General features: G+C 37.0%; 5 protein-coding genes across 14 annotated transcripts in view; 3 read left to right on the plus strand and 2 right to left on the minus strand.

Moving 5' to 3' along the window:
* The first annotated feature begins 33,747 nt into the window (after positions 1-33,747).
* On the plus strand, positions 33,748-54,849 carry LOC127938165 (estrogen receptor beta-1). Of its 2 annotated transcripts, none has more exons than XM_052534601.1 (11): positions 33,748-33,946; positions 36,403-36,534; positions 37,910-38,417; positions 38,532-38,698; positions 41,317-41,433; positions 42,175-42,498; positions 44,868-45,006; positions 48,343-48,476; positions 49,951-50,134; positions 51,649-51,880; positions 54,320-54,849. In XM_052534601.1, exons 3-10 carry the CDS (start codon positions 37,987-37,989, stop codon positions 51,860-51,862), a joined length of 1,710 nt encoding a protein of 569 aa, XP_052390561.1. In that variant the 5' UTR covers positions 33,748-33,946; positions 36,403-36,534; positions 37,910-37,986; the 3' UTR covers positions 51,863-51,880; positions 54,320-54,849. The 2 variants fall into 2 exon arrangements, with proteins under 2 accessions (XP_052390561.1, XP_052390560.1); XM_052534600.1 differs by lacking the exon at positions 54,320-54,849 and adding an exon at positions 52,085-54,054.
* LOC127938164 (nesprin-2) lies at positions 53,899-146,401 on the minus strand. Of its 4 annotated transcripts, XM_052534599.1 has the most exons (100): positions 146,252-146,401; positions 142,378-142,532; positions 138,993-139,054; positions 138,056-138,151; positions 137,886-137,963; positions 137,689-137,781; positions 135,852-136,042; positions 135,539-135,738; positions 134,643-134,743; positions 134,115-134,228; positions 133,886-134,023; positions 133,057-133,221; positions 132,523-132,635; positions 131,414-131,582; positions 130,112-130,208; positions 129,351-129,544; positions 129,010-129,180; positions 127,941-128,078; positions 127,674-127,769; positions 126,426-126,602; positions 126,184-126,342; positions 124,846-126,096; positions 124,566-124,700; positions 122,603-122,784; positions 121,897-121,975; positions 121,437-121,546; positions 121,159-121,300; positions 120,937-121,088; positions 120,360-120,513; positions 119,428-120,032; positions 118,575-118,730; positions 118,330-118,480; positions 118,006-118,164; positions 117,758-117,925; positions 117,091-117,192; positions 116,686-116,889; positions 116,031-116,477; positions 113,989-114,243; positions 111,178-112,440; positions 110,130-110,321; positions 109,586-109,741; positions 109,099-109,340; positions 106,023-108,066; positions 104,980-105,314; positions 104,510-104,657; positions 103,130-103,330; positions 102,727-102,986; positions 102,498-102,648; positions 102,267-102,410; positions 101,991-102,131; positions 100,537-100,719; positions 100,319-100,456; positions 100,055-100,240; positions 99,218-99,340; positions 98,952-99,134; positions 97,384-97,473; positions 97,169-97,255; positions 96,577-96,651; positions 95,672-96,175; positions 95,369-95,572; positions 93,324-93,425; positions 92,686-92,889; positions 92,421-92,582; positions 92,073-92,198; positions 82,996-83,201; positions 82,681-82,804; positions 82,359-82,541; positions 82,103-82,249; positions 81,682-81,861; positions 81,436-81,591; positions 81,147-81,302; positions 80,262-80,432; positions 79,932-80,062; positions 79,425-79,629; positions 78,085-78,267; positions 77,860-77,973; positions 77,598-77,756; positions 77,309-77,452; positions 76,963-77,054; positions 75,042-75,273; positions 74,728-74,922; positions 73,332-73,457; positions 71,849-72,004; positions 69,511-69,672; positions 67,432-67,598; positions 63,668-63,830; positions 62,860-63,047; positions 62,601-62,751; positions 62,051-62,233; positions 61,815-61,952; positions 61,502-61,696; positions 61,161-61,380; positions 59,338-59,435; positions 59,068-59,194; positions 56,363-56,565; positions 56,053-56,253; positions 55,812-55,940; positions 55,495-55,686; positions 54,851-54,900; positions 53,899-54,704 (listed from the first exon to the last, which is right to left on the minus strand). In XM_052534599.1, exons 2-100 carry the CDS (start codon positions 142,463-142,465, stop codon positions 54,497-54,499), a joined length of 20,571 nt encoding a protein of 6,856 aa, XP_052390559.1. In that variant the 5' UTR covers positions 142,466-142,532; positions 146,252-146,401; the 3' UTR covers positions 53,899-54,496. The 4 variants fall into 4 exon arrangements, with proteins under 4 accessions (XP_052390559.1, XP_052390558.1, XP_052390556.1 ...); XM_052534598.1 differs by lacking the exons at positions 124,846-126,096; positions 126,184-126,342; positions 126,426-126,602; ... (17 more) ...; positions 142,378-142,532; positions 146,252-146,401 and having other exon boundaries at positions 77,309-77,456; positions 77,602-77,756; positions 124,566-124,696; XM_052534596.1 differs by lacking the exons at positions 124,846-126,096; positions 126,184-126,342; positions 126,426-126,602; ... (17 more) ...; positions 142,378-142,532; positions 146,252-146,401 and having other exon boundaries at positions 61,161-61,383; positions 77,309-77,456; positions 77,602-77,756; positions 124,566-124,696.
* Positions 146,402-150,845: 4,444 nt separating this feature from the next.
* Positions 150,846-230,075, minus strand: LOC127938683 (disheveled-associated activator of morphogenesis 1). Of its 3 annotated transcripts, none has more exons than XM_052535489.1 (26): positions 229,927-230,075; positions 189,417-189,689; positions 181,468-181,557; positions 173,507-173,578; positions 173,190-173,284; positions 170,716-171,049; positions 170,502-170,612; positions 170,285-170,388; positions 170,119-170,185; positions 169,839-169,956; positions 169,437-169,575; positions 169,163-169,221; positions 167,490-167,677; positions 167,080-167,391; positions 166,336-166,443; positions 165,364-165,393; positions 164,795-164,892; positions 160,847-160,931; positions 160,140-160,246; positions 158,883-158,971; positions 157,670-157,838; positions 157,485-157,592; positions 155,572-155,632; positions 155,365-155,496; positions 152,286-152,456; positions 150,846-152,087 (listed from the first exon to the last, which is right to left on the minus strand). In XM_052535489.1, the coding sequence occupies exons 2-26, from the start codon at positions 189,597-189,599 to the stop codon at positions 151,875-151,877; spliced, it is 3,243 nt and encodes a 1,080-aa protein (XP_052391449.1). In that variant the 5' UTR covers positions 189,600-189,689; positions 229,927-230,075; the 3' UTR covers positions 150,846-151,874. The 3 variants fall into 3 exon arrangements, with proteins under 3 accessions (XP_052391449.1, XP_052391448.1, XP_052391450.1); XM_052535488.1 differs by lacking the exon at positions 229,927-230,075 and adding an exon at positions 206,746-207,045; XM_052535490.1 differs by lacking the exons at positions 165,364-165,393; positions 229,927-230,075 and adding an exon at positions 206,746-207,045.
* Positions 230,076-249,099: 19,024 nt separating this feature from the next.
* LOC127938758 (neuromedin-U-like) lies at positions 249,100-257,737 on the plus strand. Of its 3 annotated transcripts, XM_052535601.1 has the most exons (10): positions 249,100-249,286; positions 251,145-251,200; positions 251,583-251,630; positions 252,639-252,698; positions 253,028-253,057; positions 253,332-253,382; positions 254,538-254,612; positions 256,442-256,495; positions 257,085-257,144; positions 257,403-257,737. In XM_052535601.1, exons 1-9 carry the CDS (start codon positions 249,172-249,174, stop codon positions 257,118-257,120), a joined length of 525 nt encoding a protein of 174 aa, XP_052391561.1. In that variant the 5' UTR covers positions 249,100-249,171; the 3' UTR covers positions 257,121-257,144; positions 257,403-257,737. The 3 variants fall into 3 exon arrangements, with proteins under 3 accessions (XP_052391561.1, XP_052391562.1, XP_052391564.1); XM_052535602.1 differs by lacking the exon at positions 253,332-253,382; XM_052535604.1 differs by lacking the exons at positions 253,332-253,382; positions 254,538-254,612.
* A 3,802-nt stretch (positions 257,738-261,539) lies between these two features.
* Positions 261,540-288,358, plus strand: part of LOC127938573 (circadian locomoter output cycles protein kaput-like) — a 55,325-nt gene continuing 28,506 nt past the window's right edge. Inside the window, exons 1-3 of one of the 2 annotated variants that reach the window (XM_052535284.1) lie at positions 261,540-261,753; positions 271,715-271,815; positions 272,117-272,207. The gene's annotated coding sequence lies outside the window, so the exon portion shown is untranslated. The remainder of the gene's footprint in view (positions 261,754-271,714; positions 271,816-272,116; positions 272,208-288,358) is intronic. The other variant, XM_052535283.1, reaches the window with a different exon arrangement.

The raw sequence follows: 288,358 nt of genomic DNA on the forward strand, positions 1-288,358 counted from the left end.
GACTGTGGTGTTTCATTTTGAAAGAGTTGTGAGGCATTTTGCATCTTGTGTGTTCAATTCTTGAATTTGTGTGTTAAGTTTTGAAAAAAAGAGGGAAACTTTGGAAAATGTGTGTAAGCAGTTGAAAAAAACTGTAAGTAGACAGTTGAAGCTGCATAATGTATGTACTTTTATTCTTCGTTTTGTTGAAATAATACCATTAAATATGTCCATTTGTTGAAGGTGAGAAGAAAACTCAATCAATAAATAAATATAAAAAAAAAAATAAAAAAAAAAGTTAAAAATTGCATTATTCACTCAAAATCTCCATGTTCATACCAGTTGGGATTACCTTTTCATAAAAATTGTATTGGCTTTTGTATAATTTTATTTTGTCTGTTCAACTGAGTTAAGTTTCCATTGCCCAAGGCATTAGAGAAGAGTTCACAGTTCAATTTAATGTTAAAAAACCCATTTACAATGTCTAAAACTGAACGATTTTTTTTCTTTCTTCAGTGCACTTTAGGATTAATGAGATATTCTCGTCATTGCTTTAGGAGTTTCGTAGAGTAAACCAGCTGACCTGTGTAGTCGTGTATGTCTAGGAAGCAACGATGCTGTCAAAACCCCCCTGTATTCTGAGAAGCCCATCTTGCCTAAAATCTACTTGTTCTGACTCACCTAATTACATCAAGACAAGCAAAGGAAATGCATGGAGAAAAAACTTGACAGGAGAAATGTGACGTTCTCTGTTTGCATGTGAGTGGAAGTAATTACGCAGTTGACGTATACCATCGCTCCTGATAGGGAAATGTGATACAAGGGTTATGAGACTTAACAGAGCTTAAGCTGTCATAAAAGGCCTCAGTAACCAGATTAATGTTCTGACAAGACTGTCTGATTGTCGCCATAAGGCTAATGATTAAAGGGAAGAGAACGCTGTGTGCTGTCACTAAGAACGCTCATGTTTTGCATCTCAGCCTTGAATACAAGCTCAACTTAGGCTCCTTTTGTCCTACCAAACATAAATAGTAGATGTTTCTGTGGGTCTACATGATGGATTGAACTGAAGACTGTTATTAATTTAATAATAGGCTGTTAAATGGTCTGTTTGTTGGCACAATATAACTGGTCAGTATGATGAATTGAAGATTACATTGGAGTGGGCAACCATTCAGAGTTTCCTGCTGTAAGTTGTATCCTGTCAAATCCATTGTTCAGGAATCTTTCTTTGGTTTGTGAAGTACACTCACTCTTTCTCTGTGAGAGCACAGAAATGGCTCCCAGCCCCTCAGTCCCCAGAGCTGATTACAGAAAGCCCCTTACTATGTATTGTAGGAGTCAAACAATGACATTTCCATAGTAGGAACTGTTACTTCCTGTTGATAAGCAGCACGCTATTCCAAGCCAACTAGTGTTTATGTGTGTTTATTCACCGGGTGAAAACAATATCTTTTCGTTCGAGGAGAACAAGTGTTGGTGTAAAAATAGCGATGCGTGGTTAAGCATCAATGGCCAGAAAATTCCTTCCAATAAACAATGTTTTGTGAGAACTCCACACAAACAATTCAATCCCACACATTTATTTCTAACTCAATTGAAATCTGTCTTTGAAGGATTTGTTTTGGGAGTATGAATAATGCTCCACGTTCAAAGTTTTCCATAGTGCGAACTACAGCATAGTGTAACGTGTGTTGTAGTAATATAATTGCCGTTTTACTTTTTTTTTCATTGTGAGTTCTCAGTACAGAAAATCAAGCATTCCACTGAAAGATCAAAGGTTGTTTATCTTAAAAGATAAAGAGACAAATAAAATAAAATAGTACACTTAAAACATCATCTTCACAAGATGTTTTACTTTTTAAGTTTTGTATAATAAAGATACATTAAATAAAATAAAAACAATGAAAGCTTAATAACTTTTTTGTTATGTTTTGTTAGGTTTGTTTTGTTTTCATTTTGTTACTTTTGATTTTGATTCATTTGTTTATCTACAAAAAGAAGAAAAAAGATGTTTGAACATTATAGCTGTGGCAAATGAGAACTGATATTTGTTGATGCCTAACTACAACTTGTAGATGCAATTAAATACAATTTAGTTAAATGTCTGTGCTGATTTCATGATTTGTGACCTTTGGCCCTGACTTTACTCCAGATATTTAAAACACAATCGCTATTTGATGTGTCACTACTATCATGTGCTACAGCATGACAGCAGCAGGTGTCTTGTGCTACAGAAGAATGGAAGAAGTTAGTATAGCTTACGAGAAGCTCTTTGAACTTGATGCTGTGAATTAACTGTTGGCACTATTAAAATACACCCTATTATCCTGTTCCTGCCTGTCTTATGCTAAAAGTGCATTTACTAAACATATGGCTGGTAATAGAAGAAGATACTTAAAGGCAAAGTTTATGCTGCTATAACTGCACCCTAAATAGGTCAAGTAATGATGAATTCATTGGGCATTTTAATATGGTTTACTTAACTCTTTATATTCACAATAGCAATTATATCTTGTCCACCAGGTGACTGCAGCTTAATGTGCTTCAGGAATTTTAAGGCCAGTGTTCCCTGAGGAGCATGTTCTAGAATGTGTTCCATGTTGACACTCTAAAAATAGAGTCTATTCCCATCCCGCTCATGGCACCCCCTCATCACTTTATCATATAACCCATGAGACGGGGTTCTGAAGAAGAGGGTGTTTTTTTTCTTTCTGCTGTAGACATGCTCCTGCTAGGCTGTCCAAAAGAGGAGCAGGAACAGTTTGTGTACACAGTGCTGGTTTTTGGTTTCAGAACAACAGAAGCTCACCAAAGATGATGGGAGAGTGCATGTGTTTTTCCAAAGCCAATCAACATAATCCTGTGTTAAATTGTTTCATGTTTCGTGCTTTTTATATATGTGTCTCTGAGTTAGTAATTAATTCTGAGTTATCAGGTTTAAAGATTGTGCGCTGTATATTGTAAACCATTGTTGGTTAACATTCTTATTGCATAATTATGAGGGTCATAGATCAGTTTGAGCTCCCAAAATGACTCCTAAAATAAAAAAATAAAAAAATACAATTGTATTATAAACAATTATTATTAGTACTATTAAAATGTTTAAGTAATGTCATATTTAATATCAGTATGAAAAAAAATTTAGTCGCTCTCCAATTAAAGTGATTGAAGCTCATGAATATTCACAGAAAAAAGAGTAGATGAGTGTACTGTCTCAGTACTGGAGCATGATTAGTTCTGCCAGCTGAAATACTCTAGAGCCCCCTTCCTCAAATCTTGCCCTGGAGGTCCAATGCACTGCAGAGTTTAGCTCCAACCCTGATCAAAGTCACCTGCCTGTGATTTTCTAATGATCCCAAAGACATTGATTGGCATTGATTAGCATGCTCAGGTGTGTTTGATTAGGGTTAGATCTAAACTCTGCTGGAAAGTGGATCTCGAGGTCCAGATTTGAGGATCCCTGCTCTAGAGTATGAAGCATGGAAGATTGTGTGTACTATAGCTACACATAGCAGCATCGCTTAGGGACTGATGAGCTGATTGTGAGGCCTCAGGTTTCTCAGTTTGGCTGAGTGACTGAAGACTAATTTTTTTTGCAGTCTGATATTTTAATCAGATGCTCTAATGGGTTAATGAACACCCAAGGTAGGATGTGGCCCCCAAATGCCAGCAGCGGCAGGATGAGCTTTCTCTTTCATTTTAATGCATGCTTAGTGTTGATTTCAGAAGTCACAAGTTGCAAGCTATGGCACAATCATGTGTGAGCCAGTAAGGTATCTGATTAGGGCTGGGACAACACGTTGAGGTCATCGATGACGTCGACGCAAAATATGCGCATCGATTCGTCGACCTGTTTTTATTTATCTAAAAAACGTTTGCAAAATGTTTACCTTATGTGCGCTGAATATACGCGATGGCCGGATCAACATTGTGTCCAACGTTATATAACCAATCCAGGGGTTTTTCTGCATTGATCTTTTTTTTTTTTTTTTTTTTTTTTTTTGGCGGCTGTCAAAGACTTATTTGATCGCTGCGCCTGACAGGGCGCGTACGAGAGAGAGCCCCGGCTGCGCGTGCACACTCACAGTCTTCAAACAACACGAACGCTTCTTGCTCTCTCTCTCCCTTGTGCATATTAATCAAAATCATTAAACACGATAGAAAAAGGGCGAAACACCAAAGCTGCGCTCGCTCACTCACAGTCTTCAAACTACACGAGCACTGCTCTCTCTCTCTCTCTCTCTCTCTCTCTCTCTCTCTCTCTCTCTCTCTCTCTCTCTCTCTCTCTCTCTCTCTCTCTCTCTCTCTCTCTCTCCTCTCCCTCTCCCTCTCCCTCTCCCTCTCCCTCGTGCATATTAACCAAAATCATTAGACACGATAGAAAAAGGGCAGAACGCCATAGTTTCACGAGAAGAATTCGGAGATTTTTTTTTCTCCATGACAGGCTGCTGGCTCCCACTGTTAATTTTTTATTTTTTATTTTTTTGGAAAAGCACTCTCTGTATTAGCAAGTCAAGTTTACATTGGTTACTGTATTCTTTCAATTGCTCTAAACAAGTATTTTGGGTGACCTTTTTATTGAATGCTAGACATCAAGTTGTTGTTATTTTCATCTGAAAGAAGAACTTTTTTTCAGTAAGCTAGACCCTATGTTTTCAGTAAGCTTGTTTCAGTAAGCTATGTGTTTTCAAGGCTTCAAGGTTTTATTGAATGCTATCTCTATACAAGTGCAAAGTAATGCATTCTTAGTCAGTCTTTTATTTTGTAATTTTAAGAGCAATAAACATATATTGAAATGTTAAGGAATTCATGTTTTTTCATTCAGATATGTAAATCAACATGTATAAATTGTTAGTAGTCAATTAATGGGGAGATAATCGAAATCGAATCGGTCTGAAAAAATTAATTGTTAGATTAATCGATGCAGCGAAAAAATTATCGCTAGATTAATCGTTTAAAAAATAATCGTTTATCCCAGCCCTAATCTGATAGCTTTTATGTAGACCCTTCTGCTTGTAGTTTTATATAATACAAACATTTACTCATTCATTCATGCACTGATTTACTCATGCACTCATCAAAGCGTATACTACAATTGCGCCCCTATTGGCACCAGGACACTTTCATATTAATGCTGTGTACTCTTTTATCTGCATCATAATTTGGGATTCGTACAGCTCAGTTGGTAGAGAATCATTTTACACAACATGCACTCCTCTGGTCATGGGTTTGAGCTCAGAGAATGCACATGCCGAGGGAAAAAAGATAACTGTTTGGTTACCATCACTCTTCAAAATATCTTCACTGGTGTTCAGCAGAAGAAAGAAACTCGTAAACATTTACTTACCCTCAAGCAGAATTAAACATTTTTAGGGTGAACAATCATTTTATGAATGAGCTAAGTCCAAGTGTATATAAAAAATAGATATATAGCACTACTGCTGTTAATTATACATTAAATATATGGTATTATTGTCTCATGATATAATATGATATGACCCAGGTCCCTGCTGATTCCGACCTCTGTGTTAATCTGGGCATCAGAAACAGGCCTGTTGGTTGAAGCCTCAGTGCACAGTGTCCAGCTCAGTTGTAAGAGCGATCCATTTAACAATAGACCTCAGCACCCCCACCTCCATCCTGCGTTCCTGGCTGTCTGGCTCACAGTCTGATGTTCTTCCTGGCTGGATATCAGTGGCTAATAGCCATTGATGTTTAGTAATTTTGTGCATGAGACAACACGTCTGAACTGAAATCCAGTGAACAGGCTTTTTATCAGCCTCTTTGCCTCTGATTCACTTTGCATCCAAGTAATCATGCAAACTCCTATACTCTCTTTCATGCCAGTTTTCCCATGCTTGTACCGGCCGTGATCACCAGTACTTCAAGTCTGGACATTGTAAATGTGTGTGTGGCTTCAAATCAGCCCCTTGTCATTGGTGTTTCAGACATGAAAGGCATTACTGGATTAGTTGTTGCATGGACTCCCTCTGTGGCTGAGATGAATTAGAGTATATTAGAGCATTAAAGGTCATGCACGGATAACACTGCATTGCTTTACTTCCAATTGTGAGGTGAGGAAGTCTGCAATGGTCACGTCTGATTTATGGTAAAGGGATAGTTCAGCCAAATATTAGAATTCTGTTATTCAACATAAGGTTGAATAAAATTCATTTTATTCTGTTGTACCAGACCTGTAGGACTGATTACTGCTGTGAAACATTAAAACAGAAATATTGAAGAATTTCTGCTGCTTTTATATAAAATTACAGTGAATGGGGTTTGATCTTCAAAAAGGCCATTAAAATGTCATGAAGTGGTCCATGTGAGAGTCACACAATATATTAATGTTAAGAATAGACTGAAATTCACAGAAATTTCTAGACTACCAAGAATCACTGAGTTGTATTCAAGAACTGGATTAGTCAGTTTTGTGAAGGCAACAACTGATTCATTGAAAAGATCATTCTCAAAAGAGTGATTCATTCACAAATCAGACAACACTACTTCTTTCGAAAATGTTGTTGTGCCTATGGAATCTAGGGTTGGATATCAAGATTTTCAGTGAATAATGACTTCTATTTTGGTCTGTTCCTCAAAAATCTGTTGTATTATTTAAGAAGACTTATTTATTATTCTATATATATTATTATAAATATTATTCTTAATTTTTGGGGGGTATACTATCCCTTCAATGATGTGTAGAAAATTAGAATTACATTATTATTAATTAAAGAGTATTATTATTATTAATAATAAATAATACTATTTAAACTGTATTAAAGTTGGTTATTAATATGAATAACGTATAATTAATTCTAAAGTCAAGGTCATGGTCACCCACTAGTAGTGACTCAAGTCTTTCAAAATCTTTCAGCTGGAATTACTAATTATTATTTGGATCAGTATTCTAAAGTAAAAATATATTAGTAGTGGGTTACCATGATCTTCGCTTTAGAATTCATTATACATTTTGCATTATTCACTTTAATTAGTAATTCTTAGTATTTTTTGGGAGGTATGAAATGTAATGATTAGCTAATAGTGAACTACCACTGTCAACTAAGCGTTATTTCTTACTAATTTGTTAATCAGAGTTTCTTGTTAGTAAAGTTTACCTAAAAAGGAAAATTCTGTCATCATTTACTCACCCTCATGTTGACAGAATGATGACAGAATTTTTGGGTGAACTATCCCTTTAATAGTACTAGAATGTTAATAGTGCATTAGTTAGTGTCTAGTTATTCATTAATGACAGAACAGTATTCTAAAGTGCTACCTTTTCATTGTAGTATGTTATTTGCTATTACATTTAATAAATATTTAAATGTAGGCCTACTAAATAACAACTTAATGCACGTTTTAATAGTAATTATATTAAAATATATTTTAGTTTACCATCAATGCTTGTCTGCACAGATGTACGCATACCTGCATACAAGTTACAATTAAGTTGCATACTAAGTGGGACAAAAAAATCTTTTAATATAGATGGATACTATAATATATTTGAATTTAACTGTAAATAACATGCAATCAAATGTCTGAAAACATTGTATTCCAGTTGCACCACAATATATTATTTTAAAATATTATTTCCTTAAAGTACTCTTTTTTTAAATGTATGTTGGAGTAGTTCTATGCATCTTTTTCACATACTGTAGGCTGGGAAATAGGCAATATAGCATGAATAAAACTGGTGTTAGCCCTGAATAATATTAGAGAATTAATTGCAGTCAACATCTGCAACACTGTGATGTAATTTTATGTTATCTACTGCCAAAAATTGTCAAGATGCGAGAGTTTTGTTCCCACTGCATCAGATAGCAGTAGCTTGGCTCTCACCAGTTGTCTTTTCTGGCATTGCCTTTAGAGGTGTCTGGTTGTGGTTGATGTAGTCCAGCGTCCTCCAGCTTCTGTTTGTCCTGTGACTGCAGCTGTTCCTGCACCCCCCACCCCACCTTACCACCAGCAATACAGTCAAGTCCCAGCTATTAGCAGCCTGTCTAAAACCAGTGGCTATGAGAAGCACCCAGAGGGTTGTGTGGAATTGAGACACCTTCACTGGCTGTGTGGAAGAATGAATGATTAGCCCTCTGCATCTGCATCAGATGACAGCTTCTCAACTCACACTAGATAAAGGGGTGTGCAGTGGTTGTCAGGAATATATTAGTGCAGAGCCCAGCATGCTTCACAGCGGCACCTATACGGTGAAGGACCTGAGTGGCAGAATGGGGAATATTTCAACACCACAAGACACTGGCTGTCAGAGCTAACGAACCTGTTCCAATCCCTATTTGACAGTAAAAAGTCCCCTATAAATAAAATATATGCTTAGCCAAGCACATTGGGTCCATGCTTTGAATTCACATCTTCCAGGATCAGATGAAGAAGGCACATGGATTTGTATTTACAAACAATACGGATATTTACCTTTACTATCTTAACCTATCACACACTATGTGACACCATTCGTCTTTCTAAATTTGCATCACTGTGGACAGACTTTAAGAGCATTTTTCTAACTGGCACCACAAGCATAGGGCAAATTGGATAAGGTGATCGAGCTAAGATGGAGTCCGGAAGCATACCTAAATAAATAACAGGGTAAATAAGGGGTTGATTCCATAAAAGGTGGGAAAAACGTCTGGTCCCAGGGTTGTGCTGAGCAGAAAGAGATTTGGCACCGCAGCAGGTTTGCCCAGTTATTAGGTTGTGGGGTGACTAGATTTCTGAGCCAGGCAAGAATAGGATGTAGACCTCTTTAATTTCAACATCCAGGAGCATGGAGGAAGACACAACAGCCAAATGGAGGAGAAAGTGCCAACATTGGACGCTGCAGTTGTCTCTAGTGTGCGTCAAGCAGACAGTAGATTTAGTGGAAGTAGCTATAGGGAAAACATGCTTTCTTATTTGATTCAGATTTCATCTAGCTTACATACAAAAACTGTCACTGGGATGGTACAGTTTCAAAAGACACTGAATTGCACCAATTAGGTACTAATATGTACTTTTAAGGTATTAATCATCCGTTAGGGTTAACTGTTAATATTTTACCAAATTATTAGCAATAATGCTACAGTAAAGCAAAAAAAAATAAAGTTATTTGCCATTTCAATAGCATGTAATTAATTAAGGACCAATCTTTGCCCCCTTTAATTGATCACAGGTTTATATACAGGTGCTTCTCAATAAATTTGTATGTCAAGGAAAAGTTTGTTTATTTCAGTTATTCAACTCAAATTGTGAAACTCATGCCAATGACTCATGACATGCCAATCAGCTAATCAACTCCAAACACCTGCAAAGGTTTCCTAAGCCTTGAAAATGGACTTTGATAATCATTGACACCATTCAAAAGAAGTGTAAGTTACAAAAATTCATAGCCAATGAGCTTGCTGTTCACAGGGTGCTGTATCCAAGCATGTTAACAGAAAGTTGAGTGGAACGAAAAAGTGTGGAAAAAAAGATGCACAACCAACCGAGAGAACCATAGCTTTATGAGGATTGTCAAGCAAACTGGATTCAAGAATTTTAGAGAACTTCACAAGGAATGCACTGAAGTCAGGGTCGATGCATAAAGAGCCATCACACACAGAAGTGTCTTGGAATTTGGCTACAGTTGTTCTATTCCTCTTGTTAAGTCACTCCTGAACCACATACAACGACAGAGGCATCTTACCTGGGCAAAGGAGAAGAAGAAATGGACTGTTGCCATTGGTCCAAAGTCCTTTTTTCAGATGATAGTAAGTTATGTATTTCTTTTGAAAACCAAAGTCATATTTATTATTGCAGCTAAGATATTCAAATAGCTGCAGTACTCTGATTTTGCCACAAGGAAAAGTGCGTAAGCCTGCTCAGACCCTGACATGAGGGTAATTACTTTTCCACATCAAAAGCATTTTTATCAATATGAACGTTGCCATGGATTTTAGCTTATGAACACTCTAAGATCAACATTATGAACATTTTATAAATTAGGTACCAGATTTATCCTAACAGACAATACATCAATGGAAAGCTTGTTTTAACATGGAATTTTAATATGGAAAACTGGTTTTGTGGTCCAAGATTACATATATATAAAATATAAAACCATATAAGAAAACACTACCTATTTATGTCAGATGCTTAAAATGAATTTGACTGATTCAAATTAATACAGTTTTAAAAATTCCCAGTTTGAAAAAATGTGATTTGTTGGACACCTTGACCACCACATCATAGGCCTGTTAAAATATTATAAAATGTACTGCAGTGGTGTTTTTGTCTCCACATTTTAAATATCTACTGCATTCTTGTTCGTAATTTTGACTAATTTCTAACCTTGGTAGAAAATGTTAAAGCTTTTACTGTTGATTTTTGATGTTTCATACCGTTCTGGACTTCTTTCAAAGATACAGTGAGAACCCAGAAGACTGTCTGTCTCTAATTGTTATAGCCGTGCCAGTCCAGGCGAAACCCTAATGAGGGTGTAGAGGTGGATGAAGCAGAAGGTTTTACTGCCCTGAAGCTGCATCATGTAAAACCAAGTTTGAGTGTTGGCAGTCTGGAACAGAGCCAGTAGTTTGAGCTTGTGCGTGTGTGTGTGTGTGTGTGTGTGTGTGCCTTATATTTGAGAGTGTGCACCAGAGGGGTTACCAGGATGTCATGTTTGGGGGGGCATTTGGCTTTTTTGGGGGGGCAACATAAACAACTGAAAAAATCGGCGCAAAATAATCTATAGCCTACTACACACAATCTGTTTTAGTGCATATCTTTTTCTAAGCCAGGAACCCACAGATAGGTACAGGGCCCCTATTAGACTATAGGGCTGTCACATAAAAGTTAGTTAAACCCGGTCAACATTAATAATATGATGATGATATTATTATTATTATTCACATATTCATATATAGAACAGATCACAGTGATTGCCTGATGATGAGTGACAGGTTTGCTTGTGAGAAGACTTGCTACACGAGTAGGCTTTTTTTTAAATGAATCTGAAGTCAGGTTTGTATAGACAAGAGGTAAATTAATTTGTTTCTTCTAAGCTGTTCCAGACGTAGGTGCTACCATAAATTCGCCAGTTAGCCTCTAAGTTTCTTTGTGAATGCGGCCCCAGGTAATAAAAAAAAAATGCATATGCTCATTTGAACAGTATGAGAATAGTATTTGAATGGTATTCTCTGGTTGTAAGTGGCTTTGGATAAAAGTGTCTGCTAAATGAATAAATGTAAACATGTAGGCCTAGATAAAAGGGAACATATTAGGCTACAGGGGGTAAGGAGACTTAGAGAGTTGAAATAAAAGATATTTTTGTGAAACTATAAGAATTTAATTTATAATCTCATTAGCAGAGGCAACATAACTGTTTTTAAATATGGTTTTATTTTTATTTTATTTGTTTATTTAATTTTATTTATTATTAGTGGTGCTTGACATAGGCAAATGTTATTATTATTTTACAGGGGTGTGGAATCTGTATGGGTTTGTTCTCCCTCAGGGGGTGGGTGATATAATAAAAATCTAATAAGTCTTTTTTTTTTTTTTTTTTTTTTTTTTTTTTTTTTAGAAATCATGATTTTATCCTGATTCTTTGTCATGTTGGTTTTTCTATTTTGCAAGCTGTTTGAGCATCACAGCCAAACTAATTTCCCTATTATAAAGCATTTTAAGGTAACAAAATATGAAAAAGTATGGCGGATATTTAGGCCAAAGTGCATGGGTGAAGATAAAAATCTTTGTAATTATTTTATCTTTGTTATTAAAAAATGAGAACAAAGATACACATTAAAAATACAGATATAATACAAATAAAGTGTTTTATTTTCAGGTACAAGAAATGTATTTAGCAGGAGCATTAAAAATAATTAATGAACAAATATAAAAATAAAACACTATATACACTGATTCCTATTAAAGCAACTGTATTATTATTATTTTTTTTTTTCAGTCAAGAGTATTGAGTGATTTTTCTCTGTGGGTTTGGTGTTTTATTAACATTAAAGGAATAATTCACCCAAAAATTTTAATAGTGAAGAAAAAAACCTGAATGAGTTTCTTTCTTCTGCTAAATATAAGCATTATTTTGAAGAAAACCAAACAGTTGCTGGTTCACAGTGACTTCCAGAGTATGTTTTACTACCATCAAAGTCAATGTGAACCAGAAACTGTTTGGTTACACAGATTCTACAAAATATCTTATTTTGTGTTCAGAACAAGAAAGAAGTTAATATAGGTTTTGGACAACATGTGAGTGTATAAACAATGACAGAAATTAAATTTTAGGGTGAACTATCCCTTTAATTCACACGGCAGCATGTAGCCTATTGTCCCTTTAAGACCTGCATGCATACAGACATGCATCCTCTTTCAGTTGTTTACTTTCATTTTAGACATATCCAACTTAGTCTATACATAAACCTTGTGTGTTTCGACAGTATTAGCACAGAACATAACTTAGAAATCAGGCACAGTTTGAAGGGCCTTTTCGTTTTCGTGCCGCACTTTGATTGTGCTTAGAAGAACCGAACGTCAGAAAAGCACACGAATGAAACTTTTAAATAAGCAATAAGGATTTAAAGCAGATGCAAATAATAATAATAATAATAATAATAATAATAATTTTGTGAATAAGTGCCGTATCCTGTTTGAGAAACTCTACCGCTGAGATAACACTTATGTTAATTTATTATAATAATTCTGTGGCGCCAGAACTGCACCTGATAGAATGTGCGCTGCGGCACAATGCAACAATATTTCTTCAAAATCAGATCGTGGAGACATTTTTATTGTTCACAACCAAAAATATTAATATACTACCCTCGGCAGAAATTGAGGACAGGGGGCAGACGGGACCGCGAGGGCACTTTAGCGTTGGACCTCAAAGTCGTAGTCGCAAGTCGCAGAATTCTCTGACTTTCAAAAAACCATGTTTCAGTCAAAATCACGATGTCTCGGGGAGGCAGGGCTTATCCTAGGGGAGGCACTGCCTCCCCCAGCCTCCCCCTAGACACGCCCCTGGTGTGCACAGTGGTATTGGGTTTCATGCATGTCAATTGTGTACTGGCGGTTGAATCCTGTCAAATCTGCACTGCCTCCTGCTGCCCCCTACCGGAACTATCTCATATGTTCAGAGGAAAAGACACTTGTACGTCTTATTTGTAATCCTAGTAACAACTCATAAATAGGACTTGATAGAATTAATAAGTTGTGGCCATGGAATAATATGTAAGGCATTGGGAAAGAACTCCAAAAATCTTGAATGTAGAATTAGCTTTCTTCAAATAATACATGGACACGCATAGCTTAAGGCTGCCATTCAAAGTTACTCAGAAATATCTGTCAAGTTGCTAGTAGTGGAAGCATATTCATGCACAATCAATATTTCAGCCAGCCGGTGACAGTGATTAAACTGAAGCGCTGTTTCTCAACCAACAGTGTATCCTCATGAGTGCATCCATGCCAGCTTAGAAGGAGGAGGGCTGTAGTTTAATCATTACCCATCCGTCTATGCAAATACACAGAGTGGGCCAATTAATGGGGTGTCCAACATTTAGAGCTGTATTGTTTGGACACAAAGAATCCTTTTCTGAGCCAGTGTTATAAATCAGTTGGTGATGTCATCCAGCGACAATGCAGGACAGTGTGGCTGTGTGACTTTCCCTCGGTGGACAGTAGAGGGAGGGGGTCCCCTGCCCTCTGCGCCCTGTGGGACTGGTAGTACTAGTACAGGTCCCCCACAAAGTTGAGCTAATAAGCTAACAGTGCAGTAATGCTGACCAAAAGTCGATGCTCTACATTCATGATTTCTGGAGAATTTTTTCAAATCTTCCAATTGTGGATTATTTGTAAGATTAACTTGTAATTAACTTGTAAGAGACTTTATTCTATAAAAGTGATCCAAAAAAAACTACAACTATATTTTATATATTAATTCACCCAAAAACGTAGTCGTAGTAGAACTCATAATGATATTATTTGGAAATATGAGAAGGTAAGAAGCTATATGATCCCATGAACCCCTGAAACCTTTTTCATTCCTTGTCCGTCCGGCCACCCTCTGCACCTCTCCTTTCCATTGTTCTGCTTTTTCTTTTCTTTCTGTTTTTTCTCTGGGTGTCTGTACTGGCACAATGGGATTGAGGAACATAGATGGGCGCTGATGTGTGCTTAATGTCCCCTTTCCACCACTATGGATCAGCGTTCCACATGGCTAATGACTGACCTCCTCTTGGTCCACATCTCACACCTTTATCAGTCCTCACAATACCTGACATTCATCTGACATCCCGCCTTTAGCCCATCAATATTGCTCTCAAATCAACAGTACCTCACCTCTATTCCTTAAAACTGTCTCAACTATCTATCGCATTAGCTGACAAGAGCTAGAGGTGGGGCTGATGAGAAATGGGTCTCCAGTGCTTACATGACAGTTTTTGAGAGTGTTAGGACTAGGTCTGATCTTTAGGTTTTAAATTCATCCACAAACCTTCCAACAGTTACTTTTAAATGTTAAAGTCAGGAAAAGATTGTGAATTCTCCTGAAAAGTTTGTTCAGTATGATGCTGCTGATCACTGCTGCCATATTTTGATGGCTTGTTTTCAGAGCACACTCATTGTTGGGATTGCTGATCTCTTTTTCCTGATATTGGTTTCCTGTGGGCTTACGGCCTACTCACAGACCCTTTTCTTCATCCGGGCTTCTCCTGCATCTAGTCACTGGGAAAACAAAACATGGCAGATCCGGGGCTTGTCCTCCAGTCATCTCCAGCTTGGGACTTTAGACAAGTATTCACATAATGCCTCTGGGAGTCTGTAGGGGTGACGCAGAGTTACCCCTTTATAATTAAACCTGTTATACTTTCAGATGGATTCAGAGAGCAAATACTTGTGCCTGCTTGTTCATGGTGTCAGAAAACTGTAGAAAAAAAGTTTGCTTTGTTTCTGAGGTTTAGGGATGTAATTATATATTTTTTTTACTATTAAGTTACTATTAAAGTATTTATACATATTGTAATTTTTATGTTTATGTTATTATTCATTTTAGATATTTATAATAACTGACAAGCATTCAAACATTAGGGTTCAGTAAGACTTTGTAATGTTTTTGAAAGAAGCCTCTTAGGCTTACAAGGATGCATTTATTTGCACAAAAAAAAAAAAAACATTTTAAAATAGCTGGTTTCTATTTGAATGTATTTTAGAGGTGCCATAGAATGCAAAAATCACTTTTATGAGGTGATTGAACACATTTGTGTGGCCGCAGTGTGTGAAAATAACCAACCTATAATGGTAAAAATCCACCCACTCATTTTTTATAATCCCAATAATTCATAAACTGTCTATCCAAACGAGCAGTTCCAGATTTTTCCTTATTATGACGTCATAGTCTGAGAAAGTCCCGCTCATTGCCCTGAGTGAGAAGCAGCAGTCCGCCATTACTGTTTTCTTGCTGTAGCTGCTGGAGGTACAATGTCAGAGCCAAAGAGACATTAAAAGTGTTGTGAGTTGGATGCACCAACAGATTCTGCATCGATTGCATAGGACACAGTGGTTAAATTTCATTTTCTAAGGAAATGTTCCAGAAAAAACAGAACCCCCCCCCCCCCCCCCCAACCCCCCCACACACAGAAAAGTCCTGTATGTTTGTGCTAGTCATCTTAGGCCAGACTACCTCACAAATGAGGGTCAGTTGTGCAGAGCTGGAGTTGTGCAAAGATTGCTTCTGAAAGAAGGATTGATACCAACGATTCGTGCTCAAACGTCCAGACTCCAGAAAGTAAGCATCAGGCGTCATATTTGGTTTTCCAAAAGAGCTTCTTGGCTCTCTGTAAGGCTAATGTTGCTAAAGCAGATCAATAGCTCTTGAAGCTCCGTCCTCTTCTTGAAAAGGGAGACGGGAGCACCAGGTAATTTGCATTTAAAGGGACAAAAACCAAAACTCATTTTGGTTAATTCCTTAAATGAATTAGCCAAAATTTCAACAATCTATAAAAAAAATACCTGTGGGTTATTTTGAGATAAAACCTCACATAAACATCAGAGACTTACTATACATCTTGTAAAAAGGGGCATAATAGAGCACCTTTAAAATGTATTTAATGTATAACTGTGATTGTAAAGCAGAATTTCCAGCAGCCATTACTTGAGTCTTCAGTTTAACATGATCTTTCAGAAATCATTCTAATATTCTGCTTTTGGGCTAAATAAACATTTATTCTTTATCTTTAAGATTACTTACTACAGAACAGCAATAAATTTTTTGGACAACCGTTTTGTGAACCTAGGAGAGGAGGTCATTATGACTTTGCAATCTGGAGCTTCTGAATCAGTAACTGTAAGTAAGTGTATTTGCTATTGAATGTTCAAATAGGGAGTTTTGCGCATCGCGCGCGCGCGTGTGTGTGTGTGTGTGAGGAGAGAGACAGGGTCACACAGTGGAGTCAGCTGTCTTAACCGTCCGTGGCTTGTGTAGTGCAAACACATATGAGCTTCATTACTGTGTTTGTCAAGCCACTCTGTTCCCCTTTTCGGGCTTGAACTGATGGTAAAACTAAGGACGTTATTAACTGTCTTTACATTTATTTTGAAAGATGAAGCTTGTGATTATGGAAAGGGGCGTTACATTTCTGACAGGTACTTGCAGTTTTCAGCCAATCACAATACACTGGGTCAGTTGGCCAATCAGAACAGACTGCGCTTGTCAGAAGAAGGGACTTTGTAGAAAACTATGCGTTTGAGAGAGGCGGGGCATACATGACCTACAATAATGTACAATATTTGAAAAATAATGTGTTTTTTATTGAAAATTACTGTAAAGTGTCAAATACACAAAATAATGATCTTCTTAATCAAAGCAAATATTGCTGATATGAACTAATTAATATAACATAAAATAAGTGGATAATTTTTGTTAAAACTTTATTCATTATATATATATATATATATTATACATTTGTGTCTTTTTGTTCGTTCAAGCAGCCATGTTGCCGAGATAATTCATACCCCTTCGTTTGAAGTGTGGTCTCGAAAAATCTTTGTTTGAAGGGCTGTCTGGCCCTTCCCCTACGCCTACTCCTCCAACCAAAAGAGAATCGAGACACCCCTACCCCTTCACGTGAACACACGAAAACAGAGGGGTAGGGGAAAGTGGAAGGGATCAGGGGTAGAATTGGGATAGGGGCTTATTATCAATGCTGATAACATTTGGGCTGCATAACAGTGATATAGATAGATAGATAGATAGATAGATAGATAGATAGATAGATAGATAGATAGATAGATAGATAGATAGATAGATAGATAGATAGATAGATAGATAGATAGATAGATAGATAGATAGATAGATAGATAGATAGATAGATAGATAGTTTCTTTGATGAATAGAAAGTTCAAAAGAACATAATTTCTTTGAAATGTTTTTTTATCTCTCACTTTTGATCAATTTAAAGTGTCCTTGCTGAATAAAAGTATACATTTCTTTCATCTTACTATAACCCTGATAGTTTGAATGGTAAAGTCTAAAGTATTTAAATAATTCTAGATTATAATATCCATAAAATGAATATATTTATCATCATTATCAGTGGAAACTTAATCTCATGGACATGGAATGTAACCAGCTGCATTGTGTTTAACACCCAGCTCTTTTGAGCAGGACGGGTGGATGACAATCCACATTGACCTTGAGCCATGCTGAGTCCCACTAATACAGGACTAGTCACATCTTTGTAAAAGGCAGGGAATGTGTGTGTATGGCCCACGTTGTCTCAGAGTGACCTCACTGGGTGACCTCTGACCTCTCCCACTACACAGATCTTCTAAGACACACTGTTGAAGTGTAATGGTGCAAAGAGTCCAGTTTGAACTTTGACCCCTGGCTTCACATTTCACCTCGCACAACTCAAAGGGACTGTGACTATAAATCAAACAAGGGAATGGGAACAGAACCGATGCACGTCAATAAGCCATTTTAACTTGTCAGGTTGTAGGCCAGGACAAGCATATGGCCCATTTACTCCTGATGATGGACATGGAACACATCTGTTTGTTCAAGACAGCAAGGGACGTCCCATAAGATCTAACAGGAGGGTGGAAGTCTTGAATAAGCCCAAGCCCACGCTTCAAGGGACAGGTTTCTTGACTGGGGGAGGGGTGATTTTGTTCAGGCTTATCAAGTTTTCATGAAAACCCCCAAGAACAGAGGGTCACCCAATCGATGAGAGGAAGCAGTTGTGACCAATAATTCTTAGTGAAGGCAAGAACTGAGAACAGTGAAAGGGTTGACACCAAGCTATACACTGTTGACTTCACTGTAAAATGTGAATGGGCAGCTGGGATAGCGGAGACGAAACGGTGATACCCACGTTACGTCGGGGACGGTTGGAATGTTTTTCAAATGGAGTTGTATTTGTCCATCTTGGTCTATTTAAATCCTTTACATGTTTAACTGCATGTACGCATGCTTTAAAGTCTCTAAATGATCTCCTTGACAGTTAATGTTGATGTCAGATTCTTGAAATCCTCTAGTGCTCTTCTGTAATATCAGTCATTGAACGTAACAAAACAAAATAGTTTGTATGTCTATGGATGTACACATTATTCAGTGAGTGTAAAAGCAATATATTTTAAAGTGTTTTTAAAGAAAAAATTAAGTCATAAAAGAGATCTTACAACTCCTGTGTCATACACTACTGTTCAAATGTTTGAGTATTTTAAGTTCACCCAAGCTGCATTTATTTGATCAAAAATACAATAAAAACGGTAATAATACAATATAAAACAATAATTGTAAAATATTTTACAATGTAATTTATTCCTGTGATGGCAAAGCCGTTTTCAGCAGCTTTTAATCCAGTCATCAGTCACTTATTATTATATTAGATCCTTCTAATATGGCACAAAATTTCTTGTTATTATCAATGTAGAACGTTATGCTGCTTAAAATTCTATAGAGACCATGATACTTTGTTCAAAGAACAGCATTTATTTGAAATTTGAATAATTGTTTAACATTATAAATCACTTTTTTTAATCAATTTAATGCATCCTTGCTGATTAAAAAGTATTATTATTATTAAAAAAAGTATTTTAAAGTCTTACAAACCATACAAGATATCTTTATAAAAAACAGACCACGTGTAATTTTAATTTGGGGTAAACTACTCTAACCTTATGACAACTACATACTATTGACATACTATGGTATACATAGAAAGTAAATTAAATATGATATTCGACTTAGAATTAAATGCAATTAAGCAGAAATAGCACAAATTGAGTGAAGGAATAGAGAAGACAGACGCAGAGAAGCCTTCTGATGGTGTACTCAGTCAGAAATCTGATCTTATTGTCTCGAGTGAGCTCTGTGTGGAGGTCAGAGGCTGCTTTCACAGATGTCCTGCCCTTTGACCTCTGCTGGGCTCATGGTTAGAGCTGCTTTCCTGAAAAGCTGTTGTTGGTGTTGACTGGGGATCACCTTTGCCACAGTACTTAACTTGCAATAGCTATTAAAATTTATACCCACTTTTAACTGGTCGTAAAATCGCTGATGGTGGCTTTTTAGCAGTGACCCCTACTCAGCTCAGTTTCCAATTTTACAAATTGCTATTACTTGGAACAACCTAACCAATCACGTAAACTTGAAATTTAACACGTGTTTCACGCTGCAATCTTAAAGGGATAGTTCACCCAAAAAATGAAAATTATCCCTTGATTTACTACTCTCAAGCCATCTTAGGTGTATATGACATTATTCTTTCAGACAAATACAATCTGAGTTATATTAAATAATAATATGGCTCTTTCAAGTTTTATAATGGGAGTGGATGGTAAGTCCAAAAAATTTCACCCATCCATTATAAAAGAAGTCCACATGAAGCAAACTTCTGAAGCAACGAAATGCATTTGTGTAAGATAAATATCCATATTTACAATTTTATAAACCTTCATCTCTAGCTTCCCCTAACTGTCGTACACACATTCACGAGAGAGGTATCATGACAGTAATGGGTCCAACTTAAATATGAACATAAATCCTTCTGTCCTGTCCTTGGGAATAATCGTAATTATTAATAATCTTAATAATAATAATTGGATCTAAAATAAACCGGACAAATAATAAGGACAAATAGTAGGGGTGCTCCGATCACGATCGGCCAATCGTTAATGCGCATCTCGTCAGTAAAGCCAGTTTTCTAATCAGCGGTTAATTCCATCAGGTGCGTGATTTCACATAGAGCAGCTGTTACTACACAGAGCCGTTGTTAACTGAGAAGATGGGCCAATAAACGCTGAAAATGAAGTGGATTTGCGCATCTTCTCAGTTAACAACGGCTCTGTGTAGTAACAGCTGCTCTATGTGAAATCACGCACCTGATGGAATTAACCGCTGATTAGAGAACCGGCTTTACTGACGAGATGCGCATTAACGATTGGCCGATCGTGATCGGAGCACCCCTACTATTAAGGAGGGGTGAGCTGCTGGTTTAACTTACCCCAAAACTGTTGGCTCAAATTACCCCTCTCCAATCATTTTAACAACTTGTATCATCCAGCAGTTTAGAGCTAATATCATGCTAACAGTATAACCTAATATAATTACTTCCTAAAGCACAAACACACACATGATATATTTTTAGATTTGTCTGTTATTGTTCAGACACAAAAAGTATGAGTCCTTGAACATAAAAAAAAAACTTTGAACAGAAAAAAAAAAAAGTATCTGAATGACCTACTGTTTCTATTGAGATTCTAAAGTGCACATCCGATGGATACATTACTATCCCATTAGGCCACAGGAGGCAAGTTATGAATAGCAGTGAAGCAATGCAAGTGATGCTGTAAGTCGCATGACCAAATGAAAACTGTATGTCCAAATTATTACACACATACTATATAGAACATGCTTTTATTGTCGCAAATGCAAATTATATACCTACTTAGTATACTATTTCAGGGGCAGCCTGTCACTTGTTTCATTCCTGAATTAGTCAGTGTTTTTTTAATGAATCAAAAACCACTCATTCATAAAGACAGTCACTAGTTGTCACCTACTGGTTGTGCATTCAATTCAAGGACTCTACACTTTGTGGGCTATGCTAGAGAGGAAGATGTCCATACCTTCTTGATAAACAGATATGTCTGCACAGACTTGCCAGCACAGAGATCTGATAGCATTACTGGGGTCAAATACAGAGCTTTTACAGAACTCTAAACTAATTTTACATGCCTGCTTCTGACAAGCCCTACACCAGCCATTTGCCATGCAATCAATTAAAAAGACTATAAAGGATACAAACCTTGTATTTTTGTTGCTTATCAGATTATAGTTGTCTTGATTTGTGGAGGAGTCTTATCTTGATTCAATAAAACTTCATCACAGCGTGAACCTTGCTAAGTGTCAGTGTGATAAGGACAAACCACAATGATTGTTCTATAGCTGGAACAGATAAAATTGTTGTGTAGTGCTGGTGATGTTGTTTAGACAGCAGCATACTGTGTGTGTGTGTGTGTGTGTGTGTGTGTGTGTGACATGATCTGACAAGCAATACGCATCATTTATCATTTTGCACATCCAAGCAGTTTTTCTGTCTGTCTCTGGTTTGCTGAAAGCTTCTTGCTTGCATTAGTAATATTATAGCTCCATTCAGAGCAGTGTTTCATATTATCTCAATAATTCTATTTCCTTTCTTTAAAGGGGTCATATGATGCGATTTCAAGTTTTCCTTTCACTTTGGAGTGTTACAAGCTCTCGGTGCATGAAGAAGATCTTTAACGTTGCAAAGACTAAAGTCTCAAATCCAAAGAGGTATTCTTTATTAAAGTTAAGACTTGTCAAAGCATCTCGTTTAAACACGCCCCCACATGCCTACATCATCATGTGGAAAGATTTACATAACGCCTCCCAAATGTTCATGCAAAGATAGAAGGCATAACCTTTGATTCTCGCTATTGCTGTGAAAGTGAAAATACTTTTTTTGTCCAACCAAAAGAGGACACAACTAGAAATCAGTGGTTAAGTTAGTAAGTATTTACCTCACTGATCTAAAACAGTTTAACCCAAATATTTTGATGCGTGCAATGCATTTTATGGAGGACTCTTTCTTGATCCTGGGAGAGAAGATAATGCCGGCTGTCCTGACTCACAGTCTGTGAATATTTTTACATATGTAAAATGATTTGACATTGATGGTTCAAACGCAAGTTTTGAGCAGTAGAGTAGTTCTTTTTGTTTGTCGTTTCTCTGACTAAAAATGCAAAAATACATGGTTTTATGTTTATGTGGAGCGATGCAACACAATGCGTAAAAACACAGTATAAGTCATTATAATGCTTAATTATGTCATCACTGGATGCAACAAATGCCTCTTTTGTAATGGGTTTTTCAGAATGATGAGCTTTGTAAAAAACAATGCGTTATATAAAATAATGTGTTTTTTGAACCCTTGACACATTTCATTACACCAAATACAAAAATAAATAAAATTATGTTCTCTTTAACTTTATATGACCCCTTTAAAAGGATTTTCACCTAAACATGACATTTCTTTTATCATTTACTCACCCACATGTTGTTCCTGAACTGCATGACTGACATTCTTCTATGGAACATTGAAAAAAAAATATTGAAGTATGCAGTCAAAGTCTGTTGTTTTGGACCACTTTGACTTTCATTGCAATGGGCAAAAACTATTGAAACACTCCTTTTTTTCTGCATTAGAATGTTAAGTCAATTACAGGTCATGAAGGTGAGTAAATGAAGACAGAACTGTCATTTTTATAATTGTAATCTCTTTAAATCACAGGAAACACCAAATTTAACCAGACATCCTCAAAAACACAGAGGTTTTGAAACGGCAAAGGGGTGCAACTCTCAGACCAAAAAACTCTGCATGCATAGTTGTGTAATTGCTTTTGATACTGAAGGGATTTTAAACATGCAACCGCTGATCTGAAAGTAGACCAATTTCCATGGAAATTGTTTGCTTTGAGCAATGATCGTCATTATCAAATGTTAGGCAAGTCGTGGCATAATGCTAAATGATTTCCATGACAACTCCTTCAAAGAAATCAAAGTGAAAGTTAGACAGCTATCCTTTAAGAGTTGAGTGTAATGTATCATTAATGATAATTCAAGGTTGAGTTCACTCTTTTACGTGAACTGGATCATAAATCCTTGAATGAAACCTTAAATCCATTATTATACCCACATCTATTAGTCAGTTGGCATGGTGATTGCTAGCAGTTAGTTTGAAAAAAATTAAGATCTAAATATGGTTTACTAATTTAAACCCTCTAAAACCATTTACAATTATGATAGAAAACAGTTTTCACTTTTAGAGTCAATCAATGTGAGGTAAGAGGACTCGTTGGTGTTTACATGTGTGTTGGCCAACACCTTAGCACTCAGAAGCAACTCCAGGTAGGGTGTATTTGACTGAATCATAGCTCATAAGCCTTTCATTTACACAGCTTTCACTTAGCATTATCTCTTCTAAATCAAACAAAAGTATAATTGCCTGTTTTCTATGTTGTTTGAGATTCAGAGCTATTTGCATATTCGTAAGAGAAGAGGATTGGGATCTCTACAACTCTACAGTTACAGGGTCACCTCTACTTGGGACACAATCTAGGACCCTTAACCACCACCCCCATATAGAGAGCACTAAATCATTCATGCACCAGATTGTGCTGTATCACGGCTCATTTAATTCCATGAATTTTGAAGTTGGTGAAAAACACAGAGGTTATGCAACAAACTGAAGTTGGATTTTTATCCCTCAGAGGCAATATAATTCCTCTCGGGTGGAGTATTGTAGAAATGCTGATGGTGAAATCATGCAATGGCATGCCTGGCCTGTAAAGAGTGTTATGCCAGCATATGATTAGGAAAGAGAGCAACGACAGAACTCAGTGACTCTTTTCCCAGACCTCCTCTTATCGTTTGATTTCACAGCAGATAAGGCATCTAATTACACACCTTAGACATTACTAATCTGGAAGTGAGTCTTCAAACCTTTTATGTAGCCTGTCTTCAAATCACTCATTCATCAAGAACTCTCTTCAAGTAGGACAAGGCTCTTTGAAAACCCTTACTGTTTGCTTATAAACATAAGAGACTGATAAAACACTGATCGTAAAGGGATAGTTCACCCAAAAGTTAAAAATCAGTCAACATTTACTCACCGTCACCCTCATGTAGTTCTAAACCTTCTCTGGAACACAAATGGTTTTGTCTATATTATGAAAGTCAATGTCTCACTACACTTACGTCCTTGGTGGAGTTTGAAAGATTTGGACCTCACTGACTTATAATGTAGGCAAAAATAGATGTTGATGGAGCCAGGCTACAGTGACAATGGCTGCTATACTTCTGTATATAGATAGATAGTCAAACCACAGTAAAAGAAGCACTACACTTTCAGTTTATTTCCAGGTTTACCAGCATGTGCTTCTTATTAAGCCTCAGAAACTGTGGTGCCACTCAAATAAAAACACAGCCAATTGTGTTTTCTCTTTTTTTTTTGTTGTTGTATGTGTTAAATATGTTAAGGTATAGCGTACATTGTAAAATGATCAGATGAGTATCATATAGCAAGCCCGAGCCCAGAGGGCTGTGGTTTCGTGTATGACGGAGTGTGGGTGCAGTGGCTGCGGTGGAGGCTGACGCGTGCCGGCCCTGTGCAGGGTGTGTAAGCATTGTGCTGGCACACCCTCGCTCTCGCGTCAGCTCGGCCTGTCTCTACAGGTGTGAGATTACAGCTTATGGGTGCTCTCAAGCCTCCTTTCTCTCAGATGGCTACAGCGCAGTCCTGTATCCCCTCAGGTTGACAACAGCATGTTTCCCTGTTGCTGCTTTACTGATAACCTTCTGCCCCATGCTAGCGATCAGATGCAGAGGAAACAAGGGGTGTAGATGTGTGGTGTTATGTCACATTTCTCAAATGAACTTAGCAATGCAGACTCACATAATTAGCTTAATAGTTTACTGTTCAGTGTAAAGCAGTGTGACTGTTTAAATAACTGGTTTCTCATCAAACTTATTTGCTAAGAGCTCTTTGTGAAGTTACTCCCTAAGGAAGCATGAGCCAGAGTTGAATGGAACTTGTAAGGAAAGAGACACTACAAAACAGCTGCTGGTGAGTTCAGCTGTTTGTTATGTGCTAATGCCCTCTTCAGTTCAGAAAGAGATTGCGGTACAGTGTGTATATATTTGGATTGGTAGTTGATTTACCGAACATGATTTACAAAGGCTGATCATGCTTGTATCAATAATAAAAATATGCTGTGATAATAAAAAGTTTTTGCAGTTATGTACTACAGGTTGTTGCGGTTTGTAAGTACTATTTTATATATTATGTATTTGATCCTATTTTATGTTTCTTTTTTATACAGTCATTTATTCCTGTGATGGTAAAGCTGAAATTTCAGCAGCCATTATTCCAGTCTTCAGTGTCATATGATCCTTCAAAGTCATTCTAATATGCTGATTCGATGCTCAAGAAACATTTCTTACGATTATCAATGTTAGATTGACACAGTTTTTGCTGCTTAACATATTTGTGGAGACCGTGATGCACCACGATTAAAAAGTGGTGAATAAGATTAAAATAAAAAGAAAACAGAAATTATAACTTATATTTTAGCAAGTACACATTCTAGTAGTAACCCTACTGTAAATACGAATCCAGTAAATACATTTATAATGTTATAGAAAATATATATTTCAAATCAATGCAGATTTGAACTCTCTATTCATCACAGAAACCTGTAAAATGTATAATGATTTCCACAAAACATTATTAGCAGCAAAATTGCTTTTAAACTGTATAAAAATAAGATTTATTATTAATAATTGAACACCAGTAATAAATGATAATAAGTGAGCACTAAATCAGCATATTAAAATGATTTCTGAACGATCTTGTGACCTAAAGACTGGAGTAATGATGCTGAAAATTCAACTGATAAGAAAATAAGAAAAAAGAAATAAGAAAAAAAGTGAGTTGTAAAAATATTTAACAACATTACGGTTTTTGCGTTAATGAATGGGATAATGAATTTTACTACACTTTTGGAACCTATATTAGCTGTTAGAATATTTCAGAACTATTTCTATCATTTTCTATGTTTCAATTTATACAGCTAGTGTAAAAATTTATAATTTTTATTGTAAATGTTAAAAGGACTTTGAAGATAGCCTATATATATATATATATATATATATATATATATATATATATATATATATATATATATAAATATATTCTCTACACAATATGCCCCATCCTGGTGACCATAAAAAAGGTATTATATATATGTAACCCCTCTCTCCCAGGTCCTCTCTGACGCTCCTCGCACTCACTCCTCGCACTAACATGGAGGCTAAATGGCTATATATATATATATATATATATATATATATATATATATATATATATATATATACCACATATATATGGGGGACAACAATTTACACCATTTCTGTAGAATGACTAAACTACAAATACTTTGGAGGCCTGTGAGGATGTAATGGTGTCACAAGATGGCGCCACTGTAACTGTGCGGTTTAAGTTTTCATATTTTCATAATGTCATATATCCTCAGCAGAAAATTTGAGTGCCAGTTGACATCTGACAATAATTTGGTTTACTATTGAAGAATGAACATGAACTTATAATAATCAAAAGTGGGGGAATAAGTGACTGCACTTGCCTTTGCCATAAAGTCTGGCTGCTTAATCTGAAATAGATGATTCAATAACAATAAACCGGTGGTTGCTTACTCATATAATTGCTCAGCGGTCTCAGTGAAAGGTTGTAATGATAACCAAGGAAAGTGGCAATCATGCATAGACTTTGTGGTCAGAATACCTGTCCATCCAAAAGTCATATCCACTAATTATTTCATAATCATAACCCTGAAACAAGATATAGGTCTGGTTATACAGTCTCATGACCGCCCGTTTTACTGCTATGCACATAATTTGCAGCTCTACCTGTCACTGCAGCCAGCCACTAGAACTGTAATCTTCTAATACTGAGATGAATATTGGTGTAACTGTAATGAAATCAAAACAAAATATGCAGATTCAGAATCTGGGTCCATGCTGTAACATCAGATGGAATTGCACTTTAGAGTATTTGTAAATCCCATGCCATTATCTACAGGTCATTTTACAAGCACTTAATCTATCATGCAGCAATAATTCAAAGGGATGAGATATGCACTGCATTTTTAATGTAACATTTTTATCAATTCCCTCTACAGACAGATACAACAAAAAAACAAATGTAAACAGCAAAACAGGAATCCTTAAAAAGACAATTTTAGTAGACTATTTATTGAAAAATAATGAAATAACATTGAGAATTCAGAAAATCTGAAATATTATTATGGCTGTTTAAGATCTTATAGTGTAAAAATTGCTAAACTTTTGAGCTGAATTTCCCAACCCCCCTGTGAGAGCGAGCGGAGTGCTGGAGTTGTTTGTTTGCTATCAGCAGAACATTTCTCTTGTCAAATAATGATTGAAGATCAAAAGTAATATAAGCTTCCACCTACAATCTAATGAAAAAAAGGTTTGCATGGAATTATAAAGCAGTCAGTGACATATCAGAAAACTGCCAATGTAGATATATTTTACAATGTTAAATAATCCAGCCATGTCTGTAAGCAGGATTTCAGTCAAATATTGCATTTTTTTTACCTTTAGTTCTTTCTAAAGTAAATAATACATCCTAATCTCTGACAGCAAAATCAAATTCTGCATTATTTTTCTGTTTCTGTGGCTTTAATGGTTTTCCAGTATCAAAAAACTACTCCCACATCACAGTATGTACTAGCGGAGAATGAAGCATGGCTTGGCAATAAATCCAGCTGTCCCACTGCAAGAAATCAGGCCCTCAGAGGAACCCAAGACTGGTTCACAATATTGCTTCATGTTTTTCTCTCTGTCAGCATCCCTCACTTCTTTCTTTGATGTAGCTTTTCTATAATTCGCTGTTGTATAAATTTCTCATGCCTGTGTTGCTCTTCCATTATACATGTAACAGTCATTTAATCATAGATCTCACAGTTTCCTTGAATTAATGCAAGTGGGAGCCAAAATATCTGATTACTCTTCTAATATATAATGCATTTCCTTTTTCTGAGTGCAGATGCATTGTGCTAAATGCATTTAAGCATGAAATGGCATTAAGAAATAATTTTACTTTTGTACTGTGAGTGAAAAAGGATACATTTAAGAGACTTGATTTTATCCAACTAAATGGATAGTAAGCGTAAACTTGCCTGTTTTGAATTGTCGTCTAATTCCTTTCAGTGAAAATACAGAATTTACCCACTATATGTTATATGTTAGCTAAAACGTTTTCCCAGCTTTTTGCAAGTCTGGTTCATGTATCTGCAAAGCTGGAGATGTTACTGAACAAGCTATTGAATGAATGTGTTGTGATGGGCTTTGGCTCAAACTGTCTCTGGTAATGTCTGTTTTTACTGGCCTGCAAGAATGTCGATAAATCTACAGGGATCGCGCCGCCTGGACTGTGGCCCTCGCAAATGTCTTCATTCTCCCTTTCTGTCTCACTCTCTGTCTCTTTTTCTCATGAAGGATTTGCAATGTTTTCCACTTATGTCACTACTGGTAATCTGTTTCACATTAAGCACATTGTAATTTCTTTTAGTCTCTTACTTAATAATAATATAGGTTGTGTTTTGGTAGATTCTGCAATCTTTGGTAGATTCTGTCAATCACAGTTACAAACCTATGATCCTATGGCCTCTGCAGCTCTTCATTTATCTCTTTCAATTAGTTAAACTGTGCTCAGATTTGAATAATTCATGATGTCTGTGACCCTGAGCTCTTCATACTCTTCAACTGCTGTTTTCAGTGAAGAACCAGATTTTATCACATTACTCCATTAGATATTATATACTGTAAGTTACAATTCCTCTGTAAAATAAAGTTTAAGGGTCACTCAGCTGCAGTAGTGAAATTAGAGAGCCTTCATTTCAATTGACTGTGAATGTAATGACCTGCTGGAGTAGTAAGTGGGCTGTTAAAGGGCTTTACTGCTGCCATTCAGCTGCTATAACATTACATTAATTAATGGGGCCAGTTATGACAGTCTTAATTTATGGTTCGAAATTGTTAGATGACATTATCCAGTATTTAATTTACAAGTCAAGTGATTATTCTCTTTATTTTTTAGTGATTTTAGTCAGAGAGGGGGGGGGGGGCTTTAATTTTCAAAATGTTTTATTTCAAATTAATATTTAAAATATGCAACTCCCTGCCTGTTGCATGTTGTTGTATTTTTTAGTTTTTGCTCTATAATAAAGGTCTCAATCGGCAAGAAATGTGCAAATCAAAACTTAGGTGAAATAAATATGTTAAATATTGTTTTAAAATTATATATATATAATAAAATAAATATTTGATAAATTAGTATTCAGATTGCAGCCATAGAATAACAGTAAGGAAAACAATCTTTGGTCTTTTTGGCATCCGTGATGTTTTTATCGAGTCCAGAAATAATTGCAGCTTCGTTTAAAACAGCTTTTGTGTTCAAAGTAGCTATACAACTATCAGATAATAGATAGGAGAATGTAATATACAAGTGTCCTTTTTTGTAATAATGAGAACAGTCTAAATTAATTGAGAGTTTAGTATTTGATAATTTGACGAACAACTACACAGTTGGAGAAATCCTAATTGAGTGTATCATATACATCTACTTACATCTTATCTGTCGTACTAAACAAATCTGTATCCCACCGTCATTTCATCTTTGCCATCTGCTGCACAGGTCACAAGAGCCCTGGAGCCGGAAAACAGCTGACAAGAAAAGAAGAAGTATCAGATTCCAGAGAACGATTGATTTGTAAAGAAGAGGAAGATCCCAGACCCAGTGCCACAAACAACCGTGGAGAACATTGACACACGGTCTCTTGAACAAGGAATTAAAACTTTCTGACTTGTGCTGCCAGGGTCATGCCAATGCCAGGGGTTTAAAATGACCCACAAGGTCATCAGAGGTCAGCGTGGAGCTTTGTAGAAGTGAGAGAGGAAGTTGTTGATGTTGAGGCACATTTGCTGCACGTTTATCTAAAGGAAGACATTTTTCTGCCCACTGGCATTTTCTCACTCTGACTCTGCAATTTATATTTTGGCTCTTATGCAAACAGGAAAAAATGATTCATATATAGTTTTATTCCCACATTAAAATAGCCAATCATAATTAAATTATCATGAAAAAAGAAGTATTTTTAGACTGGAATAAATGATGATAATTGACACCATCATAAACATGCTGATGATTGTGTTTTCCATTATTTTTGCAGTAACAATCTCCAAAGTTCTAGTTAGTTCCAGCCCTCAAATTGGTTTGGTTTAGCATTGACATTTTTAGTGACATTTTCTGCAGGTTACATTCTTACACCAGAAGGTGATCGCAAGTAATCGTGTTTACGGATCAGTAAATTAAATCATTAGTTCAACAGATTCTTAAAAAAAAAAAAAAACAGCCATTCAGGGAAGCACTGTTTTGCTGAGGCTTCGTTTATTATAAATTTTATAGCCAGAAGAAAAGTAAACAAAGCAACTGCCTTTACTGTGTCTTACATGTAAGTTACTCATCATTAAATAATTGATTGAACTGTTGTATGTTACACTTGCGTTTGTGGCTTTGGTGCAAATATTGCTTTTGAGTCACAACAGTTTCCTTTGCTGCTGATAGTTTTCAGTAGGCAGGCAAATTGAATACTGAACAGTTTTTCTTATTATAGAGCTAATTCCCCCTTTTCCCCTCCATTTTTCCTCCTTGCTTCAGAGTGCTTCATGGTGTTGATTATTAAAATGGGAAGGCTGGGAAGGGGTCTCCATCACTGAATAGTGATTATTACCAAGGCAGTCCTGTCTCGATTAGATACATCTCTGTTACTTCAGCCGGCCTCGTCTGTTCTTTATTCCTCTGTCTCATTTCATCCACAGGGCCTATTTGTTGCAGGAATAATGAGATCTGAAGAGGAGAGAACAGACTCTCTTCACTGAGATTACTGGAGCACAGTGCGCTGAGGAGGACACAATGGAGCTCAGGTGTAGCTAACCTATGGTTTATCTGCCCCATGTTCCTTTAGCTGTTCAGCTTTATGTTTTAATGATCTGAATGTTATGGCCATCGTTTTTAACACCACAATCATACACAATTATCACATGACACATGAAGAAAAATATAATTAATATTTTAATTCTGCTTAAATTAAATTACTTTAGATAATTTTTCTGAAGTCAGTAAAATAATTCAGTCACTTCATGTCATTGTTGTTAATTGAATTTAAAATCACTGTTTTATAGTTTAATCTATTTTTAAGATTTCATATGTTCAGTGATTGGGAAATTATGTTTTTAGGAGCTCCAGTCTTCAGTGTCACAGCTCATTTGGTGCTCAGTTATTAACTATTGTCCTTATTATTATCAATGTTAAAAACAGAAAGTTGAAAAGAACACCATTTATTTAAAAAAAAAAATTGTGTGTAACGTAATTTAATCAATTCAATTTGTTGATTTTTTTAATTCCTCCCTGACCCCAAACTTTAGTTTGAATCATGGTTTACACAAAAGTATTAAGAAGCATAAACTGTTTTAAACATTGATAATAATCAGAAATGTTTCTGGAGCAGCAAATCAGCATATTACAATGATTTCTGAAGGATCATGTGACATTGAAGACTGGAGTTATGATGCTGAAAATGAGAATAATAAGAATAAAAAAAAAAAAATGTTTTAAATAATATTTCACAGTGATACTTTTTACTGATTTTTTTTTATCAAATCAAAAATCAGCCTTGTTGAGCAAAAGAGACTTCTTTTTAAAATATAATAATAAGAATAATAATAATAATAATAATAAAAAAAAAACTTTTCCAAACTTTTGACTAGTATGTACATTTATAACACTATATTTGGCATTATTTCAACCTGGCAATAAATTCCATAAAACAAACAAATAAAACTAGTAAATGCTGTTGCAGTGGGGTTTCTAAAAATCTACTTACAGGAGTGAAAGTAAATGTGACCTCTTTCTCTCAAGTGACTGCCGTGATCGAGCTCTCTCTATTTTTTTTATTTAATTTTTTCTCTCGTGGACAGTCATGGAAATGTAATGCAAAAATGATAATTTCCTTGGACTTTCATTTACCTCTATAAAAAATTAGTTGTTCAGTTGAGTCGTGATATTCATAATTTGGTAGCCAACAAACACGTTAGTCTCCAGCGCTGGCAAGGAAGCTGTAATCACCAGCCATGTTCTTCCAGACTCTAAGAGCTGGGGTTTGTGAGATGCAGGAGTAACGGCAATCTTCTCAGCAGGACACATGACTGCTCATCTGACATCCTGAATGCAGGTGCACAGAAAAGCATCTCAGCTTCTGCTTGAAGCCCAGGTCTCCTGTGGCGGCGACTTTGTCTTGCCACATTTACAGAACCATTACAGTGCATTGTAAGCCCTTGTTAAAGTGCACAATTTACCACCATCCACTTCCATTCCCCCAGGTCCAGAAACTGTGATTTTAAATAGGCCAACAATATCAGTTTCCTTTTGTTTTGCCCATATTGTTTTTAGATCAAAAATGGTCTTACCTTCAGTTACATAAATTAAATTACAAGCCTGGGTTTTATTGGATTTAACATTTGAAAACTGTACTGAAATTGCACATGGTTCATATCATCGTTGTATTTGTTTTGACAGTTGTCACTGGGTCAAGTTTGACCATGCACTTGCATAAAATTGGCCTGTTAATAACTTAAGCTTAAACTACAAGGTCGGAGTTTATGAAGGCAAAAGACCAGCTATAACTGTTAACATATACATATTTTTTTTTTTTCTTTTTTTCTTTCTCAAGTTCTCAATAAAAAGTTTTTTTTTTCAATAAAAAACTTTTCAAGTAATTTTATAAGCGTTCACGTTCGTTGTAACCTAATTATCATATTGCCAAGACATGAAAAATCCAGAAACGTTTCTGTATATTCTGTGGGGTAGTGCTTACAGTAAATAAAGATGACTAGATTATAATACATTTGGAGAAAAGTATTTCAAGTGAGTCTGCAGTAAATATGAATGTCCCCATAATAATAATTTGATGATAACATGATAATAATTTGACTTCTTTGGTTTGCAGATGTGTGACACGTATTTATTTATTTCTTCTCCATGAATTTCTATCATGCAAAAACTGGCAGTTTATTAATAAATGTCCCAGGTATTTTTTCATAAATATATATATATTTTTTTAAAGAATGTTACAGTCAAAACATTTTAATTAGTAATACAAAGTATTACTACTAAGTTTTTTTTTTCTAAATATCAATTAATACACTTTCTTGTTTTCTTTCAGATTGTAAAATTATTGATGTGTCTGTTCCCCCTTCCCTGTTCGGTTTGTTTGAATGGATGTTGTTTTGCTGAAGTAAAAACAATAAAAGAAGTTGATCACACACACACACACACACACGAACAAAAAACCATACAGTACACTTTCCTTTTATACTCTTATACAGTTCATATTTTTTCAAAGTCATAGCTTCATATTTGCCTATATACAATTATTTTATTTATTAATTTATTTATTTATTTTTAAAGACGATGCATGGAATGATCCAGGTGTTGTTAACAATGATCCGGTTCGTAGACTACGGAGTTGAAGAGCAGATGTTCTGCAGGAGGAGGTGATTCGGGTGGGTGTGGTCAGTGACGTACACACTCTCAAATAAGTGCGTGCGTTCAGTTACAGACGGAGCAGAGCACTCTTTAACATGTATCCTGACAGCTCATCAAAACACTGGCCATTTCCTTATTACACGGGCTTTTAACAGCGATCAAATCAAGCAGTGCAATTCTCTTTTGGGATATTTATCGACTCAGAGATCAAGCCGCAGTGGACCATCTGTTGATCAACTAAACATCGATTGCAACAGGTAGGTTCACTGGTCTTCTATCCAGTTTTTAGTAGACTATCGCCCTATATCCTATCAATCCCATTGCTGTGATTCATTCAGCGCGTGAGCTTGATTACAGTACGCATGTTTACGCGTGCACTGTTCAATCGAAAATGACGCAAGCATGTTAATTAATGGAAGTGTGCAGAACATCTTATCCATTCACTTATAAGAGGCAATGCGAGACGTGAGGCTGAAAGTTTGAATATATTACAGTTGGTTCATTTATTAACAGAAATCTGACTATTTTCAAATGTTTCTAGTAGACAAAGGAGGACTGCTGTCATCAACTGTTATAAATATTAATATTAAATCATATAATTCAGATAATTAAGTATTTCATCAAGTCCATCTTGAAACTGCTGTAAGTGATCATAGTCTCAGCGAACATTAGTCAAATATTTATGGATTACTTGCAGAACTACTATATTTTGTTCCAAAAGTCAGTAATGGTGTCAGTGAGTTTGGACCTTGTCCTGGCTTCAGCAGGTGGTGATATTTAATATGCAATGTTCTTACTAAAACTGTTGAACAGTAATACAAATCAGTTGCTGTTACAGTATGTGTAGTTTTTAACGTGGGGTGGAGACGTAAGTCTATAAGTAACACATATACTGTTATATAGTGCATGATTTTAACTCTTGAATCTTTTTTAACAACAAGCAGTTTGTGCTTCACTGTTTCTTTTGATTCATTCTCCATAAAAAAAGGCTAAATTCCTCTCGTATTTCATTTATTCCAACTTAAATTTTCTTGCTTCTTAAGAGGTCATGTGCACTAATAAAATGATTAAAATCAAAATTAAGAATGTTTCTTTTTTTTCTTTTTTCCTTATTTTATATATATATATATATATATATATATATATATATATATATATATATATATATATATATATATATATAAATTTTAATTTTTTTGTGGTGTTTTCATTTTTTGGTGGTTATATTCTTGCATTCCCTGGGAATCAAACCTATGACCTACTGTTGCTAACAATGTGTACTGTTAAAATTACAGGAAGACTAATAATATATCGCTGTATTTTTAAGATGCACTATATTATTAGAAGGTTCATAGTCTTAAGGGTTTGCATCAAGCTCAACGGTGGTCTTCCTCCTTGTTCCCACAACTCCTGCACAGGGCATGGTTTCCGTCGCTCCTTCTCTCCCTTATCCGTTTTCCGCCAGACAAGGGAGTGAGAGGGAAGATCACACCACGGCCTTGGGCTTTTGTTTTTGGTATGCACTGCTGGCCGGTGACCGGGCGCTCTTTTGCCTCAAGAGCATGCATCAGGCCAGACTGGTTGTCAGGAGAGAGTTGACGCAGGCAGATTCAGTCTGGCCCGCTTTCAGAGTCTCCTCCGTCTTCCGTTCTATCCTAGTCTCTCTTAGCCTCCTCTCAGAGGATTTATAGTAGTTAAGAGGGTTTAAGGTTACTAGGTTTTTAATGGGAAGAATAGTTTCCCCGTTTTCAGTATGGTGGGAATGAACAGAGGATTTTTACTGTCAGCGTTTGACCAACCTCAACAGCAAGATTTCTGTGATTTGTATGAAGTTGCATACTAAATGCATATTTAGCACTTTACATAAGAAATAGCTAGTTAAAAATATAATATTGTAAACTAAATTTACAATGTGCAATAAAAATGTACACAAAAAAAAATCTGAGGTAGAAACTCAACGCAAAAATACACTGAAAATGTTTCCTCGATTTCAATTTATGACAATTTATAACCATATATTTCATATACACAACCAAAATATATCAAAACTACTGAAATGTGCTGATAACCACCATGATAATACAGCATAATAGAAAGCCACAATGAATCATAGTAGTGCATCATAAGTGGACTGTCCATAAAACATGGCCAACACTTGTATACAGTTAACAGGGTTATACATACAAAGACAAAACACCATGATGATACTAAAATAATTTGATAACAAAAATATAAAATCAACAAATCTATATAAATAGAATAAATTATACGTGATGTCACAACCTGTATTGTTTTTGAGCATAAATTAAATTATGTAATTATGGTAGTTATGTATGATAGGTTTACATAAAATCAAAGATCATATTTATTTTACAGTATTTTACAGTAAAATTATGTATAACGTGATGTCAAACCACTTAAAATTTTTTATCATATACAGTAAGGTAACTTACATTTAAACAATTAACCGTTTTTTACTATATCATTTTATAGTCGTTTTCTGTAGTGTGTGATGTGCAAAAAAGGATATAATTTGACATCTTTATTACCTATCATGCCGATGCAAATTAATGTTTCAAAAATTAATAGTTTATAGTAAATAGTTAAAAATAGTAAATAGTTAAAAATAAAAGTTTTTACCTTTTTATGTTAAAAACTGTTTGCAATTCACAGCATCATACTTTTTTCTTTCTGTCATTCTGTCATTTTGCAGTTACTTGTGCTCAGTGCAGGGTATGTTTTGGCCAGTTGCCTCTCTGCACTGAAACGAAGGTTCAAAAGTCCACGGCAGACTCACTTTTGGCCAGCTGCCTCTCCCGCCAGTACAGTCTACAACACTGTATAGGTAAGAGTCACTTTAACAGACTTCTGTCTTAAATTTGTAAGAACTTACATGTGCCATTAGAAATGCAGCACTGCAAAGAGCTGAGGGAAACAAAAATGTGTCTTTGTGCGTTGATCAATTTTTATGGATATTCTGTCTAAGAGAAATGTAAATGTTCCTGAGCCAGATCTTTAGGCCTTTACGAATGCAACCTGGATTCATACTATCACTGAGATGTACGAAACAGGCTGAAAGTTTATTAAACTGACCTAAAATAGGCAGATATGCAAGACACGCAGTTGCTTTTCAGTATTCACAAGCTAATAGCTTCAAACAAATATCTGCTATAAAACTGTAGTGTGACCTGCTTTATGAGAGTTCCTCTAGAGCAGGGGGTTTGCAATGTCAATAGTCATGGGTTCAATCCAGGGAATGCACGAACAGATAAAATCTGTACTTTTTTAGGTAACCTTCGATAGAAGGTCCAAATCATTTAAATGTAAACGTCTTCCAAATCATTTAAATGTAAATGATGTGTTTACTGTGTATACAGATCATTATGAAAGAAGAACACATTTTACATGAATTTATAATGTGATAAAGAGTAAGTAGACACACACACACACACACACAGACAATGTATTTTATTTTTTAAAAAGTGAAAATCCATCTTTGTCATCACCAAAATAAATGACATTTTAAAGTATATTATAATAGAAAACAGTTATTGTAAATTGCTATAATATTTCACAATATAGATTTTTTTTTATCTATATTTAAATAAATGCTACCTTGATGAGCATGAGAGACCTTTTTCCACTAGAAAAATATTTTAAATATCTTGCTGACTCTTTTCAATTTTAGTGTTGACAAGACACTTTCATTCTGATTGGTAAATACTGCATTCTGGTTCTGCTAAAATGCACAATATAGTAACCATTATGACATGAAATGTGTTTACCTAGCTACTGAGTATATGACTAAGCAGTAGCAATAACTATGAACCTACAGTATATCTTCTAGTGCAGAAGCTTTTTGATACCTGTAACTTTCCAGAAATACAATATTTTCTTGTGTAAAGCTTAGTTTGTGTGAAAAATAATGTGATATAGAAACATTTAAAAATCCTTGGCCACCAGAGACCTTAACATTTTATGAGTGCATCTGAAGTTGGAAAAAGCATTCTAGACTGATTATATTGTATTTCGCCATAGACTGATAAGTTGTTGGTATGCCGATTTTGTTTGAAAGCCATTTGAATTTGCTTTCAATAGGCCATTGATTCTTTGAATGTGCTTTTCTTCAAGAGATTGAAAGTTAAAAACTGTTCATAACTGCTCACTATTGAATAATCTTAGCAGTGCTTTAATTTAACACTATAATCATTGTGTATTAGGCTGCAGCAGGTTTCATTATCGATGTGTGAGGAAGTCAACATGACTTACAGTACATCAACAGTTCCCTGTTGATGATATGACAGCACTGAACTCGTACGCCTTCGCCATGTCCGAGTATGCCGAGGGAGACAGTTCTCTACTTCAGCTGCAGGAAGTTGACTCCAGCAGGATGGGAGGCCACGTCCTCTCTCCTACCTTTAACTCCTCCTCTCCATCGCTACCAGTGGAGAGCCACCCCATCTGCATCCCATCACCTTACACAGACCTCGGCCATGACTTCACCACTCTGCCCTTCTACAGTCCCTCTCTGCTGGGTTACGGCACATCTCCTCTGTCCGACTGCCCATCGGTGCGGCAGTCGCTAAGCCCCACCTTGTTTTGGCCACCTCATAGCCACGTTTCCTCACTTGCATTGCATCAGCAACAGACTCGACTACAACCAAACCATCCAACTGGTGGGACCTGGGCGGAACTTACACCACATGATCACGGCGAAGAGGAAAACTGGTAAGTGGAAATACAATTATTAATTTTTTTATTTCAGACAATTAAATAAAATAATGGCTGTCTAGCTACTAGCTTAAAAGCTACTCAGATGCATGTGTTCTCTCTGCTCCATAGCAAACCGCTGGCAAAGAGGGTAGCAGTAGCAGAGGAGACTTCTACCTCTTTGAGAGGAAAAGCTGACATGCACTACTGTGCCGTCTGTAGCGATTACGCTTCTGGGTATCATTATGGCGTGTGGTCGTGTGAAGGATGCAAAGCCTTCTTCAAGAGGAGTATACAAGGTATTGCTCTCTGATATGACTCATGTACTTTGTTGTTTACTTATTATTAGGGATGCACGGATATAAAAAATCTGGGCGATCTGGGCTAAAATAATTCAAAATAAAACACAAACTGATTTGTGATTAGACTTTTATATTGGACTTATATACGTGATGGCATACTGAATTGTGAACGGTCTTGTCTTCCTTGCATAACCATAAACAGCCATCTTTACAGTGTATTATGATGCCTCAACAGCCACATTTTCCTTCAGAAATGCTAATTTAACTCTGGAATAATTTATTCTAATTAGTCAGTCATGGATTCTGCACTCAAATATTTTTATATAATGATTCTACACTATTATTTTTCAATTCTCCCAGACAACCAATGTTGTACATTACTTATGATATTTCTCCAATAATGGTCAGTAAGAAAACAAACAGACAGAAATCAGTTTGGAGAAAATCAACAGCAGTTCAGACTATGAAAAGACAATGCAGAAAAGCCAAGCGGATGCAGCGAAGACAAAACTTGAAATTCACTATAGCATCTATAAAGACAGCCTTCATGCTTTTAATGTGAAACTAGCCACAGATAGACAGAATTTCTTTTCTAACCTTATAAACAGTAACTTAAATAACACTCTTACTCTTTTTGCTACTGTTGAGAGACTGACAAACCCCCCCAAGTCAGATTCTCAGTGAAATTCTCTCAGACAGCAAATACAATGAGTTTGCTTCTTTCTTTTCTGAGAAGATCATCAATATCAGGAAGGCGAGTAGCACATCCTCAAGTAATGCAGAGATCAGACAGATTCGGCCACAATATCAAAAAGATACTATGTCTATTTTTGAAGCAATTGATGACAAAATTCTGGAAGACATAGTGCAGCACGTAAAATCTTCAACCTGCTATCTTGACACACTTCCCACATCTTTTTTCAAAAGTGTACTTAACTGCTTAGAAGCAGATCTTTTAGAAGTGGTGAATGCCTCACTTCTTTCTGGGACATTTCTAAACTCCTTAAAAACTGCAGTTGTTAAGCCCCTCCTGAAAAAGAGCAATCTTGATAACATCATTTTGAGCAATTTTAGACCAATATCTAATCTTCCTTTCATAGGCAAAATTATAGAAAATGTAGTTTTTAATTAGCTGAACAAATACTTAAACTCAAATGGATACCTGGATAATTTTCTATCTGGTTTTCGACGGCATCACAACACGTGCTGGTATTGCTAGATCTCAGTGCTGCTTTTGACACTGTCGATCATAACATACTACTAGAGAGACTGGAAAACTGGGACGGGCTTTCTGGGATGGTACTCAAATGTTTCATGTCATAGTTAGAAGGGAGAGGCTATTATGTGAGTATAGGAGAGCATAAGTCTAAATGGACGTCCATGACATGCGGAGTCCCACAAGGGTCAATTCTTGCACCGCTCTTGTTTAGTCTGTATATGCTTCCACTAAGTCAAATAATGAGAAAGAACCAAATTGCCTATCACAGCTATGCTAATGAAACCCAGATTTACCCAGCCTTATCTCCAAATGACTACAGCCCCATTGATTCCCTCTGCCAATGCATTGATGAAATGAATAGTTGTATGTGCCAGAACTTTCTTCAGTTAAACAAGGAAAAAAACTGAAGTCATTGCATTTGGAAACAAAGATGAAGTTTTCAAGGTGAATGCATACCTTGACTCTAGGGGTCAAACAGCTAAAAATCAAGTCAGGAATCTTGGTGTGATTCTGGAGACAGACCTTAGTTTCAGTAGTCATGTCAAAGCAGTAACTAAATCAGCATACTATCATTTAGAAAACATTGCAAGAATTAGATGTTTTGTTTCCAGCCAAGACTTGGAGAAACTTGTTCATGCCTTTATCACCAGCAGGGTGAACTATTGTAATGGGCTCCTCACGGGCCTTCCCAAAAAGACCATTAGACAGCTGCAGCTCATCCAGAACGCTGCTGCCAGGATTCTGACTAGAACCAGAAAACCTGAGTATATCACACCAGTCCTCAGGTCCTTACACTGGCTTCCAGTTACATTTAAGATTGATTTTAAAGTACTTTTACTCGTATATAAGTCACTAAATGACCTAGAACTGAAATATATTGCAGATATGCTCACTGAATATAAACCTAACAGACCACTCAGATCATTAGGATCGAGTCAGTTAGAAATACCAAGGGTTCACACAAAACAAGGGGAGTCTGCCTTTAGTTACTATGCCGCCCGCAGTTGGAATCAGCTTCCAGAAGAGATCAGATGTGCTAAAACACTAGTCACATTTAAATCTAGACTCAAAACCCATCTGTTTAGCTGTGCATTTATTGAATGAGCACTGTGCAATGTCCAAACTGATTGCACTATATTTTCACTGTTTTTTTTATGTAAAATAATTTTAAATAAAATTTTTAAAATTGCTTGTTTTATTCTTGTTATTATTTTTCTTCATTATTAATTTTATGTAAAGCACTTTGAATTACCATTGTGTACGAAATGTGCTATATAAATAAACTTGCCTTGCCTTACCTACATACAGTAGCTGTGCTATTTTAATCTTTATATAAGGCCACACTGGTCACTCTGCTTTACAGTCTATAAACATCTGATCTGATCCATTTTCTCAGGACACAATGACTACATCTGCCCTGCCACCAACCAGTGCACCATCGACAAGAACCGCCGCAAAAGCTGCCAGGCCTGCCGTCTCCGAAAATGTTACGAAGTTGGAATGATGAAATGTGGTGGGACTCTATTGTTTTCCATTCCTCCCTACCGACACCCTTTCTACACCCACACAGTTACCAATTACTTCATCAGAGATTGCTGCTGAGTTTTGTCCAAAGTCATGGACTTTGAAATTTATGTGCCAATATTAAAAAGCTATCATGCCATGAAGTTTTTATATGTATCACCTTTGTAATGATAATGTGATAGAGCCCTGATTATTTATACTGTAGATGTTGGTCAAAAGTTGCACCAAAACAACCCATATAAATTACTCAAAATTGATCTGATCATACATAATTTTTAAGATTTCTCATAATAATAATTCACACATACTTGAACCAGACTGTCTTACATGTGGTCTTTTAAGCTGTTTTTGAGTTGGGTGAGTGTCTTGGAGGGCTTGTTCCTCCAAAATCCAGTGCTAGTTAAATTAAGCCTGTGTAGCTGTGGAGACTGTTGGCCTCCATCCTCATCCGTTTTTGTAGGACAGTCTACTTTCACAGCCTTGAGAACCACTGGTTTAAGCCTAAGATGTAATTAAAGGGAAAGTGTGTCATTTCTGTACAACTATTGGTTCCAAACATATATGCAAAGGTGATGATTGTTCATGAACCCCCCTTCTGTCTACCATTGGTCAAACAAACACACATTAGACTATTGCTTGTATATTTAGAACATGTTCCAGTATAATCCTTTAAACCAGCATAGATTAGGTTGAAGTGAATTGTGAAATTTACATGGCGTTTTTTTCAAAGGGTTACGGAGAGATCGTAGCAGCTACCAACAAAGAGGAGCACAGCAGAACCGACTGACACGATTCTCTGGCAGGATGAGAACAAGTGGCCCGAGATCTCAAGAAATCAAAAGTGTCCAACGTCCCCTCAGTGGAAATAAGGTGGTTACCATGGCGTTGAGCCCCGAGGAGCTAATCGCTCGAATCATGGATGCAGAGCCACCCGAGATTTACCTCATGAAGGATGTGAAGAAGCCTTTCACTGAGGCCAATGTCATGATGTCTCTGACCAACCTGGCGGACAAAGAGCTTGTTCACATGATCAGCTGGGCCAAGAAAATCCCAGGTGAATGTAAAACCAGATTCATAAGAAAAAAACATTCAGTTATAGCACTAGCAAAGTGTGTTATGAGATTTCTGTGCATTTATAGAACTTCAAATAACACAAATCTGCATAACTGCAAATCCACATGGAAAAGAGCAGCATTAGTCAGTCAGCATCAGTTTGGAGACCAAACCCGCAAATCTGATTCAATGGAATTTCCAATGGGTTTTTCCTAGAGTAGCATTTGTCCATTTATGAGTACAGCAAGGAATGTGGTTAACATTACTTGAGGATAATTTGTCATCATCTGAATTTAGGATATTGTAAATTACAATTATTACATTATAACATGTTCAAAAATGTTTAGAGTTTAATTATGCTTTTAAAATTTTTCTAACAAGTTGCCTCATGAGGTGTACAACAGTTACATTTCACTTCATTCTCAAGCACCTAAACTCAAATAAACATGGTTGTGACTGTGTGGGTAAGTATTTTTTTTTGTTTAGATTAATGAATGTTTTTAAAGCACACAGTTTCAGATTCAATTTGACCACTGTGTGTAATTGATGTTGTTGAACAAAACATATCCTCAAGTCATGCTTAACCACAGATGATATACATTTTATGAATTTATATTCTAAAAAAAATAAATACAAATAAATAAATTAAAAAAATGCTAATTATTTTCAATGTTTTGGGCTGCAAAAATATATTTATTATAACCATTTTTATAGCTGATGGATTAAATACATTTTCTGGTTGGAAGCGATTTAACCTGTTAACTGTCACTCACGTTTTTGAAGATAGACTTGAATGTGCATGATACAAACCTACATTTTTATAATGTGCCATTTACATGGTAATGCAATGTCTGATTTTGAGGATGAATTTTGAGATTTTATGTTTTCAAGTGATATATAACTTCTGATGATTTCTAAAATGTGATAGAGAAAAGAAGTCTTATTTTTAAACAAAGGTCAAAGCTCCTTTTGTAATGTAAATTTCTGAGGGTGCACTCTCGTCATAAATTAATCTATTACTTTTCCTACATAATTTTTAACAAAAAATATAGGTATAATATATATTTGGGAGTCTTAGACCTTTCCAACGATATATAGTTTGTCAAAATTAGATTAAATTTGATTGTATTATAGTATAGTCAACGTAGGCGTCCCGTATATGGGACGGGGTGACATTTAACAGGTTAACATTGAACTTTTGTAATGCATCAGTGTGTTTAATACAGCAGGTCCTGGAGGGCCGTCTCCTGCAGAGTTTAGCTCCACTTGCCTCAACACACCTGTCTGTAAGTTTCTAGAATGTGTAGTAAGATCTTAATTAGCTGGTTCAGGTGAGTTTGTGGTGGTTGGAGCATAACTCTGCAGGACATTGATCCTCCAGGACTGAGCTTGGACACCCCTGCCCTACAGGTACTGTACATTTGATATTTCCCCCCTAGTAACATTTGCTCTTAAAACTTTTAAATTCTCTCGCAAAATTGGTGATTTAAAAAATTAAGAAGTAGGAGGGAAAACTATATTTCAGTGATTTTGCAAGCTAACACAAAGTTGGAAAAAACTAAAAAAGTTTAGAAAAGTTAGAAAAGTTTCCTGAGAAATGCAAAAGTTTTGTGAGCGAACTCGGAAGCTTTGAAATACAATTGTACAATTTTTTTTTATTTTTTTTATTCAACATATCCCTTGGGGTTTTCTAATAGATTTGATATACAGCATATTTACAAACACACATATATGGTATATCTATTAGTGATACACAGGCAAATGATTTATCATTCCTCAACCTTAAATTTGCAATGAAGGAACTGTATCCCTTGCTCAGAGCACAACAATAAAGTGTGTTCGATTATGCTATTGCAGAATAAGCGAGAATCGAAGGCATTGTTATTGACATATGCACCAGTGTCTCTCATCGTGTCGCTGGTTAGCCCCTGGTGCATTCATATGTTTGATGGAAGAATGGCTTTGGAGAGTGATTTACAGTGAGGGGATCTCATGCTCTCAAAACTAGATTGCCATTGATAGCATCTCTGAAATTGCCTACCCTACCTTTAATCTTTTTTCATATGTGTTTGATGTTTAATATTTTCTTGTCTGATTAATAGTTTTAATTAATTCTTGGCTTTTGATTCTGAACATGAGCAGTTGTTTATCCTGAGGAACATCAGCAAATCCTCCCTCTTACCCTTTTTCGATCCCCAGGGATGAGCTTCTTGTGTGGCGACACAAGCCTTTTCTCATTCAGTTTCATTCAGTTGCCTACTGAAATGAACTACTGTGCTAATTATGATTACCTGCAAACTATTGATTGGGTTTGAATGCTATGGATTGCAGGGTATGCAGTTGTTAGTAAGTGCTTTTTTCTCCTTGCAGGTTTTGTGGAGATCGGCCTTTTTGACCAGGTCCATTTGCTGGAGTGCTGCTGGTTAGAGGTGCTGATGCTGGGACTGATGTGGCGGTCTGTTAATCATCCTGGGAAGCTCGTTTTCTCCCCAGACCTCAGTCTCAGCAGGTAACTAGTCTCATTTAGTGGTGTTTATCCTTCCCATTGCCTAATTTATGAACAGGCACATCCATCTATCTGTGCTTTGAATGTTTTTTTTTCTCACATGCTTTAGATGGTAATTAATTACAGTATATAAGGTATAGGGGATTTAAGGCACTGATTATATGTTGATGACATTTTGATATACAGACTGTAGTCACTTGAGAGTGTAAAGCCACTTTAGCCATGTTTGGTCAAAGTTAGATGTGACAACATTGAAACATTATGAAGTTTCAATAACAATATACACTATACCATTCAAAAGCTTGATGTAAATAATATAAATGTGAATGTAACAAACAATACTGTTCTTTCAATTTATAAAAAAAAAAACCCTGAAAAAAATATTCTCAGCTCTTTTCCACATGAATAATAATAATAATAATAATAATAACAATATATGTTTTTTTTTGTTTTTTTTTTTAGAAAAGCAGTGTGACTTGAGAAATGATGCAAAAAATTCAGCTTTGAAAGTCAGCTTTGATTGTTCCTAATAAACTGCACTCGCAAGTGAATATTAAATTATTTTGTGGGATAATTAAATATATTCTAAATAAACTACAAACATAAAAAATATATACATTTATTTTGTCCTAACTTTCTTTCTTGTAACGCTTCCCTCTCAGCTGGTCTTTGTCTTCTCAGGTGTAAATGACAACATACTGCACGATAGTTCACGCCTTCTCGCATTGAAAATGAAAGTAAACAAGATGATTTTCACATAATTTAGAAATAAAAATTTTAGGCTACAAGCTCCAGTTCTCAAAAGTCCTAGGAACCAATGTTCTGTATGTGTTTTATTGCCTTATTCAAGTGATTTACAATTTTTAGTTTTTCACTAACCATGCATAAACATTGTTTTCTCAAAAACACACTCATGTACATACATGCTGCTCATAAATTATGATAGCCCAGTTTGTGCTGATTACAGTGATATTAGACTTTAGCCAATGAGATGTTTACAGGTGTTGGTCATATAGTTAGGTTTTCAACAAAAAGTTGATTTTTTTCCCTAATTCCATTCAAAAAGTGAAACTTGTATATTATATTCATTCATTACACACAGACTGATGTATTTCAAATGTTTATTTCTTTTAATTTTGATGATTATAACTGACAACTAAGGAAAATCCTAAATTCAGTATCTCGGAAAATTTGAATATTGTGGAAAGGTTCAATATTGAAGACAGCTGGTGTCACACTCTATTCAGCTAATTAACTCAAAACACCTGAAAGCCTTTAAATGGTCTCTCAGTCTAGTTCTGCAGGCTACACAATCATGGGGAAGACTGCTGACTTGACAGTTGTCCAAAAGACGACCATTGACACCTTGCACAAGGAGGGCAAGACACAAAAGGTCATTGCAAAAGAGGCTGGCTGTTCACAGAGCTCTGTGTCCAAGCACATTAATAGAGAGGTGAAGGGAAGGAAAATATGTGGTAGAAAAAAGTGTACAAGCAATAGAGATAACCGCACCCTGGAGAGGATTGTGAAACAAAACCCATTCAAAAATGTTGGGGAGATTCACAAGTGGACTGCAGCTGGAGTCAGTGCTTCAAGAATCCAAGACATATGCAAGACATGGGTTTCAGCTGTTGCAGAACAGACGGCATCAGAAGCGTCTCGCCCTGGACTAAAGACAAAAAGGACTGGACTGCTGCTGAGTGGTCCAAAGTTATGTTCTCTGATGAAAGTAAATTTAGCATTTCCTTTGGAAATCAGGGTCCCAGAGTCTGGAGGAAGAGAGGAGAGGCACACAATCCATGTTGTTTGAGGTCCAGTGTAAAGTTTCCACAGTCAGTGATGGTTTGGGATGCCATGTCATCTGCTGGTGTTGGTCCACTGTGTTTTCTGAGGTCCAAGGTCAACGCCGAGCACTACATGCTTCCTGCTGCTGACCAACTTTATGGAGATGCAGATTTCATTTTCCAACAGGACTTGGCACCTGCACACACCTGGCACAGGACCATGGTATCCCTGTTCTTAATTGGCCAGCAAACTCGCCTGATCTAAACCCTTAACTTCAGTTGGTCAAGTTTACTAAAAATCCTTTCTTTGTATTGGTCTTAAGTAATATAAAAATTTTCAGAATTTCGGATTTTCCTTAGTTGTCAGTTATAATCATCAAAATTAAAAGAAATAAACATTTGAAATATATCAGTCTGTGTGTAATGAATGAATATAATATACAAGTTTCACTTTTTGAATGGAATTAGTTAAATAATTCAACTTTTTCATGATATTCTAATTATATGACCAGCACCTGTATAAGCAACTGAAAAAAGCACAAATGTCAGGGCATGACAAAACTTCTCCAGGCCCCAAAAATACCCATAGACCTCAGAGGGTTAAGGTTGGCACAGCTAACTTTGACTAGCCATGGCTAACAAGGCTTTACACCATAGACAGTCAATAACATGACATTACACTCATTTTGTCTGGATTTATACATTTCTTCAGTGCATTTATCCCCCAAAAATGCAGTTCATACATACATTGTCTTTGAATTAGAGAGCTGCGGGAAGACAGGAACTGATTCAGCCATGGCTTGTGTATGATCACCCTGCCTCTGCTCTACTGCCCTTTGTACCATCTAACATGGTGTGTACCAATATTGTAATGTGACAAAAAAAATAGATAACATAAAATTGGGTTCAGTGTTACAGATGCTACGCCGAATTTATACTGGACTACACTTCTAAACTTTTCCAAACATGCTTTTAAATAAGCTCACCATTTGAAATGCTGCCAGACATTTACTGTATTTTCATGGGCTGTGTTTTGGATAAGGAATTCATCATATCATAGCAAACTAAATCCCTGAGTTTAACTTTATAAATTGCTTTTCAGCATTAAAAAGTGCCAAAAAAATAGTGCATGCCTTCTCTCTGTCTACTGCTCCCTTTAATGACTCTCAATATTATTCAACAAAATCCATAAAATAAGACTTAAAATACAGTAACGAAGTACAATGGCGTATGGGTTGTGATTAAGTCTTGTTTAAAGCTAAATGGTAGTAACAGTATCTTTGTTCTCTCTGTTCTCACAAGTTTTAATGAAGTGTTAGAGCCATTTCCAGCTTCATTCACTGCTGCAGACCCAATTGCAGCACGTCTCAGCGTCTCAGAGAGCACTAGTGCTCTGATTTTCCATTGACGCTCTGTACAGACTTCTCCATTTGTACTATCAGTAGGTGCCAAGTTTGGAAAAGGACTACTAAGGTTTGAGATTGAGGCCCGGTCCTGGGTTTCTGATGGTGTGAAGCTAATTTGTGAGACTGCTCAGTGTCTTTGTGTTTTTCAGGGACGAAGGCAGCTGTGTGCAGGGGTTTGCGGAGATCTTTGATATGCTGTTGGCAGCCACGTCCAGGTTCAGAGAACTGAAGTTACAGCGAGAGGAGTATGCTTGTCTCAAAGCCATGATCCTTCTCAACTCCAGTGAGTGTTCTTCTCATTGAAGGTTTTATGAGATGTGAAAGCATATTTTATTAAAACAAATGTATATATATATATATATATAAAAATGAATGTGTATGTTTTGTTGACCTTCTCTGTAGGACAAACAGTGGATCTCAGTCTAATGTTTCAACACATTCTGAAAAAAACTGTGTTCTTGTTTTCTTTATCTTATCTTTTTTTGACTTTAGAAAAATATATGAAATCAAACTCACTGCAGATGTTCTATTGTGAAATTGTATGGTCTGTATGATATCAGGCTCTGTTGTTTAAAAGTTACTTAACATTCAGTATTAATACGTAACCTTTTATATCATAAAGTATTTTGTAAAATATTTTTTTACAGTCTTCAGTCTCACATGATCCTTCAGAAATCATTCCAAAATGCTGATTTGCTGATCAAGAAACATTTCTTAGAATTTTAAATGTAGAAAACAGCTGTACTGAACAAATTTGACTAATTTAATGCATCTTTGCTGAATAAAATTATTCATAAAAAAGAAAAACTTCCTGACCCAAAACTTTCGAGTAGTAGTGTATTTTTTTTATTATTTGTTAAATAATCTGTTAACAATGTTTAGTAAAATTCATGACAATATGCAGAATAACATTTTAAAAACATTGTGAAGCATAAAAAGATTTATTGCTAAATATAATTTTGTATCTTTTCACTATTATATACTTTAATAAATGGCAGATTTTTTCATTTTTTAGCACGAGCTGAAAGCTAAATTAAATATATTAAATATATACAGTTTGTCTGTAGCACTTAATTTTAAAGTAAAAAAAAAAAAAAACAGTAGTGTGAACATCCATAAACAGTCTTTTGGCTCTGTTGATTATAAATGAGTTCTGTGGTCTAGTTCTTGTGCTTCAGACATATAGCAGTGATTCTCACACGGGAGAAGTAGGTTCGATTCCAGCTGGTGTCATGCAGTGATCACACACCCCTTAATTTCCTGTCCTCTTTCTGTCCCTGTCATCAAAAGTCCAAAAAGACTGCTGACCTCCACAAAACCATAGTAAATAGTGTTCACTCCAGGCCCATAACTCAGAGCGTCACTACTATCCTTGCTTTAAGTCTTAATGGGGACAACATGCCTTTGCTCAAAGTATCCATTTCATAGCACATGCTTGTGCAACTAACAGACAGTACCTGCTAAGTGTTTAATGTCTGAAGGAAGCAGTATTTCTTCCCGCTCTGATTCCTCTGAACTTTTGATCTTTCTTTTCCTTATGCATTATCTCTTCATTCTCAGCCCCCAACAGATGTCTTCACTTTGTCTCCTCGGTAGAACTTATTTGATCACTCCAGATGTGTTGCGTTGTTTTTAAATGGGATATTCTTTGGATTGGATGCTTATTTGGGTATCACCCTCTATTATTTCAAACGGCTGTAAATGTCAGCATCCCGTGGCTTTAATCTCTGCAAACCTGCGCTTGTGCGTCATTGCAGACATGTGTCTGAGTTCGGCGGAGGGAGGAGAGGAGCTGCAGAGCCGCTCGAAGCTGCTGTGTCTGCTGGACTCGGTGACGGATGCTCTGGTTTGGGCCATCTCGAAGACGGGCCTGAGCTTTCAACAGCGCTCAACCAGACTAGCCCATCTGCTCATGCTGCTCTCGCACATAAGGCATGTCAGGTACAGACAATAAAAACCTTCAACGAGGAACTTTTCACACAGGTCACTTCTTTGACTGTACATCACTCAAAAAAGGTGGCTTGTGCTTCATAAACACAGTAATTTGCCTTGAAGACTGCAAAATTGAGTTATTTCTGGGCTCAATAATTATTATTATTAAATAATTACTACAATGACAGTTCATTTGGACACCTAGTCTAACTAGTTTACTACTAGAAAAAAAGTCTTAAAGGGATAGTTCACCCAAAAATGAAAATTAGATGGGCATCCAAGATGTAGGTGACTTTGTTTCTTCAGTAGAACACAAATTATGATTTTTAGCTTCAGTCGTTGCAGTCTCCAAATGGTAACAGAAACTATGAGAGTAAAAAAAAAAACATGCACAGACAAATCCAAATTAAACCCTGCGGCTCGTGACGGTACATTGATGTGTAAAGACACAGAACGATCAGTCTGTGCAAGAAACTGAATAGTATTTTTTTTTTTTACCTCTGATTCACGCAATGTCCGAACTGCAGTAAGCGTGTGAGGCATTCTTCTTCTTCTTGCATTATGGCGGATCACAGACTTATAAGTGCATTACCGCCAGGTCCGCCACCTATATCTCAAGTGGACCATTGACACTCCTCATTAAGATTGTAAATAGAGTGTCAATGTTACCCGTTTTCAAAATTTTATGTTTAAAATATCAAAACATTATTAATGCATTTGTAACTGCAGGTTAAAGCATTCCACGTGCCTCTGAGCTGCATTACACAGTGTAAATTTCTAACACTTCTAACGCAGCTTCTGTGTTTCCTCTGCATTGCAAAGATAAATTCAGTTGATGCTGATTTAATTTGCTTGGTAACAACCCAAATGCAAATATTTGTCTTAAAAGATAGAGCAAATTTTTTTGAAAAAAAATGACTTAAAGGTAAAAATGCCCATAAAACTTGATGGAAATGATTAATTTATTTTACTGCTGTGAATGGACCACACAGAATAATATTATGAAGAATATATAACAATTCAGGAGTCAGCTGTCCATAGTAGACCTTAAGATATCAGCACAATAACACACCCAGCAAAATATCATAAATATATATAACCCACAACCTTAAGTTTAGGAGTCAAACCCTCCAACCAAACACAGAAGCTGCGTTAGAAGTGTCATGTACTTTTAGCTAAATAAGTAGCTTATTGTCGATAACTTGTGAGTGTTGCTGTTTTCTTTTCCATTCACATACTAAGCTTAAACTACAAGCCAAATGTAATCTTCAAAAGTTTAGTGTAGTTTTGAGCTAGTATTGGAGCCAGCACCTTTTTAAAAGGGTTAGCTTATTCTGTTGAACTACTTTAAATAACCTGTACTGTATCTTAAACGTTTTTGCAAAGTTAGCTTGAAATTATTGAACCACTTTAGTTTTCCAAAAGGATTCCTTGAACCATTGCACCTATAGCCTTTGTTGTATTAATATTTTTAACTTTTTATTTGTGCAAAACCTTCCACTGACTATATCCACCATCTCTAGTAACAAAGGCATGGACCACCTCCACTCCATGAAGATGAAGAAGATGGTTCCTCTGTATGACCTGCTTCTGGAGATGCTGGACGCTCATATCATGCACGGCTCACGTCTGTCTCACTCCGGCCCTCAAGCGGATCCTGTTCCCAAAGAGAGCAAATGCGTCCAGGAGACCTTCACCTGCACTTCTCAGCATGGCGGGACCCTGGCGGGACCTTAAGACCCTAAACCATTTCTGGTGAGACATAGCTAGAGTAGTTCTTTCATAATGCAGGTGCTGATGTTGACATAAATAAAAATAGTTTTACTGATGTTTTATAAAATATTTAGTTTGTACATTCATTTCGCAGGATGTTGCCAGCTAAAATTCTTCCATAAATCTTAAAATAACTACAAGATGAAAAAAAATATCATGTTAAATGTTTACAATTTTTCTCTACAGCGCTGAAGAATGATCTCTAGTTTCGGGAGAATGGGCAACAAAATAGACATTAAAAGAGTGGAATAGGATTTCTCGAGATGAAAATCACCAGATTTTTTTCTTTATATTTGACATTTGTTGTGAAATCCCTTTTATTTTCACAGAACTCATTCTGAACAGTTTTTTTGGTCTCATGTAGCCTGAACCACAAAAAAAAAATGTATGTACTTTTAGAAATGTACTTTTTTACAAAACCCAATTGCTGGAGGTTTGAAAATCGAAAATCGATTATGGTTTGGATTTTGGATTTCATAAGCTTTTTTGGATTGCAATATGCGTTTCCATTACCCTTCAAATTGCGCAAATTGACATCGCAAATTGAAAATATGCCTAATGGAAACTCGTAAATTTCACAAAATGCCCATACATCGTAAAAAAGTTTTTACGCTCGCATGAGGTGGTTTTTAAGGCAATTTGAAAAAGGAATAATTCGCAAAACATGGCATATGTAAACAGTCATATGATCATTCTTCGATGTACTATAACCTCCAAGAAACTCTTCATACTTGGCCACTCTCCAGTATAATGGGCTTTCCATACCATTAATGCTTAGAAAATTTAGACGGCACACGCTCTGATAAGGCCACTGAAGCTGATTGTGGCCACTCTAGTAAATGCTTGTGTTTATTCCAGCTCGGCTCTCTGTGCTGCTTCTGTAAAGATACACGCATATATCTCCTTTGAATAAATATAGTCAAAATCCCACCAAAACCTGTTTGCCATGACTTATCCGCAAGAGGCAAAAGGTTACGCTTTAGTTGCATAACACTGGTTAATGAAAATCCCATCATTTCGCAATACTTTTTTCATCGACATTTATAAAATATCACCAAAGTTTTGCGCAAATCTGTAATGGAAACGCACCTACTGTGGCCTCACGCACCCATTCCAATGAAATCTGCACCGCAATGCAACATACAGTTTCTACTTTTCCATTTTTGTTTTAAACCGTACATTTGCAACTCGCGCTTTTTGTAAACGAAAACAACAGCATCACACTGATGCCCTCATCAACACTGTCAGAACAGATCAGATTCCATCACTTGCAAAATGACAGTAAGAACAGTCATTGCTAAAGAGAGAGAGATTTGTATGCAATGTGAACATAGACTAAATTTTGGTCCAAATGCTCAGAAGAACTGAATCAAGCCTCATTTTATTTTATTCTGTAAGAAAAAGGACTTAAGAATGTCACAGCGCAGTAATTCCTCGCAGCTGGATGTTTTGTTTGCATCCATTACTTTTGACAAAAAAAAAAAAAAAAAAACGTCCTGCTGTCTACCCTGTACACCCCTTTAAAACCATAAAGGGCTTGTAGAAGACATTGAAACATTTTCTAAGGACAGCTCAATGTATTGCTACTATTCCACTGTGAAATCCTTTCTGTTTGTAAGATGCACCACAACTACCAAAAATGTACGTGTGAAATTGAACTTTGAGTTCTCTGAAACATCTAAAGCCCTGTTTTTAGAATCAAGAAAAATAAAAATATCGCAGTGCCTACAATGATTATAACCTATATAGTTTGGTTTAAGATGACAGTAATAATATTTTAGGGAAGGAGAAAATCAATCATATCGATTTAAAACCAATCATAACTCAAAGATTAGAATCATAAAGATAGATGTTACGAGTACATAATTTTAATTAACGCACAAAACATCCAAATGTTATTCTATATAGTGGCAGCCAATATTAATTGTTTTGATATGAAGCACTAATATTGATTTAAAATTTTTTGGCAACTAAGCATTCAGTACCAGCTGTGATACAGATTTGTTGTAGACCATGTTTATTTTTTAACACAGAACAAATGTTTGTAAAATGTTTCCAAAATGTACTTTCTGTACACGTCTTTGTGTTCTACTTTGCAGTGCATTTGTAACAATGTGCTATTTACACAGGGCTGTATTAAACTGCGTTCATGTGCATTTGACGTTTTTAAATACATTTATGTTTTGGGCTTTGCAAATATGAACAGTTCATTCAGACCATATAAAATTTAAGAATGAGACCAGATAATCCCTAAATAGCAGCCGTTCATCATGTCACCACAAACTGTGGCTAAAGAGTTAATCTTTTCAAGTTGCAAACTCTTAATCAGTGTGTCATGTGCTTAAAATTAAAAAATATTTAAAAAAATTATCATTGGTTAACATTCAAGCTCATACAATGATTGACGTTTTTCTTTTTCAGCATTGTGACAAAAAAGGGACAAACATTTTTTGATCACATCCAACTGTAACATTAAAAAACAAAATTCTCAGTAGTATGGCTCTCAAAGGGGAATAAATAATCAATTTATATAAATACCACCATTAAAATATTGGTTGGACAAAAGTGAGGTGCTTCGCCGCACGTTTGATGAGAGACTCATGTTGGGGGAGGACCGTTGGTGTAGTGTAACATGGGGTGGAAAGAGCGGGCAAAATTATTGGAAAAGGTGCAGCTGTAATCGTCTTCAGAAAGAGGGACCATGCAGGCCAGGACCAACAGCAGGAGGAACAGGAGGTGAAGAGGGAAAGCCGCTCGCAGGACTCGATAGAAGAATGAACGCCGAGGGGATGAGTCACGCTTTGACCTGAAACAGAACGTTTTACTGTTGATCTTCTTAAAACAGAAATGTCTATATATACTGTGTATATGCATTTTTGCTTTATTCTATTATATATATTCTATACTATTTAAATCTTCATAAATAAAAATGGTTTTTGTGTCAAACTGTACCGAGAGCATTGTGTGGATTTCTTGTCTCCCGAAGCCTCAGTCGTGGACTCCTGCAAACACATGACAGACCATTTCAGCATCCGCCACAAATCAAATCAGAAAATGATGTGTAGTACACATTTCATTTCAATATTGTTTGTAGTATGCCAGTAACTGCCTTATCTTGGTTAATTATATTTATTTGTTGACTTGGTGTGCAAAAATTTCTCAGACTAAATGATTTTATTGCACACTATCATTCAAAGGGTTTGTACTATTTTAATTTTTTATATATATTTTTGAAAGAAGTCTCTTATGATTATCAAGTGACAATTTACTGTCACTTTTACATGTGTCCTTGCTGGGTAAAAAAAATTTTTTTGATTATTATTATATATAAGGTGTTCCTGTTGCTCAAGTGGTAGAGCATTGCATTAGCAGCGCAAAAGGTTGTGGGTTTGATTCCCAAGGAACACGTCTGGTAAAAAATGCAGGCCCGAATGCACTTTAAGTTACATTTTTTTTTTATCTTTCTGACACCACACTTTTAAATTGTACATTTAAAAAAGGTCTGAATTCATATTTGAAATAAAATTTTGACTGCTTCAAATAAATCCTCAAGGATCAATGAAGTTTGCAGAAAGTGTAGTGTAAAAGACACTTACTAATCTCTCCTGAACTGTCTGGTGATCCTGGTCGACTTGACGTGACAGAAGTCGTAGTTTGCTTCCAATGACATGGAGTTTTTCCCTGGCTTCAGCACAGTCCTCCCCACCAGCCTCAGGAAGCAGCTCGGAGACGATCGCCCGCAGGGAGCTCACTTGCTTCTGCCTGCCCTGCAGCTCATCTGTCAGATCCTGCCACCAGGGGGAGCAAAAGATAAGCTCACTGCACAAATAATAAGACGAACTAGAGTCCTCCTCCATGCCTGAACCGTCTCAGAGAAGCTGATGTTGTTCTGGTTTGGGTTTCTCTGGCTCACCTTCAGCGTGTTCCTGTGTTCCTGAAGCATGGAGGGCTGCACAGAAGGGTCATTCAGGTTTACTGTGTAGCGTCTGCTCTCTGCGTGGGCCAGCCATAGCAGTTGAGAGTGAACCATCTGGTGGAACTCCTTCAAGAGGGCAGATGGTCAGGGGTGAGAGATGAAATTTCATGTGACATCAATCCCAATAGCTTCAATCTTTCCATTAAGGTTTTGTATAAATGTGTATCAGAACTCTCACCTGACAGCGTCCTAGAGTGGTGCGCAGACTGTCCTCCCATCCCTCTAGTCCCACACAAGCCTCTGTCCAACGGCGATTCATGCTGGGCAGACCCTCCTGAAGCTCTGGTGCTCCTCCTGTAGCCCCCTGCTGCAGCTCTCGCCCCCCAAGGTTCAGAGACAGCATCATGGTCTTATAGCGAGCAAATGTCTTCTGCATTTCCTGTGTAATGTGGAACAAAGTATGAAAACACTGGGTTCCCTTTCTAGTGTCTCTGTATTAATAATCTAAAAGATTAGATGCAATCCAGAACTTGAACTGTGATGCATACTTTAAGTTGTTTGACCCTCTCTTCTAAGATCTCAACACTGACGGATGTCTCTGGCTTCTGCAGTCTGTCCAGCTCAGAGGTGACCCGATCCAGCCAGGAAGTGATGTCATGCAGGTCAGCGGTCAGCTGCTGGGGGTCTCTGGTGCTGCACTGCTCTTTACTCACTGCTTGAGCCTGCAGCAGCTCCCAGCGCTCAATCACTCCTGCGGACAACAAAAGACAAGTTCAGAAAGTTAACTTTTAAGTGAAAAGTGATATTGTGTAATTCTACATGCACATCCATCCAATTTTATCCTGTCTATCCACCAATCCAGTCCTTCATTTACAGAGGTGGGTAGTAACGAGTTACATTTACTTCGTTACATTTACTTGAGTAATTTTTCGGGGTAACGAATACTTTTCGGAGTATATTTAAAGATGGGTACTTTATACTCTTACTTGAGTAAATTTTTTGGGAAAAATCTGTACTTTTACTTCGTTACTGTGGGCGACGCCCCTCTCGTTACTTTATCTTAATACAATAAATGCTTCAGTTTATTCCAAACGCGCCGTCTACTTTTCTCTGGACAATGAGCGATGCCCATTCGCGAATGATTCATTCTTTTGAGTCAACTCTGTTCAAAGGCTTGATCAAACCAGTCGGCAAACGAGTGAATTGGTTCATGAATCAGTTTGATTGAGTCGTTCAGTTCCATGCTGCACGCGCTGAGCTCTGAAGCGGTTCACTCAGAGTTGTAACGTTTAAGAATATCAGCAGCGTTGAAAACGGGGCTATGGAACTGCACTGAATTGAAAGCTAATCTGCAAAGGCTATTATTTGCTTGCGGTGGAGATCCTTATTAGATGAACGCGTGTGCTGTCTACTGTTTAACAGGTAATAACTTGGGCTACATTCGATTACAGTACACGATACCACTGTGACATTAGTTTGTTGTACGTGTGTGGCTTGTAACAGGTTGAATGCAGCTTCCAAAAGACAAAGAATAGCCGATTAAGATTTTATTAATTTTAATACAATAACACCAGTGCGAGTAGGTTCAGCAAGTCATATCATCAGCTGCTAAATTTAGATCTGTGATCGCTTGCTGGCGCTGAGCCAGAGACAGACGCGTTTTTACAGCGCTGCGCTTTAACCAATCACACACGGTTCTGTTGAGCTTTTGAATGCAATGGCCAATCAGAGGCGTTCCGATGAGTCATCGCTGAAATGCCGGTGCTTCCTTCACTCGCTCACTTACTGAATACCTCTTTCTGCCGAATTGTCTCGTCAGAAACAACAAAGTGCAGATGTGTGTACGAATCTATAATTAAGATATTGATTTCACAGTGTTAACAGTTTCAGTGATTTTAATGGTAGTTTCTGAGAGTGAATGAAATCTAGACTGTCAGTGAAAATTATGTTTAATGTAAATGTTATTTTCTCTCTTTCTGAACAATGAAAGATTAGTAGCAATATTTATATCACATTAACTTTCAATGTTAAATTCACATTTAAAATAAAGTAAGTCGTATTAAAAATATGTTATGGCATGATACCTATATTTGTTACTTAAATAAACAGACAGGGTTTTATAATAAATTACATAAATTGGATTAAAGGCTGATGAAATATATACATTTATACACACACACATACATTACTTACATTTTTTGTCTATATATCTATATAAAAAAAGGCTCCGTATATATGAGCCAAAGTAACTAGTAACTAACTACTTGAGTAGATTTTTTATCCGATACTCTTTTACTCTTACTCAAGTAACTATTCAAGACTAGTACTTTTACTTTTACTTGAGTAAATATTTCTAGAATTACTTTTACTTTTACTTGAGTAAAGTTTTTGGGTACTCTACCCACCTCTGTTCATTTATCTAACCAAATCTACTAATTTTCTATGTATCCATCCGCCCATCTACCTATTCATCCATTCTTCCATTTGTCTATCCATCTTACATTTATTTGTCCACCTATTCACTCATCCATCTACACAACAATATTTCCACCTATCCACCTAACTATCCTTCCATTTAACAATCTATCCATCCATCCTTTCATTTGTCTAGACATTTATCTACCTTTTCATCTAGTTAGCCATCCTTTCATATGCTTATCCACTGATTCATCCATTCACACTTTTGTCTAGACATCTATCTTCCCACCATTCCTCTATTTGTCTATGCAAATATCTACCCATCCATTTTTTCCACATATTAATCCAACCATCCATCTCTTCATACCTACCCACCCATTACAATTTCAATCCTCATATTCCTCCATCCATCTATCCCCAATCCTTCCATTCCTTTAAGTCTATCAAACTGTCGATCAATCAATCCATCAGTTTATCCACCCATCTAACCACCTATTACATCTATTTATCCATCCATCAGTTTATCCATCAATAAACTGAAACATCATTCCATATATCCAACTAACCCTCCATATCTATACAACATTTGATCATCCGTCAGTTTAACAAACTATCTATTCATCCATCTACCAACTACAGTATCTATCCATCCATCCATCCATGTACAATTTATCTTTTCCATCCATCCATCAGGTGGCATGAAAATGTAATTGTGTGCTGTTATTATAAATGAATTGCATTATGCTTTTAGACTCATCTAAATAAACTGTCAAATAGTCCCTTGCACATGTGATCTTTGTCAGTGCATGTAACCAACCATTTGTGAATCACAAACCTGACTGTTTGTCTGCGGTGTTGAGGCTAGTGAGACCTTGTTCTTCCTGCTGTTCCTCATCATCCAGGATCATAGAAACCCTCTTCACACTCTTAATGCTGCCGCTGCATTCAGACATCAGCTGGACCTGTACATTGCAACGCACATCATACACGCTCCATTATAGTCACTCTTCATGCAACTACCCATACACTGCATAAGGAAGACAACAACATGCAAATTTGGTGTTTATGTAAGAGCTGGATTAAGAAGGAAGGGGTATATACTCACGTAGCCTTGTTTAAAAGGAGTGCTGGTGTGTGTAGGTGAGGAGGAGTCCAGCTGGAAGGATTCCCCTTCAGCTGTGTTCTGAAAGTGCCAATTCTGTCCTGTGAAGTGTGTCAGAGAGGGAGAGACAGATTTAACTCAGTGATCAAAGCAGGCTACTTTCATTTAAGCTGTGATGACAGAAATGGATACAACAAGTGGAATTATTTAGTTTTTGCATTAGAGATCTATGTATAATGAAAAATATATATACAGTGGGTATAGAAAAGTACCACCCTCTTTAAAATGATCATGTTTTGTTGCTTTGCAGCCTGAAATGAAGATGGACACAGTTTTTGTTTTATCCAGCTGCATTTACTCCGTGCAACTTATAACATCCAGGTGAAAGATATGTAACATTTTTATTGAATTTAATATTACTTTTTAATTCAGACTTTAAATTAGTAAAGCCTGTTGTTGCAGGATAAGGAAGTTTAAAGAAGTTATGTCATCCAAAATCTAATCGACAGCATGTGTCTGTGGGGCAAAACCGGGCCATTTAATTCGAAAGATAAGAGACAGCATCAAAAACAGTCATGAAAATATAAAAATACTAGTGTTGGGATAAAAAAAAATTATAAGTGGATTAAAAAAAAAAAAAAAGTGTAAGACCCCTTTAAAAACAAAAGCATCAAACATGTCATGTACGCTCCTCCAGTAATGAGCAAAGCTTCAAGAGTGTGAGGATTAGATAAATGAATGTTATTATCTTTTGCATGAGCATGAAAGCTCTGGAGGAGGATGAGCAGGTGCACTGAGCCGTGTGAGAGGAGGGGACGCAACCTTCCTGTGCCCTCTCTTATACTCCCTGAGATCTGGACACGCCAGCTCTCCTCTTCACAAACACAATCTCCCCACAGACCCAAGTCTTTCATGATAAAAGCACATAGCAGAACAGGGTGAAGGGAGGATGCTTGCATCTTTTGATTTAAGAGAGAAAGTTCCACACTGAAAGGAAAAATACCAGTCCTTTGATTATCCAGCAAACCCAGTCGATTCATAAGCGTACTGATAGTGATGTGGGAACAGGAAAGGATGGAGAGAGCGAGAGAGAATAATGTGGAAAGAGAGTAAGGAGTAGAGGGGAGGTGTGGGACTGTACAGATGTGGATGCACCAAAAAAAAGCGAATAAGATTTTGCAGTCATAAAGGGACACGGAGGCCTTCCTAAAGGCTCTCCCAAAGACTTCTTTGTCACCTCAGATGTCAATTCTGGGATTTTCTTCAGAGACAAAATGAATGGCTAAATCATCAGTATGACAACCCATTCCAGCAGTCAGAGTTCTGGAAAAAGTCTCAGCCACAGATGACATAAAAAAAAAAATATTTCAAATATATTGGATTCCAGATTTAGGAACACAAAAAAGAAAAATCATGTGGTTACCAGGAAAAAAGTCAGACAGCTTTTTTTGTTGAAATTGGCGATTCATGGCTTGAACACCTTGCTCAATACAGTCTGGTTACATAAAGGTGTTTTCACATTACCTACGTTTCAGGGAAATGATGAGGATAATGTCCATTGTCTGCTGTTAACAGCCTAGTGATGCATGAAGTACTGCTCACACAGTAGTTACTTTCAAACCGTATTTCGAATTTGACCGACTTGTGACCCACTGCGAAATCTGGGTGAGGAAATCTTTACACAAAATTCCCAAACGCATGGATTCCTATTGAAATTTTGCTGAACATCAATAAATGTGACCACACTTTAAGACTGCTGAGAACCAGCGTCGTCATCTGCAATACACTGCACGGCTTGAGCAATCAAAACACTTCTACTTATTCACCTGACAGGGCAGAGAAGAAGGCAGCATCTTCTTCCTCATCATGTGAAGAAGAGCCGCCAACATCCCCGGTGTGGTCCCACTCCAGAGGGATGGAATCCACACTGACGGGGGTTTCACGGCCCGAGTGCTCCTGAGGTGGCGATAGCAGGCACATGGAGGGCTGGCTGGAGGACGGGGTGGCCAGTGTCCCTCTGGACTGTTCACCATCAAAGACGTCCAGCTGCTCCAAAGACAAAACACTATCATTCTTATTCATATAACATGGCCTATATGCAAAGTTACTTGAACACATTAAGTATGGTGTGTGAGAGAATGTAATGAAAAGTGAGATTATATAATACCGGGCGGAGACTGGTGAGGCGCTGGTGGAATCGGGCCACCCTACCGAACACCTCTTGACAGTACGTGTGCAGTTCCTCTAACTCATCTTCGATCACAACAGCATCTTGAGGACAGCTCCTCTGAATCAGACCCTCCCCAAAAACGATCAGAGCATCAATCTTATTGGTGTTCAGAGTGATCTCTTTCTTAAAACTCTGCAGGGGAAAGAGTAAGAAAGTTCAGTTCAATTTAACTGAAATTATGTCATCATTTATTCCCTCTGTCTAGAGACGGACTAAACTAATGAATTTAAAGGAAACGCTTGTTTTTGACCTTCAGCTGTTTCATCTTGTCTTGGAGATGGCTCTCTGAGACGTTCTCTACATTGGTCAGCTGGAGGTCTATCTCGGTCAGCCAGACGAGGAGGCTCTTGCGGGTTCCCTCAAACTCTTCTCTCTGACTTGTGAAATACTAAATGAGAAAAAAAGTGGGAGGAAAAGGAAATGTGTTGGGAGAGAAGTAAACAAATGCATAGATGACATAAAAGAGTAGTGTGTCTGTGTCCTCACCCTGAGTCTGCGCAGTACTGCAGCCACTCTCGTCTGGAGTGCGTCCCAGCGCTGGTTCCCCTGATGCACCATGGCTCTGAGTCTGCTGGCTGCATCAGCTCGGTTCTCCCGCGCTAGTCGTCTGTACTGGTTATTAATCATTTCCAGCTGGGTCAGACTCTCATGCACTTGACTTTGGAAAACCTAAAACAACAAATCGAACACTAGTAAGTATGACCACAAAAATAAATTTCAGAACTGCTATTACGGTTTGCTATATATTCAAAAATATCTACTTTAACACCCCATTTCCATGCAAAGAGTGTGTGTGTTTTAAACATTAGAAACATTTCAGAAGTCCTGCTTGAAGGGCTAAAACATTAAGTAAATGAAAAACTGCTGACAGGCCACAGATGATTGCTTGAGGAATCTGATATTCACCTAACTGTATTACTCGTGTTCCAGAAACATCAGGATTAAACATTTCACTTGCACTAAATGATGTAAACAATGCTGTCCAGTAGCACAGCCATTCGAAGACTCCGAGTTTAGCATTTTCTTGGAATCAAACCTCATATTTCTGAAGTTCCTCTTTGGCGTCAGTGTACATGACGTCTGATGAATTGGGTTCAGCAGCAGAGCGCTCAGCTACGTTCAGCCAGTCCTCGAAGGAAGAGTAATCCTCCTGAAATTTACACCACAGTCGCCATGTTTCCTCAATCCTGCAAACATACAAGAGTGATTCAAAACAAAGAGTCTTTCCCATAAAGGGATGCAACAGAATGAATAAACACCTGTGAGCATTGATGTGCGTTTGAGATTGGCCATACCTCAGCCTCCTCTCCAGAGACGTGGAGCAGATATTTCTCCAGCGCTGGTCCAAGCGCCGCGTGGTCTGCTGGATGGAGTCATTCTCTCCATCATTGCTGCAGGCATCCTCATCGTGCAGAAGCACGTCACACAGGGCGAGCACAGACACCACCCTTTCAGTGTGCTGCTCGATGTCACGCTGCAGGTCCTAAACACACGCATGCATCTGTTAAAGTCATTCCTGTCACTTTATTAAACAGATGGAAGATATGCCTATGTTATAATGTTGGTAGTATATTGGAAAAAAAATTGTTAAAACTTCACATCAAACTTCCACATTTTTTATAATTCTGCCAATGGACTGTCAGACTGACAGAGAGGTGGTACTCAAATCAGAAGTTTTCGGCAAAAGGGAATGCCGTAGCCCTTTTTCTGATTTCAGAAATGTTTTACATTTACAACGCATAGACAGCCATGTTTTATTAAAAGCTTATTTTGCCAGCAATGAATTAGCCCTTTAAACAGTCTGTATATCATTCAAAAGAGTAATCAGAATTTTTTTTATTTCAATGAAAGACAATTAATCAAATATTCTTAATAATAAAATAATAAAAAAAACATACACTATTTCAAGCTAAAATATCACAAGGCTGCTTTTCAGACAATTTATCTGGAATAAGTTATTGCATCCGCAAGATATTTCACCTTTTTATGCATTTATAAAAAAATTCCCACAAGACAAAATACACCTATACTGATCTACAGTCTGGTATTTGAGCTTACTGAATATTCTATGATATCCTTTTTATAAACTCTTGATTTGCTGACCTGTTGCTCAGCCAGTCTCTTTTGGATCTCATCTCTGTGGCAGATACTGTAGTGAATGGGTTTGGCCAGCTCAGCTTCAATGCGAGTGAGCCAAGAGCGAAGGTTATTCATGTTCTTATCCAACTGCTGCACTCTCACCAGGGTTTCGGTCAGCTTTTTCACCCTGAAAGAGAGAGAGATTGCATATTTGCTTTAAAAAACTTTTGAAACCATAAATTACCATGGACGTTTTGATTAAAACCTGAACGTGACCAAAAGTCCTCTATAATCTCCACTAGATGCATTTTATTTATTGAAAAATGTATATTGTGTGCCATTTTTTTTTCATGAAAAAGTCTAACCCCTTTATTAATCAATCAAGTAACTCTTTTCTTTGGTATCTGAGACAGTGTAGTTCGACTGGAACCCAATGAAATCAAAGCTCAGCGTGCTATGCTTGCCGTGAAACACAACTAAAAAGTTCTGACAACCCTAGGTCAGATGAAACTGAAGCACAGACAAAGGGTGTTTGTCCCATAGGGATTAGATTGAACCATTTAAGTGTGACAGTGTGAAGCTTCTCGTTACGTTGTCTGAGTGACCGCATGGCCTCGCAAACCGCCTGAGCAGCCATACCTGCAGATGGCCGCAGGGCCGTGCACAGGGGGGTGGCCCGGTGGCCAGAGCCACTGCCCCTCTGCCCTCATCGACTGAGGTGCCCCTTTTCCCCACCGCTACGCTCAAAGCATTCCGTTGATTCTGCGAATCCGCTCCAGGTTTTCCCGCTCGCTCCGCACTCCGCAGCATCACTCACAGTATGTGTCTGCGGCGCTTGTGAACACGACAGTTCACGAAAGCTGTCGCTTTAGGTAGGCTATGCAAGACAGTGTTTGAATCTGCGAAATTAGTCATTTGTGTTTTTTGTTTTTTTGTTTTGTTTTTTTGTATTTATGTCGGTAATGTTTTGTGCTCTTGGTCTTCTACTAGTGCTAACAACTTGTACAACATATCCACGTTCTAAGAAACTGCTTGTCTAATCAAATTATAATTGTACTCTCGATCAGATCAGCTCTAATACAAATAACTACATTTTCTGTTGTTGCCACACTTTGTAGACAAGACAACCATAAAAAACAACAATAAAGGATTCTGAATATGCAAGAGTTTTATAACAAGAAAGATAGACATTAAATTATTTGAATGGAAGTGTAATTATATTACAAGAACATACATTTCATTAGCACTAAAGCCTAACAATTGTATTTAAAATATGATTGTAACAGGTTTGTTATTCATTCTCTATATTAAGATGAAAATGCCTCAGAATCAATTCAACGGAGTAAAAGTGAAAGTCTTGGAACTGAGCCAGAGACAGAAAAAGTTCAGAATGAGAAAGAAAGGCAATACAATGAGACAGAGAGGGAAGAGACAGATGCAGAACAGGAAGAAATGGAGAGTGAGGCAGCCACAGCCATGTATACAAGGGAGAAAAAGCCAGAAGACTTTGAGCTTTTGCTTCAGTTACAAAATCCATCAGATCCTGCTCATGTAAAGAAATACAATGTAACATACAATGTGGCCTTCACAAAATTTTCAAATTCAGTAGGACCCTGTCGTCCAATTTTGTTGTTCCCAAAAAATGATCAAGGACGTTCATTTCAGGGACAGTGGTATGAAGAACACCCCTGGTTAGAGTATTCTCCTGAGAATGATGCTCTATGTACTGTTTCAGCTGTAGGCTTTTCATGAATGATGAAAAATATATTTGAGCGTGTACTGTCTTCTTTTTTAATTGTACATTTTGTAATAACTGGATAATTTGTGTTAACAAGCAACCACCCCCTTAGTGCCCCTTTTTTTGGTTTAGGCCACTGCCCCTCAAAATGTCTGTGCACGGCCCTGGATGGCCGGCTGTGTGATTATAGTGTGCCTGAGTACATACTGTCCCCCTGGCCCCATTGTGCCCCTGTTCATAGAAGATAATATGAGGTGACAGACCATTGCCCCTCCTCCCGTCCACCTATACAGAGGGACTAGGACAAACTACAGAAGCCTGAACAGCCATATGGCAAATTGAAGCCAACGACACTAGTGAGGGCTACGCTAATTCCCCTCCTTCAGTATTAGCACCATCTGGCTGCTTCAGACCACGCCATACTGCAGGACTGACCAATAACATTAGAGGCTGGCGACGTCACAGAAAGGACTGGGAAGCACTAGAATTGTTTGTTATTGCTTGCTTAGGACCAGCACCTGATTCATACACTCCGTATGCACATCCAGCAGACTGAATGATTACGAGAGCATATGCCAGATGTGGAAACCTTTCAAAGTACTGAAGACCACATCAAGAAATAAATGAGTACATGCAGACTCGAGACTCACTTTTGAATAAGTTAATATAAATAAAATAAGAAAATTAATTATATTATAAAATTTGCTGTACATTGGCAAGGAGAAATTATATGATTTCTAATATAAAATTATGTGATGTATTCTAGGATGTATTCTATTAACTGAACTTTGTGGAAGTCATCTATAATATTGAAGAAAAATAGAAAAAGACTTAAAGAAAAAATTCTAATAAGGCAACTTGCTCCACATTAGGGTTTAACTGAATTGCATCATGGTACAGGCTGAGTCATTGGGGGACACATGAATGATCTCATTATTATTTTTATCCTCTAAAGTTTTTAATAAAACAGCCAGGAAAAGGTTTAATATTCATAATATTTCAATATTGTAAAACAATTTTAAACACTTGAACAGTACCAGTGTTATTTTAGTATTATTTACATACAATTATAGTATTTCTTTTGTTTTAATTTTTGTTATTATTTGTTTTTTTATATACATTATTTTATTATAGTTTTTTTTTTACATTTCTACATATTTTTAATTTAGCTTGTAATTCTAGTAGTACTTAAACATTATTTCATTTTATTTCATTTAGTTACCAAGGCAATGTTTTTAATTTGTTCAAAATAATAAATGTTTAACTACACTTTTATATTTACATTTTACTCAGCTTTTGGTCCATAACACTGAACGGTATTTATAATAATAATAATTCAGTATTACATAAGCATACTTATAACAATATTATTACAGCATAGTATCAAATTAATATAATAATGTTATATGCCAGTATTTTCTGAATTTTGAAGCAAAGCTTACTATTACTATTTTTTTAGCTTTGTGAGACCGTTTCATCACAAACCCTGGAACAAAAAAAATTTCACATCATACAGAACACAACTGACACACACACACACACACACAAACCATTTTAGCATAAAAAAGGCTTATATGCATTTCTGATTACACAGTTCAGGACAATTTGCACTTCTTACATCACTTTCCGCTACATATTTGTATAAGGACAGGAAAATTATTTTCCCAGCATCAGCTTTTTGAACTACTTTCTAACCATCAGTCTCACATTGAAAGCTTAAGAACCTTTTGGTTTGTCAGTCTGAATAAAATAATGTTAAATGCCTCAAAAATCAATATAAAAGTCTAATCAAAGGCTTAAATCACCACCAACAGTCAAATGAGGAATAAATACACAAATTAAAGAATGAATCAATCAGTCCTTGAATGGAAGCCAGATATGATGCAGACTAAGGCTTTCAACCAAACAAAGAGCTTTGATCAGCCATTAATCAGTGGATACAGAGCAACAATAGCAAACAGAGAATAAATAAGTTTTATCAAATTAGCATTTATTCCTCAAAGCATTTATTCAACGCAGTTCTATGTGGTTTTTTAGTTTATTTGCTCACCTGGCCTCAATGTGGCCGAACAGGTGTTGCCAGCGGTCGTTGACATCACGCAAGGCCCCGTCAATCTCTGCCTCCTTGGCCTTGTCGCTGGCCAATAGTAGCTGCTCGCCCAGCTGCTTGAGGTGGCTCTTGTTCTCGCTGAAGAGATTAATCTCCTCCATACAGTCCTGAAAAGAGATCTGCACAATGAGCACCGGCCTCTCATGTGCTTAAGTCATTATCACATCCATCCCAAATAAAACCGACTAACTGCACTTGGTCTCTAGATGGATCTGACAGCTGTCAAAACAATGTTCCTTCTCTTAAAATTGGGCCCTCTTTAAAGGAACTCTGCTTATTTTTATTTTATTTTTTATTTATTTTTTCATTTTCCGACTCACCTAGAGTTACACAGTTGAGTTTTACCGTTTTCAAATCCATTCAGCAAATCTCCGGTTCTAACAGTAGCACTTTAGCACAGCTAAGCATAGATCATTGAATTTGATTAGACCGTAAGCATCTCGCTCAAAAATGACCAAAGAGTTTCTATATTTTTCTTATTTAAAGACCGACAGAAAATGAAATTGTGCGATTTTCTAGGCCGATTTTGGCTAGGAATTATACTCTATACAGTTAACTAAATCTACAGCCAAAAAAGAAAACAAAATAATTGTTAACCGAAATGAAAAAAAATTATTTAGCTTGTGGAAAATAATTATGGTTTTCATTAGGGCTGGGCATTATATTAACGATATGATCATGCGTAACTAGTCAGTAAATCTAGTTCCGTGATTACCGCTAAATCGGTAAAATCAACTGCTTTCAAATGGAGCGGCATTTAATAGACAGAGCCGTAGATCACTGACAAGCTACGCAATATCGCGTTCATTATCGAAGGTGATTCATCGCGATATTGGGTAGCTTGTCAGTTATATATATATCGTAATCATATCATTAGATATAATGCCCAGCCCTAGTTTTCATTTAGTTTAACTTGATGAAGTAAAGGAAAACTATACGGAAATTGAAAGGTAAAACAAACAAAAATGACAAAAACAGAACAAAATTAGCTAAAATGTATACAAATAAATTCTAAATTTTGCTTTCTGATGTGTGATCATTAGTGACGTGGCCTGAAACCCTCCAAAATCTCATCGGTGAACTATGTGCTAATTACTGCAGAGTGCTTGAGGTTTGATGGTGAGAGAGAAACTGCACATACGAGGCTATTGTTGTGTATGAACAAATGAACACAGTTTTGCAGTACAGCACTCTGGCCTCAATTTTATAGTACATGGAGTAAACTAGATTAAAGCCAATCTTTCATGCTTTTTAGAAATAATGTACATTAGTAGCATATTTGAGTAAAAATGAACAAATGCTATGTGAGTGGGTAGAATAGAACCTCTGTGAAATGTGAAATCTGTGGGGCCTCCCTTGGGAATGCTTAAGCGTGCTGTTCATTTGAGACTGCTTTAATCCTTCGTAGATACTCATAATAGCATATACCATATAATACCATATTACCGACCTACTTAAGCTCCTTACAAATGTACAACACAAACTCACCATAACAAAGGCACACAGAAACAGACTCATTGTCTAAAATTATCTTAAAGTGGCATTTTGTTATGGTTATGGAACCACAAAAACAGGGATTCGAGCAATTTAATTAATTACTAATAAATTATTATTATATTTTTATATATAACTTTGAAATAAATGCTATTCTTATGAACTTTCTTTTCATCAAACAATTATTATATATATATATATATAGGATCATGTGACCAAATTCATCCCCGTCACCACAGGAATAAAGTACTTTTTAAAAATATATTAAAATAGAAAGCAGTTATTTTAAACTGGAATAACATTTCACAATATTATTGTTTTACTTTATTTTTGATTAAATTACTAAAGCCTTGGTGAGCACAAGAAACCTCTTTAAAAATCGTATTGACCACAAATCAAAGTTTGGTAGTGCCAGTCATATAGTTATAGAACAAAATGCTGATGGGGAATTTTCATTTTTGGATGAATTATCCAGTTTTAAGTGATTAGAAAAACCATAGCAATGAAAAGGAAACCAAGCTTTACCTTTTTAAGCTTCTCCACCATTTCCTCAATACTAAGGTTTTCAACCCTATGTGTCACTTTTTTCTCCATCTGCGTCAGCCAGTCGCAGAGCTCCTTGTTTTTATCATTGAAGATGAGCCAGGCGTTCAGGCGATCTGCTATTTCCTGTTTGCGAAGGGACACCTACACAAAAAGGAAGAATAAAGGGTTAAAATGTGTCTTAAAAAAACATTCTTACAGTAGTCTAAAGTATCCACATATCAACACTTATTTAATTTTATTTTTCATTATAATGACATTTATTCATTCAGGAAAATATCTTTGAGTGCACATGGCCTACTCTCAAGTTCTAGAGAGAGTACATAAGAACTTGCACTCTTGTGCTCTTGAAGTGACAGACCGGTTAACTACCCTAATTCACATGTGAGAAAGGACAGAAAACAACTCCAGGCAAAGGTTTCAGGTTACAATTAGGAAAGGCCCATTCGCTTTTACTGCTTTCTGTCAATAAGGGGCATGTCTACTAGGATGTACTAACATCAAGACACACTAAAGTCCCTTTTTGCTTGTGTCATTTCTAGATTGCTGGGGCTTACATGCAGCCTTTTAAAAACGAGGACAGCTTTTTCCATGCTACATTTGTCAGTGAAGGCTATAGTCTTTCCTTGATCTATTAATGTCACACTTAGAGCTGTAAGAGAATGTGATATTGTAGTTCTCCTTCTAAACAAGATTTTAATCATGAGGTTAAAAGAAAGTCCTAGGACACTGAGGTTAGTTAATCACTTCTATTCATGGCCTTGTTGTTAAATGCATTATTTATGCATTTCCTTGAGCCCAAGCCACTTGCCCAAAAACATATGCAAAGACAAATAAAAGACCTCCCTCTAGAAAACAAGGCCCAGCTTTGCCATCTGTCATTCATTCCAGGGAATGTTTCCACCTGCAACCTGTTGGCCCACAGACACTGACGCACAACCTAAACTGACCTCATTGGCTCTCTCTTGGCGTCTGGCCAGAGCTTCAATTAAAGACATGACAGCAACTTCACAAACTGAAAAACGGTTGATTAAATAAGGCGCCCTGCATTATGTGGTGGTAAGTTTATGGGCTGGATGTAGGCCACCTAACAATCTGTCCTAAATGTGGCCTTTCTGTTTTTAATTGCTCAGGCCGTTTACAGTTACAAGAGCAACTCCATTCAAATGTCAGCAGGCCATTCAGCTACTTCACTTAATGATGGCAGGCTGGACACCTGCGCTTAACAGATAATCTCAGAAAAAAGTCCTCAGTCAGCCTTTACAATGCCTGGCAAGCAACTTAAAAAAATGAGCTAGCTAAGTAATGCCTATTGACAGGTAAGTTAAAATCAATTTTGCTCTTTATTAAATAAAACAATATCTAAGTAATTATAGCAAAGCTTTAATGTTAAGGGTATTGTTTGCCCAGAAATTAAATACATAATTTACCAAACCCAAAAGACTTTCATTCAGGCAGAACACAAAAACTCATTTTTTGAGAACTATCTTGGCCAATAATATTACACATATTATGAAAGTGAATGAGGATTAGAGCTGTCAGGCTCCAAAAGTGGTCCATGTGTCTCTTGTTCTATATTTCAAGTCTCCTGAATTCAAATGACAGCTTGGTGTGAGTAAAAAGTATTATTTAAGGCTTTACAAATCTTTTTAGTGAACTGACTGATTCAGTTTAAAAAAACGGTCAGATTCTAATTTGGTCGCTGAATGATTTGTTCATGAATTGGACTGAACACGTTTTTGAGTTCAGCTGTTAATGACTTAATGATCCTGTTGCAGTGGTAACATCCCAACATATGTCTTCTGAAACTAAAACATTAGATGCATTAGATGTATAAACAACTTTTCACTTTTATGAGCATTTCTGCATACTTTTTGAATCTTGAATGGGCATTCATTCCACATTCTTTGTAATGCATGAAAAAGAGTGACTTTTATGATTCAAAATGTATCCTTATGTGTTCCACAGAAGAAAAAAAACATCATACCGTTTGGACCAGCAAGTAGGTAAGTAAATTAAAAGGTTCATTTTGGTCTGAACTGTCCTTTTAAGGCAAGTGAAATTTTTTCTTGTGCTATTTTTCAGAAACATACGTGTCAGCACATCTTTCTGATGAGAAAATTATTATTATGGCTATAAATCTAGATTAATTCACATACATTCTCATTTTCCCTCTCTTTTTCTGTGCCATGCGGCACTGTGAAGTTTCCCCCCCACCTTCCAGCGGTGAATCATTGTGTGCCTTTCAATGCTGGCTGGACAAGAGCCTCTTTCCCTCCTACTCTCACTCTCTCTCTCACAAACACAAACACTCGCTCACCTTCAAGCACAGTTCTTCCCATTGGCTGTGAAGTTCTTCCACCTGTCCCTGGAGCAGCGCGGTGTCACTAGGCAGCACGTACTGGGACACGTCTGTCTTCATGGTGGTCAGCTCTTTCAGTTCTCCAGCCCAAATCTGCAGTGAGTCCTCGTCCTCCTGCATAACACGGCAACCAGCACCAAGTTAAACTCCCCTCCTCTGTCGCACGCTAACCCTAGTCCTCCCTCTCTCTGTGTCCCTCTCATTAACACTCGGGATTAAAACCCGCTGGATGGGACGGGGGAGGGGAGGAGGCGGAGAAGGGGAGGTGGGAGTGAGAAGGGGGGGGGGGCAGAGCACCCATAACAACATAGAAATGGATGATGGGGTAAAGGCCAAACATGTTAAAGACACTATTATCTCCTTTGTCAGTTTGACCCACCTTCATTAAAGGACTCTTCCTCATCAAGGCTTAATCAACAAGAAATAAAATCAGTCTCAGCAGTTGGGTTATTAACACATTTCTAACGTGATATGATTATATTCAACAGGTGTTTTTTCTTTAGCAAAGACCTTACCTTGGTAATAGATTGAGTGTATTAAAATAACGTAGAATTCAGTTGGCAGATAAAAGCACTTTATTCAACAACCATCAAAGCCAAGCAGGAATAAACAGTCTCTAACAATTGACGACTATTACTCATGTTATGGCGTATATAAAAAAGTCACAATCAACTGTATTCTTACAGGAGTCGCCAATGTGTACATTTAAAGTTAGCTGATTTTTCACTATAGAGCAGGGTCCAGAAGGACTAGAAAACTAGTAAAAATGCTCCTTTTTTCACTGAATAAATAAATATCAGATTTTTTACATAACAATTTGTGAAAGCAAGACAGTTGCAATTAAAACATACAGTAGTGTCCCAAAATATTAAAATATAAAACTTTAAATTGTAATAATACTTCAAAATATGACTTTTATTATGAGTTTTTTTTTTTTTTTTTTACATTTTTAAAAAAATCTTACTGATTTTGAACGGCAGTGTACATGAATTTCAGAATGGTTGAGTATTTGATTTGTTTCCCTTTTGCTTTATTAACGTCATGTTCTTCAGCATGATTTGAGTTGATCCTATATCTATTAAGTGGAAGCAAGAACATCTGGACAATGCCATCACAAACTTGTCTGCATTTCATTGGTTAATAAATTGTGATTCTCTTTATCTTAAGATAACGTTTCCTTTCAGTTTTTCTCTATATTTTCCCATCTTCTAAAAAACATTAATAATAATTTAAATCTTAAATAATTTTTGTATTTTTTATCATAATTTCTTTTTATACTTTTTCCTCTGTATATTTTCCCAAATCATCAAAATGTTGGTTTAATTCCAGGTTAAATAAATAAAATAAAACATTATCAATTACATCATCAATACAGCCTAATGACCTGAATCTGGGATTCTAACTGGTTGTTTGGTTGCCTATCATCACAAACAAATCTTACCTTGATGAGCAGCATGTGTGACTTGAGATCTTCTAGCTTCTCTGGCAGCGGACACTTCAGTCTTGCTTTTATCTCCTCCAGTTTGAGAGCACTATTAGCCAGGCCGCTTTCACAGAGCTTCCAGTTCTGCAAAGAAAAAGAAGAATCTCTTCATTTAAGGTGGAAGATGTTTGTGTCTATAACCTTTTCTGCACTGTGAAAAACAACACCAGATCATACAGTTTTAGACTTAAAAGGTTCAATACAGTATTCAGCTCTAACAACAGTACGTTTGTGTGGCATAATGTCAATTAAATAATTCAGATCTCGATCCTTGAACATTCCTTTAATAACTGTCTATAAGTTCTGGTTATGAGAGCCACTGGTGTGCTTGTATTTCGGGTGCTGTCACTGTGTTATCTCAGATCACTGAAGAGGGATTTCCCTTTCACATGGGGATACACCATCCCCCACCCATTGTGAGCCAAAGTACACATAAACACACTTCCACTCTCATAACTCTCTAAACCCCCTTCAGAACGATGATGACAGAAGAGCCAATCAGAGCCGGTTATGAGTGGCCGTGACACTGGTGTTATATAATATCTAACAGTACAGGGGATCAGCTTCTAGTTTAGGGTGACACAGAGCCCCACTGCTTTAGAATGGAATAGAAACACTTTCCAAGCTTTGTTCCCACATCTACCTCTACTTTAGGCCTCAGGGCATTGTGGGATTGTGTGTGAACAATGACATATGATCCATGTAGACACTGAACTGCATAGTGGGCTAGCAGCCATGGTTTTGAAAGCCCTTGCTCTATGTGATATGGCCCAGCTGCCTCATTTATGGATTATGGCGAGATTACAGCTGATCTCTCATCCTCAAAATGAAGCACTCTATTAGAGAAACGCTCAAGAGGGTATGTAGGTCAATGGTGGCTAAGAAAGACCCGCACAATAACCATATATCAACCAATAACCAAGGATGCAATAAGACAAGGGTGTCAAGCACTAATCAGATTGATCCAAATCCTTGCTATGCTAATACTATCTATTTCTTTAATTAGCAGGCTTGTTTGGCAATCATGCAACATCAAAGCAAAATCATTTAAAACTTTTGTCATTACCAAAGATGAAAAATATCATGAATAAAGCAATAAAGCAACAAGCAAAAAAAAAAAAAAAAAAAAAATACAATAAAACACAAAATATTTGCAGATTTTATATATATATATATATATATATATATATATATATATATATATATATATATATATATATATATATATATATATATATATATAGAGAAAAAAAAGTGATTTATTCACAATATTATTTATAATTTGTCAATGGAAACGTTCACATATTAACTAATAAAGAAACGGCCTGGGAAATGTGAGAATTGGGTCACATACATGAGTTATGGTGTCTGTGAGAGCCTTCCCTTTCCTCACAAGGTCACAGCTTCTCTCCCACATCTCTTTGAGAGCCTCCAGTTCAGTCTGCACGTGTGTCTGCGTCTGCGCATCTGTCAGTAGAAGGATGTGTCCTCCTGCATCCACAGTCTGCCTGTAGAGTGCTTCATGAAGCTTTAGTTGCTCCTCTGTCCACTGTGAGATAGAAAACATGAAAGATAGATAATGATGGTGTTGGATCAGACTATGCAGTACAACATTAGGATCTTGAGAGTTGAAAGGATCATTATATTCTCTTTACTCAGTCATCTTACCTCAAAGTCTTTTATAGAGCATTGGACTTGGGTTAAGCTGGATGGTACAAGTCCTGCGAGGGGCAGAAGTTCTTCGATGTGTCTGACTAACTTTGAAAGTTTCCCTGAGCCAGCCTTATAGAGTTGCCACTGTCCCATCAGCCCTTCCAAACATTTGCCATGCTGCTGTACCCTCTGTTGCGTCCCCTGCCATTCTTCCTTTAGCTGGGTCAGTCTCAGGATCAGATGACTCCTGCTCACAGTTGAATTTGTCAGCATTTTCCAGTTTTGTTAAAGGTACATTGAGCATACAAAATTATGATGGCCCAGTATTGCATAAGACAACAAAATCGTAGCAACACAATAGAAACAAGCCACAATATAACGGAAGTGCTCCTGCTGCCTTTCTTGGCCACTATAGAGGATGCGTTTAAACTAAGGACTATATACCAGCGGTAATGGTCTAATGAAATTAAAATTTGGGGAATTTTACAGTAGTAACAACTTTTTTTTTTAAACCATTAGCCAAGTCATTTATATGGCTATGTTAATTTAAAGTGTACTTTAATATCCTGGTGCAGTAAAAGCTCTTTAAAATAGTAAATTGTGTTTACGTGGCAACGAGAAATGAATCCTACCGTAATAATACAGTATGTGAAAGTTCAAGAGTCCATAAAAACATCGGTGTGGTATTGGTATTGTGAATCGTTCAAAATTAGGGTTTTGTTAGTCCATTACCACTATATAAAGCTTGCATGTTAGTTTTACGCCTGTATAGAAGGCAGCGGCTATTTGCAATAAAAGCAATATATTTTAGAAGCTGTTTACACTAATTGAAAACAGAAAGTATTTTATGGATCCACGGTTTACACCAAATTAAAATAGCAATACATTCTATTTATATTATATAAATAGTTATAGTCATTCCAAACCCATGAGATTTTCGATAATCTTTGAAACAAATGAAGATTTTTTTTAATGAAACCTGAGAGATTTCTTTTCCTCCATTGAATGTCTATTCACCCAAAACCTTTGCACTTCAAAATGGTCATAAAATCATTCTAAAAGTAATCCAAATGTATCGATCAGCACATAAAGCACTAATGTCTCTTCAGAAGACTTGGATTGCACGGTTCGGTTCATATGGATTATTTTTTATGATCCCTTTATCGCATTTATGAACCATGAAAGTTCTGTGTGAATGGACTCTCAATGTCCATAATCTCTCAGATTTCAATATAAATACTTTTATTTGTGCTTAAAAACTGAATAAATGATATGGGTCTGTAATATGAACATGAAGGTGAGTAAAGGATGACAGGATTTATATTTTGGGTAAACTATCCCTTTAAATCGTGGTATTAACAGATTTCATTTATTTATTTATTTATTTTAAAAGAGACCATAGATGTCACAAATATTAACAACACAAAAATAGTGATGTTAACACCATAAAACTAACTGCAATTCCACTGGCCATTAGCCTTGCCACATTTATATGGCTCTCTCCATGATCTACATTTGTTCCTGTAATGAAAAAAAAAACAGACCCAAGAAACATCTTGAACATAACCATGCAGGAGTTCCACCTGAAGCAGCACTTATCGGCTGAAAAGAAAAATGATTTCAATGATTCATGCGCGGTATAGCACATGCGGTTTCATTTCCAGCTTGTTCCAGCGCTGAGCTCAATGGAGCTCTTCCACACCACATAACTCCCAAGAGTTACAGCCTCTTCTGAAGCCCGTGGGGGAAAATAATACATTGGAGAATCTCGACTTTAATTACTCATCAGGAGACATTCCATTCAAAAGAAATTATTAAAACACATGCTTTGATTTCTTATCCATGTCAAAGTCCCACACTAGAGGTTAGTGAGAAAATTCTGCGCTCACAGATTACTAGGGAAGAACTTATTGAGTGTAGTGTTATAAAAGCTCACCTGTCCTCATTCTGACTGCTCTCCAGGAAGCACAAATCCTCACTGATTGAGGCAGCCAGCTGCTGACTGATGAGGACCTCCACTTTCAGCTTCTGGAAAGTTTATTACCAATATATGAATAGATGAGCTCTGTACAACCATCTCAAAAATAAATAACACACTATTGCCAAGAGTTCCCATTGTTAAGAGTATTTTAAAAATAAGAGTATTTTATTTTACACTTATAATGTTACAAAAGGTTTATATTTCAAATAATGTTATTTCTATTCACCAATAAATGCTGAACGAAACTGAATATTACAAAATACTTTTCTAATTGATTTAACTTTACAATTCTATGCTCTACCTGATGTGCAGCTAGCTGCTCTTTTACAGCAGCAGAGTTTCCAGACGTCTGATTGGATAACCCAGCCTTGATTTTGTCCTGGAACTCCATCCAGCACTGGCACTTCTGTTGGAAGTTCAGAGCATGCAGCAGCTCTCCATACATCTTCCTGCAGACAGATATGTACATTGGCATTCACCAGACACAGTTCAGTTAAAGCTTATTTTAGGGATCAAGTGTATTTCAGGGCTAAATCAAAATGTTTGAGAACTGAACATCTTTAACTCTTTAACTTTAAGTGAAGTTTCACTTGCCTGTGTCGGTGTGTAGCCTGAGAGAAGACCTGAACGCACTGTGTGTTGAGGGACTGTAACCTCTCTTCCTCTGTAGAGCTTAAGGAGAGTCTGAAACTCGTTTGGTTCAGAGCAGCAAGGTTAGGGTTCAGAGCACTCAGATCTAACAGAACCATCTTAGGAAAAAAAACATTTAAATAAAAACAAATATTTAGTTTGCTCTGAAACACAAAGAGGATAATAAATGAACATTTATGAAAACAAGATTGACGGATTCACCTTTAGTCTATCCATGCTTGTAGCAGAGGAGGTCATTATGCTCTCAAAGTTTTTGAGTTGTTGCTCAACTGATTTCAACTCATTGCTGAAACGGCAGTGTTCCTCCAGCTCCTCCTATGGACAGAGAACAGCAAAACACTTGCCAATATTGTTTGCAGATAAATCTGATTATTTTTACATAAGATTGTATTCAGACTTTAAATATATAAAACTTGTCTCCTTCACCTGAACTTGTGCACTAATGTCAGAAAGTGCCTTGCAAAGATGCGCATGGTCACATGATAGCAACATGGTTTCTGATTTGATCAGAGAGGATGACTGGGGATTCATCTGCCCAATGAGAAGCTTCGAGGCCTCCAGGACTTTTCCCACACTGCTTTTCAAGACCGGCATGTCTTTCTCTAGACCCTGTGAAACACAGTTTTTTTAGACATTAGGTTAGAAGAGCGCACAGGAAACTATGTAATTTATCATGTGATAACTTTTTTTTTATTCAGCAGTACAATAAAATATTGTTAATATTAAGAAATGTTTCTTGAGCATCAAATCAGCATATTAGAATGACACCGAATGAATGATCCTGGAAAGCTTTGCCCTCACAGGAATGAAGTACATTTTTAATATATATAACACACACACATTAAATTATCTATTTTTAATCATTCATTTTATTTATTTGAATTGTATAGACACAAATTAGTTTTTTTATTCAGACAATAAATTTAATTGTTTTATCAACAACATACATTAACATCTATTAAATATATTAGTTGTTTGTGTTTATGTTTAAACAGGAATCATAAGTGTATAAATCACCTTATTAATGTTTAACTTAGAAGCTATGTGAACTGGAAAAAAAAAATCACTCATAAATTGAAATGAATTGAATAAGACCATATTTGTTATTCCATGTTCTTTTGTGTTGAAGATATTTTGTTAAGAGCAGCACAGGTCTCATTTGGTATTTTTAGCCCCCTCAGAAAAGCTCCAGCTCAGATCTCAATGTTCCTTCTTTTCAAAACCACAACTGGACTGAAGTGCTGCAGACCCATCTGTAGGACTAGAACACTTTAGCACTTAACAGGCACATGCTGAAAACTGGCTACTATTTAGGTTTCGTTACTTTGCAAAATGTTATTTTCTTTAAAATGACAAAAATTTAATCCAAACCTGTACCCCATGAAACAAGCAGTTTAACATTTCTGTTCATCCATATTACTGTGGTATGTATTGGTTTAGTATTTTATATAGTTATTGCGGTTTTCCATTTTGGAAACTAACCTTTTTAATATTGTAGTTAACGTGTTTTGTACCTTTCAGTCATTTTCAGGTAATTTTGGGCAATTATCATATTAGGGTCTCATTTAATTAATAATATTTCATATATTTAATTAAATAATATTCAAATAATATGCGGTTGGCATTGTCCATTTTTTCTTGGGTACATGTAAGTGTGATCAAACCTCTGTCTGATAACACTGGAGATGAAGAATATCCAGGTACTGGATAGGAAACACATCCTAATGCCAGATGTTAAAGGGGCCTAGATACTATTCATTACTCACACTGATGCCCTGCATCCTGCTGTTGAGCAGCTCTGCAGTGTTTTCTTCTCTGTCTGAAGAACTCATAAGCTCTCTAAGCCTCTCCCAGTGCTGATTTAGCTGAACGCAGCACTCTCCTGTGAGACGCTCATACTCCAGCCAAAGCCGCAATGCATTCTGGGCCTTTAGTAAATCTGCATGCACATCTTCAGTCACTGCTTGATGTCTGAAAATGAACAAGAATTAATACCCACATAGGTCCAGACAAACGAAACAAACATGTTCTGTTCTTTCTTTGCATTGCAATGTCTGGTTCATTTTAGTGAATTAGTTTATTTGTATGATTGTATGATTCATGTAAATAAATTATCAGATAAACTCAATTCAATTGCTAATTTATAAAGACGCTGCCATTTTAAAGTAGCTTCCTCAACAATGACAAAGACTAAATGTCAGAGATATTGTCAGTTTGGTTTCAAAGTTTAAAAGGTGAATTAAAGTAAGTGGAGGATATGTAACGTTACTTACCGGGATCTCTCTTTCTCTAGATGAACAGACAAAAGCTCAGACGCATAAGGGTTGAGTTTGTCTTTCAAATCAGAAAACATTTCAGTTAACTGTGTCCCAGTCTCTGATCGGTTCAGCTCCCCTTCAAGCTCCTGTTAGGAAGCATGGATAATAATATTCCCAATAAATCGCACTATGATGGTTGCAATGTTGAACATTTATGTGTGAATTCTCATACTGGCAGAATAAAACTGGTTATAATGTTAACAACCTTACAATAAAAAAAAAATAAAATTCAAACTTTTACAATCTTTTGCAATGGAATGGTTTCATTTAGAGCCGTTTCCTCACTTGCAGATGTTCCACATGAGTTCGGCTCTGCTCAGACGAGAACACAGGAACTCTGCAGAGCTCCAGCTTGTAGAGCACCCCAGTTGTTTGCAGTTCTGCTGCTCTCATTTTAGATTCAAAGCGAGTCCATTCATCTTTTATTTCCTGTAAACCTGACTTGAGAGCATTTATCTAAGAAAAAACACACACAGAGCTAGGAATAACATTTGTTCATTAGGTCAGGAATGATGAATGAACTCTGACTGAACACATCTGACACATTTAAAGATGTTGTAAAACAACCGTTACACACAAATCAATTGAATTCTTTCCAATGTTATATTCCAGCATACCCCTAACCAAATACTCCAATCAATTGATGTTACATCTCTTATGATTTGTGTTAAATATTGTAATATAAAATAAAAAAGCACAGTGTTTTAAAGCTGCTGTATGCAGATTACCGTTAAAAAGTTTAGGGTGTGTAAGTTTTATAAAGATTTTGAGAGAAGTTTTGTGTGCTCATGAAGGCTGCATTTCATTGATCAAAAATACAGTAAAAAAGTAATGTTCTGAAATATTGTTACAAATTAAAACTGTTTTCTATTGTAACATATTTTAATATGTAATTTATTTCTATGATAGACGTCCAGTTTTCAATGTCACATGATGCTTTAGAAATCATTCTAATATACTGATTTGATGCTCAAGATACATTATCAATATTTAAAACAAATCTACTGTTTAATATTTTTTCTGGAAATTGTGACAAATTAATCATCCTTAGTGAATTAAAAGTATTATTTTCTTTAAAAAAAAACTCAACCCAACCTTTTGTAAAGTAGTATATGTGGCCAGTGTTCACAAATTTACTGACGCATTCATTCGCAGGGTTTAAGAACTTACCTGTCGACTCAAAGCTTGGCAGTCCTGGATGGCTGAATTCACTTGTTTGGAGAATGCTTGATCTCCAGGATGTTCACCGTCCTTCTGCCTGAACAGGTAAAGAGCTCCCAAAGCCTTCAGCTCAGAGGACTTCACCTGCAGCCTTTCCTCTGTCTCCTGCAATGAAGCAATGTCAAAGTTTTCTCAAATATCTCACTTCCCTTTTTAAAAGCACTCCTTTAACTCACCTTCCCACCAGCAATAACAACTGCAACGTAAATTCAAGCTAGCTGGGAGATAAGAGACTCACCTCACACTCCTGTAACGTTTGCTCGATCTGTGAACAGCTCTCTGGTCGCCAGTTGTTTTTCACCCATTCCATACGTTGAGAGATCCAGCTGTGCATACAGTGCAAACGCTTTTCTCTGTCCGTGCAGGTCTGCCATTGGTCCTCAACATCATGAATCTAGAGACAGAAGAACTTGTCACATTTCAAATATGATGGCTTTGGCAGGTTATGTAGGTTACTACCACTTTGCTGTACTTCTGCACTCGCCTTGCGGTCAATTTTGACCTGTAGAATAAGCCAACTCAGATTGAGAGCTCCCAGCTGCTCAGCAAACACGATGTGCTCATTGCGATCGGTGGGTTCATTCACTGATCCTGTCCCCTCCACAGACTGATGGTTCAGGACGTCAACATATGGCTGGTGACTGGTTATTTCAGCCTTGAGATCCTAGTATGTGAGATTAAAAAAAAAAGAAATTAATACTTTTATTTAACATAGACACATTCAATTGGTCAAAAGTGACAATAAATACATTTAATGTTACAAAAAAATCATTTTAAATAAATGCTGTTCTTTTGAACTTTGTTAATCAAAGCATCCATAAAAACAAATCACAGTTTACGCAAAAATATTAAGCAGCACAACTGATTTCAACTTTGATGATGATTCCACAGGGTCGGTGCATTACCTTCAAAGCCTTTAGATGTCTAGACAGCTGAGAGGAACCGAGGGCACAGTGGACCCCCGAGCTTTCATCCTCCAGTCGTCTCTCTACATGCTCGATCCAGGAGGTCAATTTGGCCAAGATATGACTGTGAGACTGGTTTGTCAAAAGCTAGAAGGAGGGCAAGAGGATGATAACTTAATATCTGTTTGCTAGAGTTTCGCTTCTAATTGATCGATGAGGGAGAGAAAAAAACTTAAGAGAGACACATAAGTCATACTTGTTGCTGTTTCTGGCTGAGGGCAGGCAGCTCACTAGTCAAGTTCATCCATTCCTGTTCAAGTTGAGCCAGTCGTCTGCGCAGACCTGGAGCTTCACTGTCAGTCTGCTGCAGTAGCTGTGTGCCTGCACATTCTGCAGAAGCTTTCTGTGCCGAACGGACCTCTAGCTCTTCGAAGAACTCCTGCAACATTCAAACAAAGCCACATACTTACTTTTGCATCTAGGGCATGATGCATGTTCACATGTCATAAAAAAAATTAATAATAAGTAATGTTCACATAAAAAAAATATAATATAAACACAAATGAAATTCTAGTCACCGTGAGCTGAGACAAGATTGTTCTGGAATTCAGTGGATCAGAATCAGACAAAGTCTTCCACTTCTGAACCTGTTCTTGAGCATGACAAATCCACACTTCTAGTTCTGTTGAGTTGCACTGGAGCCTACAAATATGAGCGCACAGAAATACACACCTTTTTTGTAACATGATATAACAATGTGGCTTCTAAACAAAGGGATTTTAAACATTTTATTACCCTGGACCTCCAAATATGATTATCCATTTGTGAGGGGAAAATTATCCTATTTTTACAAACAGTTTTTATTTATTATTTGATCACTGGTTTTCTCATACCTCTCATAATTCTTTCTGATCTTCTGTGTGGACCGTATCTTCTGCTGTAGTCGATTCTGAAGCTCCATCCAGCGTATCAACAGCTGTGATGTTGGTACAGGCTGGTCTGGCCGTTCACGGAAACAGCCCTTTTCCTGTAAGATCCTGAGTCTGTCTTGGATCTCCCACACCTGAGGCCTTGTGTCTTCCAGGACCTTCTGCAACCTCTGACAATAATAGAAAAAAAGAAGTTAGTGGGTTATTACCTTACACTTAAGACTATAAACATATTTTATAACGAACAATAAACTATTTAGAAAAAGTATTTATGTCTTACATTTTAACAATTTAATATCAAAACCACATTATTTGCTTTACAAAAAAAAGTTTATATATATATATAAGGTCTATTCGATGATATTCAGAGGATCAGTCATCATGATTTAAGTTTAATATCTCGATCTATGTGTATCTCTCTCTATGTATATAGCTCAGCTATATATGTGCTTAGTTTATGTTTTTAACTCATTGTAATTTAGTAGTACACAAATATATGGATGTGGTCAGCTGAAGTACTGCAGTTAGAGACTACAAAGTTCAAGAAACACTGCTCTAACGTATGTCTTCATCCACACCTCCTCATATCTCTCAGCTTCAACCACTTGCTCGGATGGAGTGGCTTGTGGGTTTGATGCACTGTACATCTATTACAGACACAAAAAGGGTTACTTGCCATTTCTCCTTTATCAATCCACCTGAGTAATGAGCTTTGGTAGACATAAAGGGGAAAATAATATGAACGCAACCAACCATATGCTACTGATTGTTCCATGTGAGTCAGTGAAGCTGAGAAATTAGTTTTCGTAATAGTGAGGGAAACAAATAATAAAACAGTGGCCAATGCAGGCCGCAGAACATGAAGTTCCACAGATATGGCAACTATCACACCGAGTAATTTAATCAGGAACATCATGTGCTGGCCCAAAAAAAGCCCCAAACTCTCATGTAACATATAACCAAAGAAAAGAAAAGACCCTCCCCTCCTCCACACGCCTACATGTCTCAGATACTTATTACTTTTACTGCTTAGTAGATATCCATTCAAATAATTCATAAGTGCAGGAGTCCTCAAAGCTCAATAGTGTGCTCAGCTAATAAAATACAGTAACACCCCACAACATCTATGTGATTTAATATAGACAAGAGTGCATTATGCTGCGTCTAATTTGGTTAGGATTTTTATTAATTCAATACAACACAACCAGGGTGCATTTTCATAATCTGCAATTGTTCTCTTTTTCATTAAAACAAAAGAAACCTGAAAAGTAGTGCTGTCAAAATTAGCGAGTTAATGCAGGCAAGAACGTCTTTACGACCACATCAAACGGGAGACTTTTCAGACGTGCTCTCTAACTTCACCTCAATGCCAGGCCGTGCACTGAAATAAAAGCTACAGGTGACAAGGAGCTTCAGTAGAACAACAGTGAACTGCAGTCAGATATGTTGTCAGGCTGTATGACAGTAGAAAATAATTTTCCCGTACTGTCAGGCAGTGTTTGTAGCATGTGCTCTTCAGTTGATGCACAAATGAGGCAGGGCATGCTGTAACACATCTCATTTAATATTAAAATGGAAAAGAAACAACTGATGACATAACTATAGCATTGCATGCTCAGTAAAGTCATGAAGTTACCAAAAAGGCGATTTAACCTGTCTTAAAACAGTGCATGCAAGTATTTGTTGTATATGATTTGTATATGATCAGCTTATTAGTAGAGGCTTTAAAAATTGAAGTGGGTCAGAAAAGTTAAAGAGTTTCAGATCCACGTCATGTTCAGCAGTGGCAGCTCTTTAAAGCAGCCAAAATAACCTAATAACTCAGCTACCGTGATGTCTGCTAAATGTAATTATCTATGAAGATTCGGGAGGAGCGCGTCAGATACTTAGCCTAATCATCACAGGTGGACCACAATCAAGTAATCAATCCCACAGTATAAATATCGCTGACTTACCTCTATCCATTGACGGTTTATCAGCATGCTGGTTCGCCTCGTCAGTCACCTTATCACCCTTATCACAGACCCAATTTTCGTACCAACGAAGAGTGCTACACAGGGGATTTATAAGACCTGCTGCTTTTGCCGGACCCGAGATCATTTCTACCCAGCCAAACACGGCCGTTGAGCAGCATTAAGCGTCATCGCGACAGCTGCTATCCTCGCCAAGCCACACATCGTGGCCAATAGACCGTGCAACTCCGAGCTTGCCTGCTCGATACACGATCGCGCCGCCCGAGACCGAGCTCTCGTCGAGCGCTGGATTGCAGCAGAAAGAATCCAACCACGGTTCAGCCTTTCACCACGGCGTTCCGGCCGAGTGGCAGTTTGAGGCCGCTTCCTCTAGCGGCGCGCAGACTAATACATTTCCAGGCGAAGACGCTAAAAAACAGGTTCTTCTTTTTCTTCATTGGATTTTTACGGCAGTTTGCATTCAAAGTGTTGCATCTAAAAGCAGTTTTGCGGCTAAAGTTTTGTTCCGTCTTCTTCTAGTAGTGTTTTACGGAGGTTTTGGCAAACCAACGTAAAGGTGCATTACCGCCACCCGCTGATCCGGGGTGTGGATTCCGCATAGATTTGGACTACAGATACACCGTTCCGTCGGATGATGATGCCACTTTTTAACCACGAAGCCAAAGGCATTAGGTTAGATTATTGTAATGCCTCGTTCTCAGGCCTTCCAGCTAAATCGTCGAGCAAGCTTCAGTATACAAATTCTGCCGCACGCTTGTACTTCTCCTCGCGAACACATTACACCGGTTCTTTCACAATCACACGGGCTTCCCGTAAACATGAGAATTGATTTTAAAATTCTTATCTTAACATACTAGGCACTTCATGGGACTGCACCTGAGTATTTTTGTGAACTCATCAGTCCTGATATTCAATCACGCTCCCTTCGCTCTACTAACTCTTCACTTCACCAGCCATAATGTGAGCTAAAGACCATGGGGGAAAGAGCCTTTTCATATAAAGCCCCTACGCTATGGTACGTACTTCTTCTGCATGCACCTATGTTGGGCGATTTTTGTTGATTAAGTCACATTTATTCAAGACCGTCTGTCTTTAATGAATTATTGTATTGCTTTTGGCGTTTGTTCCTACAAATAAAATGCATTATTATTATTATTGTTACATTCGCCTTACCGCGCACGTTTAAACCTCGCCGAAATGATACAGACATAAGTAAAAAAAAAAAAAAAAAAAAAAAAGTCTCTGGATAAAAGCGCCTGCTAAATGCTTAATTTAATTTAAAAATTTTCATTTGCATGCAAGTCTTCTGGTAGGACCAAATCATTTAGGGACCTATTTTACCATTCACTGGCGTGATCACTCAAAATTAATCTAAAACGCATCTGCCCTCGTGTTTTGATGCAGGATAGCAAGCATGAGTAAAATTACCATCGCCTTTTAAGGACCGTAATACGGAAAACCGGAAAGTAAGTCTCTTTAGAAACCACTTGGAAGCAAATAGCACATAACTGCCGTTAACCCATTTGCTGCAAGCATCGCCAACGGCCCCAGTCTATGTTTCGTTTTCACAGCACGTTAAACATCACTCTCTTACTTGATCTGGATAAGCCGCGCATCAATTGAAGTCCAAAGACTTTGGCTTTTATATCTGACCAATATTTCGATAAAACATAATTCCAGTGATTAATTTTCCATCATGTCAGGAAAACTATTCCTATTCCTGAACGGTAAACGTCAAAGTGTTAGCTCGTGGACAAATGTTGATCATGGATCTAGTCAGAAAGAATCATGAACAGAAACATCTTTATTTTGGGTATATAATTTCTGCCTCCATGCCAAAAATGGGGGGTATCTTGTAAGGGGTTAACGTTACTGCTATAATCATGTCTTTCGGTACAACGCCTTACAAGACTAAACATGCTCAATCGTTTCCAAAAGCCTCTGTTTCCACAGTCCATAATACAACGTGAAAACAGCGTTCCAAACGTATCCACTCGGGAGTCCGTCTAAAGAGCCCGGAGGCCAAATGAGAGGAAAGATGCTTTTCCAACAGGAACATAATAAGGTGGACAAGGCCTGAGGAATCGTCAAATCAGGCAACAAATTGCTAAGCTGCCAACATCTACAGCAGCCGAAGCAAGTAGCCTTTCATGTACCTCCTCACTGCCGCAGCAGTGTCTGCTCCCGCAGGGGCCTTTCCTGTACCTCCCCACCGCCGCTGCAGTGTCTGCTCCTGCAGGAGCCTTTCTTGTACCTCCCCACCGCCGCTGGAGTATCTGCTCCCGCAGGAGCCTTTCCTGTATCTCCCCACCGCCGCTGCAGTGTCTGCTCCCGTAGGAGCCTTTCCCGTATCTCCCCACTGCCGCTGCAGTGTCTGCTCCCGCAGGAGCCTTTTCCGTATCTCCCCACTGCCGCAGCAGTGTCTGCTCCCGCAGGAGCCTTTCCCGTATCTCCCCACTGCCGCAGCAGTGTCTGCTCCCGCAGGAGCCTTTCCCGTTCTCCCCACTGCCGCAGCAGTGTCTGCTCCCGCAGGAGCCCTTCCTATACCTCCTTGTCTGCTCCCGCAGGAGCCTTCCTACACCTTCTCCCTGCTGTGCAGCGTCTGCTCCCGCAGGAGCCTTCCTACACCTCCTCACTGCCGCGCAGTGTCTGCTCCCGCAGGAGCCTTTCCTGTACCTCCACACTGCCGTAGCAGTGTCTGCTCCCGCAGGAGCCTTTCCCGTTCTCCCCACTGCTGTTGCAGCGTCTGCTCCCGCAGGAGCCTTTCCTACACTTAAATATATATATAAAAAAAAAAAAAAAAAAAAAAAAAAAAAAAATAAAATACCACACATCACCTCCGCCTAAAGGCATGCCATGCATCTGAGGTTGCGGTGATAGCATCATGTATCGACAATAGCCAAGACGATATTAGGCCCATTCTCCAACCAACGTTTTTTATAATAATCATTAGGCGGCCTACCTTAATTCGGCCTACCTTAATTAATCAAACCGCTCTGTTATCCCATCTCAGCACTGCATTTCCCGCTCGCCCGTGCCCTCAAAGGACGATGTGAGCCCGTAGGTAAAAAAAAAAAAAAAAAAAAATCATTGGACAAGCGAGATGATCGTAGTGCCGACTACATGAACCAGCAGTATTTAAATATAGTATTTATACTTAATACCAGTGTATCAGTACTTCCGAAAGTATATATATATTTTTTTTGATTATGGGCGATTCCATAGGCTCTTTTCGTGCACCTGCATGGTCAAAATGGTAAATAGTAAGCTCAGACAGTATAAAGAATCTTTCTCTTACTCCACCCATGCACGATTACATCGTCGATATGTACCATCGATCTCACGTGCTGACAATGACCACATCGCCGATACATGGCACCCATTTGGGGTACACTGGCACAGGAAATCCTAATTTATTTTTGCACGCTTAATTTCGGATACTATGACTGCACCAAGATTTTTTCGGACTCATTATCGGAAGCAGCTCATTGGATGTGCTAAACAATTATCCAAGTAAGCCTCACAGCGTCTACCCTCGTAGACAAATAAATCATCCTTAGTATCGAACTCCCTGCCAGGCGCTGCAAGAGGGCTCCCGGTTGAACCAACCTTTGCCTTCTCCATTCAACTATTATAAATCATCCTTAGTATCAAACTCCCTGCCAGGCGCTGCAAGAGGGCTCCCGGTTGAACCAACCTTTGCCTTCTCCATTCAACTATCAGCAAAGCTTACTCGTTTGACAACGCAAATATTCAAATCCTGCCAGATGCTTTCCCACTTAATCAATCTTGGACTTTCCATCCAACCACCAGCGAAGCTTACCCGATTAAAAAAGCAAAAAAAAAAAAAAAAGCGACATTTACCTATCGAACACCAATGAGTACATTGCAGCCCAAATAAATTTTCCCTTCGATGGCAAGATGTACCCATTCAATACCGCAAGTTACGCTTTCGCCGAACACTAACGGGCTCTTCGCAGATAAAACAATCTCAATTTTCCCTCCGATGGCTGGAGAGACTACCCATCTGGTGTCGCAAATTTTAATAAATATAATAAATGAAAATACAAATAAATATAGAAAATAAATAAATAAATAAATAATAAATAAAAAGACACCGGATGCTGGCCATAGCCTCCCGACCAGATAACCTTACCTTTTTTCAATCCTATGGCCGGCAAGGCTTCTCTCTTCGATGCCAAGAGCTTGAGCTCCCATCGGATGCTGACGAGAGCCTCCCGGCCAGACAACCTCACCTTTTCCATTCTGCGGCCAACAAGGCTTACCCGTTCGTTGCCTGGAGCTCACACTCCCTTCGGACGTAGGTGAAAGCCCCCGGCTACCTGCTTTTCCATTTCTGTCTTTCGTACGGAGAAGTTTACCCGCCCAACGCATGGAGTTAAGGCTCCCATCTAACGTAGGCGAGAGCTTCCCGGCTAGACAACCTTACCTTTTCCGTCCTTTGGCCAGCGAGGCTTAACCGTTCTATCCGGGAGCTAAGCTCCTGTCGGACGAAGGTAAGAGCCTCCCGGCCGGACAACCTTTTCCGTCCTTCAGCCAGAGAGGTTTACCCGTTCGATTCCTGGAGCTAAGCTCCTATCGGACGTCGGTCCGAGCCTCCTGGCTAGACAACCTGACCTTTTCCACCCTTGGCCAGCGAGGCTTACCCGTCCGATGTGAGTGCTCCCATCGGACGCCGGCGACAGCCTCCTGGCCAGCCAACCACGACCCTACTGTGTGTTTCAGGTTACTAACCTACAAGCAAGCTGCTTAAATGCTGCAAGTACCTAACACACAATAAACTCTCCTTCCTTCCTATGGTCACCAAGGCTAAACCGTCTCTTGCCAGGAGTAGCAAACTCCCTTAAACGCCGACGACAGCCTAACGACCACGCAAACTTACCTTTTCCAACCTACGGCCTGCGAGGCTCACCCAGTTTGTCCCCGCCGGACGCTGGCAAGAGCCCCCTGGCCACCTATCGTTACCTTTTCTGTCCGCCATCCGGAGAGGCTTACCCGTTCGATGCGCGTGCTCCCTTCGGACGCCGGCGAGAGCCTCCCGGTTAGACAACCTTACCTTTTCCTTTTCTATGGTCAGCGAGGCTTACCCGTTCGATGTGTGTGCTCCCTTCGAACGTCGGCAACAGTCTCTCGGCCACACAACTTACCTTTCCATTTTGACGGTAGGCGAGGCTTAACCGTCCGACGCCACGAGTCTCGTCCTCTCGCCAAATCCTGCAAAAAAAAAAAAAAAAAAAAAAAAAAAAAAAAAAAAAAAGCTACTCTCACATCTTTTAACCCCGTCTGGCGAGGCTTACCCGTTCGATGTTCTGAGTTTGAGGCCCCATCGGATGCTGCGAGAGTCCTCCCAGTCGGGTTTTCCTTTCCAACCCTCCCCGTCCGCCGAGGCTTACCCGTCTGTCGCGTGCGCTCCCTTCAGACGTCTGGCGAGAGTCTCCCGGACGGGCCTATGCTTGCCAGCCGCAAGTGAATCTCATCCAGCCGATGCCGTGAGTCGGGATCTCCCTTCGGATGTTGCCAGAGTCCTCCTTGTCGGCTGGCCCAAAAGCTTTTTATCTGCCTAACCGAGAGGACCCAGACGTCCGTCATCCTGAGTCTCAATCTCCTGTCGGAGGCTTCATGGGCCCTCTCGGTCAGCGTTAGGCCCTTCACCCACTGAATAGCAGGGGCTATCAGCCAGTAGGGCCCGTACGCCGACACCGTGACCTATTCCGGTCGAGGCAACTCGGGTCCTCCCGGTCGGGCACCACAACCACGCCGCTCCTCCTCATCGGCCGGCAGGGCTCACCGATCCAACGCCAAAAAACTCCAGTTGAGCATCGGCCCGAGCCCTACCGACCGGGCGCCAACAACCACGTAGTTCACTAGCTGCAGCTGGTAGGGCCTACTCTCCCAACGCCCAAGTCGCTCCCTCCGGAGTACGTAGGCCCTTCCAGCCTGCCAACGAGATAACTTCTCAGAAACCAAATCAGCCCCCGCCAGTACTCTGCTTTTTGGGGGGCATTCTTTAAACTGGCGGCTGTCCTCCTGTACATTTGCCTTTTTGGGGGGTACTCTAGCTTCGGGCAATTCCCGAGCTCGGAGCCCTTCCCCGGACAGCACGCCAAATACGCATACCATACCTCAGCTAATTATATGTAAGCGTGAACTAGTGAAATGTAATTATCTATGAAGATTCGGGAGGAGCGCGTCAGATACTTAGCCTAATCATCACAGGTGGACCACAATCAAGTAATCAATCCCACAGTATAAATATCGCTGACTTACCTCTATCCATTGACGGTTTATCAGCATCCCTCCTCCACCCCATCTCCTCACTTCAAGTTCACTTTACAATATACGGGGAAGGGGGGGTACTCTAGCTTCGGGCAATTCCCGAGCTCGGAGCCCTTCCCCGGACAGCACGCCAAATACGCATACCATACCTCAGCTAATTATATGTAAGCGTGAACTAGTGAAACAAAGAACAAAAGAAGAAAAAAAAAAAAAGAAAACCAACAACTTTTGTAAGATGAAAATATTCATCTACATTTAATTTAGAATGTAGTGTTTGATAATTTTATTGATTTCTGTATATTTAATTTTCTACTTGCTGAAGGGTACATGCAGCTAAATATGACATGACATTATAATGGGTTTATGTGAAGATTCACATAAGTTCACTTAAATTAGAAGTTATTTTTTTAAGGTCTAATAAATGTTCAAACCTATAGCTCACAATTGTACTGTAATGTTGAATGGCTTTAGTCAATCGTTAAATATTAGTCTTTAGCATAAACCACAGAAACATTTTGCCAATAGAGAAAGAAAAACAATTCAATAACCTAGTTCAAGATTTACAATTACTCCAAAAAATAAAAAAATCACATATTTAAACTGGAAAATAAGACAAAAACTTTGATTAAGATTACCGATTGGAATTTCTATAATTCTCATGTGAAGCCATAGAATATAAAAACCTTCCCATCAAATAAACACAGCCCTGGCTCAAAGGATGTTAAAGAAATGCAGCCATTAGTGTTCTTCCCAGGGATGCGGGGAACTAACCTCATAGGACTGCAGCTGACCCTGCAGGTCTCCCTCTGGCTCTGAATCCAGACTGGACATGTTTGTCTCCATCTCATCCAACTGCTTACGCAGTCTCCCAGTGACCTCTTCGTACTGAGACCACTCCTACAACACACATAAAGAGCATTGAGGGAGCTCTTGTTGCTCACTTCTCTTAATTCATTTTATAAATCTCATATAAAATCTTGTTTTTTTAAATTAGAACCGTTCATGACAACAGTGTTGATTGACGCAAGGATGATACAAAATATTAATTATGATGTGAATGTGTTATGAAATGGGGTAGATAGATAACATTACTGTCTGAATAAGATCATGTTATTGTACCTCTAAGCTGTGCTGCATTCGGACACCATGAGTTTGTGCTTGATCCTGAAGAGCTGATATGAAATGCTCCACCTCTGCATGGGCCTGCAGTGCCCCTTCTGGCAGCTTCTGGGATAGCAGCTTCACCATTACAAGGTTCTGCCCCAAATCTCGGAAGTATTTCTGTTACCATTCAATTCCATACATCATTAGAGTCATTCCAGAAGTCAGAAAAAGTTTTATTTATTAAATAATAATATAATTACTAAGTTGGTCATCCGTGTACCTTGTGTTCTGTGAGCAGACAGTGCAGCTGACTGCAGTTTTGTGGATGTGCATCCTGACTGCGTAGCAGGCGCTCAGAGCCCAACTCCAGGAGACCCCGCAGACCGTTCAGAAGAGCTTCAGAACATCTCTGGAGGTCAACAATATTCTGTCCCATTGATCTCCGCCGCTCAAGTTTCAAAGTCCAGGTGGTGCTTTGCAGACTCTTACAGAGAAAACGCTTACATTAGAGCAGAACTTCAAACATTAACGACCAATCCTACATTAGCAAATGTTGCTGTCTACCTTGTCATCAGATACATTTTCATGCTTTTGTAAAGTATGTTTGTGTCTATTTGGAAAGTTCTAAAACATTTTCAAAAATATTTTTTTTTGCATGGTCACATATTACAATGACAAAAGGTACCCAAAGAAAATACAAGAAATACATATTCATTTATTTAATTTAAATAAATATATCTTAAACAAATCTTAAAAACTCATGCTGTGGATTAAACTAGTAAATGGATGTTATTAATGTCATTTACATATTGAGGACGAATGTAAAGAGGAGACTGTATTGTACAACCTAAGGAAAGGTGTTTTTTTCTGTTTAAGTTTTGTTTTATTCTGTAGACTTTGCAAGTGAATTGGTGATACCTTGATCCTTGAAAGGTCCTTGAGGAGTTTGTTTGAGTCTCCCATCTGTGATTCACTGGAACTCAATGCAAACACCGAAATCTCTAACAAATGCTGTCTCGTCTGTGAAGGCAGGAAATAAAAGATGCAGAAAAGCAGAATCCGTATAAGAGCCTCTGTGAAATGTTTTCTGTCAGCCACTTGTCTGATTCTTTTTTTCAGATATGAATATAACCTTGAATTTGTCCAAACTGCAGATTAACTTCTTCAACATGTTGTCCCTTCTTGGTTATAAATTTACTACAATTCAAAAGTTTGGGTTTTTAATAAATATCACATTTTAATATATATCAGATGAGCCTTCCATTTCTGCATGATCTCCATACAGATATCAAAAAGAAATGAAAGAGGCCGTTTTCTTCTAGCATCCCTCGGTTTCAGCATTAGAGTAAACCTGCCGACATCGAGGTGATGCACGAAAGCGGGTATGAGGGGATGCCCCCTGTAGAAAAAAAAAATAGTAATAAAAAAATTTCTGCCGGGGACACATCCTCTCTTAAACTCCTTCCTTGCCATCTAAGCCCCTTCAGAAATTCATCTGGCTTAGATGGCAAGTCATACGCAGTAGCAGGTCAGGCTGTGGCTTTGTTACACATGATGGTGGTGCTTCAAGCATATCAGGCTGATCTGTTAAGAGACCTGGATGGAGGCAAGGGTCTTTCTCCTGTTCAGGTAGCCATGCCGCACCAAGGACCTCTCTCCATGCTACCAAGTAGGCCGCCTCCGCCATGGGCGGGACTAGGGCGGCCATGGTGGCAGCGGAGAGACGTCTGTGAATGAACCTGACAGACGTCGGGAAGAAAGAAAATGCTTTCTTCTCAATACTCAGCTTTCGCCTTCTGAACTTCTCAGTATTACCGTTGAGACTGTGATCGAAAAGTTCAGGGCTCTGATGCGACTGATGAGTTCTCTGTTTTTTTCCTCAGAGTGCTCCAGTCTCATTTCCATAGATCGAACTGATGAATCTCAATCATACTGTTTTGAGATGCAACATTCCATCTATGAGCTGCTCTATCAGAGTGCCACAAGAGCCCCTCCTTAGAACAGTATTTGAAAATCCATGCTATGTAAGTTTGCACACTAGTATTCTGCATTCTTTCTAAAATCCTATATGGTGAGGGCTTTGCGCGGTTGCTTCGTGCCCTTTCTTGAGTTGGTAAATGCCCTGTTCATCTTGGGCGCCACTACACCTATGTATCCTCTGATACCTATCTAAACAGGGTGTTGCTACTAGAGAACTGTTGAGACAGCTCTTTCAGCAAGCTTATGCGTAAGCTAGCAGTAGCCCCTGTGTGACAGGCAAGACTTGGTAGAAAATGCTAGGTTCTTAGTCGTATCCATTTAAAGGAATCTTTCCTGATTCCAAGCCTTCAGCTGTACCCTGGGCCGAGGCCCTAACAATTAAGTTGGGTATGTATCTTAGGCCTTTAGCCATAAGGGGTACTGTCACAGACAGCCGTCTAAACGCCCCAGGGGCAACTCCCGTGGAAATGGTAGAGTTGATACTTCGTGCTCGCCATGATTCTGGCCTGCACTCCCCTCAGCATGGTGGCATGGGTATACTGTTCCCCATAGTTCGATGTTCCCTTGAAAGGGAACATCTCAGGTTATAAATGTACCTGAGAGTATGGATCGACACACTGCGTCCTCTAGCTCCCTGCCATGCTTCAGACGCAAGCTTCAGACGAAGAAAGGAATGAAGTGTTCTCCCGGTGCTTATTCATAGTCGCACTGGTAGTGACGTCAGAGGCCAACAAGTTGGTGTTTTTTCAATGTATGCTTTAGACACCGGTCACGACAAGGTGTTCCCATAGCGGCCACTAGAGGACCCAGTGTCTCGTTCCCTACGCAGGGAACTATGGTTTTAATTCAAAAGCATTAAAAAGCCTTAATAACCAAAAACTTTTGAACAGTATTGTAAATGTCAGAAAATGCACACAGACACTTGTTCTTTCTCAGGGTAGTTCTTTGGTTTTAGTAAGCATTTTCGCAAGGCTGAAACTGACCTCTAAAAAACTGATTTCCTGACATGATCCAAGGGTCTCCGATGTTTCCTTCAAAGAGTTGAGAAGCTGGACTAGACCCTCTCGATCTTGATCTTCACCTCCTCCTTCAGACTGGGACACATTGCTGACAGATGCTGTGTGCTGAAATTGAGACTGGCTGCTGGTCTCTTGAATGGAGGCCTCAATCAGATCTTTCTGTATTTCCTAAAGAGTAGGAACGGCAGTAATTAATCATATAAACCACTGACCATAGTGGAAATGAAATAACATGTGATCTTACACCTAGATTTCACATAGAGTTACCAGTGTTTTATCTTCCTGTGGCACACATTCTATAAGCTGGGAGGAGAGCAGAAGAGGAGCTTCGCCGTCTATGGGTTTAGAGTCTGTCTGGGTCTGGTCACCATCAGAAACATTTACAGGTGGCTTTGTGGCCGTATTTTTCCCTTGATCACTTGTACCTGTGTCTGTGTTTACAGTTGCTTCATTCTGATCTACAGATTCAGATTTTAACATGGTGATTTCTGAGCATATTCCTGGCATTGCTGGGATGGTTTCAATCAGCTTGGTTTCTGTGCACTCGTTTTGCTTTTCCTCGTCAGGCTTCAGACAACTATCATTTGAAAATTCTTTCAAGTGTTGGGATGTTAGTGCAGGTAGAGAACTTGTCTCTTCAATAACTGGTCTGCTGTATATGCCAGGCATTTCAGGGAAGCCAGAAGGCTCCAGTAAACAACTTCCTGTGTCGGTGTCCTGTACTACATGCTTATCTGAAGGAAAATCAACTACTTCTTCAGGAGAGGATTCCTAAAAACAAAAACAAAAAACAGTAAGCCACTAGCAGCTTTGCAGTGGTTTCACCATGGTTAAAGGTTGCATTTAGGTATCTAAAAGTACATAAGCCAACACTGGGGCTAATTTAATGAATGTCATTCATTGTTAATAGATCCCACTCTGTTTGTATTGTATACATGTAAAATATTAAGCAATTTTAAACTAACAATTCAGCTGATAATAAGAATTCAGCTTTGCATCACAGGAATAAACTACATTTTAATGTATATGTGTGTGTGTGTGTGTGTGTGTGTTAATTGGCATTTTACAATAAATTTTAACAGGGCTCATCCAATCAGTCCGAACTATCCATTTCACAATGAGGAATGTGAGGATTAATGATAATGAATCACCGTCTGCCATAAAAGCTATACCTTAATGACACACTCTGTTACAGCAGAGGCAGTGCCTGTCTTAATGTCTTCCTCTTCTATTGTCTCATCTGGGTCCTGGCACAGAAAAGGGACAAATTATTAGATGAAATGATTAAAAATTATTAGAGATGATGGCCAAGTGCATTAGAAGAATAGGCTCCATAAAGACAAATGAAGAAAACGGTTACTGATAGAAGAAGTGGAGTTATATCCGGCATTCTGCAATGGGTGTTTAGCATATACTCTAATAGCAACAGAGCTGAGATTATTGCTATCATGCAATTCCAAGACTAACAAAAGCATCTACGACCAATTCCTGTGAAATTACAGAGAAAATAGATCTAAAAAAGTATGTAAATATGAATATGCATATAAATAGTATTATATACATTTATTTAGAATTTATACTTAGATCATTAATGCTTTCCATACATAAATGTATACATAAAAATAAATAATTAAATGCATGCAAATAAACAGCCATAGCAAAAAGTTCAAGACCGTACACGAGTTCAGAAACGTTTGCTTTTCAGGTTTCGGCAAAGGGATACATTCAGCCTGGGAGATAAATTGAAGGTTTTGAGGGCTTAACCTCTGGAATACTGCTTGTGAGAGTTCCTGAGGATGAAGACTGATGGTCTTCATCTTCCTCCTCAATGAAAGGGGCTTCCATGGACACCTGATACACCAGGGTTATGCAAGGACATATTATTCTTTAGGGTTTTATAGTGACAGAACTATTGAGCTGATTTAGTCTTATTTACTCATCCTCATTTTAGATGTCTTCTAAGGTGTTGATGGACTTACCCTCACATCTCCAGTGTAAAGATGAGGCATCGTGAATTCTGTGCTTTGGTTTGAAGGGAGAATCATTTCAGCTGGTTGCGCAATAGAGGCCTGAAAAGAAAATCAGTAAAATACTTAGCTTCATCAAGTTGTAAAACTTTGGCAAACCACAGTCAAATGTTATAAGGTCACATGATAAAGATCATGAGAAAAGCCATGAGAGCTTTTCAACTAGATACTACTGCCTTTGCCAATAAAGCCATGCCTGTAATGATTTATCGCCACACTATATTAAAGTTTAAAAGCACTTTAATTTTTAAGCACAATCAGAAAAATCAAGGCTCCCACACATCCCTTTTGTGAGTTGGCTTTAAATGCAGGGATATTCTCATCCTCTCATTCCCACAGTGGTTACGTGCCGGTCACGGTCACTAAAAACACTACAAATGTACTCCACTTTCATAAGATGAACCAACAAAGGTCATTTTAAACATAGCATTAATATTATTATTATATTTGATGCTGCAATTGTTGTAAATGGATGAAAAAATTTCCACTCATCAAGATTGTTTCATAGCTTGATAGTAGTCTATTTATTTGTTTGGTTGGATGCCCGCACTGGAACTGAATAGCTGTCATTTGTTATGACAACCGTAATTCATTTAAAGGTTGTGAATCAGGCAAAAGGAGATGGTTGGTTGTGTTTTGCTCAGTATTTGATTTTGGATCACTTTAAAAACAAAGAAAGTTACGTAATGCAGCTTTAATCTAAGGACTACAAGAAACATTCAAACTTTTAAAAAAGCCATTCACGTCACAGGAATACATAATCTACAAAATAGCTTCTTTTTTATTTTATTTTTTAAGTGAAATTAAATCGAATGGTAACCAGTTGTGGAAGTTATATGCATTTAAAATTTAGCATTCATATGTAAATGCATATTTAACACTTTCCTCTTTTGCAATTATACAAGTTGTAAAAGTTTAACATTTTAATGTTGTGTAAAAAAAAAAAAAAAAAAACACCCTAACTACAGAAAGCTGCTTTTCATGTAGTAAATAAGTTTAAGTGCCCCTATTATGTCGAATTTCCAATTTGGCCTTTCATGCAGTATGTCATGTAGTTGTATGTGAATGTAAATGATATGTAAAGTTATAAAGCAAAATAAATAAAGTTATTGTCTCCCAAAAGAAAGAAGTGACTGCTTCTCTAATCTCTGGGGGAGTTCAACATAGGATTCACAAAACACTTTCAGTACACAGTTTATTTGGACCAGCTGGCTCCACTGAATCACAACCTGTAAGTATGATAAATAATGGATGTTTATATTTTCTATCGAGCATTCAAAATATGAACAATGGCAATGGGTGTATGGTTTCAGACGTGCGCTATATCTGGTAGACCTATCAAAACAGAATGGGCCACCTGACCAATCAGAGGAGAGCAGGCTCACGGAAGGATATTAATTGCATATTTTGAAATAATAAAACTATTATTGTAGGAGCACCTGGAAATTGCCATAATAGTGCTTAGTAAGCGGGAAACCTTGACTCTTGGTAAACACAAGCAAACTGTTAGAGCGACAGACCATTAAAGCTGCGTTCTGCTCCACGCTGAGCTGCTGTAGCTCCTGGATGGGCTGCAGGAGCTCTTGGGCCCGACGGAAGGCTGTGAGAGTTTGCTCTGCCCCAGCAGGAAGCCCCAGACCTGCCCTGCAGCTCTCAATCTCATCAATGGTCCTCTTCATTGACTGGACATTATCCAGAATGACCTGTTCCAGAGAATGGGAGGGATATGAGGTAATGTAAATGTTTACAGTCCTAACAGAAAATAGAAAGACATGACGTACAGTACCTGTATGTTCTCGAGATGTTCCTCAGGAGAAATGTTCTCTGTGTCACTGGTCGAAAGGATCGTTCTGATCTTACTTATATTTTTCTCCATTGTCTTTACCTCTGCCTCAATAGCGTCCATCTCCTAAAAACAAGTTATAAGTGAATTCCAATTAAAATATAGAGTACATAATTAAGAAATCTCATCACAGTATTATATTCTAGAAAGTAATTCATGTAAGGGAATCTCATAAAACCCTTCAAATGAATTGTGTTCTGTTACAGATGTCAAATGTTCCAATACTTCCAATTTTTTATGTTTTTGAAGTAAGTCTTCTATACTTACCAAGGCTGCATTTATTTTATCAAAACTATACTAAAACAGTATTTTCAATTAATTCCACAATACTGATACAAAAATAATAATCTTGCAGACCCCAAACTTTTGAACAGTAGTGCACATCTTATGTAGACTATAACAATTAATATTTGCTTTTCTTGAACATTTGGTGCTACTGAAATAGTCAAGCATCATTTACTTTATTCATATTTATTCATTAGTGTTATTATGTTCACAAAAAATGTTTACCTAACTGAGAAATACTTAAAGGCTACGCACACTTTAGTTTTGATTTAATGTCTTAATATTCTTACGTTAATATATACTGTATAAAGGAACTGTGTTCAATAGTTGTGGTACCAAAACGGATAACAGGAATCATGAAATTTCACTGGAACTGATACAACTAAAAACCTAGTGTTGAACCACACTTTGACACTGCAAATCCTTAGACAATGAGTAAATATAACAGTAAATATAATTTATTTATGATTTTTGGAGTGTAATGATAGTTCTTACAGCTGCTAGGTGCTGAAGGTGAGAGAGAGGCTCCAGAATGCTTTGCTGTACGAGTGTGATGTTTTGTATACACCGTTGGAGAAGTTGTTGCTGAGGGCTGGTGTCACACACCAGAGTGATCTCCTGCAGGACAGGCAGCAAGCCCTCCAGAGCTGCCCTGTATCCTTCTGATTCATCCAGCGTCATCTGCAGACACATCACATGAGTTACTAACAAGTTACTATGTAAAAGCAAAATGGCTTTAATGTGAGGTTTCGACCTGACCTTGAGGGAACTGGCGTGACAGTGGATGCATTTCGCAGTGGTGTAGGTTCTGGGAGCCACCAGCCAGGACTGAGCCTCTCTTAACCAGCAGTTGGAGCTATTGAGTAAACCTTCATAGTCCTGCAGACAGGCAGGGATCTGAAAGACAAAGTCAGTCAAGGTATGCTGTAAGTGGCATTATATATGTTGTGAATTGATGATTATTGGTAACATCTGACTTTGCTGATGAGGGCGGTCCTTTGCTCGGCCTGTTTGGCTGTGGTCTGATAGAGCTGCAGAGGCTCTGTGAGCTGGTCCATGAGGACGTGTTCTCTCTCAGGCTTCTGCTCAGCCAGATCCTGCACCTCAGCCTCCAGCTTAGCTATCCGCGTGTGCCACTGGTCCAGCTCATCCCATATGCGCTGCACACACAGGCACAGATGCACATCAGACCTCGGTTACTGTTGACACCATATTTCATTGGACACAAATTGAAATGTGAGAGCTGGAAGAACAGTTCATGCAATATGTGATGAAGCCTTATTATTTCACTTTTATTCTTAATTTATTTGTATTATCTTATTTGTTGTACATATTAAAAGTTACAAAGGAAAAACTGACCATCACAGGCTAAACAACTGAGGATCACTGGAGGACTGAAAGGATGGATTTATAGTGTTAAGCTAAAAAATGCTAGGGCCTGTTTACACCTGGTCACTTCATGAGTCTTCTCTGAACAGACTGCCATCCGATCATGGAAAGAGTGTGAATGCCCTCCGAAACGCTTTTGGAGACAGATTTAAATCTGATCGCTTAAACCACTTGCATCTGTCTGTTGAAATCACATATGTAGTCCTCCTAAAATATTAAAATAATAAATGTGCGAGAGCTTGTTATAGGCTATATGACATGTCACAGCCAGATATGATGGTAGCGCATTGCCGCAGATGAGTAGCTGATTATCTCTTTAGCAAGCCACACGCAAACTGCCACAGATGAAACGGCAAGTAAGTCGCGGGCGTCATCATGCATCATCTTCATTAAAAGTAGTAAGACTAACTCCAGTGCTGATGCCGCACTTTGTCTGCCGTTGCGGTCTTTAATGTTGAAACTAGCTGATGATGAATAAAATGCAGTGCACATCTGTTGCTTTCATTGATGTGAACCCCGTTAAATTTGCATGTAGCGTGGGAACTGAAGATTGGATTTATATAATTACATTTTATGGACACACATTTATATGGTCAGGTATACATGGAACCATTTCAACAAATCAGACCGATAACTGATCAGAGTGAACAGGCCCAGAGGGTCTGTTACCATCATACCCTACAGGATTTTCTATGTAATCCGACAACTCAGATCTGCAGATTGGCTGTGATTTTCAGCAACTAGCATCAACTTGTCCAGACCGTAAATCAGAGCAAAAATCTGGGTGTGTAGTGTATTACCATCTTTATTTGTACAGCACTTTACTCACACACCGGTTGTTTCAGTTTTGCTTTACATGAATTAGTTTTGCTGTTTATAATAAACATTGCTTACAATGACTATGGCACTATAATTTGTTTGTTTTATACTTATTTTTAAGATTAAAGAGTAAGAATATAATAAGATTATTATAAGAAAAAAACAAAGCAACTGACTGATTATGTCAATAATGTTCATGTGAATGCAATCAAGAAAGAAGTACCTTTTGTGCACGTTTGGCCTCAGAAAAATTAGGACTCGTTTGCTTCAGCAGGGCTTGCACACAATTCAAGCCAACGGTCACCTCTCCAATCAGCTCACCCATTTTACAGAGAGGACCACTTCTCTCCATGACCATGCCCAACTGAAAAAAAAAATAATTTAAATCAACACACAACACCAAAATTCTGAAACTTTTTAAATATATATTTTCAAAAAGATTAGCAAACAAATGTTGTTGTTTTTTCACGTTCAAGGCATTGCTTTTTTTTATAATTACTTTGTCCTTGGCCTCCTGCATGGAGACGTCAAGCTCATTCTGTAAGATCTGAATCTCTGAGGGTACACAGCTCCATTTCTTCTGCACTCTTTCCATGACATCCTGTAGTTGAGCCTTTTGTGAAACCAATTCCATTTTGACTTCCTACAGTGCAATAAAACACAATGAATACAACATCAACACCAAGGACTGCAGAAACAGACGCCTTGAATGTCAAACACAGACACCAACCTGTAAGTGTTGAGCAGCTGACTCTGACTGTAAAACCACCAAAAGAGAGAGAACATTCTGCTGAATGGCACTCAACTCCTCCTGCACACGACCCAACTCCTGGATCTCAAAAAGCACCTCCCGACGGATGTTATTGCTCTGATCCCTGAGGCTAAACATGAAAAAGAAGCTTTATAAATAGTATATCTTAACATATATGCATTCATGTGTCTGTGTGTATAAGTCATACCTTCTGCAGTGACCCTGTAAAGACTGCAAGTCCTGGCAGATTTGAGGGCACACTTTCAGCTGTTGCAAATTTGAGACCCCAAGCAATCGTGTCACATGGTGTTGTAGAGATGCCAAAGTGTGATGCTCCTGCTCAATTCCATCTTGAAGGCGCTCAGTGAGGCTCAGAACAACCTGAAGATCCACCAGGGATCCCGCCACCATAGAGGAGTCTGGAAGATCCTTCTGCAGCCTGTCAAGACCTTCCTTTGATTTATTCAGCTGCACAGCAGACCCAAACATGAATAGAAAGGGTTAACAAACAGCTCACTTTATTAATAATTTTATAAGGAAATTATCTTTTTAAAAAGCTGAAAAAGAAATGAATAAAATAAAACAATTAAATAAAATAAATGTTTACATACACGTATCACAAAGTCTTTCCACTCTGCTTCTTTATGAGTCGTGCTGGCTTTGAGTGATTCTACTCTCCACTGCAGCACTGCCCAAGACCTCCAGAGCTGTCCCAGCATCAGATCCACAGGTGCTTTGCAGCGTAGACCTGGACAACTTTCCCTCAATTCCTCAAGCCTTTTAGCAACGTTCTTTAGCTCTGTCTGGAGCAACTGCAGATGAAGATTTTTAGTGCACACATCTAGCATACTTGCAGTGTTATGAGAAAAGTAGCAGCACAAGGAACCAAGAAAGACTGATTTTCAGGAGTCAAAAGGGAAGCAAGTTTTCACTGGTTCCCCAAATCATTTTAGAAGGATAGTTCACTCAAAAATTTACATTTGTTTACCTGCTTATTCCAGGGCATCCAAGATGTACATGACTTTGTTTCTTCAGCAGAAAACAAACTGAGATTTTTAATTCAAACCGTTGCAATCTATCAGCCTTATAATGTAAGTGGATTGGAATTTATGCCTGAAGCATCATCTTCCTCTTGCTTTATGGCAGATCATAGACTTATAAGTGCATTACTGCCACCTATCTGTCAAATGGACAACTTACACTATATATATAATCTCAATTAGGAGTGTCAATAATCCATTTGAGAGATAGGTGGTGGGGGTGCACTTACAAGTCTGTGATCTGCTGTAAAGCAAGAAGAAGAGGATGATGTGTCAGGCGCCTGCTGTTGAGAAGAAAGCGCTCAAGACAGACAGTGAGATGAAAATCTGAGGTAAAAAACAATAAACAACAAATAATGTTTAGTTTCTTGCACAGACCAATGGTTTTGTGTCTTTACACATAAGTTTATTGTCACGAGCCACAGGGTTTAATTTGGTTTTGTTTGTGTATTTTTTTGGACTTCCAAAGCTGTGATTCCCATCCACCTACATTACATTTATTCATTTAGCTGACGCTTTTATCCAAAGCGACTTACAATTGCTATATATGTCAGAGGTCACACGCCTCTGGAGCAACCAAGGGTTAAGTGTCTTGCTCAGGGACACATTGGTGTCTTACAGTGGATTCGAACCCGGGTCTCTCACACCAAAGGCATGTGTCTTATCAACTGCGCCAACACCACCCACCACTTAAGATTATGAGATTATGAGACTGAAAGACTGCAATGGTTTAAGTACAAAATCTTTCTTTGTGTTCTATTGAAGAAAAAAAGTCCCTTACATCTTGTATGCCCTGGGAGTAATCAGATTAACATCAAATTTTTATTTTTGGGTGAAATGTCCCTTTAAGGACTCCATAGACATTCTTGCAATGCATTTAAACCAATCAAAACATGCATGATAAAAAAAATGGAATTAAGTGACTGTGTATGGTATATAATGAACACAAACCTTTACTTTCAGCTGTTGATCTTGGCAGGCTTCGGAATCAGCCGGTTTTTGACTTAAGCAATGACTAGAGATTTGAGAATCAACATTTCTGAGAAGTTTGCTCATTTCTTCATGGTGACTCATGTGAACAATTTGGTCTTTCATGTACCTAAATTGGAGCAGAAAGATTAAACCTTTAAAGGCAGCTAAATAAAACTGCCTCTAGTACATTTTATTTAACCAAATAGATGTATTCCATCCAGAGTAATAGTTTCAGGGCTTGTTTTCTGAGGAAAATGTTTTCAAGTACTCTACCGTATGTGGTACCATTTAAAGAGCTTTCTGAGAAAATGCATGATTATTAGTAGAAATATTTTCCCCAAATAATCCAAAAAGTCCACACTATTTACAATTACTAAATCATCTTCCAATTTGATATGAAGTTTTTATAGAAAAACAACCCATAGCATGCTTTATAGAGTATGACCAACCTCTGTAAGACCTCAAGTCTGAGCTGAGCCTGAGCTTCTAATTTGGCATCTTGTACTAGAAGGTGACTCAAAACCTTGATATGAAGCTGCTCAGTTAGAGGGATGGAGAGGCATGTCTGCTGGGGAACAGAAGCACCAACTTCAGACAAGTGGGCCTGGAAACCCTCAACCAGAGTGCTAAAAATCCGATCAATATAGCGATGCTCCTCTTTGTAGCCTTTGAAGCCATCAGAGGGGATCATGAGATTGGATCTAATCTGCTGAAAGAAGCTCTCTGCACCCTGAACAGCCCAGTGGTAATGCTTCAGTGTCTCCCAAGCTTGGAGCAGCTTGTCCTGGATAGCGAAACACAAACTATTTAGAAATTGGAAAAACAACACACATAGCTCTCTAAAAACTAGAGATGGGTAAACATTCAGTTTTTCCAAATGATCGTGATTTTAATTTCAACTCCAAGATATTGCTTTATGTATAGCAGTTTCCCTGCTGCAGATATCACAGTCTGTATTACAACAAATATATATACATTAAAAAAAAATCTGTGTACCATGAAATGAATTGCAATAAATGTGTTTTTTTAAATGGTTGGTAGTGGCTGCATGTAAAGCAAACAAAACATCACCAGTGTAATCCAATAAAAAAATCTGGTGTTGTTGTTTTTGTTTGTTTGTTAAAAACATACTATGTGACCAATGTTGCCCAAATGCCGAAATTATTGACTCTTTTAAAACTGATTAATTTAATGAATAGTTAAAAAGATGAGTTACTGGTTTGAATTAGTATAAAATATTAGAAAACAGAGAGAAAATTGATATACAAGTAAAATATAACCAAATGAATCAGAATCAAAATCGAAACCAAAAAAAATCAACAGCTTGTGAATTCAAACAAACTAATTTGGGAAATCTATACACAGTCCAACTAAAAATCCTTCAAAAATACCAAAGCTATCACATGCATAATTTTAGAAAACTACAATGGTTACAAAAGTAGCATTCCAGTGGTACTAGTGATTTTAAAATGCATGGACGCAATGATCTTACCATACGCATACTGCAATCATTTAGAGTTTTCTGGCCAATACCAATGGTCGTCTGGTAGCTTTCAGCATCTACTGCTTTCCTGCAGTGCTCCAGCAGTCGTAGTACAGACTCAACGGTTTGGATTCGCATCCAGTGCTTTCGTAGCTCAGCTTCAATGGTCTCAAAATCTGGCTCCAAGCAGATGCACTCATTCAGCTCCTGCCTGACACGGTTGAAGAGCTCAGTGAATGGTCTGAGATCTGTAGGAATCCTGAGTCTCTCCCCTAGAGAGCACTCAAGGGTTTTAGCCTCATTTTTTACTGTGAGCTCCCAGGAAGCGAGCTGCTCTAAGACCAAACAGATTTTTTGCCTTTCTGCTGTCAGCTGGGATGGATAGAGATCTTTGGAAATGGCCTCAAGCTGGTCAGTGGCCCCTTGACATGTCATTCTCACCAAAGCTAGCTCCACCAGAACAGCCTGACAAAAACCGAGCCTTATGTCAGCTCCTACAGTCGAGTCTACAATTTGCAACAAGCTCTTCTTCACCACCTCTCTGGAGTTCTCCATGCACTGCCTTAAAATGACATACTCCTCATGCTCTTTCGCTTGTAACTCCAGCAGATGCATTCTCCTCTGTAGGTCTAGTACAGCATTGAGCATCTCTTTCCTCCGAGAATCGGGGCAGTATGGAATTTCCGGCACCTTGCACAGGAGCTCCATCAGGATGTGCTGAACAGGTTCAAGAGCCAAGAGTGAGTCCCTTGTTAAGGGATACTTCTGCCTCATGACATCAGCACTCGTCTGTCTCAAACTCTTCAGGATGATGTTCTGCTCTTCAACAGAAGATTCCTGAGCATGAAGGAGTTCTTCAAGCACCCAGTGCAATGCCCACTTACGGTTCACAACCCTAGAGACCTCTACTTGTAACGCTGTTAGCCTATTGATAAGCTGAAAGCTTTCGGGTACACTCAGACCGTGATTCACATTTTTTATTTCATCTAACAGAGTATCCAAGTTATTTGCTTGTCTCTCGGCTTCCTTCAAAGCCTCTGTGCATACTTGAAGCTGAACCCTCAATTCTGGGATAGTAGTTTTAGGTTCAGAAGCCACTGTTTTACCAGACTCTTTTTCTAATACTGAGGTTAACCAAGAGCTGCTGTCAGTGATCTGTTTCCACAGTCTCTGTCGTATATGAAACATTCTGTTCATTTCTGCAACAGCACATTTGGTCTTCTCTGTAATCTTAACATACAAATCCTCTAGGGAAGCAAGGGTGGGAGACATGGAATCCTCCTTGTCAAGTCCTGTAACTTCCTCTCTTAGCTCTTTCAATACAGTGGCCAGCTGAAACTTCTTAAGAGATGTTTCAGACTGCAGTTTCTTCATGTGACTGACCTGGTGACTTGCCTCTTCAGAAAACAGAGCCAACCTCCCACTCCTGCTGACTTTGCTTTCCGTTTGTTTAGCCCATGTAACATAGTCCCTGATAATCCTTGTGATCGGTGAACGGCCATTGCCATTCGAAGTCTGAGAGCTGAGCTTCTCCTGAATTCGTGTAAGCTGAGAATTCAGGCCCTGCATTGCATCCTCCACATCTCTGAGCTCTTTTTTTCCCAGGAGACTTGAGGCAAGAGCCTGAGAGACATCAAGAAGGTACAAGTAGTGCTCAGTTAATGATGCAAGGTCTGCAGTTCTGACAGTTTCTTGTAGCTCAATTCGGCAGTCCATCTGTCCTTGAGAGGGATGCGGAAGGGAAACAGACTTCTCCAGAAGCTCCAGTTCATGGTGCAGATCTTTGGCTTTTTGCAGGAGTGCAGATGCTTCTGCTGTGCAGACGTTAGCACACCACAGACTGCTGGAGGCAACCTGCTCTATAGTTTGCCATCTCTCCTGTAAAGTCCTAAAAGGTTCAATGCAGGCCACAGGTCCCTCTGCCTCACTCAGATGGGCTGAAACCTGAGAGCATGTCTGTAGGAGCTCCTCTAGTGTGCATTTCTTCTTCTGCATGTTCTTCAAGAATGCATTTAGCTTCTCCACTTGCAAGGTGCTGCTGTCAATGCAATCCCTTCAAAAATGTGAAAATTATATGGTTACTCTTCAATGTTGCAACACCCCCTCATTTTTATTATGACTATTTCCAATAGTTTACTACACACACACACATATACATAATCAGATGAGTTTCATAATCAGATTACCTTTTTCAAGTTAACTAATAAAGTAATGCATTACTTTTTAGTTTACAAGAAAATAACATATTCAAAAAAGTAATGCCAGTTATTTTTTCCCCATTTATTGACTGACAAGTCTCCTGTCCCCATATTGGGAGAAAACAGAAGTACAAAGGCATTCATTGTGTGTGCTGTGTGAACATGATGTAGTTCTAGACTAGATTTGAATGTGCATTAATTCATCCCACTTGCAAAAAAATAACAGTATTCATCAAAATGAATTAAAACAGTGAAATGCAAACTCAGAATATGACGCAAACCTGCAATAATTAAATATGTTTAACACAAATGTATCTAATCCTATTTTATTAACTAAAGTCTTTGCTGCTGACCTTCCATGATCCAGTTTAACCATACTAATAAGCAAAAGTGACTTTTGATAAACTAACAATTGTGCTTCATTGTTTGTTTGTTTTTGTAATTGCTCAAGAGTGCTGAATCTTCTCCTGTGTTCTATTGTACAGACAGGAATTTACTTATCTTTCAGTCTGAGGTTTATTCATGACACTTTTTTGTGTGAAGGGCTTTTATCTGCTATAGAACTTCTTATATTAAAAACAATCAAGCCCTGCTCATATTTAAAAAGTAACGCATTACTTTCCATAAAAAGTAACTAAGTAATGTAATTAGTTACTTTTTTAGGGAGTAACGCAATTTTGTAATGCATTACTTTTAAAAGTTTCCCAAACACAATTTTTTTTTTTTTTTTTGCATTTTTATAATTAAAAATAAAACATCATTCTGAATGATTGATATGCTGTTCTCCAAAAAATGTGGGGACCACAATAAAATTTGTATATTGTCCTCTCTAAATACACACACACACACACACACACAAACACACAGAAAATGTCAAGGATGCTCACGGTGTCAGTGTATTGAGCTCAGCTTCCAGATTGTGTAGAGTATCCGTGAGAACCCGTGTTTGCTGGTGGTACTGTGTGACCTGTTGGAGTTGTGCTTTTTTGAACTCCACCATGGTTGAGGTATCCAGCAGTACTCTGTTCCATCTGCCCTCTATGCTCAGCTCAAGCTCTGTAGTGTATCCTGCATTAGATTCACGTCGAGGCAGTCTAGACACCTGCTCCAGGACATGTTGCCGGCAGATCTATGACACACAGACATCATGTCATAACATTTGTTACTGTCATTTTAAATGGTTATAATTCAAGAGTTTATTTGCGAGCCAGATTCAAAGTATTTTTCATGCACAATACGGTTTGTTTGATTTTTTTCTCTCTGTTTTGGCCATCTGTCCACACTGAGCTGGCATTTTTGTCAAGGAAAACTGCTTTTTGAATACGCTCTCCAAAAGTTTTGGAGAAACCAGTGTAATGAAGTAATGTCCTGTACCTCAACTTCTTCCAGCTGATGAGCCATATGTACAATGTTAAGTTGGGCCGGTCTGTACCGACATCTGAAAACCCACAGGACAGTCCATGCCAGACAGCTGTCAGACTCTAAGAGTGATGTGTTCCTAAGCCAGGAATCTTTCCTTGGTCTAGATTCCTGCAAAAAAGAAAAGTAAAACTTGAAACTAAAGTGAATTTTTTTTAAAACACAGACAGAAATTTAATTCTAAAGTTAAAAGCAGAATATAGTACAGGAAATTTCTCATTGCTGTGCAATTTCATCCCAGAAGGAATACTGTATCTGTTCTTTAAGTAAAAGACGGATTAAAATGAATTGATTAACAGATAACAGTCAGTTATATTTGACAGCAAAAGTAAATGTTGGTTTTAACTTATAACATATTAGAAATACAAATGAAACTTTTTTTTCTGAAGCCATTTTTTTGTCTCAAAAGTGTAAATGTTTAATTTACCAAAAATTGCTTCTAGCTGTTGTTCTTCTAGTTGTTCCCAGAACAAAATCATAAAGTGTTCACATTACGTACCTCAGTAGCGTGACTGGTGATCAGAAGTGGCTGAGCGTTAGTGATGGTGTTCAGTAAAGTGGCCCACGCTCGTGTCCCGGTAGGCTGCTCCGCATGCCTCGTTTGATCCTCACTGTCTGCTCCTGATCCTCTGCTTTTGAACATTTTGCTCCCGGCAGATGAATCTGATTTGGCTCCGTGCATTTTTTCATACTACAAATAAAGCAAGTGTCAGTTGATATTTGATTGAAAGTTTTCACCACAAAATTGCTTGCACCTGTTTGCCCATTTAAAAGGGAAACTGCACTGGTTTTGACTCGTTAAGTCACGGAGTCAGAAGAACAAGGAATGCTGCCAAGTTGGAAATGGAGTCTTCCCTCTAAAGGCGTGGTGTGCATTCAAGCTTAAAACAACCTCAGGAGGCGGTACTGCAGGAAGTAATGCTAACAGAATGTAGTTGGTATAATGAAGCCTAATGAAGTTAACACTTACAGAAACAATACTGCATTAACATGATATCAAAGCAAATGGATTAGTGCTACAACATACAGTTACCATGCTAATGCTAGAGGGCTAAATCTATTAAAATGCCAACACATGGAACGATACAGCAATGATGCCTATGGGGAATAGAATAAAATAAAATAGAATAGAATAAAGTACATCAACTACAAATGGAGAAAATCAATGTAATTGTCTCAGTGCAAATTATAGAGCTTTTAAACTCATTTCAATGATTTTCATTCACTGATATTCTTTAACCATTTGCTTCTTTGAAGGAATACTGTGAACGTTGTAAAACGTTACATGAAAAGGCATCTACTGAACATGAAAATAAATAATGTAATGCTGGTAGCAAAAGCACTGTGAGTTCACTACACATTATTATAAATGTTGTCCTCCTGAATTGTTAAATAAGTTTCAAAAGGTTTTGAATACCAAAAAGGCACATTAAAAACATTTCATTCAGGTACTGAACATGATCACCAAGGTTTTTGTGAATGACGACACATGAGATGTGCAATAGATTGGCCTATATTTTTGAAGAATTTAACTATGTGAATCCTACCTGCAAAGGGAAAGTGGCATCTGAATACTCTGTCCTCTGAGCTTCAGCATGGCTGAGTTGTAACTCTGATGGGACTGTGGTAGAAAATTGTGTTATACAGTCAGCTGTCACAACAGATGTAGAATCTTCTGGCATTAGTTTGGATTCCTTCGTATGTGTTGACTGTACGGTCTCCACTGCTGCTAAAACCATATCTGTGGTATTGATATTGGAGCCTCCGGCAAGTGAGATGCTAATGTTTTCAAAATGTCCATCCTCTGTTTCAGTTTGAGTCAAGGTCTCTTTCTGCACAGTGTCCACTGTTCGTTTGTTTTCTGTACTCAATGGCTTTGCGGTGTCTGGTTGACTGAAGTCTGAGGACACAGTCATTGTACTGACACAGGCCATATCTATGGCATCCGACGGCCTGACCTCAGAAGTCTGAAGGCTTTCTGAGTGAGTTGTGTTCTTTTCTTCACATTTACATGTGCTCAGCTTTTTATTACTGATATTGTTTGCTTTTTCTACACCAACTTGTTTTCTGTTCTTCTTCCTACCTTTAACACCTTTTGGAGGTTTTTGAAGTGCATTTGCTTCATTTGAAGGCTCTTCAAAGGTGATGTTGTCATCTTCATTATAACTCTCCAATATTGGCACATCCTGCTGGTGAAATACAGACCCTGACTCACTGCCTCCTCCACTGAGGACATACATTTGGCTTGCTGCTTCTGCATCAGTGACTTCATTTTGCTTCTCTTTTTCATTTTTTTGAACATCAGCCTCTATGATCTCAGGGGTTTGGGGTTCATCAGAAGAGCTTATTACAGCATGTTCTTCATCTACAGCTACATCAACATTTGGTCTGACTTCCAAGAGTTTCAATCCATCCTCTGATGTCTCTGCAGTCCCATCATGAACAACTGAAACAGTATCCCATTTAACTGAAGAAGCTGGGACAGGTTGTGTCAGTGGGATCTGGTTGGGTTTGGTAAGATCAGAGTCCAGCACTATGGTAAAGACAGGCTTTAGTGATTCACAGGATGAGCCATGTGTGAATTTGCTGTCATCTTCTCTTAATACAGATCCAGTTTCATCCCTCTCTTTAGATCGAGACATGAACTGCTGCTTATTGGTGTCGTGGTCCGATGGAAGGTTCTCAACATCTTTGGTTGCTTGTTCTTCTGAACAAGGTGATATATGTTTGGTTTTACTTACTTTCTTTGAGGGCAAGAATTTTATATCCATACGCTCTATATCACTCGACCATTCACTGTCAGTGACAACCTGCAAAATAAAACATAACTACTATGACCCAACAACATTAATAAACTTAATTCAGCAATATATGTGTTTTTATTCAACTCCTGGGCATTTTTTATATCATTTTTACCTTTTTTCTTAATATAAAACTGTAATACTGCATACTTTTTGTCCAGTACAATTGTCATTGTTTTAAATAGTCTACATCAATCAGCTTTTATTTGTTGGTATGTTAATGGCTTTGCATAAATGTAATTGTTCCAATCTTGGTGTTAATTTTGATCTGCAATTGATGTTTGATGCCCATAATAAATGGTCTCGAAAGCTGCATTTTTCCACCAAATGAAATAGCCAGACGTCGATCTTCTCTATCATTGCCTGATGCAGAAAAGCTTATCCCTGCCTTTGTTATGTTGATGCTTGATTATTTAATTGCTCTTTATTTTGGTATATAAGATATTTCAAATATTTTCTGAATTCGGCTGTGCGCACAACTGCTCGTCAGCAAATTTCCCGATACTTTAACATGCATTGGTTTCCATTATATGTACGTACTAAATAAAAAATGTTGGTTCTAACATTTAAAACTATTCATGGCACAGCCCCTGTAACTTATCTTCTGACTAAGTTGCATCTTATACTCCGAAATTCACTCACTCCAACAAAAGTTATTTTAAAAGCTTAAAGTAAAAACAGTAATATTTAGAAATTATGGCATCAGCATGCGCACGATCCAGTGTGCCACATTTTCCAATTCTCCATGTAAACCATTCCTGAGAAACCATCAGCCAGAGCAGTATAATGCTGATAATGTATTCTAAAGATAAGCTATGGCATCAGAAATGCACCTGATTGTACTAATGTGCCACAAAGCAAAACAAGGAACATCCAGTAATTTTCTCAGAGAGCAGGTAAAAACAAGCACTTAAAAGCAATGAGGTGCCCAACTACAATAATGGCCCTAGACGCAGAGCAGAGTGGGTACTCCATTTAGAAGGTTTTAGCTAGGATAGAGTGATTCTGTGCCCACGCCACAGTGGTACACTCAATGACATTTCTCCAGCCGCCCAAAAACCAGACCCAGAAAGAAAAAGCAAGTGCGCGCCTGTCAAAGAATAATTGCAGACAAGAGATTTCTGTTAATTTGACAAATTCTATCATTGTTTACTCACCCTCAACTCATTCTGAACCGATTTCATACAGGTTTGGAACAATAAAAGGCAACTGATATTGTTTAATTGTACTTTATAAGGCCCCAATCAGATAGAAAACACAAGTTTAAAAATACAAGGTGACTTTTTTTATTTAGAAAAGAGCAATGTTCCTAGGCTACCACTGAATCAGCTGTCCTGTCAGTTTAAACAAGGATTATAGCGAGAGCACTCTGAACTCTTTGGTTTGCTCATAAGGAAACTGTCATATTAGCAGAAACAAAACAACAAAAACAACAACAACAACAACAACAAAAAAAGCCTCTCACTGCCAAAATGTGTTGTGTGTGATCAGGCACTAAATGTACCAAAACCTTTTTCTCCCTTAACACTTCTAGTGCAAAGGAGACACCACAACTACCTGAACTGACTGGAGCTCCTCTGTAGATACTCCAGGCGGCCGAGGTTTGATGCACTGAATGGAACACTGATCTGGATCAGAGTTCCCTTCCTGAGTCCTCTCATCTTCCAAGATCTTCCTCAGGGCTGTTGTTTTTCCAAACAGCGTCTGAACATCTTGGGAGAGAGCAGTCTGTCCCTCTTGAAAGCAGCTTGCCTGCAGGACCTCAGACAGTTTCTCAGCCTCTAATAGGTTTCCTTTCACTTGTTCTGGAGCCTACCGAGAATCCACCAAAGCAGTTAGTCTCATTACATTATGCGACTGGAGAAGGCTAATATTCAATACTTTGAAAACTAATAATTTGAAAAGGATCAAACTATAACCCTGGAGAGGTTTTAGTAATAAATTAACATTACATTAACACAATTACATGTAAACAGGACTGTGCAGCAGATAAAGATGTTTGAGAACCTTCTATGGCGTTACATTTATTACTGCAAATTAAACACCTAATATATTATTGTCAATAATATAACAACATACAAACCAGATTCCAAAAAAAATGGACACTGTACAAATTGTTAGTAAAAAAGTAATGGAATAATTTACGAATCCTGTATTTTATTCACAATAGAATATAGATAACATATCAAATGTTGAAAGTGAGACATTTTGAAATGTTATGCCAAATATTGGATCATTTTGGATTTAATGAGAGATACACATTACAAAAAAGTTGGGACAGGTAGCAATAAGAGGCCGGAAAAGTTAAATGTACATATAAGGAACAGCTGGAGGACCAACTCGCAACTTATTAGGTCAACTGGCAACATGACTGGGTATAAAAGAGTCTCTCAGACTGGCAGTGTCTCTCAGAAGTCAAGATGGGCAGAGGATCACCAATTCCCCCAATGCTGCGGCAAAAAATAGTGGAGCTATATTAGAAAGGAGTTTCTCAGAGAAAAATTGCGAAGAGTTTGAAGTTATCATCATCTACAGTGCATAATAACATCTAAAGATTCAGAGAATCTGGAACAATCTCTGTGTGTAAGGGTCAAGGCCGGAAAACCATACTGGAGGCCCATGATCTTCGGGCCCTTAGACGGCACTGCTTCACATACAGTAATGCTACTGTAATGAAAATCACAACATGGGCTCAGGAATACTTCCAGAAAACATTGTCAGTGATAACATTCCACCGTCCCATTCGCTGTAGCCATATCTCAACATGATCTAGAAGCGCAGGCTTTTCCTCTGTGCCAAGGCTCATTTAAAATGGACTATGGCAAAGTGGGAAACTGTTCTGTGGTCAGACGAATCCAAATTGAAAATTCTTTTTGGAATAACTGGGAAGCCATGTCATCCAGACTAAAGAGGACAAGGACTTAGTTGTTATCAGAGCTCAGTTCAGAATGCTGCATCTCTGATGGTATGGAGTTGCATGAGTGCATGTGGCATGGGCAGCTTACAAATGTGGAAATCAATGCCAGTGTATGCAAGATCTATAACAACATATGCTCCCATCCAAACATCGTCTCTTTTAGGGAAGACCTTGCATTTTCCAACATGACAATGCCAGACCACATACTGCATCAATTACAACATCATGCCTGCATAGAAGAAGGATCCGGGTACTGAAATGAACAGCCTGCAGTCCAGATCTTTCACCCATAGAAAACATTTGGCACATCATAAAGAGGAAGATGCGACAAAGAAGGGGATGCCACACAGTGGTAAACATGGCCTTGTCACAACTTTTTTGAGATGTGTTTATGCCATGAAATTTAAAATCAACTTTTTTTCCCTTAAAATGATACAATTTCTCAGTTTAAACATTTGATGTCATCTAATTTGTATTCTGAATAAAAAATAGAAATTTGAAACTTCCACATCATTGCATTCTGTTTTTATCCACAATTTGTACAGTGTCCCAACTTTTTTGGAATCGGGTTTGTAGTATAATATAATATAACTTATGTTCATAATTTTCATATTTCAGTTCAGGCCACTTAAAAAATGCATACTCCCTTTGAGAACAAACATACCCTTGACAAGAAAATTACCTGCACTGCTGTGCGGTCATCTTCTTCTAGTGTGATCTGTCTGTTTTCATCTTCAGAAACCTGAAAATCACCCTTCAGATGCAGTTCACTGGACCAGCTGCAGGCCTGCTCTTTGAAGTCTTTCAACTCAAGAAGAGGGTCTTGTGTCTGGCCTCTGTGTGACTGTTCCTCTGCTTTACCATTAGACACACACTGTATCTCAGGCGCAGTATCTTCGTTTTTCTGCGGCTTGATGTTCTTGGGATTTTCAGGTCTGTTGGGGTTCATCGCTTGCTCTCTTTTCTCTATGACCAGCTCTCTAGCCGTGCAAATGCTTTCTTGAAGTTGAGCTCCACCTTCAGCCAGCGCCTGCAGGTTTTCTAGACCTGCAATGCTGGAAAGAAGATTTATCTGCTGCAGTAATGCATCGGCCTGCTCTGCCTCTGCTAGCAGATCCTCCGATAAACCCTGTCAGTAAAAATGGTAGGATTAGCTAATGAAAAAAAACTTTTTTGGCTGAACTGATTGAGGGTTTAAATGAACTGAAATTCAAGTACAGTATGTGACAGAGCCACTGAGCAAATGAAGACCAAAATGGGCCAAAACTGAACTTCACTGAACAGCTGCATTACATTTGACTGTGTTCACAGCTTATTCTTAAAGCATAAACCTTCACCTGGATGGTGTTGAAGACCTGTGGGCTTTCAGATGTGGTCAGTGAGGTAAGTGCATTTGTGATAGTTTGAATGGAGGACAGGTGATCTGTAATATCAGACGCCACCTTCCCTTTGGCAGCTTCCAGCTGTCTGAAAACATCACTGGCCTCAGAAAAGAGCTCCTTCACCTCTGCCATCTTCTTTCTCAGCTGGCTCTCAATCACCTTGAAAAACAAACTCGTGAATTTGCTAAAATCTGAAGATTTGTTAAAGAGCTAGACTGGTTAATGCTAATTAATACATGAGGTTTACCTACAGGACACAGCATATCACATCATTTCTACATACAAATGTCATTACACATTCTCTAGCATTAATTCAATAAATAAGCATTGTGAAAACTGGCTGATGTGTCTGAAACTCACCTGCAGCTCCAGTGGGAACTCACGACTCTGCAAAAGCTTCTGGATCTCGGATGATCTGCGATGGAAATGTTCAATGTTCTCCTCTTGAATCCTGAGCTCATCCTGTGCAAAACAATTATATTCATGTTATTATCAAAGAATTCACCATTTATGCAAGTCTAATATACATACGAAACATCAAAACTGTTCAAAAGCTTGGGGTTAATAAGTTAAATAATTAAATAATTAGTTACACAATTCTAATATCCTGATTTGCTGCTCAAGAAACATGTCTTATTATTATCAGTGCTGAAAACAGCTGCGCTAACAGCTTAATATTTTTGTGGAAACCGTAATACATATTTTCCTTTTTCCGAATTCTTTGATTAAGAGAAAGATCAAAATAATTTAATATTTAGTAACATTTCATATGTCCTTATTTTCTTTTGATCATTTTAACGTGTCCTTTATTTCAAAGAAAAATCTTGCCGACCCCAAACTTTTGAATGGTAGTGTAAACATCACTAACAATATCATGTTTCTTTTCCATGGATGTTCAGTTGATGAATTTATTTATGAAGTTATAATGATATATTTTTTCTAATTTATCCCCCAAAATACCCCCAATTCTAAAATAAGTGTATTTGAAAGTTATACCTAAAATTGTTTACAACCTAAAAAAGTTTACCTCCATGACAGACACGTCCTGCTCTGTCTGAAAGGGTTTTGACTGAGCAAGTGTCATCAGCTTTTGGGCGCTCCAGCCCTCCACCTCTCCAGCCAACAGCAGGAGTTTTTCCCAAAGAGAAAAGCCAGCTTGAAGGTTGTCCAGATGACAGTCTGTTTTCTCAGTAACCTGAAATAGTAGGTTAATGTCAATACTGTACATTATTAGAGAAAGAGAGTGAGAAATTTGACTTTACTGAGGAAACATACATCAAGCCAGCGGTCCATGAGGGAATCGGCCTCACTCTCAAATGGAGTGTCAGCACAGTCTGGGATCCTTCTCATCAGAGACTGCATCTGACGACACACAGATCTCAACTCCTCCACCCCGTCCCCAAGACCACCGAGATCTGACTTTATACTGCTCACCTGCACACACATACACACATATGAATTGCACACACATACACACATATGAATTTCAAAATATCAATCTGCAGTTGAAAATAATCTAAAACGATGCAGTTAATACTGCCATCTGCAGTCCACCGGGAATGGAAGCCATGTACCCAGTATCTTCCAGTAACTTTGTACCTTACTGATCAGGAGCTGCAGGTTGTCTTTGCCTATATAGGAGGCCTGATCACCAATAGTCTGCTCTGCTTTCTGCAAAATGCTGCCCAAGTGATTTCGGCAGCTCTGGAACTTCTTCAGCAGTTCAGTCAGAGAGACACACTGTTCACGACTGAAATAGAAGTATGAAAGCAATGGGTCCATTTTGCAAGATGGCATTTGACAAAGAGCTTTCCTACTGTACGATCATGTGCATTTGTCGTCACCTCTCTGTGACTGCTCTGTGTGCATTTTCCCATTGCGTCTGCAGCTCGCTGATGCCTCTCTCTGAGGTGCTTGTCTGTGCGCAAGTATTTCTCAGATCCTTAATCTCTGAGCGTATTGAAACCAGTTTACTCTCCATGTCTGTCATGAAGCGTAACCTGAGAAAGAGAGAGACACTGGTGAGACAGAGACAGAGGCATGTCGTCTTCTTTATTGTAACCAATTTAAAGTTAGAAAATTCTTAGAATTCATTCCACATTTTACTATCCGAAATGGATCAAATATAGGTGTTACTGTGAGAAAGCACTCATGCATCAATCATTATTTTATATTATCTCCAAACAGTACATATATACAGTATATATTGTGGTGAAAGTTCATTCTATTTTATATTGTACATTACAACGGTTATTTTAATTGACTTAACTAGTAACTTGTTTTTGTATGAATTAAAAATCTAATTAAATTGAGTTAAACTAAATCTGCTTAGAAATACAGAGATATACCTTAATTTTTTTATTAATATTGTATATTGTAACTGTTATTTTAATGACCATAATCAGCACCTTGTTATAATAAAGTTAAATAAATAAAAAAACTAGTAATGTTAATTTAAAAAATTGCAATATACAATATCAAATTAATTAAATGTAAACATTTAAATGGTTTAATGCAAAACATGAGGAAAAAGAAGCAATCCTGACTTTTTTCAACTGTATATTGCAATTGTTATTTTAATATACATTACTAGCATTTTTTTATTCATTTAATTTAGCATTGAAAATACTGCATGCAAAACAAAGAAATAATTTAAAAAAAAAACAGAAAAGCAGTCCTGTTTTAAAGTCTGCTGACCTGTGCTGTAGTGCAGGAAGTGTGGGCTCCTTCAGCCCCTGTTTTTCAAGTGCTGTCAGCACCTCCCTCAGGGCGACCTGAAGGCCCATCCTCTTCCTACCGAATGCTCTGTCCCTCTGTTCTCCCTCCATTCTTCCTATCCCTCCTCTGTCAGACTGCTTCAGATCTACAGCCACTCTGGCCTCGACCTCTTCGACATGCAGAGCCAGAGCTGAAACCATCTCATGACAGCTGCCTGGTTTATCATCCAGAGTTATTCTCATACCAGCATCATCCAGAAATTGGTCTAACTGAAAAGATTCATCCCTGGCCTGCTGAAGGCTTTGCCGGATGGAGACTAAACTGTGATCTGATGCGTTGCGAACTGCACTGATTTTGGCATTCATCTGCTGGAGATGGGACAGGAGGTTCACGAGGCGCACCAGGGCTGATTCACTCTTTCTCAGACATTGTCTTTGCTGGTCCAAGCATTTTGTGCAGTTGTGAAGCGTTTGCTGCAGAGGAAGATGAGCTTGGAGCTCAATGGGACTCAAATGAGCAGCATCACTAACTGAACCATCACTCTGAAGCAGAAACAGCTCCTTCTCGATACTTTCATCTAGACGCTGAACAAAGAACAGAGAAGTCAGTTTGAACATGCATCGGTCCATGTTTGGTACATTACACAAATATTGAAATGTATGCTTTGAATGAGGAAGCAAACATTTCTTCTAGGAAAGTCCAGCATTTTAGATTTCCCCCCCCCTGTGAAATGTCCCAAAAAAAAACAAGACATGAAAAGGATATAAAATACACAATTAACTTGGGAAAATATTCACAAGCTGAACATTTTAATCATGTGTCAGTTGTCCAATTTGCTATTTGTGAGTTGAGAAAAACATTTAGATCTACATGTATCTGCAAGCACGAAGATGAATTTGAAGGATAATTACCTTTATTTCTTCATGTAGATTTTTGGGATCAGCAATGGCAAAGTTTCTAATATTTAGAGGTTTCTGACTAATCTGTTTGATCTGATCAGAAATCAGTCTGATCTTAATGTCTGTGGACTCCAGCAGCTCTACCGCAGTTTCAAGGGACTTCACCCTGAACAACATATAAAATAATATTATTATTGTGCCACTTACACCATGTCTTGAGGATATCTACACTGGACATGACAAGCAACTGTTGCAAATCATTTTAAACTGTGTGTTAGTATGTCATAAACAGAACAAAGCATCAAATTACTGTCAGGGATTTGTCATGTCACATCCAGTGTAGAAAGCATAAATTATTACAATGGTTTCTATAGTATTCTTGTGTAGACACTTTTGTTATACTTAACAGTATACTTGGCTAACAGTAGCTCTGCTCCAAAAGCTAGCAAGCTTCCTTGTAACATGGTCATAAAATCTTATAAGTGACAATTTTGGACCAGCTTTTGAACAACAACAACAACTCTGTGCACCACAGAAATAGAGCTCCACATGGGAGGATTGCAGGACATTCTGGAACCACATGTCTCACCTGGCCTGAAAACACATCTGTTGGTCCTTCCACTGTTGAATAAGCTGAGTTCGCTCCTGCACTATATTATAGCCATCTTCCATGTGCTGAGAATTCTGGGAATACTGAAGCTCAAACTCACACCACTGAGCCTCTGTGCGGTTCTTAAGATCCTAAATGAGCACACAGCTATTTGTATACAAAATGCACCCTAAATGCAAGGAAGTGGTGAAGGAGACTAACCAGTAGGTGCTGGAGTTGAGTTCTCAGTGAGTCAGCAGAGGTACTAGCATTGCTGCAGAGGCTGATGGGTAACTCTGATCCCAGCTGCTGACTGTTGTTGAGCAGCTGCAGCTGAAAGACTGACTGAACAGCACTGTAGCTACTGTAAAATGTAGGAGCATATAAGTTGCATATAGAAAGGTCCTAACATTGATTTTATATTAGATTTTTAGATAGTATTAACAGAGTAGGGAAATATATCAATTTCTTGAAGGTTCAGAAACTTCAAACGTGTTTACCTGCTCGGAGTTTCCACTGTGGTAACCTTCTCTTCCTGTGCTGAGCAGGGTTGGATGACGGTCCTCTCTGGAATCTGTTTGATCTCCGCAATGTTGGTCTGGACAACAGGCTATGAGAGAGAACAACCATAGCGTCATTACAAGTAGGGGTCAAACGACCCTAGAACAAGCCAATTCAATGTTCAGCTGCCCTAGCCCGTCTCAACAGATAACTCTTTTGAGCGGTCCTTGTGCTTAAAAAGGTCAACAACATCCAATCAGAGGTTTATTACAATGCTAACACTCCGCAGATCTGGAGCTCACAGATGCTCAAGTACCTGCTAGTGTAAAGTCATGCTGGTGTGAGATACTGAGAAAGAATAATAATTAAAAAAAATACCACATTCTTTAAAAATAGATGAAACAGTAATGTCACACACACACACACACACACACATATGCAGCACATGATCACGTGCACCTGTGAATGGTCGATGCGTAGGTCATCCAGCATTACAGTCTTTCTCAACAGGACACAATCCTTGATTGCTCCCCCCCTGCTGTGAACACACACATGCACATTTACTTATACTTATATAGTACTATAAACATTTATATAAAGCTAAATATAATTACTATATACTAAACCTAACACTTGAATACCGTGTATACAGTATGCTATGACATTGAGGCATGTACTGTACACAAGCACAAATACATAAGAGACAACCGTAAGTTTAGACTGTCTATAAGAAAGGCCAGAGTTTGAAAAAGACATGCAATAATATTGAAAATGTGGGGTTGTTAATATGTGTATGTTTTGTAAAGAAGTCTCTTATGCTCACTAAGACTGCGTTGATCAAAAATACATTAAAACAATACAATTATAATTTAGAATAATTATTTTCTAATTTCTAATTTAATCATCAGTGTCACATGAGCTTTTAGAAATCACTATGCTAAAATAATATGCTCATTTGGTGCTCCATAAAGAATGATTATTGTCAATCCTGAAAAAGCTGTAAAAACAGCATTTATTTGAAATAGATTTTTTTCTACTATTACACGTGTTTACGAAATGTGTATTTCTAAAATGTATACTGTATCAGAATATATATATTCAATAAAATATAGCTTAGATATTTTAATGATATAACCTCAAAATTTCCACACTGTTTCTTACGTACCTATCCTGGCATGGTGCCAAGTCACTTGTGGAGTCTGTGCGGCATTGAACACTCTCCACCTTCTGTGTGTCTGTTCTCAGATGGGTGGGGCTTAGAAGAACACTCTCTCTGGGCTGCAGAGTCTCTGTAATTCTTCTCAAGGCTTCCAGATGCACTGACCGCTCAGCTGCTGTGGCACATACCTGAGGTGTAAACCAAAAACAAACTAATTCCAAACTCTTTGACAATAATGATTTAATTAAAAAAAATTGTCTATCACAAAAAATATTTTGAAAAAGATATTACAATCATGGTATGGGGATTAACATCAAGGTTTACATTAATGGGAGTTAATATCAGTCAGCATAAAATCTTCTTTGTGGTGGATGCATAATGGCCATTTCAAAAGAGTGCTGAAGTAATGAGGGTTGCTAACTTGGCTAGCTGGTTGTGACTAGAGAGAAATGCATGCAAAATGTGATATAAAGATTAACTTAAAACAAGAAACGGTCTATATCAACCTGTCTAAACATGCATGCAGTCAATAAATGATCCCAGTTACAACAAAATCAACCCTTGATGATTATAAAACGATAAAACTGAGTTTTAAATAAAAACTACTGAATTAGATTTAAGAACTTTCAGAGACTTGATGGACAGGAATAGACTACATAAACTGATAGAGCATCCATGTAGTTAGTAAAAGTTACAGATACTGAGCAAAGAAAAGACTAATTTGGATTTAATGCATTTATGTTCACATGCAGAGGCACGTAGATTAAGGAATGTGTTAGCTGCACACACACAGAATTACACTGACTAAACAGGACAGGGTGATATATATGGTAGATCCATCAAAAGATACCATGATTTAATAAATGCTGGGACAAAGTGACCTAAGAACCAAAGTGGCAATGGTCAATCATGCCAGCTGATCTACCCAGTATCAGAATATACCAATGGTTAGTAAACAAAAAACTAAATAGATTAAATACATGCACTGTATCACATTTTACTATATATAACTGTATACATGTACATTTTAAAATGAAGCCTGTGTGCAAACATGCATAATTTAAGATTTATTAAAAATAATAAATACATGTCCACTTGTTTTAATTATGCACCATGTGGGCCAACCCCCATTGTACTTTGCCATGTTGAAATGAAATTAACCAAAATTAGGGATGCAACGATACCATTTTTTCAGAACTGATCCGATCCCGAAAATTCTGAGTATCTGCCGATATTAGCGATACTAGCAGTTTTTTTTTTTTTTTAAATCAGAGTAGATTTTCTATACTTCTCTGTGGTGACCTGATCATCACTCTTTTGTGTTAATCACAATCTACATGTACACAAAAATAACAAATGAAAAAAATATATAATCATAATTATGAAAAAAAAATACTATTATAAACTAGGTTAGTGCATAATTCAGCAGGAAAAGATACACTAGATTCTAGAAAAATCATGGGTGCACAATAATTTTATAAAATCTAGTGAAATATTTTATTTACAAATAAAAGTGAATAAGTCTCAAATTTGGTAAAATGTCACACATTGCTTTTCTTTGTATTGTTGTAAAATACATTCATGAAAAAACAAGTATATACATTTATATAGAAATGTAAAAGACGTTTCTTTTAAATGTATAGCGCAGTAATAAAGACATGGAATAAATGGGACAGAACAGAGTCTCGTCTGAACGATACCCAATCCGCAGAAAATGCCAGTATCGGAGCAAATACCGATCCTGAGTATCAAATCGATGCATCCCTACCCAAAATGTTAATGCTAACTAAAGACCAAATAGAATGCACCTTTAAAACTTTTCAGGGAAACGTAAATGGCATATAAAAGAGTAAATCGCAAGCATAACCTGGACCAATCACAGCAATCCAGTTCTGATGTTTTGAGTTTACGACTGTACGGAGCAGCATACACCAATGCACAGCTAGAAGGACCATGATCTCTCTCTTACCTCCCACTGGGCCCTGACTGACTGAGAGAGGAGATCCATGTCTCTGAGCTGGGCATCAGAGCAGAAAAACCCCATTCCCTTCACAGCTTCTAGAAACGTCTCCAACACTTTAGGTCTGAGAAGACGTGACACTGCCTATAGAATAAATTAAAAAAAATCACAAGTCATTAACAGCTTATGTGTATGTGTTTTGACCAAACATGTGTGTTATTTTTTTTATCCATTCATTGATTGCAAATATATATTGGATTGAAAAATATAGATTTTTAAATGGCCTCGCCTGATTTTTCTTGGCTTGTTTTTTAGATTTGTCTCTGGCACTTATCACAGTGATGACATCCTGTATATGTTCACGCAGGTGCTCTTTGGCTTGATCCAGTCTGCTCCTGGCCAAAGCCTGAGCTCTAGCATACACCTCATTCTGTACCGGGACATGGGGAACACCTGGAGCCTCTGATGGCTCTGGAAAGCTGTGACTTTTGTATAGAACAGATTGTCTTTGGTGTAGAGTCGTCAGGGAGGTCTGAGGCTGGCATTTTGTTGGTGAACCAAGGTGCTGCTTGATTGGCATTGTTTGTTGAGTCACTGTTACCCGTGTATGCAAAGTGCTTGGGTAGGATGCAAGAGAGGTTACAGACAGAGTTTGTGAAGGCTCATTGGGCTGAGGAAACCTGTGACTTTTGACAAAAACCCTTTGTCTTTGGTCTGGGGTCACCAAGGAGGTCTGAGGTTGCCATTTTGGCGGTGAACCAAGATTCTGCTCGACTGGCATTCTTAGTTCAGTCATGGTAACCGGTGTAAGCGATGTGCTTGGTATGGACATAGTTGAAGATGGAGACTCTCGAGGGTTTGATTGTTCAGTGCCACTGATTTGGCTTGACTCTACAGAGATTACCTGAAGGTCTAATGGTTCAAAGTCCCTGGTTTCGCCTGATTCTACAGATTTAACCTGGAGAGAGTTTAATGGCATAAATCCACTGGTTTGGCTTGAGACAACCTGTAGCTCTGAAAGTATTAAGTTACTGGTACGGACTGGGTCTACAGAGGTAACCTGTAAAGTGTCTAAAGGTCCAAAGCCACTGTTTTGGCTTGAGTTTACTGAGGCGGCTTGAAGGTCTGATGGTCCAAAGCTACTGGTTAGGCTTGAGTCTACAACTTGAGTCTGGGGTTTCATCTGAACCTCCCTGCCAACAACAGATGACAACAAAGTCTGTTTGAGCTCTGCTTGTTGTACTTGGCATACAGCTTTTCTTTGGTCTTTCAGGGATTTATCATGATCCTGGGGGAGAACCTGGGGCTGTACGTCACTTGTGGCTTCGTACTGTGACTGCAGCTGAGAAGAATAGAGTTCTTGGCTCTCTGGAGAATGTTTGCTGCTTTTGGAAAATGTCTGATTCTGATGGTGTTGAATGGTTTCAACTTTGGATTCAGGCTGAGAATACGCCTGTACAAAAACCTTGGAAGCAGGCTGTGCACCTTTAGGCTGTCCTTCACACTTCACTCCAAGGGAACTGAGCATCTCGGTAACCTCCTGACAGACACACAGAAGAAAGTGAGAAGTTACAACATCATGATTGTAAGCTTTCCTTAACCGATACTGGCCTGCAATGAAATTCACCTGAGAGTACGAGACATTCTGTTGCAGTCGGTCTTGTATTGCCTTTGTTCTGAAGCAAGGCAGGGAAGAGTTCTTTTGCACTGATGTCACAAGCTCCTGCAGGTCTTCACCTTCTGTCACTACCTGTCCTTCCAAATGTATACCTCTGGAGATCAGTCCCTGCAATGAGAATCACAAGAGGTGACAATGTGAAAGCACTGTTTTAATCAACCAAATGAACTCAAGAACTTGATTTTGCTCACTTTAGCCCTGGGATGTGGGCCCCGGTGGCCCCTATGATGCCTTTCTTTTAGGTGGTTGCAGACCTCTTGGGCTTCTGTGCTCCAGTTTTCAAGCTCAGCCAGTCTGCCCTCAAGCAGAGATGTTGCTTTTTGGAGTCTCACACACACCTGATCCACCCGGGTCAAAGTTTCAAAGGTCTGCCAAGAAACATGTCCATAGATTTGTTCAGTTCCTAGTTCAATCACTTATTCTCAGTAGAGAAACAGAGTGTTTAGAGAGTTGGTTGACACTCTAACACAGATGTTAGTACTGCACCTTAAAGGGTTACTCCAAGGAAGAATGAAAATTTTGTCACTAATCACTTAACCCCATGTTGTTCAAAACCTGGGTGTAAGTAAAGAATTGACAAAATTTTCATTTTGGGATTGAGTATCCCTTTAACTCTGTTTGCCACCTGTCATAAAAAAAAAATCTTGATGCAACATGTAACTACTACTGTGCACAAAATAATTTAGAAGTGCCGATCAACAGTTGTTTTTGTACACTTTTGTGAAGTTATTGTTACAAACTTTCTGTCTCCAAAAATGGCTTTTTTGTCAAGATCAAGATTCAAGAGTTTTATTTGTCACATACACATTTATATAGAGCATATATAACCAGCAGTGAAATGAATCAGGTCCGCTCCATGGACAGTGCAATTATTAAAGAATACAACACAGATGAAAATATACTTAAATATAGCTATGAAAGAATGAAAAAAAATTAAACAATAATAACATAACAATAAAATATAAAAAAGATGTATACTGTAGAATTAAATATAGAATGGAAAATAATTCAAAACAGAAAATAAAGTTAAAGACGAATTTGACTGACAGCATTATTGTCACATTATTCATAAAATTTCTGTAGACTTTGCAATAAAATTGTTACTGTGAATTATTTTAGCCACAATAATTGTTCAGTTAAAATATGATTTCATGACAGCCCCATTTCAAATAAATGTATATATACAAAAATGAACAAATCAGTTTAATGAACCAGGTCATTGGGAAAGGACTGACTCAAAAGAGTGAGTCTTGTGATTCACTCACAGACCTGATGACTCATGAAGATTATTTAAAATTGCATTTCTGTGTTCCACAGGACAACTGAGGATGAGTAAAAAAATAAAAAATAAAAATAATAAATACAAATTTGAGGTGCCAGGTCTCTTAGTGTAAATCTAAAATACATACATCTATAACATAAAAGGAATATTGCCTGACCTCTGGAAGAGTTTGTCTGAGTTTCTGTAGAGTTTCTTCTTTGCAGTCTGGAGATAAAGATTTCAGACTGAATGCTGACATCTTCTTAATTATGCCCTGAGTGAAAAAAAAAGACAAGCATAAATAACGTTGACAATAGAGTGGAAAAATGGCTGTGAGAAACTGTCAAGACAAAGTAAAAAATAAATTAAAAAAGACAAATAAATGAAGAAATATCTAGTATAAAAATATGAACAGTAGGAAGCACAGCTAGAATGATCTGAATACCTGGAGTTTCTTTCTGTAAATACGCAGAGGTCCAGATGACACCTCCACAGTCTCTCTAAGCACCCAGCCGGCTTCCTGCATCAGGGATTGAGCAGCTTGGACCCCCGGGACCGCAGCGATGGGCTGAGGGGCCACTGCCTGAAAACATGCCATTTTTCCAATAGCATAAGCTCTTTGATTGCTAAACAAGAACATCTTTTTTTTTATTTTTTATCAACAATAACAATCTTTTCAAGGGTGTAGTATGTTAAAAGACAAAGAACGAGAGCAAAAGCACATTCTTTGATGAACAGCAAGAACAAATGATGAAACAGAATGCTCCTGGGGTTTTGAAACACAATGGGCCAAAGTAACAGCTTGTCAGTGTACTACTCAAAGAAAATGAAAATAGTAGTAACGATTCACCAACAAGTTTTGCAACTTACAGAGAGAATCAGAAAAGGCTGGGTCTTAGCAGTTTAAAGCCAAAACTCCTTATTCAATCCAGTAGAACAAGTTGAAATTGAAACATAATCAGGATTCAAAATAAACTCTTTGCCACACCTGCTTGTGAATGAACTGAGTTAATTCACCGGCAATAAATATTTCTTCCCAGCTATGAAACTTTATTTTGCATCATTTCGGTCTTTGACAATAGGATGTACAGTAATTAGCCTTTTCCTTTAATATTTTGTGAGCCTGCATCATATTTTCTGTTGCCAATACAATAATATTTGGTTCTCACAGTCAAATAATATACTGAAATTGGTGGTTTAACATGAAAAATATTACATGTGACGTGTCAGTTTTAGAACAGGCACCTTAGATACTGAAATGGAATAATTTCTATTGAAAATATCTAAAAATTCAAATTGAAAGAGATACTGCTTAAGCTTTTGTCTCTTTGTTTTAAATCACTCACACTGTCATCCAAACAGATTTAAAGTAATAAGGTCACGTTTCTTTTAATGTTACTAGAAATTGCTTTATTTCTTCAACAAAGACAACTTTTACTTGCATTTTGGCATTAGGCAAGTGTTCATTTTGGACCCTGCTGAAAACTAGAGTGTTCTGTCTTAACAAAACTCACAAACTTGGTCCTTTTTATAAAGTCAGCCCACTGTATGTTCAGTTTGCGGAGCTCTTCAGTCAGAGAGTGGCTGGTGGAAGCATCACTCATATCAATGAGGATGTTTCCCGCCTCATTCAGCTGGGCTTGACGTGATCTCCACTCATTCAAGCAAGATGAAAAATGCTTGTGCTGCATTATGAAAGAGATAACAAGACAAATGAACCTCTGATAAAAAACAACCACATTCAAACATTATGCCCTAACTTAAGAGAAGTGGCATTAATACATTTTAAGTCCAACTTTTTTTTGGCCACTGTATACTTTGAATCCTGTTTTTAATGACAAATGCTTTACAGTACCTCCTGCCCCTGTTCCTCTGATTGTCCCTCCTGCCCCAGCCAGACCTGTAATAGATACAGGCAGTCTTTGTAGGACACCCATGCAGCCAGAACACGCTCCATGGTGGATCTTACTGCTTCTGCAGCTTCTGTACTGACTCCCGTCTCACTATTGGCCTCCTTTACCTGCCTGTTTACCACAGGCACGTCCTCAGCTGGAAAAGAATCAGAGGATAGAGGATAAATAAGGCATAAGGTACAGGAATATATGGAGCCCCGCACATGACATGCAAGAAAAAATAAATAAATTGTGTCCTCAATTTACTAATTCGTTCCCTCAATTTACTAAAACGTGCACACGATTACTATTGCGTTCCCTCGATTAACTATTGCGTTCCCTTGATTTACTTTTGCGTTCGTTCGATTTGCTAAATCATGCACACGATTTAACAAATCGAGGGAACGAAATAGTAAATTGTGCGCACAATTTAGCAAATCGAGGGAACGAAATAGTAAATTGTGCGCACAATTTAGCAAATCGAGGGAATGAAATAGTAAATTGTGCGCACAATTTAGCAAATCGAGTGAACGCAATAGTAAATCGAGGGAATGCTATAGTAATCGAGTGCACGTTTTAGGACATTGAGGGAATGAATTTGTAAATCGTGCACACGATTTAGTCTAATATTTTTTCCTCCGTGTCATGTGCGGGGCTCCATAGGAAGAAGCACTAGCTTTTATAAAAAACATATATAACAGAGTAGTAAACAGTATAAACTTACCCAGAGCTGCTTTGTTGGTGTAACTGACTGCTGTGTCCTTCATCTTATGAAGTGCTTCCTTCAACATCCACACCAGGCCTTGCTTGTCAACAGTGTCCTAAGAGGCATATAATCAATGTTTACAATTGATTGTTTTTAAGCTTTTAAGTGTCTTGAAAAATGTTGTCACTAAAAAGTGGTTGGGGGGGGGGGTACAATGGTGTTTGGTGTATTCAGAGTTGACTCAAACATGGCCAACGTTTAAAAAAATAGAAGTCTGAGAATTTCTGTGCCGAAAATCTTACTTCCGGGTTGGTACAAGTTTCGACTACTTTTTCGATCATGGATAGAATGACATAGATGAGAGCGGAAGTCCTTATATGAGCATTTCTCCTAGAAAAGCGCGCCCGCGCACACACATTGACCAGAGGAGAGCGAGACCCCGATCATCAACGCGCTTCAAAATTGTCGGCAGTGCTGCATAGGATTTGTTCGAGAATGCCTCCAAATAATTGTGTTTTTGGATGTGAGGGAAAGTTTACCGTGTTCAGCTTCCCAAAGAACCCAGTGTTACATGAACAGTGGATGCAGTTTGTTTTTCCGGGGCAGGAGTGTATTCTTTGTGTGTTCTGGTCATTTGAGTGACGAATGTTTTATAAACAAGGCCCAAGTCGACGCTGGATTTGCACATCGTTTGCTATTAAAACATGGTCCCTATGATAAAAGACCCCATTCATGGAAGTACAATTGCATCAGATTTCTGTCTTTTGTTGGAAATCAGCACATAAGTGAATATATGTTAATGGAAACAACACGAAACATCAGTATTTTAGCTCCACCCCTCTGCATGCCTCCAGGAGCTCGGCTTTTTCCGGAAAGAATCAGAAAGCCGTATTTTTTTTAATAAATATGATAAAACTAAAGACTTTTTGGATATATGAAGGATGCAGTACTACTCTATAGGTACTCAAGATTAACATGAGGCTAGGTGAAACTGTATGTTATGTACCCTATAAATGGGACTACAGAAGTTCATTAAGGACATTAAACGTCATCGCATCATCTACTCACCAGTCTGCTTTAATAGCATTGTTGTGTTTATACTTATAATCTTGCTAAATATTCTAACTCAAACCATCCATTTTGTAGATTTCATATTAATTTTTAAATTAATTAAAAAACATCTGAAGTTATGCAACTATGGCAGTGTTTGTTTAATGTCTACAAACAGATTTTTACTTTAAGTGATTGTAGAGGTTTCTGAAGGAAGCTCATGGCAGGTTATTTAGCCATTAGTAATGACTGCTCTTTAGGGCCACATACATGCCAATCCTGTAGCAGAGAGTGCACAGACTCTTGGGAGCCGTAAGGTCCTCTCCACAGGCTCAGCTTAGACTTCAGACGTCCCAGCAGGTCATAAACCTGGTGCATCTGCTCCCTGTATTGTAGCTTGAGCCCGTGGTACTTGGCTGACACTCTGGCACTGGTGAAACTATCAAAGAGAATGAGGAACATTAGAAACAAACCTGGGTATCTTGAATAGGACAATATTAGGAGTAACTGAGGGAAGGTGCTGCTGAAAAGACCATCTTATGGCACCTTTCCACTGCGAGGTACGACTCAGCTTGGCATGCTTTACTTTGGCTTGTTATAGTTGCCACCTTGTCTACTAACCGTGATGCAGAAATTTCTTTTTTTTAAGCTGCTTAAGACTGCCATTTAAATCAAGTCGTTTAAACATCACTTTTCATTTGATGCTGCAGTGGCTGTTGCTGACTATTTAAGTCTAGCGGGTTTGGTTTCTGGTAATGGCAATTCTCTCTGACCAATCAGTGATGTTTACACGTCACATTTTAGTATTGGTACAGCTCGTTTGGAACCTCAACCGAGGTGGTACTAAAACAGTACCAAGTAGTGAAGTGAAGTGAAGTGACATTCAGCCAAGTATGGTGACCCATACTCAGAATTTGTGCTCTGCATTTAACCCATCCGAAATGCACACACACAGAGCAGTGAACACACACACACACACACTGTGAACAGCCATTTATGCTGCGGCGCCCGGGGAGCAGTTGGGGTTTCGATGCCTTGCTCAAGGGCACCTGAGTCGTGGTATTGAAGGTGGAGAGAGAGCTGTACATGCACTCCCCCCACCCACAATTCCGTCCGGCCCGAGACTAGAACCCACAACCCTTCGATTGGGAGTTCAACCCTCTAACCATTAGGCCACGACTTCCCGTATAGTACTAGGTACTATACATAGTGGAAACCCCCCCAAAAGTGAGCCGTACTGAGCCGTATCATGCAGTGTAAAAGCATTATTAAACCAAGTAAATTGTGTTGGTTTGGAGCTGATCAAACATCTGGAGTTCTAAACACTACAGATTCTGGTCATTTCAGCAGGAAGCACTGAACAGATATTGTTGTCCAACCGTCTCTTGATCTCCTCCAGCTTCTCGATTGGCACTTGAAGACAGCCATCATCATCTGTGTTACGGTAGTGATGAAGGATGTTCAAGTGCTGGCTTAAGTCTTCAACCAAGACCTGAGGAAACAATAAGAAGAATGAACATAAAATATAAAGATATTTCAGAAATACACAGTGAAGCATGATTGTGACGAGTGGGGCGGGGCTGAGAGCCGTGAGAACTGAGCGAGGCCTGTGGAGTGATTCGGAAATGAGCGACAGCTGCTCACCTCACCAGTCTCGAGTCCCACAGAGGAGATCGGAAGGATACAAAAGAGGAGCGACGACAGTGAAGTACGAGACAGGACCAGGCCTGGATTTTATTTTGTGTTTGGTTTTGTTTGTGAGCGGCAGTTGTCTGTGAGGGGCTGTCGTGCTGTTTTGAGTTTATTTTAACATGAAAGTTTAATTTGAATGTTCGCCAGTTCCCGCCTGCTTCTTCCCCATGATTATGAAGTCTGTACTCCATTACAATGATAATACCGGTCTTCACACTGACCTTCAGCTGTTCTTGCTTGTGTCTGGCATCTCTAGCAGCAAGTGCATGATCTTCTGTGCTCCCGCTGTCTTGAGACAACACAGCTTCCATATGCTGGAGCCACCGGCCCAGTGTGTTCAGAGGGGCTGGCAAACCAACATCAAGCTCTGTTCTGAACTCTTGCAACTGGGGAGAAGAAAGTGTACAAAAAAGATTTTTGTCATTTAATTATTTGAACATAACTTATATCATTGATCCCATCATTAAAAAAAAGCTAAAAAAAAACATTCACAATCATTGTCATACATAAAAATATTTATTTAAGAATATATATGAAAAAAATATATATTATATTTATTTTTAATTGTTACAGAATTTTAAATAATTTAATATAAAATGTAAATAATTTTTTGGATTTAACTTATTTACATTTATGCATTTAGCGGACCCTTTTATCCAAAATGATTTACAACTGAGCAACATACGCATTATTTATGATTTTACATTCAGCAAACCTTACATCTATCTTCATTTATTTTCAATGTCATTTTAATTTCTAGGCTGTTATGCTTATTAATATCTAAATTATAACAAATAATATTTGTACATTATACTGCTAGGTTGTTTCTGCATTTGAAAGAAAATACAATTCTGAAAATGTATTGATGCTGTATATGTTTTTTCCATGACAACTATAACTTCATAAACACTTTTGCTGTAAAAAACGATATAAGTGATTTGTTTGGAATTTCCAGTCTATTCCCAAGACTATCAGAATTTCTGAGTAAATCTGTATTTGGTGACATATCAGCAGATATAATCATATAATCATGTAATCAGCAGAATTCACCCTCTCCTCCATGGTGTCCCAGGCCTTTCTCAATGCCATCTGCTCCTCACTTGGTTTAGCGCAGTGTCTCATTGCACTGAGAACTGGAATAACTGGACGTCGCTGGTCATAATAAGTCCCCACAAAGTTCTGAAATGCCTTGGATATTAACACAGACAAACATTCAGGGCTCATAAAGTGTGTGTTGTACATTAGGAAGTGATGAGCTACCATTTCACATTCAGCATACCTGATACCTCTCTGCATACCCCTTCCCCTCTGTGGAATTCCATGCCCCCAATAACTCCTGACAGGCTCGCTCTAGCCAGCATTTCATCTCTCTGACTTTCTGACTGGGTGAAGCCTAAGGGCAGGGCAGGAAACATACAACTGAATTAGAGATTGATTTTCAAATCAGAAAACATGCTGAAACAAGTGGAGGCTGATTCTGGAATGATATTTTGAAGAGGAAATCTGTGGAGGAATTCACAAGCGCTCTGGGACGTCCGTACCTGGTGGAGTGAGGAGCCCAGCACAGCAGGAGTGAAGTGTGTAGGGAGGATGGCAGGAGGAAGGCACGTGGGAAAGAGTAGAGATTGAAGCTGCATCCAACCAGAAGGGGGCAACAGAGAGGAGGAGGAAGTGAAGTTGGAGGGACATGATATAGGAAAGAGGGTTAGAATGAGAAAGAACATCAAGAATGAACAAAGAAAGGCAGACCTGCAACAGCGCAGATCCAGATGGGAGATTCAGTTCTTCAGTTCAGAGGTGGTCTTACCTCAAAATCATTTTCAGCTACAGGCAGATCGTTGGAGTACTGCAGGAACTGAGCAATGTATGTCATGATAGACTTCTCATCAGGGTTACTGACATCAACGTCTGAGAGGAAAGACAATTTAAATGTACATAAACAGTCAATAACCTTTATAAACTTTTTGATGCAAAACATGAACCCAAAACATTCTCCCTTTGCAAAGTAACTTGTTAATTAAATACAAAGACTCCTGTATATTTTCATGTATAAAGACTTGCTTATATTGTAGGAAAAATATAAAATATAAATATTATACAGACATATTTAAATTGGCTTTTATACTGTCATTATAATTTTTAATATCATATTATTATTATAATAATATATTATAAATATTATCTGGGAAATATTTTTGTATTTAGTATTTATTTAGTATTCACTATTTATCTATTTTCCAGCAGTGGTTCTTCTCAACCTTTTTGACAAACATTTTCACAACGTATTCAACAAAAAAATTTCTAGACCCCATTCATTTTCCAGTTGTTCATAATCTACTGGAAAATAACTATTTTGTATTCACAATTTCTACCTAATAAAATATATTAGCTTGGCAAGAAAAATTTTACTACAAAAATGTAGAAAGATTTATATTTAAGATAAACATGCTTTTTTTTATGTATTAATTTACGTAACTTTTTCATAAGTTAAATCCTTTCTAAAAATCAACTTTTTTACATATTATAAATAACGTTTAGTCATCTTAAGGACACCTTGGATGTTTGCTGAAACCTAACTGATTGAAAACTACTGTATTAGAAAAAAAATTACTTAAACGAATAAATTGCTTTTATTTCTTTGTTTAAAAAAAATAGCACTATAAATAGATCATTTTAATGGACAATGCTTCTAAAAGCTTTTACCCTCTGGCTCAAGCAGTCTGGGAATTCCGAGCTCCTTCTCAGCGAGGTGAAATGCCCTCTCCAAGTTTTCCCGGTGGCTGCTGGTCTGGACTTGAGAGAGGTCCACCAGATCAGGTCTAAGAGAGCAGAGAATGGCCAGAAACACCTCACCACTCCTCCAGCTGGACTTAAAGTCCCTCACACCGGCTGGGCAACCAACTCTTGAGAAAGAAAGCAATCATTTTAGAGGAACAATTGGTGTGGAAATTAAACAGACTAAGCATTTTGACAAACATTCAGAGTATATGAAAGTATAAGCTAGATGAAAGCTCACTTCTGGCACTGGTCCCGAACCCACAGGAGCAAAGCCTTCTTAGCAGACAGACGGAAGCGGGTGCGGAGCGGTGATGCTCCCCGGGGAACAGGACTACTGCGTGGAGATCCAGGAACAGAATCAAGACTGGACAGAGAGTCCAGGGAGGATGAACGGGATCCATAACACAGAGTTTTGGCTAGCTCCTCTATCTGTAGTAATGAGAAGAAGTGAGCATTAGTGTTGGGCGATTTTATCATTTTTCAAATCGTCATATCATTAGCCTGTGAGATCGACGATACACAATAGTATCGTGCATGGCTGGAGCAAGAGAGAGACTCTTTGTTCTTGACATAGCAGAACTATTTGGTGTTTTAAACCGTGCATGTGCACGAGAGAGAGCCTATGTAATCACCAATAATCAAAGAAATATACTTTCAAACATACTGATAAACTAATGTTAAATATAAAAATACTGTATTTAAAACAGCTAGTTCATATATAGTGGGATGCAACTGTCACATCGCACGTCCTGTGACAAATCTGCCACATCTTGCGCACGGAAGTTATCAGTCTAAATGCTCTGCAAAATCAGTCAACGTTGAAAATTAATAGTCGATTTCATTTAAAGTCCCAACAGTTGAACACTAATATTGGACATAATCGAACATGCTAAATATAAGAGGATTCAAAATAGGTAAGTTCACATAATTGGAGTCAGTCGTACAGCGCCCCGGACCGAGCGCCTCATGACGAGCCCGACGCACCGCCACAGAAACAAGAGAGATGCATTCTAACATAACTGTGGCATTAAACTCAGTGGTTCTCAACTATGGATGATAAGTTCACTCTGCCGCCTTGCTATTATTTTGTCTTTTACTTTATTTGTAATGCCATGAAAGAGTTAATCTCTCATGTATGAGAAGAGCGCGTTGCCGTGTACGAGTCATTAAATGTGTGGGACACAAACTCCTCGTTTTCTATCTCTTTCATTTCATAGATTTAATGAGTTATCCATGCCAAAGTGTTACAACTTCACGACTACATGCTATGATCCTCTTTTGCGCGCACACATGCGGTGCGTGTGTGTGTGGATGTAATTCAGTGCTGAAGTGAAATAGCTGGGCAGTTTGATAGCCGAATTATAATAGGCCACCTAATAAAAAAAAAAATAATAATAATAATTATTATTATTATTTTATACATTAATAGGAGAATGAGCCTAATATCGTCTTCACTATCGACAGAGACATCAGCTATAGTCGATATCTCTGATTATCATTGATAAATAATACTATCGGCACAACCCTAGTGAGGATGTTCAATACAGATGTCAGTTCATATATATATATATATATATATATATACACACAAACACACACACATACATACACACACATACATATTTGGGGTATATATCTTACAGCAATACTTTTTACTTTTTGAAGGTTTTTTGGAGTAATTACTTACTACCAAGTCAGACTGACCCCAAATTTTGAACAGTAGTTTATATAATGGCACACATTTTGGCATAGATTTTTACCCTTAAACCAAAAGTCTTATATGACTAAACAGAACCACTGAACTCATTCTACCCATGTTCCCTGACAAAAGTATCTTCTGTAATATGTAATACTATATGCTATATGCTTCCTATGCCCATTACTATTCTCTTCTGGAAGTCTCACATCTCTCACATCTCAAAAAGTACAAGCCCACTCTAAGCGAAAATGCTGGAGGTCTTGAAGTAAACAATGAAGAAGAAAAAACAGCTCAAGGCAAAGAAAGATGTGATATATAAAGTATATATGATATGCTAGTTTTTGTAAAGACATGTTGTTTTCATTGTTATACTCACATGACAGTGCAGAATGATGGTCCATATCAAGCCCAGAATGATGGAAGGTTTCCCCTCTATGATATCTGGGATGTTTATGTTCACCAGCTTGATCTGAGAAAACATAAACAGTTGTTTTATGTCATTTGTATATAAATTTTAATGTCCTAACAGATGGGAAATTATCATCAGTCTTGTAAGAATCACAAAACTCTTACTGATTTATTCTTCAAGAATTTCAAAGCAGTCTCTATGTTGCCTCTCTGCTGAAACACACCATGACCCCGCTCACGCTTCTTCAGAGAAACAAATACATTCTATTGTGTGCAGCATTCAGGAAAAATAAATACTTTCTTGGTTGAATCTTAGTGTGATATTCAGCACTCACCATGCGTTGGCCACTCATCACCTCCAGTAGGTCAAGCAGTCGAGTCCCATCTCCAAGATCAGAGAACAGATCCTGGACAACAGCTGGATGGTTCCTCTGAAACACACATTATTATTTGATCTGAAAGGTGTTCACAGGGCAATACTTGGAACATTCCTAATGTCAAGCTCTTGTGGCAGAAGTACCAATCAACAGCCAAATAAAATAAGCATGGATTAAAACAAAAGAATTGCAGAATTATATATATATATATATATATGTATTAATATTAACCCTAAAGCCTACTGTATCATATCTAAATGCATGGTTAAAATATCTAAATTAACATTTTGAAAAACAAATGGTCTGAAACTTGTACACATTCTGTCATTTAATTGATAATTTATACTTTTTTTGCACCAAATTACATATTTTTGGTCAGTTTAAGCCTAAAATTAAGCATTTTTCAAGAGTATCAGCTCTGTATTTTTCTATATGAGCAATAAAAGCCTGATGTATCATAAATGATAGTCAAAACAATTGTATAAATGTTAAATAAACCATTCTATTAAAAAATAATAATAATTTGAGTAGTAGTTCATGCATTAAAGAGTTAATCTGATGCAACACTCTAGCTATACAGAGACTGCCCTGCAGATCACTGGAGCTTTACACAGGTTATCACTTGCAGATTTAAGAGCACTTGTGTTTAAAATGTGGCCAAGTAGCGTTGGACTGGCTAAATGGCTCATGTTACAACCTGCTGAAGTTTGATGCTGCTGGCGGGGAACTATAAATAAATCAAGCTCCTTGCCATATGCAATGCTCAAAGACAGACGGAGCAGAATAGAGTTTACTTGCTGACCAGTGAGTCAGCAATTAAGCTACAGCCTCAGCCTCGGTTTGACTCTTAATACTTTTAGACTGTAGTAATAGTATGAGCTGTTCTTGGGTTTACCTTGGAGAGCTGTGCATTGATCCAGTTTGTGAATGTCCTCTTCTGAATCTGCTCCTGTTCCACTGTTAATAAAATAACATTACATCAGACCAAAATCACACTTAAAAAAACTGTGTATGTATGTGTAGGAAACCGTATGTGCATGTTGGCACAACTAGAATACATCCATGCAAAAGTATGTACACATCTTGCCAGAGAACAGCTTCAGGGCTTTCTGGTTTATAGCACATCAAAAACACTGCATGTCTTCATATATGACTATTTATAAGCAGATAACATTGCATGACCACTGGAAACCTGGCTTGACTTACCGATCTCGGAGTCGCCAACGGCCTCGACCTCAAACAAGGTTTTGAGAGACACCATATTCATTTCTTTCTGTGTGAAATTTTCCCTCATTTAGTGTTTCACTGAACACCAATGCAGACACTCAGTCGGCTTAACCAGCATCCCATTCCATCACAGTTGTATTTATTTTAGACTTCTTCCCATGCTATAAACGGTAGACTGGGCCTTTCCCTCAATAGGAGAGGTTAATTTAGCTTCATGGGACAGGATCCAACAGGCCGAGTCAGTCATTTATCTTGACAGTGCCCATAAGACACTGGACATCCTGTTTGCACAGCCACAAATGCACTTTTTTGCTGTACAATGATGTTCCCTCATTTCAATAAACAATGGAGTTAAAAAAAACTTGAAGTTTCAGGATTTTAAATCATTTAAAACTAAGAAATATTTAATCATGTATGCAAATATTTAAATTACATTTAAATTAAGCAAAAACAATTTTTTTTAAATTGTCCAAAAAATAAAATGAAAAACAAATCTGAAATGTTGGTGTTACTCTGGGTTATTAAAGTGGAGAAAGAAAAATGAAAATCTCATATAAAATAAAATATTAAACAATTGTTTAAGAATGTTTCCAAGACAACATCTCATTTTACTGTACTAAAATAACTCAAACTAAAATAAAAATTAATAAAAAAAACTACATACATATATACAAACATACATACATACTGTATATACATGTACTACTTTATATATGACAACAACTACTAAATCACAATCTAATTCAATCTAATTAAATCACATCAAAATTACTACAACTAAAATTAAAATGGAAATTATACAAATAAAAACTTATCCAAAATATGAATTAAAAACTAAAATAACACTGGTTACTGAATGTGCTCTTGAAAGTACTACCTTTATAAATTAAGGAAGGCCTCTGTATAGGATATCAAAAAGATATTATATACATTCCAACACAGATCTTCATTTGCATTCATAAAACGTAATCAAACTACAACAGCTAACTTGTTAAAAGTAACCTGTCCTAATATTTCTCCAGATGACTGAAGTGTCATCACTGCACAGAAGACAAACATGTGATGTCACTCAAACATGACTTCAGACAGACGGTCTCTCTTTAAGACTGGTCTGTCGTCATAGCAAACATTCCGTTGTCTAGCAACCGTAAGCCAGCGAGCAAAGACGGTCTGAACTAAGTCCAGCACAGACACACACACACACACACACACACACACACACACAGTTTTAACCGACAGGAACGCTGAGACACATGACACACAAGTCAGAGGAAATGAAAGAAGAGACACCAACAGCAAGGTTCAAAGGTCTTCAAGGGGATTTGGCTTTATAAAACAGTTACAGTTTAAGTGAAGAAAGCTGGTAAATGAATAATCATGCGGAAAAATTTGTAATACATGACAGCAAAAAAATAATAATAATAATTGCTTATTGCTCTCACAAATGACTCCTGAGGTGATAAAGATGTTTTAGGCAGGAACAAACATATAGATGTTTGCCATTCATTACGTTTGCTTATTGTTTGATGGTGCAGAATTGACACTTTAACTATCCAGTTGCCATGTTAAAGTTAGCACGTTTATTCAGAATGGTGATGAGCAGGTTCTAGAAAAAGCATATCACGCTACTTCTAGGATAAACGTCTAGCACACCCTCCCAGAACATGTTTTTGTTTGAAAACTTGGTGAGTCAACAGTTTACGATTGCCACTTGCCATCTGGAATCCTCCCTTAACCTCCAAAAGAGGAGACTACTGGGAAAGAGGCTGTATTTGTTTATTTATTTCATAAAAAAAGGGACAGTGTACATTAATCAACATTCGTGAATGTAAATGTATCCAAATTAGCCCAAAGGCTAGTTTTCATTGCTAGTCCCTTTGCCAGATGTCATTCGGCCCAAAAAGAAAGAAAAAAAAAGAAAGAAACAAAATACAAAAAAAACTTTAACAGCCAAATTTAACACCAAATTATACAAACTGACAGTAAGAAAAATAATAATAATATGCATTTAAAAAATTTAATTAAATTTATGCATTTAGCAGACGCTTTTATCCAAAGCGACTTACATTGAATTCAGGCTAACAATTTTCTCCTAACATGTGTTCCCTGGGATTCGAACCCCCAACCTTGCTAACGCAGTGCTCTACCACTTGAGCTACAGGAACACAATTATAATAGGGGTGTCACGATTCTCCAAATCCTCGATTCGATTGCATTTTCGATTCTAAGGTCACGGTTTGATTCGATTCTCGATTTTTACATTTATTATTTTTAAAGCACAGATTGTCATTTTTCAAACTAGACTTTTATGTAATATAATATCTGACCTTTGTTTGCAATGTACCACATTACACTGTCAAATTTAAAACTTTTATCAACAACATAATGTAACAATAACTTATATCTTTAGTCAATTGAAAACTTAAAATAAACTGCCATCCAGTTTCTCTTTTGTAAGTGCAGTCTTCTTCACAAAAGATGACATTCAAGTTCATAACAAAACAAACAAAAACAATAATAAAATGACTAAACTAACCTTCAAATATTACGATGTATCTATTTAAAAGATTAAAGATAAAACATTTGTTAAACACTTCACTGTCATTCATTTAGATTTATATATATATATATATATATATATATATATATATATATATATATATTATAATATAAAGCAGCTTATAAAGATATATAAACAACATTAATGTTCACATTGTTGGTTTCTTAAGAAGCCATTCCATAAAATACTGCTTAAATGAGTTAAATGCTGTACATTCTCTAATTGATTGTGGTATTGAATTCCACTGATGTGATGCTCTGAGTAAAGAAACAGCTTGACCAAACCAGGTTCTTCTGTGTGGAATTATGCAATCAGCTTTGACTGCAAAAGTGACTTTTTTTTACATGACCACTTGAGACTCATCGATTCGAGTCTTTATTTTTTTCAGACTGCAAATCTAAAAAACACTTTGTCTACAGGAGCCAATTTTAAAAAAAGGAGGCGGTGGCAGTCTGTCACAATGATCAAAAAGCTTATAAGAGTGAGTACTGACCTTGCAGGAGTAGATGTACATCATCAATGTCCAGCGGGACACCTCCCTTTTCCTCCACAGGAGCACAGGTTTCTCCCCCCGACGCCATTACTGCTGCTTCGACACTCTCACACACTCATTTCCACGGAAATAATGAAGGCGGGGGAGGGGGGTAACTGTAAAAAAAAAAAAAAATACAATAACTGTAGTAGTGTTATTGTTATCATAAACACAGCACACTTGTAATCATTTCATTAGATCTCATTTATTCTAAATCAGTAAGCACAATATTTGTTCACTTGTGCTCTTGGAGACATTCTGATAAAGTAAAAAAAGAGTGAACTTGTTTCGATGTTGATCAGGAGACTTTGCAATGGAAACCACTTCACATGACTGATACAGCAAGCATCAGTTAGCAAATATGAGAAATTGACAAAGACAAAAATACAGTTTTATATGGCACAGAGGTTGACCCTTTCTTTAATAACATAAAGATTACATTCCAAAACCAAACATCTGAGGCGAGGTCTCAAATACTACATTGTTGTGATACAACATAAAGAGCTCCGTCGACTCTTCATTACACAAATAATCCTGATGGCACTGTGAATTAGGTTGGGAGAGAAATGGCTTGTGAACAGATAAACAACATCAGCACAAAGAACCAAATGTGAAGAAGGAAAGCAAAAGAGGAAGTGTCCTGGGGAGGTAATCATATTCCAAACCCACACACAATGCCAATAAAGTCTAATAAATGAATACAGAACAGTACGTTACCAAGTGAATCAAGACAGAAGTATGATTCAAGGGAAGTAGATAAATCAAATATGAACACACAAGCAGCCTGTGGGCTTATGACTTGATATAATCATTTCTAAAATGCTCCACTGACTAATGTATATTCAGGAGGGGTTATAAAATGGTATATTACTTGTTGTGATCATATTTGAATTTTATAACATTATAATTATTATTATTATTATTATTGTATTATTATTGTTATTATTATATATTATATATATATAACATTTTAATTAGATTTCTTTTTGTACATAATAACAATAATTAAAAATGTACAAGCAAAAGTATTAACAATAATTATTATATACGGATGAACTTATGATATTAAATGTATTCTACATTGCATTTATAGTTACTAGTTGTTCACAACAATAATAAAATGAAAAAGTAAATATAACTTATTATATAATTAAAATAATTAACTTATTATATTATTATGATTGTTGATGTTGACCATAATAAAAATGATCATAGACATACATACATATATACATATACATATATACATATATATATATATATATATACATATACATATATATATACATATACATATATATACATATATATATATATATATATATATATATATATATATATGACATTTATATTTATCATCTATTTTTATGTTGTTGTTCTCAAAAACAACAACAATAATAAAATGTCAAAAAAAGATATTTCTATAACACATTTTAGTCTGTCACGTAATAAAAAAAAAAAACATAAATACATAAAGAGGTGCAAACACCACATTAAAAAAATAAAGCTGCCTTACCTGTATTTTTTCCTGTTAAACACAGTTTTGTAACGCTATTAGTTGTTTTTAGAGAGAAGAAAAAAAAAATGTAAAACAAAATTACAGATTAAGTAGAAAATATTGACTCTAATAAAAACAAGGAAGAGAAATAACTTCAAAAAAAAAAACTAAACAGGTCTCAAAAAAGCTGTTCTTGCACATAGCCTACATGCTGACATCAACACAAATGCAGGCTCATATGCACTTTAAACGGGTTACCTGAAAGCATAACAGGAAGTGATACCTTCAAGGACTCTCCTGAACACTCATGACCTTGTTATTAAATGTGAAAATTACTAAATGTTCATTAGAGGACACTCCCTCCCGATTCTTCCAGAATACAGTCACTCATTCAGGACACACACACACACACACACTCACACACCCACACCCCTGTTGTTTCTACATAAGATTTAAACTCACCATTTAAAACAGCCAAAAGGTATGGAAACAACAGTCTAACTTGCTGCTGCCAATAATGACATCAACAGGGCAAATACAGCACTGGGAATATGCCGACATTATAACCAGCAGTCTATTTATTTATTTATTTTTCACATACATGCACAGATTGACTGGCAGAGGAGTAAGAGAAAGGGCGAGATAAATGGAGAGAAACTTCATGGAATCTGATGCTATTAATAGGATAGATTGATGACATGCAAAAGTATCTATGTCAGCTATAACTTGCACTATGTTTTACGCATATACGTAAACATGAATCACCATTTACCTTAATTCCCTAAAACAACCATTTGACACTTGACTACACTTGTATTGTTTCTGTAATCCAAACCACAAAACTGGTAACTGACACTATGATTAAACAAAGAACAAGTGAATCTGTGATGCAGCATTTCAACAAATTCAACAGTTTACATCATTCCCAAAATCTAAAGAAATAAAGAAATGACCCACATATGTGTACAGTGTGTGTGTGTGTGTGTGTGTGTGTGTGTGTGTGTGTACGTATATTAGTGTGTATTTATTTACAAACAAAAACAAATGGCATACATAAACCTACATATTATGGATTAAATATTTAGATTTAGTATTTGCAGGATTGCTTTTAGTCTAGTTTAAATATATTTTTTTAATTAAAATTAAAATAAACAACTAAATAAAATGAAAGCCTTCATTATTCATGGAAAATATAATTTGATTGTTTTTTTACTCGTGATTTTGGGTGAAATATCACCTAGAATTGTTTTTGACAGGCTTTGACCAACTTAAAGTCCTTATAAACAAAGGACATCTACATGCTATGATCATGCAACTCATAATGTGCAGTGTCATACACTTTCTCACTCTTACTTTTCCACTTCAAGTGAAACTGTATCAGATGACACTGACGGTGGTGTTATTATTATTGCAAGGACAATCGATGTGACACTCATTCAAAGGTGGCTTCAGTCTCACACAACTAAACACACACATATCTGGGTCATCATGCAAAAACAGAAATCCATATTTCAAGGCAAACTAAGTGTATCCTTTATTACAGCCTGTCGTTTGCACCCTCCAAAAACAGATCTATTACATAACAATGACAGCGCCCCAAAACATCGAATTAGTGGAACAGCAAGACCAGACAAAGCCTCATACTGAAAAGACTGTGTGATACAGGCATGGGTGGGGATGCTGCTGCCATTGATCATCAGTTCAGTTACTTAAACACAAGGACAGTGCTGTTTAACCCATGCCCTAGCAAAAAGAATGGGACATAGGACATGAGGTGGGTGTCCAAACCTGGTGTGTTTGGAACAATCTGTTCATCTTTGATCTTTACACCCGAGCTGATCACTTGCAAAGGAGAAATTAGGGAAACAAACTCCTAAACGTCCATCATGTGTCACTTTTCTTGTATAAATGAACACACGTTCAAATATTGTAATGTCACAACTAAAATGTGTTACAAATTGTTGCATAAATTCAGTGTGAAATAAATGAGCAGGAGCACACAGGCACGTAAAAGTTAAAAGCTGGAAAGCACCTTTATTCCAGCATGTGAAACTCATGACAACCTGTATAACCTTATACGATTAATTAACTTTCACTGTCGGGCAAAATACAAGTCAGCTGCCATACTACATTTACATAGTGTCCACATAATCGAAACTAATTTTCATACAATAAAATTATTATTCTTTAAATGAACTACACACTGTGATATGTATGGTCTAATGTTGTGGTTCATTTTAATGCCATGCGACGTGCTTGGCAGAATGATGTTGTCTGGTACAATGCATGAATTGCAGTTAAACCATTAATTAACCACAAAAAGTTGCACAAACTCACAATGAATGAACGCGGTTGGCTGTCTCAGGGTTGCTGCTCATTCTTCTCAATTATTTCCCAAACTGACCTGTGGAAACATTGAAAGTGAAAACGAGCACTGCATGCGGCGTCGCGGCAATTATTTGTTTGAAGTGTTTCCTCCGCCTTCAATCCGCTTGAATTTGAAGTAGAACGCACCTTTATGAGCCCCAGCGCGCTCGAATTGTTTTAAAGAATCGGTTCGCTCGAATGATTCGTTTCAATGAACTGGTTCAAAAAGATGAATAGTTTGAATCATCGCTAGAGTGTGTTACATTTTTTTGTGTGTGTGTTCAGTTGCGTTCTTTAAATGTTAGCTAAATGCTCCTGTGTATCACTGCATTTTTGTTTGTGTGTTATTGTTGTTGATTCATCATTTCATGCCTCGACTTAAGTGCGAAGTGGTTATAATGAATCATTTATAAGGAACCGGTTCAAGAGAGCCATTCACTCGCGACATTGAAGCATACCTATTTTATTTATTATTTATTATTTGTGCATCTGAGAACTGTCAAATACGGCATTCTTTATGACTCACTGATTAAATGCAATACATATTGCGTGTTATTAATCCACAAGGTGCCTCCGCTGTTGATCTATTTATGTTTCAAAAACCTGTTAACTGTTCATTTAAATGTTCAATTTATGAAGTTTGTATGTCCTCTCGCTACGCATATGTTCTCTGTTTCACTAATAGCCTGTCTGACATACTTCCTTGTAGATGTCCTAACTGCGCCATCTGGCTGCATCTCTCTCATTTCACGTTTCAAAATTGCCATGTAAAAATGAAACAAGGAAAAAGGTTGAGGGTGCACATAATAGGTCCTTTTCCAAGTTCGTATAGAGGGGTAACAGGTTCATGCTGACAGCTATGGAGTATTTCACTAAATGCTCAGAAGTTTACCACCTGATGGGCCAAACTATACTAGGAAGCTTCAAGACTTGTTGGAAGACGCTAAAATAAAAGGGCGATATTTCACAGCAGTAGAGACATGTGGGTGTACAGTTTTTAGAGAAAGAAGGGCAGGTGCCCTAAGCTTGACTCCCAGTGGATCGACCCACATAGTGTACTGGAAAGAATTGGAGAAGTTGTTTACTGGGTTCTGTTGCCTCCAAGGGGTAGAAAGGTGGTCGTGCTCTGAGATAGACTGGCACCTGCAGCCCTGGCACCAGACTCCTGTAAGAAGATATGTCGACCCCAGAGAGTGAGTCCCTCCTGCAGCCACACCAGTTCTTGAGCGGCAGCCTTTGCGTTTGGATAGCCATGTTACAGTAACACTGTAACGGATGGTTTTGGAACGTTGTTCATTCCTTAAATGTCACAATAATATAAAGTTTAAAATTGTCAAGTAAGTCTTAGCACTCATTACAGTATTCAGTTTTTTTTTCTTTTATAAAAATAAGGCATTTTGACCAAATATCCTTTCGTAAGAGTTATTAAAGTGATGTGATGTTAATAGAGTGCGTTTATTATATAACCATTCCAAACTAACCATTCCAGGTTGCTTTGCAAGTAGAATTTTTGAATAGGTGTGTGTGTGTGTTTGTGTTTGTGTGTGTGTATTGGGGTGTAACGGTTCAAATTACTCACAGTTTGGTTTGTATCATGGTTTTAGAGTTACCATTTCAGTATGCTTCGGTATGTGCTATGTTTAAGGAAAAAGGGGCCATACTGTCAAATAAAAATAAAGAAAATAAGAATAATCTAACAACAAACAACAGCACTTTTTTAGGTAGGCCTAACATTAGTTTTAAGGTTCAGAAATTGAAGAAAGTAATCAAATGTAAAATGCATGTTTGACTGTATAAATAAAAGATTAATCCTTATTAAAGTTACAAAAGCTAAGGTATTTAGTCAAGAACAGTGAGTGATTTCTTTGTCTTTTGTTATTTGATTAACATGAAAACTTTAAGACTATGCATGGATCGAGTGCTCAGAACAGTAGTTCGACTATGTCTGCTGGGATACTCACAAAGACAGGCATGTTAACATATTTTTGTGTGAATTTTTGTGAGGGCTCCTGAATGTTTAAACTGGCAAGGCTTAAATGAGTGCAGTTTAAACAGATAGCAACGAGTGCTGTTCAGATCTCACCTGATATGACTGGTCATATTCAAGCATATGGCACTCGCACTGAACAAAGTTTCCAAGAGTGACTGCTTTGTCCACGTTTCTTTTCTGGTTTTCCCTGTTAATTGCTGTTGTTGTAATGTATTGGGAGGCCACAATGCATATCCATCAACAGAAACATGCGTTAGCTGAACTCTGTCTGTCTTACATGTTGTTATTTTTAACAAGCCATTACAGATGCATTGTCAGATTAAGTTGAACTGCGGTGCAAGTGTGTGCTGAACAGTACGGTCAATTTTTTTTACCGAAAATTCTTACACCCATAGTATCAATGTGGAGGCATATATATATATATATATATATATATATATATATATATATATATATATATATATATATATAGTAAAAAAAAAAGTGAGTAAAATCACTTTTTGCAGGAGTCTGTTGGTTCATTACGTCACATGAATAAGACACCACAGCTGTCAGTAATATAACCAGTGCAATTCAATTAATATATATTTTTATTATGAATAAATATGATTTAAAATGTTATTTACTATATATTTAAAATATATGCAATATTTTAACATCCTTAAGCCTAAGTAGAGGAACGGTATAACATTTTTAAATATAAAAAGTATAAAACTATTTAGAAAATATGCAATATGACTATATACAAAATGTAAATACTGCTGATCACTATTATAGCCAATTATGAGGCCTAAGTGGATGATCCAAAAAGTATAAAACCTAACAAATATTCACAATATTCAAACATTCAGTAATAAAGCCTAAATCGAGGCATGAAAAGGCCACGACACTGACATTATAAAACTACTTCTCATAGATGTTGTGAATACTGATTAGATGTATTCTAGTTATTTGGCAGGCCATTAGGAAAACCCAACACAATCCAGTCATCTTAAAGCATCTGCTCCAGGAGAATCCTGCGCTCTGGATGACGCTGCAGACTAGCCCTAAAACATGGATGCATTCTGTGCCAAAAAAGATGAGAGGAATTTGATTATTACCGTAACTTTACACATGCAATCGAATTATTCATTCTTTGCTGAACATCTCACCTTGTGACACAGCAAATACACAATGGTTGTTGCAAGCAGTACAAGTCTTTGGCTTTTGGAAATCGACCATGCAGCATTGCAAACAGGAGAACCCCTAGTGAAAACAGTCGTCGGCTGTGCATGGTATCTGCCTCTGTCATGATATTCTGTGCATGGAGGCTTAATGGTTAAAGGTCCCCACACTGAAGTCGATTAGTCTGATCATAGATGTTGAACTAGATGCCATGATGAAATACGCCACGATGACAGCAAAAGTTAGCAGCATAAATTACCTGCCACATATTCATTGTTCATGCACAACGAAGGGTACAGCACCATGTGTGGCCACGCTGTCATTGCTCTCAGGCGCTTTGCGGTGGATTATGGCTTGATTAAATCCCCTCTTCACCAGAGGCACAGATAAACACACACTGCCCCTGCGGCTTAGCGAAGGGCTTTACACAGTATTCAAGTGGGAAAACTGGAGCTGTCAGATTCCACAGTGTGCCAGTGTTTGATTTCACTACAGGCGAGAAATATGGTGTGATCATGATAATATGATCATACAATTTACGTTTTATTATGATGACGGTTCTTCCTAATTTGAAATCAATTGTCTGATGAGGACTGGTCTTTTGCTCCTCAGTCTATGTGACAGAGGTTTGTTATATGTGCTGTCAGGTGGACAGGCGTCACTGAAATCATGTTTAGACACTGAATAAACGTTTTACTGTGACTGTTACTTGCCGCAGGACTAGTCTTGTAAACATTCAAGGCAGAAGATCTGGTGTGGTGTACTGATCATTTTCTGAAAGGTCCTAAACATTTTTAGAATAATAAAAGGGAATAGATGAACACTTTCCAAAAGACATTACCACATCATCAGTTGTGATTTAAATAATAATAAAAAATGTACACAGATTAATCAAAATGAATTAGGTATTGTTATAATTTGATACAACCTTATAATATTTAAAAATTATATAAAACAAATCTTTATCAACATTATTGGAAAATGTCTTGAGTATATTGAACTCAATAATATTAAAATAAATCTATGTGTACATACAGTTAATGACATCTACTGTATGTGTGCGTTTGTAATTGTTAATTATCATTTCCGGAAATTTTGTAAACATTTAAGAATAATAGAAGGGTAACAATTTTCTAAAGACATTAATATATCATCTGTCTGATTGAAAAATAATTAAATTTTTTTATTATTGCCCACCAGAGGGCACAATTTTACTATATTTGCCCTAGCAAAAACTAGGAACAGTGCAGTGACACAGTTATTAATAAAATAATAATAATACAAAAAGTGTTTCAGTTTATGATCATCATAACCCCCCCCCCCCCCAGCATTTTTCTTAACTGGTTATTGGCTTTTTGCCATTCACTAACAATCAGAGACTTAAACTGACAGCATAAAAGAAAATACTACTCAGATTCTTCCATTTATTCTCTTACGATTCATCTTACAATGGAAGGTTGTACAGTATATTCCTTAAATTATAAAAAGTCCAATGGAGGTATCTTACACTGAAAAAGGAAACTTTGTTACACCATACAACTAGGCTGCTGATTAAAAGAAAGAAAGAAAGAAAGAAAGAAAGAAACAAAAAACAGGAGAAACTCCAGGAAGGAAGAACGGAAGAAATAGAGTATTGCCTTGATCCAGTTACTACATTTCACATAAAAGTCCTCAAACAGACAGACCAACACTTGACATCAGAAACTGCATAGTCTGTAGAATGACCGTCCACAGTGTTTAAGACAACATGGGCACCAGTGGCGCCTAAAAACACATCTTTAGTTTAAAAACATCATTCCCAGTCATCCTGTACCGGATATCACAATGCAGTCTTCTTTCTGAATAAGCAACCCACAGCCCTGGTTATTGATGTAAGTAATATTCCTTAAAAACATTAACATAAAAAAAAAAACACTTTCTAAAAGGTGTACAGTCAACTTTACAGCTCTTCAGTGACCTATGTACAAACGTTTGTCATTAAACCTTTAAACATCGTCCATTCCCACCTTGAATCAGTCAGATGAGCCAGAATTGGGGTAGTTCAGATGAGTGACGCGTGCCAAGACTCATTGTCACTTTTGGCGATTTGTTTGGTTACAGTAAGAAAAATTGGTGTTGACCAGATTTGCAGTTTCTATGGTCAAATGAGTGCGAGTTCCTGACTCGTATCCATTCAGTAAACTCAGTTATCTCAAAGTCTGTTAATATTCAGGTGCTCCAGCAGTCTTGATGAAATAAATCATTAACTTAATTTTCTGAATTCAGACAGGTTCCCCATTACAGTCTCAGGGCACATGATTAAACTGACCGTCTTTGGGTAAACATGCTTTCCTCCGCTACCAGGGACCGTGTGCTTCATCTGAGGAGAGGAGAGGAGCTAATGAGTGTCCTCCAGACATTCACCACCGCAGGGAAGGGGTTGGTCAGCCTGAGCGCCGTTCAGAAGTTAAGCTTGGTAACTGGACGCTCCCTGCCGCTGTCTGACGTCTGGCTGTTGATGCGTCTGCGATTGCGCTTCATCTTCGACAGATCTTTATCGAAAACCTCTCCAGAACGCAAAGCGGACACCAGGTCGTCAAACTCGCCCCCGTCGTCCTCTCCGTTCTCTTTGGCTTTTCGAGCCTTCCTCTCTTTATCTCTCTGTTCCTTGAGCTGAAAGATGTCAAAAAGATGAAGTCAGATTCGGCAGTGAACAGGTGAAGAATGAAGAGATGAGTTATGGACCTGAAGGTTGAAGTTGTTCTCTTATGAATAAGAGAAGTATCTTATGCTGATCAAGGCTGTGTTTATATGAATCAAATGCAGTAAGAACAGTTATATTATGATAATTTTCACACAAAGTTCACAGACCTGAACCTCCATTCGTGCCCTGCGCTCCTCCTCCTCTTTGCGTCGGCGCATGTTCTCGTTCTCTTGACGAGCCTCTGCAAAGGACTGCAAGAACTGGTCGAATATCCCAAAGAACTCATCCGGCTGCATCTTATCAGCGTCTTCGCCGAAGTGCTTGACCACCTTTAAGAACTGGAGAACACAAGCAGTGGTCACATGAAAGCCATTTCCTGCTCTTTACTTTTCAGAGTAATGACGTGAACAAGAATACCTCCAGAAAATCCTGATAAAAAAACTCAATCTCAATATTTTAAAGGCACAAACATGGCTCAACTATTTTTTTAGCAACATTCTGCATACTACTTTATTAAATAATCGTCTGTTGTTGCTACATTAGTGATTGAAAATGAAATTGTGGTTGTTTGTACATGATGCAGTTGAGAGACAATTTTTTAGTAGTACCAGAAAAAAAAAATTAAGATAAGTAATATGATAAATACAATTATTTATCAAGTGACATGTCTCTGAACAACTTAGCCAAGTAACATTACTGTTTCATGGTAATATTTACAGCGGAATTTGCTACAACAATATTCGATTTATCACAGGAAACCATATTCTTAATTTCGTATTACATAAAAAACATGTAGACTGAATGTGAGATGTAGTGACAATGAAAAGAAAAATCATAATTATAAAAATAAATAAATAAATAAATAAATATATTTTTTACAGTGCAAAGAAATTGCAGACTGTGAGGAAAAAGAAATTGCAGTGAAACTGGCAGACAGTAGCATAACAAACTCTGGGTGTCTAATGAACTTCTGGTAAATGAAGTGTGACGCACTGCTAGTTATCCAGTAACTCGTAGCCAAGCATAAAGTGGTCTTGTTAACCCAGATTTCTGCAGTGACTGACTACAGCCTAAACACAGGGGACTGGAGCCTTGCCATGATACTGCTGCTGCCTCGTGCCGTCTCACCACAGGGGAGGAGACCTAGTCTTCCCACAATGCTTTGATGTGCCTTTATCACTGCCATATGGAACTACGCCTGTATGTGCCTGAGCCAAGGAGCATATTTCTATTTCTCCTTTGCCCTGCTTTTATATCTCTTTTTATCTGTCTCAGACTTCAGACAGGAAGCCTAGGTTAGGTTGGAGATACATCCTTTCTGCTATAGAATGCATGTGGCATGCTATTGTGCATTTACGTGTATGTCCTCTCAGCTAAAGGGTCAGTTCAACCAAAAATGAAAATTAGCCAATAAATTACTCACCCTCAAGTCATCCTAGGTGTACTTTATAAGACTTTCTTCTTTTAGACGAATCAGTCTGAGTTACATTGAAAAATGTCATTGATCTTTCAAGGTGTTTTATGGCACTTAGCGGGTGGTGCAGTGCTTCAGTCCAAAAGAAGTTCAATTAAAAGCGCCCATCCATAAAAAAAGTTTCCTTACTTTAGCAAAGGAACACCAGTCTCCTCTTGGCTTATATCCTCCAACATTCTTCTTTAGAAATCCTCATTTTGTACTATTTTGATCTCTCCCTTGCACTTCCGTGTGCGTCACTTCTGAGTCAATATCATATGTCATTATCATAACAGTGAACGAAAGCTAGATTAAAGTGATTATTACGTTTTGAATATAGATATTTTTCTTCCAAAAACACAACAATTCACTACAGAAGGCCTTTGTTCACCCCTGGAGCCATGGGAGACACTTTTTTATGGATGGACTTTATTTCACTTCTTTTGGACTGATGCTTGCAACACATGTTGGGTGCCATGAAACAGCTTGAAAAATCAAAGGCAAGAAGAAGAATGTCATATACACCAATTCAGAATATTTGAGGGTGAGTAATTTATGGCCTAATTTTCGGGTGAACTAACCCTATAAGTCATTCAAATATTCATTAAAACACCATTTATACATAAAATCTACAAATTTAATCTGTCATGATAGCATAATAAAGAAAAAAAGTCTAATTAAAATATAATTCACTAGTACAGCCTAACCTGTTATAATTATGAATTAGATTTTTTTTAATCAAAACTGTTTCACTGCTTATTATATATAAAAAAAAAAACTGAAAAAAAAAAACCCAACAAAAACCAGAAGATATCATAGAGAGAACCCTTGTGTGCATCAAAGTCAATAAGAATCTTAATAAATTTCAAATAATTTCAAATAATTTGCAGTGGTGTTATCGTTAACTAATAATTTCCAGTAATTGTGTGTGTGTGTGTGTGTGTGTGTGTGTGTTTATATATATAACATTTTCAACTAAAAGTATCAAATGTAACTTTTATTACCACTAAAATGAAAACTAATGTAAAAATTAAAACAAACTCATTTTTCAAAATTACAAAAAAATTAAAACAAACAATTAAAAGCTAATATATTAATAAATATTGTAATAGCATATATCTAATACTAACATAACATTTGACAATGCCATTTTATGGCAACACAAGTCTAGTTAAGGTTGTAACGTCATGTGATGAGACTCCCTCAAAAACAATATTTATTAATAATTAATTATATTTATAAAAAAAATACTTGATCATTATCTTTGTGCATTAAATACTGTAACATTAAATATGAAACCAACCTGAATACACAGAGGATGTTTCTAAGAACTTGAATGTGGGCTGCCCCATTTATGAGAGATTTTGACATCCGAAACAATCACAATCCTGTCATAAAATCCCACTATCATGAATTTGCTGAATTTTACCTTTCAAAAACCAAGTAAAAAGAAAACCTTATTTTTTTAAATATCCATTTCCCCTCACAGAACTGGAAATTATTGTGTAGCGTGTGTATTAAAAACTGTCTGCCTCCCTCTGCACACATGGACCTCTCAAAAGCAATAAGAGTTGTATGTCCTGTCCCTCTCCGTGTCCTGTGAGGCCCCCAGAGGCCAGTGAAAGTGCCAGGGTCACTACATAGGAAGCGTTCACAGTGAGAGATGGAAGGTCAGCTCCTGCACGCTGGAGGATGTCCAGGGTGACCGCAGCCTGAAGGAAAGGCTGAGCACCAGGATGTGCATCTTAAAGATACACAGTCAAACAAACAAATGCAGTCCGACACACACTCACCAGTTCTCTGGCCTCACTGAGGGAGTCCTCGACATCAGAGAAGCTGAAACTGGCCACTGTGATGAACTGGCTGACTACTGACACAAACTTATCCCCATATTCCTGAGGACGCTGCTTCTGGAATTCTAACTCCTGCACGAGAGAGAGAAACTGTGTAGACGATTTGCTTTTAAGCTTAAGAACAAAGAGAAATCATGCAGCACTTACACTCTCTACGCTCTTCAAGCCACTACGGAGATGATTGATCTCCTTCTCCAGTTCAGTCATGCTGGAAAGACACAATCATAGAGATCCCTGTCATTTTATGTGTAATCAAGAATACATTTTGTACAGTCTTTGTACTTCAAGAAGAAGTTTGCCGAGAGGATTTCAGAAATTAAACCTAAAGTTGAAGGTTTGTGGATGTGCACTTTAAATACATTTCTATTGTAAAAATGTAAAAATAAAAAGTTGATTACCCTTTTTAAAAATGTATTTACCTATTTTAAACTAACAGTCCCTTTTTTATTGTCTTAAGAATTTATTCAATTGCAGAATATTCAGATTAATATTCAGATTCATTAAAATGTAAAGTATAATTTATATTATAAAAATAAATTACAATTTATATATATATATATATATATATATATATATATATATATATATATATATACAGTGAACTAATATTGTGACAAAGCAGCAAGTTAAATGTGTTGGAAATATGTAAATTAGTTACATAAACAAAAAAAGGAAATACTGGGGGGAAAATACTAAATGCATCATCTCATACCAAAACTTTTTTTTATATTTAACTATTGAACAGTATTCATATGTAATACTTGAAAATGAGAAAAAGCCTGCAATTGGAGGCAAAGCGTACATTTATTAGTTAATATTTGCAGCATCTGATACACTTAACCCCACAGCTACTATTTTGTAAATGCTTCATTTAATAATACGTGAAAATAGAATTTAGATAATTAAAACAAATAAAAATTTACCAACAATTATTATATATTTTAATGATTATATTTTTATATACATTTTATTTATATTTGGCTTAATTACCCCAAAATTAAATTTTTAAATATTCAAATATTTTTCATATACCTCTCTCAATCACAGTCAGTTGTACATAAAAGACCCTTTTTAAATATATTGTCATGTAACAAAAATCTCCATATCCATACAGGCTGACCGTTTTTAGCCTTTTATCCAAACAAGTCGCACTGATAAGAAGCACAGATATGCACAACAGGCCTTCATCTGAACTTTAACCCCTGTGATAGCACTCAAGTGACTCCATTAGTCAGATACTGCATATAATGTGTGTGAACGGCTCTGTTTAGAGCTCAGCTATTCTTAACTGCAGAACTGATAGCAGCCTTTATTCCTCCCTCCACACAAATATTCCTTTGTAACGAACTGAACTGTCAAAGTACACAGAGACGTTGTTATGGATAAAACCTGTCTGCATTTGCTGATTAGCCACTCAAAACTCAAAACACATTTTTTTATTTCTCTGAATAAATGACACTGATTGATAGACTGAGATCAGAAACAAACAGAATCCCTTATTTCATTCTTTTACCCCCTCAAATGAGATCATGGGCAAAATCTGTCTTGTGACTTCAATAGGGAACCGAGCAAGATTACATTAGTCTCGCTGGCGCGACTAAAAAAGTCGTTTAGTGGCCGCTCTACTGTACATTTGGATAGTCCCTTTAAGGCACGGACTCAAAATTAGAAACTATTTTCCAAAGGGCAAGAGTGTTACAAGCATATCACTCACAATTTGTCCCAAATTTGTTGGCATGTACTTCACAGCAGCTCGCAGAACTCAAAAGGTCATCGCGTCTGCTGTGCTGGAATGCATGTATCTCCCTTTCACTTATATAATTCAGCACGGAGAGCCGAGGGCCCCATTTCCTCCCACTATAATTTAGGGTTTTGCTATGCATATGTGAGTAACCAAAAGCTTGTATGACCCACAGCATGGATTTAAGCCCAGAGGTGGGCGGGAGTGACACCGCAAAAACTATTTCCAAAATCCATTTAGCGCAAGTAGACCCTTAAGGCCTGTAAATCATAAAGCTGACGAAAGAAGAGCACACCAGCCACTCCGCAGCTATACCTACTTTACTTTTGCAGCTTCCGGCACGTTCTGCAGCTCCTCTGAGAAGAGCATGACTTTAGAGTACTTCTTCTCCAGAATGGTGATCAGGTAGTGTAGGAGAGTGATATTCCTGCAATGGGACAGAGATGAAGCTATAATTGACTGTGTTGTTTATTCTTTCATAAACATTAGGATATATCTTCTCACTTGTCGATGCTGGACTTGGTGTCTGCGATCTTGTTGAGTGAGGAGATTTTGAAGCCGTAAGCATTTCCTCTCTGTCCTTTGTTCATGTAGTTGCCGAACGCCAGCACCACCTCCAGCAACTGCTTGAGATTCCTGCTGTGCAGCACTTCTTTTGAGGCCTTGGTTAGCGCTGCAAAGTGAAAATAGTCATGCAATGCAAAACAAGCCTAAAATGTTTCATGTTCATGAACTATACTGTAATCACTATCACTGACAAATTTAGGCAATAGCATATCTGTAGAATAGTCTGTCTATTGTGACATGATAATGTAATATTGTGAAATATTATTACAATTTGAAATAACTATTTTCTATTTGAATATACTTTAAAATGTAATTTATTCCTGTGATGCAAAGCTGAATTTTCAGCATCATTACTCCAGTCTTCAGTGTCACATGATCCTTCATTCTAATATGATGGTCTAATATTTGGGGTTCAATTATTATTAGTGCTCAGTTATTGACAATGGTTCTTATTATGTTACAAATAGTTTTTGCTGCTTAATATTTTGTGGAAATATTAATTATTTGAAATAGAATCTTTTGCAACATTATAAATGTTTTTCCTGTCACTTTTAATCAATTTCATGCATATTTGCTGAACAAAGGCATTGATTTTTATTAAACACACACACCCAAATGAATAGTAGTATATCATGGTTTCGGCATAAATATTAAGTAGCACATCTTTTTGCAAAATGAATAATAATAATAAAAAAAAAAATGTTTATTGAGCAGCAATCAGCAGATCATTTGACACAGCAGAAAATTCAGATCGGCATCACAATAATAAAATACAATTGTAAAAAAAAAAAAAAAAACCTTAACAGTTTTAAATTGAAATAATAGTTCACAATATTAGTTCACTGTATATATATATATATATATATATATATATATATATATATATATATATATATATATATATATATATATATATATATATATATATATAAATAAATATAAATTGTAATTTATTTTTATTATATAAATTATACTTTACATTTTAATGAATCTGAATATTAATGTGAATATTTTGCAATTGAATAAATTCTTAGACAATAAAAAGGGACTGTTAGTTTAAAATAGGTAAATACATTTTTAAAAAGGGTAATCAACTTTTTATTTTTACATTTTTACAATAGAAATGTATTTAAAGTGCACATCCACAAACCTTCAACTTTAGGTTTAATTTCTGAAATCCTCTCGGCAAACTTCTTCTTGAAGTACAAAGACTGTAACCTCTGCTGGTAATGGTTTATTCTGTGGGAAGGATAAAGATAGATGATTGGAAAAGGGAAAAATGGAAAGTACATTAAATATAAAAGCAAAGCCCATTAAAAGGACTGCACACTACATCAGCCATAATAGACTCTAAATGAGCTGTAGAGATTTATTGTCTTGCATATGACACAATGACATGCATATGATCTGTATACACAGCGTTAATGGTTCCACTGAATAAAGAACAAACAGCCTGAACCAGCGATCTGACCCTGACGCTGCTGTGTTGCATTCAGCACTCTCGTGTCAGGGAATATCACCTTGGTTACTGCACTTGTCAAGAGGCCAAACACAGCCTTAGAGATTAAAATCAGACAACCCAGTCGATTCTTGGAAAGATTCGTCTTCCATCCTCTATACTCCAAACACAGCCACAGCGGAGTAGAGAAAAAAAAACTCACTGGGGTCTCATAAACAGAGGAAGAAAAAGCAAGCAAGCCAAGGCACCTGTGCTTTGTTTGGCTAAGCTCTTCTGCTAGAAAACATAAGGCTGCTGCTTTTCTGTGATTAGATTTAGTTACCAAAAATACTGATGCTGAATGGGATCCTCAGCTTGACCAGATCAATGTGTCACCCAGGATTCATAACCCTTTTCCTTCCTTCCTGCAGGAAATCACATTTACTCTTGACACCGTGTGTGTGTGTGTGTGTGTGTATATGTGTGTGTGTGTGTGTGGAAAAACAAAACAGATCTGAATAAGTCACTGTACAGTGGTGGGTGGCCTTCACGGATGAGATATTCCTTACATACAACAGACTAGGCCAACATCGTGAAATCCACTGTGTGGGACTGTGGAGGTGTACAGCACGACGCTCATCGTGGTGCCAAGATGAAAATAAAGATCCATGCCAATCAGCAATGGGGCTTATGGGTAGTGTGCAGCAAAATGTAGGTATCAGGTCAAGTTTCTGGAGCGCCTTAATAAAAATGAGTGGGGAGCTTGTATTCAACATTAAATGGACAAAGATGAACTTAAGAGAGAAAAAGGAAAAAAGTTAATCAAATTAACTTAATTTTTCTTTTTACTGGAGATGCATCACAATGGTCAGACTTGTGTATGTTAACAAAGACCAGCGATTAAAAAATAAAATGTGTCCTATGTGAACAGCCCCCTTAAACTGTTGCCATGATGATTAACCGTCCCACCTGCTCATTTCATAGAGGAAACGGTCTGCCTTCGCCATGCGGTCCAACTCGTGTTTGTGTTCCTCCAGCAGGTCCACGTCACACTTCTCTGGGACAAACTTCATCATCTGGAGCAGTGAAGAAAACACCATTAATTACATTCAGTTAATTATTCAATTGTAACCTAAGTTTCTTACAGTTACATTTATGTCACAATTGAAGCTTTATAACTCACAATTTGACTTTTTTTTATTTTTATAATTGCAACTTTATATCTCATAATTGTTTATTTCTAGTAATTGCATTTTTATATTTCATAATTGATAAGTGTCTCATAAGTGTGAACTTCCATTATTATTTCCAGTAATCGTGACTATGCAACTCACAAATGCAACTTTTTTCCATAGTTGTTACTTTATAGCTCACAACTTTTTTTTTTTTTTTAATCTTTTTTTCATAATTGCGACTTTATTTCTCAAAACTGCAACTTTATATCTCACAATTGTGACTTTTTTTTTTACCCCATTATTGCAATTGCACAGCTGGGACTTTATTGCATAAATATGACTGGACAGACCGTATATCTCACTTTATATGACCATACAAATATGACTTTATATCTGTTGCATTTTTTACTCTGAGGCGGAAACAGATTTCCATACATGTTTGTTAACCATGATAGCCATTTTAAACCCAGAATGCTCTTCCTTCTGTCAGCTCACACTCACCTGCTCCAGCATGTCCTTGGGCAGATCTTCCTGTTCATCCATAGTCAGAATGGCTCTCTTTATTTCCTCATTGGAAAGTTTCATTCTGAAACACACAAGCACAAGATATACAGATCAAGCAGACTGGGACAAATAAATTCATTTGAAATGAATTCCCAAATTAAATCAGAGCGATAGATCCACATCAGCAGAAAACTCAGTGAACTGAGAAAAGGGAATTGCTGGGAATTTCCTCCGCTTGCATAAAATTTTCTTTGCCATATAGTATAAATAAATTAGTGTATGTTATTTAGAAGAGCTATTAATCTTGAGGCCCAGTGTTGAACCCAAGTGTTTATTCCAGTTACCAAGAATATCTTATATCATTACTGGAGTGAAGAAGTGATATTATCACATGATTCATAGAAGTTAACTTATAACTCATAATCTGTGAACATCACTGGTTAAATCTCAACAGTAACATGTCATTTGTGGACAGTTTGTCGTATGTGAGTTCCTGCCCTCTCCACCAATTAGTTTGAGCTATACATGATAAGTATGTTGTAAAACAAGCTGAAAATCTAGGGAAGATAAATATATTCCTTCTAAAATTGAAGGTGTTGGCAGATCTCCGATAGACACAGACAAACTGCCCAGAGAATAATCTACAAGTGCAGACATGATTGCAACTTAATGATATACATGCACATCTGATCCAGAGATAGCTGTGTGTGGACTTTAGGCCAAAAAGAACAGGTGTTTGATGGGTCTGAGATCAGCGTTGGAGAGCAGCCTTCGTTCCCCAGCGTGGATCCAGAGAGACTGCAAACCACAGCAACGACATGAAACACGGCCAGAGCTCTTTCCGTGTTCGAGTCGAGGTGTTTGTGCCAAGCAGCGCTTCCAATTCCCAGCATTCTGTTACCAAGTTCTTTCTAACAAAGTTCACATGCTTACAGGAGTGAGTGAAGTTAAACTCAAAAAGGAAAAGAATGAAATAATGGCAGCCTCAGTTCATTCAGAGGCAAGCAAACTTCATTATTAGGATGTCATTAGCGTAACCACAAGACTCCCTCTTTATTGTTTAATCAGTAAATAATAAGCAGGAGGAAAATATTGTGGCGCTGTGGAAAACTTTCCATTTCATGTGGTCACAGACACTTTACCAGGAATGTGAAATGCCATGAATCAAACCTTTAGAGACCCAATGAAATCACAGATTTAGTCCCACATTTAACCAGATATGCAGGAAGTTTCTCCTCCAGGAAAACAAATTATATTAATTGACATAACATTTGGTTATTTAAACAACAACAACAACAAAAATATTTGTTTAGTTTTAATGTAACTTTTAAAGTAAATAAAAAAAAAACATATACACACATATATATCCTTAACACAAAATACATTTATTTGAGAAGCAACGCTGCATAAGATATTAAGACTTGTTTATTAAATGCATTTTGTCTTACTGCACTGGCGGATTTTTTTTTTCTTTACTTGTTTAAATTCTCCATACTTATAGTGATGAAAAAAAAAAAAAAACTTGCGTTAACTGTTCAAAATCTTCAAAAAAAAAAAAAAAGACTCTGATGTTTCACCAAAGCTTTGTTTATTTGATCAATAAAAACAGTATATTGAAAATCACTGTTAAATTATAATGTGAAAATTATAACAATTTAATATAACTGTATTTTTATTTTATTATATTTTAAAATGTTATTTTATTCCTATGGTCACAAAGCTGAATTTTCAGCATCATTACTCCATTAATATTTTTGTGGGAACTGCGATAAAAAAAAAAATCTGGATTCTTTGATGAATGAAAAGTTCAAAAGAACATTATGTGATTTTTTTGTAACATTATAAATGCCTTTATTGTCAATTAGTCAATTTACTACATCCTTACAATGAACCCCAAAATGTATTTAAAAACTTTTTTTTTAAAGATATTGGATTTTATTTTTCTAAAGTGTAAAGCCCTTTCCGGTCTAAAAAAAGTTGAGAACTGTCATCAATGAGTTGATCTGATCGCTAAACTCTAGTAACCAATCACCGAACACATGTCACACGTCAGTCTCATCTCCCTCCAGCCAGACCACCATCTCACCCTCCACCCCCTTGACGTCCAGCACCACATTCACCATTCCTAAACCAACACTGATGACTCTACAGGCTTCCACTTGAGAAGCTAAACTATTTAAATCCCTGTGAACCCCTGGGTGGTCCGTTCGGTGGCTGTACAATGGATTACACCCAAATCTCTGCTTGTGGAGATCCTGAGAGATCATTAAGGGGGGATAAGAGTGTAATAGAACCACATGTCGTGATCTACAGATGGTGCTGAAGTCAGCTGTTAATGTAGGTAAGATGGGGTCTCGATGTAGTCATTAATAAAAAATCTGCAGGGAGGATTTTGGAATGAATCTGGCAATTCTGGAATTGGTCTGGTTTGTTTCATGTAGTTTGGAGTCTTGCTTTACGAAAGCCTTTGGTGTCTGGGTCCCAAGCCAAACCGCAGTCAGTCAGTGAGCTGTTATATATCCGACACCGTCTGGATTGGCAGCTGTGACTAACTTACAGTTTGCTTTGTGGGATACATTTTGTACAGAAAGGGTAGTCCTGAGGTTGCAAACAGACATTTAACCTAAAATAAGAAATGGATCCTATAATGAAAGATATTTATAAGAACAATATCACTACTGAGAAGGAGAACCTCATTGGGAACCCTGGATAGTTAAAGTATTAAGCGCTGCATGGAAGCCTGTTTAAATTCTGCTCATTCTCACACTTAAGTCACATCTGTATTAAGCTATAAACCAGAGAAATGTAAATCCTGAATACGTCAACTACTCAGGAGTTCTACAACTAGGAACTGCAGTAGTATTTTCCTTTATTATGTCGTATATTTCGAGTTAGAGGGGCTTGATCGTCCTATTATAAGTCAATGAAAATATTTCCTGAGGTTTGAACTGACAATGCATTCTTTGAAGGTGAAATCAAGGTCATGATGAATTAAAATAATATAATTTGAAATATTTTTTTTCTAAATCAATATATGGTCTTTTCATTGAATGAAGCCTGGATACATGTAATGGATACTAAATCTTAATAGTGATTTGTTTGAAGAAGCATTTTATTTATTATTTTTACAATTAATTATATGACTGCAAAAACAGTGAGTCCAAGGAAATGGAGAACCCATAAGCAGGCCATTCTTCCACATATTCTGCTAAGATTTTGGGAAAAATTCAATAGGAGGAATATATTTAAATATGATACACTATCATTCAAAGGTTTGGAGGCAGTAAGATTTTTAAATGTATTTGAAAGACATATCATACACTCAAAATGCTGCATTTAATTTATATATATATATATATAAAAATATTAAACCATAATATGTTAATTCTCAAGATTCTTTGGTGAATAAAAGTATTTATTTGAAATAGAAATATTTTGTAACATTATAATTGTCTTATAATGTCAGCCAAAATATTTAATAAATGAGCTCCCAAAGGGTCATTTTTGATATGGATATTCCAAACCACAGCAATTTGTGGAGCTTCTGTAATCACAGAATCCTTGCGGGTTCCTTGTGTGTGAGAAAGTCAAATATCATTCCTGGCAATGACAACCAGGTTGTCAAGCTTGAAAAATGATTTTTAATGATTTAAGGCTCTTAATTAATGAGGCAGGGTTCCTGTTGATTTTTAAAGGCCCATGCTCCACTGATTTACAAAGAATTCAAGGAAGCCACCTCATACTATATACTCATGAAAAATCTAAGGAGCAGTATGACTTTCATTGATAGGAAATGGTACAATAGCCAAGGTGGAAGATATAGTATCAAAGCAGGATGTAGGAACCGGAAGGTTTTACCCACAGGATATGACATTTACATCTAGTGAGGTCCACACACACCCCAGCCGGAGGTGAACTCATACCCGGGGCAGACACATCACTCACCGTGAGAGGAGGATGTTGCAGTTCTGAGCCCGGCGGCCATCGATGACAGAGAGCTCTTTGACTTTCTTGGAGCTCAGCGCATCGTCTTCAACCTCCTTCTGTGGTCGGAGTCACAAAGAATCAGAATTAAAATAAAAGAATCAATACACTCTGATTCTGAATCTCAAACTAACACTAACAGTCAAAAGTTCGGAATAATTAATTTAAATAATTAAGTCTCTCATGCTCACTGTCTGCATTCATTTGATATAAAAAAATGCAGTAAAAACTGTGAAATACCATTTGAATTTAGAACTGTTTTTTTATTTTTAAATATTTCAAAAGAAAAAAAAATCCTGTGATGCAAAGCAGAATTTTCAGCCGCCATTACTCTCGTCTTCAATGCTACTTCAGAAATCATTCTGATATACTGATTTCAAACTTTTGACCAACTATGCATATGACCATTATCAGTAAAGTCACATTAGGTTTCCACTTTTAAACACTGTCTGGATACAAAATGAATGACAGAAAGAGTGAGTGGGGTAGAGATGATGCAAACACTATTAGATCTGTTCAACCACACTTACCTGCTTGCAGTTATTGACCGTAAAGAAGTCCTAGAATGCAGGCAAGAAGCAGGGAAGATGCAGCACATGTTAGAGAGACAGTGTAGTCTGGTGAATTCAGCCAAAACAAACTCAAACAGGCATGTGCACATGATGACATTACTGGGGCGGTGAATGGGGAGAGTGAGGGTGCATGAAAGCAGAGCCTTCTGGGAAGTCTGTAAATGCAGTGTAAATATGTGTGTGCACTGAAAGATGCATGCTACTGTAGTTGCTCACAGATGATAATGTATAAACAACAGCTACCTCTCCAACTCCAATAGTGGCCAACATTGGTCTTTTCTCTAGCAAATTAAAAATTATTTTCATGATGTGGAAATCTGCACAGTTCTGAGAAACTACAACAAATGATCGCAATCGACAGGATATTAGAAACAGTTATCATGCGAAAAAGAAAAAGCAACTGCAAGAAATAAAGTCAGTTAAGTTGCAACTGTGACATATTGAATCGCAATTAAAATAAATAAAGTCAGAAAACCGAGATATTAAGTTGTAGGCATGAGTTAAATTATATAAGCTACATTATAATTTATTTGTACTTGTGAAAATGGCTTTCATAATTAAATCTATAAAATTTTCAGAATTTGGTGAAATTGGAGAAGTATAATGAATAGGTTTTAATGCATTATGCATGCTTCCATTTTTCTTTTTTCTTCTCTAATTTGACTGTAATGCCATAAGAAATATATGTAATCGCTTTATGAGACTAAGTGTGTGGTATGCCAAGCGTAATGAGGACAGTTTGCCAATGTCTGCTTTTCATAGAAAACTGCTGGTGATATCAACGCATTATACAATCTGCTAATTCAAACCCCATGCTCTGTGATGCAGGATTACCATGGGTAACCGTATGAATAGCATGCATGAGAGACAGTGAATGCTTTGTGAGATCATCTTGGATGAAAACCAGAGAAAGAAGCATTGTTTAGTGACCTGTTGCCTCTGATAGGCAGAGAAGGTCTTCTCAATGTCCACCAAGTCTAGGATTTTGAAAACTTTGCTGTCGTCAATGTCTGCCCAGACAGTTCCCTCAAGCTTGTTCTGTGAAATAGAGTGGGATGTTTAACTCAATTATTGTCCAGTGCAAATCACATGTTGTAAGTCACATGCTATATTTAATTAATTGTAATAACTTGAGTAAAAAATGCATTGCAAAATTGAAAAATAAGTTGAAAAAAATGCATATAAATAAATCTGCAAAATAAATAAGCATTTTATTTAATGCAAAAAAAAAAAGATGATAAAAATGCCTTCATATCATTAAAAGTCTAAATAAACAACATTTTATTCAATGCTTAAGTACATAGATAAAAATGGTTCCGTAAAACAAAAAATTTTAATAACATTTTATTCAATTAAATTCAAACGAGTATAGATGGAAATAGTTTAAAGAAGGTAAATCTAAAAAAATGAAATTAAATAATAAAAAGGACAGATCAAAATGGATGTATTTAATTTAAAATGTAAATAATTAATAAAAAAAAACAAAATACTATTTAAAAAGTCTAAATATAAAAATAGTTTCATGATATTAAACATTTTAAATATAGTCTTCTAACCATATGACATTCTGCTGACAACCTGGCAAAATATAGGACAATTTCTGTCACTACACTTCACAGACTCTGTGACTGTTAGAATGCACAAGTCAGCCCCTGTGATCCATGCCAGTCTCACCTCAGACAGCTTGGCCCAGTTGAAGGACTTGAGTGGATTGGACGGCTGAGGAATGCTTTTCTTCTTCAGGGAAGGTCCCATGGGAGCTCCTGGTGGAGGCGGAGCTGCACCGAAAGGAGTACGTCCAGGGGGTGGCGGGGGGCAACCAGGGGGTGGTGGAGGAGGTGGCGGCATCAGGGCGCTGCCCGGTGGAGGAGGTGGTGGAGGAGGCATCATGCCACCCGGTGGAGGTGGAGGAGGTGGAGGGGGTAGGAGAGGCCCACCTGGAGGACCGGCGATGGGAGGACCTCCAGGAACACTGGCTATTTGTCTCTAGAAACACAAAAGGAATGAACGGTGGTGGGTTGTTAATGTTTGCCTTGGTAAAAAGACATTTATTTTTGTTTATATTTCTGCCATCTTCAGCGTACCGTGCTGAGGTCATGTAGTCTGGCAGTCATTTCTGACACCTTCAGCTTGACTAGTTTATGTTCCCCCATTTCTCTTTCTAACTTCTCTTTCATCTTGTTGAGCGTCTGCATCATCTCCTCCTTCTCCTGAGTTTTTGCATCACACTCTCGCTCCTTCTTTTCCAGCTTCTGTTGAAGCTCATGGTGATCTACAAGACAAAGATGTTAAAGGGCTAAATGTTACAAATCTGTACAATGCATTCCAACCTGCTCAATCGAACTGAAATAAATAACCTATGTGTCAGAATTAACATAATTGTGAGATAACAACTCAGAGAATCTATTCTGAGCTGATGAAATTATTAGTTTATATGGCAATGCTAACGTTGCCTAATAGATGTCAATTAATTATTAACAAGTTATAAATGAATACATTTTCAAGTCACTCAGTGTTCAAGTTTGATGACTTTGTCATTGTTGTTTAATCAGAGTGATAATTCCTACATGAACAGGTGAAGACGAGGAAAAAAATGCATACAAATAAACTGCAAAATAAAATGATCTTCTGAATGAATGAATAAACAAACATTATATAAAATGCTTAAAATGACAACTAAAGAAGTTTCATGAAATCAAATATATATATATATATATATATATATATATATATATATATATTAGGGCTGTCAAAAATAGCGCGTTAACGGCGTTAATTAGTTGTTTGTCGTTAATTACGTCAAATTTCTTAACGCATTTTACGCATGCGCAGTGTGACAAATTATTTAGGTCAGGAAAGTCTCGTCGATCTCTGAATTCTCAAGATAGTAAAAAACAGCGGCGAGCGCTGCGACGAAAACACCGAAGAAGCTTAAGGTTTTACCCCAGTTACTCGCAAATACATTCATGCCAAGCTCGATAAACAGAGACGACTTTGGTAGTTGATACGCTGGAGCTTCTTCCTGTTATAGCGTCCTGTGTTTCACACTGCCCATGCGCAGAACGCATACATGCAATGCAGCGAAAATTACAGCTGTTTGGAAAAGCATTTGCATTTTTACTTGGTTTTACTGGCACTTGAAGCCTTCAGAACGTGAAAATATCGATCCTAAAGTATTGTGGCAGAGCAAATGAACACCTCCAAAAAACAAGAGTGCCCAGAGTGCAGAGGGCGCATGTTTGTGTTTCTGAGTTCATTCTTTGGAGTTTCTCTATGCATAATTTCATAGATATGTGGCTATATTTAACCACTGGTTCACCTAAAACTCTTACACTATCTGTAGTTAAATGGCATGGTTTGATATAGTGCTCAGGTAAATTTGATCTAAGTAAATGTTAAACTTTTGAAATTCAGAAAAAAAAGAACCACATACTGATGAATCAATACATGAAAATTATGTATCTGTGTCCTGTTATTTATTTATCTTTTGGTACGCATTTCAGAAAAAAAAAATGGTTAGGATTCAGGTGTAATTGCAAATAGTGATTAATCATGATTAATCCACTGAAAATTCTGATTAATTTGATTAAAAATTTTAATCATTTGACAGCCCTAATATATATATACAAGTCACATGAAATTCAAGAATGGTAATTCCTACAAGATGTGAATACATCAACAGTTACAGAGAATTGAATCTTAATGCAAAAAACAGTCTGTGGTAAAAGAAACATCAATGTGGACAACATGTGCTGACCTTTACGCATTTTTTCTGCCTGTTCCTTCCACTGTTTCACCTCATTCTCGTTGACAAGCCTGAAAGAGGATAAGTGATGAGATTTAAGGAAAACTCATTACTCCACTGCAGATCTTAATTTATTTGGCAAAGACTTAATGAGGGCATAAAAAAACTACAACTAATCTAAATACACAGCAACATATAGATGCCAAAGAAAGTCTTAAAAAAAAAAAAAAAACTAAAATGATTATGACAAAGTTGCAAAAAAAAAAAAAAAGAGAGAGAAACTCACATTCGAACCACATTCTTTACATTGAAGTTTTCTAATGGTGTGACGTCAGGGTCGTGACCTTTGTCATTCTGCAGGACCATCTGTTGAACAATGCGGTCCAGGAGCAGCCAGTACTGCACAGTGTTTCCACTTCTCTTATCTAAAACAAAGGGCAGATTCAAGCATTTCTGCATGCAGAACACTTAAAGTCATTTGTGGCATTAACCCAACTAGTTTCTGCATTAATAAACAGATTACTACACATAATCTAGTTATAAACTATGAGGGCCAAAACAAATGATCTATTCAGATTATTCTGTATTTTATGTTGTGTTTAACTTGGAAAATCCCAATAAACATAATAAATAAAAAAAGAAGAAAGGAAGAAATAAAGTAAGTCCAAACAATGAGGTAAGCACTCACGAGGCATTAGCAGGCAATGCTGAAGAACGGACATAAAGTGCGGATATGCATCTGTGTGGGCCAGCTTCTTCCGTACAAGCTCAAAAACCTGTGTCGCACTCTTCGTGTCTATATGCATCTGAAAAAAAGTGTTAGATCAATTCTATACAATAGTATTAAATGGCAAAGTATATGATTAAAAATACATATGATTATTTAAATAATAATTGACATTTTATAACACTAATTGTAAACAATATATATTTACAAAAAAAAAAATTATTAATAAAATTCTACTCACAGACTCAAAGCGCCTGGATAACGTGAGCTCATCATCATTTCTCAGCATCTCAAAGTAATCCAAATGCCTGAGGAGACAAAAAAAAAAGAGAGAAACAGCAAAATCAAGATGCTCAAATTTACTGTTTATTAAGATTATATTAAAAGTTAGTGATTGTGGCCCTTACCTGTCTAAAGTAGAGTTTTCATGTGACCTAAGTTTGTCAATGACGGGCTGAATCCCCAACATGAGGAACTCGTATCGCAAATGAACCCGGAACTCAAGGCTGGCCTACGGGTTCATTCAAGAGCAAACAGCAGAGTTATCTTGGTAGATGCTTATAGAAGAAACCACAGAAATTAAAATGTGTTAAAATAAGTGTGGAAACAGCCAAAATGGCTTACTTCACCAGCTCCTTGGCTTAAAACAGCATTAATGAAGGACATAATGGCCGTTTTCAGGCTGACCTCGTCCCTGTACCGCCCTGTACTTTTGTCCAGATCATTCACTAACGTCTGTGACAAAAGAAATTTAAGGGATAATCATTTGTGCTGATACAGTCTCTCTTGATGTTTTCATACTGTACTTGGATTAAAGGCTTTAAACAAACTAGCCCACCTGAAATCGTGTACGCTCACAAGAGAACTTTTGATAGTGCAACATGGCCTCCAAAATCTTCTTGTGGCCGCCCGGCACTAAACACACTGCACCCATGATCTCCAGCACCGCCACTTTGGTCTTGACGTTCTCTGTGGCCAGACTCTGAGCGATGATGTTGATGCTCTCGGAGTGAGAGAGCACGTGAGCGCGACCCTGGGAGTTGTTCATCAGGGCTTTGATGCAGCCGATGAGGGAAGTGTGAATCTGAGACTCGGTGGTCTCGTAATCCATGCTCTTCAGGAAGTTCAGGATGCAAGTCAGGCCGTCCATGTCAATGAACCGTGTTACAAACCTATGAGGAATGAATTCAGCTGTTTGTTAAACATCTTTCCCGCTTATATTAAATTTCATAAGCCAAGATAGAAAATAAATAAATTAAAGCTTTAACTGTAAAAGCCATCATATTATACATTTTCTAATTTAATTTAATTTTCTTTTCTTTTTTTATTACCATATAACTTTGGAGTTACAATATGATTTCCTAGGATATAAGGAAATTACGGTAACACTTTAGAATAAGGTTCCATTAGTTAATGTTAGTTAATGTATTAATTAACATGAACAAACAATGAATAATACATTTATTACTGTATTTATTCATCTTCGTTAATGTTAGTTAATGAAAATACAGTTATTCATTGTTAGTTCATGGTAATTCACAGTGCATTAACTAATGTTAACAAGCACAACTTCTGATTTAAATAATTCATGAGTAAATGTTGAAATAACATGAACTAAGGCTTATAAATGCTGTAGAAGGATTGTTCTTGCTTAGTTCATGTTAACGAAAGTAGTTAACTAACATTAACTAATGGAACCTTATTCTAAAGTGTTACCGAAATTACTATGGAACACAGAAATTAAAAATAAATAAATGACTTTATGAATATACAGTTAATTTGTTATTAAATTTAGTACTGAATAAATTAATCCTCACTTCATAATAATTAATTAATTCAATTTTTTTTTTTTAATTTCTGCAGGATTGGGCCTCCATAACTATATATATTTTTTATATATTTCTCCTTCACTCCAAAGCAGAGGTAAATCTTCCATTATAGCAAATAAAAATAATTACAGTAGAATGTAGCATATGTAACATTCTTTTTGATAAAAATAGAACTTTCAATAAAATTATTTATTTTTATATTAACATTTTATTTTATTTATTGGTAAAAGTGAAGAGATGACAGGAAATTATGGGGAGAAGATGGTGCAATGGGACTGCCACAAGACATGGGCTGTATTCAAACCCACAATAATTTGCGACATGAGCTCCAACCCAGGCATGCGTGTTAACCGCTAGGCCACGGTTCTGAAAACAATTTGTAAATCTGAAAATGACTGACTCCACAGGGAGGTGATGAATGTATAATGATATATCACATCGGTAGCTAGATTTATAGCCTATAAAGCCCTAGACTTTTAAATACAATTGGACAAAACTGTGAATGGTTTGGTTTGGATTGGTTTGATATGCATCCTGAAGGTTATTAGGCCCAAAGAGGGCTGGACTGCTTTGACCCGAGCCCTGCAGAGGTCTCTGCTGATGATCTATGACCCCAGGATCATATGGTAAGAGCAGGAACTACTAATCAAACCCATGTGTATGTGTGCATGTGTGTGATCAAATTAATCTCATTTGTGTAATGAGATCCCAAAGCACACACTATAAGGGAAGCATTTGTTTAATAACAGAGTGAGGTACTTGCCAATGGAAAAATCATTGACGTGTTAAACTATCGACTTGAGACAGATGTCCTCATCTTCAAATACAAGCAATAAAGTAAGCTAAGCTATTTTTGTTGCTGTTGTTTGGATTTTGATTTAGTGAACAAATATGGATTATTTGAGGTATAAAGTCCAACAAAAAAAGAGATGTTTTGAATTATTATTGCATTGTAAAAAAATAACCGTTTTCAATTTTGCTGTTTACAAAATAGTTCTCTTATGCTAAAAAAGGCTGCATTTTTGAAGAAAAATATATTAAGAACAGTACTATTTTATAATATTATTGCAAATTAAAATACCTTTTTCTATTGGAATATATTTTAAAATGTAATATTTTCTTCTGACGGCAAAGCTGAATTTTCAGCAGTCAGTCTTCGGTGTCAGAAATCATTCTAATATGCTGATTTGTTGCTTAAGAAAGATTTCTGCTTTCTTGTGCTGCTTAATATTTAATATATATATTTTTTTTAATAAATTAAAAATAAATAAAATAAATAAATGTTATTAAAAATAACATTTGAACAGAAGCATAAACACTTAAAACCCCATTTAAGATCTTATGAATTTCTTGACATTACATACATTTTTATTTTTTTTTATTTTAAAGAAATTATCAATTACAAATTTGGGGGACTTTGATAACTGATTTATATTTGATAAAGACAGAGTGTGTGTATCTATTTGTGTTACAGAGTGCAGACCTCATAGGTTGTGTCCGCAGTGCCGTTTTAAGGCTTTCGATAGTCTTGTTGCGTTCCTCCTCCTCTTCCTTCTCCAAGACCAACAGAGTTTTCCTCTGTAAAATAAAATGAGATACCATGCTTACAGCTGAAGCACATACAGCAAGTTAGCTTGCTTAGATGTACATGTCTAACCATGGATATTATATGTCATGTGTTTTAAGGCGTCGGCAATGTAAAATGTAAAATGTATTATCAATTTTACCACTGTAAAAAAAAAAAGACCTGCTCATAGACATTAAAGGACAAAGAAAGGTCATTAAAAAGGACATACTTACAGCTGCCATCGAATTGAGCTGGTCAATGTAGTACTCTGGCCAGCTAGTAGCACCTTTAGTCTCCTCTTGTTCCTGAGAGAAACAAATAAATGGATTAAAAGGCACGGAATGAACACACTTTATCTTTAAAGAGCCCCCATTATGGATTTTTGAAAATTAAATTCAAGCAGTGTGTAATGCAGCTGTACGTTAATATAAACAGTCAGCAAAACTGTTGTAAAGTTGAAAGTGAATCATAAATAAAGTTATTGTCTCTCAAAAGAAAGAGCCTACTCTGAACCGACTGATTTTAAATCACAAATTTGTACATTTGCATAATGGCCATGTATGTTATGAGTGGACATCCTGAGAACAAAAAAAAATTAAGCTTGTTCGTGTGGATGACATAATATCAAGAAGATGCTGTGCTCCGCGCTGTTAATATAATTTATTTTCATTTCCAAAGGACAAGGCTGTGAGGAATCAGTGGTTAAAATCCATCTTTACTAAGATACCACAGCTGTATAATCACAACATTTTGCTGCGATCCTGTAATTTCACTGACTACATCTCCAATCTCCGCAAGCTCAATGTGGGATTCTTTGAAAGATGGATCATGTTCGGGTCTTTACTACCAAGATGTGCAGCCGGTTCACTAACATAAGTGTAAAACAGCTTTTTCCCCTTCTGATTCTTTCTTTTGAGAACAGAGTGGAGCACTATTATTATTATAATAGGATGTATTATTGATAAGTCGTATTACAGTACTGGTGATGGGCATTCCTTTTCCAACATGCGCTGTACGCAGTAGACCAATCACAACAGACTGTAGAGTAACATTCAGAGCAGAATGACATTATGCAAAGGAGGGGTTTGGAAAGATGAATCTTTGAATTAATCATTTGAGAGTTGTTGAGGAATAAAGTAAAATTAAAAGCATATTATAAGAAAATTACAGTGTTTTTTTTTACTTGCATGCATGTAAGCCTGTTGTTGAGGACTCACAAATCCAAATTACGAACATTTCAAATAGCATAATATGGGCACTTTAAATTCTATCTTCGAGACATTAGTTTCGATGTCAGCATGAGTATATAAAAAAAACAAAAACAAACTTGGCTCGTTTTCATTTAAAGCACACGTCACTAATCCACGTTGCTTCTGCTTGATGCTGGGACATGAGATGTGTGTTGCACACCAATCAGGGCACACACAACGGGAACATGACACTGGGAATAGAGGAATGTGAAACTACATATTGTGAATGAGCTGCATAATTTGGATGCTTCGGGGGGAATGAGACGTTCCAGAGTCTGCAATGTAAAAGGAAAAATGATCTTTATCTTGAAAATGATCTTATTTTGATACTGTCCAGTTGTGAGAAAAAAAAAATATTCAGCTGACAAAAGGGTGAACTGGCTATCTGAGAGGCATTTATTTACTTGAAATTGAGATTTACACTGCATATATTCCCAGGTGAAAATCACCTCCCCCAGCATGTACAAACTTTCCCAAATATACAGACTTAGAAAAAGCACATCTGAAACAGAACATCATGCTCAAAGTGCTGGCAGAAATAGCACATTCTTTAAGTAGGCCAGCAGAGATTCACAGACACTAGAGAAACAACACAGATCCTAGATTCAGCCAATGCCGCATTAGCACAGAAGGCAAGAAGGAAAGTAAGGAGCTATGTAGGGAGTAATGAATCAATAACGAGTGGATCTTGTGAAGTGTGACAACTTTCTTCTCAAAAGCAAGCACAGGCTCTCTGCGCAGCAACAAATAGGGAGTTTAATTGTAGCTTATGTTCACCGAACACACAGGAAAGAAATCTGGCATAACAATGAGCTCCTTTGCAGCTACTGAGTGGGACGTTTCACACCTGCCTCTGCCAAGCCTTTTGGGAGATGATGGCATCGACCCCTGATCTTCCACTGTCCTGCATATTTCTTAACTCCTCACTCACCATTTGGCCTTAAAGGGATACTCCACCCCAAAATGAATATTTTGGCATTAATCACTTACCCCCATGTCGTTCCAAGCCCATTTGTCTTCAGAACATAATTTAAGATATTTTGAATGAAAACTGGGAGGCTTGAGACTGTCCCATAGCCTGCCAAGTATGTTTCACTGTCAAGGTCCAGAAAAGAATGAAAGACATCGTCAGAATAGTCCATCTGCCATCAGTGGTTCAACTGTAACATTATGAAGTGACAAGAATACTTTTTGTAAGCAAAGAAAACAAAAAATAATGACTTTATGTTGTACTTTACTTTGTCTCTCTATATTACCGCATGCTGCATATGCTCTGTGTCAGCCGCCCCACAAGGATGCGCTGTTTTCTTTCAAATCGATAAATACATGTAGAAACAGAACATCCTTGTGGCGCCGCTGACACAGATGAGGATATGCAGCATACAAATACAGTCATAATGAATAAAGTAATTATTTTTGTTCCCTTCGCTTAAGGCGGGCATACACGGGTGCGATTTTTGCTGTCGTAAGAGTTCGCATGCAATTTTTTTTCAATCGTGTCGAAATCGTGTATGCTCGTATGGTTGCTGCTCGTATCATTTGCGATGAATTACGAGCAGAGCATAGTGGCTTCCGATCACTTCCCGACCAAGTTTAAACATGTCTAAAAAGTTTGTGAGCTATCGGTTTGAATTCGTGACATTGGTGCGGTTGAACGAGCCGATTTGTTGATTTATCTGAAGTTGACCAATCACGAACTAGGAAAACCACAGACGAAGAAAGACGAAGACGGCAGCGCCACAGCGAATGTGGACTATTGACCAGGAGGATAAACTCGCTGAAGTCTGACAGGAACAGTGAGCGCTGTATGGTGTTTCTAGCAACGTGTGCCATGCTTTTTAGTTCTCTCTCTCTCTCTCTCTCTCTCTCTTTCTCTCTCTCTCACACGCATATGTAGTTTTCAGGGACTCTACATAGACGTAACAGTATTCTGCCCTTATCCCATGAGCACTTCATTCTCAGACAGACATGTCATAACAACTGTGATATTGTTGGTTGAGGTTGGTTTGGAGAGACACTCTTTATAAGAACCAGACACACTTGAAGTGACCTGTGGCCAAGTATGGTGACCCATACTTGGAATTTGTCCTCTGCATTTAACCCATCCAAGTGCACACACAGCAGTGAACACACAACTGGAGTGGTTGGCAGCCATATTGCTGGGGTGCATGGGGAGCAGGTGAGGGTTCAGTGCCTTGCCCAAGGGTCTCACCTCAGTCGCGGTATTGAGGGTGGAAGAGAGCACTGGTTATTCACTCCCCCCCACCGACAATCTCTACCAGAACTGAGACTCAAACCCACTACCTTCAGATTACAAGTCCGACTCTCTAACCATTAGGCCACGACTGCCCCTGTGCAATGTGCTCAATGTTCAATTCAGATTATCACAATTTCAAGAAATCAGTTAGCAGGAAGATGAATCAGCCCAAAGATCTGACTGAAAGTATCAACAAGCAGATTAAAGCTCATTTAAACTGCACTGTCACCAAAAATGAGCTGAAAAATATCAATTGTTGCATAGCAGTCAAATGAAACTAGCCAGCATACTTTAACACAAATTTGGGGACATCACATAAAAAATGCTGGACTGAAATTTGTTCACACCAACAAGAAAGTTGAAAAGAGATTTATTTTCTCTTTTTGTCTATTTATTACACATTATTCTTCACATTATAAAAAAAAGGCAGATGAGCTCAATATAAAATAACACTAAGATATTGTTTTACAGCAGTTTGTTTAAGAAACAAAAACCTTGCTGTAAAAACTCCTAATGACAGCATTAAAAGACATTCATTCAAATGCAAATGTTTATCATACTAAATATTGAAAGTTTTAAAATTTGCATTCAGCTAATATGCCGCACTGATCTTCTATCTATTAGACACACATCTTCATGTCATATGAATACTGAACATGTCATATGAATATCGATAAAAATTTTGTAATGCACTTAAATTTATATGAGCTTACGTCTCCTGTCTCCAACATTCGTATGCGTACAAATGGAAGTCAATGGAATGAAAAATGTAGTGTACATTTAAGGTATTTAAAGTTCAAAAGAACAGCATTTATTTGAAATAGAAGTTGTGTGTATTATAAAGGTCTTTGCTGACACTTTTGATCAATGTAATGCATCCTTGCTGCATACAAGTATGAAAAATATCAATTTCTTACTGACTGCAAATATTAAAATAACAATGTTTTTTAAGATATATTCATACATTAACATTTTGCATTGACAGTCCTGCACCTTATAATCAGTGGAAAGAGAATATAATAAAATAGATGATGGCTGCGAGTGTTGTTTCCAAGGGTTGACAGACCGTTCAATAGCCCTGGTCCTTGCAGATAACATAATCTGCACCTGCAAATGGAGGCCTTCCTGTTTGCTTTGGACCAACCACTGCTTCCCTTATCCTTCCACCCTATCCCAGACTGAAGCCCTGGGGAAGAGCGCCAAGCCCCTGTTTTACTAGTCCCAGGCTGGGCACTATGCTGAGTCTGCATGAATGCTGTTACACAGCCACGGGCCGTCTCACGACAGACATATTCTTCCTTAATCTCATCCATCCGCTCACCGTTTTAAATCTTTTTCATTGGTTCCATGTGTTAGAGCATGACCTCCTCATGTAAGTAGAGTGAAATTAAATGTGGCTGAAAGACACTTATCAAAACACAAAACGGCAACCCGATCTGGCCAAACGCTCGTTCTGATATGCTTCCAAATAAGAGGATTAGGTCAGAAAGCAGGTCATTTACAAAACATAAAAAAAAACAGAAGTCAAAGGACAATTTTGAGCGCCCTACTTCACTTCATGCCCTCTTTCGGCTCAGTGTCCCATGACAATGAGTAATTAGGTCTGTAATTGGGACACAGCATTTGTGGCTATACAAGAAAAGATGTCATGGCCAGACAGATGGCAGACCTGTAACCCATACCAGCTACTGAATCACTGCAACTCATTGATAAGATCAAAGAAAAATCTCAGTAGGGCGCTTTCTTTTAATGTATCATATTATGGTATTTTAAGCGTGGGGAGATTCCGTAACCTTCACTGTGCTGAAGCTGAAAAAAGAAAAATCTCTCCCTATCACATATCTAGAGAATGATCGAAGGTAAGCTAGAGTACAGATTTCTTGTTCATCCCCCTGCAACTATGTCATTTATCAGACAATATCTGCTTAAAAAAAACTGTATTAGACATCATTATTAATAATATAAGCCAGTGTCAGATAATTTTTTGGTTCCACCTTACAAATTCAGATACATCTAGCAATATCTAAGAGATAGAGATAGATCATGGCAAGCTTAAACTATAGTTCAGAAATCGTGACCTCCTCAATGTGGTCAACAAAAGTTATTGTGTTAAAATTATAATGTATATTTAAAAAATATATATACAATAAAAAATCAAAACAACTCAAAATAAAACACTTCAAAATAAATATTTTATTTGCTTACCTGCATGTCATGTGACCCTTAATCATAGAACCGTGAACATGTAAATATGTTGTTAAATTCCTGAAAATGTCAACTTAAAAACTATATTTTAGATCAAAGAGGTTCGGATTACAAAAGAGCATGTCAGAGTGAGTTACTATGTATATATAACAATACTGTTTTAATTTTCTCTCTTTTTTTTAAAATACAGATTCATAATATCGACCATTCATGTTATCATCATAACATAAATCAATTATCAGCTTTTTGGTAATATACAGAATATCAAATTTTGTACCGTATTTTTCGGACTATAAGTCGCACCTGAGTATAAGTCGCATCAGTCCAAAAATACGTCATGATGAGGAAAAAAACATACATAAGTTGCACTGGACTATAAGTCGCATTTATTTAGAACCAAGAAACAAGAGAAAACATTACCGTCTACAGCCGCGAGAGGGCGCTATATGCTGCTCAGTGTAGACTACAGGAGCTCTGAGCCGCACATAGCGCCCTCTCGCGGCTGTAGACGGTAATGTTTTCTCTTGGTTCATTTCTCTCGGTTCATGTCAAATTAATTTTGATAAATAAGTCGCACTTGACTATAAGTCGCAGGACCAGCCAAACTATAAAAAAAAGTGCAACTTATAGTCCGGAAAATATGGTATATACCTATTGAAAGCACCATGAAATGGTTTGACAATCACACTTTCCCATGCAACATACTCTCTATGTCCAAATAGAGTGTGTGCAAAAAGCCGTACAACAAATGATTAATATCTCCAAATAAGTAGAATTCATAAATTCATGAATACCTAGTTGACATGCTGCTTCCACTGAGATTCTGAAGTGCACTTCTGACCAACATTTTACAGTCGCAGAGGAGGTACATTTCAGAGAACAGCGGCTGACGTTGTATGTCACATGACAATGCCAGCATGACAAATACAGATTGTATTCATGCTATGCGCACGCATACTTATAGAACAAATGTTATTAACCATTACTGAGTCACTGGGTCTTTATGCTTCAGTGTGAACATTTAACTAAGAACAATCAAAGTGCCTGCAGTTTATACACCTGCACTGTGCTTTCTATCACCCTGACTGTATTATTGATATCACATCACCGGCAGTTAACCACCGACCCCCCACTGTCTGTGTCTGTGTATGTGCGTCATGTTTCAGTGCTCATGCTGTCTCGAATCAAACACATGGATTCACATCAGAAGAAACGTCTGGCAGGGCTTATGTTTGTGGCATCATAGAGGGTTTGATGTCATTAATGAACTCAGATTCACACTGGTGTTTCTCTGCTCTCTGAGCTCCATTAGGTCATGAATGATAAATGGTATTGGCCTCACTGTTTCCTGCATACCTAAACATACAGTGGTATCCAGTAAAAATGAATAAGTGTGATTTCATAAAACAGGATTTGCTTGTTAAAAAAACATTACGCATGAGGAAACTGACAGAATCACATGGTGATAACCCATGCGATGGCCTCACGTTAAGCAAAATACAACATGGACACAGTAAATTCCTTTCTTGCTATCGCAAACTAATCAAGACTGTAACCTTTGCTTAAAGTTAATGAACTCATCATCTAGCACTACTCAAAAGTGGCTCAATGGCCCAAGGCTAACCTTTTCACTACAAATTCACACTAATATTCATAGGCCCTTATGACGTTTTTAGTCATTTGTGAATAACCGAGTAAGGATTAGGCATAAGGACTTTTAAAAGTATGTTTTCCTCTCAATTTCTAAGATTTTATTACTTGACATGATTTTTTTCCAGGTCTAGAAATCACACTTTTGAAATTAAGTTACCACATATTATCCAGGTTTTTCAATACAGTGGGAATTAAAATATGAAATGTCTTGTTTTATAGTTGTTTAACATTTTGTCTTTATAATAAATTCACTGTAAGTCATCTTGAGAGCCTTCTGAAAGTTTGTCACTATGTCTTGTCTTTGTCGTTCATAGTTATGTATCAATACAGCAGAATGAAAGTATGAAAGTAACGCCTAAGAAAAAAGGCTGATGTAAACACTGCCAAACAACGAACAGGGTATCCTGAAGATCAGCATGCAATATTTTACTGTAGGTCGCTTTGGTTTGAAATCATCTTTTAAGAACATAGTGCCAGAGAAAGTCTCTTTATTTTGTCTTTAATAAGTCTAACATGTCCACTTATCCAAAATCTCTGCCGAAACTTAACTGACAATGAAAAGATTAATGGAAACATTAATAGATTAGCTATTTTTAAATCAGAAAGTGGAGATAAGATGCATTAACTCAGAATCCTGTTTCTTTCAGACGGAAAGGCACTTTGTTAAACACCTTGATATACGAGATGTTTAAACACCATTCTGACAGAATTTGACTGTAATCTGGTGCACTGAACCTTCGACCGAGGATGAGAGGGTAAAAATCCCATCCATCCATCCAACCACCCACCCAAACACACACACAATGACCTAATGTTGGAGAGCTCTAACCTTCTTCTTGCTGCAGTATATCTGCCATTTCTTTTCTGCTGGTAAGGCAAACATGGCCTCTCTGTGCTTCTCTGTGAGGTCCAGCTCATCCTGAAATGATAGGGATAAAAAAAAGAGAGATTTTAGAACCTGGATATGGCAAAAACAAACTGTAAATCCCTAGAGACAGGGTCAATATCCAGCCACAAACCATTGATAACAGCATAAGGAAACCACAGAATGTTTTTTTGCAGCTTTCTCTTTACCCACAAGTGCTTCCACCAATCGGCAGAGAGGACACAGAGGAAATCGACAGAAAGAGAACAAAACGTCTGTGACAGCAGACAGAGTTAGTGGTGATTTGGACTGCAACTTTTGTAAGTGTAGATTTAATGTCTTTTATCTTTTTAGTGTGCATTAAATATTTCTATTAAAACTCTGTGATTATGCTGAAATCAGTAAATTTCCTCTTTCTGACCAATTCAGCATTCTGTGGAGTGCCTCAAATTCAATTCAAATGTATTACAGCTAGCTGGGAATTCTGCCCAAAACCATCTGTAAACTCTGAACGACTGATGACTGAACAATCAATGGCTTTGGCAACGAAAGGCCTACATATAAACTTTAGCCAATTGTAATTTCCTTTTGTTTTGTCCTTATAATAGCAGTTCACCTCAACAATCACTGTGTTGTGGTTCGTCCTCAAAGTGGGTGTGGGTTTCCACAGAGAAAGAACTGGTTTGTTTGTAAGCTGCTCTCGACATGGGAGTCCCATGCAAAGTGCAAACTGATGATTCAATAGTGAATTCCCACTTGTACGCATACACAAATGAAAATATTCATATTACAATGTATATGGGAGAGAAATCCATTCACTTAAGCAAACAACTAAATCAGTGTACAATCAGAAAGAATATTTTGTGACATGAGGGTGGTGTTCCCTTTCTAAATGTCCCTTTACAAAGCTCTCTGCTGTCCTCCAGACACACTGCAAGATTTTTTCCATAGCCTCCTATAGCCACTCTGTTGATTTATGTAAAATGCTGAGGCTTTTTTTGTTGTTGTTGTTTTTATATTTGGGGTCTGTAAGATTTTTCGGAAATGTTTTTGAAAGAAGTCTCTTATGCTTTTATTTGATCAAAATAAAGTTAAAATAGTAATACTGTATTGTGATTTATTACAATTTAACATAAAATATTTCTATTTTAATATATTTTCAAATGAATTTTCAGCATCATTGGTCTAATCTCCAGTGTCACATGATCCTTCAGAAATCATTCTAATATATTATGATGATGCTGATTTGCTGCTCTAAAAACATTTCTTGGAATGATCAGTATTGAAAACAATGTGCTGCTTAATATTTCTGTGGAAACTATGATACATTTATAAATATAATGTTTATTATAAATGTCTTTACTATCCCTTTTGATCAATTATTGCATCCTTATTGTAGAATATTAATCATAATGAACCCAAACTTTTTTTTACATAATATAAATCGTTCAATAAAGCTAGCAGTCTACTAAATGCAGATTTTCATGTGTTGGTTTCATTTAAGCATTAAAAACATGAAGGCTGCATTGTTTTGAGCATGCTGACCAATTTGTTTCCAACTGAACTGAACTAGCTAAATGAAAGAGAAATGTTTTGGGTTCGACCCAAATCCTATGAAAATCTTAGAGAAGATGAAAGTGGAAAAGTACATAGTTTCATCAGTCAAAGTTGATTGATTGTGAACTCTACCAACTGAACTGGATCACATTCAAGGAATAGATCCACCATCAACCTGCCCATTTCAGCAGCAGAACCTAATAAAAACGCCTCTCAGCGCACATCTCTCACTGTAAATCACTGCATGTAACACTACACAGCGATCTGTCAGGCAGTTCTTGGTGACAGTGATGTTCCTGATGCTCCACAGGGAAAAGCTGCTGTTCCTCTTATCCGGCCTGGTGTCTCTTCCATCCCTTATCTTCCTGTGAATCCCCCAGCCTTTAGCGGAAACAAGCTGCACAGTCAGCACTAAGTCTAGACATCCCTGGCATATACGCATACAAAACAAATGTGTACAGTGTTTTGTTACAGTCAAGGACAGCCAGACTACAACCAGGATGTTCCATTCATGCAGAAAACCACACCTTGCCTTATCTGAACCCAACATGCCACATCAAGCTCCAGCATTTAGCTTCAGAGCAAACATTAAAGTCTAGGCTGTGTGCATCAATCCATCATTGCTCTACAACACTAAAGCAAACCTTTCAGCACTCATGAGGAAAACGTCCACTGTACAACATAAACTCTCTATTGTAGTCTGTACAGTAAGTGATGAAGCTGTCAAATCAACTCTTGATTAAATTAGATTTGAACTAGGGATGTCAACGATTAATCGATGATCGATTAATTGTCGATAAGAGATGCAATCGATTAAGGCTATCGATGGTCGGTTAACCGATTCAATGTTGGGCTGCGTGCGGCTCATGCGCACTCAACACGTGCGAGCGGCTGTGAGTGACGGTGACGATATATAAAAGCATCATCATTCATTCACAATGTACAAATTAAGCTTTTAATGTGATTTAAACTTTAAAGTACATTAAAATAGAAACAACATAAAAGTTCTTCAACATTAAATGCAATAGAAATGTAGTTACTAATCATTTAATCAGATAACTGTTTTATATCGTGCGCTTTGCAGGGCTGCGGGACACAGGACAGGTAGTCTATTCATTCCTACAACTTGTTAATTCATTCCTACGAATTATTAATGTGGCAATTGTCCATGTTTCATTAATTTTGTTCCCTAAATAACCCATGATTTAAGTGAAATAAGGGAACAAATTAATAAATCGAACGAATTCTTAATTCATGAAATCTTTAATTTCCCTTCCCATGTTTACCACAGTAAGAGATGCGAAAACAGTTATTAAAAGCGAAAGATAATAAAATAAACCTGGGAAATTAGAGGGTTAGACTATGAAGATTTAGGAAAAGAAACAATGCCTAAATATACTGAATTTGTGGAAATTCGTGACCAACCGGCAAACCAGAACAAAGCCGCGTAAATGAAGACTATGGGGTCCAAAAGCATGGTCGCGATGTAACATTTTCCAGTTAACCTATTATTCCTCTAATAAACAAAGCTTTTATACCACACTTGTCATAATCAGATCTTATCATTTCTAAATAAATAATTGCTGGATTCAAAACAGCGATTAATAGGTGCATGTGACCGACACATTCCTGGAGCATTCAGTTTAAATAGACCGTAGTATACCGGTCCTCTCTGCTGTTCCAAGGACGTTTTTGCTCATATGAAGAGGATCATCTTTTCCGTCTATATGCGAATGCGTGTTAAGTACAAGCCTAGTTTACATTATAAATAATAGTTTAACATTCAAATACATTGCGAATATGGAAACATTTTGATTTGTGCCGAATGTGCCGAATGAGACATGAGCAATAACCTCCAAATAAATCTAGCCAAAGCCGCGCTCGCTCATCCTCGTCTGCATCGTCACACTGCACTGTCACGATCTAATGCGCTGTATGCCGGATTTTTAAAAATCTGACATTTTCTAGGACAGAATCCAGCAGGATCAAATTAATGTGAGCAACTGTGTTTTGGTGCAGCAGCGCCGATGTAGTTCACTTAATGTGCAGCGCAGTCACACGCGCTCCACATTTCGGATAATTTTATACAATAATGTCAGTTGAAAACATTGCAATTGTGCTTTAAAATACAACAACGAGCACCACAAAACCATTTAAAGATGCGCGTTCAGCGCTCTCCGTGCGGGATTGGAAACTGTCAACAAAGTAAAATGACCTCAAAAGTATGGCGCGCTCTCTTCATTTTATCAAATGATCATAATCGCATCTATTCATTTTATAATCCTGCTACTAGCATTTTATTCAGACTAAAACCTCTTTAATTCAAGTGAGAAAGCGTTTTGTGTGTGTGTGTGGCTTTTGCACATCCTGTCATACCGCTGACTGCGTGCCTGCAATAGACACATTTTGCAGTATTATGGTTAACGATTAATCGATTAATTGATCGTTAATTTAAACGACGATCGATCATGGAAATAATCGAAATTTGACATCCCTAATTTGAACTCTAATGGATAATACAGTTGGATACCTCAAATGACATCAATGGAAATAGTTGAAGTGTACAGTATTAACGAATACAGTATTAACTATGCCTTCATGCTTTATACAGATGTTAAAGTTATATTTCATTTGAAATCTCATTATTTATTCATCCTTATTTTGCTCCAAACTTTTTGGTTCTGTAGGACTCAAAAGGAGAAATTTGGTAGAATGTGCTGTTTACTCCTGAAGTAAAGAGTATGCTCCGGTTGGCCACACTTTGATGGTCCTCACTGATGGCTTCACACAGTTGATGTGGGGTGAATACTTAGGGCTGAGAAACAAAAGCCCCTTTCACACTGCACGTCGGACCCGCAATATTTCCGGAACATTGCCGGGTCGCCTTCTGTGTGAAAGCAACCACGTCCCGGAATTGATTACCGAATCGAGCCCGGGTCGGGGACCTAGTAACATTGCGGGGTTCGACCCGGGACTAGCACTGTGTAAACAAAAGCCAGATCTAATTCCGTATCGAAGTGCTGACGCACGTTATCGCGCGAGTCTTTTACCGGCTGTTTTGAAGGAAGATCAACATTCGCGACGAAAACATATGTGCAAACTGTAATGAAGCAGAGATCAGTTAGTTCCTCACTTTCCGCGCTGATGCCGAGATCGTTCGCTTGCTTCAGTGAAAGTATAACATGCCTAGCGTTCTCGACTCCTACATTACACGTCACACGCTGATGTCACGTGCCATTACAGGATCTTCAAGGGTTGTGTGTGAAAGCACGCACATATACCGGGTCATCACTGGCAGTGTGAAAGTGCCAAATCTAGCAACCCGGGAACAATTACAGGAACACTTTACCCATGTATTTGCCGGAATGGCAGTGTGAAAGGGGCTAAAGAAAGGTGATCAGACTGTCCCTGGTGGGGGAGGGGGGTCGCGATGTAAGCTCCATCAATGTTTGTGTAAACATGATCCAAAGTTTTGTCTCCTCTAGTGTGGCAGGAAACATGATGATGTAATTTGGGGAGCACTGTCTTTAAGCTACAATACAAGCAGCCTCTGGGTGAGCAGTCTAATGTTTACTAGTGGCCTTATGCAGTTCGTTCATAGCAAGCTTGGCATTAGCATCTAGTGGAATATAAGATGCAGTTATAATGGTGGAAGTGAACTCCCGTGGCAGATAAAAATGTCTATACTTAACCATGAGAAACTCTAGGTTGGCTGAGCAGTGTCTTCCAACAATGACAGAGTTCGTACACCAAGCTTTGTTAACATAAATGCACAATCTGTCGCCTCTGGTCTTGCCTGACTCATCTGCTGACCTATCTGTCCGGAGCGTGTAGTGTCCGGCTAGCTCAATAGCATCCAATCCGTAATTCCATACAATTTTGATAGCTGTTACCATCAATATTCTTTTATAAGCATTTTGGAACATCAAATAAAAAAGCTGAATGGAAATGCCAAGATGTGCATAAAATCTTAGATAGTGCTTAAAATTTTTATGTGTACAAATGCAAGATAATATGACAGCATTTGTTATTGTTAGCTACAAGCTACTTAGGCTTTCCTGGTTGTACCAAGTCTCATTTGTATTAATTATAATTTGTGTTAGTTTCCCGGGAAGCAATTCTTTTGTTTTCTTGAACACAAGATGGAAAGGATTTTTTTTTTTATGTTTTATGCAATGCGCTGATGTTTAAATAAAAAAATTTAAATTAAATATGTGATGATTCTAATCGCTTGAGAAGCCAAACAAATCGCTATACAATTGGAGCAGGAGTTTCTATGAATGTATCTCTGAGGGGAACTGACTATCTTTAGAAAACTTTACGTGGTATTTTCTTTTCATCTTGCCTCTCAACAATGCACATTAAAGTAGTTTTTATAAGCACAGCTCAGCTTTGTTTACAGTGGTAACCCAGGAAACACTGTATCATTGCTGAGTGAATCTGTGTCTCATTCAGCTCACTTGTTGTTTAGTTCATATATGTTTTATGTAGTACAGATTCACAAAATGAAAGTCAGACCATTCTGTTCTTTCTTCAAATTTCCAAATTATCTAGAGTCTAATTTAGAGTAAAAACTACTCATGCTGCATGTATGCTGCATCTTTGTTTGGATCATGATTAAAATCCAGTGGTGGCCTCTAATTTTAAATGGAAAGAGCGCAGACAAAGCCTTAGTTTGTTCATATTAAGATACTGTATTTATTTTATTTGTGTAACTTACACAACTGTATGCCACGTCTCTACATGTTTGATTTGGGGTTTGTTTTAAAATTTCAATTTAGTTTTGTTATATTTCAGTTTCACAAAGAAAATGAAGAAAAAGCCTTATAAAATTACACCTTTTCATTTACTGTATGCAATCAATACCATTTTGTAAAAAAAAAAAAAAAAAAAAAAAACGTGAGAAAATCGAATTGTGAAATCAAAATCATTAATCGAATCGTGAGTTGAGTGAATCGTTACATCCTTACATAATGCATAAATCATGTTAACAACTTTTGTGATATTTTTATGGTCTTTCTATGCCTACATGTATTGTAATTGTATAATAAAGAGCAACCAGTAGCCAAAATTTTTTTATCTACAATTTTTTTTATGAAGGTTTGGAAAAAAATGAGGGTGAGTAAATAATGACAGAATTACATTATTAAATCGATGCCATTAAAGGATTAAATGTAATAATTTTTGGTTGAGTCTCAAATGTCCTATCTGGGGCCAGTAACACACAAATAATTCTAATTCTATGAAAAAAGACATCATGGCTAAATCACATGGAAACTCCCTTCATGTAGCTCATTGTTTTCATTTAATCCTGAAAAGCCCCTTTGTTCTGAGCATATTTTTGTAATTCTAATGTGCTCAGTGTGCTGAATATGATGAATTTGTAAAAAGACTGCGCCAAACTCTGACATTAAGCTACATTTGCATAATAACCTCCAAATAAACACAATAAATGTCAGCTACAGTTTTTCAAATAATTACCCAGGTATCTTCTACAAAATGAGAATATAACTTTTCTTGAAAAACAACGTGTGATTAAGCAGGCAGGTTGCCAGTTACGCAACACTCGTTTACAAACTCAACATAATTTGCTAGAACGGCACGTGCTGAGAGCATGAAATCTTCCTGTGAGGGCTGTGAAAAGAGAGCAACTGCTGCTGCTTTGTGCTGTAAGTCAATTCAGACCCAAGTACAGGGAAAGAGAGGTTAAGAGCAGGTCAGACCAAAAACAAGCAATTGCTCTGCAGTGCAGTCTAACACACAAGGCCACTCAATGGGACCCATTGATGTGCAAAGTGGAAGCTGGCAGAGATGAAGGAGTAAAAGAGGAGAGAGGCAGAGACTGAGAGAGGCAGAGACTGCAGCACGCCTCTGCTGCGATTTCTATTCAAGCAAGGATTAAAGACAACACATTTGATGGATCAATTACAGCTCTTTAATTACACTTAATCAGAGCGAAAACAAGGAGGGTCTGAGTATATGGAAAATTATGGTTTGGTTCATTACTTAACTCTGTAATCAACAAATCAAAATATTAGTGTGGTGATAACCAGAGCTAATAAAATAAAATAAAATAAAACAAAATAAAATGTCCAGGTGTGAGGTCAATGAGACTTTTTTAAACAAAATAAAATATATAAATGTATTCAGCAACACGGCATTAAATTTGCCTAAAAATGACAGCAAACACATTCATGATGCTACCAAAGATTTCTATTACAAATAAATGTTGTTTTTCAAATTTCTTTTCATTACACAATCTTGAAAAAAAAACAGTTTTACTGCTTCCACAATAAATTACATTTAAAAAATAATAGACATAAAACTGTGCAGAAATGTTAAGCGTTGGCACCTACCACCAGCTCTGAGAACATGGCGTCCAGCTCGTCATAGCTGGGGAGGGGCAGTGCGGGCTCCATGGCCTGCAGGGCGAAGTCCTCCCGCAGACGGTAGGTGATCTCTGGGTGGTCACTGCTCTGAAAGCAGCAAAAGAAGAAGGACATGCCATGGCCTCCGCCTCCGCGTTTCCGTGGTGCCATGGCTCCTTCGGAGTGGGGACTCAAGGGATGATGGGAATGAGAGAGTGGTGGTCCTCCCCCAGCTGAGGGCTACGCTTGGGTCACTCAGCCCTGTGAAAAAACATAAAAAGAAACTTTTGTCAAGACATGACATCATTTCTCAGGATAAAGACTTTCATCAGCCTTGATAAAGTCCAGGCAACAAACTGAGGATCTAACAGTTCTGCTTCATCTAAAACTCTAAATCAAGACTTCAACCCAGTACAACTCTACTAGGCCTAGGCAACACCACAAGTAGTCACATAACGTGCATGTAATCATCAGATTGGCTCATTCCAACTAACCACATCACAGGAGTGACTATGGACCACAATGCATCTCTTCCTACATAGCATTACAGAGGCTGTGCAAATTAACACATCCACATGTGTCGGGCCACATCTATATTTAGGACAATAGAAAGAAATTCTGGGTTCCAGTGACCACAAACAAAAATAAAAAACCTTTTTTAAGATCCAAATATGAAAATTGAGAAGACAAAGACCGCAGGTTAAGTCACTTGATTGGGTCAATGACAAATAAGTCACAATAAATTTGTTTACAATAAATAAATTAAAACACCTGCCAATATCAGTAATTTTATGTAATTTTTGTATTGTTTCATAACATTTATTATTTTTCATTATAACTATTTTAATTGTATTTTTCAATTAGTTTTTTCACCCTTATTATGTTGCATCAGCCTGACATTTTTGACTTTATGCCACCATAAAATAAAATGTATTTTAATTCACAACAGATAAACATATTGCCATATAATAACCTCAATAATCCAAGAGTAGCCTCTTATGTTTGACACACTTTCCCAAAATAAACAACTGGTGTAAGAATATATAACAAATTTCGCTGTGTAGAAACATATGCCACTCAAGCCCTGCAGCAGAAGGTGCATCAGCTGTCTTTACAGCTTTGCATTTGGGTGTGGAACCACAAACAAATAACACATGGTCGGACTCAGAGCAATGAACACCACGGTCACTGAATCTACAAAACCAGCCAGATTCTCTGCCTTAGAGAGACGTACAGACATGCAGGTGTGAGCAAACACCTGTGAGGCATTTCAGCGCTGAAAAAGTGGAAAAACCGTTTGCCCTGTGGGCCACAGTAGATGATTCTGATCACAGATGGCTGCCCTGAGGTCACTAAGAAACACACTGTGGGAAAATGTCCAAGACTTCCCGATAAAACCCTGACAGAAGAAGATTGAGGATTATTCTAGGAAAAAATAAAGAATGTGGAACTTAAGAGAAAAAACAAAGTGTATGAGAGAAAGTGTTTTCAAATTATGTAGGTGGAGATGTAGACATTCCTAGCCAAGTCTCCTCTTGAGTGGGTGAGTCTGGCACCGATGCCCCTTCACAGCCTGTCGGTCACCAATATTGGCACAGCTGGAGTACAGCTGAATGAAATAACCCTCCACAAATCCATTGCCACAGTGGAATTCCCAGCTGCCCCTCCCTGAAATTAGAGTCAGCCTAATCCTGACTGCAACTGTAGACTTCAAACAGGCTTTGTACGTAGAATGTTTCATCCTTAGGATAACAACCAAAGCAGCCTTGGTGAGCACAAGAGACTTCTTTCAATCTCACCAACCCAAATCAACATCATCAAGATTTTAATAATCCAGCTGAGTCGTTACTCGCCTCACCCAGCAGTCAGCGTCTGGTTGCACTTACTGACATCCTGCATACCGACAGGAGAGATCTGGTTGGGTGAACTCTGAGATCATCCCTCAGTCCACGAAAGATCACGAGCCACCACGCATTACTTCCCTACTGTGGTGAACATCAAAACACGTGCCCTGTGAAAGTGATCTGTGGCCTTGCAGTACAGTGAGACTGGACTCCTTTAACCTGCAGTGAGGAAACGCTACACCACTGCTGGCACACCAACAACACTCACTCTGGCTGACTACAAGCTGATAATAAAATAACCTTTAACAACATTAGACCAGAAGGTTAGCATCAAGACACTTTGACTTGAGAGTAATCAGTGTCTCTGTTATGAGGAATGCCACTAATTGACATACAGTAGTTGGTTCACACAAAAAAAAGTTTTAAACAGCAAAAATATTTAAACATGCATTAAAAGATTGTTTAATTGATTCCTGAGTTGTTTAACAGATTTTTTCTTAATATCATTTTTTATATGAATTAATATTATTGTTATGTTAATTAAGCACATTTTTCGTACCTCGTTTTTCTTTTCTTTTAAGCAGAAATCTAATGAAGGTTGTGTGTATTTTTGGCTTGTTTGTTCGTTGCTTTTAAGATATTACTGAAGAAATTCGAAAATAAAAATACAATGAATGTTATGAAATGTCATTGCATTGAATAGTTTTCATTCAAAATATTTTACTATTATGAAAAAAATTATACTTTTACTGGAAAACAGGATTTTCTGTTAGATTAAGATTTTTTTTTAACCTCCAAAATCTGTAAAATAGCCAACATTCCTTTTGAAATTCCACTCTGTGCCAAACTCTGAGGGTCTGTGTTTACTGTAAGTTAGCATGGACGGTGTGGTTTTGGACTTTGCTTCAGATTTGGCCAATCCGGCCTGTCTTTGGGTTTTGTTTTTTTCCAATGTCTTGCCCAGTTTTTGGAAATCTGTGCTGTGGTTTATTCCAAAGCGGTGTTTGGAGAGCTGCATTGCAAGTGGCCCTGACCAGAGAAAGGGAGTTATGGCTGGAACGGCAACAGTAAAAGATGGTGAAATGAATAAGGATTCCTCCACTGCACATACAAATTACCTCCATTTTCACGAAAGGGGAATAAACAACTGTTACAAAGTCTGACATTCTCACGTCGTCAGACACAAATACTGTACAAGTGTCAGTCAGTCAAAGATCAATTAAATAAAACTATCTTTTCATTAAAAACAAAAATACACTATTTATTAAAATGTAGCTAAAATAATCAGTATTTCTGTTTTGTATTTCAGAAAAAATTTAATAGGATAAATAAAAAATCAATTCAACTGATAAACATTTGTAATGTATATGATAATAAGGCTCATTTTCAGAGAATATGCCATGAATATGAGTGCATTATATATACATAGATTTTTAAATAAATGTTTTTAAATATATAATATTTAGATTTTTTACTGGAAAAGAAGAAAAGAATACTAGTTAAGAAGTGTTTAATGCAACATTACTTCTTGGCAAAGTCACAAACCAGTATTAGAACTAACACAGAAACAATCACTTGTTGAAACGTATGTGCTTTTTTCAAATATCAGATTACTGCAAACACAGAACTAAACAGCAAAACGTTTCACTATGCAGTTATGTAACCTAAAGGCTATAACCTGTACTCAAACATCCTAATATGATTCCATTACTGTTTATTTACAAGTATGTATAAGGAGCCTACATTTTGATCTAAATCTAAAATCTATATCATTAAGTAGCAGTGAGGTGAGAATTGCAAATAAACCAACCTCTCAAAAAATGTCCATTATGTTCTGTCAGAAAAAAAGAGATAATTTTAGTGTTAACATGATATTTTAATTCACTCACAGTTTTATTGCATTCACATATTGCCATTTAACAAACCATATTTTAAACTGAAACCAACTATGTGGATGACTTGTGACTTGATGACACACAATATATAATCTCTTATAATCTTTCTTCCTATTCAGCTGACACAACAGAGGCGGTCATGTGACCCGACTGCTTTGCATAGAGCAAAAAACAAACCCCGCTCCACCACGTGACTGCCGTAGGGGTTGCCATTTAATCTTTTACAGACAGATTATGATTAAGCAATATTTAATTTATGCTGATCCAAAACACTCTGACGAAGGCTGTACATTATGTGCCTGCAACATTAGAGGGAATGCAGTGGGGTCAAGAGTTTACTGTAAATCACTTCCTTGTTATTTCCATTGAAGTGCAAGGTATGCTTAGCTGGAAGACACATGAGCAGGAACAAAAAGTCTTAAGTGTTTAAGGAGACACATTTAAGACTTCAAAAAAATACTACCGGGAGAATTAGAAATGGTCATCGGACTGTAATTGTTTCATTTAATGAACCTTAAAACTCAGAACTCAAAAAGAAATACGATAAAAATCTAATTATCTTGAGATTACATTCTTTAAACATTAACCCTATTGTTTACAGTTTCCAACAACATAACAACATAACAAATGAACAACCAGAAAGATGAGTCCAAAGAAGATAAACAGGAAGGCGGTGAAGAATCTAGCTAAAAGTAGTGACACTATCACTTGATTATTTTGAAAAGAGCATAGTGTTACTGTCATAGTAACGAAAATGGTAACTTTTCCGGTAACAGATTTACTTTTGTCACGTCAGGTGGATCACCATTTTTTGCATTCACAGTCTATTTCACAAACAGCAGAGCTAAGCACAGCTATGGTAATATAATAGAGTGCAGAAGACAAGAGCAAAGACTACATCCCATGAAGCACGAAGAACCCTTAAACTATTGATTTCATTATACTTTGAGAGTATACGGAGACTAACTCAACATCATGCAGCAAAGTTATTTCTGTGCAATTTCCTTATCCCGATTCTCTGATTGGTGAAGAATTCTCTGCAGAATCGAGCAGGAACTCAGCTGTTGAATACGATTATATAAGTTGAAACAATGCAGGCTGGTGGCTTCAACAAAAGCATATGCCATTGATCTTGTAGCTCACATTAGGCCTGTCTTTAAAGATTTAAAATCAGTTACCATATGGCGAAAATTAACAGTACCTCTAGAACCCAACTGATGCACTCTGTGCGGTTTCACAGTGGCTTCCCTAACTCTTGACAACACTGTCCATCGAAGGAAGTAAAAGCATTTCAGAAGTACTTAAATTACTAACATTACAAATATATATTATATATACATATACATCATCGAAAAGCACATTTTTGGTGGCAAAAATGTACGAGGAGAAAGCACAGTTACTAAGCATTTTCGGCTACTAACACCTTTCATTTGTTTCAATAAAAATGGAGAGGGGTACTGTTGAATGATTTATACAAAGGAGTTTAGTGTAGACTGCTACTGTAAGCCCACTGGTGTTCATATCAATACAGTGACTGCATTAATCTTCCAACTCACTCACCTCTGACCCTGCTGAGATTTTATCTTCTCTGTGGGCCTGTCCTGACAGGCCACATTCCGCACATAGCCAGCTGAGCTCTGCACAACCCTACTGCCAGCTCACCACACATCCTCCTGTCACTCTTCCTGTGTCCTCTGGGCACTAATGGTAATTAGGTTCGAATATGAATTTGAATCAACACCCATTTGACTGCTTCTGTTGTTTTAGTGTCATAGAAACAGTCCATCTTCCTTGAAAAACACAATGCTAAAGACTTTCAAACCACATGTGCAAGTAGTGAGTAACTACAACAGCACTGACAGTGAATCGAAGTTATAAAATGGTTATCAGGTGTGGCCATTGACTATTTTCTCTAATTCACATTATATTGCATGTATACACTGAATAGAATGTGCTGTTTGTGTGCCTTTTACGTATTTCATTACATACTGCTGTATGTATTGTGACTCAGCTTTAGGGCTGGAGAATAATTCAATATCAATATATATTTCAATATAATTTTTTTTCCAACAACGGTGATTTGATTTTTAAACACACTTCTGATATTTCAATATACAGTGTTTCTCATACATTGTTTTATTTTTGGCGGCCTGCCACAATATCATCACCGACTGCCACAAATTGATTTTCCAAAAGGTTTACTCAGAAGGCGGGGCTTCGTTCGATAGAGCCGGTGTTGTCAGCTGTATGATATTTATTGCATTTGTAAGATCATTTTGACCCCTATATGATGTACGATCAATAAAATAAAATAAAAAAACTTCTTTATCAAAACAAAGCCACGAAATACACCTGCATTCAAAGGGTGGAGATGCACTGACATTTTGTGTCTGGTGTTAGTTTGTAAATCAAGATAAACATCATTCCAGTCAGTCAGGTCATCAAAATAAGAGAGATATGAAAGAAAAAGTTAATAGACAGGAATAAGAGCCATGTGTCAGGATATAGTTGCATTGACTTTACCCCATGAGAAAAGCCTGTACAAAACAAGGCCAGTTCTGTCTTACCATTTCAGCCTTCTATTTTCTCTCTCTCCATCCATCTTTCCATTTCTCTTCTCAGCTTCTACTCAGCAAAAACTAAGTGCACTTAATCAGATAACTTGGCTGGAGTGATGCACGGATTAGATAGGGAAGACTTTATATTATACATGTAGAATTCAAAAAAGGAAAAGGCTTTAAACTGCATAACAAGCATCAACATATACAAGCCATTATATGTTACTGTAATATACAGTATGGTGGACTTTCTGTGAAAAAAATTATCTGGCTGTGTTCTCTGTTGTGTATTTAACCCACAAAGAATAAGTCAGTCTTTTATATAGCTTTATAAGTAACAGGCAAACCATTAAGCAAAAAATAAATGCAATGATAAGTGATCCTCAAATTAGCAGGTTAACAGCAGCATGCACAGTCAAGTGAAATAAATACCTCTTTTGGGCTAGTTTCATAAAGCACCATAAGAGCTATGGAAACATAACAAACAAAGACAAGCTTTCAATGATTACACTGAAAATCCAGTTAAAGCAGAATAAGCTCTTATAATCCTGAAACAGAGTCTGCAACAATTTATAGTTATGTTTTTATGAAATGAAATAAAAAAGCACTAGTAAATAAATATTAACTACACACTGCCAAAATTGCTGCAGTGCAAGTTACAATCCCTAGTGTCCAACAATGTCTGTAACAATTTACAGTTTAAAATAAAATAAAATAAAACCACTGTCACAACTGCCTCAGTGCCACAGTGGCAGTCAAAGCAGAAAACTGTAAGTTCAAGCACTAGTCCTACAGCATTTGCCATAATTGACATCCCTTTAATAATAATAATAAAAAATAATAAAAATAATAATATTTAAATAACTCTGTGGTTAGTTCATACTGGTTGCCTGGATTTTGTACGACTTCATTGAATGTAGAGTCAAAAGGAGCGTTTCTGGGGTGAAAATTCATTATTCAAAAATAATAATGGACGTGTCCCAAATGACAACATTACCTAACAGGCTACAGTCTATTAACAGTCTACCCTTGATGCCTAGTTGATAAAACCAGCTTTTATGGTCAATAAATACTGATAACACACAAAAACTCTCACCTAAAAGAAATACAGTCTAGCCTAGCCTAAAAACTGTAAAATAATGGAAGTGTCCAAATATCAATGTCAGTCCTCACTGTCCTTCAAATCTACACTTTGATGCAAGGATTGTTGAGTAATATTCCACCGTGAAGTAGTCGTCAACCGATATTGTTTTTTTTTTTTTTTTTTTTGACAGCCGATGCCGATATCTTGGAAAGCAAAGGGGCTATAGCCGATATAAAGCCAATATAATTGTTTTCTTTATTCATATTTAAGAAAATTTTAATCACTTGACAACAGATAAACAAATACATTTTTACTTTAGATGACAAAGTATTTTTCACAAATAAAGAAATGTTTAATAAAAATATAATTAAAAAGAAAGTAAACACTGTAACAAACAGGGTACTCAGTATTTTAGGAAGTTTGTGTGTATTAGGAATCATATTTTTCAAATAAAGCCAGGGTAACAATCATTTTTCACATACAGCACACAGTGAGGGCAAATGCATAAAGCGCAGCATAATTTGAAATCAGGAGTTTAAAGTTTAAAGCATTTAATTCACAGGGCCAGACGCAGAGAACACGTGATCATGCTGGATTAAAATGCACACTTCACAAGATCTCACAGCTGGATTCGACTAAGTTTGCAAGGTTTGTGAAATTAAATTTTCATTAGTCATTCAAAGATTTGTTTAAATTATATAAATGCGTACTTGCAAATGAGAAAGTATTATAACTTTCACCTTTCTATAACTAATAATATAAAAGCAATCGTTTAATACTTTCTGTATACATTAATTTATTAATTCCTTTGTTTAACCGCTCTATCTGATTATTAGCAGACTACTATCCGTATTAGACAGAACTGATAACTATGACAGCGAACAAGAGAGAGAATGCTCTCAGCGCCATCAAAATAAAAGTCCACATCAGCCAAGCAGGAAAAACGTATCGGCCGATTTTCTGAAAAATACCAAATATCGGTATATCCTTGGTGAAATATTGGTCGACCACTACTCTGAAGTCCACAAAGTTAACAAAAGGTTTAAAAGGTGCACACTTTCTGAAACTTAAGGGGGGGGGGTGAAATGCTATTTCATGCATACTGAGTTTTTTATACTGTTAAAGAGTTGGATTCCCATGCTAAACATGGACAAAGTTTCAAAAATTAAGTTGTATGTTTGAAGGAGTATTTCTGTTCCAAAAATACTCCTTCCGGTTTGTCACAAGTTTCGGAAAGTTTTTTTCGAGTATGGCTCTGTGTGACGTTAGATGGAGCGGAATTTCCTTATATGGGTCCTGAGGGCACGTCTGCCGGAAGAGCGCGCGCTCCCGTATAGCAGAGCACTGAGAGCACAACAGACTTCACTGATCAGAGCGAGAGCGTCGCGAAATGTCACAAAAGAAGTGTGTTTTTGGTTGCCAGGGCAAGAAAACCCTGCACAGATTACCAAAAAAAAACAGCATTAAGGGACCAGTGGATGGAGTTTATTTTTACAGAGCTTCAACGGAGTTGTGCAAGTGTTTGTGTTTGTTCCCTGCATTTCAAAGATGCTTGTTTTACAAACAAGGCCCAGTTTGACGCCGGATTTGCACATTGTTTATTTCTTAAGGATAATGCAGTCCCAACGAAAAAGGGTCACGATCGTGTGTTGGAACCGCATGCGATGAGTAAACTGCTTCAAATATCTCTGTGTTGTTAACTTACACTGTTAGACTTTTCTGTAATTTTTACAGTTATTTACCATATATCAACCAGTATAATACTGTAAATTCTCTTTACAGTTCATAACTGTAATTCCCTTTGCATCATGGGAATTTTCTGTGACATTAAACACCAAATACAGTGATTTGCTGTATTTTTAAAAAATAAAGTATGATACTGTATTTACCACAACGGACTATTTGGCGCTATTTGGATCGTCAGGATTTGCTTTACAATTTAGATTAGGAACCATCAAGTGCAGGGTTTTGCCTGAGGAGAGTGATCAGCTGACGATGCCGGAGAACATAATAAGAGCTGCGTCCAAGGACAGACACCTTGCGAAGATTTTTCATCCCTTAAGAGGAAGAACAGCAAACAAGCAAGGTAAATATGTGTGTGACTGCGTGTGCCCGCGGTTGTCCGCACCCCAATTTTATAGGTTAACATTTGTCAGCATTGGCACTAAAAATGAGGTAAACCTAATGTTTTATATATATAAAAAAACGTTGTGAGTTGAATTTATTGTATTAACCCCGCTAACAACACGGAACTGTTACGTCGTGTATTTGCAGTCGCAAGTTTTGCTCGAGGCCAGAGCTCACGGTTCTGTCTGGAGACTAACGGTTTCTTGTCAGCATTGAGGCTAAAAACTGAGGTAAGTTAAACCTAACGTTTTATTTACAAAAATATTTTGTGGTTTTATTGAATTACCGATTAAAAGCATTTTTTTATCGAGCACAGTTAAGCTTAACGTTATATTAAGACGAAGTTAGTTAGTAAATAACGTTGGCTTCTAACTTAGTTGAGTAATAGCATCGTGTTTTTTTCCATTTAAACGGTGTCATTTTTATATTTTTCCTCATTTTTGACATTTGGGTCGACAGTATGCTTTAAGAATTTGATTAGGAACTAACAGTGCAGTGCAGAGGCCAGAGCTCACGGTTCTGGATTCTGTTAACGGTTTCTTTTCAGCATTGGGGCTAAAAACTGAGGTAAACTTAACGTTTAAAAAGAAAAGAAAAGAGGAGTGTATTGAGTTACGATTAAAAACCAGATGTTTTTTTTTTTTTTTCGAGCAAAGTTAATATTTATTTTAAGACGAATTAGGCCTAGTCTATTGTGAAATACATTAAATTTTATTTTTAAGCTGCATTTTAAACATGTAGTAATAATAGGTCTTTTTGTGTTTTAAAAACAGCTTCAACAAAGGCATCCATCAAGAAAGACATGAGCCTTCCAGCCACACCAAGACTCATAATGCTTGGTAAGAGAAGGTTTTGAGGAATTTTAGTGTACTTCGTTGAGTGTTTGCCTTTTAAACATTTGTAATTTTTTTTTTTTTTTAGGGAACAATTTCTCTCTTCCACAAAGTGGATGGTAAGCATTGAGGGAAAGGTGGCCCATGTTTTGGATGAGCACCTGAGATGTGCAGATGCCTTTCTGTATTCATCTTCTTCTTCAACGTTTTCAACATTGAATACCAGGAGACTGCCTGTGCAACACTGGAACTCATAAAACAGTAAGTACATCTTCATTTCTCCACACTTTGTTTTGTTCTGTTAATTCAAAGTTTAACGTGTTTAGTTGTCTGTTTAACTAAATCACAAAATTATATAGGTTTTTACTTTCTTGTAGCTGTAACTAGCCAGGTAACATTATATTTCATCTGCCAAAATAAACTACAAAATTAAAAATTCCAGAAGATAAAATTATCTTGTGGAATTTAAGTCATTGACAAACAAAATCTTTGGATTGTTTTGGCAGATAAATATAATTTATGAAAACACTTTAGAATGATGGTCTGTAATTTTACGTAACTATGCAGGATTAATAACTAATATGGAAACAAGATTTACTTACCAGTAAGTAATAGTAAAGTAGGACTGAGATATTTTTTTATTAGGTAATCAATAATTACTGAATGGGATTGGCCTCATTAAATACTAATAATTATGGAATACCTTTTTACTAAATTAATTACTAATCACAACCTTAACCTGTGTCTTAGACGTTATCACTTTTCTTTTTTTTTTTACACTGAATATGGACCAGTGGTTTTATCTCATACACAGGTTAATGTTGTGATTAGTAATTCACTTAAAAAGGTATTTCACAAAATTGTCATAATTATTAGTATTTAATGAGGCCAATCTCATTCAGTAATTATTGATTACCTAATAAAAATATCCCAGTCCTACATTTACAATTATGTACTGATTAGTTATTCTTTTTTTTCTTGTAAGTTATTGGTAGTAACTGTAGTGATACTGTAGAACTACTCATTTGTCCTGCTTTACTTCCTGCATTAACCTAGAAAAGGCAGTTCACTCAATAAAAATGAAAATTCAGTCATCATTTAGCCCTCAAGTTGTATTTGTTCCGCTGAATGCAAAATAATATATTTTGAATAATGTTTTTAACCAAACAGTTTTGAGGCACAATTCACTTCCATAGTAGGGAAAAAACGATGGAAGTAAATGGTGCCCCAAAATGAAATAAATGATGACAGAGTTTATTTTTTGGGTGAACTATCTGTTTAACGAAGGACCATTATTCTAAAGTGTTACCAAAAACATTTAAAGCAAAGGCACTGAGGGATAGGAAATCTAAAATGCCTTTTTTTGCTCATTGCTTAAGAAATACAGCACACAGACTCTAAAAATATTTAAGCCTGTTTTTAAGATTCTTTTGTACTTCAATTGTATAGTAAAATTAAATTTCCTTTAAATTTTATTTATATTAAGAATTTGATGGGTTTTTTGTTCTTACATTCATTGTTTCTTACTTAAAGGTTTTTTGTGAGGATAAACCCAAAGGAGGGAACAAAATGCACCGCCAAAACCGGAGTGAGTCGGAGGACAGGGGAAGTTGTGAAGAGAAAGACAACAGTAATCAACAACAGTGTCATCCTTTCTTCGCCACCTAATGGAGTTTGAGTGGAGAAACTCAGACTAGGTGAGATGCTTCTTAACAGGACATCTACTGTATACAGACACTTTCAATTTGAGGATACTAATGCAGTTTACTTTTAATTCATCCTGCAATAATGATTACAATGTTGTTTTTGATTAAATTGAATTGAGGTGATTCAGTAATATGATGATTTTGGAGGATGTAGTTTGTGCTGCTTCTATTATTTACTGACAGTTTTCTATTTAATTATCTATTCTGTTAAGCTAAATATCCGAAACACCTCTCTGTAATATGGAATCAGGTTCAGCATCACTACAAAGAACATTCTTCAAAATATTCATAGCATTGAATCACCACCTCCCTAAAATAGTTTCAACAATCTTCATGATGGCATTGCAGGACTGGATTAAACAGCATTTGTTTTGTTAGTTTACCTCAAAGTGTTAACCATGTGTATAAAATACTGTTTAACTATATGATGAAATGTAATAGGGTTCATTTTTAGGATTTTTTAAAATTAAATTCTCTGTGTAAATGTGCAAATTTTATGACTAACTTTGTCATTCTTACCTAGAGGGACTTCTGACAGATTCCTTGACATAATGAAGAATATTCATGGTTGTTTCAAGTCATCAAATGTGCCAGGTTTATTGACTTCCAAAGAAGATGAGAAACTTGAGTACTTACCTACTTTCAGAATATATTTGCTTTGGACATTTAGGTTTTAGTCATGTATATGAGTATTTTACACCAAATTTACAGTATTCTTAAGTGACGTATTTCTCATGTAATTTCCTATGAATTTAATAATTTAATGCACATTCAATAATATGTTATTTTGTCAATTCTTTAATTTATTCCTTGTTAATGGATGTTAAATCCAGTATACAGACAAAGGACAAAAAATGTTGCACTGTCCCAGCATTGAATCTTTAACGACAGCTCTTTATGCATAGTCCAGATACTTTGTTTTAAAAACAATTTTCTGCAGTGTTTTTGCCATTGAATGCACTCTAATTGCTTTTATACATGTAAATTCATGCTCTATTTTTATTTGTATTTTTTTTTCGAAAATAAGATATGAATTGAGAAAGTTTTAAAGTGAACTTTCACACATTTACATTTTCAATTTTAAGTATTTGCAATGTTTTAAATAAAGAATTTCATGTTTCATAATAATTGTGTCTTTTTGGAGTAAATGTCAGGACTTGTGTAGGATAAAAATTATAAAAGTGTAATTTTAATTTAGTAAGAATTAATGATTGATTAGGATTAATGTACTGTTAACCAAGGTGTTTTTACAGTAATGGTAATAATACTGTATTATATGATTACAGTAACATGTAGTTACTGTAAAACATGATTACAGTAACATGTAGTTACTGTAAAACTAAAATGCGGTTCTTGTACTGTAAATCTCAAATACAGTAACTTACTGGCAACAGTGTTGCCAGTAAGTTACTGTAAAAAACCCTTTAAAAGTCTAACAGTGTAGCTATCGGCGCGTAAGCACATCAAGTAAACAACATGCGATGTTGTCATCAAACTGCACTTTCCACATGTACAGCTTAAAAAAAAAAAAAGACGACAAAGTGGAACTTAGTCATTTTCCAAACCCGCTAAGCAAATATATACAGTTTCAGTACATACCACATAGAGACGTCGTTGCTGATGCTGCTCTTGTTAAATTTCAGCCTCTGGATCTGATTCTGGATCATAAATATACGCCGAATCTGACTTTTAGTCATGGTTTGTTTTGGATGATGGTTTTTTCCTCACGGTAATGTCACAGCTTCCAAACGCTCTCAACGCAAAAGCCTACTGACGCTCGCGATTCTTTAGCTCCGCCCACACGCCACGCCTCCAGCCGGTCGTGTTTTTCCGGGAAAAATCGGTACAGACTATCTTTCTCTTATGAATATAATAAAACTAAAGACTTTTTGGAGTTATGAAGGATGCAGTACTACTCTATAGGTACTCAAGATTAACAGGATATTGAGTGAAAATGAGCATTTCACCCCCCCCTCCCCTTTAAAATGACAAACACGACCGTCAACAGTCTTAACCACAAGGACAGTCCACATCAATTGTGTCATTTGGGATGGGGTCAAAGTTTCTCTGCCCAGCACAGATTTCACACACCGATGTAGTTGCACTTAAAATAGTTTCTTAAAATCAGCATTGTGGAGAACAACACTGGGGAACCATTGAGTGCTCCCCTGAATGAGGAATTGTCTACCTGGAGAGTGAGATATAGACTGAAGCTTTCAAAAGAGGTGTTGAATAACACTACGATTGTGAGAAAAGCCCTTCATTAATCATGAGGGTGGTGGTCACTATCAAGCTAATGGCTGTCTCCCCCTCATGTTTTAAGGAATACAGTACAGAAGACTGTGTTCACGGCATGGGCCAGGCAGGGATTCTTACAATGTGAACCAAAAGCTGGGGTTCAGATTCCACACTCCCTCCTGTCAGAGGTAAGTAAGAAGGAAAAACGGGAGGAGTAGATAAAGAGATTTGAAAAGCTGCTCCCCCTTGCAGACAGCAATCTATTACTCGGTCCCGGGTCTGTTTAACATTGTGTGTAATACCCGTGCGATCGGAGTTTTCGGATTCGGAGAACACCAGGCCGTGATCAGACACTGCTTGTGTTTTTTGTAACTTGCAACTTGTAAAATTAAGAAAAGTGTGAGTCTCTATCTCTGCCGTTAGAAGCAGAGCTTGTAGACTCAGAGTTAATGCAAGTGCACGCACGGTAATAATGCTTGCAGACTTGACACACTCATATTTAATACATTTCAAATCAGCAACAAAATCTTAGGTGAACTGTCACATGAATGTTTTCTATGACGCTCAAATTGCAAATATTTTAGGTTGATCCAACTACACGCATATGCAGTCTCAAGCGCGTGTCATGTTTCTATGGCAACCAGTGAGGGACACAATGACTTCGACCATTTTTATAATAATATAAATGAACCGTTTAATCTTAAAATTTTAGAGGTCAGATTCAGACTCAATGCAGAGCAGAGAGCAAAGAGATGATAGCAAATAAATAACGTCAGCGGCCATGGAACTGATCGAGCAATCGTTATTATAGTTTAAAAGCGCAAACAGTCAAAGTTATTAAGCGAGTTAACTCGAGTCAGAATGTACATGTGCACAGTTGCATTTGTCATCCGTCACCGTCACATCAAGTGGACTTTTGAAACTGAAATAATGAGTGGATTGAGCTTGGACTTGGAATAAGGAGAGGAATAACATGGATAACTTTCTTGTGGGAGGATTGTAATGCATCACTGGCAGTCAGGTACAAGGAAGAGAGACTACGGCTCCTTTAATTAGGTAAGACAAAATGTTGTATTTTTTTGTTTATTGACTTGTAATAGCAATTTAAGGTGGAATATGTGACAATTGGGTCCAGTTGGGACTGTGTCTTTCCGGAGGGTTCAGGTCCAGCTTTCAAATAATAGACGGGTCTAGGTCGGCATTTTGTTGATCTACACAGGTCCGGGTCCAGCTTTTGAAATAATAGAGGGGTTTACGGGTCAGTTCGGTGTAGTACATTACGGGTCTCTTTCGGGTTCGGGCATTCATTTTTGGACCCGTAAAGACCCTAATGCACACACACACACACACACACACACACACACACACTTGTGAAAAGTATGAGCAAAAGCATGAGCATTCCTCTGACACTCCCATCTGAGAAGCTAGGCCAAACTGGGCTTAGCAGAATGGTGACCTCTTATGAGTGGTTCATTATCCTACCCTGGCCCTAACCAAACCTAAGCCTTACTCATGTACAACCAGTTAAGCTCAAATTACTGGCATATTATTTTTAATGTAAATATGCATTTTCATATTTACAGCTCAAAGACAGCAGGCATGTTTTCTGATGGTAGTTTGAACTTGCCTCAGCCTGGGGGCCACAAGAGTTGTGTTGGTCGTGGAAAAGAGAAGCAATGATTTCAGTGGAGAGATACCGGTGAACTCTGAGACCCTGACTGACAGGAAATGACACCTGACTCAAATGTATGGTGGCTCGCTGACTCCTCTGACCACCGTAAATGCTAACTTGATCCTATCCTCACGAACAAGGAAAATGAGTTATGGAATCAGACATATGGCGAGAAAAAAGGTTTTATACACTTTGCATCCTATCAATATTTTTCCATTAACATAAACAATTGCTAACTATGCACTTTGGACATAAATATGTCGAACAGACAAAACATATCATTTATTTAGTGATGTAGTAGCAATATATGGCAAAAGGACACGTGTAGCAAAACGTTGCATTGAGGATGCTATCAGTCCCTCCCTTGCCCCGCTGTTGCCATAGCAACCAGCACATGTATAGTAGACCGGTACTCAACCCACTTTTTTTTGTTGCAATAATCCAAGTTCAACCACAATTAAAAAATAATAATTAACTTGCATTTTTGATTACTTCTTCTAACAATTTTCCAATGACCCAGTGTAATGAGAATCTTAATTTAAATCCTGCAATCCAGAAGGTGTGCCCCACCTTCTTATTAAAAACCATTTACCTCCCCTGATTTCAGCCCGAATGTTCACATGAATTATGAATGACACCATCCAGAGCTTTACAGCTGAAAGACTCAATATATGAAAGAATAAAATAAAAATTAAGCAAAATAAAGGTCAAGAGACCGATAAAGCTTCAGAAACTACTTTTTTGAAACCATAACTGCCTTAGCCTTAACCCAGATACCTCTGAGGTTGGGGTAGTGCTTGAAACAGATGTAACAGCATCTTACATTTGAACCAAAAGACCATAAGCCATCTCAATATGACAGCTCAGAGCATGAAAGATACCATGTATGCTGGAGTAAGACAACCAAACAACTTGTTCTCCTTTCAGCACATCCTATGAGAGTACAGTACATCCAACCAAAAACGCTCAAGACAAGGAATACAGTGAGGAAAGACTTGTTCATTTGTGATAAGACAACAAGAGCAGTTTGCTTTCAAAGTCTCTGATCTCTGTTTTCAACAACCTCTTTATCTCCACTCACCCAGTCCGGTCATATTCAAATGGATGCATGCAACCCTTTTAATGCTTTCATTTATTATGTTTATGCATAATTCATGTGTTTAAAGGAGAGCTGTATGTCTTGTCACTTCAACCAGAGCTAAAAACTGGCGGACACCGTAGCACTGCAGAGCCGTACACGTCCACAGCGTTCAGTGAGAGAACGCACACCCTTCAAGGCTTTAGGAGCTATTAAAACCGCTCAGCTGCCGTCACAGCTAAAGAACAACACAGGAAAAAACCTCTGCTTGTGTTGACTTACCCTTTATGCCTTCGCTTACGGTCCGCTTAAGGTTACATCCCTCAAGAGAAAAAAAGACTGACTCCTGAAGCGCAGAGGATCTTCTCTAAAATGCTTCAAAAGAATTCAAAGATGTCACTTTATTCATTATGAAAATTAATGTGTCATTATACATCAGTCCCAGAATGCTTCCATATCTAAGAGCCAGTGTGAGCAATCCTCCTCGGCTGACCGGTAAACACAGATACAACGTCTCCCTGCGGTTCAACAGCCCATCTCATACAAACGCTCCACCAACCTCTCGCCTTTTCCTTTCTCTCTCTCTGATCACACGGGCACAGATGTTACTATCGACAAACCACGCCTCTTCTCAACACCCAGGTCTCTCATAGGATACAGGCTGAGTTAGACTCCGCCCACTGCTCTTCTTTCCACCTCATTCTCTCTCCTTGTGTTCTGCTGCAGCACTGTTTAGTTTGTTTAGAGAAGGCCTGTGAGATCGACAACCCAGGTGTGTGTGTTCACTGCTATCTGTGTATGTGTGTGTGCCCATATCTTGGGCTAAATCTACGCTAAATAAGACAAAACCTCATTTTGGAATATGCTGATGTATGCTTGTATGCATGCATGTATAAATACATTTATTTATTTATTTTATATATTTTTTTCTTCAAAGGTTGAATTTTAAAGCTAGCTGTATACAAAAATAATAGAATCTATGGAATGTCTCCATTTAGATACTAAAGTAAATGTTGGACTGACAATATCCCCTATCAACACAGGACCATTGTATGGTGGTCTTGTTATTTTACATTCTCCATTACACTCAATTTTTTTCTTTGCATTTGATTTTTTTTTAGACTTCACAGTATCTAGTGTCCATCTTTGAATAGACAAATGGTATCGGCAGCTTAATACTAAAATGCTTCAAGCAGCAGAAAATGTAATTAATGGCTTAAATAGTAAACTGGGGAAAATCTGATGGCAGGGGGTGTAGCTTTTGTTGTGTTCGGCACAGGAGGCTGTGTGGCAGCTGCGGACATACTAACAGCGGAGAGTAGGGAACAAAACACTGAAGCTACCCTCCCGTGGAGCTTGTGGAAAGCTTGTCTGAAAGTACTCTCAACCTCTGCCGACCCTCGGTAATCAACCGATGACAGCCTGAACACAGTGGAGCAAGTGAGGCAGGTGTCAATCAACTGATAATTAAGAGCGTTTGCCTTCCTGTCAGTCCTAGTACTGTGTTTAAGGTAGTTAAGCATGACATGCACAGGAGTCACTATAAGCTGGAAGACATACAGTTGTAGTCTGGAATGTATAATGTATAAACAAACACGTATACGGCCAAAGAATATTATCTTACAGATATCCATGGCTTCTGAAATGTAGACAGTCTACTGTAAATGATTGTATTTGGCACAACTTTAACTGTACTGTTTATATTCCAATTCATAAGGCTTGGTTAATATCTGAAAATGTACAAGTAATATGCTCAGAGCTAGACTCAGTTCACCTGTTTAATCAAGCACACGGTAACATGAGGCATCTGCTTCCTTCTCAAAGCTCCGCCAGCAGCTGCAAAAACAGACAAGCCCCATTCCCACTGGAATAGCCACGAGAGAGACAGACTGGAAGAAAGCTTGTGGCTATGAAGAGGAGAGGGTGGGCTATTAGACTTGGAGCTAGGGGTCTGAAGCAGGGTGCAGATCCTTTATGTGGAAGCAATATAGACGTTTTGGCCAGTTGATATTTTAAGATGAAATGATTTCGATTGTAAACGAATAACATTTTGGCCAATACAAATATGGAAGGACTCATAGATGTAAAAAAATTCTGATCGGTCCAGATAAGTAGATTTTCTCTGTATATATTGTGCATCCCAACCATAGATGAAAATTATTTTTATAGATGACTATAAGCTGCCCATTAATCCATATCCCTTATTGTGTCTATAAAATGGATTTGTTTTGAAATCTGCTTAAATCAGTCAACCAAAAAAAAAAAGAAGGGCAACTTGTACTTGATGAACTCACAGGTTTGGTCATGCCTCCAAGCTCTATCTGTGTGATGATGATGATGATGATGATGAGGGCAAGGCCTCTGCTCTGGCTGCACCACCGACATGGGTGACTACACTGTTTTCAGTGATCACAAAACACATCAACATCATGATTACCTCAAACAACAGCTTATCTAGTACAGACAAGTGATGTTGACGTCACTGTACCTCAAAAAAAAAAAAAAAAATCTGCATGTGATTTATTACATCTGAGCCCTATAATTGAATGTCCCAGACACAGCCCTGTTTCTATTGCAATTTAGGTTTAAAGAGCTGTGGCCAATTGAATTGACGTAAATGTCGTGTTCTGGAACACCTTCAGAAATTTTTACTGGACGCCTCTGACAGGTAGAAAAACTAAAAATAGTAACATGTATCATGGTCGATCTAGTGTTGCGAAAAGGATAATTTAGCTCAGTTCCTACAATGCACAATTCGCTGCCAAAATCTGTGGCGCGTTCTGCCAAATCTGCAGCCGAACAAGCTCTGAGACGTGCTGTCAAAGCCAGAACGAGATCTCAATCTCCTCTCTCACAGATCATAGACATCTCCTGAACACCCCGCGCGCCTGCAGCACAATGCCACGTCTGAGCTGCAGCTGTGCAGACACAGAGGACTTGTTCTGTTTCTATTTTATGGAGTTGTTTCCGCCTGTAAATGAGCTGAATCAAAGTTATCTGATGGTGCTGTGCACAAATCATGTTCTTCTGCCCTGTCTGGTAATCCCATGTGACCTCCAGGAGTAATATACCTCCTAAGGTTGTGTTAAAAGTGGTTGCGGATAAAGGGCTGTATTTTTATTTTGCTTTTAATTATTTTAGTATGTCAAGCTAAATGAAAATCAGAACTGTTTTTTGGCAACTAGCTGAAACAAAATATGTAAAAAAAAGTTTTATTAAACATTATTTAATTTTTATTTAAAGTTTATTTTATTTCAAGTAACATTTTTTAAGGACTAAATGAAAATTACATTCACTCCAGTACAGATTGCGATGGTTGATAAATGTACCGTGCAGGACAAGCAAGACAGACTAATATTACAAACAAAAATAAAAAACTTTTCTAAAATAAATAACTTGATAACTGAAAACTGTTCTACAAAAGCAAACTCCAAGTAATAACAGAATTTTTTTTTGTTTTTTTGGGCCATTAATTTGAACTTTTAACATGTGACACTAATTAAATAACTATTTAATGTCACAAATATTATTATGAATACATTTCTGGTATATCTAAACTGTGCTATAGAGAGCATATGGCTCCTTATGCTTTCGAATCACTCTCCCGGTACAAGCCGAACTCTCTTAATATGTCGCCATATTTGCATTGCGTTTACAAGGGATGGACTCATTTTCCAATGCGCATTCCAAGGCAATGATGTTGACTCCAGCTTGTTTCTGCTTGAGTCTGGAGAGCAGTTGGCATTATCATCATTGCTCTAAATCGCCCATGGGTGCTGTTAAGAAAAAGCCCCACCAGAATCAGTTAAGAACAGCGGTTTAAAAGAGTTTATGATGGACTTTCAAAAGACCTAAATGGCGCCCAAAATGGAACTTCGAACTCTTCGCTGCACTGCAGCTGTTGTGAAAGCTGGAATCATGCTTACGCCAGATTACTGGAATCTTTCACTTGTTGATCCCAGATGTGTCCTGTTCTTTTTGATGATGAAACCTTACCGCAGTAATCTAACGCGCCCTGCTAAAGTCTACGTCTTGCTGTGTTATCCTGTTCACTAAGAGCCAGTAAAAGGCCGTGCTGATGAGGGGATCAGAGGTTTCTCGTTCTGTTATGCAGCATGGCACGATCACATTATGAAAGCCATCCATGTGAAACATCAGCACCAGTGTTCCCCACACTGTCCTGCATTTTTCATAAAGCCGGGAGGATTGCGGTAGGCTTGAATGGATAAAGAGAAAGTGTGGTGGGAAGTCCATTAGCACTCACGTTTCCTGTGTCATATCTAACCCGCATGCTTCTGACTGTGTATTATTTGGAGCACTGAGAGACACAGTGGGGTAAAGAAATAACCACGTGATTGTTGGGAGAAAGGAAACTAACCCAGACATATTGGCCACTGCTGACCCACAAAGTGCTAAATCCGGTTATCCTCTTACGTGTTTAAAACCTGCTCTGCTGCACATGAGTAACTCAAAACACACCAAGTCCACGCCTCTGAATACACACAATTAGTAGGTAAATGAAACAATAACAATTAGTAAATTATATATTAACAGGTGTGGTGATAAACCCAGTTAAGGCACGTAAACAGCGAAGAAGCAACACCCGCCTGCTGAGTAAGAAGTTCAACCTTCAGCTAGACATGTTTATGGTCGAGAAATGCCACGTGATGTTAGTGAAACAATAGTGACAATCACTGAATCACAGTGCAGCATTCAAACAAAAGCATGCAAGCAAGCAAAAAATAAAAAACAGGTTTGGTACTGCCGGTTAAAAGATGAAAAAAAAATATATATATATATATAAAAAATTTGACTAAGATGAACTTTGTATAACTCGCCAAAAGCACTCTTTCAAACATTTTCAACAATGTATTTTATTTTGAATAACTTATATGTCTTGAAATAAAATAACTTTATTTTAAGACACATTTTACCTTGTCCTTTTTTAGAAATATTTATTTTAAGAAACGTTATTTTAGGTATTTCTGAAAATAAAATAAAATTCTATATTTCTAAAATCATTTTTTTTTAAATAAAACAAAATTACATTTCCTAGCCTACAATCAAATAAAAATAAATATTTCTAAAATAAATAAATAAATTATACAATAAAATAAAATAAAATAAAAAATACATTTCATATTAGCTTCATTAGCTTCATTAGATTTCATTCAAGATGGTACATTACACAAGTCCTTTTTTGTACTCATGGAAAAGCAAACCAGCTCATACAAGACCTCCTTCTCAACAGGACCTGGGGACTGAACTTGGCTGAAGAGCAAGGCACAGCAGGAGGGAATCTTCCTTTACCATTTAAACATGCCTGAACAAGATGACATGTTTGTCTGTTTGTGAGAAACAGGACATTTTGTTGTCTCATAGGTATGTGCCTTAAAACATGAAGCAAAGCTGGTCATGCTGTAACACACACAATCCCTGCCTGCTCACCCTGAACCAGACCAGGCCTGCCGCACAAAGCCAAGTACGCAAGCCAAGGTCTTTAGAAGAGACTGAGTTAGTCAGACCACCATGATGGGGCCAGCATTTGGAGTAATGAAAACTTACTATAACTGATAATAACGGCAGCATCGTCCATTCAGAATATGGTATCACTTAATTATAGGCAGTCCTGTTTGTCTTTTATCTATTTTAATTCATGTTTTTTTTTTACATTGCATTGCATTGCATTGTTGCATAGACATTATATTTTCTAAGATTTTCTGTTGTGACTCAAGGAAGAGAGGAAAGGCAAATGAAATGGCGGTGAGCAAATGATCACCATTTAAATGTTATTAAATTTCATAATTTCCTCATTACTATGTCATTCTAACAAATACATGTTTGTACAATACCATGTCTTAAACAGGCACAGTCTGCTACACTGAAAGTAAAATCTCATGTGACACAATCATAGTCAGTCAGGACATTTAATGTTTGACATACAGTTATGTGGAGCAGGACTTGGGACCAATGAGATTGCACTGTGGGCGGGGCTACCCAGTGTGATGATGCAGAAATACAGTATGAGCCTAGTTATAAACAAAATGTCCTGCACCTCATCGAGGCTGGTTAAAACAAAACCTCTAAACTCCACGGGGAGAAAAACGACAACAATTCATTGTGTTATCAATGTAGTCCATCGCATCTGGAAACAGTGTTAACAATGCCTTTCCTTTTTTCTGCTGAGAGCAGTGCTGTTAGGAGACTGGAAAATAGGTCATCACTTGTCATTGGGCAGAAAGCAAGAGGTTGCTCCCCAAAGTCCCAAGTGGATCACAAGATTTAATTTATGTTCATTTAATTAGAGAAGGAATAAACCAAATTGTGGAAGGAAGTGGATTAAATAAAAGCGGGATTTGACAAAATTCTTAAGCAGACCTTTGGGAAACATGCAAACACGTTGGAGACTTTTTAATGGACAAGCATGCCAAAGACCTAATTCTCAACAACTTGCATTGCAGATGCTTGGAGTGAAAACTCAGAAAATGGCCTTATTTTGAAGAACTAGAACAGCCGGTGCTGACACTCCAGGGGACATCAGCAATGAGTTTCACCAGCACAGATTCTGGGTCAGAAGCAACCCAGTTCTGCATCTATATCAGAAGTCAGGAGAAAGACACAGAACTTTTGCATAGACCTGAACCTGGAGACATTTAGTGAAGGTGAGGTAAACACCATAACTGTACTTACCACAGCACATTTTATACATGCACATACATGTCAAACCTGGGATGGCTATGCAACAAACATGCAATCATGAGAGACAAGAAGACTCCTGATAGTCCTTATGCTTTCAGTATAAAAGGGAATTAATTAAAAGGCCTTTTATATTTAACTCTCACTTGGTTTTTCCATAACTATTATTCAAATCATTATTACAGTATAAATCACAAATTAAGTCTTAGACTAGGAAGCTTGTAAAACAGTGTCTTGACATAATTCTGACCTAAATTTCAATCTAAGAACTGATTCAATATAAGGTCTGAATACTTTTGCTAGTCACTGTATCCAGATCAGACCTATCCAGGATTCACAAAGAGACTTTAGAAAGTTTGACAGAGTATCCTATTCAACACGGAAATTAATAGTTGAAGAATTAATAAAAATGTAGTTTTGTAGTTATTTTTTCAGCCTCATGTCTTTTGAATACTGTTTAACTTTCTTACTTTTGTGACACACAAAATAATTTAATTATTATATCAGAATGTTCAGCGAAAGTGAATTGGCACAATGGCCATCCATGCGGTTAATAAAAACTAAAATGATTATTTATCATAATTCACATATAGCTGAAACAAGATAAATATATTCAATAGGGATGCATGATAAATCGACTGTTAATTTTTACGGTTACCGTTATCGATCCGATAAGAACATTTGGTTGATGGCTATATTGAAAGTTTAGAGACAATTGATGCGCACTGTTCGCCATGATCGTTTTCAATTGCTTGAAATTTGGCAGTAATTACTTCAAAAAGGAAAATACAGTTACATGCAACATGTGCAGGGCAAATCTGTCATATATGCTACATAAAATTATAATGAGAACATGTATTGTAGAATAATGTGGAATCTTTGTTTCCAATGTTTTAGTGCGTTGAATTCTTTTTTCTTTTTCTTTTTTAGTTGCGATGTTTCAGCACATTGTTACGAGACAAGGACATCCACAACAAAAGTTACATATTCTGTTTGGCACATAACTTACTTCGAGTTCACGTGTGCATTTGCATATTTTTGTACATAATATATAAGTTTTAAAATTATGCTTATGTTGTGTAAATAACGGATTAATCTCAATCTTCCTTCAGTTAAATAAGCTGCTAGCAAAGCACTTCAGTTTTCCAGATTTCATTCAGCTATTTGGCTTCAGCGCATGCAGCTCAACAGCAATCCACAACATTAATAACTGTAATTGGGAATGTCATATACATAACATTATAAAGAGAGCACTACTGTAATAAAAAATGTGAATTTGGGTGTATTTGCTGTGTTTCAGCGTGTTGTTACAGGAAATTCCAAGAGCACATACACATTCTTTCTGACTATACCACATAAGTTAGTTCAAGTTCACTTGTGCATTTGCATATTTTTGTCCATATAGAAGTTGTAATCTTATCTTTATGTTGTATAAATATCTAATTACCAATTTCCCATATAGCCTAATTAATCCACTAACAAAATGCTTCAGGTTACCAGTGTTTATTCAGCTCTTCACCTACAGCACACGAGGCTCAAACAGCAATGCTGCTATTTGGTATTAATTTAAGAATTATTAATAATAACCACCATTTTTATTTGTATCTTTATGTTTATTTTTTTCATCAGAGAGAATTGAGAAATGACATAGACATGCAAGTTAAAGGGCAGAAAAACACCCTCTATTTCAGGCAGAACTTGAACAAACTACAACAGGTAAAGCTGTCAGCTGTGTGGATATTGGCAATATCATTAACAATTCTCGTTTATAATCATTAGGTATATGCTGTGTTCTGTCTCGTGAACAAGTGAACAAGAACTCAGTTCAAGTGGCAAGTAATCCATTCAATCTTTCTCTTTATTACTATAGTACTGTCATGATTCTCCCTTCATGTCCTGACTTTTCTCTAGTCTTGAGGCAGGATCATGACAGACCCGTGTTTTGTGTACAAGCAAATAGCCTTGTCTTTGGGCCATGTGCTTGTGTTGTCTCGTTCCCTTGCCCCGCCCCCTTGTTATCCTAGTCTTGTCGTGATTGCCTTATCTGTGCCACCTGTTGTGTCTTTATTAGTTCCCCTATTTAGATCCCCTAGTGTGCTCTGTCTTTTGTCGGTTCATTGTTCCACACCGTGACTGTTCCTACTTGTTTCTACAGATGTGATTGTTTCTACAGATGTGATTGTTTCTACAGATGTGATTGTTTCTACAGATGTGATTGTTTCTACAGATGTGATTGTTTCTACAGATGTGATTGTTTCTACAGATGTGTCTCTATATGTTTCTGTATCCTTGAAGAAGTCTTTGTATTACCGTGAGTGTTTATTTGTAGTTAGTGTTCTAGTGTTTTGAGTCTTTGTTTATCGTGTCAACCTAGTCCTGTTAAGTTATTTTGAATCTGCCCTAGTCCTTGTTTTCCCCCTCGTGGGTTTTGTTTTCCCCTTTTTGTGTTTAATAAACCCTTCGTGTTGTGATTCCTGTCTGCATTTGAGTTCCTCCTTGCCAAACCCTGACAGAATGAACCGACCAAACAAGAACTCAGCAGACAGGATGTCCTCCACCCCACAACACCAGTTGGAGTTTCGCCAGCAATGCTGGATGTCGTCCCCCACTGACAGGAAGAGGGTCACCCTCCCATATTCGTCAGAAGGCAAGTGGATCCTTCGCAACTATGCCCAGCTGTGGGAGAAGTTCTCCCAGGAGGAGCCGCAGGTTTCCCCCCAGAGGTCCCCACCAACGACCCAGCTGCCAGTGATCCCAGAAGGTCATCTCCTGGCAGTTATTACACTGGGGGAACAGGCAGATCCCTCCCAGAGTCCTGAGGTGCCTTCCACAGCCATCAGTCTCCCCAGGAAGCGAGGGAGACCATTTTCGTGGGAGTCAGCTTCGGAATCGTCGGCGTCAGAGTCTGCCCTGCCTGAGACCGAACTCCCCCAACCTGTCTCTGACCCAGCTGTGACCTCTGCACCGCGGCCAAGGAGGAAGAAGGGGTCTTCCGGTCCTGCGCCTCTGTCTCCTCCTGAGTTGGCGAGGCCTCCTGAGGTGACCCTTGACCCCCGAACCGGCGACTAGGAGAACTGTTTCCAAGTCCGCAGTCGTGAGGGCAGAGGAGAGGGCCGCGGCCGACTCTGCAGCAGAAGCATTACTTCAGTCTGTCTCATCTCGTAAGGACATGCCTGTTGTGATTGCTGCCAGAACTGTCTAATTATTTGTCTCGTCTTGTTCAGATCCTTCAAGTCCCTACCAGTCCTGTCTTGTCCCCAGAGATCCCGAGCCAGCCGCAGTTAGTGCAGTTCCTGACCCAGTTTCTGTCTCCACTGATGTTGTCCCGTGTCCCGTTGATATAGTCCCATGTCCTGTTGATGTCGTCGAGTGTCCAGCAGGTGTCTCCCCGTGTCCAGCAGATGTTGTCCCATGTCCTGCGACTTCTCTTGTCATGTCCTCTGTCAGTTGTCCTGAGTCCACTCCCCACCCTAGACCACCCAGACCGGCCCGAACCCCCCCGTCGTCAGCCTTCGTCCCGTCCTTCTAAGACTTCTGTTCCCCATGAACTTTGTTGTCCCGCCTCCTCCCCTTCCTTGTTTTTTTTTTTTTTTTTTTTTTTTTTGTCACCCTAACCCTGTCGTAGTGTATTCTTGTTTGCCTTTGTTGTTATTTGTCATGTCTTGTTGGTTTTTGTCTCTGTCCCAGTCTGTCATGTCCCGCGTTTGATGTTCCCTTGAGGAGCGTCTGGAAGCCGCTCCTTAAGGGAGGGGGTTCTGTCATGATTCTGCCTTCATGTCCTGACTTTTCTCTAGTCTTGAGGCAGGATCATGACAGACCCGTGTTTTGTGTACAAGCACATGGCCTTGTCTTTGGGCCATGTGCTTGTGTTGTCTCATTCCCTTGCCCCGCCCCCCCCCCCCCTTGTTATCCTAGTCTTGTCGTGATTGCCTTTTCTGTGCCACCTGTTGTGTCTTGATTAGTTCCCCTATTTAGATCCCCTAGTGTGCTCTGTCTTTTGTCGGTTCATTGTTCCACACCGTGACTGTTCCTACTTGTGAGTGTTCCACATATGTGATTGTTTCTACAGATGTCTCTATATGTTTCTGTATCCTTGAAGTCTTTGTATTACCGTGAGTGTTTATTTGTAGTTAGTGTTCTAATGTTTTGAGTCTTTGATTATCGTGTCAACCTAGTCCTGTTAAGTTATTTTGAATCTGCCCTAGTCCTCGTTTTCCCCCTCGTGGGATTGGTTTTCCCCTTTTTGTGTTTAATAAACCCTTCGTGTTGTGATTCCTGTCTGCATTTGAGTTCCTCCTTGCCAAACCCTGACAAGTACATAATGAAAATTAATTAACATCAAAAGGTAGGCTATTTTATAAGAGCCTACAGTACAATTTACTGAAATGTCTCATGTAAAAGCTCATTCAGTGTTTCAAACTGCAAAAATTGTGTCAAGCTTGTAAACATTGCAACGTAATATACATTTACCTCAGAATAACCATTCGATGTCATAAAAATTAACTATAAAGAGGAGCAATTTGGTATATTTATGTGCTATTGCATTTTAATATTTTTAATTAACCTGCTGTCTATGATTCAACTTCTTTAAAATTGCATTTTATCAATTGAGAAAAACAGACTGAAAGTGTGAAAAATGCGCTCTTAAAAAAAGTGCTTAAGTTCTCCACAGAACCATTTTGGGTTCCACAAAGAACCATTCAGTCAAAGGTTCTTTAAAGAACCATCTCTTTCTAATTTTTTTTATCATCTTTAGAACCTTCTTTCGACACAAATAACCCTTTATGAAACACCATAAGACTCTATATTTCAAGTTGGAAAAGACATTTAGTTCCCACTTTAAGTGGACCTTGGTTCCCAGGTCATCTACAAGATGGATTAAAGTGCTGATAAAGTCAAGAAAAGATTAGACATAAACATGATAGAATGATTGAAATGTTAAAATATAAATAATAGTAATAATAAAATTATATGATTTGGAAAATAGTCATAAAGACAGCGGTTATGCTGCTTTCAAGGTGATTTGAAAGGTGATTTTGATGCTTCAAAGCCCCTGGTCACTATTAGCTTGAATTGCATGGAATGACATGAGTGTGAGTAAATGACCTTTAAAGTTGGAAACACTTTTCCACATCACCATAAAACATTCTTTGAGTTAAGGAAACATCAATGACAATTCACAAGCCCTTTGGTGACCTTGTAAGCCTCTTTCCTTTTAAAACGTCCCTTTAACATCCTTAACGAGCTCTAAATACTGAGATCCTCTCTAATACTGCAGCTTCTCAGAAAAGACACCTGGAGACACAAACATTTCGATAAAGTCAGAAATAGTAATACTTACTTCATATCTTTTGAAACCTTCCCTGATGCACAGAGTTTGTCTCTGCTTCTACCCCACACAATTTAACACTGGATGTTTTTTTTATTTTCCACCCACATTAGTCATTAAAGACAACGCTCCTGATGTTCTTTTTTTCCTGCAGCGATACAATTGTTTGAGCCCAGCCACTATCTGCAAATCTGGAGCATCAGCTGTTCTCTGGCTCCAAATCAAGCCACATCATAGAAATGACAGGGCAGGTAACAAAAGAAGGTGTATGACTAGCATCATGTTAAAACCAGAAATGTGTCTTCTCTGATGAATAGAAAGATTCCCAGACAGGATGATGATGGAATCTAACGAGCACTCAGTTACCAGAGAACAAAATACTTAATTGAAGTTGTTTCAGTGGTTCTGACACAGGGAATGGAATGAAAGCGTCTGGCGAACTGTGGTCTGTGAAGAAGACTTGTAGCTTTTCCTTCAATGATTCAGTCATTAGAGAACGAACAAAACATCACTTCACAAACACATCCGTTCACCCTCAAAGAGTTAACCCTCCAAAAAAATGGAGGAAATTCAGGGAAATTCTGTTAGTATTTACTTACTCTCAAGTCATTTCACACCTGAATTTCATTTAAAACATAAGTGAATCATAATTATGATGAAAATGGAGACTGGGGTTGTTAAGCTCCAAAATGTATATGTATATGTGTATATATATATATATATATATATATATATATATATATATATATATATATATATATATATATATATATATATTAGTGCTGTCAAAATTAGCGCGTTAACGCATTCGATTAATTTGAAATATTTAACGCGTTAAAAAAAAATAACGCAATTAACGCGGTTGCAGTTTTTTTTATTTCCAGTTGTGGCCTATGTGTGTTCAACGTGCAAATAAATATGGATAAGACCAAGGAAGGACTTTTAGACGGAAAGTTTCAGTATAAAACTCTGCCGGATTACTCTTCAGTCTGCCACAAGAAACATTACTCTTCATTCAGTCTGCCACAAGAAACAGCAACATTAAAATCATGAACTCAAATGTCATTGTTTAAAAAAACAACAACAATGACTGTAACAGTGCGTAAATCAGACCTTTCTGTAACGCTAACGTTAATAAGCTTAAACGAAAATAAAGAAATAATTGTGTAGCGGAGTATTTTTTGTGCACAGTGCCGCGAACTGTCAATCACTCCTGTACGCGTGCATCACTGTCCTCCTCGCAGCTGCAGCAACTTGCGCTCTCTCTCTTCATCAAGCTTTAAAACAAAAAGGGGAAAAAAAGATCATATTGTCTTTGTGCATAGGCTATAGATTAATTAGATAAATGAATATCTAAATTTGTGCCTTGCCGTCTACAGTATTTTTTTATAACTTAGAAAAAAGATGCTGCAGCCAATGAACAGCCAGCGGGGGCTGCAGGACGACTCAACCTCCGCAGACAGTTTTTAATGTTTATCAGACAATAAATACTCAAGATTTTGCTTTAGTATAACTCACAACGAGTTTCACACACCTTCTCCGGCCACGTTGAGTTGTTGACACTTAACAGTGGGAAAAGCGACACATGCGCTATTCACTTGTGTAACTTAAGGGTGAATGGGTAATGTAGTTTCTGCTCTGGGTGGGATGAATTAGGAAGCTTGCATTGTGAAGGGCGCTCTGAAAATCGGCAAAAAGATTAAAACCTCTATTAAAACAGATGTCCAAATGAGCGAACCGGTACGCTACAAGCACGTTCTGGGCGCACAGAGAGGTGGCGGTACGCTCAAGAGCTATATTTGGAAGTGGCGGTACTGAGTACTGGTGCGTACCGGCCCACTTAAAGCACTGGCAATGACTATACTTTGGAATTTTTTTGCATTCCACTTAGAATTCAACATGGAAATCATTTTTGTTTTTTATTGGCATTGATTGTTTTGAAATTCAAATGGTACTTACATGCCTGTGTTTTTATTTCTGTAATAAATATGGCTTTCAAGCCAACAGTTAATTTGGAGGATATTGATGGTTTATTGCAGGTATGTTGTTTACATGAGAAAATCTGTGTTACAAGTTAAACAAAAATTCCAATAAACAATCATATTTTGAATTTAAATAGTTTCTTTGTCTTGAGTTTACATTAATTATTTACATTTTACATTTACATATCCAAAAAGTTTCAGTCTTTTAATTGCGATTAATCGCGATTAATCGCGATTAATTTTAAAAAATTGTGCGATTAATTAGTTAATTTTTTTTAATCGATTGACAGCACTAATATATATATATATATATATTAAAAAGTGGTCAATATAAAAATGGTGTGCTACACATCGAAAAAAAATAACAGTGCTATCCGTTACCAGACTAATATTTTTGCTATACTTTTGCGCACATGGTCATTCAGAAAGATATCTCAAAAATGTCATAATTCAATCATTCATCTAATCTACAGCCCTATGGAAAAAGTCATATTTTACATGAGTTTATATGAGTTTGCCATTTCAACTGAAAGTGCAGAGCATGCTATGTAATAAACTAAATAATGGCAAGAAAACATGTTATGCTACTGATTTTTCTTCACAGGCTGGATGAAAAACCATACAGCACAACCAGTCTAGTCTGATTTACGGGCTAAAAACTCTTAGGAAATATAAAGAAATAATTTGAAAAGATTTCCAAACTCATCTGTTAAATGAATAGCAATTGAACTGTAGATTTTGGTCTTTTTTCATTAATATTTTAATACATTTAGATAACTTACAGCAATAGTTTATAGAAAAATCTCTAAGCGAAATGGGTGCGTACAGTTGGAAGCATGCTTGAAATGATGCCTCGGCAACTAACAAAAAGTAAAAGCTAATTTAAAATATGAACAAATACTACAATAGTGGACATTGTAACTAAACATTATTACAACTATACCCATTACCTAAATTAATCAGAATCAAATTGGGAATCAGAATGTTTCAAGAAATGTTCATTAACATCCAGACCCAACAAGATTTTAAGTTACATTTTGGTCTGTTCTTCGGACAAAGCTAGAGTGGCCAGGATATTCCTTAAAGGGGGGGTGAAATGCTATTTCATGCATACTGAGTGTTTTACACTGTTAAAGAGTTGGATTCCCATGCTAAACATGGACAAAGTTTAAAAAATTAAGTTGTACGTTTGAAGGAGTATTTCTGTTCCAAAAATACTCCTTCCCGTTTGTCACAAGTTTCAGAAAGTTTTTTTCGAGTATGGCTCTGTGTGACGTTAGATGGAGCGGAATTTCCTTATATGGGTCCTGAGGGCACGTCTGCCGGAAGAGCGCGCTCCCGTATAGCAGAGCACTGAGAGCACAACAGACATTCACTGATCAGAGCGAGAGCGTCGCGAAATGTCACAAAAGAAGTGTGTTTTTGGTTGCCAGGGCAAGACAACCCTGCACAGATTACCCAAAAAAAAAAAACAGCATTAAGGGACCAGTGGATGGAGTTTATTTTTACAGAGCATCAACGGAGTTGTGCAAGTGTTTGTGTTTGTTCCCTGCATTTCGAAGATGCTTGTTTTACAAACAAGGCCCAGTTTGACGCCGGATTTGCACAGCGTTTATTTCTTAAGGATAATGCAATCCCAACGAAAAAGGGTCACGATCGTGTGTTGGAACCGCAGGCGGTGAGTAAAACTGCTTCAAATATCTCTGTGTTGTTAACTTAGCTATCGGCGTGTAAGCACATCAAGTAAACAACATGGGATGTTGTCATCAAACTGCACTTTCCACATGTACAGTTAAAAAAAAAAAAAAAGACGACAAAGTGGAACTTAGTCATTTTCCAAACCCGCTAAGCAAATATATACAGTTTCAATACATACTACATAGAGACGTCGTTGCTGATGCTGCTCTTGTTAAATTTCAGCCTCTGGATCTGATTCTGGATCATAAATATACGTTGAATCTGACTGTTAGTCATGGTTTGTTTTGGATGATGGTTTTTCCCTCACGGTAATGTCACAGCTTCCAAACGCTCTCAACGCAAAAGCCTACTGGCGCTCGTGATTCTTTAGCTCCGCCCACATGTCACGCCTCCAGCCGGTCGTGTTTTTCCGGGAAAAATCGGTACAGACTATCTTTCTCTTATGAAAAACTAAAGTCCCATAAAACTAAAGACTTTTTGGAGTTATGAAGAATGCAGTACTACTCTATAGGTACTCAAGATTAACAGGATATTGAGTGAAAACGAGCATTTCACCCCCCCCCCCTTTAAAAATTCACGTTTTTATCGGAAAAACACGAGGGTGTTTAAATAACAGAATAAGAATTTCTTTCATTTACAGTGCACTTGACTTGCACAAGAAGCTCACTGTGGAAGGAATGCTAACCAAGTAACTTTACGACTCAGGTGTCGCCAACAGGCTGTCTGCGTTAATCATACCTGTATAATAAACACGTTCCTGTCCTCTGCACCCATTCTCAGCCTCTTCACATCTCAAACATTTCGAGGGGGCCAGAGAACCCCTCAGCCACACTTCACCTCCTTAAAGAGTCGTAAGGGAGGATGGCGCAGACGCTACAGTTTGTTTTGGCCGTTGGCCTTGTTTTATCTGTCCAGCCCCTGCAGTGTTGGGACAGAGGAAGAACCATGTCTGTTTGTCTCTCAGATTACAGGGCACTGAGGACGGTAACATCAGCGCTGTAGAGAGAGCATACACCATCATTGAAACCACAGGCCCAAACACAGACACTGCTGGACATCCCTACAACAAATCAAACTATGGCAGGTCACACTGCAGGAAACTATCAAACAAGGAAATCTGGTTGTCGTAAACAACTGTATTCATACAAATGCTGAGCTCACAAAAGAGCAACAAAAAAAAACACTGTTTATTTACACAAAATTTTAAGCCCACATATGTATGTTTTCCATACGAAGAAAAACATTTGTGGCAGCAATTTAAAAAAAAAAGTGCACATTTCTTAAGGGTGTGAGGCACTTGGTTTAAAGTTACTGAAATATTTACTTTACCAGGAAACCACTGAATTCTGAGAATTGCTGAGTTATTTAAAGGATATAAAAAATGCATTTTTTAAAGGTGACCACCTGACAACACCTAGTCTATGTATAAACACCAGTTTCCATAGAACTTGTTGATAAGTCCTGTGAGCCACCTCTACAAACCACTCAACTTTATATGATAACATCGATAATAAATCCCAAAGGAATGGATTTAAGCATCCACTAAATACCATTATATTTTTTACCATTACAATGTGAAGCTGTAAAGCCCAAAATGACAATAAAAATTATGAGAACAATTATTTTACAATTATTTTTGTAAATAAAATTAAGCCTCACAATGCTGCTTTTAAATCCCCATTCATATCCATGTTCCTCGATTTAACTGCTATTTTTTTTTTAAGAGGGACCATATGATTTTTTTTTATCAATATTATAACACAGATGTTGTCAGTTGAGCTTAACTTGTATCGAACAGCAATAATTCTTTACCTTTAAGAGAGCTCTTTTTGAGAACCTGATTGTATTTTGTAGGACACGCACAATTTATTTTATGTCTCGGTAAGTGTTAATAAAACACCAACCAACCATCCAGGTTCGCAATATCCTGGGAGCAAAGTTGTGGAATGCACCAGCAACCCTCAATGAATTAAGAAATCTACAACTATTCAAAAGCACCCTGAGGATGACCTGCTCCTTGACCCTGGAGGAATAAAGAAGGTCATGGGGCCTCCAAGAGGAGAAAGACCTCATGGCTCTGAGGGAAGGCCACTGATTTTACCTCAGCAACACCTCTCAGCTTGAACGCAAGTATGCTAAAAAGCTTCAAGTCAAACTTTAGGAAAAATCCACCAAAAATGACAATTCTGTCATCGGTTACTCCTGTCGTTCCAAACTCGAATTTCTTTGGAACACAAATAATAAAATATAATAATAAGATAATAATAGCATTTTCATTTTAAGTGAACTATCCCTTCAACTCACCAAGCCTGAATACAGAAAGTGATTGTGCAAAAGGTTTTAGTGTTTAATTCTGCAACAAATTTTGGTTGCCTGGAAAATGGCTTTGCAGAGACCATAGAGAAAAGTAAGAGCTCAGGCAGGTTTAATCCTCCACTAAACAACCATGAAGAGCATGTACAATCATAATGTTTGCAAAGTAGGGTTTAGAGCAAAAGCATGGACAAACACAAAAGAAAAACAAGCAGAATGAAAGTGAAGCACGGAAGAGATCAAAAGTAATTAGAGTCACCCTATTATTCACATAATCTTCTTTGAGCCGAGATGAAGGACAGCTTGAGGATACAAACTGAAACAGGATTACACCTGACTGAGTGGCGAAAAGACAATAAGATCTCATATTACAAGCAAACACAAAAATCGTGGCTGACAACAGAACACACAAATCTCTGATTCAAAACTGCTGAAGGTATAGATGCAGAACAGTTGGTCCAGAATGCAGTAAACAGGAGTGGCATGGTGAGATGCAGGGCCTCTGGAAATAAATGATGCAAAGTGAAGCCATTGTCTGATCCAAGTGAACCACACCACTCAGAGAATTGGACATTCAAACGGTCACACAGACTCATTGTTAAGGGCAAGTTGAGCAGGGTCCTGTCTCACAAGGTCTGGCCGGAGCTGCAAGCCTCGTAGAGCATTGCCATGCTGTGACCTCTCTCGAGCCTCATTAAAGACCTCATCCAATTCTGTAAAATACTCAAGAGACTCAAGTTGAATGCAATACATTTCCAATGAAAGCTGAGGTTGAATACTGAGCACTGAGGAGGTGCACCTCAGCTGTGGATTAATATAAAGAGATTTGATGCAAAGCATCTTCTGAAATGAAGTATCCTTGCATTCTTCATAAAGGTTGTAGTTCTTGAATGTTTGCCCAGGTTAAATGTCATAAGATGGAGAACATAAAGATGGGAAGGGGAATAGAAAGTGCTGAAGGCTTAAAGCATACTGGTTTTGATGCAAAGCAGTGCATAAAAAATTACAGAGAACACTTCAATGCTAATGACAGCTAAAAGTGACAGTAAAGACATTTATAACAAAACAAAAGATTTATTTTGCAAATAACTTTGAACTTTACATTCATGAAACTATCCTGGAAAAAAGTCTCACCGCTTGCACAAAAAATATGAATAAATAAGAAATGTTTCTTGAGCACCAAATTAGCATATTAAAATGATTTCTGGAGGATCACATGACAGTGAAGACTGGAGTAATGGCTCCTAAACAATTAATATTAAATCGTAATAATATTTCACATTTTTTATTGTATTTATAGTCAAATAAATGCAGCATTGGTGAGAAGAAAAGCCTTATTTCAAAAACATAACCAACCCAAACTTTTTAAATATCGTTTTTATATATGGCAACACTGATCTCAGTAATGCTTTGTTTATAAGAGTAGTCTAGTGTGATGTGCTGTGCTGGTGTGGGGTAACCCCAGCTGTCCCGGGACCACCCTTTCACCAGCGGAAACAATTACGACTCCCAGTGGTGTCTCGGCTTTCTCCACATTAACAAACATGAGTTGTGGAGGCAGCATCAGCTGCAGTAATCTGACTGGCCAGCTGGTGTAACCCTATGCCTAATTAATTACCCAGACACCCCACACATACCATTCAACTGCATCCGGGCACGTGGCTCTGCAAAAGAGGCAGTTTGTTGATAGCACAGTCAGACAAAAGACAACACATGCCACATACACACACACACACCCACAAAGGAATACCTCCATAAACATAAAGGACAGAAGACAGCTTTAACATTATCACTCAGTGCCCACTTCCCAGCCTGATCTCACACCTACATACACAATACAGCACGAAAAGAAAGTCAGACCTTTCACCATGTGGTTAATAAGGGTACACATGAGTGGCACTGCTTCTAACCTGTCTGGACTAAAGGGCAGTACAGCTAGAACAAATGTACTATGTCAGTGGCAAACACTGTGCAAAGCAATGGAAAGCACTCATTCTCTTTAAAAAAAAAAAAACTTTTCACCGAAAATGTAACTACTGAATGATCATTGAGAGTTCTCAGCATAGCATTAAACATCTTCACTACTGCAAAAGCACAAAACAAACAAAGAAAGACAAACACATTCATGTTTAAGTCCAAGGACTAGCTGGTAAAATCTTTTTCTACAGAGTGAAACTTGAATGAAATACATTTCTACAAAAATGAAACTTCTGTCATAATTTATTCACCCTCACGTCTCTCCAAACCTGTGTGCCTTTTTTCTTTTTAAAGAATGTTGGCAAACAGTTTTGGTAACCATTGACTTCCACTGTAAGGAGAAAAAAAAAAAACACTGCAACATTCCTCAAAATATCTTCTTTTATGTTCCACAGAATAAATAAAGTCACAAGTTTGGAAAGACATGAGGGTGAGTAAATGACAGAAAGTAAAGTTATAGGTGAACTGTCCCTTTACGGGACAAAGCGGATTTCTGTGAGAGCATGTGAGAGTTGCAAAAGACCCCAAAACTTGTACACAGAGTTGGAGATCACAAAATAATGCATGTTGACCTACACTAGGTCTTAAAAGTATAACTTAAAATAACACGACAAAATAATACAATAATTTCAAGTTACAAAGTCATAAAATGCAAGCAAGGCTTTTATATGTTAGGGAAAATCATGCGAAACAGTCATTGATCACCATGCCTTATACCGAGGGCACATATGCTCAGTCTGAGGGGAATACAAGTCAAGTCAAGTGCAGAAATCCATCACTCATGATTCCCCGCGGTGCCCACAGGGTATATTTCCCTAGTAGTAGAGAACTAGCCGAGACTGATGAAAATGTGGGGTGACAGGGGCTTTCTAACTCAAGAGAACTGAGGATACCAGTATGCAGCTATCTGCTGATGGATAAATAAGAAAGACCTAGTCAGCACTAAGTGTGGAAATCAGGCTGCTATCTATTGTTTGCTCTCTCTTTCACTAATCAAGTGTTCAAGTATTTAGCACTTGATTGGTGAAAGAGAGACCAAACAATGGACTAGATAGTAGCCTCATTTCCACATTACAGCATTATCAACTAGATGGGATTGGTGGGATTTTACAGCCATAAATAAATCTCATCAGTCACATCAGTCTCATGTCATCCCAGATGCACTAATCTGCATTTGACTTTTTTCTTGAGATGAACACATAGATTTAGAAAAGTAATCCATCTCAGTGCGAGCACATATAATGTAAGTCAATAGTAAACTAAATGGTGATGCTTCAAAACTGCCCAAGTAGATAAATCATGTCTTTTATATCAAACCATCAGTGTCTTCTGAAGCAAACGATATGGTATGTTTAAGGAAAATACTAAAATTTTCAACATTTTTTAACTATAAATCATCGCTTCCGCCCAACTGTCATCAGCACATTCATGAGAGTGTTCTGAAGCTAAAGAAAGTCATACAGTATACATCTGGGACAGCATGAGGGTGAATAAATGATGACAGAATTCCATACAGAAAAACAAAAACAGACTAAGTTAGGAAAATACCAACAACAATCCAACAGAAAATATCACAAAACAGCTAAACACAAATATAGATTCGCAAGTTCACCTGCCTATCCACTCTTGATGGTTAATGTTAAACAAACTTGGCTTGCTGTCCTCGACAAAGGCTCGAACCCGAGGCTTGAGCTCCGTTCAACCCTCCATTGCAGCACTACATAGAAGGAGAATAACAGAGATAGAGCAAGAGATGGAGAGGTGGAGGGACGTCGGAGGAATTGCTAGAATTATTTAATGATACAACTCATTTAGAATTAAAACTTGATAACCATGTATGCATATTAGGTCATTTTAATCGAACTTAGGATTGGTGGTGGTGTTTTTTGGTCATTCAGTGTTTCTGTAAAAAAAAAAAAAATAGGGAAACAAACTAACATAAATATTAATTCATAACACATAATACGAATTCTACTAATAAGAACAATATGAAACACACTAAGGGCTAAGGAGCTACTGGATTTCTGAACATTAATCAGGCTGTGTGCATTCGCTCGAACTGATTTGCTGAAATCAGAACAGATGAGCGCCAGCCAATGAGACATTAAACAACATTTAGTCACCAGAATGAAGATTTAGTCACATAGGCGAGTGATTTAATTGCAATGTAGAGGGTTGCCCAAGGATCCAGGGCCCAGTAGGGGTCCTCAAGATGACTTAAAAAGAAGTTATATTAATAGCACACTCCAACTTTTTTAATCTGGAATAAATAATGATGTAGCATATAAAAAAATAAATTAAAAAAAAACACATATGCCTAAAGTATTTATCAAGAAAATGCTTTTTGTAAGTGCCGTTATATATATATACTGTATATATGTGTGTGTGTGTGTGTGTGTGTGCTCTTGTTTTTGTGACATATCAGGAAACAACTCTGTATAATGACATGGGTATGACACAGGTATTACAAGAAGAGGGTGACTTATGATGACATAACCCATGTCCCCATTTTTCAAAACGCTTATAAATCATACAGAATGAGTTTTTTTTTTTTTCAGAAAGTAAAAATGCACAAAGTTTCCTGTGAGGGTTAGGTTTAGGTGTAGGGTTGGTGAAGGGCGATAGAATATACAGTTTCTACAGTATAAAAACCATTGCGCCTATGGGATGTCCCCACTTTTCACAAAAACAAACGTGTGTACCTTACTGTGCAAAAGTCTTATGCCATTAGTATTTTATTTCCATAAAAAAACAAGGTTTTCCATTAATTGTAATAATCCAGTGGTTGTTGCATGCACAAGGAGTCTGACAACAGTCAGTGCTCCATACAGAGATATGATCTCAACATCACCCAGTCCATCTGGTATGACATGAAGAATCAGATAAAACGGAGACAGATTAAATCCAGAAGAACTGTGGCAGCCTTGAAGTGGCTTAAAACTTTTTCTTAAAACCCTCAGGAACACTAGAAGGGGGTTTGGAACATTGTCTTGGACACTTGAGTGCCTTGGATTTGGGGAGGTTAAGAAGCACTGCAGTAACTTTTTTGTTGTTGTTTTTAACTCTTGGTGAAACTGTTGGGAAGCCGGTTACATGATCGCGCGCAGGCTGTGCTTGAGCACGAGGGGTATGACACAATAGGTAGCATTATTTGTCAGAACACCGGCTTCATTATTCAAGAGGAAAGAACATCACATACAAATAAGATGCAAATCGTTCGTTCATTTTAAACCGCGAGGCTAAATACTGAATAAATTAAAATAAAAGCATATGCGAAAAGTGTGACAAACTGTTTGTTTCGCATTAGTTTTGCCGGTCTGTGCGATTTACCGCACATACCATCATCAGTCAGCATTACCCTTCCGTACTCTGATCGGACAGCGGTTAACACACTTCTCAGGTCACAACATAATCCATTGGCGCGCAGTACACACATTCATCCAGAATGGCAGCTGAGGCTGTTCTTACCTCGTGCGTGGTCTCATCCTTCATTCAAACTCCACTGTTTTGTTTGGGTGAACTGGGTAAATGAATGTGCTTGATCTCAGCATTGCACAGACCCTATAACGAGGTGACGTCATCATTTCCCCCCCACTCGACCAGCGAGCGAGTGCGCATGATCACACAAGGTAGATGTAGTGATGTCTAACGGGAGATGTAGTGCAGGTTTACGTCAGGTACAACGAGTTTCCTTATAAGGTGTACTTATATATTCATAAGATATATAAAAAAATGTAAAGTAACGTGTAATATCTAAGCCTTCATAAGAAAAAAAATACTGAAATAAAAACAAATTCAGAATAATTATTTTATATGAAAAACTGTTGCTACATACACACACACACACACACACACACACACACACACACACACACACACACACACACACACACACACACATTATATTAGTCTATTAAATACACTTTTTTTAATAAAATAATTATTCTGAATTGGTTTTTATCTCAGTATTTATTTCTTTTTTATTTTGAAGGCTGTTAAGATATAAATTATTAGGTTTTTGAAATTATACAGATAATGAGGAAAACGATGGCATATTCCCTAATGAGAAAGTCTTGCCTTGAAACAATCTCACAGGTTTTTTTTTTTTTTTTTTTTTTTTTTGCATTACCATTTCTTGACATTTGGCTATAATGAAGAACGCTAATTATATTTTTGTCAAATGTACACAAAACAGGAGTGTCATATGTGAGTAAGCTGAACACACTGGGTCTTGAGACATCATCTTGACTTACTCCTTTGGCAAATAACAGTGTAGGTATAAATAAACATTCTATGATACTTAAACTACAACATCATTTGTTAACAGGCCCCAGTCACTGCTTACATCACTTTATGATTGATCTTTATAAGAAGGAATAATACTGTTACTGCCGTAGCCAAAGAGGAAGGCATGCTGTCCTTCTCATATGAAATATTACGATTAGTAGTCAACTGATATGGGTTTTTCAATGATCGATTTTTAAACATATATATTCTGAATATTTGGTTACGTCCTTGTGAATGTATATATGACCACAGCTCAGTAAATTTTAAGAGTTAACAAGCTCTTTTTTTGTCATTGCTTATTAAATTACACCTCTCTTCCTTCACTGGCTGTTTCTTAACTACAACATTACCTTGTTTATAATGGCTTCCCTTCCTGCTGCTCCATATTAAATTAAGGGGTGTGTAGATTTTTTTATTTCATTTTATTCATTTATTTTTTTTCCGCTGGAAGGAGCTGTTGTTCCACGGGGGATGTCCAGGTCATATGATGCTACAGGGTGAATTACTGGATGCTAAAAGAAGATTCACTCTTTCACATGCATTGTACAAAGCAGATGCTTGTGGCTCTTTCATATTGTTCACAGTCTGGTGTGTAAGTAATGTGACACTTTGAATTGTTTTTCTCATATTCTGTGTTCTTTATGGCCAGGAGGATAATGGCTCCCAGACATACAGGCACCCTGAGCTTCAGCGCATCCAGCCTTTGTACATTCAGGACATGATAAAGCCATGAAGACGACACGTGGGAGCCAGGGGTTTTCCACATATTAAAGGAGGACACAGTGGAGACAGTGAATGTCTTCAATTTTTTTTCTTAAATACCAACATTAAAGGAGAGCCCTAGTAAAAAAAGTTCAATGAGAGATTTTATCAGGCTTTTGGTTCATGGGGAATTTGTCAGAGACAATGCAAACATGCATTTATTTTGCATTTCATTATTATTTTTTCCAACATGAGGATGAGATAACTACAGTAATTATAGCCATTACCGGTATATATATATATATATATATATATATATATTTCATCAAGGCTCTCATATATATATATATATATATATATATATATATATATATATATATATATATATATATATATATATATATATATATATATATATATATATATATATAGTTACATTTTATTTATCTTATTTACAATCAGTGCCAATTAAATAACTATTTTACTTTAAATTTGAATAAATTCAATCAAACCAATTTTTATTATAAATGCCACCTTTATGCTTTTATGCCATTATTTATTGTGAAATAACAGATCATTTTCCTGTAATGACATCTAGTGAATGATGAGCATTTCTGCACATGTGCTGATGACCTGAATTCCTACTCCTATACAACGATTTCAAGCTTTAACACATTAATTTACATGCTATCTAATTGCATGTTTTGACATATGTTTTTATATGAGGATTGATCCTCTTAGTTTCAAAAGTATCCATACATCAGGAAGGATCCACTCAACTGTTCTAAACAGCTGGCTGTGAATGCATGTTGTGCAAGAGCATGCTGTCTTCTGCTGTGCACTGTAACAAATCAATAAAAGTTGACTTTTGAACTCATATTACCGGTGACATGGTTTAGGGGAACTGACTGAGGGCAGGAGGAATGGGACTTCATTTATGAATTCTTAGGAGTGGCTCAATTACCAAAAGTAAGCTGTTTAGGGCACAAGCAGACTTTGAAAAGTTGCCTGAGGCATAAAGTTGATCCACATTTAAAGAGGATGAGTATCTTGTCTTACCATCCAGCTGTGTTATAATTTATTATAGAGCAAAGACAAAGGCCTACATGCCTTTAAATGGATCTGAACGCTCCTGAGGTTGCTCCAACAGTTAAATGTTTCCCCACCAGCACCACCACACTCTCTACAGTTTATATTTCCTGCTGGTACTGAGAATCAAACCCGCAACCTTCAAAATCTAACCATTAGACCACAACTGCACCCATATTTCTCTCCTGATTTAGAAAAAGTCATGTCATCTGAGTCAGGAGAGAAATGTGCACAGATCAGGCATCATTTACAAGCAAAACAATGCAAAACAGTTCTAAACAAAAATATTGGTAGATTTTGAGAGGACAACAGGGGATGGACTTTATCACTGGAGGAAGCATTATTATTAATTATGGACCAGTATTCTGGCCAGAAGTGACAGTATAAGGCTAAAACTTATTGTTCTTACAAACATGCAGCTTTTCACGTTACAAGATGTTATTTGATGAACTGGAGTCATATAGATTACTTGCGGATTATTGTAATCGTTGCTGTGTAAGCGTACCCTAGAAAAATGTCTAGAAACAGAGGCATTTTTATGTGAAATTGATGTGACCAGTCGCCACATCTGTGTGGAAGAACACCTGTCTGAGAGATCAAAGCACAGGATCTCACTGCAGAACCAAAGCCGTTCTTTCACAGAACTGTGGACAGGTGTTTGCACACAGCATATTCGGAATCTAAAACACGCCAACAAGAAAAAGACAAGATACGTGCATATACTGTAAATACTAGTCAGGAATGTTAAAACTGTGCTTACCAAGCCACTATTAATACACACACAGTCACTGGTTTACATGTTTTATGGGAACATTCCATAGGCATAATGACTTTTTTTGCTGTACAGACTGTAGCCTATTTTTACAAACCTTACCCCTAACCCTCACACAAAACTATCTGCATTTTCAGATTTTCAAAAAAAAATTCATTTGTTTTCCTCACTCTTTATGATTTATAAGCTTGTTTCCTCACAGGGACCAAAAAATGTCTCCACAAGGACAAAAAGTACTTAATCCTTATCCTTGTGGGGACATTTGTTCCCCATGATGCAGGGGACCATATTACACCACAAGATGAACTGCCTGAGAAGGGGTTAACAATGGATGGCAGACATTAAGATCATTTCTACTCTCGTACAACATCTTATGTATTGTTTGTCATAAATGAATCAAAAGAACAATCAAAAACAGCAGTTTAATATTTTGAGTGTTGCGTGAATATGAACAGAGTACAAAAATGAAATACTCTGATGAAACATAAAATAACAAGCATAGAAATGTTTTTTAGTGTCTTTGCTATCTTTTCTAACACCACCTCACCCACTTAAGCCTTTGGTACATTTAGCTTAAAAAAAATAAAATAAAAAAAATAAATAACTAGTGTAGTGTAGTTTATTTTTTAATTGGTTTCTCTCTAGTAACTGTGAATATATCCAAGAAAAGCTTGTTCCTTTTAGTTTACATCGCTCAATTGCCCAATATCTCACAATTTTTCTATAATCATATAGTAGATTTTATTTATCACTGCATGACATAAAATCATGTAAATCCTGCAGAGATACTGTAAACATGTAAATGACATCATTTTAAATTTCAGATTTATTACTGTTAAATCTGGAGAAATCTTGAGTGGGTTAAACAGTAAATAATAGTAATAAAAAACTTACATCTTTGTTTATCTCTCCCTCCTTGCAATGCTGTGTACATATGTTCAAGAATTTAGTTTTTATTTGTGTTTTATCTTTCCAGGGAGTTTTCACACATTTTTGACCTGTTCACTATTGTATCACAGTATTTTCAGTAAAGCTGCTTTGGAATGATACAAAAATATAACTAATTATTTCTGTACTGAATTTGAAAGAGATTTAACTCTGTAATATTGGACATTAAAAGAAATATACTGTTAAATGCACTTATTCAATTATTTATTTATTTGGCTTCGGGACAATTACAAGTAAATCGTTTAAGTTCGGAGGCACCATGTTGACTATAATAATGCACTTAATATTTTATTCTCACAGAATAAATGGGTCTGTATAAATAAAATATTCAGCTTTATATTTTAGGAAAGGCTCTTAAGCAAGGGCAAGGACCTGCTTGTAATGGGATTTACAGTTTTTCCTTGTGGATGCCTGATTGTTTTGTTTTCCACAGCAACTAGAGTTCAAACTGGACAAAACATCTCACTGAATGTGGCAGTTCACGTGTTTCTGACACACTGTGCATTCTGGAGAGAGCGTGGACACATACTTAACATACCATTCCACATCTTCTATTTCTCCCTGTACCATGCACTTAGTGTTTGGGAGCATTTTAGTCTTGAGGAATAGCTTGTGTGTGAGGTCACTGATAAAAGGGATGGTGGGAGACCTCTATCGGACTGTGATATCATTCTCGCATCCATGAGGAGGACCATCCTATGTGTGTGTGTGTGTGTGTTTGAATAGGTGATCTGCATCCTGTCAGTTCTCACGCTGAGCATTTCTCACTTGTCTTGAACAACTCTCTCCCTATTTATGATCCCTTGCATGTTTATTAAATTAAGCTGTTAAAATTGCATTTTAATGAGAAAAAAAAAACTACAATAACACCTGTCAATGTTTGAAATGAACCCTTTTTCACATTTCTGAAGCGGATGTCAACATAATCAACATAGTATGCATCTCTGAGCAAAATAATTAATTATGGTCAAAATGAAAAAATCTTATTTATTTTTATGTTCACTGGGATTTTTTGTTTTATATTACAGTACGTTGTACTGCATGTTTTAGTGAATATATATTGTATTGTTTATGTTTTTTGTATTTTAATGCAGTCTGAGTAGGTTGATATAACATTATAGTTACTGTATATATGGAATATAAAATATATAGGCACCAAAAACATCCTGAGAAAATGTATATATTATTATAAATGTTATTAAACAATGTACATTGCGTTTGTTTTTATTATTATTATAGTTTACTACTCATTATCCAGTATTTGCTACTAAAAATTAAAGATGAGTTAGTGAGTTAATATTGCATTTTTGTATTATAGAATTTTGCTATAAACATAAGATGTTGTAGTCTCATGGCACTTACAAAGCGTTTCTGCAGGATTTAATATGCTGCCCTGCATGCTTTTATCAATGGTTCTTTATATGAAGGTCTGGGGGCTTCACAGCAGGATTTTACAATTACAATCTAGCAGACCGTTTAATGGTTTTCAGCCCAGGGCCCTTTCCATGACTGAGGTGGAGCTGATTGCTGATGGCTCTAATGTGAATCTCTACGAGACAGAGCGATCAATGGGAAGAGAGGCGCACAACAAAGACACTGCTCTGTTCACCAGCTGCTGATCGCCCAGCCTTGGTCTTTCCTGGGAAGTTAATGTTTCCAGGCAGTCCATGACCTGGATTGCTCACATATACAGTTCAAGCACCGCTGCTCAGTTCCAAAATCTAGTGGGCGGCCCTATTTTAAGTCAGCATATGCTTCATTATTTTATGCATTAACTTCAGTGAAAAATAAATCCAGGATGGTGCACAAGGGGAGAGAAATATTGAATATAAATAAAAATTTACATTACCATACTGATTAAATAAAAACAGTTCTAAATGTGTTATTTTACCCAATGTGTGTGTTTGTGTGTGTGCGCTCACATGCTGTGTATTTAGTTTGCGCTTATTAAAGAATCATGCTGTTAGTTCAGCAACATGCTAATACATTAAAATATTTTTCTTGTGTTGCTGCCTATGTACAGTATATTGTTGGATCACTTATGAGGATACACATATAACATTCATATATACATAGATTTGTATTTCAAATAAATCCTACTCTTTTGAACTTTTATTAATGAAAGAATCCTGAAAAAAAAGGTATCACGGTTTCCTCAGAAATATTAAGCAGCACAACTGTTGATGATAATAATAATAAGAAATGTTTCTTATTAAACGATTTCTGAAGGATTATGTGACACTGAAGACTGGAGTAATGATGAGGAATAAATTCCTTTACTTTAAAAGTGCTGTTAAATTATTTCAATTATTATAAAATATATTAAAACAAAAAATATTTATTAGGTGTAATAATATTTCACTATATTTCTACTTTTACTATATATTTTTAAATACATGATACATAAAGTAATACAAAAAATAAATGCACTAAAACATTAAAATGCTCACCTGGATCTCTTCAGGTTCTTTGCTCAGACTCATTCCACCCTTAGAAAACCAATCCTCCAGTAAAGCTCTGAGGTTTATGAAGATGTGGATGTGGATCATCTGGAGAGATGGTCACGGGCCGGTGGGGAAGCACACAAACTGTCTCTCTGCAGCTGTTGCTCTATCCAAGACCCCCTAACTGGACATCTACACTTAGAGAATCCATTCATCTGTCTTCTCTAGCTGTATGTATCAATGTCTCCCCTCAGACTGACACATTCAGCCAGAGTATGGCAGGATTTGGTTACACCGAACATATGGTTATTTTCATTTGAATTAGGTACAGATGCTTAATTGCTGGATTTAATTTGAATAAATGTTATCTGTATATAACATAACATGCCAAAATGAAGTAGAAGGCTGTATTATAATAGAATTAAAGCTTTTACATTACATTAATCTCCTGCAAAGCCTGCAGCAAGCAACTTTCTTGCTCACACTCTGCCTTTCCATTAAGGAAGGCCCATTTCCTCCCAGTGCCCACGTGCAGGATCTGGACATCCACACCTTCCGCTGGAATACATTTATGTTTATTTATGCAAAAATTACCTTAGCAGATGCTCACTTAACTTATTTAAAAATACAAAATTACATATTGGTAATTCCAACTAGATATCTAAATATCTTAAAGTAAAAGTTCACTCAAAAATAACAATTCGGTCATCGTTTAAACACTCGTATGACATTCCAAATCTACGCTTTGTTATGTCTGTTTTTCCCCGTTGAAAATAGTGCGTTTGTTTGTGTGTGTGTGTGTGTGTGTGTGTGTGTGTGTGTGTGTGTGTGTGTGTGTGTGTGTACGTTTAGGAGCATGACAGCCACTGGTCACGAGCCGTGATTATATTGCAATAACTCTATAATAATTCTCCTAACCCCAAATCACATTCCGTGGTAAATTATACCTCATAAAACTAAGTAGACTAAGCAGCCTCGAAGCGCCAGCCGGTGTCTCAAAGCATCTTACAGCTCCTCTGAAAAGTTAATTGGATGATGCTGCACTCTCGTGGTCATCATTTGAACTGCACGAACTACAATGTGGCTATACTTACTTTCTTTTACTGTCTATGCTTACAGCCTATGTCACATATGTAGCATGCTTCAGTCATCCATTTTGACTTATTTAAGCAGGACCAAACTGGTAGATATATGTTTATAAAGTTAATAATTAGTTAATAAAAATGAGTACGTTTTGTAAAGTTGGTGTAAAGCACAGCTCACAACGATGTCAAACACAGAAATTGCAGACAGCTTTCTGGTGTTCAATGTGGCGATTTCGAGCTTCATCTTGAACTAAATGAACAGTGTTAAAAGCTGATTTCTAGCGACTATAGCTACAGTCCGAGGATCGGCTCTTGATCTATAAAATAGCACAAAACATCGATTTGTTTCCGAAACGCTTGATGTACCTTTCTTCAACCGCTAAGAGGCGCCATTTAGCAGCTGCTGTAATTCAATCACATGTACACTCTTTTAAAGCCACTTTGGATATCTCATGGCAAATTATATTGCATATTGAATATTTTGGCGCTTACAAAAGTGTTTATGCAGCATCCCTTTTTGAACGTATTAACTGTAATGCCTTCCTTCCATCTTCATTTTACTTTATAAAAGCTTAATTCCATCTATTGTAGCGTACTATGTCCAGGTTTTTAGTTAGATCATGCAAAGTTAATAGCCGTTTGGTCACATCTCATGAAAACATGTATCTTATTATGCAGATGGATACAATAGTTGAATGTAATATCCAGGTTATTTGTGTCGGAAAATGAAGAGTCATTTAGTCAAAATAAGGATGTAATGAGGGCTTACTATGACTGTGGACAGTTACACAATGTTATTACCATTCAAAAAGCGTGTATTCCAAAGCCATCGCTTCTTTTGAATAAATCAGCCAATGTAACAAGCAAAATATATGAAAAGAAGACTCAACAGATTTGTAGTTATATCATGTACAGCCTGAATCTTCAAACTTTATGGTGCTGCTCCCTCAAGTTAGTTTGCATTACTTTTATAGTAGCTAATTTACTTTAATTCATATACTGTATCTTAATTTCTTAAAAATATAATCTTACTGATATCACAAAATTTTAAAGTGACACAATGGATTCTTGTATTGTTGTAAGATTCAAAATCATTCTAACCTCTGTTTTGCATGTTTTTTTTTTATGTGTGCTAAACAATGAACATCCAACAGGTGTCACATTTGAAGATATAAAACAGTTATCATGGTGCATGGTCTTTTAAAACATTATAATGACTTTTTTTCTGTTTGCTTTGTGTTTTTTCCCCTCAATGTATCTTCATTGTTCACATGTTAAGAGAGAGAATTTTAGAGAGATCTTTAGAGATTTTGGTACTATGTTCTCCTGACTGTTTTACATGGCTGCTGAATATCCAAAGTCATGTTGACACAAATACCATTTTCAGAGGAGTTAAAAAAGTGGGTAAATCAATACACAGCATCACCTGCCCTGGGCAAGTCAACACACTGCTAATACGTCACTTCAGTGGCCTGTATGCTTTGACTTGCTTTTAGTAGTTGGGAAATTGGGAATAAAAAATCAAAACATTCAAATCAACACTCAGGCCGAATCTAAGGGAAGGGTGACAGACCATACAACATCATCTAACCAAGAAGACACATTTCATTAACGAACAGATCAATGGTTTGTAAGTCTGCAAAGTAAGACTCCCATTATTGAGGATTTACGGGGAAATATTTCTGTTTCTAGAAGTTCGGAGAATCTGTTCAGATTCTGTTCAGGATTACACTTTGAGAGTTAAGCATTGTTTATTCTGCAATGTCTATAATCTAGATAAGGCCTAGTTAAATTTATAAATATTCACTGTTAGTTTATTGTTGTTCATAACATTAATGTTACTAATGTAACTACAAGTAAAAAGCCAGACGAGAAGTAGCCTACTTGTTTATGAGTGACTCATCGAACACTGATTCGTTCAGGAACGAAACACATCTGTGTGTTGTTTGGATGGAAATACTGTGCAACAGTTGATTTGGTTGGTTTGTCTTCATTTGTCTTCACTCCTTGGCAGAGCAAAAATACATAAAGTAACTGGCAAAACCGTGTCTACCACGTACATACTTTTTTGTTGAACTGTTGTATCCACCTTATTTTTCTAAGCAGAATTAAGCTGTTTTTTGTAAAAATTCACATTCATTCATTTTTTTTTATTCAATGAACAATAACATACAATGTTTTATCAACAAACAATATCAAAAAGAAGAAAAGGCAAATAAAAAAAAAATTACAACAACAAAGATTCAAACAAATAAAAGTTGCAGAGGGGGATGTAAGTGTAATGTGGGGAGCGTGACAACGGAGTTGAGGATCCATATGCAGCTTTATTTAAAAGAGTGGTCAGAACAGGCAGTTTCAAACATCAGCAAACAGGTCTAACCCAGGGCGAGACAAAAGATTACTCCACAAAACAGGCAATGGTCAGGGCAGGCAGTAAATTATCAAAAAAACAGTAAACAAGGCAAGGCAAGAAAAGAAAGCAAGGAACTAGGAAACTTTAAATAGTGATGAGGTAATGAGATACAGGTGAAGGCAATCAATGATGATAAGTCCATCAAAGGATTATGGGAAATGTAGTCTGCGGTAGATTGGCAAAAGTGCCCTCTGGTGGAGTACAAAGGCACTCCATGCTGAATATCGTGACAGTAAGTAAAGTTCAAAACAAAGATTATAAGATATACATACATAGAACACATATAGCCACAGAATATATTATAAAGTTCACAAGTTTTCAAAGTTCTTACAGCTTTCTAATACAAGGTTTCTGATACTGTCAATATACATAGGCTATTTCAGTCAACAAATCAAAAAAATTGGGTTTCTGATTGGTAAATCTGCACAGATTCATTCATTCAATCGAGAAACAAGCGCACAGCCATCTTTAGAATTTTGGCTTTGAACTTCTGTTTTTGCGAAAAGCCCTGTATATTTTTACAGAAGAGCTATTAGTTGGTGAAGTGGATTTACTTATATTACAATAAACAAAAGTTATTCTGAGCATTGTGAAGCGAATGTCATAACAAATGTCAGTACAGTGGGTAATTCCTAAATATATATAATCTTACCTTCACAATGTGGAAATACAAACTAGAAGACAGAAAACCATGTGTAGAGTTAAGGTGGCGTAGAGTGGTTGTGGTGTGTGTGTGTGTGTGTGTGTGAGAGAAACTTTTGTAAACCCATATTGTTGCTTGCAGCTATTCTCATTTCATTGTCTTCTACAAGCTTGATCAAAAAAACTGAGATTCTGCAGCCTTTGTTCCTCATGGGTTTTTCTCTAAAGTGTAAATATCTAGATGAGACCCATATATATATATATATATATATATATATATATATATATATATATATATATATATATATATATATATACATACATATCATGTCAGATTGAACAGAGAACTCTTTATCTTTACAAACATAAAGAACACTGATCCAGGCATACAAAAATTCATGGTGAAAGATGGGAAGTAGCCACTTGGGAAATAAGTTACAAAGTTCTTCTTAATGGTGAACATGGTGACACTTGTCACATTGAGTAAGTTATGCAATTTCAAAGAAGCCCCCTGGGCTCAACGAGACCGATGAAATGTTGAAAGAGAAATTGAGAGGAGCATAACTGCCTGTTCTGGCTTATAATAATTTCAATGACTGGGAAATCTTTCCTTCTTTCTTACTTTTGCTGCTTCCCTACTGTGTTATCACAAGCAATGCTAATGTAAAAAAAACATTATCATTTCATATCTGTTGAAAATTAGAACAGTTTAAAGTGAGCTGTGAATAGAAAGTGAAGAGGAAGATTAAAAGCAATTAGAAGAGAGTAAGATCGTAGAACAAAATGTCACTCAGACAAAAAAATGGGCTGGAGTGTAATTAGTGTGTGCAACTGTGGCCATGGAGCGATTACAGAAGTATTATTTATGCTTTATAATAAGTTTGGGAAAAACAACGGCATGGCAGAAATTTAAACTATGAAAATTTATTTTGATTGAGAATTTGGGAAATAAGTTATTCCTCTGCTTCAGTCGATAAATTTCTTATTAACATTTGGGAAAGTGCTGAAGTGAGTTTTGTGCCATCTAGCGGTTTAGAGAAAAATCTAATACAAATGTTTAAGACATTCCCTACTCTGTCTTTTTCATAGCCCATGAATTGCTTAGGTTGTGTGTCTAATGTATTTCTTTTCTGCAGAGCACACTGTCTGATAAACTGCTCATCCCTCTGAAAGACATCATGGCCTCTAATTAGTATCCTGAAATATTAGTGTTTATTCCCTCAGCCTGGAGTTCCCTTTCTAATGCCGCAGCCGTACTCAGCGGAAGCATTAATTACATAGTGGCCTATCAGATGCAGCTACATTGTGTGCAGCTGCTCTCTAGCCATTGATCTTCTAAGATTGCTGCGAAGTGGCAATGACATAATGTCAGTATCTTGCTATATTGATAAGGTTAATTACCCGGCCTCTATTCACTGTAAACAGCGACAGAGGAGTGAAAAAGATACCATCATTTTCGCATTAAACTAAGTGACCGTTGTTCATGGGTATGATTATGTTTACCATGGATTGTAGTGTGGAGTAAATTATTTATAGGTTATAAAAGCTGATTTTTTTTTTGTTGAGGTCTTCTGACTCATATGAAAGGAAGTATATTTTCTGTATAAAAGCACAAAATTTCTAAAACATTTCAGTTGTTCAGAAACAACAACCAGAGGCAGGATGTCAACGTTGTTTTATTTCATGATGATAACTAAAAATCCAACACATGTTCTATAATAATCGCACATAAGAGGCTCTTGAATCTGATGTACTATATGTTAAGGGTCAACATGTACCCTCTAAATGGCTAATTACTCTGTTGCTACATGATTGACATCATGTTGCCCTCACTATATTGATCCAATCGGCATAACTTTGTGTGCTAAGATTGTTCGGCAAACTTAAAACTCTTGGGGAAATGTGTTTGGGAGTGTGTTGTAGGAATGGGTGAGGGAATGAATGGATGTATGATGGGAGAGATTAATGCTGATAAACTTGCTGTGTGAGTCATGCTTTCATTACTTAGGTTAGCATGAAGATGAGTCACATTTTTTCCAATGGTGCTCTTGGGTCACAGAGACCCCAAGTTACCCAACTGATCAATAAATGAGATGGTATATAAGCAAATAAATCCCCCGTCCATTAACCTGTAGTGCCAATAAATAGCTTCATAAGAATTACAAACATGTGGTACCTTACAGGGGTCATGGACTGCATTTTTTTATATTTTTATTTTGCAGTGTTCTCTGAGTATTAAGCTATTTTCTATCCTGCTTTTGAGGTTCTCTGCAGAACGATCTGTTTAATAGGTGGGATGCATTTAAGACTCGCATGTAAAAGCCCTCTGCTTGGCTAACAGTTTCGTTTGTTAAAATAACAGATGGACGCATCAAGAAACATGGTGCTATTTGATAGAAATCTTTTCTTTGAAATGCATGTTTGCATTTTTTTTTCATCTTAAAAATGTGTCTAAATTACTACCTATGCTCTCAATGTCAAATGCAGAAGGTTAGATTATTGAAAGCGACATCACATACAGCCAAGTATGGAGACCCATACTCAGAATTTGTGCTCTGCATTTGACCCATCCAAAGTGCACACACACAACAGTGAACACACACACCCGGAGAAATGGGCAGCCATTTATGCTGCGGCGCCCGGGGAGCAGTTGGGGGTTCGGTGCCTTGCTTGTGGTATTGCCAGCCTGAGACTCAAATCCACAACCCAAAGGTTAGGAGTCAAACTCTCTAACCACTAGGCCACAACTTCCCCATAAATGCTATATCGGGTGGTTGTTCTGCACGCTTAAACTAATAAACAAACTCCAGCTGGTCCAAAGTGCAGCAGCTAGAGTTCTTACTAGAACCAGGAAGTATGACCATATTAGCCCGGTTCTGTCAACTCTGCAATGGCTCCCTATTGAACAGTGAAAACATTTTAAAATCTTACTAATTACTTATAAAGCCTTGAATAGTTAAGCTCCTTAGTACTTGAGCAAGCTCATTACACATTATAGTCCTTGCAATCTCAAAACTCTGGCCATTTGATAATAACTAGAATATCAAAATCAACGGCAGACAGCAGATCCTTTTCCTATTTAGTGCCCAAACTCTGGAAAAATCTACCTAGTGTTGTTTAGGATGCAGATACTCTCTGTCAGTTTAAATCTAGATTAAAGATCCATCTCTTTAACTTTGAATACACATAATACACTATCACATTTCTATAAATAAAATCTGCTAAAGGATTTTTAGGCTGCATTAATTATGTAAACCGGAACCAGGAAGACTTCCCTTAACATCCGTTACATCATAAGAAGAATGGCATCTACGCTAATATTAGTCTCTGTCATTCTTATTCCGAGGTCACCGTAGCCACCAGATTCAGTCTGTATCCAGATCAGATTATGGATCAGCAAGATGACCTCTACAACTCGGACTAGATGAGCACCAGAGACAAATCCCCTGCGAAGACCTCGTCACCTCAACAACCATCAGCACAAGACCTTGAGAACCAGACAAGTACTCTGCACCTGTGTTGCAGGCTGAAATTAAACCACAACATGCAGGTTTCGTCTGGTCAGAGGAAAACTGCCCCCCAACTGAGCCTGGTTTCTCCCAATATTTTTTCTCCATTTCTCTCACCGATGGAGTTTTGGTTCCTTGCCGCTGTCACCTTTGGCTTGCTTAGTTAGGGACACTTGACTGACTGCAAAGACACTGTTGGAAGAGAGCTGAACTGGATGATGACATCACTGAATCATTTAATGAACTGACTTTAGCTGAAAAAATGACTCTGTTGTTGTCTTCTTGCATTATTGACAAACTATTTTCCTGTTTAACACTGTAAAACTGCTCTGACACACAACCAGTTTTGCAAAAGCACTATACAAATAAAGGTGCCTTTACTTGATGCTGCTGTGGCGTACTCTAAAAACAACATGGGTCAAACCCAAGAAAGGAGGGTAAGTCAAGCCCATTTCTGAAAGAGAGAAAAAAAATAAGAAAAATACAGAAAAGATGGTTTTTGTCGCCCCCCAGGAACAATACCTTGTCATTTGTCTTATGTGGAAAATACATCTGGATTTAATAATATTTAAATATTTTGTTGGGAAACAACTAGACTAAAATAGTAAGTATGAAAAGCATTTTTATTTGTTTGTTTTTTGCAGTGCAGGTACATATTCATTCATATTTTCATCAAATAGACACTGTGGAAGTGACAAAATGGCATGTCCTCTTATACTGAATTCTTAGATGAGGGGGCTTAATTAATTCACAGGGAGTTACATTTACCTTTAGATTTTTTGCTATAACCACATGCATATTAATTTGAGCGGTACCATTTATAGCTGGTAGTTTTCTATATAACATCAGGGATGCAGAGGACATTAGTAAGGCTGCTGTATGAAGAACGGTAAGGAAAGTGTGCCTCGCCCTTACGCTCTTTATGAGAATTTGTGTGTCGTTTCCTGAGCACAAACCCATCGCAAATGAAGCTGCTTAATTACTGTATGGAATGGAAGGATGCCAGATGGAAGAGCAGTGCGAGATGCTGTAAACACCACCACCACCACAGCTGTTACAATTATTTGGTCATCTTGATTTTCTACAAATACAATAGCAAGTTATTCTTTTTACTGTTGGATTTTAACACTCTTCCAATATTTGGTATTGTGGCTTCATTCTTCATTATTTTGCGAGCCATCTTGCTGTTGGCTGAGTAGAAGTCAAATGTTAATTTCATTACTCTCATTAAGAAATGCAGCAGTTTGGTTTAGAGAACATTTAATTGAAAAGAGCATTAGACTATGTGGATTTTATTTAATATGTCAAATGTTTGTAAAGACACACCCATAAACCTTTTACGCATTAAGCTTTATCTGATCTTTTTTACTCTTCTTTTGCCTGTGTCATTAATATTAGTTCAATACCTATCATTCTGCCACTTTTTAACTTTGATATTATAACAGGGATTAAGAACTCAAGAGTTTCCCACCTTAGGGTAAGTCAACTCAGAGTGGGTTGAACCTCCTTATTGAAAAGGGCCCCCGGGAGTTCTTTATTTTGCCCCGTGTTTACCCGAAACAGTGCAATGTGACAACAGAACCTATTATTCTGTCTACACTGGATGTGGCACATATTAACACAACAAATCCCCGACAGTAAACTGATGTCCAGCTCTAGTTCTGACATACAAGTATTCTGATTTGAAAGATAAATTGATTTGCAACATGACGCAACAGCGTCCTCATCCTATCTAGATATGTTTGGGTCTCAAGGAAGGCAATTCAAAGACTGTTTTTCAAAACTCACACTACACAGTGTCTTTTAATCTTTAAATGTCATGGTTCTGTTGATTGAGTTATCCAGTTTTTGCATCTCTCTAGTAATTCCTCTCCTACAGTGTCTATCAATGGGAGGGTCTACAGAGGCATTGATGTAGAGGAGGCGGTGCTTAGTCACAATATTACATCATAAAGGGGCAAATTGCAAAACAAGTCATTTTCTGAGCTTAGTTTCAATAAAAGTTGTTTTGAGTTTTGAAACTTATAGTATGTTTTTATAGTACAATGACACAAACGTTCAGCCACGCCTTCCTAAAACGCCTCGTTTAAACATGGTGTAGAAAGACATAACACCACCCAAACGTATATGCAAAGAAAGAAGGTGTAACTTTTATTCTTGCTGTAGCATTGTTGTTGCCCCCACCATTTTATGGAGACATTTGTTTTGCCTTTCAACAGAGGACAAAACTAGAAATTAGTGGTTAAGTTTTATTTACAAAACTGTTCCAAAACTGTTCAACCCAAATATTCTAGTGTGTACAGCGCAGTTTATGGAGGAAAAGTTTTACTGAACCTGGTAAGCGGCGTAACATTTCCATCATACACTTAAGGAATTCTGCCAATCACAATGCACTGGATAGCTGGCCAATCAGAGCACACCTCGCTTTTCAGACCGATGAGCTTTGTAAAAATTGAAGCGGCATAGAGGAGAAACAATTATGTATGTGAAAAGGAAGGGTTTTTTTTTTTACCTTAACCCTCGTAAACACATTGAATTACATCAAATACACAACATATTATTCTTTTTAGCAAGGTCATATGACACCTTTAAAAGTACACTTGCAAGTATGTTTTGTTAGTTGATTCATATTAGACTCCACATACATAAGCAGATTTGTCATGCATTAATTTATTCTGAAATCAAAAGTATTTGATGATAAGGCTACAATCTACAAGGCTAAATTTCTACATCCTGCATATATTTAATTTACAATTTAGTGTTGCAGTGTAGTGGGGAAAAAAACATAATAAGCAGCTATTGTTTATAATGTTACTCAATCACTATAGGATGAATCACATGAATTTTGTTAATGCGCATTATATATGTTTCCATCTCACCTGTCTGTTTTGACTGCATTGTGGTTTTCTTTGTGCTCTTTTTTGATTAATCCTCTTAATTTCATTCCTACCTCATTCCTTTACGGTCCCTCATGCGAAATAAATTATTTTTTTGACCCGTGAGAAAGCTCTGGTTGTATTTATTTCAGTCCTGATGAAGCTACTCAGTCATCCAGTCCCAATCCTCCAAATCTCCAGCAATAACCCTCTTGTAAAGGATATTCACTGATTATTTATTCACTTTGATATTTAGCCGATATTTCCCAGTGGTGCTATGCTTAACTGTGTATCAAATCTTGCTCTCCCATGTGCGTCATGTTGTGTGGCGACAAACACACAAACTCAAGCACACCTCCACCTACTCATACACAACCACACGCTTCATTATAGGTATAAACACATTGAGATACCTGTTTTGTTAGCATGTTATGAATCAAACAGATATGAATATAAATAATCCTACACATACACACACATACATTCAGAATATGCCCGGAAATATAAGGCCATATCACAATTCGAGAATCTTACTCTAGAGTCCATGACACCAAGATGGTTGACATTTTTATAATGAGTTGATATTAAACAGACACTGATGTAATCATATAATCTGTATCTAGATCCCACTCAAGGGAGCTCCTTCCACACCCCCAAAACAAGACAAAGCTGATTATGAAAGGCTGAATTTAGGCTTTTTATTTTTCCATGACACTCCAACACCTTTTCATTTAATAGGAAATTCAATGAAAGTTATAGTAAATCTCTACCATTTATTTAAAAAATGTGATGAGTGATACAGTATCACAAGGTAGACTACAGTTTGCTAAAATAAGGATATTGTAGTTATCAAATTGCATTTGTGTTTTATGAACTTTTAATGTATAATTTTCATTAAAAAAAAATGTAATTAAGAAAATTGTTATTTCCTGATTCTGTTGTCAGATATATATAGCCTACACAGTGATTAAGCAGCTATATGGCTTCCTCTGGCTACACAACAAGGGATATTTGCAAAAAAGATCCAAAGAACATGATTATAATGTAAATTTTTGTCCTCTCTCAGGGCATCTCTTTAGTGATCCATTTTAAATGACAAACAATAGTTTAAGGTTCACTGTTTGAACACCAGGAGTTAGTAAGCATGGATTCCCAGGGGAAATACATTTGAAAGAAATATTTACAAAAGTCATTTTCTGAAAACTGTGTGGCATAATGGGCTCTAAATCAAGTTTATATCCCTTGTGGTTTAGTAATCATTAGATATTCCAGAGATATGCTAAATCTAGAGGAAAAATGGATTGAAAGTATAATTACTGGCATGTGAGCCCAGTTCTTTCCAGGAACGATAAATGTCTTTTATTATTTTGTACTAGATAAATATGTGTGAATGAACATCTTAGTCTGACTCAGAGGATTTACACAGACATTTATTTATCCTCTTTTGTTTTCCCAAAAAAAGACGGTTAAAGAAACCATAAAAATCTTCTTTTGCTTTGAAATATCATGTTTATCTAGTTTGTAATGTCTGTTGTCAACCGGAAGAATTACCGTATGCATATTTAAAAATATTGATAAAATATTTAAAATATTAAAATATGAAACTTTAAAATATTCATATCTCAGCAAAGGTTTTGTCACAAGTATTCTTTAAAAGCATGTATTTTACAGTAAAACAATCCTGTTTGTAAAAAAAAAAGTCTGGCTGAAGATGACAGATTTTAGTTTTATTACTCATAGCTTTGACCATATGTGGTAGTTGTCCACTCATTTCACATCATCATTTGTGTTACTCACGTGCCGGGGCTGATACAACGTGACGTACGTCTCAGGTCGATTTACGAAGAGGGTGTGCGAGAGTTCATAATGTTAGACTGTAAGTCTGACTGAGAAAGCAAAGCACCAGACGAAGCTGCGCGAACTGACGGACTGACGCGCACGAGAGCATGAGGAGCAGCAGTCAGTGTGAACGCGGAGCAGCTCAGCGCGCGATGAGCCCAGCGCACAACTCAGCCCTGATGCTCGGGGTGCTCCTCATCTCCTGCATACCCATCACCACAAGTAAGTCATGCATACAGCTCTCCTTTTACTCGAGTAATGTCTGAGGAACTTAGCTGAAGTTTGGTGGCCTATTACATTTAAAATTAAGTTTATCTGTTAAAATGCTGTGTGTTTTACATATATATATATATATATATATATATATATATATATATATATATATATATATATATATATATATATATTTTTTTTTTTTTTTTCACATATATTACTCACAAAGATAAAATGTGAACAATGTATATGTATAAAAATGTAGTAGAAATTAGTCTTTATTGTGGCAAATTAAATGGATGGAATACATAAATACTGAAACGTTAAAAAAAAAACAACAACAACAACAACTGTTGCTCTCCACCACTGCAACTTCTGCCTTTACGTTGTCTTTAGACTGACTTTTTACTGATTTCATGTTTGAAAATAATTTAGATCTTTATTTTAGATTTCTTGCCTGTGGTTCAAAATGTGCTTCAGTAGTGTGTCAGTATATAATAAGCACGTCATTGTGATGCATTAACTAAGAGCTACTGTATACAGGGCAGTGAATTCTGTCATAGTGCCTTGTTATAGGCTGAACTAGTGAAAACTGTGGGATGTTTTCCCATTAACTTGCGTAATCAGTCTAGGGTAAAGAGTGTTATGCATATGATTCCTTTTGTGAATTATAATCATAACACCACAAGGATTAAAATGATCATCTGCTTGATCATCTGCAATATTGCAAAAAAGAATTCACTCAATACACCAAGAGCTATATTATCAAATTAGATTCAGTCACATAACTGCTAATTATGATGTCACTGAGAAAAAAAAAGTATTATTGTACAGCGGAGACAATTTTGACAGCAGTGATGTCACAATAATTTGAATAATATAATGACAGTGTAAGAAATGGCAGAAGATTTTGGCATGTATAAATGCCAGGAGTTAAATGCCATTTATTGATATACAGAATTATACCGTCAAGGGGGACATGAAGAAACAAGTTTGCAATAACATTAGATTATAATTTTTTTTTTCATGTTAGGGTAGTGACCTTACTAAGGGTGTTGTTGTTTTTTTTTTTTTGACAAGTTGTTTCTGTGGTTGTTTTTGACTAGTGATCTCACTTATTCTAGGTCTTAAACATGTCCCACAAATCATTCACAGAAAACACCTTTTGACAATAATGGTTCAAAAAGGAAAGCCTGATTGAGATACCCATATACACTCTCAGAAGAAAATGTACGAAAGCTGTCACTGGGTTGGTACCTTTTCAAAAGGTACACTTTTGTAGCTTTAGATACTAACATGTAGCCTATCTTTAAGGTACTAATTTGGACTCTTTAGGTAAAAAAAAAAAAAAGTGCCTTTTGAAAAGGTACAGCCCCAGTCGCAACCTTTGAACCTTTTTTTCTGAGAGTGTAGATCTATATACAAGCTCAGTTAAATTGGATCTTACTCCTTTGAGGGAAGAGGTAAAAATCAGCAAAACATGAAAATTGATATGCAGGGGTAATTAATTTCATACCTGTACAGTTTATCCTCACAAGGATAACAGCTGTTAAGGCTTCTAGATTGATTTCACTGGCAGTTTTGTGATGCATTTGCAAAGAAACCTCATGACAATGAAAACAGCTTTAGAAATGATACAGAAGTCATAATAAGATTTGATAGTTACCAAATAATTATGACCAGTGGAGACTTTGTAATTATTAAAAGTGCCTAAAACTATAGAATGCTTGTCGACAAAATACCTAGATTTAATTGTTTATCTTGATCATATCCCATGCAAAATTAATGTTATTAAACTTAATTGTACTTGTAACACTGAATATTATTAATGGAATTCATGTAATAATGATTTCTGCATGAATTGCAGGTGCTCCAGTGCTCTTGAATCCATCTTCAATAGAGCATGAGCAGTTACTAACCCAGGTGTGTATGATTCACTGTCAATAAATGTACTTATGAGTTCTTTCATTTTAACCATATTAACTCTCCCAACATTCATTAATATACACATTTCCTCAGAGAAAAAAGTTAATTTTAAATGAATTATCCCATAATGCCTTTTAACTTCACCCTCTAAGGTGATGATTACTTCTTTGTTTACATATGCTAACTGCTAAACACTGGGATCTAGAGGCTGGCATATGAAACCATAGTTTAATGCATGTTTATGGCCATGGGCTTAAATGAACAAAGCAACATGTAAATGATATGTGATTCATTTTGAGTTTGCACTTTGTATTTGTTCTTTGAATCTTCATTTATATAAGCCCCAAATCTTCAACTGCATTTCTGTCTTTTGGTGTAGATAACTGATCTGTGCTCATTCTACCTCTCTGCAGACCCATCCTTTAGAGTGAGTAATGCAGAATCATTGCCATTTGCAATACATATACTAAATTATGTGTGTCTATGAGAAAGCAAACTGAGAGTGAATTATGATATATAGCTAACAGTCGGTTAATTGTGCTGTGAATCCCAGTTAAACAGTGAATTATGCTCTGAAATGTTTTTATTGGGAATTCCTTTAAAATAAATTAACAGTGTTAACAATTTCAGTACAATGCACCTGACTCATTAGGCTCAGCCACAAATGTTTAACACTTGTACTTTTTCCGAAGATTTTAGTTAAGTCAATCTTTGTGTCAACTTGTTTTCTTTCAGTTGGAACAGGTTTTGTATTTCTCTTTGGAACTGATTAGTCATGGATCTGAAGTGAACATTGCCAAAATGATCCAAGCCAAGTTACCTTTATTTTTAAAGTGCTTTATATAACAGAATCAGTGATGAACCTCACCAGATACAGTAAGACAGTAATACTGTTGCAAGAAAATATTGACTTCATTCAGTTAGAGTCAGTTTAGTTTAATTATTAAAGTTCAATAATCATAAAACAAGTTACGTTTGGCAATAAACAGAGCAAATGAAGACTGTAGTGTTGTTCAGCTCAAGTGAGTTCCATGTTGATTCATTTCAGTTCAATAACAGTTTATGTTGCAAAATTAGTTAATTATAAAATTATTTTGTTAATTATATACTGTATGAAGCTATTAAGCAGCGCTACAGAAAACCTGATTCACAAATAATGTTTTTTTTTTAAATTAAAAACTGAGGTGCATACACTCAGATCAATGAGGCCTACAACTAATCAGTTCCAAGAAGATAGACAAAACCCATGCTAATTGAAAGAAAACCAGTTGGCAAAAAATATTTAGTTCAAAATTAGGTAATAATATAGGATAATGACAGGTTTACAAGCATAAAAAAGGAATTCAGGAACACTGAATTAGGATTTTAAACACAATACAAGACTTAAACTGTCCTTAATCCATTTATGTTTCTTTTAACCTTTTTAATCTGCCAGACATCTGATGTCCTGGAGGACCTGTGTTTCCTAATGCTGGGATCACTGCAAAAATCAAAGGTGAATATTATTCATGACCACACACAACACACATGTGCAAAAGATTTACCAAACATTCTACACATCACCGCCAATCTTTACATATTTGTTTATTAAATAGTTGTGGTAACTTGATTGTGCTTTGAGTTAAGAGTCAGTGTGTAACAGCCTCAACTAATTTCACCATATTTCAATCCATTCCACAGACCCCCCAAATCACAGCATAAAATATGAAAAACTAAATAAAAAATAATATTTCTGTCTGGGTGAACTTATCAGTGTATTAATGTATAGAATAACGAAAATACAATTTGCTTCGATGCTTTATCTATTGTTTTTTGTACATGCAGGAGATCACAGCTCGAGAGACCAGAAAAAGAGTGAGTATGAGACAGTAGCAGTCTTAATTTGAGGTTGTGTCTTCAAGCACATTCAGTGCAATGACAATTCAAAGGCATCATAACATCAGCATCCTTTTATCTTTGTCTATTCATATATGTTCTATTCATGTAATTGTTTTTTGTACATGGATCTTTTTATGGATTATGGTTATTATGTTTTTTCATGTTTCTGTCTGTATTTATTTGTGGTGTTTGTGTAACTTCTGTTTGTGTGTTTGGTTTTGCATTCGTGTGTCTGTACCTGTTTGTGTAGTTTTTATTTCATTACACTAAACCGAATGGTGCAGGATTGTCAGATGGGACGGTAGGTTTCCTCACGGGTTGTTTAGTGTCTGTTGCTTTTAACACTGTTGCTACGCTGCACTGTCTCCAATAACACACTCAACTGTGTATTATAATTAGGGATATAAAACTCTTAAATACTCATTAAATAAAGTGAAGGAGGTGAATGAAATAAACTGTGTTTTAGGCCACTGCACAGTTCGCTTCTGGGCCAAAGTTATGGAAAATCAAAATGCAATATATAGCCACATTCCCAGGAAACTGGTTATAAGGCATAATGCAAAAAATAAACTTTACATGAAATTATTGTATTTTTATTGTCTGATTTTACTTGAAAACATTAGCTTAATGTTTGTCGAATCATTCCGAAATCAAGTGTAGCTTTAATCGATGGGGAATAAATAGCAGACCACTCAATGATCCTTTAGTATTTAGATGATTTTTTAGATAATTATTATCATTCTACTACATAAAACTATTTACTCTTTAGTTCCCATTGCATGTATGAAACCTCTGATATCCTATGATTCCTCCTTGACTGCATCCACGCTTATGAAAAAGAAGATAATTGAACCGATATTGTGTATTACTTTTTTTCCTAAAAATATTTAAAAGATGAAAAGATTTTTCCTTGAAATATGAGATTTTTGAAACATCAGAATTTGGGCAGCGACTCACAAAAGAAGCTAAATTAATCTTAAGGTAAATTTGTCCATATTTAATTATTTTGTGTTGATGCCGTCAGAGGAACTTTTCAGTGTCTTTTCCCTCCAAACTATCCATTCTTTGCATATTCACCACATTGCATCTTTAATAAACGTGTATCATACAGACATTTCTTAATTAATTTTACAGTTAAAAATATTTATATGCCAGGTTTGTGATACATTTTAAATATGCAATCAAATGAACTGCATATTTGTAACATCCCACCACATACTGTATGTTGCCATGTGCTCTGGCATGGCCTGCATGTGATTGCGTTATACTGAGCATCAATGCACTGTGTGTGCAAAATGAACACTGAGTCGCACTGAGGACAGATGAGTGTGAGGAAAAAGTACTAGATGAATCCTCTCTGCGACCCCTGGCCAATCCCCAGGAACAGATGTTCATGGTTTTCATATCTCTCCATGTCTGTCTTCATGATATCTCTCTATATATGTGTATGTGTCAGTCTACTGTGTTGCACCCTCTTCTGGAGCTCATACCCCATCTCGCCAGAAGAAGAAGCAGGAGAATGAAATTAAATGTATGTATCCTGCATGCTTACCTTCATTAGCACTGTGAGTATGACACGCTGCAAAAGCAATATTTAGTTTAGGTAAGTGCTAAGAAAATAAATACTGTAAGTACTGGAGGATTTATATTCAGAAGTAAATTTAGCTGTACTAAACATAAGAAATAATAATTCTTATGTCCCCTAATTCTCTTAATGAATAGTGCATACATTTTTTAATTAGTCCAGTCCAGTACTGTTAAATATTAAAGCAACTGTATGTAGTTAAAACGTATATTTCAAGGGAAGAAACGACACCTTACAGTTGCTTTGGTAATTGTATAAATAGTTGATAAAACCAGAATAACTTTAGACAGATTTTCCTGGAGAGTGACTGAAGTGTCTCTCTGCTGCTTGATGAAATGCCATATGCGGTTTGATAATATCTAATCATGACTTAGCTCTAGGGGTTTTTTTTCTGACCATCAGTAATTGTTGATTTAATTAAGTGTTAAGTGTTAATTATTAAAGTACTAAGTGTTAATTATTATTAAAAGAGACAGTGTGTGTATGTGTTTATACACCACATACTGGACAGCATATCTTCCTCTCTCTATCTTTCTCTGGTTGATGCTGGAAATATTGATATTAATGTATGAGTCTTATTCACAAATTAATTATTAATTGTTTCATTTTTGAATTACATATGGTACCATTAAAAAGTTTGAAGTCGATAAGACTTTGTATGTGTATGTGTACGTGTGTGTTTGAAAGAAGTCTCTTATTCCCACCAAGGCTTCAATTATTTGATCAAAAATAAATTGCAATTAAAATGTTAAAATGTAATTTATTTCTATGGTGACAAAGCTCAATTTTCAGCTTCATTACTCCAGTCTTCAGTCCCACATGTTCCTTCAAAAATCATTAAAATATGCCAATCTGCTGCTCAAGAAACATTTCTTACTATTATGAGTCAGTGTTAAAAAAAAATGTGTGCTGTTTAATATTTTTATGAAAACCATAATACATTTCATTTTAGGATTTTTGGATGGATAGAAAGTAAAAAGGAAAAAAAAACATTTTAAAATAAATCTTTTGTATAATGTCTTTAGTCTCACTTTTGATAATTTTAATTAATAATAAAATTACAAAATATATCACTGCCCCCAAAATTTGTATTAATAATAATAAATGATAGTTGTATACAACTATATATATATATATATATATATATATATATATATATACAATACTTTCATTTTTATGTATTTGTACTGTATATATAATAATATATTAATGTACACAGTATATATTTTATATACATTGAATTTACTACATCTAGATTAAATGTAATATTTATTTCTGAATATAACATTCTTAATGCAATACTGTTTTTAATATTTATCTTTTAACTTTTTTCATTGTATTTAAAGTATTAATTTCTGTATTATGTAACCCATGCTTGTGCACATACATGGCTGCACGAGGCTGACATGTGCATGCATGAGTTTGAGTCCATCTAATTTTATGTGGAGGATGTGAAATGGCTCAACCTTAGATTAACTGCTCCTGTCCATTTGTGAGGTAATTGTACGCTAAAAGTGTTATTGTGCTATAAGGGTAAAAGACAAAACTGCACAAGAGTAAATGATGACTGCCTCACTCTCACACGGGAAATGGTCCTGATGGATTTTGTTGGGTAGATAAAGCTTTTTAACCCCTAACAACACTGCCGTCATCAAAGCTTTGATTCATCTGAAGAACTCTGATGATTGAGTTAGTCAAAGTTGTGTACAAAAGCAACATCAAAAAGTGTGGTGTGATCTTTGGAGCACATCTAGAACAATTCCTTCTGTGCACAGGATGACCTTCAAGGGCCCGGACGGATCCAGAGCAGGGGGTTCTTCCTTTATCGGGTAGGGTTTTATATATTATATATATTTGTGAGTATTATTTATTGTTCAGCCCAACAAGGAATATAATTATCTTCTTTAAATCGCTGTGCTGCTGTATGAAAAAAAAAAAAATCAGATTAGTGGTCAGCCAATATGTATTTTACAAAAGTGTGAAATTATTACTTTTGGTTCCCTCCGATCCTACATTATTTAGATGCTAAATTTTTCTGTTCATTTTCATTTTAGTTTGTTTGTATTAGTGTGTTTTAGTAATATAATTGTTTTTATTTCTCTGTAGCTTTAATTTATTATTATTTCAGCTTAATGTTTTTTTATACTTTACTATTTCAGTTACATATTTGGCAAAGCAACATTTCTTATTTTTTAAGTTCTTTTTTTTTTTTTACTTAATGTTGTATATATTTATGTCAACTTTATTTTAATTATGAATTAAAATAATTATTAATAGTTTTAGTTTGTTATAAACAAGACTGTGACATACAGATTTATTTCACATTTTAAATATACTATTTTATCTTGTTGCTTGAACAAAAACAACAAACAAACAAAACACTTCTTAGTAAATATTTTTCTTTGTTCTTTTCTGTAGCCACGAAATGGAAGAAGATCTGATGAGTATGTGTAAAACAACAAAGAAATGACAAACCAGGTATTTAATATTTAAAAATTTGAAAAATCTATCAAAGCTTCTTTTTCAATGTGTTTCCTACATGTGTTCCAGGTTTTGAGTCACATTAATCTCACAGGACTAAAATACAGAAAAACGAATACACAAACTCATATACATTTTCAACAGCGCATTTGTGTTTAATGGCATTAGAGCATTAATAAGTGAACTTAAACCTGCAAAAACACTTTTTATCTTTACTAGTGTATCTGTTACTGTCTAAAAAACACCCATTTTCAGCCGCACCAGACCCCATCGCGCAGGTGTGCTGATCCAGAGCCAGTCAACCTTGAAACGTCACGTCACTCGTTCGAGAAAACACCCTCTATTGAATTTTGATGTTGAATGTACAGACAGAATCCAAATCAAAGTATTTTATCTGTTAACTGTTTCTGTTTGTGTAACTGTGCCGTGTCTTTGGAATTAAAAGCATTCTAAAATATTTCTTCATTGTGGCAGTGTGATTTTGACCAAACTCACTGTATGTGTTTTACTGTACAGTATATCTACCTTATTGGATTGTTACCAAAGAACAAAGAAATAAAACCTTTTTTCTCTCCATTTATTGATTGAAAGCACGAGTGTGACTCTGGTTCATTCTCTCTTTTCTCTAGATGAGTGTGTGTATTGGTTATCCTGCTATCTACAATGATTAGTCAAAAAGCTTTAATCAGCCTTCACTTCCGATCACTGTCGTTTTAATTGGATTTGTACATCTAAACAGCATGTTTCATGCACTGCATCCTTTCTGATAAACATCTCTTTTCAGTTCTTTATCAGTTTACCAGAATCTTGCTTATGGTCTATTGTTATAATGTATTTATTAAGCTGTTGTCATACTGTGAGGATGAACTGGGGCCTGAAATAACGAAGTAGGTTACGTCATGGATCGTGACTGCATTTCATTTAAGAGACTTGTGACACAAACTAAGAGTGGGAAGATAAGGAAGATCCCTTCACCGCTTCTAGACAGACATACCTAGAGGGTACGACTCAAAACACATTAGTCCTGTAGTGGGTGTTTTGTAGGGGGCTGGGTGTGAAAAAGGTTTGGGGTTGTGAAAAAATGTCGAACGCAATCAGTCTGAGGGTATGAGAGGAGTACTTAAATGAAACAAACACTGGACCTGTTCAAGCTTATTTTGTTATAGACTAATTTGGGTTAGAAACAAAAACATTGCTAGTTAGGTGTAAATTGAAGTGACAATGAGGAACTGAGATTACTTTCTGACACTTTTATTTTCTTGAAGGAGATACATTATATTAGAAGAATAAACCTAATTTACAAATACCAAAAGAACTCACTTGAAATTCCTGACTGCAGTTTCATTTCTGTTTTCTAAAAAATTATGTCAACTATAAAATAACCAGTGAATGTCAATTATTATTTTTTTTTTTTAAGTGTGCTAAAGTGTATCTTATTCCACAAGGCAATAAAAAATCATAAAAAAAGGAAAGAGAATTTCTTAGTAAATGTACAAATTATTCAATCTACGTTGTACATTGTTTGCAGAGCCACACTCTCAGAAAAAAAGGTACAAAATCCGTCCCTGGGGCGGTGCCTTACACTTTTGTAACTCATTAGGATTGGACTAAAGGATGCATATTTGTACCTTTAAAGTACATATTATTCCCTAAGTGTATACATTCGTTTCTAAATGTAATGCGAGGATATATATAAGGTAGAAATGGAGTCAAAAAAATATGAATTTAATATGATAATAGCACCACCGTGTGGTTATTTTCCCACTGCATGATAGTTGACTAAAGCTTTGCTCCACTTGGTGTCACACGATCTCCACTCATAATATTAACAGCACCTGGCAAACAGTCTTACTGTTTTTTACTATAGAAATGTAATTACAATTTATTCTTCGTCATGAAAATATGGTCAGAATTATTGGCACCCTTGGTAAACATGATCAAAGCAGGCTGTGAAAATAAATCTGCATTGTTAATCATTTTGATCTTTTATTTTTTTTTAAATGATAATAATGTAACCTTTCATTGGAGAATAAGAATTTAAAATGGGGGGGGGGGGGGTATCATTTTGACATAAATGTTTTTATTTAATACACATTGGAAACAATGGTACCCTTTTATTCAATGCTTTTTGAAACCTCCATAACAGCTCTGAGTTTTCTTGAGTTTTGATGAGTTTAGAGAACACCTGATAAGAGATCTTCATTTAAGATGTCCAGGACCTCCAGCAGAAATATAGGCCCACAACATAAAAAATACAGCAGTTTTTTTATTGTACACATGGGGTACGTTTTATCCCTGTGTGCACCAAACCCATCTTGAGTGTTTGTTGCTAAAAAGCTAATTTTTTAGTTACATCTAACCATAACCAAGCCAGTCTCATTTTAAGTTCTAGTCGTGTCTGACAACTGAATATGCTGGGGATTGTTTTTGGATGAGAGCATTTTCTTTTCTTGATTAATTTTTTTCTCGAAACCCTTCCAAACAATATGTGGTGTAAGTGATGTTTCTGCATTTCTCCAGCTGTGTTCCTCGCCACTCAAACGCTCCTCCTCACCGTGCATTAGGACGATATACTGTAGACACACTTCCTCTTTCAGGCAGATTTGTAAAAAAAAAATTGTTGATTGGAACTTCTTAATCATTTCCCCGATGGTGGAAGTGGGAATTTTCACTGCTCTAGCACTTTCTAATTTGTGAAGATTTGCTGCACATCAGAATTATATTTATTGGTTTTTCTCATTGTGATAGATGGCCTTTGTTTTCCCTCCTATTTATATTTCTGTGAAACAGGAAGCCATGGCTGGATAATTTCATGCTCACAATCATCAAGGTATGCCCAAAGTTGTAAATGGGAATTTACTTCACGGATATTTTACTCATATGTCATAATGATATATATATATATATATATATATATATATATATATATATATATATATATATATATATATAAGATCAAAATTATTAACAATGCAGATTTATTTTCACAGCCTTCTTTGATCATATTTACCAAGGGTGCCAATAGCCTAATTCTGACCACGACTAAACTCGAGTTGTCATTAGGCTATAAGCTAATAGTTGTAGGTCTAGTAAGTAGTGACCTTTTAACAGGCTAAATAATAATTAGCAGGACAACACAGCTTGCAACATATGCAAATCGCACGAAAAGCGGTTTGATTATTTTTTTTAGCCTACTATAAACAGCAGAACTAGGGTCTTATCATGCTGTGTTAAACCTGAACAGACATCAACATTTACACACGTCTGTGCGTGCTTTCTACCACACTGATTTGTATGTCACTGAAACATTTACATGTTTTCACTACGGAAATTAGTATGGACTCAATGCAAATTATGTAAAGGTTTTTATATAGCCTTTAACAAACAATGTAAAATTGCCTCGATGCATTTCCCCCCTCCATACGTGTCTCGTTTAAAAGCTATAACTTCTCTTCCACCAATGTTCTTAAAATAGCCATGCAACAAAACATTCGCATAATCTTTCTATTGGACGACACAGCTGTCATTCAACGCGTCAGCACTAATTTCGCGCGCACAGTAGAGGTTTCAAGATCGGTTGACGTGCGTATTTGACCTAATTGGCATTCGGCCAAAAGAAAAGGCGACACTACTGGACACGTGGGCCAAAGATTAGGAACGTTTGTATAACATAAAATTCACACCGAAACACAACCATCAAAAGATAGCTGGGTATTGTCTGTTTTAAGTTACTGAAACTTTAAAACCGCCGCGGAAACAGTTAATTTGGACCACTTAAAAAAGAAAAGCGAAAATCACTGTGTGCGCTTCATAAAAGACCACACCTGAGCAATATACCCTATATAGGCTATAAATAATTTCAGAAATGTCAAGCATTTTACAATGAATTCTTCGAAAGACGCTTTAATCTCGTTTTTCCTCGCATTTGATTCGAAATATGTGTTTTGCTTTTTCTTACGTGTTTTAACTCGTCTTCCCTTTCACAAGAGTCTCATGGATTGTTGGTATATAATAACTGGAATTCATTTTCAAAGAGTTTGCATTGTTTTTCGGCTTTCCCAATTGTGCCTTTTTATTACTTTTTTTATGCATTATATTAACATTATATGATTTATTTATTTTACTTATGAATTTTCGGTTACCTGTGTATGTTCCTAGTTGTGTCTGTTTTTATTATTATCATTTTGCATTTAATGTACGCTTTAATGTTTTTCTTAACATTTTTATACTTTATTTGATATAAATGGGTCGTTTTGGTCACTCTCCGTGGTCTGCTACTTTTAATTCCATTGAATAACTTTTCTGTTTCTTTTTTGTGAGCTGTATTCTATACAGTAACAAGCAATTTAAACAAAACAGCTCTTAGGATGCTCACATGCAAAGTATCTGCAGAGAATGTCTAATAATATGTAGACGGGCTCTGGTAGCAGCCAGGTTTTGCTGTGTTGCCAGATTGTGTGGGATTCTGCTATAGCCTCACTGCGCATGCGCGTGGAAAGCCTGGGGTAGGCCCTGCTGTTTTTCTAACTCTAGTTCAATCCTACACTGCCGTCTCAACCAAAACAAGGCGTAAGAAAATCCCCCTCCCGGACGGCAGATAATCGAGGTAAGAAACCAAGCGGGCTTGCTAGATACCATTATTTTAAGACAGAGCAGCGGAGCTCCAGTGTCGCATTTGTGTCGGATTTGATACAAGCGTATATGCGGTGAAAATACGGTGGTGTGTTTTTAATGCTTGCCTGGGAACAATCCGAAGGCCTGGTGACCTACATTTGTTCTAGCCTAGTGAGGCAAGGGGAGTGTACGATGTTGCGCTGCCAAATGTTCGCAACCGATTTAAAGTCCGGACATCTCTCGTGCATCGCATGATTTAGTCCATGCAGAAGCTAGATCTTTGTGGCTTTGCCTTTATCAGCTATGCACGGATAGCCCTGTTTATACTGATGACGCGCGATTGTCAGTCTGTAAACTCGCGCTTCTTCTTCAGGTCATATTTGAATGTGTTTCAGTGAGCATATCGATCAAATAAATCGGTGTGAGCTGATGCATGAATATCTGCCCGTAATCGTGAATCTACTCGTTTATTTTCTTATGCAGCCTGAAGGATTCGCTGTGATTGCGACTCCGAGGATGGGAAGTAAATCCAATTTAACCTGATCATTTTATCACTGCTCCGGCAGAGCAACCTGTAGCGAGCTCGGCTGAATATGTATATCCCGTATTCTTTACTAACCACAGAGTGGAGTAACCAGCCGCACACAGAATTAGTTAACACCTTGGAGTTTTTGTCATTTATTCCAGCTTTGCATGTCGTCCGGCTCTATTTAATTATCACCCGACCGGAGAGAGAAGAGACAGAATAGAAGATAATACCGGTAATTATCTAAACAGGTCGTAGTGCACATATGTTTGCGTGTATGTTTTTTCTAAATCTTTGAATTTAATTAGAATAAAAAGGTGAAAACCTTCATACCGACTGACAGCAAGAGGTGTTTCGGTTTCTCTGTGAGGGTGAATTAGGGTTATTTGACGTTGAAGCGGCATTCCTTATGGACGGTGCTGGAACTGAATGGACGCGTTTAATTTTATATTTGGTGTGTCTGGTGTCTTATTGGCATTATTTAAGCATATAAGCGCCCTGCTAGAGTTGTGTCTGATAACGGCGCGTTCCCAAATGCCTAATCTTGTCTTGGTCGGTTTTGTCTACATCACTGAGGCTATAGGAAATTAAGCCTTTGCTTTTGAATGTTAGTTAGGCTATGCACAAAAATTGATTTATGCAGTTATAATGCAGATTAAAGTTGCTGTTAAGATATAAACATGTATTATTTGCAGATTTATAAAATAATAATTATAATCTCTTTATTGAGTAATTTTATTTTTTTTGTATGAACAGTCAATGAATTAAAAATGTATTTGTAAGTAATATTTTCCCATATACTTCCCATTTCTGCTGAAACTGGGATTTTGTAGATCAGTGGATTCATCCATGGCTCCGCATTAACAGACAAAATATGACTTCATGAGGACTGGTAAAATTTGCATTTTAAGTTCCTTTCTTTCTAAATGTAACTTAATAGCTATAAATCAAAAGTGCTCCTGTACATCATGAGCGTGGACCAAAAAAAAAAAAAAAAAAAACAAGGTTAAAATTAACACTTTACATCTGGATTTTAATAATAAATGGATATGTCCCATCCGTCCCCACTGTTCATGGTGTCTTAATTTTTAATTTCGCTCTGGATAAGGTACGTTTGTTTATCACTTCATTGTTTTTCTAATCAGAAAAACTTGTGAAAAACTGTGTACACGTGAATAATGAAACTACCACATGATTCCCATAAAAGGAATCCTAGAAAGGTTGTTTTTCACCTTCATTTTGATCAACACCAGTCCTTCACTGAGGTGGAGAATGTTTTTCTCACAAGATGGTTTTCTTTGGCAAAGCAGTTATTTGTCAGAACGTTATTCTGTACAAAATGTACCTTAGTAACCATCCATTTCATAAAAATGCTAACGTTTACTGTCATAATAAATTATAATTAGATCTTTCAAATAGTATACGAATTTGATATATTGATTCATTAAGAATTTAGTTAAAAAAAAATTAGTTCCATTGTTGTTTTGCTAATGAGATAATCATAAACCCACGATGTTTCCTGTGACTTTTTGAACGTCTTTGTGGTCTATTTGATTTGTTTGTATGTCCCCATTGTATGAACCTTTACATTGTTTGAACAAGTTGAGTCATTAATTGAATTGGTCATGAAGTTTAAGTCTGTGAGGGTATTCTGGGACAAATCAACTTCAATGTCACCCCAGCAAAGTCATGCCCATCTGACTTAACATGTCTGGCTGATATTGCCTTTGGCAGCATTTGTAGATCTATTACAACCCTGCTTTGGCTGAATTGCTGGTTTACAACTCTGAGTTTTGTTTTATGTATTAAAGATATGCCGCTCAAAGTGTAAGGTAGGGGTGGACAATATGGCTAAAATATCATATCAGGATTTTTCACGCTTTTGTGATTTTATCATGATTCTTTGTCACGTTGGTTTTAATATTTTGCAAGTTGTCAGAGCAGCACAGCCCAACTAATTTCCCTAAGAACAAAGCCTAACAAGGTAACAAAATATCAAATAAAAAAGAATGGCAGATATTTAGACCAAAAATGGGCAAAGATAAAAGTGGAAAATTTTATTTTAATAATTAAAAATAAATTATTAAAAATGAGAACAAAGATACACATTACAAATACACATACAAATAAAATAAAAAGTGCTTTATTCTTCAGGTACAGTAGGTGTATTTTGCAACAAATATATTTAAACAAATATAAAAACACTATATAGGCTACATTTCACTGTGTATTTTGGATTTTTATTAAAGCAAGCAACTCTATTAATATTTTTGGTCAAGAGCAGTTAGTGATTTTTCTCTTGGTGTTTTGTTTTATTAACACAATTCTGTCATCGTTTAATGACTCTTACATTGTTTCTTTCTTCTGTTGAACAAATGTTATTTTGAAGATTGTGGGTAACCAAAAAGTTGCTGGTCTCCAGTGACTTCCTTAGTATTTTTTTTTTTTTTTTTTTACTACTACTATCAATGTCAGCGTGGACCAGCAGCTGTTTGGTTACACACATTCTTCAAAATATCTTATTTTGTGTTCAGCACAAGAAAAATACATTAATACAGGTTTGGGACAACATGAGAGTAGGTAAATAATGACAGAATTGAAATTTTTGGGTGAAAAAATTCTCTTTAATGACAAGCTGCAGCATGTTTAGTACTATTAGGGAGCGTTTCAATCAGCTCCCTAGCTCCTAATCTCGTGAATCAGTATATCGTGTACGAATCCAGGAACTGGTAATTTCCCTGACTACCTGCATATTGGGAAAGGGATTACTCAATTTCTGGCAACATGACTATGTACAATGTCATCGGACAACATTGTGGAATGTCACTGGTATTAATTAACAACAGGCAGGAACAATCTCTTTTTAATATAATTTTTTATTCCCTTAAAACACACTGTTCTGTTACATGTCATAACATTTCAGCGAATATTATCTAGATGTGTTCACTACTTGTCTAGCGATGTAGGTTTATGATGGAATATACTTTAAAAAAATGGTTTGTCTTTTCAAATCTTCTATTGTTTGTAATTCAATTTATGGAGCTGGCTTGTGTGGTTTATGTTTTGAGCTTCAAGATTTGTGATGTGATTTCCGGTAAGGGTGCATAGTGTGCATCGATGTTCCCTAGATTTTGTGCTGTATTGTGGGATTTTTTAGGGAGCAAATGTTCCAGTGCACTGGCAGGATTTTGTGTTTGAGACAGACCTTAAAATGGTCAACTCCCTGATTAGAGTCCTACTGAACTAGAGAGGTGATTGAAACGGACCCTTAGTCTGCTATCACTTTAAGACCTGCACGCATTTTTTCTTTCTCTCTGCCATTTACTTTCACTTTAGACATAACAACTGTGTTTACATGTTAGCTTTGTGTGTTTTTGACGGTATTAGTGCAATCAGATGTGAAAGATAACTTCAGTCCAGTAATCTGGTGCTGTTTGATAGGCTTTTTAGTGTATGTGCATGCAAATGAAATGTTTAACAGTGTGATTATGATGTGTGCACGCCAAAAACGAATCGAAAAGTCGCCAGAACTCCAACTGATAAAATGTGCACAATACTAAGATATTTTTCAAAAGCAGATCGTGGAGACATTTTAATCGTCCACAATCACCACAATTGTGATATCGCACACTCCTAGTGTATGTGAGCTGTAAATAAATGAGGTGTGTGTTTGTATGTTTAGTAATTAAACTGTTATGTAGGATGGAAAGGCTATATAGAGAGCACAGGAGTCAGGCAGGTCACAGAGTGTGTTATTTGTAACAAAACCTTCCATTCAATGGTTTGTCACCAGGAGTGTGAAGTAACAAATTACAAATACTCATGTTACTGTAGTTAGGTAGTTTTTATCAAAAATGGTACAAATCAGTAGATGGTACAAATTCAACATGCCTGTTTATATGCATAAATGCGAAAGGTTACTTATACTCAAACCTAATTAGTTATTAAATAGTTATTATAATTTGACCTAAATGAAGGCCATACTTTTCTGTTTATTAGAGAAGTAAGTTACAATGAGAGTACTTCTTGCATAGTGGAAATTGTGATCAGGATTTTTTAAAATAGATGTTTACTGTTACTTCTCATGAAGAAATTATCAAAGAAATGAGATGTTAATATCTCATTATGTGGTCCTGTGGGCGATTCAGATCAAAGTCTTTGGTTACATTCAAAACAATCTCTTGGGTTAAGGTTTTGATTTTCTGAGAAAGTGTTTATAATACTGGGAAAAGTGTTATGGGTGATGAACTCTGTGGTTTGGGATGTGGAGGCTGGGCATTAAAGCAAGCATTGTAGTAGCAGAAGCAAACTACACATGGTGGTCTTGGCTGTGCTCATAAAGCGTTTTTCTGGTCAGTTTATCTTGCGGACATGGTCATGGTTTCTGACGTCTAAGGAGCATATTATTTGATAAATGTTCACACATGAAGAATCTACAAACTGTTAGCTAATTACAAAAAAACAAACAACATATTAATAGTGGTGAACACTCTTGGAATGTATGTTGTGTTTATAATGAGGAGTCAATATTATGCAGCACAACTGTTTAAACATTGCTCTTAATAATAATAATAAGAATCAGCATATTAGAATGATTTCTGAAGGATCATGTGACACTGAAGGAATAATGATGCTGGAAATTCAGCTTTACATCACATGAACAAAAGACCTTTAAAAAATGTTAATTAAAAAGAAGGCAGTTTTATATTACTGTTTCCTATATTTTGAGACTCCTTTTAAAAAGATTAAACTCACCCCAAACTTTTGAATAGCATATGGGATGTTGTCTTTTGATTTCTGTGGTCCAAATTTTAATCATACCTACTGTATAAGGTCCTAAAGTATAAACTTCTGGCCACCCAGCAATTCTCAAAGAGCACAACAACAGATCTTGATTAGCCTACCTTGATTTGCAAAGATATCGTATTGTACTTGAAAGGCACTACTGAACACGTAGCTGCTGACACAATGCCGTTCTGACCTTGTTGGCTCTGTACAGTGTCAGGCTTTTGATTAAAGTGTGTTCATTCATGGAGCTATTCACATCTGGACAGCACTGTAATCAGTAAAAAATAAATAATTAAACAGTATAAAATAAGTATAGGATATGAAGCAAAAAAGTCATTCACAATAAGATTTGTTTCATTAATGTTAGTTAATTAGGCATCGTAAACAAATAATGCACAATTATTTTATTGCATTTTTAAAATCTGTCAGTATTGTTTATGATATGATCATATGTTATGATATGATAATTGCTGTTTGTTGGTTACAATAATCGTATACAGTTTATAGATAAAATGATAAGATAAAAATTTATCAAATAATAATCAAGATTATAATTGTTCAAAGCCACAATTAATCATTCAAAGTCCACTTATGTTATTCTGTGTGCTTAAGATATGTTTTTCCCTTTCTACAGGTTTTCTTAAGGGTTTTCCACTTTTAATTTTAGTTTTAGTATAACATTATAATAACATGCATATTTTTTATTTTTTTTTTATTTAAAGAGGAAACAAATCTGATGAAAAATCCCCCAAAATTATTTTTGACATTTGTGTCTTAATACTATAGAAAAGCAATACGTTTTTCAGTTTTTAGTTCAGTTTTTCAGAGTTTTCAGCTTGTTTATCTTTGTATAAAAAACGACATGCAGTTACTTCCAACAATGGTATAAACATCATTTATAGTAAATTGTGAATCGCAATTACAATTTAAAGTTAATAATTGACCATTATGACTTTTGTCATAATTGAGCAGCCCTACAGTAAATTAATAAATGCTCATAGTATTGTTCAACATTATTTCATAATACTTGCATAACTAATGTTAACAAATTCAAAATAATGTGATTTTGCCGAAATGTCTGAAACCGATGAAGACCTTTTTAAATTAAGCCATGTGGTCATTCTTACTTCCTCAATTTGTGCAAATGACCTTAGTTATGGATGTACCAAGAGATGGAGGCTGACAAGTGCAGTCTCACCACTTCCTGTTTGGTCTTGGCTGTTGACTGGGGCAACCAATCGTAATAATAACATTATATTATACATTTTTTTCCCTCTTTTCTGTCTTTATCTTCATAAAGTATTTAGTCCCCCCCCTCCATTAAACTTACCATTGAGCTTTTTTCTATTTGTGCCTTCAGTTTATTTGTAGACACATTCGTTTGCGTACTTTGGCCATTTGTTAACATTGTTAATTGTGTTGTATATTTGCACAGTTTTAAAGTGCCCCTATTATCCCATTTCAAATATTGCCTTTCATGCAGTGTGAGTTCCAACATTCACTGTGTGCACTAAAATCAGTCAAACAGACTGGGCCATCTGACCAATCAGAGCAGGGTCGGGTTTCTTTCGAGAGACTGAATCTTAGAACTGCTTCGAATGAATTGTTTGAGAATCGCTGGAAAATTAGGTGATATTAAATGCATATTTTTAGAAAATGAAAGCATTTTTTTGAACTTGCATGCATGTAAACCTATTGTATAAGACTCCATAATAGGGGCACTTTAAACCCGAATGCTTATTAGGCCATTAGCTGATCGTTCTCTATTGTTTGCTTTCCATTTGAGAATAATTTTGGGTCAAGAGGCCATCTGAGCTGTTGTTCTATTGCATGCCGCCATTTATAAGACTCTCTGAGATGGTCTTTCCTGCTTGCCAAATGACATTCAGTTCTGCCCACATAGATACCAAGGCCTCTAATTAAAATCAACTTTCCATTTAGAAACCTTCAAGCATCTTGTGTCCATATCCACTCTGCAAATGTCAGTCAGTCAGAGAGCGATGGGAATGATAGTTTCCATTCAGCTTTTGTGTTCGATTAGTTTGATTAGTAATTGTTCAGAAAACTAACATTTTATTGGGTGGTGAAGGAGTTTTCCACTGTCATCCTACATTTTCTCCTTGCTCTTCAAGGGATGAAACTGAAGCTGATGTCAGTTTGGTTTGGCAGTCTCAGAGGGACCCTATAGGCTGATGCTTGGTGCCAGCTTTGTGTCCAGAGGGATATGTGACTATTGTGGGAGTGTGGGTTGGAGTGATGAGTCCTTTTGGATGACCAGAGCTCTCAACATCCACCCACTCCACCCAAACCTGCATGCATGCATGACTCCCTCTGCTCACTGTACACTCTCGCGCCCTGCGTTTCACATTGGACTCCGCTTCAGAGAACTGTGTGTGTAAGATCAAAAGCATAGTTAACTGGTCAAGGCAGTTATGTTTTAAAGTCGTGATGTAATGGAAGTAGCGACTGATTCTTTCTTCAATATTGTTGCATACATACAAGTGAAATGGATTTTTGAAAAGAAAAAAAAGGTTGGACAGGATCTTGGTCCGGTCCGTTGGTTGTTGATTCGATGATTCAACTTCTTGCAAGAAAAGACTTCATGTGAATGATTTTGATCTGTAATTTTCACCAGCAGGTTGAATATATAAAAATAAATCATAAATAGTGCCAGTGGTAGCAAATGGAACTGCGGTTTGTGCAAGTGGCATAGAACTTGCACTTTTCTATTGGTTCAATCAATGGTATTGGGGCGGGGATGTTTATTTGATTTGATTAGCCAGTGGGAGTGTATGAAACTTCATTGTTTTGTTTTATTTTCTGTTTGTTGCCACTTTGGTGCAGATGGTAACCAGTTAAAAAAACAACAACATTGTAAAAGCTTTACAACAGTGTTTACAATGATTTCTTCCTTGCCATTGTTAGTTCTGGTGTAAATTTGATTTACCGTCACGTGGACTCAATAAAGCAGTTTTATCTTTGTCATTCTAAATTTGATGCGTGATCGCTCTTTTGGTTCCATATATACAGTAAGCAGTTGTTTGAATTATCAGATGCTTGGTTTGTTGGATGTAAACCAGTTGGCAAGGATCCATCACCTATAAAGTCAAAACACTTGTAAAATATAGATAGCATATCGCAGAGGAATACTAGTCCTGTGTTTTCATCAGGTTGGGTCATTGGTGGTTTGCCAGCAAGGGTTTCATCTTTTACAGTTTGCCATTTAAGGACACATCACTAATTTAACATTTAGCTTGAACGCATATAAATGCCATGAATTTGTGAAGTGAAGATGAATCGTAAGCATTAACCGAGTCGCTTCACTGTTGATGTGAATCATTCTTACTGTGTGAGTGTAAACAGGACTGAAACCACCTGAGACCAAGTTGTTAGGCAAGTCTTTATGGAAGAAAATCTAGATATTTTTTGATTTTTGGTTGTCAAGTTTATTTTTATGCCACTTTTGTGGTTTAAAATTTATATATTTTTTATTTTGCAACAATTATAATATAAATTATAGTAATTGTGATTTATTATTATTATTTTATAGTCATATATAAATAATCACTGTTTTAGTCAAATTGTAGAGCCCTAAAAAACTGATTGTGCCAACCTGGTAAGTTTGCAGGTTTTTCCGTACTCCTGGAAGTTGTGTAAGTCAGGCAATCATTCGAGCTTGCCATGTCAACTGTAATTGCCTTAGCAACCATCGCTAATTAACACTTTTTCCTAAACTGTTGAGAGGACTCTACACGCTAACCAAAAACCTCTTCATAAGACAAGCCTATTTTTCTTAATTATTTTAAATGATAAACCATTATAGGTCACCACTGAATTAAAAAGGCAGGCTGTATTTTGTCCAGCCAGTTTGCTGATATATATTTAGTCACCAGACAGCTTAATCCAGTGCCACTAACAGCACTAGAATTGCTGTGTGATGTCCCACTAGACTTGTGGTGACAGTGGAGCCCGGGTGAAGGTCCATTTTATTCTCTTCTTTTGTCTTGATTCAAATGGATTTTGTTGTAGTATTTGGATAAAACCTGAAAAATGAATAAATGTTCCAGGGATTGAACCGGCTCCTTCGGTATTGACAGCCAGTTGTCATCCTGTGATATTTAGGTCTAAGATTTCCCTTTTGGGTTGGACTCGATTTATGATTAGAGGTGAAATGAAAACAGCAAGATGTTTAAATGTAAGGACAGTATTTTATTTCACTGCAGCAGAAGCCCAATTATTTGGGTTTGTGTGTGCGTGTGTATGTATGTGTGAAGACCCAAATGTTTTAGTTGTGATTTCACCTCTAATCAGAACCTCTGGGATGAGCAGAAAAGTGAGCGGGTGGACGCAGAACATTTCTTATAACTTGACACAAATTCCACACAGCACACGCACATATAAACCATGACCTGGATTGTTGACACATTTCAGTGCAGAATAATAGTCAGCAAATTGTGATAAGACGCCTTTAAAATATTCTTAAAGCTAACTTAAATAATCACCCAAATCCTCACAGAGAGCCTGCTGTCTTTTATGGTTATATGTGTTTCAAATAGTTTTGTTTGTTCTCAATGATATTTATTTTTGATTGTCAGAAAGTGAAGTGAGAATGCTTGAACATTTATTTTTGCCTTTGCAGGGTTTCCATCACCATTGGGTTTGAGTTTTTTTTTGTTTGGAAGTAAAGCGCTCAATGACAGTCCACAGAAGCCCTTCTGCAACCTTCCCAACATAAAGAAGGTAAGATGGTGAAAAAATGGTGAAAAGTTATTATTTTTTATTTTTTACGTTTGACGGTCCACAGAATGAACACAATTCAAGGACATTATTGTGGCAGGTAATGGAGTTAAACATTAGAATGATAATAGTTGTTTTTGGCCATTTCATCACATCCATGGCATGTTAAAAGTAATTCACATGTCCTGTACGAATGGCTCCATAGTCATTTTGTGTCACCTTCATCTTGTAATTATAATATGATGGCCTGTGTGCTTATGACAATGTTGTGATTTTCTTGTTGACTGCATCCAATCTTGCTGAGGTCTGAGTCACTTAATAGATTAATAACCTGCAAGCCCCAGAGATGAAACCACAATTGGCTGAACTGGAGAGAGATGAAACATCGTTGATTTGTGAGGAGGATATATTTACTTGGTTTTATGTATTTATGTATGTACTGTATGTATGTATACACTGTTTGCTTTTCAAAGAGAATGGCAACTGCAGTCTGTAACTAAAGTGCAGAGCTATAGAGATTTTTAGGGAATATATAGATATATATTTGTTCAGTTTTTTCCATCATAGAGACCGTTGACAGAGGGATTGGAACTAGTGCATGACAATCCAAAATAAACCTCGTCTTCTGCAGCTCTATGTGTGTGCAGCTCATTGCAGTGAAATGAATTAAATACAATAATAGAAAGTGTCCAATAGAAAGAGTCCAAAAAGAGTCCAATAGAAATCTTTTGTAACATTAGTTAAGTATCAATTTTATAAATTGTATTTGATTGCACACAGTTCAATTAAAAGTGCAAAATGCAAAGCAAAAAAAGAAAAAAAATAATGAGCTAAATTAAACAAGCAGCAAAAATGCTATTAGAGCTCTCCAAAAAAATCCCTGTAACTCCCTGTGGTTAGTGTGCTTAATTAATCTTTAAGGAAACGGTAAATGGTATAAAGGCCATTTACATTCCAGTGCTGCTGTAGTAGGACTGCTTTCTCATTGTTATTCAGATTTTGCACAGCTGGTTTGTGTTTTTTTTTTTTTTTCCTCAGCCCTGCAGTGTAATTTGCATGAAGATACAATGCTTGCATTTGTAAGTGATGTGTGTAGCACTAAGCACTGCTTCTGTATTTTCATATGGCTGGATGTGGCTGCAGGCTACATGACTGATTGGGGATTCAGAAGTGAGGAAAAACTTCCCTGGAGATCCCACATACACACACTCCCCCGACTCGCTGTTTCCAGTGATCTCAGTGTCTAGGCTTCAAACCACCTCACGTCACACTCATCTCTTTGTTGTTCTCTCGTTAGGGGGAAAAGAGGTGATTGTGTACTAAAGAAAAGCGAGGAATTGGAGAGGCCGTATGACTCGGCAGAAATCTCCTGCCCTCCATAAAAATGCAGTGTGTCATTTTTAAGACCCGCAAAAAAAAATTTTTTTCTCTCCAAGGATGGCATGGCTTTGCTGACGACAGGCCTTCATGTCAGCTGTTATTCTGTATGCTAATTTTATTTTCTGGCCACTAAAGACTTTTCGCAAGATATTTACGCATCATGTAAGTGTAGCCCATGTATATAATGTGTTAACGTTTCTCCAAACAGTTCTGATGACTGTGGGGGGAAAAATGTTGGTTATCAGACTTGTTTTTTTGTAGGTTTAGATTTGCCAAATATTTGGTAATAAGTGAATAAATTAAAAATTAAATGAAAAAATATAATATTTATATAATATATATATATATATATATATATAATATTTATATAATATAAATTAAAAATTAAATGAAAAAAAAAAAAGATTTAAGTGAATAAAAATAGACAAATAAATACAACCAAATACAGTAATAAGAGCTAAGTTCTTATTTATTATTTCAAATTCAGAAACACATTCTGTTTAAACAGCCCCTAAATGTGCATGTCTTCAGGAAATATATTATGTCAGTGATGCTTTCCAACTGCTAAATTATGATTAATTATGTGTTAATATAACACTGTATCTGGTAAATTGTTGAAGTGTAGTTCTGTTGTATTTCTATATCTATCTATCTATCTATCTATCTATCTATCTATCTATCTATCTATCTATCTATCTATCTATCTATCTATCTATCTATCTATCTATCTATCTATCTATCTATCTGTCTGTGTGTGTGTGTGTGTGTGTGTGTGTGTGTGTGTGTGTGTGTGTGTGTGTGTGTGTGTGTGTGTGTGTGTAAAAACAAGTCTACTTTTAAATGTAATTTCTTTATGGAAGGTAAAAGCTTGTGACAGTTACCAATTAATGCCCAAACACAGAAAATCCTATCATTTGACATTTCAGGCGATTCAATTATGTTTGCTTACTTTTATGTCTTCCAATTGTAGTTCTACTGGTTGTTTTTAATTATTTGTTTACTACAGGTTTTAAGGAAGCTAATTGTATATTTATAGATAGATGAGTAATCATGGCATGTGTATATATAGGATATTACATGGGGTGTGTTTATGCCATAGTTAGAGAAAGGTGGGAGGAGGGCATGATCATAACATTCACTCTGGTGCTTGTTGTGTGCTTAAATTCTTGGGTTAGTAGTTGATTTGTGTAGCATTTATTATTTTGCTTGATCTTAATGAGTTAAATAAGGTATTAATGAATGATTAGTGGATTATTCAGCTCCTCCATGGCGCCTATTATTTATGTATTCACATGAATGTTCAGATGTGTCCGTGTTCTGAGTCATGCAGGCGTAACAGGTGAGTAAGGGAGAGGAAATAGGATGTTTGTCTGTGTTTGACCTGTGGACACGATTAGCCACCTTTAGACTGGGAGAGTCTCACGTGAGCTCAACAGTAAATCAGCAAACAGGTTCACACGTGAGGCCTGCAAACGCTTTCACACTATGTCTAATGCACGTACCAGTGTTTATTTATGAACAATTAAAGTATTTATTCATAGTTTTATTGTTATGTTCCTAGTTTTAATTTTAATTTAAAAATGTTTTAGTAATTTTTTTATTCAGATGTATTTATTTGTACAAATGTGTAGGACTTATTTCAGTTAGTTGTCAAAGCGACAGTTATTATTTTCAGGTTTTTAAGTTTTTATATATAAATAAAAAAAACTAATATTAATTTTATTTCCTCTTTATTTCAATTACAAAAAAATTGGCCCCATTCACCTCCACTTCCATTATAGGTACCTCACAATGCAATTATATATATATATATATATATAATTTTTTTTTTTTTTTTTTAAGAAAATGTGGGAGGAATCAATATTAAAATTGGTGATAATCAGCATTTTTGAACATCTGCTGCTGATTGAGCTTAATTTGCAGAACCTAGAATATTCCTTTGCCCTTTTTTATATAATAATATATAAGTAGGTTGACCTCCCTGAAAAATGTATAAGAGGAGTGCTTGGGAAACCTGTTTTCAGTTCTGTTTTGGAGACATTATCTTTCCATAGTATGCCAGTCCATATGCTCATAGACAGCAATCAATGTATCACCTGCATAAACCAATCCAGATCTTCTCTGTTAGTTCAAGCATATCTGCTTTAATGAGCAGTTTTGACATCTTTATAAGCCACTTTATTTTGGCTCTAATCTTCGTTCCATTCTTCCGTGCTCTCTGCCTCCCTCTGGCTGGGTTCACGGCTGGGCACTTGGCCACTCAGTGCCAGCAGTTGGCTCCTCGCCGTTTCTCTGAAAGACCAGACCAATGGCAACAGCAAATCCACTGTGGGGTCCCCTGCCAGCTGCGTTGTGAGGCCCTGCCAGTGGAAAGCAGTATTGCTCAGACTTTTTCCTGTCTGCAATCTGCTGGACATCATGCTAACAATGGGCACTTTTGTGAGATCCATGCAGCACACAGGCTTGAGAATGACTGCAAGCTCACAGAAAGTACTCTTACCCTGGGAAATCTGAAAAAAGTGTCCTGGAAGTAACACAAATTACCTTTACTTGGTGATTATCATGTGCAGGACAGATAATTGACACAGAGATTAGGGATGGCCACAAATACTTGGAAATAACTGCAATACCTGATTGTGAAAAACAATTGCGTGACTTTTTAAAGCTAGAAACTATTTTTTTTTTTTTTTTTAGACCGTTTAGACCATTAATAGTGCATCCAGAATGCGCCTTCATCATCATCAGTCAGCCCTGAAAAAATTTCTTATTCAGAATTTGCTAGTAAATTTCACAAAGAAACAGCAGGTAAACATGAAATTTTGAAGTAGTCAGAATGACCTGACACAGTTTAATGTGTGTTCCTCATGTTATTAAAGAGTGCTTATCAAACATTCGATCCTTTAAAGTTTTCTTAAGAAACACATCTGTAATAATGCCCTCACTGCTTCTGTCTTCTGGGTTTGTCTCTCTTAACCTCTCACTGAACTGTATTGAGTAAAACGATTTACCTGTTTGTACTTTGGGGTATTTTATTTTTAGAGGTTGGATTTTCTTTTACCTTTCATAGTTTTGTTAATATTCTTTATGTAATAGGGCATTTCACACAACACTGGTCTAATCTGACTAATTTTGACAAATTAACTTTTCAGACAATAAAAAAAATTAAAAATCAAATATAAAAAAATACAAATAACTAAATATAATATTATATATACATTTTATTAAATATAATATAAATTAAAAATAATATTAAATATAAATTTTCATGTTATTTTCATGCTGTGGGCAATAAATGACTGATATTAAAATTAATTTACTAGTGAACAAAAATAAAAACTAGGGCCGGGACTCGATTAAAAAAATTAATCGAATTAATTAGAGGCTTTGTAATTAATTAATCGAAATTAATCGCATTTTAATCGCATATAAATATTTCACCTGAGAACAGTGAGAAGTAATTTTTTTTTTCACATGGATTTATAGTATACCATTGAATAATGACTGAATACATAAGCTTAAGCAACAAAATATTGTTTATTTTTGTTCAACCAAGTCTAGCAGACCAGTGCAATTTTTGCCATGAAGTGTAGCAATAGCATATTTAAAAACAATTTAGAAATAGTACATTTCAGAAATTCAGGAAGCTTATAGGTGCTGGAACCTTCTGTAAAGAGTTTTTTAAGTAAAACACAATACTGTCAATTACATTCAGAACATTGGAAACCCTGACTATTAGAAAACATCTCTCTGTTGCTTCAGAGGCCATAACATACTAAGTCCAACTCTCAATAACCTTGGCCAAAACAATAAAGAGTTCAACATAAACTGTTGCACCAACAAAATAATACATAGTTCAACATAAAGTGTAAAGTCCACGCTAGCTGCTATATGTTTTGCGTTGAGGTGATACTTGACGCTCAATGTGCTGCAGTGATATGCGAAGCGAACGCTAGTTGGTGCTCCAGTATAATCGGTCCGCCGAAACAAATCCAGTGAGAAACGTTCAGCGGTGCAAAAATAAGTTATTAAAAATGCGGGATTTTTTTTCTGTAATTCATTAATCTTAGTTAACGCGTTATTTTTTGTGTAATTAATTAATCTCAATTAACGCGTTAAAGTCCCGGCCCTAATAAAAACATTATAAAACTGAGTAAGTCATTTTTATGCTACAAGTAAATTTAGGCTAGACAGCATTATAATATACAGCAGAAAAATGGGTATTAATTTTTTTAGATTTGCTCAATTTTATTAAGGGTTTTTAGGGGTTGAACATATCGTAGTTAATCCATGATCCGTATGGACCAGGCCCCAGGGTTCAGCATGCATGTGATCTGTAGATTAATTGCAAAATTGAACCATAAGTGAAAGTTTATCATTTGTACTTGCTTACACACTCAAGTAATTTTAAACAGTTCCAGCACAAGAACAGTTAGTACTGCTAGTACCAGGTTGGACCCCCTTTTGCCTTCAGAACTGACTTAATTATTCATGGCATAGATTCAATAAAGTATTGGAAACAATCCTCAGAGATTCTGGTCCATATTAACATGATAGTATCATGCAGTTGCTGTAGATTTGTTGGCTGCACATCCATGATGTGAATCTCCCGTTCCACCACATCCCAAAGCTGCTCTATTGGATTGAGATCTGGTGACTGTGGAGGCCATTTGAGTAAAGTGAACTCATCGTCATGTTCAAGAAACCAGTCTCAGATGTTTTGAGCTTTGTGTCATGGTGCATTATCCTGCTGGAAGTAGCCATCAGAAGATGGGTACACTGTAGTCATAAAAGTGAGTGAAGTGACATTCAGCCAAGTATGGTGACCCATACTCAGAATTTGTGCTCTGCATTTAACCCATCCGAAATGCACACACACAGAGCAGTGAACACACACACACACACACTGTGAACACACACCCAGAGCAGTGGGCAGCCATTTATGCTGCGGCGCCCGGGGAGCAGTTGGGGGTTCGATGCCTTGCTCAAGGGCACCTAAGTCGTGGTATTGAAGGTGGAGAGAGAACTGTACATGCACTCCCCCTACCCACAATTCTGTCCGGCCCGAGACTAGAACTCACAACCCTTCAATTGGGAGTCCAACCCTCTAACCATTAGGCCACGACTTCCCCCTTAAAGGGATAAAGGGATAGACATGGTCCGCAGCAATACTCTGGTACGCTGTGGCGTATAAACAATGCTCAGTTGGTACTCAATCGGTTTGAACTTGAGCAGGTTGTCTTCATCACATCTAGATGCCTAAATGCATTGAGTTGCTGCTATGTGATTGGCTGATTAGCAATTTGTGTTACCAAGCAATTGAACAAGTGATCTAATAAAGTGGCCGATGAGTGTATATAGCAATATGTACTAATATATTTAATTTTCCATCTATACAATACGCAGTGTGTTTAGTTTGAGTTTGTTTTTCTGGACTCATTTAGAACAGACTTTTTGGATCACAACCCACCAATTTTTTCCATAATCCAACAAACCAAAGTTTTAGCGGTTTCGGGGTATGACAGTGCATTCTTTTATGCTTAAATGTTGGCACGGTTTATATAAACACCTCTCCGCTGTGTTTGGATATTAGAGAACTCATTACATAGACGTGTTTGTTTACTGCTTGCATCTACTAAACCATCTCATCACTTCACTGTCCCCATGACATTTGTCTGTCTGTCTGTGTTTATTGCTGTAGGAGGATAAGTGTGATTTCCCTCCAGTAAATGTGTGTTAGTATGTTTCTTCTTAAACTGTCTGTGTCAGCTCTCTTTTATCTCTTCCAGTAGTGTTTCAGTCGTCAGTGTGTTTGAATGATGAGCATATTTTGCTGTTTTGATTTGGATTATAGAGTATGTGCATGTTTTTTTGCTAAAATTGGTCTATGTTTGTGCTGGTCCTCATGTCCCTTTGTGTGCATCAAAGCCGTGGCTGGTTTTAAATGTCGACTGTGGTTCCTTATGGACTGATCGTCATGGTAACAGTGTTGCAGTCATCCCTGCCCTCACCTGTGAGAGCATTTGACACAGACGGCAATCCCAGCCTGTCTCTGAAGTGCCACTTTTGCTCTGTCACTATCATCATCATTTCAGCAGCCACACGCATCAACATGATTGTGAAAACTCTCTGTATGATAGCTGTCGGTTTAATGTAAGTCTAGGCTATAGACTACTTTTCATACAGGTCAGAATGTTTAGGCACCTCGTGATTGAATTTGATTTTGGTTCTTAATTCGATTCCAAGTCTATTCAAGATGCATTCAATTATGTTTGATCTAATAAGAATAAGGCTAGGTATAATAAGCCAGTATAGGGACATCTGTCATATTTTGTTCTCATAATGTTAAGGCGTTGCATCGTTCATCATCATTCAGCCTTTTAAATGTTGAACCTGTCTAAAGGCTTTAGCGTATGTTTGTTTGCACTGTGAGCACACCTTTTTTTTGGTAGATGTGTTGTGGCAGATATCACATTTTGACTTTCTCAAACAATTTTAGTTCACATCACAAATATGTATAATTGTAGTTATTGTCCTTTTTGTTATTGAAGACTGTTGTTAATAAAAATAAAAATAATTAAAGACATTACAAAAATCTACTTCTTTTTTCATTTCTTTTCGAATGTACATTTTTCCCAGTTTTGGGTTCGGTGCGTTTTGTGTGAGTTAAGCTATATTAAACTGTTTATGGCCTGAGAAGAGAGCTTTCCCAGTTAAATGCCTTCTATTCCAGCTCATGTCCAGAGGTGTGACATATGAATAGGGTTTGCACCAAGTGAGTAATCCCTTGCATTTCCAGACTTAGAAGGGAGTGAAGTCATTTGTGGATAAGGAGAATTATGGTTTACATACGGCACCGTGTTGACAATTTAACCCATGTTATCTGTAAGGTAATTATACCTATAGATAACATGCAAATCTGCCGATAGAAAAAAGTAATTACTTGTTTACAGGGAAAGCAGAGTTGATGTGAGAAGAGCACGGTTATAAATGGAAACTCAAGCATGGCATCACTGTGCTGCATATTTGGCCATAAGGGATTCCTCAACCTTTTCAGTGCACATGAATCATTTTTTTCAAGCTGCTTACGTATTTTTGTGAGGATAAGTATACATTTATCCAATATATACGTGTCAGCTGGATGTGTGTTGTATTTTTGAGATTCATTTATTTACCGTAAGTTAAGCAAATACTGAAGAAGCTCTCTTTTGAAGAGCATTTACAGATGATTGTGTTGATTGCTGCTTGAGGAATGGAGAAAATGCTGAGAGAGAAAATATGAGAGGGAGACTCTGCGGTGGTGGAATTCAGCACATCTATTTTTACCCCGCTTGGTGCGAGTGGTTGCTATGGCATTGCCGATGGGCACCGTTGTCATGCTGGCGTCTCCGTGCGTGCAGAGCTCCACCGGAGATCCATGCTGGAGTGACTCACATCCTCAGAGCTTTACTGACCTACATCTGAGAAAACACACGCGCGCGCACAAAGCCTGTAGAAACTCGATCTGAGGGAGAGAAGAGGAAAAAAGAGAGTGAGAATGTGTAGGCACCTTGCATGAATTTATTAAAAATGCAAATCAGACTCTGTGGTGGAAAAAGTTGAATGTGGATTGGAAGAGAACAGCAAAAGCCATGTTTGGTTAACCGTGAGACTGTAAGGATACAGCGAGTGATGTGGGTGGGAGACTTAACTTTGTGTTGCAGTGAGGCATTTTTCAGAGAGTTTATAGAAAAATTATTTGACTGATTAGGAATCACTCAATTAAAAATGTTTTACAAACATGTATGACTGTATTTCTTCCGTGAAAAAAGACTGATACTGTCTTCTAATACACATTGCAATACATGTCATTGGGCATCACATTTGCATAGTTTTTATGCATTTGGAATATTTTTTGTTTTGTTTTGTCTGTGTATTCAGAATCATGCGACATCTCTTGAGCTTTATCATTCACTTTTTCTTGAGTTATTTTCTCTTTTTTTTTCAGTGCCATTTGGTCTATTGTGCATTAATGATCAAAATATGTAAACAAGTTTTAAGTGAGCTTGAAGGATTTATACTCGTCAATCTACGAGGGTCGTTAACTCGAGTCTTTTTAGTGACACTCTAAAACCTGAAGTGTTTGTTTTTGTAACACTCTTTTAGGAGACTATACATTTTATCAGTTCATGCATTCATGACCAGAACTCTCGATCTTGACATTGGCAGTGCAATGCTTTGAGCTACAGGAATGTGTAAAAGTATGTGTAAAAGTATTTTTAATTAAAAAGTAAAATATTGTACAAGTTTACAAAATTTTTAATATATTTTTATAAGTTTAAATTAAATGTAAAATATTTTTTTCATGTATTTTTTTATATTTTATTTTATTAACAACATATTACTGTAATTATATATATATATATATATATATATATATATATATATATATATATATATATATATATATATATATATATATAAATAAACAATATATATGTGTGTGTGTGTGTATAGAAATACAGTACAATTATTTCAGCACAACCCTACATTTTTACAGTACATTAAAAATGACTGGCGAACATGGAATGGAATATGAGCAGCTTGGATGTGTATAAATATCTCCTTTTGTGTTTTACACAAGAAACAAAGCTAACAGGTTTGGAACGACACAATAGGTCCCCTTGAGAGTCAAAAAGGGCAGATGACAGTGCAGTGGAATCCTAATATGCTTTTTTCACAGTTATATATCGTCCATCTGTGACTGTTGTTTTGTACTAATACAATTCAAGATATGGGCAACTGTGAAAATATTCTAGAAACAGGCCATGCTATTGCGTGCCGAGCACCTAAGGGTAGTTGTGGGTGTGTGTGAGAAAGAAACCTCATTTGTTTGAGTGTGGCGAGAGAGCGGAGGAAGAATTTGTTTGTTTGTCATGTGCTTGTTATCTGTTTTTAACATAGTGCTTTAGGCAGATCTGTTTTGGCTGAAAAGTTAAGTGTCACTCTCTGCAAGAGAAGAAGTTTGAAAGATTTGGTTTTGTTAGCTTGTTTCCTTCTGCTGTTTCTCATGTTTTCCTTCCCTTCTTGGTCTTATACTCTTTGACGCTATATCATGTTTGTGGTTGAGTAGTTGAGAGTTTGTAGACTCTGTGTTTGATTGGCTGAAAACACCTTTTATTTCTTCCTCGGCGTGTTGTTGGCTGCCATTAGTTTGTGGTGAGCTGCTCCTGATTTGCTGAAAGCGAGCGTGTGGTGGCTCAATCCGCCGCGTGATTGGCTGCAGCTGCGGCTGCCTGTTGAGCTGTGATTAAGTCGCAGTGGAAGAGAGAACGAGTGAGCGAGGGAAGCAAAAGTAGGTCACTGGGTCAGCATGTCAGTGAAGCATGTACTGACACCACAGTTACAAAACCATTGCTCAGCCTACTGTTAATGCCACAACCACTCTACAGGAAATGCTGGGGACTGCCTTCCTCTTTCTTTCACTCTTTTGCTTTTATGTCTCATTTTATTCTTTTTCACCATCCTCCCCCTCAATTTTTTTTTCCTCATTGAATGCCTTCTTATCCTTTTTTTCGCTGTCGAACCCTTCTTCAAGGCTTTTCATGCCTTGCTTTTTTGTCAAATCTTTTGCCAAATTGACTCCATGTCTCAGTGAACTGAAAATATTTGACTCTGTCCTCCCTTTCCACTCCTCTGTCACCTCTCTCTCTACACATATGCCCTTTTCCCCCACCTTCTATTTCAATTTGTTTTTATGTTTCCTCCTATTTCCGAGAATTCCTTGGGATTCCTGGTGTTGTATTTAGAAATGTGTTGAGGATTATTTATTGCTCTGTGTCAGAGGATTCCTCTTCTCTACAGCTCCTTGTAGTGAAGCAGTTCTTTTTCCTTGTAGATCTAACACTCAAGTAATATTGTTACTCTGTCTGGATATCTGGAAAGCATCTAAAAGCCAGAAAATCTTCAGTGCGCAACATCAAGAACATCAAAAGGAATTTCAGTGAAATCTGACAGGATTTTTTTTTTGTTACTTGTCAAACAGTCCTGAATACTATTTTGAGTATTCCTGCCAGAAGTTTTAATCCTAAGTGATTCCATTGAAATCCAAAATGATAGCCCTGGATGAACTTAAATTGCCACAGGATCCTTTTTATTCTTCGAGTCCAGGATATTGTGTAATCTTTGTAGAGTACAAACCCTACTTGTATTATTTGGGAATTGTGTCTCACCCCAGGACAGCTAAAAGAATAATCCTGGCATATTTCCTTTCAATTCCTTTTGTTATTCTACAAGGATAATTTACTGTATTGCTGCTCATAATACTCTAATAATAATATTTTGGAGTATGTGCTAGAAAATTTAATTTTTTTGTTTAAATCCTTTAACAGAATTCCCATTTAGATCCTTTTTTGTTTATTCAAAGTTTATAAAGAAAAATACAGTATTATTATTGTTTAAACTGGGGGTGTGTGTTTATTTTCAATTCCTATCTTATTGTTTATTGTGTGATTTTATCAGACTTGTATTGTATTGGAATTTTGTTTTGTTTTTGGACAGTCAAAGGAAATTGCAGGAGGAGCCGTAGGTGTTTTAAAATCCCGACGGATTTCCTATAAATTCCTTTTGATGTTTTACAGGGGTGTTTTTAATGCTTTTGGTAGCATAGCAATCTGTGTGCTACTGATATCTAGATTTATTAAGAGTTTTGTGTGTAAACTACGATACATTTTTATTTATTTTTTTAGGTTTCTTTAATTAATAAAAAGTTAAAACATAATTAATTTGAAATATTTTGTAACATTAGAAATGTCTTTTCTGCTGTCACTTTTGATTAAAAAACATTTTACTGACCCCAGACTTTTGAATGGTAGTGTGGTAGTGTATGTTTATTACGTATATTTAATAGAAATGTCACTGTAAAAAATTATTGTAATTTTAACAGTAAAACACTAAGAATGTAAAACCTGTTAATTGGCTTTTATTAATTTTATTAAGTAAAATACTGTGAAAATTATGGTTTATGGAAGTGAAAAAGAAAGTCATTGTATAATTTACAGTGAAAAAATGTAAATTGACACTAGGGATGGGCGATATATCGCATGCGATTAGGGCTGTGACGCTTGCCCTGACGACCGCGTCACCGCGGTGGTCAGTTGCTACCGCGGTTGTCTACTGCCACCGGCGGTAAGGCACGTGACGTCACAAAGCATAATACAAAGTTTTGTATATAAGTGTAATAACTGTAATAGTTGCAAATTCTAAGTCTATAGTAATTAACAAATTACCTCAAACACAGCGTTTCCTTTAGATTGACAGATTTGAGCGCAGGAAAATACATTTTATGCATTCAGCAAATTAATTTAGTGTTGGGCGATGGATCTTGTTGGGAAAGCAAATACCACATCAGCGATCTGGAGTATTCTGTATTCATGTCACCCATCAGCGTTTGCACAAGTTCTTGTGATCGCAAACGCTGGCTGGTCAGGTTTGGTGAGGCTTTCTCCAAACTGGCCAAATACAAACGAGACAGCGATCAAATAAAAGATGGTAACAAGAAATATGGCAACGATTTCTATTTCAAAGAGAGCGTGTGCAGATGAGGAGTTACTGAGCTTGCTTGGTGACGGAAAAGTAAACCGGACGCAACACCACTGCGTTGCGACAGGTTTAGTCTGTCTGTCTAGTGTCAAATGTCTGTCAGGACATTTGAACTCTGTGTCCGTACGTCAGGGGATTTATCATGTTGTGTTGTGCTGCATTCAGTGTAGCATCACTGGTTATGAGTATTTTGTCGAGCTGCGTCGCTCGCATTCGTTAGACAGGGTGTATTTAACTTTCTTATTTAGGCTACTTTCTTGTTTAACTGCATTGTTTCTTTGATATTTATTTAACTGACCACGATACTACTTGCACATAGTTTATTTCGCAGTTTGATATGAAAGGATATGCACAAAGGAAGCACGCACCGGCGACTTTGAGCACAGGACCGTCCGCGCTCGCTTAACTTGCACCTGATAATAAAGTGAAGTGGAGCGAGTGTCTCCTCTTCAGTCATTCTGCGACTGAATAAATTCACTTCTTGTCATGAAGAAAAAGAGACAGAAGCACTGGGTGGTCATCCCTGCTCCTACGTTAAATATTTTGAATACGTTAAAATTAAAAAAAGTTATCGCCTTCTTTAACGAGCAAATTTTGACACTAATATATTTATGCATAGATAGATAAATATATATATATATCATTTTTTATTTTTTTTTTATCAACACCGTGCCACCGGCGGTTGTTGGTACATGACTACCGCGGTGGTAAAAATCAACCACCGTCACAGCCCTACATGCGATTGTCACACGCATTTCGTTAGTAAAGCCAGTTACCTGATTAGCGGTAAATCGCCATCACCTGCTTTCAAATGGAATGGCATTTAACAGACAGAGCCATAGATCACTGACAAGCTACGCAATATCACGTTCATTATCGCAGATGAATCACCTTCGATAGTGAACATGATATTGTGTAGCTTACTGGCTTTACTGACGAAATGCGCATGACAATCACATGCCATATATGGCCGATCCCTAATTGACACTCCCAGAATTATATATATATATATATATATATATATATATATATATATATATATATATATATATATATATATATATATATATATATATATATATATATATATATATATACTTCAGCTCTCATGTGACTTTCTCCTCACCACCTGTTTTTGATAGTTATCAGTGCATTACAATGGTTCAAAATAGATATTAGTTGGTTTATTATGATTACATCAGTGAATGAAATATGCTTTTTTTTTTTTTTTTTTTTACGTCTGTAAAACCTAAAATGTTGCTGCCATATTTTTAACGGTAAAGTTCTGCAACCACAACTGGCGGTGTTTTACCGTAAATGTCACTGATTTTTTTTTTACAGTTTTGTCTCCCTTCATTTACCCTCTCTTAATTTAAGATTCTGTTCATTTATTGTGTCTGTCTTGGTGCTTGTTTGCAGCTGTTTGTGGCGGCATTCTCTTTCTTTGTCCTCAGTGTTGCAGAAGTGGCTGAGTTGAGTTGAGTCTGAGCTGTGTTGATGTGTTGTATATTTTCTTTGTGTGTGTTGTCTGGGTCAGTAGTCACATGTAGTGATCAGTAGGGGTACTGTACATAGCTGGTGTGCAGCGTGGCGTGACCTGAGGTCCAGACATGTGACAAGACACTCATGGTAAAATTAAGAATGTGAAAACTAGATTTCCATCATAACCATCCTTAGCACAGTTGTTTTTATCTGGTCTTCACACCTCGACTTTACATTAGTTGAAATAAACTTTAAATACCAATATTTCATAAAATCTTTGCATATATGTATCCTGTATTTTGAAAATAATGTGTGTTAAAAGTTACATAAACAATGTTTTAGATACATATTTAACTGATATTTCATGTGAAACCAAATCTGCATGTTCCCACAATGCATCAAAAAGGTACTATGGGAAGCAATTGCCACAATATAAAATTGTTTAAACAAATAATGTGGCTGTATTCTGAATATAGATGTTGTTTAACGTCCATTTTAATAAGTGTTAAAAAAAAAGATGTATTTTGTTCTATTTGAAGAAAAAGGTGAAACTGCAGTCAAAATAAGATTCAAAATCAAAATGTTTGTAAAGGGATAGTACCCCGATTTCCATTTTTTTTCTCCATACTATGGCAGTCAATGTGGACAAGAAACTGCATTCTAGAAACTGCAAACTGTAACACATTCTTCAGAATGTTTCATTTAATGTTCAACAGAAGAACGAAGCTCAAGCAGGTTTAGAACAACTTGAGGGTCAGTAAATGATGACAGACTTTTCATTTTTGTCAACTGTCCCTTTAAGCTTCCGTTGTACAATCTTTCATGTGTGGATGTCATATGAGAATGAGCTGGTGCCAGAACTGTTGCTCAAATCATGTGTTAGCCTAATGCTAGAAGCTAGCATGACCTATCAGCTAATCTCCTGGCTGTTATCATTTCTTATTTTTATAGACCATTGAAATGCCCATGAAGTACAAGCTTGTAAGCAAAAACGACCAACTGTTTCTGGCAGGATGACAAAGAGCTTAATGGGCCCTATCTTGCACCCAGCGCAATTGACTTTGTACACCGACGCATGTGTCATTCCTATTTTGCACCCGCGCAAAGCGTGCTTTTCCCTCCACAGAAGCACGTCGCTAAACTAGCGAATGAACTTGCGCTCCCTGGGCGGTTCAGCGCAAAAAAGGAGGCGTGTTCCGGCGCAAACAATCCCTGGTGCTATTTTGATGTTCCATTAAACAATTGCGCCACTGACCAGAAAAAACCTAGTCTAAAGTCAGTGGCGCGTTGCGCGTTGTTCATTATGCTATTTTAAGGGCGCATGCTTGACCATAATGTATAGCGTGCACAACGCGCATACACTTTGTTCATGTAATATACACAGATGCAACAGTTATTTTTGCAAATCATAAATTGTTACACTTAAAAAAAATATTAACACATGAGATGACGGAAATCATTGTGGTGTGCCACGAAGATGTGAAAAAATAGGCATAAATCTAGCTTACAAATTATTCAGGCTAATTGTAGTAATTAAGGATCAGACCTGTTTGAGGTCATATATGTATAAGGACATCTGACAAATTGGTTTGTCCGTCAAGAACCAGGAAAAAAAAAATCGATGAAACAATTGTGGCTATTTCCTCCCACGCCTGTTTAACCGACGCTATTTTGGGTGGGTTTCTCCCATCCCCATACAACACAACTTCTCTGTCTTTCACTGCTCTTACAAGAACATCAGTCTCCTCGGCTGTGAACCGCTCCTGGCGTGCACCTGGTAAATACGCCATAATAATAGCAATCCATAATGGAACTTGCGCACCTGCTTTTAAAGGGAATGTTGGATGACGCTCTGATTGGTTTATTTCACGTTACGCCCAAACCACACCTATGAATAATGAAGCTGCTTCAGACCAACCCACTTTAGATTTGCGCCGGGCGCAAGAGCCATTTATCCCGCCGGGAAAATAGCAACAGCGCCGAGACCCGCCCACAAAGTTACTTGCGCTTCGCGCTTTGACACTTGCGTTTCAGATCGTTAAAATAGGGCCCAATGTGTTCTACCATTAGGCTGTATTTTATGAGTGCTAATGAGTGCAGGTGGTTT

This window comes from Carassius gibelio, chromosome A20 (genome assembly GCF_023724105.1).
Source record: "Carassius gibelio isolate Cgi1373 ecotype wild population from Czech Republic chromosome A20, carGib1.2-hapl.c, whole genome shotgun sequence".
Lineage (NCBI taxonomy): Eukaryota > Metazoa > Chordata > Actinopteri > Cypriniformes > Cyprinidae > Carassius > Carassius gibelio.

What these genes read in the sequence shown, in the direction of transcription:
- LOC127938683 (XM_052535489.1), bottom strand. Translation starts at nt 189,599, where the DNA reads ATGGCACCACGGAAACGCGGAGGCGGAGGCCATGGCATGTCCTTCTTC. An exon ending in TTCCTCTATGAAATGAGCAG is followed by an intron (nt 158,972 to 160,139) that starts GTGGGACGGTTA and finishes TCCTTCCCACAG; the next exon opens with AATAAACCATTACCAGCAGA. An exon ending in GCTTGAAGAGCGTAGAGAGT is followed by an intron (nt 155,497 to 155,571) that starts GTAAGTGCTGCA and finishes TCTCTCGTGCAG; the next exon opens with GAGTTAGAATTCCAGAAGCA.
- LOC127938164 (XM_052534599.1), bottom strand. Translation starts at nt 142,465, where the DNA reads ATGGCGTCGGGGGGAGAAACCTGTGCTCCTGTGGAGGAAAAGGGAGGT. An exon ending in GTCACGCCAGTTCCCTCAAG is followed by an intron (nt 100,241 to 100,318) that starts GTCAGGTCGAAA and finishes ATGTGTCTGCAG; the next exon opens with ATGACGCTGGATGAATCAGA. An exon ending in GCTCTATAAAAGACTTTGAG is followed by an intron (nt 74,923 to 75,041) that starts GTAAGATGACTG and finishes TCTATCTCACAG; the next exon opens with TGGACAGAGGAGCAACTAAA.
- LOC127938165 (XM_052534601.1), top strand. Translation starts at nt 37,987, where the DNA reads ATGACAGCACTGAACTCGTACGCCTTCGCCATGTCCGAGTATGCCGAG. An exon ending in AGTTGGAATGATGAAATGTG is followed by an intron (nt 41,434 to 42,174) that starts GTGGGACTCTAT and finishes TTTTTTTCAAAG; the next exon opens with GGTTACGGAGAGATCGTAGC. An exon ending in TCGCACATAAGGCATGTCAG is followed by an intron (nt 50,135 to 51,648) that starts GTACAGACAATA and finishes CACCATCTCTAG; the next exon opens with TAACAAAGGCATGGACCACC.
- LOC127938758 (XM_052535601.1), top strand. Translation starts at nt 249,172, where the DNA reads ATGAGGAGCAGCAGTCAGTGTGAACGCGGAGCAGCTCAGCGCGCGATG. An exon ending in CAGGATTGTCAGATGGGACG is followed by an intron (nt 253,383 to 254,537) that starts GTAGGTTTCCTC and finishes TGTATGTGTCAG; the next exon opens with TCTACTGTGTTGCACCCTCT. An exon ending in GCAGGAGAATGAAATTAAAT is followed by an intron (nt 254,613 to 256,441) that starts GTATGTATCCTG and finishes TTCTGTGCACAG; the next exon opens with GATGACCTTCAAGGGCCCGG.